Source organism: Oncorhynchus masou, chromosome 23 (genome assembly GCF_036934945.1).
Source record: "Oncorhynchus masou masou isolate Uvic2021 chromosome 23, UVic_Omas_1.1, whole genome shotgun sequence".
Taxonomy (NCBI): domain Eukaryota; kingdom Metazoa; phylum Chordata; class Actinopteri; order Salmoniformes; family Salmonidae; genus Oncorhynchus; species Oncorhynchus masou.
In genome coordinates, this window is record NC_088234.1 from 62986407 (window position 1) to 63229268 (window position 242862).

General features: G+C 44.0%; 3 protein-coding genes across 10 annotated transcripts in view; all 3 read right to left on the reverse strand.

The window, feature by feature from the left end:
* The window catches only part of LOC135511172 (calcium-activated potassium channel subunit alpha-1a-like), a 383846-nt gene extending 303195 nt beyond the window's left edge, over positions 1-80651 (reverse strand). For all 4 annotated transcript variants that reach the window (XM_064932771.1, XM_064932770.1, XM_064932769.1 and 1 more), the window contains exon 1: positions 79560-80651. In XM_064932771.1, the coding sequence (XP_064788843.1) occupies positions 79560-79847 (288 nt within the window). In that variant the 5' untranslated portion in view covers positions 79848-80651. The remainder of the gene's footprint in view (positions 1-79559) is intronic.
* A 5726-nt stretch (positions 80652-86377) lies between these two features.
* On the reverse strand, positions 86378-186893 carry LOC135511174 (disks large homolog 5-like). Of its 3 annotated transcripts, none has more exons than XM_064932774.1 (35): positions 186136-186893; positions 160868-160936; positions 154374-154500; positions 153144-153287; positions 146490-146673; positions 145346-145605; positions 145061-145259; positions 144787-144900; positions 132045-132275; positions 128908-129092; positions 128518-128643; positions 126850-126982; positions 126533-126660; positions 126250-126425; positions 125983-126086; positions 124576-124668; positions 121735-122781; positions 121123-121243; positions 120566-120719; positions 118546-118682; positions 118338-118427; positions 117541-117709; positions 116861-116938; positions 115955-116117; positions 106400-106533; positions 105824-105988; positions 105496-105682; positions 104705-104853; positions 99322-99492; positions 99028-99218; positions 98771-98914; positions 96915-97042; positions 96399-96508; positions 89166-89275; positions 86378-89022 (listed from the first exon to the last, which is right to left on the reverse strand). In XM_064932774.1, the coding sequence occupies exons 1-35, from the start codon at positions 186434-186436 to the stop codon at positions 88919-88921; spliced, it is 6126 nt and encodes a 2041-aa protein (XP_064788846.1). In that variant the 5' UTR covers positions 186437-186893; the 3' UTR covers positions 86378-88918. The 3 variants fall into 3 exon arrangements, with proteins under 3 accessions (XP_064788846.1, XP_064788845.1, XP_064788847.1); XM_064932773.1 differs by having other exon boundaries at positions 154374-154530; XM_064932775.1 differs by lacking the exon at positions 116861-116938 and having other exon boundaries at positions 154374-154530.
* An 11565-nt stretch (positions 186894-198458) lies between these two features.
* On the reverse strand, positions 198459-228356 carry LOC135511175 (annexin A11-like). Of its 3 annotated transcripts, none has more exons than XM_064932778.1 (15): positions 228234-228356; positions 224957-225261; positions 224163-224251; positions 223303-223647; positions 222946-223033; positions 219427-219521; positions 213852-213965; positions 213545-213635; positions 213340-213419; positions 213170-213226; positions 212871-212964; positions 212399-212494; positions 200570-200628; positions 200214-200336; positions 198459-200013 (listed from the first exon to the last, which is right to left on the reverse strand). In XM_064932778.1, exons 2-15 carry the CDS (start codon positions 225249-225251, stop codon positions 199954-199956), a joined length of 1686 nt encoding a protein of 561 aa, XP_064788850.1. In that variant the 5' UTR covers positions 225252-225261; positions 228234-228356; the 3' UTR covers positions 198459-199953. The 3 variants fall into 3 exon arrangements, with proteins under 3 accessions (XP_064788850.1, XP_064788849.1, XP_064788851.1); XM_064932777.1 differs by lacking the exon at positions 228234-228356 and adding an exon at positions 227802-228193; XM_064932779.1 differs by lacking the exons at positions 224957-225261; positions 228234-228356 and adding an exon at positions 224585-224929.
* Positions 228357-242862: the final 14506 nt, after the last annotated feature.

Sequence of the window (242862 nt, forward strand, 5' to 3'; positions counted from 1 at the left end):
GGACTGTCTGTTGAAGAAAACAGTGGCGGAATAATCTTGCCACTGTGCACAGGAACAGGGTGGATTTAGTGGTAGAATAGTGATTCCTTGAGCAGCCCTTTTCTCCTTGGCTATCCTGAGGGAACGCTGTGAATGTTTCCTCAGTCAACTATCACCTGCTACCCGCAGTCAGTCCCCTTTTCCTGCACCGACCTGAACACAGAGGGTGTGTAAAGTGTTCAGATATTCGTGTGTGCCCAGACAATACCAGCATTCATCCAGGCACTAGTGCTGAGTGATTAACAGAAATGTCATATTTTTTCTGTTATTAAACATCTAATAGACTGAAATCGGTTCAATGACTTGAATTGCATTTAGTTTCGCGAGCCCGGCGCTCCGTTTCTCTAGAGCGAAATGAAATCAATCACGGGGGAAATCAAGTCAAGAACTATGTGGGACACTGGGCAGAAGGGAGTTGGATATTTCATTGAGCAAATATTCAACCTAGTTCAGCGCAGAAACGTGGTATGATAGAGGAATGTACACAACGACAAGAGGGATAGAAACAGTCGTAAAAGTATTCCATATCTACTTTGAAGAACTAGTCAAATGATTCTCAGACAGCTCTGCAGCATACTTAAGCAGGATAGGATGAGTACTTAGCAAAATAGGATGAGTACTTAGCAAAATAGGATGAGTAAAGACTGCACAGTATGGGGAGCACATACAGTGCACTCGGAAAGTATTCAGACCCCTTGACTTTTTCCACATTTTGTTCCGTGACAGCCTTATTCTAAAACGGATTAAAACATTTCTCATCAGTCTCCACACAATACCTCATAACGACAAAGTGAAAACAGGTTTTTAGAAATGTTTGAACATTCATTTTTAAAAATTGTAAATGTTTTTCCAGAAGTATTCAGACCCTTTGCTATGAGACTCAAAACTGAATTCAAGTGCATCCTGTTTCCATTGATCATCTTTGAGATGCTTCTACAACTTGATTGGGGTCCACCGATGCTAAATTCAATAAATTGGAAATGATTTGGAAAGGCACACATTTAGAAGACGCACTTATTCAGAGCAAATTACATGACCCAGCAATCTTTCAGTTACTGTCCCAATGCTCTTAATCACTAGGCTACCTGCCCCCTCACACCCACTTACCCCCAACTCTCAGATCTTTGCCTTACCTTCCCACTTCTTATCCTGACCTCACCCCTCTGAAAGAAACATGATTCCCCCTCTCCTTCACCCATTTCACATACGCAAGGTGCATTTGAGCATTAGAATGTGGCAGGACTAGCAAAGAAATAAGGCACTCCCTGTCTGGCTCCCTGGCTGGATGTACTGGCTGGCTGGCTGGATGGCTGTATGTACTGGCTGGATGGCTGTACTGTCTAGCTGTATGTACTGGCTGGCTGGCTGGATGGCTGTATGTACTGGCTGGATGGCTGTACTGTCTAGCTGAATGTACTGGTTGGCTGGCTGGATGGCTGTATGTACTGGCTGGATGGCTGTACTGTCTAGCTGTATGTACTGGTTGGCTGGCTGGATGGCTGTATGTATTGGCTGGATGGCTGTACTGTCTAGCTGTATGTACTGGTTGGCTGGCTGGATGGCTGTATGTACTGGCTGGATGGCTGTACTGTCTAGCTGTATGTACTGGTTGGCTGGCTGGATGGCTGTATGTATTGGCTGGATGGCTGTACTGTCTAGCTGTATGTACTGGTTGGCTGGCTGGATGGCTGTATGTACTGGCTGGATGGCTGTACTGTCTAGCTGTATGTACTGGTTGGCTGGCTGGATGGCTGTATGTACTGGCTGGCTGGATGGCTGGATGTACTGGCTGGCTGGCTGGATGGCTGTATGTACTGGCTGGCTGGCTGGATGGCTGTATGTACTGGCCGGCTTACTGGCTGGATGGCTGGATGTACTGGCTGGATGGCTGTATGTACTGGCTGGATGGCTGTATGTACTGGCTGGATGGCTGGATGGCAGTATGTACTGGCTGGCTGGCTGGCTGGATGTACTGGCTGGCTGGATGGCTGTACTGACTGGCTGTATGTACTGGCTGGATGGCTGGATTACTGGCTGGATGGATGGCTGTATGTACTGGCTGGATGGCTGTACTGTCTGGCTGTATGTACTGGCTGGCTGGCTGTATGTACTGGCTGGCTGGATGGCTGTATGTACTGGCTGGATGGCTGTATGTACTGGCTGGATGGCTGGATGTACTGGCTGGGTGGCTGTATGTACTGGCTGGATGGCTGCATGTACTGGCTGGATGGCTGTATGTACTAGCTGGATGGCTGTACTGGCAGGGTTATACAATTTACAGGATTCAGATGAGAACAGTAACAGATCAGTGCTTTTGTAAAAGTGTCCAAACATGAGGAAATCATAGTTGGCTTTAAAACAGACAAACATGTTGTTATATTGAGGGACAGGTCTGACAGGTCTGACAGACATGCAGCAAGACAGGTGTGTATAGACCGACCCACCCACCCACCCACCCACCCACCCACACACACACACACACACACACACACACACACACACACACACACACACACACACACACACACACACACGAGTCAGACACACACACACACACACACACACACACACACACACACAGACAGGTTGGACCAGCAGGTGTTTTCCTCAGGCTGGTGGGGTGACGGTGGTGGGGTGGTACAACCCACAGATTGACAGTGCATGTCGGAGCAAAAAACCAAGCCATGAGGTCGAAGGATTTGTCCGTAGAGCAACGAGACAGGACTGTGTCGAGGCACAGATCTGGGGAAAGATAACAAAAAATGTCTGCAATACTGAAGGTCCCCAAGAACACAGTGGCTTCCATCATTCTTATATGGAATAAGTTTGGAACCACCAAGACTCTTCCTGGAGCTGGCCGCCCAGCTAAACTGAGCAATCAGGGGAGAAGGGCCTTGGTCAGGGAAGTGACCAAGAACCCGATGGTCACTCTGACAGAGCTGTAGAGTTTCTCTGTGGAGATGGGAGAACCTTCCAGAAGGACAACCATCTCTGCAGCACTCCACCCATCAGGCCTTTATTGTAGAGCGGTCAGACGGAAGCCACTCCTCAGTAAAAAGGCAGGACAGCCCACTTGGAGTTTGCACCATACCTACAGTGAAGCATGGTGGTGGCAGCATCATGCTGTGGGGATGTTTTTCAGCGACAGGTACTGGGAGACTAGTCAGGATCGAGGGAAAGATTAACAGAGCAAAGTACATAGAGATCCTTGATGAAAACCTGCTCCAGAGGGCTTAGGACCTCAGACTGGGGCAAAGTCCAACAGGACAAAGACCCTAAGCACACAGCCAAGACAAAGCAGGAGTGGCTTCGGGACAAGTCTCTGAATGTCCTTGAGTGGCTCAGCCAGAGTCCGCACTGAACCCGATCGAACATCTCTGGAGAGACCTGAAAATAGCTGTGCAGCAGCACTCCCCATCCAACCTAATAGAGCATGACAGGATCTGCAGAGAATAATGGGAGAAACTCCCCAAATACAGGAGTGCCAAACTCGTAGTGTCATACCCAAGAAGGCTTGAGTACCAACAACCACGAGACGGCCTACAGGGAGGAGGTGAGGGCCCTCGGAGTGTGGTGTCTGGAAAATATCCTCACACTCAATGTCAACAAAACAAAGGAGATGATTGTGGACTTCAGGAAACAGTAGAGGGAGCACCCTCCTATCCACATCGACAGGACAGTGGTGGAGAAGGTGGAAAGTTTTAAGTTCCTTGGCGTACACATCACGGACAAACTGAAATGGTCCACCCACACAGGCAGCCTGGTGAAGAACCTCAGGAGAACCTCAACCTCAGGAGGCTGAAGAAATTCGGCTTGTCAACGAAATCACTCACAAACTTTTACAGATACACAATCGAGAGCATCCTGTCGGGCTGTACCACCGCCTGGTACGGCAACTGCTCCGCCCACACCCGTAAGGCTCTCCAGAGGGTAGTGAGGTCTGCACAATGCACACCGGGGGCTAACTACCTGCCCTCCAGGACACCTACACCACCCAATGTCACAGGAAGGCCATAAAGATCATCAAGGACAACAACCACCCGAGCCACTGCCTGTTCATCCCTCTATCATCCAGAAGGCGAGGTCAGTACAGGTGCATCAAAGCAGGGACCGAGAGACTGAAAAACAGCTTCTATCTCAAGGCCATCAGACTGTTAAACAGTCATCACTAACATTGAGTGGCTACTGCCAACATACTGACTCATCTCTAGCCACTTTAATAATGAATAAATGTGTCACTAGCCACTTTAAACAATGCCATTTTATATAATGTTTACATACCCTACATTACTCATCTCATATGTATATACTGTACTCTATACCATCTACTGCATCTTGCCTATGCCGTTTGGCCATCGCTCATTCATAAATTTATATGTACATATTCTTATTCATTCCTTTACACTTGTGTGTATCATGTAGTTGTTGTGAAATTGTTAGATTACTTGTTAGATATTACTGCATGGTCGGAACTAGAAGCACAAGCATTTCGCTACACTCGCATTAACATCTGCTAACCGTGTGTATGTGACAAATAAAATTGGATTTGATTTAATTTAACTCAAGGCTGTAATCGCTGCCAAAGGTGTTTCAACAAAGTACTGAGTAAAGGGTCTAAATACTTACATAAATGTGATTTCAGTTGTTTTTTTGCTTTTGCATTATTTATTTTTTTACTGTTTTTGCTTTGGCATTACGGGGTAGTGTGTTTAGATTGATGGGGGGGGGAAACGATTTCATCCATTTTAGAATAAGGCTGTAACATAACAAAATTGAGAAAAGGTGAAGGGGTCTGAATACTTTCTGAATGCTCTGTAGAAAGTGTGAGATGGTCTGGCTGGCTGACTGCTACTGCATTAGCAGAGATTAAATTATGACTTTAAGGAATACAAAATTATAAAGTAACGAAGTTATATAAAACGTTCACATTTTAAAGTGAGAACAAATCTTCAAAAGACCATCAGTTCATCCTCAAGGTCAAGGGTGACATTTGGCCATACAAGTCGCAGGCAGGGCTACCTCATCACCTGAGTGAGTTCAGCTCCACTACAACACAAAATAGACGCATTCTAGAATCTGTTAACTTCGCGATTACTCGAAAGAAAGCAAGTTACTGTTCATCTCTAAGGCATTCATAAATAAATAACAAAAACATATGACAAAGATATGAAAGAGGATTCTGCAACACTGGGTGTGATGCTGTCTAAGACAAAGGGAGGGTTGAATGAAGACATCTGCATTAGCTCTCCTCCACTAGAACTGAGTGATAGAAAACTGAATTAACTGTATTATCTGCTGAGTAGGCTACACTGCTCTCTGTATCTGATTTACAACATGGTACATCTCCCATTGATGCAGGATCTCAAGCCCCAGTGGTCCCGGGTTTGAAAATAGACCAAGCAATACATTGTGGGAGTCACAAAGGTCAGCGTAACTATCTGGTAACCACAGACGGTTTTCTGGTATTAATGTCGCCACATAATGGACTGCAGCCTAAATGAAGAACGTTCATATCCAGAGCCTAAGGGGTTACTATAGCAGAGGAATCAGACAAGCTGACATTCACTGCTGTGTCTGCTGCTGAACATACCCACTAGTTATGTACAAGGAACCATTGCAGGCAGATCAGGGTTGTGTTAGGTCGGGCATAACATAGCAATTTGAAAATGTTTTCTCCAGTTTGGTGTCTACTGAACACAACCCAGTTAGTAGCTCCCAGTTTGGTGTCTACTGAACACAACCCAGTTAGTAGCTCCCAGTTTGGTGTCTACTGAACACAACCCAGTTAGTAGCTCCCAGTTTGGTGTCTACTGAACACAACCCAGTTAGTAGCTCCCAGTCTGCCTTCGTTACGTGAGGCCATCTAGGGACAACCAACCAATCAAGCCCGTGTCCCTGTGACAGACGAAGCCAGGAATTTCACCCTTATACCCCTGCAGCCTGACATACAGACACAACAAGGTGAAGTCACCCAGCTGTCAATAACTCCCCAACTTGGAACCTCTCCTTAGCTGCTTCCAGCCACTTCCTCTTTCAGCATCAAGTTGTGCTAATTGTGCCCCTTAATAACAGGACACCAGGGAGATCGTTAGAAAACACAAACCACAGGACCAGCTAAAAACACAAAGTCATCATTACCTGGCTATCGATGAGACCTGGAACATTCAAGGGATAACTCTGCCACTGAAAAAGACTGTAAGGCTTTTTCAAATTCATTAGACCCATACACACACACACACACACACAAACCAATGTGTGCGAAAACACACATGATCCCGCACACATGCATACACATGTACACACGACCCGATAATCAGGCCATTTCATTTTCAACTTGACGTCTGTACATGGCTTGTTTCTATGGTGATGCACAAGGACTAACTTTCCAGGGGTTTTCAATTGCTCCCCTGTGTTCCATCTATGCAAATGAAGTAAGGCTTGAAATGGGCCACTTGCAAATGGTTCATTTATTTGAAAAACCTTACCCAGGTCCTCAATTCAAATCCTACTGGTACAATGTGCAAAGATACAAATTACACATTCAAACAATCTACATTTATTTGCAATATTGTGTGTCTATGTTTTGCCTACTTTATATTTATTGTGTCAAACGTATAAAGTATTCTCCTTGGGAAAGTAGCTCCAGTAAAGTCTTAGCCAACCAGAAAGTAGGTGGAATGAGAGAAAGAGCATGCTTGAGTGCCATCAACCTTGTTTGTCTCAGGGAAGATCTGTTAGACTCCTTGTATCCTCTCCTCATGGCCAGAGTCACCATTGTCCAGCACCCCTGGAGCCTTGCTCAACTGGCACAGCGACAGATTTATCACCTTGTCGGCTCTATGATTCAAACCAGCAACCTACCACCCTCATAACAATAACATGTTACAATAACATGTCCTGGTCTGGCTGGTTGAGCCTCAATCCATTCAGTCACTGAGGCAATCTCTTATTTCTACAACACACAGGGTTCTCTTCCAAGGGCCTGGTTAAACTAACCTGGGTGTGTAATAGCAATGGTTTATTCATATTTCATCGGGGGCTAGGTTTTTGTCGGCACTGGTTACTTCACCTATGAACCAGAAGGTAAGTGTGTGTGTTCCATCTCACAGGCTGTCTAGATGTGCTAACCACTGAGGCGCCACACACTCCCTCTCGGTCTCAGCAACCTTTAAGCACATATTCATATGCACAGCTTAACATGACTGAACCATTATAAATATAGCCTCCGCTCCGCAGCATATGGCAGTACAGTGTGTGAGGATTTGACACTGCATTTCATCAGGAAATGTGTAGCTAACTAGGCCACTATGAGATGGAAGTGCCGTACGCGTATATTCTGGTGTGAACTACATTGTAACGTATGTAATCATCATGATTACATTTAACTACCATTGTGTGATACTATTAGTTCTACTACAAATGTAATACTTCCTACTAATAATGTTAGTATAGTACTACTACTAATATTAGTGTACTACTACTACTAATAATAATAATAATAATCATACAACTACTAGCAGTGTTAGTGTCTACTAATGCCAGTGGCCACACCTTCAATTAATCTGTGATAAGGGAGTATTACAATATATGGGATTAACATCCCAGCCTGATCTCCAGTCTTTGACGCAGATGGAAAGCCTTGAAAGAGAGAAAGACATCCTGCCAGCCAGTACATACAGCTGTATGTACTGGCTGTTTTTCACAACAGGGCGCTTTCTCACACACTCCGGGCAAAGAGTATGTGAAACCCTCTAATAGATAAGCTTGGTGCCCGCTTCCACACACACAGACTTTGGCCCTGTGTGAATGATGTATTAGATATTGCAAATGAGGCCCACCGTCCAAGTATGAGAGCCAGCTGTAGAACCGCTTGTACGGAACAGGCTTTTGGAGGGCTAGCCAAAAACTGTTATCATTAACCTGTCTACATTTCACATTTACATTTGTAAGATGCTCTTCTTCAGAGCAAATTACATGAGCAATTAATTTTAAGTACCTTGCTCAAGGGCACATTGACACATTTTTCACCTAGTCAGCTCGGGGATATGAACCAGCAATCTTTCAGTTACTGGCCCAATGCTCTTAACCACTAGGCTACCTGCCCCCTCACACCCACTTACCCCCAACTCTCAGATCTTTGCCTTACCTTCCCACTTCTTATCCTGACCTCACCCCTCTGAAAGAAACATGATTCCCCCTCTCCCTCACCCATTTCACATACGCAAGGTGCATTTGAGCATTAGAATGTGGCAGGACTAGCAAAGAAATAAGGCACTCCCTGTCTGGCTCCCTGGCTGGATGTACTGGCTGGCTGGCTGGATGGCTGTATGTACTGGCTGGATGGCTGTATGTACTGGCTGGATGGCTGTACTGTCTAGCTGTATGTACTGGTTGGCTGGCTGGATGGCTGTATGTACTGGCTGGATGGCTGTACCGTCTAGCTGTATGTACTGGCTGGATGGATGGATGGCTGTATGTACTGGCTGGATGGCTGTACTGTCTAGCTGTATGTACTGGTTGGCTGGCTGGATGGCTGTATGTACTGGCTGGATGGCTGTACTGTCTAGCTGTATGTACTGGTTGGCTGGCTGGATGGCTGTATGTACTGGCTGGGTGGCTGTACTGTCTAGCTGTATGTACTGGTTGGCTGGCTGGCTGTATGTACTGGCTGGATGGCTGTACTGTCTAGCTGTATGTACTGGCTGGCTGGCTGGCTGGCTGTATGTACTGGCTGGATGGCTGTACTGTCTAGCTGTATGTACTGGTTGGCTGGCTGTATGTACTGGCTGGGTGGCTGTACTGTCTAGCTGTATGTACTGGTTGGCTGGCTGGATGGCTGTATGTACTGGCTGGCTGGATGGCTGTATGTACTGGCTGGATGGCTGTATGTACTGGCTGGATGGATGGCTGTATGTACTGTCTGGATGTATGTACTGGCTGACTGGCTGTATGTACTGGCTGGATGGCTGTATGTACTGGCTGGATGGCTGTATGTACTGGCTGCCTGGATGGCTGTATGTACTGGCTGGATGGCTGTATGTACTGGCTGCCTGGATGGCTGTATGTAATGTCTGGATGCCTGCATGTACTGGCTGGATGGCTGTATGTACTGGCTGGATGGCTGTATGTACTGGCTGGATGTCTGAATGTACTGGCTGGCTGGCTGGGTGTACTGGCTGGATGGCTGTATGTACTGGCTGGATGGCTGGATGTACTGGCTGGATGTACTGGCTGGATGGCTGTATATACTGGATGGATGGCTGTATGTACTGGCTGGATGGCTGTATGTACTGGCTGTATGGCTGTATGTACTGGCTGGATGGCTGTATATACTGGCTGGATGGCTGTATGTACTGGCTGGATGGCTGTATGTACTGGCTGGATGGCTGTATGTACTAGTTGGCTGGCTGGCTGTATGTACTGGCTGGATGTACTGGCTGGATGGCTGTATGTACTGGCTGGCTGGCTGGTTGTATGTACTGGCTGGATGGCTGTATGTACTGGCTGGATGGCTGTATGTACTCTCTGGATGCCTGCATGTACTGGCTGGATGGCTGTATGTACTGGCTGGATGGCTGTATGTACTGACTGGATGGCTGTATGTTCTGGCTGGATGGCTGTATATACTGGCTGGATGGCTGTATGTACTGGCTGGATGGCTGTATTTACTGGCTGGATGGCTGTATATACTGGATGGATGGCTGTATGTACTGGCTGGATGGCTGTATGTACTGGCTGGCTGGCTGGATGACTGTATTTACTGGCTGGATGGCTGTATGTACTGGCTGGATGGCTGTATGTACTGGCTGGATGGCTGTATGTACTGGCTGGCTGGCTGGCTGTATATACTGGCTGGATGGCTGTATGTACTGGCTGGATGGCTGTATGTACTGGCTGGCTGGCTGTATGTACTGGCTGGCTGGCTGGCTGTATGTACTGGCTGGCTGGCTGTATGTACTGGCTGGATGGCTGGATGTACTGGCTGGATGGCTGTATGTACTGGCTGGCTGGCTGGTTGTATGTACTGGCTGGATGGCTGTATGTACTGGCTGGCTGGCTGGCTGGATGTACTGGCTGGATGGCTGGATGTACTGGCTGGATGGCTGTATGTACTGGCTGGTTGGCTGTATGTACTGGCTGGGTGGCTGGATGTACTGGCTGGGTGGCTGGATGTACTGGCTGGGTGGCTGGATGTATTGGCTGGGTGGCTGGATGTACTGGCTGGGTGGCTGCATGTACTGGCTGGGTGGCTGCATGTACTGGCTGGGTGGCTGCATGTACTGGCTGGATGGCTGGATGTACTGGCTGGATGGCTGTATGTACTGGCTGGATGGCTGTATGTACTGGCTGGATGGCTGTATGTACTGGCGGGATGGCTGCATGTACTGGCTGGATGGCTGGATGTACTGGCTGGGTGGCTGCATGTACTGGCTGGGTGGCTGCATGTACTGGCTGGATGGCTGGATGTACTGGCTGGATGGCTGTATGTACTGGCTGTGTGGCTGCATGTACTGGCTGGGTGGCTGCATGTACTGGCTGGGTGGCTGCATGTACTGGCTGGGTGGCTGCATGTACTGGCTGGATGGCTGCATGTACTGGCTGGATGGCTGCATGTACTGGCTGGATGGCTGTATGTACTGGCTGTGTGGCTGCATGTACTGGCTGGATGGCTGTATGTACTGGCTGGATGGCTGGATGTACTGGCTGGATGGCTGCATGTACTGGCTGGATGGCTGGATGTACTAGCTGGATGGCTGCATGTACTGGCTGGATGGCTGCATGTACTGGCTGGATGGCTGGATGTACTGGCTGGATGGCTGTATGTACTGGCTGGATGGCTGTATGTACTGGCTGGATGGCTGCATGTACTGGCTGGATGGCTGCATGTACTGGCTGGATGGCTGTATGTACTGGCTGGATGGCTGTATGTACTGGCTGGATGGCTGTATGTACTGGCTGGATGGCTGCATGTACTGGCTGGATGGCTGGATGTACTGGCTGGATGTACTGGCTGGGTGGCTGCATGTACTGGCTGGGTGGCTGCATGTACTGGCTGGATGGCTGTATGTACTGGCTGGATGGCTGTATGTACTGGCTGTGTGGCTGCATGTACTGGCTGGGTGGCTGCATGTACTGGCTGGGTGGCTGCATGTACTGGCTGGGTGGCTGCATGTACTGGCTGGATGGCTGCATATACTGGCTGGATGGCTGCATGGCTGCATGTACTGGCTGGACGGCTGTATGTACTGGCTGTGTGGCTGCATGTACTGGCTGGATGGCTGTATGTACTGGCTGGATGGCTGGATGTACTGGCTGGATGGCTGCATGTACTGGCTGGATGGCTGTATGTACTAGCTGGATGGCTGTACTGGCAGGGTTATACAATTGCCAGGATTCAGATGAGAACAGTAACAGATCAGTGCTTTTGTAAAAGTGTCCAAACATGAGGAAATCATAGTTGGCTTTAAAACAGATAAACATGTTGTTATATTGAGGGACAGGACTGACAGTGAAGACAGACATGCAGCAAGACAGGTGTGTATAGACCGACCCACTCACTCACCCACCCACACCCACCCACACACACACACACATGGTTGGACCAGCAGGTGTTTTCCTCAGGCTGGTGGGGTGACGGTGGTGGGGTGGAACAACCCACAGATTTACTCTCATTCGCACAAGCTAATGACAATAAGTTAATGGGAGCCATTTGAGTACCTATAGTGCTAATGCTAGCTAGAGTGCTAACGTCCCATGATTTATGGATTTTAGTTAGGCTAAACTATAGCTGACCATGATAAGACACTAAAACTTTCATGTCCCCGAGGGGGATCTTGTACACACATTTAGCCGTTAGCTTAGCGAGAGCATAGTTTCCACGACCGATTCGTAAAAAAAATGAATATGAAAGTTTATGAACCGGAAATAATGGCTTGAGTCTAAATTTGAATTCAATTTTACAAACAACAAAAGCCAAGATACTTATTTGGGGAACAAAATAAAAAGCAACTCATTTCCACAAACATGTCTTCTCCAGGTCATGACCTCCTCTTTGACTTAACAAGACGGTCTGTAATTAACTAGAAAGGTTTCAGGGCTTCTGTTAGTGACACTGTCTGATCTTTGGCCTCACAAACCAACAACAACAATAGCTTCATCCTGCAACCAGTCAGACAGCTTGGTCCAAATCAGCCTAAGCAGCCCTTAATGAGGTTCTCTCTTAATGACAGGCCTTACATCTAGTTCCCTTTCTCCATCTCTCCCTCTGTGAAAACAGGCTCTATTAACGTCCTCAGAGGCCGAGACCTGGCCGTTAAACGTAAACACCACAGAATTATTATTATTATATATATTTTGTAAATGTCTTGAAAGGAGAAGACTCATAAATTGGATGCCTGCTGTCAGACCTGTTCCAATTAATGACCTGCACCTCTAGAGGCCAGCGCATGGAAACAGCACGGAACCCACAACCATCGCAGACACATTTTTAAACACACCGGCAGCAACGGGCTGGGACTGAGATGATGAAAGACTTGCAGTGATCTTCTCCCCATCCATCCTTTGTCCAATTAAATGTCAAAAGTAGAAGAGACCTGGTTAGTACGATCAGATCAATGTGGAGTTTCATCTTCAATGGACGGAGAGAGAAAATTGAGAATTTTGTGATCGACACAGAGCATTGTGTTCGTCTTGATGTGTTGTCCTGTTTGGTGTAACTGAGGAGCCAGTTAGATCTGACCTCTATATTCTGAATATCTGAAGACAAAGCAGCCAGTCGGTGCTCTCGTGTCCACAGGAACTTGCTTTGTTTCAAACAGCCATCTGCTCACCAGTAGTTCATTCATTAGCAAAATGAATGTCAATTACTTCAGGTTCAACCAACCAAAAATTCATCCAGTAATTCAATGAGTCACAGCTCCTCCAGGTGACAGTCTTACCAGGCAAAAGCAGCTGTGTGAGTGAAGATACAAGGAGAGCACTTAAGTCCTGTTTACTTACTCACCCAGCAGACTCTATTACCCAGGTTACAACAGCCATGTCAGAAAGCATCCAGTGGATGAAGTAGAGGGATGTGGTGCTGGTTGGAATTGCCTGAATTGCCTGTATTTGTCCAGCTTTTGTTCTTAACTTTCATTGAGAACATAGTTTGGAGGAGTTAGTGAAATATCATAATTAATACTTGAGCCCAGTGTTGGATGTGAGTAGGATTTGCTGCTTTACAAGTCCTCATTCCTCATTCCAATGGTACTTCCATGAGGCTGCATCGTCTAAAGTGGCTTCCTTTCCTCGTCACCTCTCCTCCATCTGCACTGATCTGAAACTACCTGACAGGTGTAAGCAAAATGGAGGAAGGAGGCACATAATTGGAAGGGCTCTTTGCATTGTCAACTCTTTCAGATCAGTACAGATGGTTAAATTAATCTGCCTGGACTATTCCTCTTCTTTGATACAATTACAGCCAACTACGCAGACACTGAACTCCCTTCCTGTTAGCATTGCCCCGTGCTACACAGAGCCCCCAGTGAAAACACACTAACAGACTCACCAGTAAAATATGATCATCTTCCCCTCTCCACACATCACCCCGTCGCCACAGAGCCTCTTACCCCCTTTACAGTTGTCCCACCACAATTAGTGGTAGGCCTCAGTAAGCCATCCTACTCTCCATCTCCTCTATTCTCTTCTTCCCCTGTCCTTCTCTATCCCTCCCCTTGTTGCTGATCCCTTCCTCTACTCCTCCCCATCTCCCCTCTGTGCTCTTCCCTCCACAAAGTCCTAGGAAAATGCTGGGCTGGGCAGGAGATAACACCTCCACATCTCTCCCTCTCCTCCTCTCCTCTTATTATCCCTCATCCTCTTCCTCCCGCTGTCCTCTCCTCTGAAACCTACAGTAGGATAAGGCTGAGGAGATTACTCTCTGTCTGTGAGACAGGTCTCATTACCTTTATCCACGAATTCTCTCTCTACATCCCTCTCCTCCTCCTCCCCCCACACCTCTCTCCATCTCACTCACTCTATCCCTCTCCATCTCTCTCTCTGATGGGTTTGATACATAGGACCATAGCTGTTGATACATTAGAACTGACACGTGCAGGGCCTTGAAAGCGTATGCATTGAATTGTTATCAGCAGTTTGAGAATATACAGTAGTTGGTGTCGGGGGAATTTACACCGAGTGGATAAAACATTAACACCGTACTAATATTGAGTTGGATTCACCTGGTCAGTCTATGTCATGTACATTTTATTTAGCTAGGCAAGTCAGTTAAGAACAAATCCTTATTTACAATGACGGCCTACACTGACCTAACCCAGACGACGCTGGGCCAATTGTGTGCCACCCTATGTGACTCCAAATCACAGCCGGTTGTGATACAGCCTGGAATCGAACCAGGGTGTCTGTAGTGATGCCTCAAGCACTGAGATGCAGTGCCTTAGACCGCTGCACCACTCATGAGCCCCAAGAGCAGATGTCCCTACACTTTGTCTTATTTATGACTGATAGGATTGAGAAGATTGCTCTGACAAATATACATATATTGTAAAATATACAAAAAATGTGCTCAAATGAGGAAAAAAAAACAAGGTACAAATAGTATAAGAGAATGTTGTGAACTTCCTCTTTAAAGGGATATAAGACTATGTTGTGTCTTAGTGTCTAACCAAGTGTTGATAATGTACTGTACAGCTAAGCCAGTCATCAGAACAAAATTGAATCAGAGTCTTGCCCTTGGTCTGAGAAGAGCACTCGGGCTTACAAAATATTTTTAATTCAAGGCTCATTTATTAATTTTAAATCTCCCACCAGGGAAAATAAACCTGTTTTCTTCAGACAGAATCTGCATGTTTTCCCCAACAGTGAAACAAAAAAGCACAAGAAAATAAAAAGAATAGAGAGAACAGATTGGGTATTTCCTGGGGCAGAGTACATCCCAAATGGTACTCTATTCCTTTAGTAAAAAAGTAGTGCAATATAAAGGGAATAGGGTGCCATTTGGGATGCACACTGCCCCAGGAAATACCCTGCTCCTCTCCATTCTGCCCCAGGAGAGGAGCGAGGCAGAGAACAGAGAAGACTGATGCTTCAGCTAACAATTCATTAAGGGTCGGATGGCAGATGAAGCCTCGAAGCCAGACGTCGGAGAAAAAGAACTAGGCTACCGTTGGGGCCATTTCATTTTACATCTCGTCTTGTCCATCCAAAACACACAGAGAATCCCTGCAATTATGCCAGACGGAGGTCATTGCCTTCAGTGGCGAGACGATGGACCGTATTCCACAGCTTTAAGGCGCCATGTTATGGCCAGTGTAAACCTGGCCACTGGAGAGGCTGCAGGGAGACTCCTGAGAGAGGGCTGGCTCGGCTGGCCGGGAGGGATTGCACCATATTTCAGGAGTTTCCATCCAGAGACACATGCAGGAGTAACCACATGCGCGAATGGGGGCACACACACACTGAGGAAGATCCCCTCTTCCTCCTACAGAGCCCCGGCAGCCATATTTGTTTATGTCACAAACAGAGAACCGGGCTCTGGTGGGGTTTCTGCTGAGGGAGCTAGCTTTTTGTTGTTGTGGGAGCTAGTTTGGACTGGGCTGAACCAACAATGCATTCTGGGATTGCCTGGATGTCTGCGGGGGCTGGACGAGACATGACATGGTGTCCGGGGCGAGGGGGTGTGAGGGGGGATTCACTGCCCCCGAAGTCAGCACTACAACACACAAGGCTCAGCTCAGTCTGCCTTGTTACAGTGGGGCTCAACATCTGAATCAGCTCTCCTCTCCTCCACTGAATCAACTCTCCTCCACTGAATCAGCTCTCCTATCCTCCACTGAATCAGCTCTCCTCTCCTCCAACGAATCAGCTCTCCTCCACTGAATCAGCTCTCTTCTCCTCTACTGAATCAGCTCTCCTCCACTAAATCAGCTCTCCTCCAATGAATCAGCTCTCCTCCAATGAATTAGCTCACCTCTCCTCCAATGAATCAGATCTCCTCTCCTAAATCAGTGCTCCTCTCCTCCACTGAATCAGCTCTACTCTCCTCCACTCTGCTGCTACTCCTCTGCTCCCACTGTGAATGTATGCTTCAGCCTAGTGCCTTAGGGATGAAGGGAGGGAGGTGGGGGAGACTGCTCCTCCCACTGTGGATATACACTTCAACAGCACAATCACATTGCTGTGAGGCTTAAGCTAAATCTATCTGGACACAGTTCTCTGAGTGTTTACAGGGCACAACATCAAAGCTTTATAATGCCTCTTCATAATGCGTTAATAATATAGTCACAGCAGCTTTATAATGCTTTAATAATATAGTCACAGCAGCTTTATAATGCTTTAATAATATAGTCACAGCAGCTTTATAATGCTTTAATAATATAGTCACAGCAGCTTTATAATGCTTTAATAATATAGTCACAGCAGTTTTATAATGCTTTAATAATATAGTCACAGCAGCTTCATAATGCTTTAATAATATAGTCACAGCAGCTTTATGCCTCTTCATAATGCTTTAATAATATAGTCACAGCAGTTTTATAATGCTTTAATAATATAGTCACAGCAGCTTTATAATGCTTTAATAATATAGTCACAGCAGCTTTATAATGCCTCTTCATAATGCTTTAATAATATAGTCACAGCAGTTTTATAATGCTTTAATAATATAGTCACAGCAGCTTTATAATGCTTTAATAATATAGTCAAAGCAGCTTTATAATGCTTTAATAATATAGTCACAGCAGCTTTATAATGCCTCTTCATAATGCTTTAATAATATAGTCACAGCAGCTTTATAATGTCTCTTCATAATGCTTTAATAATATAGTCACAGCAGTTTTATAATGCTTTAATAATATAGTCACAGCAGCTTTATAATGCTTTAATAATATAGTCACAGCAGCTTTATAATGCTTTAATAATATAGTCACAGCAGCTTTATAATGCCTCTTCATAATGCTTTAATAATATAGTCACAGCAGTTTTATAATGCCTCTTCATAATGCTTTAATAATATAGTCACAGCAGTTTTATAATGCTTTAATAATATAGTCACAGCAGCTTCATAATGCTTTAATAATATAGTCACAGCAGCTTTATAATGCCTCTTCATAATGCTTTAATAATATAGTCACAACAGTTTTATAATGCTTTAATAATATAGTCACAGCAGCTTTATAATGCTTTAATAATATAGTCACAGCAGCTTTATAATGCTTTAATAATATAGTCACAGCAGCTTTATAATGCTTTAATAATATAGTCACAGCAGCTTTATAATGCCTCTTCATAATGCTTTAATAATATAGTCACAGCAGCTTTATAATGCCTCCTCATAATGCTTTAATAATAGTCACAGCAGCTTTATAATGCCTCTTCATAATGCTTTAATAATATAGTCACAGCAGCTTTATAATGCTTTAATAATATAGTCACAGCAGCTTTATAATGCTTTAATAATATAGTCACAGCAACTTTATAATGTCTCTTCTTAATGCTTTAATAATATAGTCACAGCAGTTTTATAATGCCTCTTCATAACGCTTTAATAATATAGTCACAGCAGCTTTATAATATCTCTTCATAATGCTTTAATAATATAGTCACAGCAGCTTTATAATGCCTCTTCATAATGCTTTAATAATATAGTCACAGCAGCTTTATAATGCCTCTTTATAATGCTTTAATAATATAGTCACAGCAGCTTTATAATATCTCTTCATAATGCTTTAATAATATAGTCACAGCAGCTTTATAATGCCTCTTCATAATGCTTTAATAATATAGTCACAGCAGTTTTATAATGCTTTAATAATATAGTCACAGCAGCTTTATAATGCTTTAATAATATAGTCACAGCAGCTTTATAATATCTCTTCATAATGCTTTAATAATATAGTCACAGCAGCTTTATAATGCCTCTTCATAATGCTTTAATAATATAGTCACAGCAGCTTTATAATGCCTCTTCATAATGCTTTAATAATATAGTCACAGCAGTTTTATAATGCTTTAATAATATAGTCACAGCAGTTTTATAATGCTTTAATAATATAGTCACAGCAGCTTTATAATGCTTTAATAATATAGTCACAGCAGCTTTATAATGCTTTAATAATATAGTCACAGCAGCTTTATAATGCTTTAATAATATAGTCACAGCAGCTTTATAATGCCTCCTCATAATGCTTTAATAATATAGTCACAGCAGCTTTATAATGCCTCTTCATAATGCTTTAATAATATAGTCACAGCAGCTTTATAATGCCTCTTCATAATGCTTTAATAATATAGTCACAGCAGCTTTATAATGCTTTAATAATATAGTCACAGCAGCTTTATAATGCCTCTTCATAATGCTTTAATAATATAGTCACAGCAGTTTTATAATGCCTCTTCATAATGCTTTAATAATATAGTCACAGCAGCTTTATAATGCCTCTTCATAATGCTTTAATAATATAGTCACAGCAGCTTTATAATGCCTCTTCATAATGCTTTAATAATATAGTCACAGCAGTTTTATAATGCTTTAATAATATAGTCACAGCAGCTTCATAATGCTTTAATAATATAGTCACAGCAGCTTTATGCCTCTTCATAATGCTTTAATAATATAGTCACAGCAGTTTTATAATGCTTTAATAATATAGTCACAGCAGCTTTATAATGCTTTAATAATATAGTCACAGCAGCTTTATAATGCCTCTTCATAATGCTTTAATAATATAGTCACAGCAGTTTTATAATGCTTTAATAATATAGTCACAGCAGCTTTATAATGCTTTAATAATATAGTCACAGCAGCTTTATAATGCTTTAATAATATAGTCACAGCAGCTTTATAATGCCTCTTCATAATGCTTTAATAATATAGTCACAGCAGCTTTATAATGTCTCTTCATAATGCTTTAATAATATAGTCACAGCAGTTTTATAATGCTTTAATAATATAGTCACAGCAGCTTTATAATGCTTTAATAATATAGTCACAGCAGCTTTATAATGCTTTAATAATATAGTCACAGCAGCTTTATAATGCCTCTTCATAATGCTTTAATAATATAGTCACAGCAGTTTTATAATGCCTCTTCATAATGCTTTAATAATATAGTCACAGCAGTTTTATAATGCTTTAATAATATAGTCACAGCAGCTTCATAATGCTTTAATAATATAGTCACAGCAGCTTTATAATGCCTCTTCATAATGCTTTAATAATATAGTCACAACAGTTTTATAATGCTTTAATAATATAGTCACAGCAGCTTTATAATGCTTTAATAATATAGTCACAGCAGCTTTATAATGCTTTAATAATATAGTCACAGCAGCTTTATAATGCTTTAATAATATAGTCACAGCAGCTTTATAATGCCTCTTCATAATGCTTTAATAATATAGTCACAGCAGCTTTATAATGCCTCCTCATAATGCTTTAATAATAGTCACAGCAGCTTTATAATGCCTCTTCATAATGCTTTAATAATATAGTCACAGCAGCTTTATAATGCTTTAATAATATAGTCACAGCAGCTTTATAATGCTTTAATAATATAGTCACAGCAACTTTATAATGTCTCTTCTTAATGCTTTAATAATATAGTCACAGCAGTTTTATAATGCCTCTTCATAACGCTTTAATAATATAGTCACAGCAGCTTTATAATATCTCTTCATAATGCTTTAATAATATAGTCACAGCAGCTTTATAATGCCTCTTCATAATGCTTTAATAATATAGTCACAGCAGCTTTATAATGCCTCTTTATAATGCTTTAATAATATAGTCACAGCAGCTTTATAATATCTCTTCATAATGCTTTAATAATATAGTCACAGCAGCTTTATAATGCCTCTTCATAATGCTTTAATAATATAGTCACAGCAGTTTTATAATGCTTTAATAATATAGTCACAGCAGCTTTATAATGCTTTAATAATATAGTCACAGCAGCTTTATAATATCTCTTCATAATGCTTTAATAATATAGTCACAGCAGCTTTATAATGCCTCTTCATAATGCTTTAATAATATAGTCACAGCAGCTTTATAATGCCTCTTCATAATGCTTTAATAATATAGTCACAGCAGTTTTATAATGCTTTAATAATATAGTCACAGCAGTTTTATAATGCTTTAATAATATAGTCACAGCAGCTTTATAATGCTTTAATAATATAGTCACAGCAGCTTTATAATGCTTTAATAATATAGTCACAGCAGCTTTATAATGCTTTAATAATATAGTCACAGCAGCTTTATAATGCCTCCTCATAATGCTTTAATAATATAGTCACAGCAGCTTTATAATGCCTCTTCATAATGCTTTAATAATATAGTCACAGCAGCTTTATAATGCCTCTTCATAATGCTTTAATATATAGTCACAGCAGCTTTATAATGCTTTAATAATATAGTCACAGCAGCTTTATAATGCCTCTTCATAATGCTTTAATAATATAGTCACAGCAGTTTTATAATGCCTCTTCATAATGCTTTAATAATATAGTCACAGCAGCTTTATAATGCCTCTTCATAATGCTTTAATAATATAGTCACAGCAGCTTTATAATGCCTCTTCATAATGCTTTAATAATATAGTCACAGCAGCTTTATAATGCTTTAATAATATAGTCACAGCAGCTTTATAATGCTTTAATAATATAGTCACAGCAGCTTTATAATGCTTTAATAATATAGTCACAGCAGCTTTATAATGCTTTAATAATATAGTCACAGCAGCTTTATAATGCCTCTTCATAATGCTTTAATAATATAGTCACAGCAGCTTTATAATGCCTCTTCATAATGCTTTAATAATATAGTCACAGCAGCTTTATAATGCTTTAATAATATAGTCACAGCAGCTTTATAATGCCTCTTCATAATGCTTTAATAATATAGTCACAGCAGCTTTATAATGCTTTAATAATATAGTCACAGCAGCTTTATAATGCTTTAATAATATAGTCACAGCAGCTTTATAATGCTTTAATAATATAGCCACAGCAGCTTTATAATATCTCTTCATAATGCTATAATAATATAGTCACAGCAGCTTTATAATGCCTCTTCATAATGCTTTAATAATATAGTCACAGCAGCTTTATAATGCTTTAATAATATAGTCGCAGCAGCTTTATAATGCTTTAATAATATAGTCGCAGCAGCTTTATAATGCTTTAATAATATATTCACAGCAGCTTTATAATGCCTCTTCATAATGCTTTAATAATATAGTCACAGCAGCTTTATAATGCTTTAATAATATAGTCACAGCAGCTTTATAATGCCTCTTCATAATGCTTTAATAAATATAGTCACAGCAGTTTTATAATGCTTTAATAATATAGTCACAGCAGCTTTATAATGCTTTAATAATATAGCCACAGCAGCATTATAATATCTCTTCATAGCGCTTTAATAATATAGTCACAGCAGCTTTATAATGCCTCTTCATAATGCTTTAATAATATCGTCACAGCAGCTTTATAATGCCTCCTCATAATGCTTTAATAATATAGTCACAGCAGCTTTATGCCTCTTCATAATGCTTTAATAATATAGTCACAGCAGCTTTATAATGCTTTAATAATATAGTCACAGCAGCTTTATAATGCCTCTTCATAATGCTTTAATAATAGTCACAGCAGCTTTATAATGCCTCTTCATAATGCTTTAATAACAGTCACAGCAGCTTTTGCATAGTGCTTGGGTTATATACACAATCACCAAAATAGAAGTATTATAAACATGCTTATAATGCAGTATGTAGAGGATTACTGTGGTCACTCTGCAGACAGAACAGCTGAGTTGTAGGAAGTACCCCTCACTCCATGTGAAGGACAGCAGATTCCTGATCATGGTTTCTATATGAGATCAAACCGGTGTTTCAGTCAAACACATAGATCACCATTTACAGCGTGTCCCTGTTAAATGCGTTAAAAGCGTGTTGCCCTGCCCAGGCACAACCTGTTCTCTCGCCCTGCCCAGGCACAACCTGCTCTCTCGCCCTGCCCAGGCACAACCTGCTCTCTCGCCCTGCCCAGGCACAACCTGCTCTCTCACCCTGCCCAGGCACAACCTGCTCTCTCACCCTGCCCAGGCACAACCTGCTCTCTCGCCATGCCCAGGCACAACCTGCTCTCTCGCCCTGCCCAGGCACAACCTGCTCTCTCGCCATGCCCAGGCACAACCTGCTCTCTCGCCCTGCCCAGGCACAACCTGCTCTCTCGCCATGCCCAGGCACAACCTGCTCTCTCGCCCTGCCCAGGCACAACCTGCTCTCTCGCCCTGCCCAGGCACAACCTGCTCTCTCGCCATGCCCAGGCACAACCTGCTCTCTCGCCCTGCCCAGGCACAACCTGCTCTCTCGCCATGCCCAGGCACAACCTGCTCTCTCGCCCTGCCCAGGCACAACCTGCTCTCTCGCCCTGCCCAGGCACAACCTGCTCTCTCGCCATGCCCAGGCACAACCTGCTCTCTCGCCCTGCCCAGGCACAACCTGCTCTCTCGCCCTGCCCAGGCACAACCTGCTCTCTCGCCCTGCCCAGGCACAACCTGCTCTCTCGCCCTGCCCAGGCACAACCTGCTCTCTCGCCCTGCCCAGGCACAACCTGGTCTTTATGTCTAGAGCCATTATAATGTGTATTTGTCTCCACCTGCTCTTGTGTTTTGTGTGGGGTTTATTGTACCTTTTCTTGCCCTGCCCAGCCTCGGTTGGTTTCCAGACCTAAATCTAGTAGACCTCCAGTAATCTAGAAGTCTTTAACCCTATGCTGGTGGCAGCTAAGTAACCTCCAGTAATCTAGAAGCCTTTAATCCTATGCTGGAGGCAGCTAAGTAACCTCCAGTAATCTAGAATCTAGAAGCCTTTAACCCTATGCTGGTGGCAGCTAAGTAATCTCCAGTAATCTAGAGGCCTTTAACCCTATGCTGGTGGTAGCTAAGTAACCTCCAGTAATCTAGAAGCCTTTAGCCCTTTGCTGGTGGCAGCTAAATAACCTCCAGTAATCTAGAAGCCTTCAGCCCTATGCTGGTGGCAGCTAAGTAACCTCCAGTAATCTAGAAGCCTTTAATCCTATGCTGGTGGCAGCTAAGTAACCTCCAGTAATCTAGAATCTAGAAGCCTTTAACCCTATGCTGGAGGCAGCTAAGTAACCTCCAGTAATCTAGAGGCATTTAACCCTATGCTGGTGGTAGCTAAGTAACCTCCAGTAATCTAGAAGCCTTTAACCCTATGCTGGTGGCAGCTAAGTAACCTCCAGTAATCTAGAATCCTTTAACCCTATGCTGGTGGCAGCTAAGTAACCTCCAGTAATCTAGAAGCCTTTAGCCCTTTGCTGGTGGCAGCTAAGTAACGTCCAGTAATCTAGAAGCCTTTAGCCCTTTGCTGGTGGCAGCTAAGTAACCTCCAGTAATCTAGAAGCCTTTAGCCCTTTGATGGTGGCAACTAAGTAACCTCCAGTAATCTAGAAGCCTTCAGCCCGTTGCTGGTGGCAGCTAAGTAACCTCCAGTAATCTAGAATCTAGAAGCCTTTAACCCTATGCTGGTGGCAGCTAAGTAACCTCCAGTAATCTAGAAGCCTTCAACCCTATGCTGGTGGTAGCTAAGTAACCTCCAGTAATCTAGAAGCCTTCAACCCTATGCTAGTGGCAGCTAAGTAACCTCCAGTAATCTAGAAGCCTTCAGCCCTATGCTGGTGGCAGCTAAGTAACCTCCAGTAATCTAGAAGCCTTCAACCCTATGCTGGTGGTAGCTAAGTAACCTCCAGTAATCTAGAAGCCTTCAGCCCTATGCTGGTGGTAGCTAAGTAACCTCCAGTAATCTAGAAGCCTTCAACCCTATGCTGGTGGTAGCTAAGTAACCTCCAGTAATCTAGAAGCCTTCAGCCCTATGCTGGTGGTAGCTAAGTAACCTCCAGTAATCTAGAAGCCTTCAGCCCTATGCTGGTGGCAGCTAAGTAACCTCCAGTAATCTAGAAGCCTTCAACCCTATGCTGGTGGTAGCTAAGTAACCTCCAGTAATCTAGAAGCCTTCAACCCTATGCTGATGGTAGCTAAGTAACCTCCATCTTTAAGCTTCTCTCACTCTTCAAACGCAGCAGTGAGGAAATCCACATGGCTAATCCCCTGGTTTTATAGGCTCTTCTTCAACAGGCTTGGTAGACAGTGAAGGTTTACTGTAAGCATGTTGTCTTCTCCCTCCAAAAGCTAATTGATCAATGCAGGGGTAAGTGCTCTTTAGTGTTCACCATCACACCCATTTATCGAAATAAAAGCCTCGCACACTTTCTCTCTCAGTGTGAGAATCAACCGCTGGGGAGGATGAGTTCATGAGATCATGGTGGACAAGCGTCGCTCTCAGGAATGAGCAGTCCATCCCTGCCTGGCTGTCTCCTAGCAACAGTGACCTGGCAAGCAGACAGTAGTTGTAAGGTAGGGGGAGAGGAGGGGACAAACACACTCACAGAGAGAGACAGAGAGAGAGAGAGACAGAGAAAGCTGATGTGTGTTTATATCAGCTGAAGAGAAATGCAGCTAGTCTTAGCTTGCATAGCTGGACCCAGTGCACAGTAAAAGTAACACGAATGTATAACTTCTCCACCTTCGAATGTGAATGATATACATGCTGTGTAACACAGATTCACATACCAGTACATAACAAAAAACTCAAGTATTTAAATGTGATTTGTTTATATGAAGCACAAAAATGATCATTTTTTAAAATTAAAATACGTATTTCTAAAAGAGACATTTTCAAAGTGCTTCTTTCATAAGTAAGTTATGACGTGTATAATGTGGCATCATCATCTCTCCTGGCCTTGGTGTTTGATTCAGACCAAACAGACTGGCCTTCAGCTCAGACGTGCCTGGCTAGGCTGGCCAAAAGCAACATCTGGCATCCCTAATTACACAGACTTCTCCCCCGAAAACAAAATCAGCTCCAATATACAAATCCCCAGACCCCCATATAAAGAACACTACTGCTCATCAGGGCCGGATGAATACAGGGGTTTACAGGGGCTGAAGCCCCTGGGCCCAAGCCAGTAAAGGGCCAAAGAGGCAGAAAAAGTTTTTTTTTACTTTTATAATATTGTTTTTGAAAAACACACAGCCACAGGAGCCCACTCTCAATGTTCAAAATACAACAGCAGCAATATACGTCTAGGCTCTGAAGAAATAGACTCCAATTAAGCCCTCGTTGATTGTAAAGTTCAATTGAAAAGGCACTCACACACCTGAGCTATCTTTTTTGCAGGTGCAACAGCCGGATAAGATGAGGAAAAAGAAGAAGGTGTAACGGCGTTCTTCTTTTGTTGAAAGAGAGTCGGACCGAAATGCAGCGTGTAAGTTACTCATGTTTATTTAGTGAAGACAAACGAACGAACTAAACACGAATAACTAATAAATACAAAAATAACAAACAGAACGTGAAACCAATTACAGCCTGACTGGTGCACACTACACAGAGACAGGAACAATCACCCACGAAATGCAAAGCGAAATCAGGCTACCTAAATACGGTTACCAATCAGCGACAACGAGAATCACCTGACTCTGATTGAGAACCGCCTCAGGCAGCCAACCTATTTAACACACACACACCCCTAATCAACTACAATCCCAAACACTACAAACCCCAATACGAAAATACAATACATAATAAACCCATGTCACACCCTGGTCTGACTAACTAATAAACTAAAACACAAAATACTAAGACCAAGGCGTGACAGAAGGAACCCGCACACTGCTCTTGATCATATCACTGATCTTTAATAAGATTTACGTATCAGCCTCACGGTTCGTCAGAGCTTTTGTGAGTTTTTTAAATTAGCACCCTTGTGTAGGCCTAGCCACACCCACATCCATTCCACAAGTGGAAAGGGGTTGGAGGCGAAGGAACATATGCGTACATAAAACTTAAACACGTCGGTAAAACCACAATGAGAACATCAACCTACCAAGCAAGTTGGGTACAGTGTAAGAAAAACAGAGTCATCTGAAATAGGGGCATAATTCATATTCACATTAACAACATAGCATACAGTTGAAGTCGGAAGTTTACATACACCTTAGCCAAATGCATTTAAAACTCAGTTTTTCACAATTCCGTACCCTTAATCCTAGTAAAAATGTTCTTAGGTCAGTTAGGATGACCACTTTATTTTAAGAATGTGAAATATCAGAATGATAGTAGAGAGAATGATTTATTTCAGCTTATATTTCTTTCATCACATTCCCAGTGGGTCAGAAGTTCACATACACTCAATTAGTATTTGGTAGCATTGCCTTTAAATTGTTTAACTTGGGTCAAACGTTTTGGGTAGCCTTCCACAAGCTTCCCACAATAAGTTGGGTGAATTTTGGCCCATTTCTCCTGACAGAGCTGGTGTAACTGAGTCAGGTTTGTGGGCCTCCTTGCTTGCACACGCTTTTTCAGTTCTGCCCACACATTTTCTATATTCTTGAGGTCAGGGCTTTGTGATGGCCACTCCAATACCTTGACTGTGTTGTCCTTAAGCCATTTTGACCAAGTATGCTTGGGGTCATTGTCCATTTGGAAGAGCCATTTGAGACCAAGCTTTAACTTCCTGACTGATGTCTTGAGATGTTGCTTCAATATATCCACATAATTTTCCTCCCTCATGATGTCATCTAATTTGTGAAGTACACCAGTCCCTCCTGCAGCAAAGCAAATTGCTCCAAAGGAAGAACCAGACTTGTGAAGGTCTACAATTTCTTTTCTGAGGTCTTGGCTGATTTCTTTTGATTTTCCCATGATGTCAAGCAAAGAGGCACTGAGTTTGAAGGTAGGCCTTGAAACACATCCACAGGTACACCTCCAATTGACACAAATGATGTCAATTAGCCTATGAGAAGCTTCTAAAGCCATGACATAATTTTCTGGAATTTTCCAAGCTGTTTAAAGGCACAGTCAACTTAGTGTATATAAACTTCTGACCCACTGGAATTGTGATACAGTGAATGATAAGTTAAGTAATCTGTCTGTAAACAATTGCTGGAAAAATGACTTGTGTCATGCAAAGTAGATGTCCTAACCGTCTTGCCAAAACGATAGTTTGTTAACAAGAAATTTGTGGAGTGGTTGAAAAACGAGTTTTAATGACTCCAACCTAAGTGTATGTAAACTTCTGACTTCAACTGTACATAGGCATTTCCTTATAAAGACCTTTTGGAAATAATGTATGGAGGGTGAAAATCTCAAAACATTCGGTCTGATTTTCTTTTGTGGCTGGCAGTTGGCATGTACCAATTCATTGTGTAAATAAAACATGCCAGTGTTTAACTAACATATTCTTCTCAATTGTACATGTTTTGCATGACTCGTTATGGCGTTATAACTACATAATGTACTTATGTAATGTTTTGTCAGCCATCTTTGCTGAAGTCACCAGGGACGCTGGTCCGCGTCAAATTCGTCATTGGAACCACTCGTTATGACTGGTCATATCAAAACCTTGCTCTAACTCCCCCTTGTGGTGGTCTGGAGCAATGAAGCCATGACGCTGGGTACCTCTACTTCCCGCGGTACAAGCTCACAACTTTTAAAGGAGGAACCACTGTAACTACCTAAATAAAGGAAACACCAACATCAAGTGTCTTAATCGGGTGATAGGCCACCACGAGCCAGAACAGCTGCAATGTGCCTTGGCACAGATTCTACAAATGCACCCCACACCATAACATATACTTTGTATCGCTCATTTACTCAAGTGTTTTCTTTGTTTAGGCAGTTACTGGTATGCATGGGTACACGAGCAATGGCTGCCAGTCCTGACTTGAATGGAAATGGCCATCTATAGATAATATTGCTATGGTTGGATGTGGTTGTCAGTTTGCCTTTTGTAAATTTCAAAGCTTGTGATTTCTTAAACCAGCCCTACTGATCATCCCTCAGACCCCCATCTACACTACAGATCATCAGTAGTGTAGACGAAGGGTCTGGGGGGGGGGATGATCAGTAGTGTAGATATAGGTCTGGGGGATGATCAGTAGTGTGGACGGAAGTCTGGGGGATGATCAGTAGTGCAGATACAGGTCTGGGGGATGTTCAGCATAATCATTACACAGGTGCACCTTGTGCTGGGGGCAATAAAAGGCCACTTTAAAATGTGCAGTTTTGTCACACAACACAATGCCACAGATGTCTCAAGTTGAGGGAGTGTTCAATTGGCATGCTGACTTCAGGAATGTCCACCAGTTGTTGCTAGAGAATTATATGTTAATTTCTCTACCATAAGTGGCCTCCAACGTCGTTTTAGAGAATTTGGCAGTACGTCCAACCTGCCTCACAACCAACCGTAGACCATGTGTAACCACTCCAGCCCAGGACCTCCACATCTGATTTCTTCACCTGCGGGATCGTCTGAAAGGGGTGGGGGTGATGCTGAGGAGGGGGGAATTCTGACTGGATGGGCCTGGCTGCCCAGTGGGTAGGCCTGGCTGCCAAGTGGGTAGGACCATGCCCTCCAAGGCCCACCCATGGCGGCAACCCTGAGCCATCATGTGAAATACATAAATTAGGGCCTAATGAATTTATGTAATTTGACTGATATCCTTATATTTCCTTAACTGTAAAATCTGAAATTGTTGATTGTTTCATTTGTGTTCAATATACATTACTACACTATTACAACATTACTACACTATTACTAAACTACCCACATACCATATTATATTACACTATTACGATAATAGTACTACGCTACATCACTATAATACACTATAATACTATTACTACATCACTTTTCTACACCACTAGATTACAACATCACACTAACACATTACTAAACTATTACATTACTACAGTACTACACTTAAATTACTACCTTAGTACATTACTATACTATAGTATTACTGTATTACTGCACTGCACTATTACTACACTACTACACTATTATACAATTACATGAATACTATATTAATATACTACTACAACTACATTACTACACTGCTACCCTAGTACAACATTACTACACTATTACTAAATAGCACTACTACACTACTATGATACTACTATAATACTACGACATGACTATAATAGTAAACTATTGTGACATTACTATACTACACCATAATATTGTGAGATTACTATACTACTACACTATTACAACATGACTACACAACAGACTTCTCCTTCCCCGGTATCTGGGTAAAAGTTGAAGGTGCACTAGAAGGACATTCTAAAAATGCAGGTGTTACACACTCTACCCTCCAGCCTGGACTTTGCAAGACTGATCCTACTGCAGTGAAGCTGTGATGTCACCCAACCCCGGCATCAACAGCCCTGTCCCAGGGAAATGTCAGAGTCAGGGATAGAGCCAGGGAAATGTCAGAGTCAGGGATAGAGCCAGGGAAATGTCAGAGTCAGGGATAGAGCCGGGGAAATGTCAGAGTCAGGGATAGAGCCAGGGAAATGTCAGAGTCAGGGATAGAGCCAGGGAAGTTTCAGTGGCAGGGATAGAGCCAGGGAAGTTTCAGTGGCAGGGATCGAGCCGGGGAAATGTCAGAGTCAGGGATAGAGCCGGGGAAATGTCAGAGTCAGGGATAGAGCCGGGGAAATGTCAGAGTCAGGGATAGAGCCGGGGAAATGTCAGAGTCAGGGATAGAGCCGGGGAAATGTCAGAGTCAGGGATAGAGCCGGGAAATGTCAGAGTCAGGGATAGAGCCGGGAAATGTCAGAGTCAGGGATAGAGCCGGGAAATGTCAGAGTCAGGGATAGAGCCGGGGAAATGTCAGAGTCAGGGATAGAGCCGGGGAAATGTCAGAGTCAGGGATAGAGCCGGGGAAATGTCAGAGTCAGGGATAGAGCCGGGGAAATGTCAGAGTCAGGGATAGAGCCGGGGAAATGTCAGAGTCAGGTATAGAGCCGGGGAAATGTCAGAGTCAGGTATAGAGCCGGGGAAATGTCAGAGTCAGGTATAGAGCCGGGGAAATGTCAGAGTCAGGGATAGAGCCGGGGAAATGTCAGAGTCAGGGATAGAGCCGGGGAAATGTCAGAGTCAGGGATAGAGCCAGGGAAGTTTCAGTGGCAGGGATAGAGCCAGGGAAGTTTCAGTGGCAGGGATCGAGCCGGGGAAATGTCAGAGTCAGGGATAGAGCCGGGAAATGTCAGAGTCAGGGATAGAGCCGGGAAATGTCAGAGTCAGGGATAGAGCCGGGAAATGTCAGAGTCAGGGATAGAGCCGGGGAAATGTCAGAGTCAGGGATAGAGCCGGAGAAATGTCAGAGTCAGGGATAGAGCCGGGGAAATGTCAGAGTCAGGGATAGAGCCGGGGAAATGTCAGAGTCAGGGATAGAGCCAGGGAAGTTTCAATGGCAGGGATCGAGCTGGGACAGGGACTCTTAAGATCTCTCTTAAGATTCACATTTAGATTTAATATGATAATTACACGTGGCTGATAATTAAGTGTGGACGACCCTAGCCTTGGCAACTGCAGTAGGAACACTTCCTAAGGTGTTAACTATCTTGGGACTGTGGATAGGGTGTCACCAGAAGGTTGAGACACGATTTAGGTGTGAGTCCTTGTCAGTCTGAGCGTGGCTTACTTACATTCCTGTAGCAGAAGTTTGGTTTCAATCTAGGGCTGTATTACCGCCACACCAGCGGTCGCAAGTCATGACTGCAGTCATATTCCACAGGACGGTTTCGTCATGGTAACTCTGCTTCTTCAAGCTCAGATGCTGCTGATGGCCCTAAGGAGTCTACCAAAGCTGCTAGCTGCCTGGTACTCAGCACTCTATTGTCTCTCTAAATCACTCGGACAATGCAAAAGTTACCGAAATTCAAATCAAAACACTTAATGAGAGCCATGAGCTCATCTTGCGCAACATTTGAGAAAAGAGTTGATGGCCTCCGTTAAAAAAATGAAATTCACACATATATTTTTGAATATTTCAAAAGACAGGATTAAATTAAGAATAGTCTGATGGGTGACAATATTATCTTATCACTTGTGAATGATGTATTATTACATGTGAATGACACCCAGCATGCGCAGTAAGGCAAGAAAGAGCACAACTTGTGACTTTTTCAAATTATAGTCTCACAGGAAAAGGTTTGTAATCACAACTTAAGCGCCAAAATAACTTCTTAAAATTAAACACACAAATCGCTTTACAACCAGTGTAGAGCCTAACTGGCCTACATAGACATAGACAACGTGAGTTCAAGTTCAGAGAAGATCATTTTCACCAAACAAAATGTGCCTTTATGATCAAGCCTTACATGTATAATAGCATTTGCGGTCACATAGAATATTTGTGCTTATATCCTACTGCCGTGTGCGCATTGCTGTGCTTATAATGTGAAGAAATAGCCTAATAGTTTATCAACATTCTGATCTGTTATGTCAGCCTCATAATTTTTAAAATGTTTGATGCAAGTGGCTGTATTCATTTTGGATCTATCTGAATATTTAGTTCTCACACAGAAGGACAATTTGACCAATAGAATAGGTAAACTTTTGTACTATGGGGGACAGTAGATTGACATAGGCTAGTACTTGAGGTCATTATGCCTTAACTTATTAGCTGACAAAAAGTAAATGTGGACAGTTCTAATATCTTCAATCTGCTCCTTGGAATTCAATAAGGACACGTGCAGTTGAAGCTACTTCGGAGTTGTGATACCTGCGAGGAAGACCTGGTCACATTATGGGCATTGGCTAATAAGAATTGAGATATCTGAGAGAGCCATGTGTGTGAAGTGCTTCGGGGGCACAGCGATTGGCAGCGAGCAGAAGGGAATTATAATTATTATATTCAGCCTAAGGGCACAACGGCCACTGGCCGCAAAAGGCAAAGATTGTTTAGGGTGCATTATGGCCACACAAGGGGGATGTCGCCGTGCAATTCAAGGCGCCCCTCCCCACGTTATCAAGTGCTTGTCAAAGTGTGAATGAGAAACTGATGAAGTGTGTACAGCCTGCGCAACAAACAAAGCAGAGCCCATGCCTTTCATTTAACTTTTTTCAAATCCTCATTAGAGTTCCATCATGCAGCCCTACAATGTATCAATAAAATGATTTATTGTGATGGTGTCGGCTATATTAAAATGCATGATGTTCAAAAAGGTCTGTATCAGTGGCTTGTAGACGGTATGTGTAAGCCAGGAGATAGTAAATATATGTTAATTAACGTTCAATTACCATGAGACCGGCAGTTATTTGCTTGACAATCACCGGCTGACAAAATGCCATAACCGCCACAGCCCTGGTTGAATCTAAGAGAAAACATGGAGTATCCATTTCCACAGTACATGGTGACAGTTTGGTTTCCTCGACTACATTTATTACATTGCTACAAGTGAATGGAATAATATACGAAGAGAGTCAGTGAAATGTAAATAGCTTGCACAATGAATTTCTACAGTATTGCCTGTTAATCGATAACAATGGACAAACACACACAGATGATGAAGCCACAGAGACAGTCAGAGGGTAACTAGAGACGCTGGCTCGACTCACTAACTCCATGACGGAAAATATCCAGGGGACCTAGAGTGGCCCAAACTGACAGCCACTAATTCAATCATGTACGTTTCACTTGCAACTAAGCTGCCTTCAAATACCTAGCGCCTATTTAAAACCGTGCTCAACAATGACAGGATGGGAAGACTCTGGCGTGCCTGAAAAAACATTACGCAGAAGGAGAGTAACCAGACACTGCAAGGGCCTAGTGCTGTGGGTTATGAGTCCTACTGGTATGATTGTGTGCTCCATCGGTCAGAGTCCACACATGACTGTGAAAGCTCCCTCGCTCCCCCTCCCACTCTCTCAAAAGGAAAACAGAGGACAAAAAACAAGAGATCACTGTGGATGGATGAGTGTGGGGAGGGATGCACAGTGAAAGAAAGGTTTATTTGTATTTTTTCCCCTTAAACAGAATATGCTGGTCCTCTCAAATCTACAGCTGTTGTTTACTAAGTGGTGGGATTTACCAGGAGACAACAGAGCCGTCCCAAATCCCACTCTATTCCCTATGCAGTGCATGGGTTCAGGTCAAAAGTAGTGCACTACATAGGGAATAGGGTGCCATTCGGGACATATCCAATAACAGATCAGGTGTTTCTTCTGGGAAGTCCAGTGGGGCATGGGTCTATAGTAGTTAACCAGAATGATCAGGTGTTTCTTCTGGGAAGTCCAGTGGGGCATGGGTCTATAGTAGTTACCCAGAATGATCAGGTGTTTCTTCTGGGAAGTCCAGTGGGGCATGGGTCTATAGTAGTTACCCAGAATGATCAGGTGTTTCTTCTGGGAAGCCCAGTGGGGCATGGGTCTATAGTAGTTACCCAGAATGATCAGGTGTTTCTTCTGGGAAGTCCAGTGGGGCATGGGTCTATAGTAGTTACCCAGAATGATCAGGTGTTTCTTCTGGGAAGTCCAGTGGGGCATGGGTCTATAGTAGTTACCCAGAATGATCAGGTGTTTCTTCTGGGAAGCCCAGTGGGGCATGGGTCTATAGTAGTTACCCAGAATGATCAGGTGTTTCTTCTGGGAAGCCCAGTGGGGCATGGGTCTATAGTAGTTACCCAGAATGATCAGGTGTTTCTTCTGGGAAGCCCAGTGGGGCATGGGTCTATAGTAGTTACCCAGAATGATCAGGTGTTTCTTCTGGGAAGCCCAGTGGGGCATGGGTCTATAGTAGTTACCCAGAATGATCAGGTGTTTCTTCTGGGAAGTCCAGTGGGGCATGGGTCTATAGTAGTTACCCAGAATGATCAGGTGTTTCTTCTGGGAAGCCCAGTGGGGCATGGGTCTATAGTAGTTACCCAGAATGATCAGGTGTTTCTTCTGGGAAGTCCAGTGGGGCATGGGTCTATAGTAGTTACCCAGAATGATCAGGTGTTTCTTCTGGGAAGCCCAGTGGGGCATGGGTCTATAGTAGTTACCCAGAATGATCAGGTGTTTCTTCTGGGAAGTCCAGTGGGGCATGGGTCTATAGTAGTTACCCAGAATGATCAGGTGTTTCTTCTGGGAAGCCCAGTGGGGCATGGGTCTATAGTAGTTACCCAGAATGATCAGGTGTTTCTTCTGGGAAGTCCAGTGGGGCATGGGTCTATAGTAGTTACCCAGAATGATCAGGTGTTTCTTCTGGGAAGCCCAGTGGGGCATGGGTCTATAGTAGTTACCCAGAATGATCAGGTGTTTCTTCTGGGAAGTCCAGTGGGGCATGGGTCTATAGTAGTTACCCAGAATGATCAGGTGTTTCTTCTGGGAAGTCCAGTGGGGCATGGGTCTATAGTAGTTAACCAGAATGATCAGGTGTTTCTTCTGGGAAGTCCAGTGGGGCATGGGTCTATAGTAGTTACCCAGAATGATCAGGTGTTTCTTCTGGGAAGTCCAGTGGGGCATGGGTCTATAGTAGTTACCCAGAATGATCAGGTGTTTCTTCTGGGAAGCCCAGTGGGGCATGGGTCTATAGTAGTTACCCAGAATGATCAGGTGTTTCTTCTGGGAAGCCCAGTGGGGCATGGGTCTATAGTAGTTACCCAGAATGATCAGGTGTTTCTTCTGGGAAGTCCAGTGGGGCATGGGTCTATAGTAGTTAACCAGAATGATCAGGTGTTTCTTCTGGGAAGTCCAGTGGGGCATGGGTCTATAGTAGTTACCCAGAATGATCAGGTGTTTCTTCTGGGAAGTCCAGTGGGGCATGGGTCTATAGTAGTTACCCAGAATGATCAGGTGTTTCTTCTGGGAAGCCCAGTGGGGCATGGGTCTATAGTAGTTACCCAGAATGATCAGGTGTTTCTTCTGGGAAGCCCAGTGGGGCATGGGTCTATAGTAGTTACCCAGAATGATCAGGTGTTTCTTCTGGGAAGTCCAGTGGGGCATGGGTCTATAGTAGTTACCCAGAATGATCAGGTGTTTCTTCTGGGAAGTCCAGTGGGGCATGGGTCTATAGTAGTTACCCAGAATGATCAGGTGTTTCTTCTGGGAAGCCCAGTGGGGCATGGGTCTATAGTAGTTACCCAGAATGATCAGGTGTTTCTTCTGGGAAGTCCAGTGGGGCATGGGTCTATAGTAGTTACCCAGAATGATCAGGTGTTTCTTCTGGGAAGCCCAGTGGGGCATGGGTCTATAGTAGTTACCCAGAATGATCAGGTGTTTCTTCTGGGAAGTCCAGTGGGGCATGGGTCTATAGTAGTTACCCAGAATGATCAGGTGTTTCTTCTGGGAAGCCCAGTGGGGCATGGGTCTATAGTAGTTACCCAGAATGATCAGGTGTTTCTTCTGGGAAGTCCAGTGGGGCATGGGTCTATAGTAGTTACCCAGAATGATCAGGTGTTTCTTCTGGGAAGCCCAGTGGGGCATGGGTCTATAGTAGTTACCCAGAATGATCAGGTGTTTCTTCTGGGAAGCCCAGTGGGGCATGGGTCTATAGTAGTTACCCAGAATGATCAGGTGTTTCTTCTGGGAAGCCCAGTGGGGCATGGGTCTATAGTAGTTACCCAGAATGATCAGGTGTTTCTTCTGGGAAGCCCAGTGGGGCATGGGTCTATAGTAGTTACCCAGAATGATCAGGTGTTTCTTCTGGGAAGCCCAGTGGGGCATGGGTCTATAGTAGTTACCCAGAATGATCAGGTGTTTCTTCTGGGAAGCCCAGTGGGGCATGGGTCTATAGTAGTTACCCAGAATGATCAGGTGTTTCTTCTGGGAAGCCCAGTGGGGCATGGGTCTATAGTAGTTACCCAGAATGATCAGGTGTTTCTTCTGGGAAGCCCAGTGGGGCATGGGTCTATAGTAGTTACCCAGAATGATCAGGTGTTTCTTCTGGGAAGTCCAGTGGGGCATGGGTCTATAGTAGTTACCCAGAATGATCAGGTGTTTCTTCTGGGAAGCCCAGTGGGGCATGGGTCTATAGTAGTTACCCAGAATGATCAGGTGTTTCTTCTGGGAAGCCCAGTGGGGCATGGGTCTATAGTAGTTACCCAGAATGATCAGGTGTTTCTTCTGGGAAGTCCAGTGGGGCATGGGTCTATAGTAGTTACCCAGAATGATCAGGTGTTTCTTCTGGGAAGCCCAGTGGGGCATGGGTCTATAGTAGTTACCCAGAATGATCAGGTGTTTCTTCTGGGAAGCCCAGTGGGGCATGGGTCTATAGTAGTTACCCAGAATGATCAGGTGTTTCTTCTGGGAAGTCCAGTGGGGCTTTAGTACAGAACATACCCAGGATGAGAGGCATAGTGGGACGGTAAGCTAAGGTAAAGTCCGCAAAGGGAGACACACACGGATGCATGCAGATACTCACAAATACATAGGAACATACACAGTCTCACACACAAAACACACCAGGCACATTGTGCCAACCCCAGCAGCTTGGAACAGAAGGTCGTATGCTTACAGAGTTAGTGTCCAGCAAAGGCTCAAATTCAACAGTTGTGGTGTACATACTAAAATACTGTACTTTCAGTAACACACAGTGGTGGGAAAAGTACTGAAATTGTCATACTTGAGTAAAAGTACAGATACTTGAGTAAAAGTCTAAAAGTATTTGGATCTAAATATACTTAAGTATCAAAAGTAAAAGTATAAATATTTTCAAATTCCTTATATTAACTTAAGGATCTGACCCTTTTTCAAAATTTTCACCTAAAATGACATACCCAAATTGAACTGCCTGTAGCTCAGGACCTGAAGCAAGGATATGCATATTCTTGATACCATTTGAAAGGAAGCACTTTGAAGTTTGTGTAAATGTGAAATTAATGTAGGAGAATATAACACATTAGACCTGGTAAAAGATAAAACAATGAAAAAAACATGATTATTTTTGTTTGCTCTACATCATTTTTGAAATGCAAGAGAAAGGCCATAATGTATTATTTAAGGTTAGGTGAAAGTTTGATTTTGGCCACTAGATGGCAGCAGTGAATGTGCAAAGTTTTAAGCTGATCCAATGAACCATTGTATTATTAAGCAAAGTAGACAGCATAATTTTCTTGTTTTTAAAATCTACGTATAGCCAGGGGCACACTCAGACAATTTTCAAACGATGCATTTGTGTTTAGTGAGTCCGTTAGATCAGAGGAAGTAGGGATGACCAGGGATGTTCTCTTGATAAGTGCGTGAATTGGACCATTTTCTGATCCTGCTAAGCATTCAAAATGTAACGGGTACTTTGGGCATCAAGTAAAATGTAAGAAGTAAAAAGTACATTATTTTCTTTAGGAATGTAGTGGAGTAAAAGTACAAGTTGTCAAAAATATAAATAGTAAGGTAAAGTACAGATACCCCCCAAAAACGACTTAAGTAGTACTTTAAAGTATTTCTACTTAAGTACATTACGCCACTGAATGCACACACACCTATCAACAGGCAGAGGAAGACCAAGGGATGTTACTGCTATAAAACACACAGTACGAAGATCAGAGCCACCTCCCTCCCTCCCTGTCTCTTCTGTCTCCCTGCCTGTTTCCCTGTCTGTCTGTCTCCCTGCCTGTTTTCCTGCCTGCCTGACTGCGTCTCCCTGTGTCTCCCTGCCTGCGACTCCCTGCCTGCCTGTCTGCGTCTCCCTGCCTGCGTCTCCTTGCCTGCCTGTCTCTCTGCCTGTTTCCCTGTCATTGGTTATTCCACCTGTAGTGCTAGAGCACCACTACTGTTTCTACTAGAACATTCTCCAGCTCAGACGCACACATTCATTTATCATATTTAAGTGTAAACATTTGTCTATTGTGTAAACAGAAACAGATATCCTCTAAAATGTACATTCTTACTTGTGTAAACGATTGCAAAGTCAATTTATTCATAACCATTTAAACATGCAATATGTGGGGATAAAATGCCTTGAGGTGAATCAGCTCATTTCCAAGAGTCGCAAGTCAAAAGCAGCTATAGTGCAAATACAGTGCCTTCGGAAAGTATTCAGACCCCTTGACATATTTCACATTTTGTTACATTACAGCTTTATTCTAAAATGGATTAAATCGGTTTTCCCCCCTCAATCTACACACATTAACAAAGCAAAACGTTTTTGCAAATTCATGTTTTTTTTAATTAAAAAAAGAAAATATCACATTTACATAAGTATTCAGACTCATTACTCAGTACTTTGTTGAAGCACCTTCGGCAGTGATTACACCCTCTGGTATTCTTGGATATGATGCTACAAGCTTGGCACACCTGTTTTGGGGGAGTTTCTCCCATTCTGCTCTGTAGATCCTCTCAAGCTCTATCAGGTTGGATAGGGAGCGTTGCTGCACAGCTATTTTCAGGTCTCTCCAGAGAAGTTCAATTGGGTTCAAGTCCGGGCTCTGGCTGGGCCACTCAAGGACATTCAAAGACTTGTCCAGAACCACCCTTGCGTTGTATTGGCTGAGTACTTAGGGTCATTGTCCCGCTGGAAGGTGAACCTTTGCCCCAGTCTGATGTCCTGAGAACTCTGGAGCAGGTTTTCATCAAGGATCTCTCTGTACTTTTCTCCGTTCCTCTTCCCCTCGATCCTGACTAGTCTCCCAGTACCTGCCACTGAAAAACATCACCACAGCATGATGCTGCCACCACCATGCTTCACTGTAGGGATGGTGCTAGGTTTCCTCCAGACGTGACACTTGGCATTCAGGCCAAAGAGTTTGATCTTGGTTTCATCAGACCAGAGAATCTTGTTTGTCATGGTCTGAGAGTCCTTTAGGTGCCTTTTGGCAAACTCCAAGTGGGCTGTCATGTGCCTTTTACTGAGGAGTGGCTTCCATCTGGCCACTCTACCATAAAATGCCTGATTGTTGGAGTGCTGCAGAGATGTTTGCCTTATCTCCACAGAGGAATTTTGGAGCTCTGTCAGAGTGACCACCTCCCTGACCAAGGCCCTTCTCCCCCGATTGCTCAGTTTGGCTGGGCGGCCAGCTCTAGGAAGAGTCTTGGTGGTTCCAAACTTCTTCCATTTAAGAATGATGGAGACCACTGTGTTCTTGGGGACCTTCAATGCTGCAGACATTTTTTGGTACCCTTCCCCAAATCTGTCCCTCAACACAACCCTGTCTCAGAGCTCTACGGACAATTCCTTCGACCTGATGGCTTGGTTTTTGCTCTGACATGCACTGTCATTGTGGGACCTTATATAGAGAGGTGTGTGCCTTTCCAAATCATGTCAAATCAATAGAATTTATCACAGGTGGACTCCAATCAAGTTGTAGGAACATCTCAAGGACGATCAATGGAAACAGGATGCACCTGAGCTGAATTTCGAGTCCCATAGCAAAGGGTCTGAATACTTGTGGAAATAAGGTCTTTCAGTTTGACTTTTAATCTATTTTAGAATAAGGCTGTTACAAAATGTGGAAAAGTCAAAGTGTCTGAATACTTTCCCGAAGGCACTGTATAATACTAAGCAAAAACAATTGATATAATCATTAAGATGCTAAGTTAGCATCATCAGAAAGGCTGTGCAGTAGGACTGTTGTAGAATGAACACAAAATTAACATAGAAAAGGTCCCAATCATCTCAGGTAGTAGGATTAATGCTACATGCCATACTATCACTTAAGCCTAAGGTCAAAGGGGAGGACCTTTTTAGACTCCACAGCAGAGAAAAATGCATAGGTATCTATTCATTGAATAAAAATAGAGAAATCCTACTGCATTAAGAATATCCCTCTGTTATACACACTGCTTTTAAAACAAGCACATTTTCCACGTATTGCGTGGTTTAATATTGCCTGAGTTGATGTTGAGAGCAGAAAGAGCAAGCTCAAGCTAGCTGATGTGTGTTTCTAAAGAACAGATAAGAGACAGAAAGTGTCTGACTCAGTGGTAATAGGCATGTCAAAATAACAAATGCAATTTATCTCCGAACACAAACATCTCAGAGTGGAGAATGAAAACAGTCAGCCATGATCCTATCAACCACCAAGGATCAGCCATCAACAGTCAAGGATCAGCCAAGGATCAGCCATCAACAGCCAAGGATCAGCAATCAACAGCCAAGGATCAGCAATCAACAGCCAAGGATCAGCCATCAACAGCCAAGGATCAGCAATCAACAGCCAAGGATCAGCAATCAACAGCCAAGGATCAGCCATCAACAGCCAAGGATCAGCCATCAACAGCCAAGGATCAGCAATCAACAGCCAAGGATCAGCCATCAACAGCCAAGGATCAGCTATCAACAACAATGGGCGACACCGCATGAAACTTCCTCTCGATAGAAGCAAATAAGGCTTATCTTATTTGACCAGCTGTCTGTTTTCTGGAGAGCAAAGCAGAGATGGGTTACACCGTCCTCTCATGGGGTCAGTGAATGATAAGGGTTACACCGTCCTCTCGTGGGGACAGTGAATGATAAGGGTTACACCGTCCTCTCATGGGGTCAGTGAATGATAAGGGTTACACCGTCCTCTCATGGGGTCAGTGAATGATAAGGGTTACACCGTCCTCTCATGGGGTCAGTGAATGATAAGGGTTACACCGTCCTCTCATGGGGTCAGTGAATGATAAGGGTTACACCATCCTCTCGTGGGGACAGTGAATGATAAGGGTTACACCGTCCTCTCATGGGGACAGTGAATGATAAGGGTTACACCGTCCTCTCATGGGGTCAGTGAATGATAAGGGTTACACCGTCCTCTCGTGGGGACAGTGAATGATAAGGGTTACACCATCCTCTCGTGGGGACAGTGAATGATAAGGGTTACACCGTCCTCTCGTGGGGACAGTGAATGATAAGGGTTACACCGTCCTCTCGTGGGGACAGTGAATGATAAGGGTTACACCGTCCTCTCGTGGGGACAGTGAATGATAGGGATTACACCATCCTCTTATGGGGACATCACTACCAACCCCAGCCTAGGGACAAACACACACAGGTAGAAGTGGGAGAGAGAGTGCATTAATAGCATCATGTAATTTAGTATAACATAACAATGACCGGAGGTGGCACACACACACCTTCTCTTCTTGGAACACAGATCAGATTCTCTGAAATGGTGTTTGTCTGCCCCAGGCCTCACGGTGTCTCTAGGTTTGGCATTTGTAGGGTGGGAAAGCCCAAGTAACCCGCCTGTATGGCATACACTGGCCAAATGTCAGGCCCCTGGTACTACTCCTAATGTCTCCTGATACTCCAAGCGTGTGTGTGTGTAATATATATAAAGGCTGGCCCTGAGACACAGTAGTAAATAATAATGCCTTGCTATTGTTGTCTACATATCACAGTATTCACACCAGCATCACAACATCGGGAGTTGCACTCCAACCTTCATATCATGTGTCTAACATCGGGAGTTGCACTCCAACCTTCATATCATGTGTCTAACATCGGGAGTTGCACTCCAACCTTCATATCATGTGTCTAACATCGGGAGTTGCACTCCAACCTTCATATCATGTGTCTAACATTGGGAGTTGCACTCCGACCTTCATATCATGTGTCTAACATCGGGAGTTGCACTCCGACCTTCATATCATGTGTCTAACATCGGGAGTTGCACTCCAACCTTCATATCATGTGTCTAACATCGGGAGTTGCACTCCAACCTTCATATCATGTGTCTAACACCGGTTATGTACATCATCTTAAAAAAACATGATATATGGAAGATCTAGACACGAACATAGAATGACCAAGCACTTTATATGGATAGTATTCTATAGAGTTAGGCTTAAGTTCAGGGTTGGGATAATCGTTAAGGTTAGGATATGGATAATGGTTAAGGTTAAATGTTGTTGAACGTCTACAAACTATTGATTTGGGACTATCCAAATAACAGTGTTAACGCACTTTGTTTCCAGTTTAAGTGGATCATCTTGTGGAAACAGGTGTTATGACGATCAATCCTCTCCCTCAGTCCAGACGGGCTAACAAAACCAATCCTCTCCCTCAGTCCAGACGGGCTAACAAAACCAATCCTCTCCCTCAGTCCAGACGGGCTAACAAAACCAATCCTCTCCCTCAGTCCAGACGGGCTAACAAAACCAATCCTCTCCCTCAGTCCAGACGGGCTAACAAAACCAATCCTCTCCCTCAGTCCAGACGGGCTAACAAAACCAATCCTCTCCCTCAGTCCAGACGGGCTAACAAACCAATCCTCTCCCTCAGTCCAGACGGGCTAACAAACCAATCCTCTCCCTCAGTCCAGACAGGCTAACAAACCAATCCTCTCCCTCAGTCCAGACGGGCTAACAAAACCAATCCTCTCCCTCAGTCCAGACGGGCTAACAAAACCAATCCTCTCCCTCAGTCCAGACGGGCTAACAAACCAATCCTCTCCCCCAGTCCAGACGGGCTAACAAACCAATCCTCTCCCTCAGTCCAGACGGGCTAACAAAACCAATCCTCTCCCTCAGTCCAGACGGGCTAACAAAACCAATCCTCTCCCCCAGTCCAGACGGGCTAACAAAACCAATCCTCTCCCTCAGTCCAGACGGGCTAACAAAAACAATCCTCTCCCTCAGTCCAGACGGGCTAACACACCAATCCTCTCCATCTATATATAATGAGGGGATGTATCTGCCGCCTCGTGTATCACAAGTCCTTATCGCCACACATGCATTTTTTAAAAAGGGCATAAAGACGGGATAAAACACGCTCGCATCTCTTAGACACAAACCTCTCCAGGAATGTGCTGCTTTGATGGACAGAGAGCAAGGCTGAGACATTGTGAGGCAGAGTAATGAGTGTGGCTGTGTAATTACAGTGTAGCTTAGCGTAGCATGTTGCTAGCAGTAAGCAGGGCCTTGGCTTGGCTAGCCCCAGGGTCTGGTATATAGCTGCACTCTCCGTTAGGGCTGCTGGTGGCTAAAGTTAATAGCAACAGCAAATAAAATCCTGTATGTGATCTGTTGGCAGGCTAATTTCTCCTCTGACGCGTCACATATGACCCCTATGAAGAAGGTGAAAGGTCGCTACTGGAGACACCACCTCAGGGCTCGCAACTTGCCACTTTCCATTTCTGGATGCCTGACGAGGATGGCGTCATATGAGGAATGAAGGATTTCTATGTACTACGGCCAAGGTGAGTAGGGCCCTTGTCTACCATGTATCTCAATGACATCATCTCTGTCCAAGCCACAGAATTAAATAAGACATATCTATATGGTACCATCCTTATTTATGTAATTGTGTTGGGGACCTCCAGGGCAAGAGGCCAGATGAACACCACGGCATGCCCAGCAGAGAGCAACCTGGCTTGGCTACAGGCTACACAGACCACAGACTCTAGCTGCCTGGACAACCATGAAGGAGAGCTGAAGGAGAGATGGAGTATAATTCTGGGACAGAGAGAATGAGGAAAAAGGGAGAGAGGGATGCAGAGATAAATATCGAGAGAGGGAGAGAGGGAGATGGCCTGTGGCTTTTGAGAGCGTGCCAGCACACATCTTCTCGTGCTTGTGTTTGCTTGAGACAATGTTTTGCAGAGCAGCTGCAGAACACAGCTCAGTGTTTTGTCCATCATGCCCAAGCAGACTGAAAACAGAGCGGCCCATAGCCTTACACTGCCCACTGTGTCCCATAGTAGACAGAGAGAGGGGGGGTTACAGTATTGCTGTGTAAAAGGAGAGCAACATCATAGCCTATTTAATCTCAGAGCCTACAGTGGATTTGGTATTCAGACCCCTCAACTTTTTCCACATTTTGTTACGTTACAGCCTTATTCTAAAATGGATTAAATCGTTTTTAACCCGCAACAATCTAAACACAATACCTCATGACAAAGCAAAATGTCTATTTTTATATTTTGGCAAATTTATACAAGTTAAAAACTGAAACTTACACGAGTATTCAGACACTTCACTCTGTACCTTGTTGAAGCACCTTTGGCAGCAATTACAGCCTTGAGTCTTCTTGGGTGCGACGCTACAATCTCTGTCAGGTTGGATGGGGAGCGTCGCTGCACAGCTATTTTCAGGTCTCTCCAGAGATGTTTGATCGGGTTGAAGTATGGGCTCTGGCTGGGTCACTCAAGAACATTTAGAGACTTGTCCCGAAGCCACTCATGCATTGTCTTGGCTGTGTGCTTAAGGTCATTGTCCTGTTGGAAGGAGAACCTTCGCCCCAGTCTGAGGTCCTGAGCAGGTTTTCATCAAGGATCTGTACTTTTCTACGTTCATCTTTCCCTCGATCCTGACTTGTCTCCCAGTCCATGCAGCTGAAAAACACCTACACAGCATGATGCTACAACCACCATGCTTCACCGTAGGGATGGTGCCAGGTTTCCCCCAGACATGATGCTTCACATTCAGGACAAAGAGATCAATCTTGGTTTCATCAGACCAGAGAATTTTGTTTGTCATGGTCTGAAAGCCCTTTGGGTTCCCTTTTGGCAAAGTCCAAGCGGGTTGTCATGTGCCTTTTACTGAGGAGTGGCTTCCATCTGGCCACTCTACCATAAAAGGCCAGATTGGTGGAGTGCTGCAGAGATGGTTGTCCTTCTGGAAGGATCTACCATCTCTACAGTGGAACACTGGGGCTCTGTCAGAGTGACCATCTGGTTCTTGGTCATTTCCCTGACTAACGCACTTCTCCCGATTGCTCAGTTTTGCCGGGCGGCCGGCTGTAGGAAGAGTCTTGGTGGTTCCAAACTTCTTCCATTTATGATGGGGTCTCCCGAGTGGTGCAGGTGTCTAAGGCACTGCATCTCAGTGCTTGAGGTAACACTCCAGACCCCGGTTTGTTCCCAGGCTGTGACACAGCCGGCCGCGACCGGGAGACGGCGCACAATTGGCCCAGTGTCATCCGTAATAGGGGAGGGTTTGGCCGACCAGGATGTCCTTGTCCTATCGCGCTCTAGCGACTCCTTGTGGCAGGTAGGCTGCATGCACACTAATCTCAGTCGCCTGCTGTACAATGTATCCTCCATCACTTGGTGCAGCTGGCTTCTGGGTTAAGTGTGTTAAGAAGCAGTGAGACTTGCAGGGTCGTGTTTCGGAGGACACATGGTTCTCGACCTTCACACCTCCCAAGTCCGTACGCGTTGCACCAATTGGATATAAAGAAATCTGTATATATTTTTTTAAAGAATGATGGAGGCCACTGTGTTCTTGTGGCTCTTCAATGCTGCAGACATTTTTTGGTATCCTTCCCCAGATCTCTGCCTCGACATAACCCTGTCTCGGAGCTCTACGGACAATTCCTTCGACCTCGTGGCTTGGTTTTTGCTCTGACATGCACTGTTAACTTATATAGACCGGTGTTTGCCTTTCCACAGGTAGACTCCAATCAAGTTGTAGAAACATCTCAAGGATGATCAATGGAAACAGTATGCGCCTGAGCTCAATTTTGAGTCTCATAGCAAAGGGTCTGAATACTATTGCAAATAAGTTGTTTCTTTATTTGTAAAACATTTTCAAATCTAATTTTATTGGTCAGCAGATGTTAAATGCTTGTGCTTCTAGTAATATCTAACACGTATTCTAACAATTTCACAACAACTACCTTACACACAAGTGTAAAGGAATGAATAAGAATATGTACATATAAATATATGGATGAGCGATGGCCGTGCAGGATAGGCAAGATGCAGTAGATGGTATAGAGTACAGTATATACATATGAGATGAGTAATGTAGGGTATGTAAACATTATATAAAGTGGCATTGTTTAAAGTGGCTAGTGACACATTTATTACATCCAATTTTTAATTATTAAAGTGGCTAGAGAATTGAGTCAGTATGTTGGCAGCAGGCACTCAATGTTAGTGATGACTGTTTAACAGTCTGATGGCCTTGAGATAGAAGCTGTTTTTCAGTCTCTCGGCCCCCGATTTGATGCACCTGTGCTGACCTCGCCTTCTGGATAATAGTGGGGTGAACAGGCAGTGGCTCGGGTTGTTGTTGTCCTTGATGATCTTTTTGGCCTTCCTGTGACTTTTTGGCATTCTTCGTTTGCCCCCAGAGATGCGTTGTGCAGACCTCACTACCCTCTGGAGAGCCTTACGGTTGTGGGCGGAGCCGTTGCCGTACCAGGCGGTGATACAGCCGGACAGGATGCTCTCAATTGTGCATCTGTAAAGGTTTGTGAGTGTTTTTGGTGACAAGCCAAATTTCTTCAGCCTCCTGAGGTTGAAGAGGCGCTGTCTATGTGGGCGGACCATTTCAGTTTGTCCGTGCTGTGTACGCAGAGGAACTTAAAACTTTCCACCTTCTCCACTACTGTCCCGTCGATGGGGATAGGGAGTTGCTCCCTCTGCTGTTTCCTGAAGTCCACGATCATCTCCTTTGTTTTGTTGACATTGAGTGTGAGGTTATTATCCTGACACCACACTCCGAGGGCCCTCACCTCTCTGTAGGCCGTCTCGTCATTGTTGGTAATCTAGCCTACCACTGTAGTGTTGTCTGCAAACTTGATGATTGAGTTGGAGGCGTGCATGGCCACTCAGTCATGGGTGAACAGGGAGTACAGGAGAGGGCTGAGAACGCACCCTTGTGGGGCCCCAGTGCTGATGAACAGCGGGGTGGAGATGTTGTTTCCTACCCTCACCACCTGGGGGCGGTCCAGGACCCAGCTGAGACCCAGCTTAATGACGAGTTTGGAGGGTTGAACATCATGGGGTATTGTGTGTAGATTGATGAAGTGGTCTGAAGACTTTCCAAATGCACTGTACACACCAAGGCAGGAGATGGAAGCACAATCATGTATTGATTAACAAAATTTGTACAGTAATTTGTCTTTTCCATAGAAGTGTCAACTGTAGCATTTACTTTCAAATTGTTCAATAGACAATCTTGCAGAAGGCAAGGACAGTGATTGGTATTCGCCACAGTAACTGCAAAAGATTAAAACATTCTACCCCACACCTCTACAGAAACGTGATCAAATGTCTCAATGTGCTTTAGAAACTGTCATGGCCCAGTTCCTACATCTCCAAATCATACAGCAAATGAAGGCGTTTTTGATCCCATAAAAAAAGTGAATGGAGTTTTCCATGCGAGGTTGCAATGCTCACTTACGAGCTCTGATTTAGCAATGGAAACAGTTTGATAAATACCAATAATCTCTACGTACAACAGAAATTTGTGAGCAATTCATGCACAGTTGATAAATGAGGCTCCAGGTTTCAATGCAACCATTTCAGCATTGTTTTCAGAGCCATCGTCTCAGACAGCTAGTGAATTCCCCCAGCATTAGTTACAGAGCTACCCTGTCAGTGCTACAGAAGCCTGATCGAACTTCACTACCACATATGCTCATGACAACAGAATAGCTCATACTGCATGACTTAAACAAAAGGACAAAATTGGTATGTAACCTATCCCTGCTTGTATAATAAAACATTAGGAGAAAACAGAAAAGTAATTGTATTGCCAGAGTGTTTCTAAATGACCATATGATGTGTGGTATGACACATCCCTCCCTCAATTTGAGCAGGATAGCAGAGGCCACGTGGCAATCATGTTTTATGCATCCTACCCAAACACTGAGATTCAAACTCTCTCTAAATGAATATTTCAATTTGAGCAGGATAGCAGAGGCCCGGTGACCATAATGTTTTATGCATCCTACCCAAACACTGAGATTCAAACAAGTGCTGCTGTTGCTCGAGCGTGGCTAATGGATTGTGCATCGGAGACAGCGGCAGCACTGCGCCTGAATCTTAAACACCCCCTGCCAAGTCCATGGCCCCGACCCCTAATCAATGAACCACAGGTTTTAACAGGCACCTGGAACAGCACTGTGGAGCGTTCAGTATTCAGGTGCATAATATTCACACAGATGACGACCTGATGTGCAAGTTCACAAGAATTGACCTTAGTCCATAGTGAAAGTTCATAGTGGTCTGTGGTTTGTGTGTTTGGGAAAAAAGGCACACAGTACTGTGATTAGTTCAGACATTTCCAAGCCGTTGGGCCACAACAGAGCCACAGATGACGCAATCTCAATTACACTCCACACTGGACAAAAGGAACACCTATGTGAGAATGCTGTTCATTGACTACAGCTCAGCGTTCAACACCATAGTGCCCTCCAACCCTCAACATGGGTGGCCCCCTGAGGAGTGCGTGCTTAGTCCCCTCCGGTACTCCCTGTTCATCCACGACTGAGTGTCCACGCATGACGCCAACACAATCAATACATTTGCAGACGGCATGATGATGAGACAGCCTACAGGGAGGTCGTCAAAAACCTGGTAGTGTGGTGCCAGGGCAACAACCTCTCCAACACCAGCAAGACAAAAGAGGTGATTGTGGATTACAGGAAACCGAGGCCCGAGCACGCCTCCATTCACACCGACAGGGCTTAGTGAAGCGGGATGAGAGCTTCAAGTCCCTCTGTGTCCACATCACTAGGTATTCTTCAAGGAATACCTAGGATAGGATAAGTAATCCTTCTCACCCCCCCCCCCCACTCCCCCTTAATGATTTAGATGCACTATTGTAAAGTGGCTGTTCCACTGGATGTCAGAAGGTGAATTCACCAATTTGTAAGTCGCTCTGGATAAGAGCGTCTGCTAAATGACTTAAATGTAATGTAAATGTAAGGACCTATCATGGGCCAAGCACCAACACAGTTGTGGAGAGGGCACAACAACGCCTCTTCAGGAGGCTGAAAAGATTTGTCAGGGCACTCAGACCCTAAAAGAGTGATACAGCTGCACCATTGAGAGCATCTTGACTGGCTGCATCACCGCTTGGCATCCAATCGCAAAGCGCTACAGAGGGTTGTGCGTACGGCCCAGTACATCAAATTGGGCCGAGCTCCCTGCAACCAAATCAAATCAAATTTGATTTGTAACATGTCCATGACCTATGTACTAGGCGGTGTCAGAGGAAGGCCCCAAACATTGTCAAAGACTCCAGGTCCCCCATGTCATAGACTTCACTATGCTACGGCACGGCAAGCGTTACCGTAGCACCAAGTCTAGGACCAAAGAGCTCCTGAACAGCTTCTACCCCCAAGCTATAAGACTGCTGAACAGTTAATCAAATCGCCAACCTGACTATTTGCATTTTTTTGCACTGATATTCTCGTACTGGCTCTATGCACACTCACACTACAACACACACACACTTACACTCTTCACATACTCTGCTGCTACTCTATCCTGTTGCCTAGCCACATTTACCCCTATTTACATATTACCTCAACTACCTCGTACATTGACTCAGTACCCGTTGTATGTAGCTTCGTTATTGTTTTTTTAATTCTGTTGCTATTGCCTTATTTTTTTCCTTTTTAACACTGCTTTGTTGGGAAAAGACTTGTAAGTAAGCATTTCACTTCTGTATTTAGCGCATGGGACAAATCAATTTTGATTTAATTTGAACAGCAGCAGATGTAGTATCGGGGAAATGCTAATGTACATGCAAATGACGATTAGACTTGCTAGTTGCTATTCAGTGACACAAGGTGCCTTCCCTTGTATTGTTATGGGGATATTCGGTGTTCTAAAACAGGGATTTTCAAACTGGGGTCAGTGGACGTACTGCAGGGGGTTTGCAAATGTAAAAAGTATTATATTTATTATTATTATTTTAAATGAATATCGTTAGCTGCAACCGAATACCATCGCAGATACCATTTTTATGTCTCTGCGTCCCATATGAAGGAAGATAAAGGTCGTTTCACGAGCAAATGCTAACTAGCATCAGCACAATTTTATGTTTTTTATTTCACCTTTATTTAACCAGGTAGGCCAGTTGAGAACACGTTCTCATTTACAACTGTGACCTGGCAATGACTGGAGATCTACAGGAACAGTTAGTATGGCAGATGTTCCTGTTCAGACTGGGGAAGTAGATAAATGGCTTTATTGGCAAAATCTCAAACTATCCCTTTAATATGGAGGAAATTACAGTCATTGGAGCTAATTACAGTTTTTTTCTGTATAGAACATTGTTAAGCGTGACATCTGTGGCAATTTATTAGATGGAAAAACTGTGTGTCAACTTAAAATGACCAAAACCAGATAGAACCCATTCTATTTTACTGGGTTACAGTTCATAGAAAGACTCAGTCAATCAAAATATATTCATTAGGCCCTAATCTATGGATTTCACATGACTGGGCAGGGGCGTAGGCATGTCTGGGCATGAAAGGGCATAGGCCCACCCACTTGGGAATCAGGCCCTCCCACTGGGTAGGCAGGCCCAGCCATCCAGAAAGAGTTGTTTCCAACAAAAGGGCTTTATTATTACAGACAGAAGTACTCTTCGAAACACCCCACTCTTCACACAATCCAGCAGGTCAAGAAGGCGGAAGTGGAAGTCCTGGGCTGGCGTGGTTACATGTGGTCTGTGGTGAAGAAGCCGGACGTGGAGGTCCTGGGCTGGCGTGGTTACATGTGGTCTGTGGTGAAGAAGCCGGACGTGGAGGTCCTGGGCTGGCGTGGTTACATGTGGTCTGTGGTGAAGAAGCCGGACGTGGAGGTCCTGGGCTGGCGTGGTTACATGTTGTCTGTGGTGAAGAAGCCGGACGTGGAGGTCCTGGGCTGGCGTGGTTACATGTGGTCTGTGGTGAAGAAGCCGGACGTGGAGGTCCTGGGCTGGCGTGGTTACATGTGATCTGTGGTGAAGAAGCCGGACGTGGAGGTCCTGGGCTGGCGTGGTTACATGTGGTCTGTGGTGACGAAGCCGGACGTGGAGGTCCTGGGCTGGCGTGGTTACATGTGGTCTGTGGTGAAGAAGCCGGACGTGGAGGTCCTGGGCTGGCGTGGTTACATGTGGTCTGTGGTGAAGAAGCCGGACGTGGAGGTCCTGGGCTGGCGTGGTTACATGTGGTCTGTGGTGAAGAAGCCGGACGTGGAGGTCCTGGGCTGGCGTGGTTACATGTGGTCTGTGGTGAAGAAGCCGGACGTGGAGGTCCTGGGCTGGCGTGGTTACATGTGGTCTGTGGTGAAGAAGCCGGACGTGGAGGTCCTGGGCTGGCGTGGTTACATGTGGTCTGTGGTGAAGAAGCCGGATGTGGAGGTCCTGGGCTGGCGTGGTTACATGTGGTCTGTGGTGAAGAAGCCGGACGTGGAGGTCCTGGGCTGGCGTGGTTACACGTGGTCTGTGGTTGAGGCCGGTTGGACGTACTGCCAAATTCTCTAAAATGACGGAGGCAGCATATAGTAGAGAAATTAACACTAAATTCTCTGGCAACAGCTTTGTTGAAGATTCCTTAAGTCAGCATGACAATTGCACACTCCCTCAAAACTTGGCATCGTGTTGTGTGATAAAACAGCACATTTTAGAGTGGCCTTTTATTGTCCCCAGCAGAAAGTGCCCCTGTGTAATGATCATGCTGTTGAATCATCTTCTTGAGATGCCACACATGTCAGATAGATGGATTATCTTGGCAAAAGAGAAATCCTCACCAACAGGGATGTAAATACATTTCTGCACACAATTAGATAAATAAGCTATTTTTACATATGGAACATTTCTGGGGTCTTTTATTTCAGCTCATGAAACATGGGACCAACACTTTACATGTTGCATTTATATTTTTGTTCAGTATACAGTACAAGTCAAAAGTTTGGACACACCTACTCATTCCAGGGTGGTATACAGAATATAGTCATCTTTGGTAAAATACCAATTACATATTATGGCAAGAACAGCTCAAAATAAGCAAAGAGAAATTACAGTCCATCATTACTTTAAGACATGATGGTCAGTCAATCTGAAAAATGTCAAGAACTTTGAAAGTTTTTTCAAGTGCAGGCAAAAAAATGATCAAGCGCAATGATGAAACTGGCTCTCATCAGGACCACCACAGGAAAGGAAGACCCAGAGTTACCTCTGCTGCAGAGGATTAGTTCATTAGTTACCAGCCTCAAACTGCAGCCCAAATAAATGTTCAAGTAACAGACATCTCAACATCAACTGTTCATATCAAATTATTAAAGTGACAATGCATAGATGACAACAGGAGAGTGGCAGTGGTGTGGAGAGGGGAGAGGGCAATGCAAACAGTCTGGGTAGCCATTTGACAAGATGTTCTGGAGTCTTATGGCTTTGGGGGGGGGGGGTAGAAGCTGTTTAGAAGCCTCTTGGACCTAGACTTGGTGCTCCGGTACCGGGTGCCGTGCAGTAGCAGAGAGAACAGTCTATGACTAGGGTGGCTGGAGTCTGACATCCAGGTCCTGGATGGCAGGAAGCTTGGCCCCAGTGATGTGCTGTGCCATTCAAACTACCCTCTGTAGTGCTTTGCGGTCTGAGGACGAGCAGTTGCCATACCAGGCAGTGATGCAACCAGTCAGAATGCTCTCGATGGTGCAGTTGTAGAACGTTTTGAGGATCTGAGGACCCATGCCAAATCTTTTCAGTCTCCTGAAGGGGAATAGGTTCACAGCTGTCTTGGTGTGCTTGGACCATATTAGTTTGTTGGTGATTTGGACACCAAGAAACTTGAAGCTCTCAACCTGCGCAACTGCAGCCCCGTCAATGAGAATGGGGGCGTGCTCTGTATTCTTTTTTCCCTGTAGTCCACAATCATCTCCTTCTTCTTGATCACGTTAAGGGAGAGGTTTTTGTCCTGGCACCACACGGCGGGTCTCTGACCGTCTCGTTGTTGTCGGTGATCAGACCTACCGCTGTTGTATCATCGGCAAATGTAATGATGTGTTGGAGTCGTGCCTGGCCGTGCAGTCATGAGTGAACAGGGAGTACAGGAGGGGGCTGAGCACGCACCCCTGAGGGGCCCCTGTGTTGAGGATCATCGTGGCGGATGTGCCCGTCAGGAAGTCCAGGATCCAGTTGCAGAAAGAGGTGTTTAGTCCCAGGGTCCTTAACTTATTGATGAGCTTTGAGGGCACTATGGTGTTGAACGCTGAGCTGTAGTCAATGAATAGCATTCGCATATAGGTGTTCCGCTTGTCCAGGTGGGAAAGGGCAATGTGGAGTGCAATAGAGATTGCATCATTTGTGTATCTATTGTGGCGGTATGCAAATTGGAGTGGGTCTAGCGTTTCTGGGATGATGGTGTTGATGTGAGCCATGATCAGCCTTTCAAAGCACTTCATGGCAACAGAAGTGAGCGCTACAGGTCGGTAGTCATTTAGACAGGTTACCTTAGTGTTCTTGGGCACAGGCACTATGGTGGTCTGCTTAAAACGTGTGGGTATTACAGACTCGGACAGGTTGAAAATGTCAGTGGAGACACTTGCTAGTTGGTCAGCGCATGCTCGGAGTAAATAACTGTTAAATTAAATACTGATGAAAGAACACTTTTTTTCAATGTACACATACTGCGCTGGCTCAGTGCATCTGGGAAGGTCCCAAACCTGGGAAGGTCCAATCACGTGCATTATTTAAATCACTTTACGAAACTCAGCCAATCCAAGCGAATGTTTACAATGCATGTTAGGGGACTGAAGTCAGAGAGAGAGAGGCAACGAGAGAAGCAAAAGCGAGAGGAGAAATGATAGAATGGCAAAAGTCAGGAAAGTCGATAGAGAAAACCAACCTTTCAAAAGGAGTGGACAGACAAATATGCATTTATCCTTTCTGCAGCGAGTGTCAAACCACTCTGCCTGATGTTCAGAGACCGTAGATCTAATAAAAAGTGCCAATGTGAAGCGCCACTACGACACAAAGCAAGGATCTCAGATGTCGTGTCGTTTTGATCTTGAGGTGAGGGCACGCAAAATAAAACTCAAAGCCCAGTATGATCGATCCACCAGTCCTCTCTCATGCATTGAAAAAATTAAAAATAGCTTGGATTTTGAGTCAACACCAAAAGCCATTTACTGAAGGGGGGAGAGGGGGTGGAGTTCATGAATGCTGTTGCTGAAACTTTACTTGACGGTAACCAAAAATACGAGCTGTGTGAAAAGATCAAGCAAAACCCAATGTCACGTACAACAAGAGCAAGAAAGAGTGAAATACTAACAGAGGATGTTTTAACACAGCGTGATGAAGCTATTCGGAGTGCACGATGCAGAGCGTTAGCTGTTGATGAATCTACTGATGTGAGTGATAATGCCCAACTTCTGATGTGTTAGATTTTACCACAGAGAAGAAGGAATTCTGTGAAGACCTGTTGGGTGTAACACATACAAGAGGAAAGGACATATACATGGTCATAAAGGAGATGATGAGAAAGAGGGGGATAGATCTAAAACAAGTGGTCTCTATCACCTCAGATGGGGCCCCTGCCATGACAGGAAGAGAGAGAGGAGCTGTGGCACAGGTGACATCCCCTGATCTCACAGCTAACCACTGCATCATTCATCAGTCGTGTGCGGAAGTGATGAATACAATGAGGAAACTCAACTTTCTCAGGGCATCTTCATCTCATCAACATCGCCTGCTGAGAGAATTCCTGAAAGTAGTTGAGGCAAATGCAAATGACCTACTGCTGCACAACAACGTACGATGGCTCAGTAAAGGCAGGCTGTTGGAATGCTTTTGGTCCATTCGAAAGGAAATAACAGCTTTCCTTGTACTCAGGAGTTAGAAGGCAACATAGTTCTCTTTTTTTGCAAGAGAAGAGCTAAATGGATATTGTTGCTTTATTGGTAGACATCACACCTTAATGAGCTCATCGTAATAACCTTAATGAGCTCATCGTAATGTTTGGAGGAAAAAGGTGGAGGCTTGCAAGCCAAAGAACACCATCCCAACTGTGACGCACGGGGGTGGCAGCATCATGTTGTGGGGGTGCTTTGCTGCAGAAGGGACTGGTGCACTTCACAAAATAGATGGCATCATGAAGGAGGAAAATTATGTGGATATATTGAAGCAACATCTCAAGACATCAGTGAGGAAGTTAAAGCTTGGTCACAAATGGAACTTCCAAATGGACAATGACCCCAAGCATACTTCCAAAGTTGTGGCAAAATGGCTTAAGGACAACAAAGTCAAGTGGCCGTCACAAAGCCCTGATTCAGTTACACCAGCTCTCTGTCAGGAGGAATGGGACAAAATTCACTCAACTTATTGTGGGAAGCTTGTGGAAGTTAAACAATTTAAAGGCAATGCTACCAGTGTATGTAAACTTCTGACCCACTGGGAATGTGATGACATTTCACATTCTTAAAATAAAGTGGTGATCCTAATTGACCTAATACAGGGAATTTTTACTAGGCTTAAATGTCAGGAACTGTGAAAAACTGAATTTAAATTTATTTGGCTAAGTTGTATGTAATCTTCCGACTTCAACTATGCATGAGAATGGCACCGACTCCATTCCAGCCAAGGTTCAAATGACTGGCAGGGCAAGCAACAGCCCATTTATCTCACTAAAGAAGACAGATGGAGAAGTGAAGTGGGAGAGAGTAGGAAAGATAAATATACACCTGTGGTTTGTTATTTGTTCAAAAATCAAAGCACTTTTTCAGAAACAGGCACTTATTGTTTTTGAAGATGAAGTCTTGTTTTGCTTGAAATGAGAGCATTTGTGATAGGTCTACTTATATTTACGCTTAAGCCGCATATTTATTTTACCTCATGTTTAATGTGTCTGTATTAAAAATATCCAATACATATTGTTGAAATGTAGTACTTTGTTTATTAGCTATACATATACAAGACCTACATACGCCCCCAAATCATAGCACACGTTAGACATTTTAAATGGTTTGGACCTTTGGGGGGAGACAATGTTAGTCACTGGACATCTTTGAATTCTAATTGTGCACCCCTGGTTTAGCGCTTGAGGTAGTCACTTCATACACGTACTTGGGAGTATGGCTTGACAGTGCACTGTCCTTCTCTCAGTACATATCAAAGCTGCAGGCTAAAGTTAAATCTAGACTTAATCGCTCATCTTTCACCCCAGCTTCCAAACTAACCCTGATTCAGATGACCATCCTACCCATGCTAGATTATGGAGATGTAATTTATAGATTGGCAGGTAAGGGTGTGCTCTCGAGTAGCTAGATGTTCTTTGCCAAATACTCAAACTAGACAGTTGTATCTCAATCTCTTCATTCGAAAACTCAAATCATGGACACTCTTACTGACAGTTGTGGCTGCTTTGTGTGATGTATTGTTGTTTCTCCCTTCTTGCTGTTGTCTGTGGCCAATAATGTTTGTATCATGTTTTGTGCTGCTACCATGTTGTTGTTATGTTGTGGTGCTACCATGCTGAGTTGTCATGTGTTGCTGCCTTCCTATGTTGTTGCCTTACATGGAACCCCAACCGGCTGCGCGCGTGCACCATTGTGTATAAATGCATTTTGTCCCCCCACACCAAATGCGATCACGACACAGGTTAAAATATCAAAACAAACAATGAACCGATTATATTAATTTGGGGACAGGTCAAAAAGCATTCAACATTCATGGCAATTTAGCTAGCTAGCTTGCACTTGCTAGCTAATTTTTCCTATTTAGCTAGCTTGCTGTTGCTAGCTAATTTGTCCTGGGATATAAATATTGAGTTATTTTACCAGAAATGCAAAGTCCTCTACTCCACCAATTAATCCACACACAAAAAACAGTCAACCAAATCATTTCTAGTCATCTCTCCTCCTTCGAGGCCTTTTCTTCTCTGGACTTTATATTGCGATTGGCAACTTTCATAAATTAGGTGCATTACCGCCACAGACCTCGTTCGTTTTTCAGTCACCCTCGTGGGTATAACCAATGAGGAGATAGCACGTGGGTACCTGCTTCAATAAACCAATGAGGAGATGGGAGAGGCAGGACTTGCAGCGCCATCTGCGCCAGAAATAGAACTGACTTCTAGTTTAGCCCTTGGCAACGCAGACGCTCATTTGCGCGTGCAAGCAGTGTGGGTGCAATGATTAAATAATATAGATTTCTAAATTTATTTTGCAACACTCACACACACGACATGAGCAGTGCAGTCAGCCTGTTAGGTCTCTCTTTATGAAGTGTTGTCTCTCGTTGTGATGTTAAGTTCTGTTTTTATAATGTATTTTTAATCCCAGGCCCCGTCCCCGCAGGAGGCTTTTTGGTAGGCCGTCATTGTAAAGAAGAATTTGTTATTAACTGACTTGCCTAGTTAAATCAAGGTCAAATAAAACATTTAAATAAACAGACCGGTGGAAATCTGTCCTTTTGTCTGATGAGTTCCAACCGCTTTGTTTTTGTGAGAACCAGAGTAGGGTCCCTGGGCATCTCTGCAGGTTCTCAGTGTTCCATCTAGAACATCCCTGTAGGTTCTCAGTGTTAAATAACATCCCAGGATGAAGGTTCCACATGAAGGGTACTAAAGGGCTACAATCTATAGAACCTATATAGTTCTGAGTGTGAGAGAATGAGCATACTCCCAGGCACTCCACTCTCTCAGCCTTGCCTTATGTCATCTCATCTATAGAGCAGTGAACAACTAAGCAGGCCTGGCCTGCAGAAGAAGACATTCTATTAAGTGGTATTGGGAGATTTAAAGACAGCTTTCTAATAGGCCGCTATTAGAGAGATGATTTAGCTTTCATGATTACAGCCTTAATGGATAGGCTCATTATGAGCAATGATAGAAACAAGCAACACTGGTTGCATCGTTAATGAATTATCTTTGGAAAACACACTTGAACTTAATGCTGTACATGGTGTGCTACCTAAAGGAATGCTGTACATGGTGTGCTACGTAAAGGAATGCTGTACATGGTGTGCTCCCTAAAGGAATGCTGTACATGGTGTGCTCCCTAAAGGAATGCTGTACATGGTGTGCTCCCTAAAGGAATGCTGTACATGGTGTGCTACGTAAAGGAATGCTGTACATGGTGTGCTACGTAAAGGATTGCTGTACATGGTGTGCTCCCTAAAGGAATGCTGTACATGGTGTGCTCCCTAAAGGAATGCTGTACATGGTGTGCTCCCTAAAGGAATGCTGTACATGGTGTGCTCCCTAAAGGAATGCTGTACATGGTGTGCTCCCTAAAGGAATGCTGTACATGGTGTGCTCCCTAAAGGAATGCTGTACATGGTGTGCTCCCTAAAGGAATGCTGTACATGGTGTGCTCCCTAAAAGAATGCTGTACATGGTGTGCTCCCTAAAAGAATGCTGTACATGGTGTGCTCCCTAAAGGAATGCTGTACATGGTGTGCTACCGAAAGGAATGCTGTACATGGTGTGCTACCGAAAGGAATGCTGTACATGGTGTACTACCGAAAGGAACGCTGTACATGGTGTGCTACCTAAAGGAATGCTGTACATGGTGTGCTACCTAAAGGAATGCTGTACATGGTGTGCTACCTAAAGGAATGATTCAGCATCTCAGAGCTCACACCAACCACCTTGTGAGAGATCAAGTACTGTGGAGAAAAATCCTGCATTGAATATATGCTTTTCAAATCTAGAATGTACTTCAAAATGGCTGCCAATCCCCAGTTGGCCTCAGAACAGTTCATTATCCATCAGATTAAGATGAAGCTTTATACGCCCAAAGGGTTCCCATAGGGGGCAGGCAGGAAACGTAATAGCGTTGAAGCCATCGATCCGATTAATGCTTTGTCTTCTCTCAGTAGGCCGAAGCTGTTACGAAATAACACGGCTCTGATTTATCATTCATCTTTAATGAGTTCTGAGCAGTGAAACCGGTGCAAAGTGATCAGGATCATACACGCCGTCTACACATGGCCCTCAATACAATACAGTTGATGCAGTTCATGTTACAAAGCCCCCCAACTCTCATATTGCTCTTCCTCGTTTCGCTCAGGTCTAGACACATCATTTCAGCAAAGTGTCTGCAAGCTGGGCGGGCCGCACCTAAGCAGGCAGGTAAAGGAGCAACTGTCGGACCTCCTGGAATATCACTTCTCTCCGGCACCTAACAAGGCTTTAATTGATAGCTGGTGTGTGGGCTCTGTGTAGCCACTTTGGAGAAGGTCAGAAGAAGTCAAGGAGGTAAAAAACTATCTGTGCGGTGCGACTGTGCAGCAGTTAGCATCTACGTCCACCCTAGCAGGCTGTCTGTCACCTGAGCACCCGCATAAACACTCCATCTCATCAGGCTAACAACACTTAGCTAACAGCAATCAGCTGGCTGGCTGCCAAACAAGGTATAAGCGTATTATCATGCTGGTCGCACTAGCATTTCTGCCTTGCCATGAGGCTAACAATTAGCGAGTTAGCTGTTAGCATGTTGATGGGAGGCTAACGGAGTGTTTACATGACAGCCCATATGATAATTTGTAAGAGGGTTACATGGAGAAACTGTCAATTCTCATTCCTCTCAAAAAATGTAATTATAAATGTTGTCCAACATCATTATTTGGAAACAGCACATTGATGATATTTTTTCAATGGAAGAGTGATGTTGAGCAGTTCCATGCTTTTCTTAACTCTTGTTCTGAGCACCCCAGATTCACTATGCAATCTGACATTGATGAATAAATGATTGCATTGGAGCAACTAGAGAGTGAAGCTTTTCTTTTTACATGACAGCCCAGCCTGCATGTTTGCCCTCTGGGTCGAGCTAGATACCCAACAGAGCCCTGTTGTCGTCACACAGCTAGTCTGATATCTGAGCAAACAGAGCCGAGGTGGCACCACAGATTCCTGAAGGTCACAGTCATGTCCTCTACACTGCCTCCCTCCCTCCTTCCTTCCCACCACCAATCCCTCCCACTTTCTCTTCCTTTCTTCCTTTATCTCTCCCGCCCTCTTTCACTCTTTTTCTCTGCATCACTGCACACAACTCAAAGTACCAATTATGACGTTAAGCGCATTTTGATTTCTGCAGATCACTGGTTTGCTACCTTCCCTTCCTGGCTGCTAGGGGGTTGAGAATGGGGGAGGGAATGGGGAGACTGGGGGCGCAGTGTGAGAGGATGATGAGAATGGGTGAGGGAATGGGGAGACTGGGGGCGCAGTGTGAGAGGATGATGAGAATGGGTGAGGGAATGGGGAGACTGGGGGCGCAGTGTGAGAGGATGATGAGAATGGGTGAGGGAATGGGGAGACTGGGGGCGCAGTGTGAGAGGATGATGAGAATGGGGGAGGGAATGGGGAGACTGGGGGCGCAGTGTGAGAGGATGATGAGAATGGGGGAGGGAATGGGGAGACTGGGGGCGCAGTGTGAGAGGATGATGAGAATGGGGGAGGGAATGGGGAGACTGGGGGCGCAGTGTGAGAGGATGATGAGAATGGGGGAGGGAATGGGGAGACTGGGGGCGCAGTGTGAGAGGATGATGAGAATGGGGGAGGGAATGGGGAGACTGGGGGCGCAGTGTGAGAGGATGATGAGAATGGGGGAGGGAATGGGGAGACTGGGGGCGCAGTGTGAGAGGATGATGAGAATGGGGGAGGGAATGGGGAGACTGGGGGCGCAGTGTGAGAGGATGATGAGAATGGGGGAGGGAATGGGGAGACTGGGGGCGCAGTGTGAGAGGATGATGAGAATGGGGGAGGGAATGGGGAGACTGGGGGCGCAGTGTGAGAGGATGATGAGAATGGGGGAGGGAATGGGGAGACTGGGGGCGCAGTGTGAGAGGATGATGAGAATGGGGGAGGGAATGGGGAGACTGGGGGCGCAGTGTGAGAGGATGATGAGAATGGGGGAGGGAATGGGGAGACTGGGGGCGCAGTGTGAGAGGATGATGAGAATGGGGGAGGGAATGGGGAGACTGGGGGCGCAGTGTGAGAGGATGATGAGAATGGGGGAGGGAATGGGGAGACTGGGGGCGCAGTGTGAGAGGATGATGAGAATGGGGGAGGGAATGGGGAGACTGGGGGCGCAGTGTGAGAGGATGATGAGAATGGGGGAGGGAATGGGGAGACTGGGGGCGCAGTGTGAGAGGATGATGAGAATGGGGGAGGGAATGGGGAGACTGGGGGCGCAGTGTGAGAGGATGATGAGAATGGGGGAGGGAATGGGGAGACTGGGGGCGCAGTGTGAGAGGATGATGAGAATGGGGGAGGGAATGGGGAGACTGGGGGCGCAGTGTGAGAGGATGATGAGAATGGGGGAGGGAATGGGGAGACTGGGGGCGCAGTGTGAGAGGATGATGAGAATGGGGGAGGGAATGGGGAGACTGGGGAGCGCAGTGTGAGAGGATGATGAGAATGGGGGAGGGAATGGGGAGACTGGGGGCGCAGTGTGAGAGGATGATGAGAATGGGGGAGGGAATGGGGAGACTGGGGGGCGCAGTGTGAGAGGATGATGGCTGGCTGTGGCTTAGTAATAATAAGCAGCAGCACCAGAAGAGAGCAGCAGGCTATTGCTTTGCGTGTCCCAGCAGTGTCCGGTCCCTGTGTTCCCGTGTGATAGCGGAGAGAACAGACAGGACATTTCCATAGGCACATTGTTCCAACGAGACCAAACTGGCGCTCAGGATGGCATTGTGCATAATATGTCTGTCTCAGCTAGTCAACTTGCATTCAGGGTTGATCTGTGCTGGCAGAATAGAGGAGCTTTTATTTAACAGTACACAAATATGCACACACACAAACTAAGACTCACTCAAACAAACAGAACAATTAGCATGAGATGCTTCTGAGAGGGCGAAAATGGGTCTCATATCCTATATCCTGACAGACCATGCAGAGTCCATCTTTCCCCCTGTGATATTTAGAATGAGGCACTCAAGACAGTATCAGTAACCGACAATGGCGCTGCTATTGTGGCGAACACTGACAATACCAAACCTATATAAGCACATTCCACTGAAATTACCTCAAATCAAATCTCCATACACAGACATGCTTTCAACTGTCTCCCCCAACAGTGGAGTGTCTACTTACAGGACGAACCCCTTCCTCACGTTGATGGTCTTGGCAAAGGAGAAATGCTCACTAACAGGGATTTAAACAAATTTGTCACATTTTTTTGAGAAATACGATTTTGTATAGAACATTTCGGTGAGCTTTTATTTCAGCTCATGAAACATGGCACCAATACTTCATATTGTGTTAATATTTTAATTCAGTGGAAAATTTGCACGAATTGCGGTAGACAGGGGAAAAGGTGGCTCCGGTAATATGGGGCATAATTTTGTTTTGTGCTAGAGGCGCAAGCATGACTGTCACTGTGCTCTATTCTTCCTCTATGGCAGTGACAGCGAAGCCTAGTCAAAGTGGTCTGTGCTCTTGGTTCTAAACAGGCAAAATGAATAATGTATCCACTTCACTCACACTGTGAACCGCTCCAATAATTAGATGGTTGACAGGGGATATGATGAGGATATGATGGGGATGTGATGCGGGAATGTGACAGGGGATGTGACGTGGGAATGTGACGGGGAATGTGACGGGGAATGTGACGGGGGAATGTGACGGGGAATGTGACGGGGGAATGTGACGGGGGAATGTGACGGGGGATGTGACGGGGGATGTGACGGGGGATGTGACGGGGGATGTGACGGGGGAATGTGACGTGGGAATGTGACGTGGGAATGTGGCGTGGGAATGTGACGGGGGAATGTGACGTGGGAATGTGACGGGGGAATGTGACCGGGGGATGTGACGGGGGGATGTGACGGGGATGTGACGGGGATGTGACGTGGGAATGTGACGGGGGATGTGACGGGGGATGTGACGTGGGAATGTGACGTGGGAATGTGGCGTGGGAATGTGGCGTGGGAATGTGGCGTGGGAATGTGACGGGGGAATGTGACGTGGGAATGTGACGGGGGAATGTGACCGGGGGATGTGACGGGGGAATGTGACGGGGAATGTGACGGGGGATGTGACGGGGGAATGTGACGGGGGATGAGGCTGGCTGATCACAGCTGTCACACGTGATACTGGATGAAGCACTCATTCTGACATGACATATCTGACATGACGCTCTGTACTCTGATACTCTCTTTGAAGGCGTAGGGGTGCATTCTGTGCACCATCATTGAAACTTATTTGTCAGATCAAAACGATGAATATCATGAAAAACAGCTGCATATCCCCTACCAGCCGCCATCGGCTGCTCTTTCTGCACATCTCCATCAGTTTTTATCAATTTAGTTGTGATAGCGAGCAGGGATGGCGGCCCGCAGGAGCAGGGGCGGCCCGCAGCGTGAGTGAAGTGGATACACTATCTTTTCATTTCGCCTGCATGCTGACTGGCTGCATCACCGCTTGGTATGGCAACTGCACCGCCCCGATCGCAAGGCGCTACTGAGGATGGTGCGGATGGTCCAATAAATCACTGGGGCCGAGCTCTCTTCCCTGTCAGAGGAAGGCCCTAAAAATTATCAAAGACTCCAGCCACCCTAATCATAAACTGTTTTCTCTGATACCGCACAGCAAGCGGTTTGGGAATACAGGGTACCTGAACAGCTTCTACCCCTGTTGTGGAAAAATCATTGTTTATTTTCAGCACGCTGGATGGGTTCCAACCAACGCAATGCACCATAGTACACGTCAATCAGGAGCTCACCCTGGGCAGACCATGCAGTTGTCTTATATACGGCTACACAGACAAGTTATATTTGCATGATTTAGCATAATGAATAAATCATTACCGTTTTGTTTCCTACATGCGAGCAACCAATACTGTTCCATAACATGTGACAGTCCAACACCTCACAAGGCTTCTCCTTTCTAAGCTGAGACCTTAAACTGAGATATCTTTAGTTTGTTCTCAAAACAAGGTCTGGGCGTATTGCCAAATTGCAGCTACTGATAAGAGGATTTGTTCAGTGAACCACTTGCATAAACACAGAAATTGGTTTACAGAACAGCACATGAATAGAACATAGAAATGAGTTATAAGAAAAGCACAAACATAAAAATTCCCATTACAACCCCAAGCCATAATACTGCTGGACAGTTCATCAAATGGCAACCCGGACTATTATGACTTTATGCACAATCACTGGACTCTACCCACAGACACACGTGTGCACACAAAAACACACACACACACGCATATTGACACCACACACATACACAAAATATCACACTTGTCACATACGCTGCTGCTACTCTGTTCATTATCTATCCTGATTGCCATGTCAATTTCACCCCTATCTACAGTGCATTCAGAAAGTATTCAGACCCCTCGACTTTTACCACATTTTGTTATGTTACAGCATTATTCTAAAATCATTTAAACACATTTTTGTCTTCCTCAATCTACACAAAATACCCCATAATGACAAAGCAAAAACAGGTTTTCAGAAACAGAAATACCTTATTTAGACCCTTTGGTGAGACTCGAAATTGAGCTCAGGTGCATCCTGTTTCCATTGATCATCCTTGATCATCCTGGAGCTCTGCCAGAGTGACCATCGGGTTCTTGTTCACCTCCCTGACCAAGGCCCTTCTCCCCCGATTGCTCAGTTTGGCCGAGTGGCCAGCTCTAGGAAGAGTCTTGATGGTTCCAAACTTCTTCCATACTAGAATGATGGAGGCCACTGTGTTCTTGAGAACCTTCAGTGCTGCAGACATTTGTTTGGTACCCATCCCCAGATCTGTGCCTCAACATAACCCTGTCTCGGAGCTCTACGGACAATTCCTTCGACCTCATGACTTGATTGGAGCCCACCTGTGGTAAATTCAATTGATTGGACATGATTTGGAAAGCCACACATCTGTCTATATAAGGTCCCACAGTGAAAAGTGTATGTCCGAGCAAAAACCAAGCCACAAGGTCAAAGGAATTGTTCGTAGAGCTCTGTGACAGGATTGTGTCGAATTCAGTGGCATTATTTTATCATATTTTATCGTATGAAGAAAACAATTGAACAAAGCTGAATAAAATAGAAAGGATATTTTCTCCAAACGATTAGAGGGAGTGGCTATTCTGTGTTGAGCGGTTAACAAAGAAATAGTTACTCCTATATGCTTAATTTGGAGTTATTAAAGTAACTTCAGATGTTGTCCAAATGTTGGGCTATATGTTTAGATTTTGAATACATTGTAAGGATACATGATGCGACTAATGATGATTTTTTTTAAAGTTCAATGAAAGGCATGAGCTCTGCTTTGTTTTTTTGCGCAGGCTGTACAAACTTCATCAGTCTTTCATACACAATTTGAGAAGCACTTGATAATGCCTAAAAGTTCCTGCTGGCACCCCTTTGTGTGGCCATAGTGCACCCTAAAACAATCCATGCCCTTTGCTGCCCTCCACCCTAAATGCTGCCAGCTCCAAAGCATCTCACTCACATGGCTCTCCATCAAGTAAATGGGTTCTCAGACACATCGCAACTGCGCGCATCCTCATCCAATTCCAAGGTGCATAATAAAAACATTGGGATAACTGTCTATATTTACTTTGTCAGCCAACAAGATGAGTAGGTCTAATGAAGAGCAAAAGCATTAGCCTCGGTCCATCTACTGTCCCCCATAGTACAAAAGTTGACCTATTCTATTCTGAGCGAGAAATAAATATTCAAAACAGATCCAAAATTTCTACAACCACAAGCATCAAAATAAAATTGCGCGGTGTGGCTGACGTAACAGATCAGAACTTAAAATGTTGATAAACTATTAGGCTATTTCTTCACATTATAAGCGCAACAATGTGCACAAGGCAGGAGGATATAAGCACGAATGTTCTAGCGTAAAACACCATTATCAAAAGTAACCACAAATACCATTATGCATGTAATGCTTCTATTATAAAGGTGCATTTTATTTATTATTTGGACACTTTAGTTGTGATACAAAAATATAGGCCTATGGACTAGGCGACATGAGGTGTGCGACTATGATTCAAAAAAGAAGCCAAAAAAAGGCATTGTTTCTTTTGCTGGGCATCATTCACAAGTGATAATCTAGAATTCCCAAGTGACGGGCTAATACTGTCACCCATCAGACTATTGTTGATTTAATCTTGTCTTTACATATACTAAATAATATGTGTGAGATTTGTTTTGATTTAGAATGGACCATTATCATGCACCTGTATCGAAACAGGGGCAGCGGGAAACAATACATGTCATCTTTGCACTTCAATAGTGAATGGAGGACGCTTTTCCCTGTGTGGTTTATTGTCATGCCAGCCATGTAGGCTTTACTCCTGCTGTAAAGGTAAACAATGTGCTTAATATTAGGAAAGTTGAGAAATAAATATAGTAGGCATAGCATATAGAAAGCTGTTGGATCCTCTTTTTAATGGAGGAAATCACTGTTTTCTCACGCAATTGCAGAGCCTATTGAAATGTTGCGCAACATGAGCTCATGAAGTTTTCAATATGATTTTCGATTACATTTGCAATGATGTCAAAGTGATTTAGAGGGGCAATAGAGTGCTGATTGCCAGGCAATTAGCAAGTTTGGTAGGCCGTGACTAAACGGTCACATGGACTCGTGACCGCTGGTGTGGCGGAAATACGGTCACCGCATCAGCACTAGTCATACCCAAGAAGACTCAAAGCTGTAATCGCTGCCAAAGGTGCTTTAACAAAGTACTGAGTAAAGGGTCGGAAAACATATATAGAGGTGATATTTCCGTTTTTAAAATTTTTAATACATTCGCAAACGTATCTTAAAAACCTTTTTTTGCTTCGTCATTATGGGCTATTGTTTGTAGATTGATGAGGGGAGGAAAATCTATTTATAATAAGGCTGTAACCTAAGAAACTGTGGAAAAAGTGAAGGGGTCCGATACATGTATTACATAAAGATGCAGTAGATGATATAGAGTACAGTATATACATATGAGATGAATAATGTAGGGTATGTAAACATTATATTAAGTAGCATTGTTTATAGTGGCTAATGAAATATTTTACATCAATTCCCATTTTCTTACTTCTACCCCCTGAACCATAACTGAACTGGAGAAACTACTGGAGCGCTGCAGGTGATATTCTTTATCACACTACTAGTGTTATAGTGTGTGTGTGTGTGTGTGTGTGTGTGTAACAATTGACTGACATGATTTTGAATTATCTTTCACTGTGGGTACTTGACTGATTTCTGGGAGAAGTACATTTCCTGCTCAGTGGTGTTGTCTGCTTTGTGCCATCTCCTTCAGGTCATGGAGAGCTCCGATGATGACCCTGCCTACATGATAAGATTCAAGCTAACATTCGAAGGACCTGGACAAACACAAGGAAACCACCAAGCTCACATGGCTGAAGATAGCCACAAATCAAGACAGTGCAGTTTAAAAAATACAGATAAGAATAAGACATAAAGGTAACAAGTAATTAATGGGGAGCAGTAAAAAATAACAATATATACAGGGGGGTGATGGTACAGAGTCAATGTGCGGGGGCACCGGTTAGTTGAAGTAGTATGTACATGTAGGTAGAGTTAATTAAAGTGACTATGCATAGATGACAACAGAGAGTGGCAGTGGTGAGGAGAGGGAAGGGGTGGGTATTGTGAATTCTGGGTAGCCATTTGACAAGATGTTCAGGAGTCTTATGGACTTGGGGGGGGGGGGGGGTAGAAGCTGTTTAGAAGCCTCTCGAAAATAGACTTGGCGCTACAGTACTGCTTGCCGTGCAGTAGCAGAGAGAACAGTATATGACTAGGGTGGCTGGAGTCTGACACTTTTTTGGGACTTCCTCTGACACCGCCTGGTATAGAGGTCCATGGCAGGAAGCTTGGCCCCAGTGATGTACTGGGCCAGACGCACTGCCCTCTGTAGTGCCTTGCGGTCGGAGGCCGAGCAGCAGTTACCATAGCAGGCAGTGATGCAACCAGTCAGGATTCTCTCGATGGTGCAGCTGTAGAACTTTTTGAGGATCTGAGGACCCATGCCAAATCTTTTCAGTCTCCTGAGGGGGAATAGGTTTTGTTGTGCCCGCTTCACAACTGTCTTGGTGTGCTTGGACCATGTTAGTTTGATGGTGATGTGGACACCAAGGAACTTGAAGCTCTCAACCTGCTCCACTGCAGCCCCGTTGATGAGAATGGGGGCGTGCTCAGTCCTCTTTTTCCTGCGGTCCACAATCATCTACTTCGTCTTGATTACGTTAAGGGAGAGGTTGTTGTCCTGGCACCACACGGCCAGGTCTCTGACCTCCTCCCTATAGGTTGTCTCGTTGTCATAGGTGATCAGGCCTACCACTGTTGTATCATCGGAAAATGTAATCATGGTGTTGGAGTCATGCCTGGCCGTGCAGTCATGAGTGAACTGGGAGTACAGGAGGAGACTGAGCACGCACCCCTGAGGGGCCCCCGTGTTGAGGATCAGCATGGCGGATGTGTTGTTACCTACCCTTACCACCTGGAGGCAGCCTGTCAGCAAGTCCAGGATCCAGTTGCAGAGGGAGGTGTTTAGTCCCAGGATCCTTAGCTTACTGATGAGTTGAGGGCACTATGGTGTTGAACGCTGAGCTGTAGTCAATGAATAGCATTCTCACATAGGTGTTCCTTCTGTCCAGGTGAGAAAGGGCAGTGTGGAGTGCAATTGAGATCTCTGTGGATCTGTTGGGGTGGTATGCAAATTGGAGTGGGTCTAGAGTTTCTGGGATGATGGTGTTGATGTCAGCCATGACAAGTTACCTTAGTGTTCTTGGGCACAGGCACTGTGGTGTCTGCCTAAAACATGTTGGTATTACAGACTCGGAAAGGGAGAGGTTGAAAATGTCAGTGAAGACACTTGTAAGTTGGTCAGCCCATGCTCGCAGTACACATCCTGGTAATCCGTCTGGATCTGCGGCCTTGTGAATGTTAACTTTTTTAAAGGTCTTACTCACATCGGCTGCTTAGAGCGTGATCACAAAGTTTTCCGGTACAGCTGGTGCTCTCATGCATGTTTCAGTGTTATTTGCCTCGAAGCAAGCATATACGTAGTTTAGCTCGTCTGATAGCTGCCTAATGACACGAGCATCTCGGCTGTGATTCCCTTTGTAGTCTGTAATGGTTTGCAGGCCCTGACACATCCTCCGAGCGTCAGAGCCGGTGTAGTACGACTCAATCTTAGTCCTGTATTGATGTTTTCCTGTTAATGGTTCATCAGAGGGCATAGTGGGATTTATTTTAAGCTTCCGGGTTAGAGTCCCGCTCCTTGAAAGCAGCAGCTCTAGCCTTTAGCTCAGTGCGGATGCTGCCTGTAATCCATGGTTTCTGGTTGGGCTATGTACGTACGGTCACTGTGGGGACGACGTCATCGATGCACTTATTGATGATGCCAATGACAGATGTGGTGTACTCAATGTGATTGGAGGATTCCGGGAACATATTCCAGTCTGTCCTAGCAAAACAGTCCTATAACTTAGCATCTGCTTCATCTGACCACTTTTTTATTGATCTAGTCACTGGTGCTTCTTGCATTAATTTTAGCTTTTAAGAAATCAGGAGGATAGAATTATGGTCAGATATGTTAAATGGAGGGTGAGGGAGAGCTTTGTATGCATCTCTGTGTGTGGAGTAAACGTGGTACAGAGTTATTTTCCCTCTGGTTGCACATTTAACATGTTGATAGAAATTAGGATTTGCAAATAAATTAATTAAAAATCCTACAATGTGATTTTCTAGATTTTGTTTTCTCATTTTGTCTGTCATAGTTGAAGAGTACCTATGATGAAAATTACAGGCCTCATCTTTTTAAGTGGGAGAACTTGCACAATTGGTGGCCGACTAAATACTTTTTTGCCCCACTGTATGCATAGTCACTTTAACCATATCTACATGTACATACTAACTCAATAAGCCTGTAACTAGCCAGCTGTATGTCAATATTGTCGTCGTTCAGCCACGACTGTGAAGCATAAGATGTTACAGTTTTTAATTTCCCGTTGGTAGTTTAATCTTCCCAATAACTCGTCCATTTTATTGTCCAAAGATTGCATGTTTGTGAGAGAGAGACAGAGACAGACAGACACAGACAGAGAGACAGACAGAGAGAGTGTGTGTACTTCAAGAAAATGTATGAGGGTGTGGGTCTACTGGGAGCATTAGTAAGTTACAGGACTTTCATATTGTCTTAACTTGTTTATGGTGAATATGTCACTGAAAACATTCTGATAGAGAATATGTGTGTTTCAGTCCCTACATGCCTTTAACTCAATACACTGCTCAATACACTGTGATTTAGTGTCATCTTGATGACTATAAACATCTATATTAATGTCATCAATCTGAGGTTAAAAAAAAAATGAAATTTAAAAAAATTGAGTTTGTGTAAGGTAGTAACGCAAACTGTCCACATTAGCAAAATTAGTGCAATATAAAATAATTTAAAATGGCAAAATAATTCAACATTGGATGATGGTAGACAGTGCCCACTTAAACTATTGCAACAGTTACATCTAGTTCTCACTAATTTAACCATTTTGATATAATTTCTCTCAAAAACACAAGCTCCTTAATCCTACACTCCTTTGTCAGCAGCACATTTTGGCCATGGTTACTTTCAAGTACTTATTTTAAAAGCACCAGGTACCACATTGGGACTGTAGGGGCACGTTATTCCCAGGACATCAGAGCAGGAGAGAGGGGCACGTTATTCCCAGGACATCAGAGCAGGAGAGAGGGGCACGTTATTCCCAGGACATCAGAGCAGGAGAGAGGGGCATGTTATTCCCAGGACAGAGCAGGAGAGAGGGGCATGTTATTCCCAGGACATCAGAGCAGGAGAGAGGGGCATGTTATTCCCAGTACATCAGAGCAGGAGAGAGGGGCATGTTATTCCCAGTACATCAGAGCAGGAGAGAGGGGCATGTTGTTCCCAGGACATCAGAGCAGGAGAGAGGGGCATGTTATTCCCAGGACATCAGAGCAGGAGGAGAGAGGGGCACGTTATTCCCAGGACAGAGCAGGAGAGAGGGGCACGTTATTCCCAGTACATCAGAGCAGGAGAGAGGGGCATGTTATTCCCAGGACATCAGAGCAGGAGAGAGGGGCACGTTATTCCCAGGACATCAGAGCAGGAGAGAGGGGCACGTTATTCCCAGGACATCAGAGCAGGAGAGAGGGGCACGTTATTCCCAGGACAGAGCAGGAGAGAGGGGCACGTTATTCCCAGTACATCAGAGCAGGAGAGAGGGGCATGTTATTCCCAGGACATCAGAGCAGGAGAGAGGGGCACGTTATTCCCAGGACATCAGAGCAGGAGAGAGGGGCACGTTATTCCCAGGACATCAGAGCAGGAGAGAGGGGCACGTTATTCCCAGGACATCAGAGCAGGAGAGAGGGGCATGTTATTCCCAGGACATCAGAGCAGGAGAGAGGGGCATGTTATTCCCAGGACATCAGAGCAGGAGAGAGGGGCATGTTATTCCCAGGACATCAGAGCAGGAGAGAGGGGCACGTTATTCCCAGGACATCAGAGCAGGAGAGAGGGGCATGTTATTCCCAGGACATCAGAGCAGGAGAGAGGGGCATGTTATTCCCAGGACATCAGAGCAGGAGAGAGGGGCATGTTATTCCCAGGACAGAGCAGGAGAGAGGGGCATGTTATTCCCAGTACATCAGAGCAGGAGAGAGGGGCACGTTATTCCCAGGACAGAGCAGGAGAGAGGGGCATGTTGTTCCCAGGACATCAGAGCAGGAGAGAGGGGCACGTTATTCCCAGGACATCAGAGCAGGAGAGAGGGGCACGTTATTCCCAGGACATCAGAGCAGGAGAGAGGGGCACGTTATTCCCAGGACATCAGAGCAGGAGAGAGGGGCACGTTATTCCCAGGACATCAGAGCAGGAGAGAGGGGCATGTTATTCCCAGGACATCAGAGCAGGAGAGAGGGGCATGTTATTCCCAGGACATCAGAGCAGGAGAGAGGGGCATGTTATTCCCAGGACAGAGCAGGAGAGAGGGGCATGTTATTCCCAGTACATCAGAGCAGGAGAGAGGGGCATGTTATTCCCAGGACATCAGAGCAGGAGAGAGGGGCATGTTATTCCCAGGACAGAGCAGGAGAGAGGGGCACGTTATTCCCAGGACATCAGAGCAGGAGAGAGGGGCATGTTATTCCCAGGACATCAGAGCAGGAGAGAGGGGCATGTTATTCCCAGGACATCAGAGCAGGAGAGAGGGGCATGTTATTCCCAGGACAGAGCAGGAGAGAGGGGCATGTTATTCCCAGGACATCAGAGCAGGAGAGAGGGGCACGTTATTCCCAGGACATCAGAGCAGGAGAGAGGGGCATGTTATTCCCAGGACATCAGAGCAGGAGAGAGGGGCATGTTGTTCCCAGGACATCAGAGCAGGAGAGAGGGGCATGTTATTCCCAGGACATCAGAGCAGGAGAGAGGGGCACGTTATTCCCAGGACATCAGAGCAGGAGAGAGGGGCACGTTATTCCCAGGACAGAGCAGGAGAGAGGGGCACGTTATTCCCAGGACATCAGAGCAGGAGAGAGGGGCACGTTATTCCCAGTACATCAGAGCAGGAGAGAGGGGCATGTTATTCCCAGGACATCAGAGCAGGAGAGAGGGGCACGTTATTCCCAGGACATCAGAGCAGGAGAGAGGGGCATGTTATTCCCAGGACATCAGAGCAGGAGAGAGGGGCATGTTATTCCCAGGACATCAGAGCAGGAGAGAGGGGCATGTTATTCCCAGGACATCAGAGCAGGAGAGAGGGGCACGTTATTCCCAGTACATCAGAGCAGGAGAGAGGGGCACGTTATTCCCAGTACATCAGAGCAGGAGAGAGGGGCATGTTATTCCCAGGACATCAGAGCAGGAGAGAGGGGCATGTTATTCCCAGGACAGAGCAGGAGAGAGGGGCACGTTATTCCCAGGACAGAGCAGGAGAGAGGGGCATGTTATTCCCAGGACATCAGAGCAGGAGAGAGGGGCATGTTATTCCCAGGACATCAGAGCAGGAGAGAGGGGCACGTTATTCCCAGGACATCAGAGCAGGAGAGAGGGGCATGTTATTCCCAGGACATCAGAGCAGGAGAGAGGGGCATGTGTGTCAGTGAGTAGAAACTTATCACGCCCTGGTTGGACGGCTGGGAGGCACGCTGCCGACTCCATTCCAGTATCAACAACACATGACACAACGCATTGAAGTCAACCACTGACAGCCTACTGTAGTAGCCAGGCCATAGGGAGGGACAACACATACAGTTGGCTACAGTGGACAGAAAAAGGTCAGGAAATTGTCCAGTGCTCGTATCATACACAGCTCAGATGAATGGACCACTGCACATTTTGAAAAGGCATGTGATATTTATTATTACCCTTTTAAAGTCATTTCTCAATTTTATTTCTCACTGCATTTGTTGGTAAGGGTTGGGTGCTTTTTCTATGCTTCCCTTTTGTTTTTCTTCAAAAACTGCTGAATACACAATATTTTTGGTTAAGGAAAATATATTTTACAACGTTTTAAATAGTACAATGATTCTCTACACAATGACTGCTTGTTTTGTCACAAAATCTATAATTCGGCGAACTATTAGAAGTTTAGCAACCAGGAAATGGCGGAGTGATCACTGCATAGTGCCCCTTTAAAGACAAACAAACTGCAGCACCACGTCTCAGGCTGTCTCCCAAAGTACTGCTGGCACTCTGTTCCCATTCCAGTGTGTGTGTCCTGGTCTAAACCTTGCATGGAGTCCCCAGACACCCAGTCTGGTCATAGGAAGTACAAAGTAGGAAGTCAGCAACACTGGGACACTAAGAGAAAGTAATAGGATAGGCCCACACTAATAAGACAAACAGTGTTCCCCACTCTGCATCACTGTGTAGCCTACTGTATGCTCGTAACCTCTGTATTAGATATGCACATACATGAGCATGGTTTGGGTTGGAGAATGATGATTGTCGACGACAGCTCTGTTCAACATCATAGTGCCCTCCAAGCTTGTTACCAAGCTCGAGACCCAGGGACTGAACACCTCCCTCTACAACTGGATCCTGGACTTCCTGACAGGCAGGGTAAACAACAACACCTCTGCCACGCTGACTCTCAACACGGGGACCCCCAGGGGTGTGTGCTTAGCCCCCTCCTGTACTCCCTGTTCACCCATGGAGTCGTGCTTGGCTCAGCAGTCAACACCATCATGAAGTTTGCTGACAACACAACAGAGGAAGCCTGTGTCAGAAGAAGGCCAAAAAGAATTGTCAAAGACTCCAGTCACCCAAGTCATAGACAGTTCTCTCTGCTAACACATGGCAAGCGGTACCGGAGGGCCAAGTCTAGGACCAAAAGGCTCCTTAACAGCATCTACCCCCAATCCATAAGACTGCTGAACAATTAGTCAAATGGCCACCGGGCTATTTACATTCACCCCCCCTTTGTTTTTACACTGCTGCTGCTCGCTGTTATTATCTATGCATAGTCACTTTACCCCTACCTACATTAACAAGTGACCTCGACTAACCTGTACCCCCGCACATTGACTCGGTACCGGTACCCCCTGTATATAGCTTTAGAACTGCATTATCCTGTTTCTTCTCTCACATTTCACGTGTTTTATTTAATATCAATATCACAACCTTCTTTCTCCATTGTTGGGAAAGAGCTCGCAAGTTAAGCATTTCACTGTACTTTATTGCACATGTGGATGTGACCAAAAAGCTTCAAAATATTCCCCTGCAGAAAACACCTGCCTGAGTGAATGTGATAGGTGAGAGCCCTGAGTGCCCATCCAGTGATCAGGAAGGGAGGGAGATGAGGTTAAAATAGATGAAGAGAGGAAGCCATTTAGCAGTATTGGGACATGTCCCAGGGATGGTACAGAGAGGGGGTAAGGGCATGAAATGCAACACCACCTCACACACGCATCATCCCCCCCCAGCCATTAGTTTCCCCCTGATGCCCAGTATCCCCAGTGCCAGAGGCCCCCGCTGCCCTGAATCCCGTTACTAACACCATGCCAACGGAGCCGGCCTCGCCAGTCAGCTGAACACAGATCCGGTTTCCCTCCTTAATGCTCCCAACAAGCCTGTTCCCTCTGTGGCCAAGTGTCAAACCAACCCCTCCCCCAAAGTCACCCCCGAGGACTAGTACCACTCTACCCTGCCTTGACCCTGAATATCTTTATACATCATATTGAGAAAGGCAGGTGATCCATCCAGAGACCCAGGTCAGGCATGGTTGTGTTAGAACCGCTCCCCAGGTACAAAGCCCCGGGTGTGTGTTTCAGCTGGGCTGCCTGGTTGGCTGGCTGGCCTGGGTGATGTGTTGACGCTGGTAATTAAAAGAGAATACGGGAAAGAGAAGCTGTTAGACCTATAGCTCTCCCTGGCATAATCCGAACTTGAGATGCAGGAAACTGCAACTCAAATCTTAGCGCGAATTTTCCATTGAGACCAATGCACGATTCAATGGTGGTGTAGTTTCACGCATGTTTCTCAAATTAGGTTTCTATCCTTTAATTACTCCTAACCAGAAGGGACACACCATCGTCACGTTAACAAACATCATAATGCCCAGTTTCACATCCCCCAAAATCAGCTTAAGGGGTTCAACGCATTCTGTCATCCTCTAAAGAGGAAGCCTGTGTCAGAGGAAGGCCCAAAAAATTGTCAAAGACTCCAGTCACCCAAGTCATAGACAGTTCTCTCTGCTAACACACGGCAAGCGGTACCAGAAAGCCAAGTCTAGGTCCACATACATACTACTATAGGACAAAGTGGATATACACATACACACACAAAAGTATGTGAACACACATTCAAATTAGTGGATTCAGCTATTTCAGCCACACACGTTGCTGACAAGTGTATAAAATCAAGCACACAGCCATGCAATCTCCATAAACAAACACTGGCAGTAGAATGGCCAGTACTGAAGACCTCAGGGACGTTCAACGTGGTTCCGTCATAGGATGCCATCTTTCCAACAAGTCAGTTCCTCAAAATGTCTGCCCTGCTAGAGCTGCCCTGGTCAACTGTGTCGTGTCTGGACTATCATTAAATGTGAAGACCGCTATTTTATCAAATCTATTCTCTGTGTAATTATTATTACGTGATTACACAAATCATGGAAACTTTGACTAGGAAGTTGGGGCACCACGGGAAAATGTTTATAGAGTCTCTAATTCCCGAATCGACTCTTCAGATATTTTCATATCTTATTGATTAGTCTATGAATGTATCATTATTACCTCATGAGTTCTCATTACTGAACGTCGCAAACCCTTGGATATCTGCATGAACCCTAGCCTAAATGATGAATCATCGATATACAAATGGGCTTATTTATTTACCGATTAACTAAATAACCACAGAAATACATAAAACAAACAATAGATATTGGTTAATAACACAATGCATTGATATGTCCCTAGTGGGCTAAACCCATATGACGGCTTGGTAGACAATGAAAGTTTATTCACTACACACAGTTGATAATTCAATTAATTGAACTGCTAATCCTTTGCACATGAACGGCCGCTCATTCGAGAATAATTGCAATGTATATATTTACATCCGTATGTCGTTGTCGTCTTCTCTGTTGGAATTGCTGGTCCGTATTGCCAGTCAGTTTATCAGAGAGTCTCTGGTTAACTTCCCCAGAAGTCAATGTCTTTCGTAGTTGTGGCTTTCTCCGCGGCTCTGGATAGTGTCTGTTGTAATGGATACGCCAGGCGTTGCATAGAATAGATTATTCAGCGGATGTCTGTATTCTCGTACTAGATTTATGTAATTTCCAGCTGCAGACTAGTAATTCTACATCTAGGATTTGGTCTTATTCTGTAGTGATCGATAGTCTCAGAGTTGAACCATTTCCAGCCGTGTAGCCAACACTACACTCTGTATGGTCTCCATGGACTACAGAGTTGTTGTTCTTAACCATTTCACATGTTGCGTCAGCTGCATGTTTTCTAGTCTAATAGTCTATAGAATTGTAGCCATTCCAACGTGGGGACTCCGTCCCGGCGTTCTCTGACTTCATGTCAATTTTTTAGGGAGTGGGTTTTATACTCTGAGGAAAAAGGGACGATTCCATGACACATGATGTCATGTCTGGCCTCACGGGGGCATGGTCACTGACTAGTTCAACTTTATATGAAAATCCATACTCAAATTTAGAAGGCTAACATCACATTACATCTTTTCACAAATAGTTCATATTTACTCATTCATTTTATCCAACATCTATATGTAAATCTGATCATTGAAAAGTGTAGACAAACAGAAATACAGTAATGTGGGTTTCCTGTCCTTCATGAAATCACCAAATGAAACACACTCGTCATGACTGTCCCTTAAGTGTCCACGGACCACTCCCACATTATCAAAAATAGAAAATTAATTTCATTATTCAAACTTTTGATGTCCAAGGGTTTCTCTGTGTTCCACAGTTTACATTCCAGTCTCCAACACTACAGAGCATAGAGGCAGCGTGTTTTATGACAGACCATAAAACAGCTTCCCACTCGTAGCGTGAACCCACTGTAACCTGAACCTTCAGATCGTCACAGGAGAGTTATGACATCTCTAAGTGTTGTTATTGTGAAGTGGAAACATCTAGGAGCAACAACAGCTCAGCCTGGGAAATGGTAGACCACAAACTCACATAGTGGAACAGTGAAGTGCTGAAGCTTGTAAAATTTGTCTGTCCTAGGTTGCAACACTCACTACCGAGTTCCAAAGTTCCTCTGGAAGCAACGTCAGCACAATAACTGTTCGTCGGGAGCTTCTTGAAATTGTTTTCCATGACCGAGCAGCCGCACACAAGCCTAAGATCACCATGTGCAATGCCAAGCGTCAGCTGGAGTGGGGAAAAACTAGCCACCATTGGACTCTGGAGCAGTGGAAACCAGTTATCTGGAGTGATGAATCACGCTTCATCATCTAGCAGTCCAAAGGACAAATCTGGGTTTGGCGGATGCCAGGAGATCGCCATCTGCCCCAATGCAGGGTCAACTGTAAAGTTTGGTGGAAACGGTCTGGGACTGTTTTCATGGTTCAGGCTAGGAAAATCTTAACGCTATAGCATATAATGACATTCTAGACAATTCTGTGCTTCCAACTTCGTAGAAACAGTTTGCAGACGGCCCTTTTCTGTTTCAGCATGACAATACCCCTGTGCACGAAGCTAGGTCCATACAGAAAAGGTTTGTTGAGATCTGTGTGGAAGAACTTGACTGGCCTGCACAGAGCCCTGACCTCAACCCCATTGAACACCTTTGGCATGAATTGGAATGCCAACTGCGAGCCAGGCCTAATCGCCCAACATCAGTGCCCGACCTCACTAATGGTCTTGTGGCTGAATGGAAGCAAGTCCCTGCAGCAATATCACGACATCTAGTGGAAAGCCTTCCCAGAAGAGTGAAGGCTGTTATAGCAACAAAGGAGGGGGGGGGGGGGACACTCCATATTACACTGTACTTGTGCATGTGAAAAATAAAACTTGAAGTTGAAATTAAGGGATGGTGGAGGCTGGAGGATAGGAGGAGGGTGGATGGAAAGAGTGCCCTCTGCCTGTCCTGCTGTCATCCCTCTGATGCCCCTGGCTGTCACAATACAACACCCAACAGAGATGGGCGGAAAGGGGCCGTCCCCCCACCCTATGCCAGGAGGACTTTGCAGAGGGGCAGAAAGGGCCCTCTTTCTCCCTCTCGCAACCTTTTTTGGGGGTGCAATTTTAAAACTAATTTCTGGTAATTATACACATTTTGCAATGACTTAAGCTATGTTCATATGATATCGGAGTGAGAGTGACTAACAAAATCAATGGGGGTCCCTGGAGGTCAGTGTCCCTGGACACTTATATAACTGGCAAGACCAACTTACTGTAAATTGAAGATGTTAGTGACGGTCAGTGACTGACATAAGAGGAAAACGGCTGATGCACTACCAAATGTATAAATTGCATGTTATTATATTATGCTACCAGTAAGTTGAGACCGACTGACTTCCTAAAACAGGTTTTTTTAACCGACAGCATCATCTGTGCAGAGACTGGAGAAAACAATGAAATGCTCTTGGAGTTGCAGCGGTGTATTACGTGTGCAATTTGAGTTGATCTGTGAGGTGCCCACCTCGGAGGTCTAGAACTATCCAGCCGAACCAACAAGAGGACCACTTGTGCCCTATACAACACTGAGTGATAGCAAACTGAAGCAGCCGTTTACCCACAGGTGATTCATACATGATTCATTCTTTATGTGGGCCACCCCTAGCCTACTGTTGCACTGGAACAAACCAACTAGGCAGGCAGCACAGCAGGGGCATCCATACAGTCTATTTTCAGATCAGCCATCCAGGTTACATTCATCAAGCAACAACACCAGGCATTTCACAGACACAGAATACTGAAATATACCAATAATTGATTCTACTGAAATATACTAAGTATTAACTCTACTGAAAAACATGTAATAACTGGTTTCCCAGGGGCCTGGAATATTACCATAACATAAGATAAAATAGAGAATTTTGCAGCCTATATTAGGTGTACTCCCTACAGCATATAATGGCCTGTTGTTGTATGTTGGTGACAGTTTTCTAGCTATAGGGTAGTTGACAGCTCCTCAGCCTACCCACTGGGAAAAAGTGGTTGCATCAACGTTGTTTCCACATCATTTCAACAATGTTGAAAACTTCACTATTTTTTTCACCTTACCTTTAACCTAAATCCAATAACATGTTTTGTTGATTTTACGTTGAATAAACGTTAGTTGACTCAACCAAATGTAAATCAACACTATAAGTTGATGGTGAGTCACTATCCCAGTGAAGGCTAATGCAACAACACGAATTGGACTCCAAGTCAATATGCCATGGTAAATCAACCTCCCCAGCCCAGGCCGGAGAGCTTTTATAAACAATGGATGACAACGTCGGGTCATAAGGTGGACAGTAAAATGTGTCAAGACAGACAGTGGCGTAACATCTATCACCGTAAATGTGACATTATGCACAACTTGCCTTTATAATATGAGCGTCACATCAATAACCAACCGTTGAGGTGTTTGTCATTACCTTCTTTTTGATGTTACAGTGGCAGCAGACGGTCCACAGGTATTTGAGGGTCCTCCACAGGAGAATGATGAAGAGACCTCCGAAAAACGTGACCATGGAGGAGGCGAGGAATGCCCACCACATGCGCTGGCCATTGTTGTCGCAGGGCACGTCTGGCGAGAAGGGGATGATCACGTCCATCTTGGACATAGAGATCGAGGAGTCCGGATTTTTGTTAAAATAGTTATTTCTACTCATCATAGAGTTGCCGCTTCCATGGGTAACGGTGGCGTCCGCCTCAGCTAGCATCTAGGAGCCTTGTAGAGCCTATGCCAGCGTCCCCAGCCCCACTCACCAGCCATATTGCTTTAAAAAAACTATACGTTGTATATTCTCACCCGCACTTAATTAATTGTATGTTTATTTCAATCTATTTCAGATTTCCACGACAGTCGAAAACGCCGCACGCACTAACTGGACCGAAATAGCCGGTCGGTGTCCATTCGCGAGAGGCATTTAAATCCGCAGTAATGACAAACGTTGAGCGCTTTTCATTTTGAGAGCTTTTCCCAGTTTTTCAGGACCAATGCCATGGCAAAGATGGTCTGTCTCATCTAGCAGCCGTCGAGGCTGCCAATGGTGTTTCAGATTATGATAGGCGCAGCGACATTGAAAAGGGGCTGTTTTCTTCAAACAGTTTCTGTCCGACCTCTCAAGTCGTCTTCCATCCAGGGATTCGGGTCGATTAACAGTGGAAAATTGATTTCACTTTTCTAAACACCAATTTAATCGATAGCCTCGATGGTTTTTGAATGGCAGAAGCTATTTCAAGTCCCCAAACTGTTGCCACGATGCGAAAACACAAACGACATCATCTAGCGGAGTGTTCGCTTTCTGACATATAAGCGCTCGGGTGATGTCGCCTTCGCAACTGACTGTCCCCATTCCTTCCCCTTGATCCAGCCCAGTGTCGCGCAGATCCGCCAGTTGATAGTGCCTGTCAGAGCCGCTCGCTCCACTGAATGCTAGAGAGATTTACAGGTCGGAGGGGCGGTGCGTAGCTCAAAGATGGTCAGAAAGCAGTAATACCGCCAAGCGCTGATGTTTATACCAAGTGCCAGCCACTTGTCTCGGTCAGTTCCTATTGTGCTTTCAAGACCACCGAGAACTCGGGAAAAAACTAGATCAAGTCATGACGTCGTGACGTCAGGTCGGAAAGTCGGAGATCTACAAAGAACCACAGAGTTTCCGATTTGGAATTCGGAGTTGGATGACCGTTCAAAAAAAAAAAAAAAATCCCAGTCGCAGCTTGTTTTTACCGAGTTCTCAGTGGTTTTGAACGCGGCATTAGGCAATACATTGCGTTCTTTCAGTGTAATGTGTTCACGTTTAAAGTGACACATGTCTCTGAGCTACATATGTGACTGTCATGTTCATTTGAACAGCAGCCGACAATATCTCGTACTGTGATGCAGCAGCAACTTCGGTTTGAAATGTCAAGGCTTCCATTTTAGGACAGTTATTAGATTAGCCACAGATGATTCCATCGAGTTCATACAACACAGCAGTTGTCCCCATTTTAATTCTCAAAACTGAACCTGCCTGAACCTCCCTTACTACACAGGCCTCTGTCACTATAATGACATTTTCTTATTTTCTCTTATCTGTAAATGACATTGGCTTATTTTCATCTTCATTTGAAGGAGGCTCCTTCAATCATTCACCATAATGTGTTTCCAGTGCCAAAGCCCTTATTCTGCTCCCAGGCAATTATCCTTTACATTCTGAAGACAATTAGACAGAGGATAAGACAGGAACAGGTGCCACCCACAGACGGATGCATCAGTGGCCTATAGAAAGACTGTGTCTCAGGACAGGACGGTCACAGAGGGCACATGAGGACCCACAGCTGGGAGTGGGACTTGGACTGGAACCAGTGACCTCACCCTTCCAGGGAAAGTACACTAGGCCTACCATGTGCCATTGTCTTGACAGAGATCATAGTGTGCTACACTGTCTCAACACCTCCCCTATTACCCATGTCCTTTGAGGTCAAAGCCTTGAATTACTTTTCACCATATTCTATACTAACTACACTGTTGAACTGATCTGTGTTGATGATAGAGGCTGACTGGGACAAAAATTGTCCCAGGCATTTTCAACACACCAACCCATTTTTTTCCTTAGGGCCCCCATTTTTAGCCAGATAGGGATCCTTTTTGCACAAAAATCCAAGTTTGACAGTCCCACGGGGCTAAAACTGGACCAGCCCATCTGGTGTATGCCAGAAATGCCAGATGCCTAGTCCTCCCCTGGTTGATGAGACCAAGGACACACAGATCAAAAATATTTAAATCAACCAACAGTTTCAGGGAGACGTGTAGCTGCAGGTCGTGGGCAACCCTATGCTGCCCCACTTCTTGTGTAGTGTTTTCACTTTGAATGAAAACAAGGGGGTTGACCCCTGAGCCGCCTTGGGCTGGCTTTCTGGGCAGCTGCAACCTGGCCTCAGAGCATTTAAAATTATTCTGTACGTAAATCCGTGACACTCCATTTAGTATGATCTGTTGCGTTTCGTATGGTATGTATTAATTTGTGGATGTCCATCATCCATTTCATATGATATGTTACGAATTACAATTCGTATATGTTACTAATTGCAATTTGTACAATATATTAAGAATATACAATATGTACAATATGTTACAAATTTGGGGGTTAAGTTTAAGAGTTAGATTAAAGGGTTTTCAAATGGCTGAAGATATTTCAAGTCCACAAACTGTTGCCACAATGCGAAAACACAAATGGCACAATCTGGCAGCGTAGGGTTGAGGTTAGGAGTTAGGTTAAAGGGTTAAGGTTAGGATTAGGGTTAGCTAAAAGTGGTAGGGGAATGATTAGTCAACATGCTAAGTCGTTGCAAAGTAGCTAAAAGTAGTAAGTAGTTGCAAAGATGCTAATCAGCTAAAATGCTAAAGTTGTTCGTAGAGCGATTCAACCGTGCAACCTTTGGGTTACTAGACGTTCGCATTATACATCCACCCCGACCAACCACCCTCCTTTTGTTTATGCCTTAGGTAACCTTCTGTCTTATGTAACCATCCTAACATATCATACTAATTTGCGTGTGTCCCGGATTTACATTTACTTTGTTACATCTAGTTTATGAGACCAGACTGCTGGGCAAGGTGCGTCTTTGTATTAAATCCTGCCTACTTGAATGCCCCTGCTGCCATGGCCTGGTCGTCACTAGTTACCACAGCCACAGTCATAAACCCTGCTTATTTCTAGCATTTCCCTTCTTAAAATCAGATTTTACGCTGCGTTCACGTGCTAGTTGGAACTAGGAAACTCAGAAATGTCCAACTTCCCAACTGGTAGAATGCAGCACGTGTTTCGGAAAGTATTCAGACCTCTTGACTTTTTCCACATTTTATTACATTGCAGCCTTATTCTAAATGGAAGAAATATTTTTTTGGGGGACAGAAATCGACACACAAAACCCCATAATGACAAAGAAAAAACAGTTTTTTAGAAATGTTTGCAAATTTATAAAAAAGAGAAATATCTTATTTACATAATTATTCAGACGCTTTGCTAGGAGACTCGAAATTGAGCTCAGGTGGATCCTGTTTCCATTGATCATCCTTGAGATGTTTCTACAACTTGGAGTCCACCTGTGGTAAATTCAATTGATTGGAGATGATTTGGAAAGGCACACACCTCTCTATATAAGTGTAACGGATGTGAAACGGCTAGCTTAGTTAGCGGTGCGCGCTAAATAGCGTTTCAATAGGTGACGTCATTTGCTCTGAAACCTTGAAGTAGTAGTTCCCATTGCTCTGCAAGGGCCGCGGATTTTGTGGAGCGATGGGTAACGATGCTTCGTGGGTGACTGTTGTTGAGGGTCACTGGTTCGCGCCCGGGTATGGGCAAGGGGACGGTCGAAAGTTATACTGTTACATAAGGTCCCACAGTTGACAGAGCATGTCAGAGAAAAAACCCAGCCATGAGGTCGAAGGAAATGTCCATAAAGCTCAGAGACAGGATTTTGTCGAGGCACAGATCTGGGGAAGAATACTAAAGCATTTCTGCAGCATTGAAAATCCACAAAAACACAGTGGCCTCCATCATTCTTAAATGGAAGAAGTTTGGAACTACCAAGACTCTTCCTAGAGCTGGGCGCCCGGCCGAACTGGGAAATCTGGGGAGAAAGGCCTTGGTCAGGGAGGTGACCAAGAACTGAATGGTCACTGACAGAGCTCTAGAGTTCTTCTGAAGATGGGAGAATCTTCCAGAAGGACAACTATCTCTGCAGCACTCTACCAATCAGGCCTTTATGGTAGAGTGGCCAGATGGAAGCCACTCCTCAGTAAAAGGCATATGACAGCCTGCTTGGAGTTTGACAAAAGGCACCTAAACTCTCAGGCCATGAGAAATACGTTGGTCTGATGAAACCAAGATTGGTGGTTCCAAACATCTCAAGCATGATCTGGAAACAGGATGCACCTGAGCTCAATTTCGAGTCTCCTACGAGCAAAGGGTCTGAATACTTATGGAAATAAGGTATTTCTGTTTTTATTTTTAATACATTGTTTTCACTTTGTTTTTATGGGGTACTGTGTGAAGATTTGTTTTTATTTATACATTTCAGAATAAGACTTAACAAAATGTGGAAAAAGTCAAGGGGATTGAATACTTTCGGAATGCACTGTATGTAGAGGACACAGTTGTGACTTACTTATTTAGTGGTAATTGTCTTTTTACGTGGATTTTTACATAGGTGAGGCTTGACTAATGCAGGGTTGAGACATGGTTCCATAAGCTTGTCTGCTCGATGCATTTGTTTATTTTTCCAATAAATATGCAGGAATACTTTATGCAGGATTTCACACAGAATAGTGTGCCATCCCATAGAGGAAGGAAGAAGAGGCTTTACTAATACAGGGTTGAGAGTTGAGGAGGAGGTGTGACGCTTGGCTAGGGGAGGGTTGAGCTCTGAGGAAGAATGACACAGTTCATAATATGTATTCCATACACGTATTTGACAAACTGGTCTCCATTTGGGTGCCAAGCTTTCCATGACAACAAAAACAGTGTTCCTATTCTATGGAATATGGTGGGAAACTTCCTCCAGCTAATACATCAGCCTATCTGATTGCGTACATAATTGTGAATAATATATTTCTTCAAATCTTTGATAGGGAGTGAAAGAGTGCACACTTTGGGGAGAAAGGGGAGCAAGATAATGGTACTTGAGGGTTGGTCCAAGGGCCTGGCAAACGGGAGAGGGTATGGTGGGTCATGGGACGATCTCTCACCCCAATGAGTAGGCCAGGGAGCTGGAGGCCAGTTATCTCCTTGCACATCATGGGAAGAAGACCATGTGACCTTAGTTACAGCTTTGAGAACGTGACCTTGAGCATTGGAAGCCCAATCTACCAATCAAATCTGGTGTAGCTAGAGGCTGCCTAACTTGATGGAATGGGGAATCACACAGCACAAAGTGCATTTCTGGTACTGGACTGTATAGAAATGTCGTCTATAAGTTTCTTGGATTTATTGACAGTGAAGATACTGTAGTTTATCAGTAATGAGAATATTGTAATTGAATAATTTCCCCAAATGGAATATAATCATGCAAATACAATTTGGGGGGGGGACATTTAACCATTTTCATTGTTAAATCCATTATAATGATCAGTGTAGGACCATTTGATGACAGTTGGCAAGACCGTTGGCCAGAACAAAGTCATTCAGTAAAAGAACATGACCCTTTCTCTAACATTGTCTTTCTTCCCATCCTGTACACTGATGGGAGAGGAGTCAGAGGACTGAACAGGTGAAAGTCCTGTCTCTGTGATGTCAGCCAAGAGTGGAAAACCTGGTTTATTGTTGCTCTACTATTACATCTTGGTTAGGGATGTCGGCTGAATGCAGAGTAATGTGTGGCAAGCTTTGTCATTTCTGAGAAGCCGTATCACTCTACAGTGATCCAGAGAGATACAGCTGCCTTATTCTCTGCACAGAAACATTGATGGATGTTGGTTTTATCTGCCATGTCGTTTACTCTGCTGCGTTCAGCTACATTATATATATTTTTATTATAGTGCATCTCTGAAGGGTGGCAGATTTTAGGGGCATCATATTTCAGAATGCGAAACACTACATTTTCCTGCTTTATATCAAAATCAAAATAAACCTCTGTGCTGTGTATCTTACATGTATTTGCTGGGGATCTGTCCTCTATGGATACACTGTGCGTTCTCATCCAGCTGCCAGATCATCAGAGGCCAATGCTGCCCTTTAGGTAACTGTGCGTGGTGTCTGGTTGGGTGCCTTTTCAATGCAAAATGAGCAATAACTACTGTATTCTATTTCCAAAGGGATGATTGAACAATATTAAGTGGTCTACGTTTAATATTTCCTAGTACTGAATGAAACAAGGTTGCCAACTAACTCATTCAAGAACAGGGAGAGATAGCGAGACACATAACTGATGACTCCCACTTGCAGAGATATTCAGCGATCAAGTCGTGGAGATCTCCACAGGTGGGTGTATCCTTAACAGCATGCAGCAAAATGGCAGTTTGGCTAACAACCAATGTTAAAGCATTCTTGCAAGAGCTGCACTCTACCGATTGGCTGGTGTGCAGTCACGTCGCTGAAATTTGCATAAACCTTTGGAACCTTGAACACTGGAAGCTAGCTCGCTGGTCGCCAACTGTTAAGTCGCTGTGTCTCCTCACATCTTCTTCCATTGAAAATGACTGCAGCTAGGTCGCTGATATTCTCGCCAAGTGTAAGTCCCCAGTAATGAGTCTCACACAGAAGCCATGTCATTGTGATAGAGAAAATGACTTTTATTCTAATGTTCATATCACATTTTTCAAAGAAAATAAAAATAAAACCGCAGAACAGTACCTGGCAGCTTGTCATTCTTCTTAGAAATACAACCATTTCACATGGCATCCCTCATTTTAAACCATCTCTACCTACTACAAAAAAGGTACATTACAATTGTACTTAATATGCCTATCATACAGCCCAATAGTCAAACTTCAGATCTGATTTTCCTTTGAAAAACTGTGCATTAAGTCCCTTTTTCAGCAAGAATGCAAATATGGAGGAGCATTGTCTGTCTGCTTTCTAATCAAGATGATTAAAGAATAAAAAGGCCATCAATGAAATGTATGGAACTAATGTGATACATTTAAAATGTGAATTAGATAGTAAAAATTATATAGTACCTATTTATTTATAATGTCTACTGGGAAACCTAGGAACCATTTGTTAAGGTCCACAGAATAACAAGTGCAAAACAGAAATAAAAAAGATCAAACTGACGTACTGGATTTTGGCACATTAGGATGCAGGAGAATGTGTTTATGCCTCTTAGATAAAAATACAAAAATACATTAAATAACAATGGGGGAAAAAATATCACTAACATTTAAATGCTTTTATTAAGGAATAAGAAAAAATATATAATTTGCTCCATGGTGTCATTCTGGTTTGTGAGTACGTTTAAAAAAGGTGACAACCAAAAACAAAAACAGTAAAACATGCAAATACCTGCTAAGACATGACTACTGAACTTCCACAGGCCTGAGAACTAGTTGAAATACATATACTGTAGAATAATTCATCTGCATACTGTTACAGTCCATAGGCCCCTGTGAGGCATGTACACTCACACAAACACACACACATATATATATATATACTCTATATTGTCTTTAAATATGTGACAGATAGATATGTGATGGAGACACAGTGGTCTGTCTAGCCCTGGAGTGTATTCTGAGGTGGTCACTGTCTGGCCTACCCTCACAACCTTGCCATTGTCATACGCTCTGTACTGTCTCATTCCAAAACAAGCTCTGGGGGGACCCCAGGACGAGTTTGGGAAGCCCTGCTCTATAGTGTTTGTTTGCAGACCTATAGTGTTAACTTGGGTTGAAAAATTCTGTGAACTTTCAATAAAATCCTTGGTTTACGGATTTCCTGCTTATTCACCTCCCGATTCCAGGAATCCTCCAACGGGGATTTCTGGAACTACAGGGAATTTTGCAACCCTAGTGTTAACGTCATGGTGTTTGCAGATCTAAAGGTAACAGATGGGTGTGAACAGCATGGTGATGGCTCCAGCTAGCCTTCCAATGGGCAATGGGGAGGTCCTATCGCCATATTGCTTCAACTGATTCTGTTCCATCAGATCGGAAAGGGTAAGGAATGGGGGCCTGTCTCCGACGGAAGGCACTTCCGATAAGCCCGTAAACTGTCCACTCATGTGCAGTAACCATAGAAACGCAACGAGTAGACCAGACACCATTTGCTACTGCCATGTGTGATTTTCATGGCTTTTGCTTTGCTATAGACACAATTTAATTTGACACAGTTACACACGTGATGCACACCGAAGTTTGGTATGATTGAAAGCTGTAAAATATTGTTTGATTTGACCCTTTCAAAATCGCCTTTTGGATAAAACATTTTTTGACAGAAGACCGATAAGACATATCGCTTGGAGAGGTTTGTCTGTTCTACAGGTAACGTTTCTATGGCGTCAACTTCATACCAATATCAAAGACCATGTTTCAATCCAACCAACAGTCATTACAATTCATCAATAATATTACTCTCTCTCTCGTACACACGATTCATACGCACACAGTTATTATTATTCCACATTATTAGTTGTCAGTCATTGAACGGGGTGTGTAAAACAGGGTGATGTCATTTGATACACAGGTTTGATTTAAGGGCTGATTCTGGGTCAGGGGGGTCTAACACCTTCCAGCAGAACATTTAACAACAATACACACTCATTTCTTAACTGTAAAAGGCTGCTTACAATGCAGCTTTACAGAAACACCACCTTAAAACCCTTAGGGAAGACCAAATGAAGTGTAACACCCTGTCAGTTCTACCAACCTGCTATAGATTACACAGAGAAGAAAAGGCTCTGGTTAAAAGGTACAAATCAACACCCTAAAAACAATAACAAAAATATCTAGCTTACATGTGTAGTAGCTTACTGTAGTGTACCTATTGGTATAGTATGGAAGGTTTTGTTGTTTGTTGTGAGTGGAGAAGCGCAGTGCAACAGGGTGCAGTGGTGGCCTGCACCCTCTAGGGGAGAAGGGTGCAGTGGTGGCCTGCACCCTCTAGGGGAGAAGGGTGCAGTGGTGGCCTGCACCCTCTAGGGGAGAAGGGTGCAGTGGTGGCCTGCACCCTCTAGGGGAGAAGGGTGCAGTGGTGGCCTGCACCCTCTAGGGGAGAAGGGTGCAGTGGTGGCCTGCACCCTCTAGGGGAGAAGGGTGCAGTGGTGGCCTGCACCCTCTAGGGGAGAAGGGTGCAGTGGTGGCCTGCACCCTCTAGGGGCAGCCAAGGGGAGTCCACAGGACCTTACTCTGTTCCTGGTCAACTATAGTTATGATCTGAGTGCAAATGTAGGGCAGAGAGCCGCCCTGGACAATACCTGGAAAGACACAGGAAGGGCAGGGTTAACTAAGTTAGAAAATGACACACGAAGCCACATACACGTATGCACACACTCATCCACCCAACCCCACACACAGCCAAAGAGAAACAGAGACAGTGCAACATGAGTCGAATACCAACCTGTAAAGAATGTGCTATACTCCTGCTCTATCTTCTGTGCAACCTCAAACTGCTCCTTGGAATGTTTTTGAGAGACCTTGTCTCGCAGATACACTGGATCCTTCTGTTCCCTGAGGAGAGAAAACCAGCGCAGAGTATTAACACAGCCTCACTACCAACACAGACAAACCAATAAAGACTATCAACACAGACAAACCAATATAGAGTATTAACACACATCCTCACTACCAACACAGACAAACCAATATAGAGTATTAACACACAGCCTCACTACCAACTACAGACAAACCAATATAGAGTATTAACACAGCCTCACTATCAACACAGACAAACCAATATAGAGTATTAACACACATCCTTATTACTAACACACACAGGTAAACTGCCAAATAAAGGAACTGTCAACATTGTGTCTTAATAGGGTTTTGGGCCACGATGAGCCGCCAGAACAGCTTCAACACACCTTGGCATAAATTCTAGCGATTGCTGTCCGCGGTGCTGAAACATCAGTGCTCTGTTGAATTGGCACCTTTTACATTTTAGTCATTTAGCAGACGCTCTTATCCTTTTCCTAGACCATGTTGCTATGTGCATAATAGCAAAGTTAACCAGCATATTGGTGTTGAGAACAATGCAGTGGAGGCATCAGCAGAATGAGGACATGAGAAAACAGCCCTTGCCTTAAATTGTCTAAGAAAAGTGGGGAAACCAACTTAAATTAGGTACATAATCAATAGCCGAATTGTTAAAAAAAATTATTTAAACCTTTATTTAACCAGGTAGGCCAGTTGAGAACAAGTTCTCATTTACAAATAAAGCAAAGCAGTGTTACACAAACAACAACAAAGAGTTACACATGGAATAAACAAACGTCCAGTCAATAACGGAATAGAAAAGTCTATATACAGTGTGTGCAAATGAGGTAAGATTAGGGATGTAAGGCAATAAATAGGCAATAGTGGCGAAATAATTACAACTTAGCAATTAAAACCCATCCAACACAGAAGACAAATGTGCAAGTAGAGATACTGGGGTGCAAAGGAGCAAAAAAAACAAAATCAATATGGGGATGAGGTAGTTGGATGGGCTATTTACAGATGGGCTATGTACAGGTGCAATGATTTGTAAGCTGCTCTGACAGCTGATGCTAGTGATGGAGATAGAAGTCTCCAGCTTCAGTGATTTTTCCAATTCATTCCAGTCATTGGCAGCAGAGAACAGGAAGGAAAGGCAGCCAAAGGAGGAATTGGCTTTGGGGGTGACCAGTGAAATATTTCTGCTGGAGCGCATGCTACGGGTATTGCTGTGGTGACAAGTGAGCTGAGATAAGGCGGGGTTTTACCTAGCAAAGACTTATAGATGACCTAGAGCCAGTGGGTTTGGCGACGAATATGAAGCGAGTGCCAGCCAACGAGAGCGTACAGGTCGCAGTGGTGGGTAGTATATGGGGCTTTGGAGACAAAATGGATGGCACTGTGATAGACTGCATCCAATTTGCTGAGTAGAGTGTTGGGAGTCTATTTTGTAAATGACGTCGCCGAAGTTGAGGATAGGTAGGATAGTCAGTTTTACTAGGGTATGTTTGGCAGCATGAGTGAAGGATGCTTTGTTGCGAAATATGATGCCGATTCTTGATTTAATTTTGGATTGGAGATGCTTAAAATGAGTCTGGAAGGAGAGTTTACAGTCTAACCAGGCAACTAGGTATTTGTAGCTGTCCACATATTCTTAGTCAGAACCGTCCAGAGTAGTGATGCTTGACGGGCGAGGGGGTGCGGGCAGAGATCGGTTGAAGAGCATGCATTTAGTTTTACTTGCATTTTAGAGACTGCCAGAGGTCCAGAAAACAGGCCCTCCGATTTGACACACTGAACTTTATCTGAGAAGTAGTTGGTGAACCAGGCGAGGCAGTCATTTGTGCCCGACTTTATCAATCATCCACAGATATCTATAAAAATAAGACAGATCCTGCTTCTGTTGCCTGTGATTGTTGAACAGCCTACTGATTTCGTGATCACCAAGGTTCATGCAACCACAACGTGTTGGAAAAACAATTTCACAAATTCAGCTTTTTTAAAATCTTTGCTGTAATAAAGACTATATACTTTTTGTTAGAACTGCATTTATTGTGTTGTTAACACTATCAAATTGTCAGAAAAATTCAGAATATTGCCTATAACTCTTTTTTTGATCTCACTATTGTTATTATTACTATTATGACCATCATTATAATAAGTAATTATCAATATCATTAGTAGGCTTAGTATAGCAGCCTTGTATAACCACCATTGAGCTGTAGGCCTAAGAGCACATCCTGTTTAGTCTTAATACAATAACTTCAGTGGACCTAAATCATTCACTTGTTCGTGTCATCACACAGTAGAAATCTATTTGTATTTGTCACATGTGCCAAACACAACAGGTGTAGCCCTTTACAGTGAAATGCTTACTTATAAGCCCTTAACCAACAATGCCGTTTTAAGAAAAATAAGTTAAAGTATTTACTAAAATAATATGTACATGTAGGTAGAGGTAAAGTGACTATGCAAATAGTCTGGGTAGCCATTTGATTAGCCGCTCAGGAGTCTTATGGCTTGGTGTTGGAAGCTATATAGGTCCAAGAGACTTTCTTGGACCTAGACTTGGCGCTCTGGTACCGCTTACCATGTGGTTGCATAGAGAACAGTCTTTGACTAGGGTGGCTGGAGTCTGACAATTTTTAGGGCCTAAGACTGCCAACTTCTGGGAAAAGAGGTTAGTCTGAGTAAAATATATGGAATACTTTTGTTGACATTGTAGAATTCTAAATAATAGATACATCTAAATCCCCATGTCACTACAACTCTACTCATCAGTCCTGGGACAAACCAATTTGGTGCCCTAAGATCTTTAAACAATGCATAAAATATGTAGTAGAAGAAACTACGCCATTTTAAAGTGTTTTAAAATGGTGGCAAAAATGGATGCAAATGCCACCGCAATTCAAGAATGAATCCTCTACTAACACAGAATCATCTTCTCTCATAAATTGTAAGAAAAAAATAAGTCAAATTATAGCAGGCCTCTAACCCTGTTCCTGGAGAGCTACCCTCTCCTGTAGCTTTTCACTACCACTCCAGTTGTAACTAACCAGCTAATTATTAGAATCAGGTGTGATAGATTAGGGTTGGAGTGAAAACCTACAGGACAGTAGCTGTCCAGGAACAGGGTTGGAGATCCTTGGTTTAGAGTATGACAACACATTCTGGCTAACACAGGCCAGCTGCTTGCTAACAGTAGGACTCAGTGATATAACCACACAGAAAATGTGGCTACAACAAATGACATTACATAAATAGTTTGGAGGGGGGGAAAAAGTGGAAGAGCATCTCCAGCTGTTTGGGATTACACAAGGGTGTGTGCGTGTGGGGGCAACACCCAGAGTTAACACTCCTGCAAAACACACACACCAGGGTTTCCGTTAGCCGGAAATTTATGAAAAGCCGACAAAATTGTTCCCGGGCCAAATTGTCCATGAGAGTCTATCATAGCCTAAACTCTGAATAGGCTACTGTTGATTGTGAGGATGAGGCCTTTTTCATTGAAGTAAAACACAAGTTAGAGGATAAAGAGTATTGTGACGGTTTAAACCAGTTCGCAAGTGTTCTGTTTAATTCTGTTCAGCCATTTTCTTTGGCCAAATTAAGTTCCAACTGTAATGCTGTGTTTGACGCAACATAATATCCTGCTCTTATGGCCTGACTTACTTTTGAATTACCCTAATTAAGTTGAGAAACTTTTGTAAAAGTTGTGTGGTGTGGCTATTAGCCTATTATACTGCAGACCTATGATATAAAGGCATGATATGGCAGTACAGGACGGCGCTCCTACTAACTCCAACAGTTGAACTTGAGGTGAGGAAGTGTTTCAGGCCTACCAGGAGTTACTCCTATAATCTAACAATATAATGCTTATCTTTATACAAAATATTTGGAGAAAATGTTTGAATTAACCCCCTTCTGTACGTCAATATCTATATAGCAGACGCAGTAACAATCTGACAAGAAATGCATGTCGTTGTTATTGCATGCGGCCGGCATATCTCTCTCTCTGGGGCCAGGACTAACCTTCTCTTCTTTCCCTTTTAAATACATACACTTAATAATATAAACCCAACATGTAAACCCAATGTAAAGTGATAATTCAACCACCTGACAGGTGTGGTGTATCAAGAAACTGATTAAATAGCATTATCATTACACAGGTGCACCTTGTGCTGAGGACAATAAAAAACCACTAAAATGTGCAGTTGTCACAACGCCACAGATGTCTCAAGTTTTGAAGGAGTGTGCAATTGGCATGCATGAATGTCCACCAGAGCTGTTGCCAGAGAATTGAATGTTAAATTCTCTACAATAAGCCGCATCCAACATCATTTAGAGAATTTGGCACTATGTCCAACCGGCCTCACAACCATGTGTATGGTGGTGTCTGGGTGAGAGGTTTGCTGATGTCAACGTTGTAAACAGAGAGCCCCATAGTGGCGGTGGGGTTATGGTATGGGCAGGCATAAGCTATGGACAATGAACACAATTGCATTTTATCCAAGGCAATTTGGTCCACTGTGAGGCCCATTTAAAAAAGGTATTTGTGACCAAGAGATGCATATCTATATTTCCAGTCATGTGAAATCTATAGATTAGGGCCTGATGAATTTATTTAAATTGACTGATTTTCTCACTGATCATCTGTAACTCAGTAAAATCAATATATGCACGCAGACACATTTACAGTTGAAGTCAGACGTTTACATACACCTTAGCCAAATACATTTAAACTCAGTTTCAGAATTCCTGACATTTAATCCCGGTAAAAATTCCCTGTTTTAGGTCAGTTAGGATCACCACTTTATTTTAAGAATGTGAAATGTCAGAATAATAGTAGAGAGAATGATTTATTTAATATTTTACTTCTTTCACCACATTCCCAGTGGGTCAGAAGTTTACATATACTAATTGAGTGTTCGGTAGATTGGCCTTTAAATTGTTTCACTTAGGTCAAACGTTTCAGGTAGCCTTCCACAATAAATTGGGTGAATTTTGGCCCATTCCTCATTTTCTATGGGATTGAGGTCAGGGCTTTGTGATGGCCACTCCAATACCTTGACTTTGTTGTCCTGAAGCCATTTTGCCACAACTTCGGAAGTATGCTTGGGGTCAGTGTTCATTTGGAAGACCCATTTGCGACGAAGCTTTAACTTCCTCACTGATGTCTTGAGATGTTGCTTCAATATATCCACATAATTTTCCTCCCTCATGATGCCATCTATTTTGTGAAGTGCACCAGTCCCTCCTGCAGCAAAGCACCACCACAACATGATGCTGCTACCCCCATGCTTCACCGCTGGGATGGTGTTCTTCGGCTTGCAAGCCTCCCCCTTTTTCCTCCAATCATAACAGCGGTCATTATGGTCAAACAGTTCTATTTTTGTTTCATCAGACATTTCTCCAAAAAGTACGATCTTTGTCCCCATATACAGTTGCAAACCGTGGTCTGTCTTTTTTTTTTATGGTGGTTTTGGAGCGGTGGCTTCTTCCTTGCTCAGTGGCCTTTCAGATTATGTCGATATTGGACTCATTTTACTGTGGATATAGATCTTTTTGTACCTGTTTCCTCCAGCATCTTCATGAGGTCCTTTGCTGTTGTTCTGGGATTGATTTGCACCATTCGCACCAAAGTACGTTCATCTCTAGGAGACAGAATGCTTCTCCTTCCTGAGCAGTATGACGGCTGCATGGTCCCATGGTGTTTATACTTGCGTACTATTGTTTGTACAGATGAACGTGGTACCTTCAGGTGTTTGGAAATTGCTCCCAAGGATGAACCAAACTTGGAGGTCCCCATGGAGTAGTTTCCTCTACTACATATTTTATGCATTGTTTAAAGATCTTAGGGCACCAAATTGGTTTGTCCCAGGACTGATGAGTAGAGTTGTAGTGACATGGGGACCTCCACAAGTTTGGTTCATCCTTGGGAGCAATTTCCATTTTTTTTTCCTGAGGTCTTGGCTGATTTCTTTTGGTTTTCCCATGATGTCAAGCAAAGAGGCATTGAGTTTGAAGGTAGGCCGTGAAATACATCCACAGGTACACCAGAAGCTACTAAAGCCATGACATCATTTTGTGGAATTTTCCAAGCTGTTTAAAAGCAGTCAACAAAGTGTATGTAAACTTCTGACCCACTGGAATTGTGATAGTGAATTATAAGTTAAATAATCTGTCTATAAACAATTGCTGGAAAAATTACTTGTTATGCATAAAATAGATATCCCAACCGACTTGCCAAAACTATAGTTTGTTAAAAATAAATTTGTGGAGTGGTTGAAAAACTAGTTTTAAATGACTCCAACTTAAGTGTATGTAAACTTCCAACTTCAACTGTATATGCACACACACACACACACAAACACACAAAATACAGTGGATGCCTAAGCCTATTGATCTATGCATGAAATGCCCTGATGCAATTAGTGCTCAAATCGCTGACAGTTGAACCATGAGGTGGACAATTACTGTTTTAGGAAAGTAAATACCAATAAAATGTTAGGCTATAAAATGTTGCATGTGCTACAAATCGAAACAAGGAATAGTGTTTTTGCCATCTGTTGTTTTTAAGGCTGCGCCAGGCTGGATCTGAATGCATACGGATGTCCGGTAAATTAACATCTTCCCAGGCAAGTTGTCTGGCGTCAAATCTTCCTCATGTAAACTGACACACAGCCCTCATTCAAACACTCATGTCCACACACAGGTCAGACAGAGCTATTCAGCACGGCAATGTGTCTGCCGGGGGAATCTCATGGTAGAGAGGAAATCTATCCAACCTTTTCATTACTGACTGTTCAAGGAGGAGAAGAAGTTATCAAATAACATTCGGATACAGCCAGGGGATTTGTCAGTGTGAGTGTGGTAGTAGTCAAGAAGGAGCCTGGGGATTTGACTGCTAGTGTTATACCGCTCTTATTATACGGTTCCTGCTGAATCCCTTGACAGCACCCTTCAATTAGTTAGTTACTCACCCGGGGCACCATCGCGCACACACACACACACACACAAAACACACTAAATACGAGTCTCCATGGAATTATTATACCAGACCTGGGAACTGGTAAAATGGAACATAACATTTTAAAATATCTAGAATTATTAGAACACTGAAAATCCATGAAGAGGATGGGTGTGGCTGGCTACTTACTTGATCTGCTTGGCGTTTTTGTAGCGGATGAAGATGACAATAGGGTAGATGTGAACGCTGTGCAGCCTCTCAATGGCGTGGGGGGCGATGTCTAGCAGACAGTGACAGTCCTAAGAGGGGGCGAAGAGGAGATCTCAGTTCAGTCGTGTTCTAGGTACAACAACTGGGATGACAAGCAAAATGATGCTGCTGCTGCTTTCAGAAAGGACCACCATGATGCTGCTGCTTTCAGAAAGGACCAACATGGAGACTCGACGTCTATTAAGACAGAATGTTGTAAATTGTGAGAAATGAAAAACCTGAAGACTGCTTTTGAGGTGACATTAAAAAAAAGCATTTAATTGACCACATCTAACTTTATTCTGAAATAACTAAGGGGAACACTTTAATTTGATAAGAGACGAGAATCTGACAATATAGAAGTATTTATCTCGGATCAGGTCCCCCCGTTCATACAATCTTTTTCACTATTATCTAAAAGGTGATACTGATGCTCGATCAGCCCTGATGTTGTACCTTCTCTGTGATCTCCTTGATGGAGGCCACGGTGGTCACATCAAAATGGCCACTCCTGCGTTTGTAGTCGATGAAGAGGCAGTCTTTGACTCCGCGCTCTATAGCCTGCTGGGATGCCTTCATCACCTCTGAGGAAAACACACAGACAGAAGTCAGAGACTGTTCATCCTAATGAATACAACCCAGTAGTCTAACCAAAGAAATAGAAAATGACAAGAATGGCTACACTCAATGATTGTATTTCTTTAAGTCTAAACCCCATTCTGTTCGATAAAATGAGAAGCAATCATCAATAGGCAATCATTTAATAATATATTATTATGTATGATTTTCTTTTGGAGTGCATGTAGGACAGTGTGTCCCAAATGACACCGAATCCACAGGGCACATAAGGCTGCGGTCAAAAGTAGTGCACTACAGTGAATTCGGAAAGTATTCAGACCTTGAATTTTTCCACATTTTGTTACGTTACAGCCTCATTAATCTACACACAACATCCCATAATGACAAAGCAAAAACTGGTTTAGAAATGTTTGCAAATGTAAAAACTGAAAAAGCTTATTTACATAAGTATTCAGACCCTTTGAATTGAGACTCAAAATTGAGTTCAGGTGCATCCTGTTTCCACTGATCATCCTTGATATGTTTCTACAACTTGATTGTATTTCACTTGTGGTAAATTCAATTGATTTAGGCACACACCTGTCTATACAAAGTCCCACACTTCACAGTACATGTCAGAGCAAACACCAAGCCATGAGGTTGAAGGAATTGTCCGTAGAGCTCAGAGACAAGATTGTGTCAAGCCACAGATCTGGAGAAGGATACCAAAACATTTCTGTAGCATTGAATGTCTCCAAGAACAGAGTCATTCATTAAATGGAAGAAGTTAGGAACCACCAAGACTAGAGCTGGCCTCCCGTCCAAACTGAGCAACCGAGGGAGAAGAGCCTTGGTCAGGGAGGTGACCAAGAACCAGATGGTCACTCTGGCAGAGCTCCAGAGTTCCTCTGTGGAGATAGGAGAACCTTCCAGAAGGACAACCATCTCTGCAGCACCCTACCAATTACACCTTTATGGTAGAGTGGCCAGCCAGAAGCCACACCTCAGTAAAAAGGCACATGACAGCCCACTTGGAGTTTGCCAAAAGGGCACCTAAAGGACTCTCAGACCATTAAAAACAAGATTCTCTGGTCTGATGAAACCAAGATTGAACTATTTGGCCTGAATGCCAAACGTTACGTCTGGAGCACACCTGGCACCATCCCTACGGTGAAGCATGGTGGTGGCAGAATCAAGCTGTGGGGATGTTTTTCAGCGGCAGGAAATGGGAGACTAGTCAGGATCGAGGGAAAGATGAACGGAGAAAAGTACAGAGAGATCCTTGATGAAAACCTGCTCCAGAGCGCTCAAGACCTCAGACTGGGGCAAAGGTTCACCTTCCAACAGGACAACAACCAGAAGCACACAGCCAAGACAAAGCAGGAGTGGCTTCGGGACAAGTCGCTGAATATCGTTGAGTGGCCCAGACAGAGCCCGGACTTGAACCCGATTGAACATCTCTGGGGAGACCTGAAAATAGCTGTGCAGCGACGCTCCCCATCCAACCTGACAGAGCTTGAGAGGATCTACAAAGAAGAATGGGGGAAACTTCCCAAATACAGGTGTGCCAAGCTTGTAGTGTCATACCCAATAATACTTTTTAGAATAAGGTTGTAATGTAACAAAATGTGGAAAAAGTTAAGGGGTCTGATTACAGTGCTGATCTCAACTCAACCAGTATTATATTGTGGTAATATATATGTTGTACTCTACTCAACCAGTATTACATTGTGGTACTGTTGTACTTTACTCACCCAGGACACATCTGCAGAACTTCCCGGGGGACTCTTTAACCAGCATGTCCTTGACGGGGTCTGAGAGAGGGCCGAGGATCACGACCGGCCTAGAGGAAACACACACTACCTTCTGGACCCGCTGGTACGCCAGGCTCACACAGTCTGAGGGGGAGAGACACACACACACACACACACACACACCAGTCAGTCAGTGGGGTAGCGTTACACACGAAGCCTCATACTCTGTCCACATGTAAAGGTGTGTGTGTCCTCACCCTCTAGAAATGGTATGGAGTCTGTGCTAATGGCGTCCTGGGCCACCAGTTCCTTGCCGTCTTTAGAGACGCTGCATTTGTGTTTGTGCTTCCTCCTGAAGAAGGATCTCCTGGCGGCAGCAGACAGACTCTTACTGTCCTTGTCTTCCTTCAGCTCTGTCATACTGTGTCGGTACAACTCCTGGTCCATCCTGCACACACACACACACGACTCATCATGACACACGGAAGTTACCCAAATGATAAGGAGAGACTAACTGGTATCAGCTAATAACTTAGTAGTGCGTGTCTTACATGTATTTGCTGGGGATCTGTCCTCTCTGGATCCGCTGTGCTTTCTCATCCAGCTGCCAGACCATCCAGCTCCCGAAGCTGCCCATTGGTAGAGTATCATCCACATACAGGATGTCATCCTTCTGAAAACTCAGGTCCAGCTCTGCCTCCGCAGTCCGCTCATAAAGTGCTCTAGAGAGATGGAGGGGGGAAGTACGGCGAGGGGGAGAGCAAGAGGAGGGGTGGAATGGAGAGAGGGTTAGTGTGTGTGTGTTAACTGTGACTGTGTGTGTGTGTGCGTGCGCTCCTATGTGAGCGAGCATTCGTACCTATTCCCCTTTAAAGTCTAGCCCACTGAGGTTGGAGCCCCATAGCTCTTTTTCTCAGCATATCTGTGTGCGTGCATGCATCTGTGCGTGAAGGCCCTGTCAGGGATGGGGCTGTGTGTGTGCGTGCATGCATCTGTGCGTGAAGGCCCTGTCAGGGATGGGGCTGTGTGTGTGCGTGCATGCATCTGTGCGTGAAGGCCCTGTCAGGGATGGGGCTGTGTGTGTGCGTGCATGCATCTGTGCGTGAAGGCCCTGTCAGGGATGGGGCTGTGTGTGTGCGTGCATGCATCTGTGCGTGAAGGCCCTGTCAGGGATGGGGCTGTGTGTGTGCGTGCATGCATCTGTGCGTGAAGGCCCTGTCAGGGATGGGGCTGTGTGTGTGCGTGCATGCATCTGTGCGTGAAGGCCCTGTCAGGGATGGGGCTGTGTGTGTGCGTGCATGTATCTGTGCGTGAAGGCCCTGTCAGGGATGGGGCTGTGTGTGTGCGTGCATGTATCTGTGCGTGAAGGCCCTGTCAGGGATGGGGCTGTGTGTGTGCGTGCATGCATCTGTGCGTGAAGGCCCTGTCAGGGATGGGGCTGTGTGTGTGCGTGCATGCATCTGTGCGTGAAGGCCCTGTCAGGGATGGGGCTGTGTGTGTGCGTGCATGCATCTGTGCGTGAAGGCCCTGTCAGGGATGGGGCTGTGTGTGTGCGTGCATGTATCTGTGCGTGAAGGCCCTGTCAGGGATGGGGCTGTGTGTGTGCGTGCATGTATCTGTGCGTGAAGGCCCTGTCAGGGATGGGGCTGTGTGTGTGCGTGCATGTATCTGTGCGTGAAGGCCCTGTCAGGGATGGGGCTGTGTGTGTGCGCATGTATCTGTGCGTGAAGGCCCTGTCAGGGATGGGGCTGTGTGTGTGCGCATGTATCTGTGCGTGAAGGCCCTGTCAGGGATGGGGCTGTGTGTGCGCATGTATCTGTGCGTGAAGGCCCTGTCAGGGATGGGGCTGTGTGTGTGCATGTATCGGTGCGTGAAGGCCCTGTCAGGGATGGGGCTGTGTGTGTGCATGTATCTGTGCGTGAAGGCCCTGTCAGGGATGGGGCTGTGTGTGTGCATGTATCTGTGTGTGAAGGCCGTTTCAGGGTTGGGGCTGTGTGTGTGCATGTATCTGTGTGTGAAGGCCGTTTCAGGGTTGGGGCTGTGTGTGTGCATGTATCTGTGTGTGAAGGCCGTGTCAGGGTTGGGGCGGACATCCTGACCCGGTCTGTGTGACTTCGGCAGGCAGCTGCTGCCATGCAGAGACTCAAGTTGCATCCCGAATGGCACTCTATTCCCTATAAAGTGCACTACTTGGCAATGGGCCCTAGTTCAAAATGGTGCACTATATAGGGAATAGAGTACCATTTGGGACACAGTCAGCTTCTTATAGACTTCTAACAATGAACACCTGCACTGATCGACACACACCTTCTCCTCCACAGCCTGTAGTCTATGAGCTGTCCCGGTCTGCCTCGTGCACACACAAGAACACACGCAAACTCTCTACAGGGGAATTTAACCAGGGGCTAATGGAGAGTCTCCTCTGTTTTTCTGTCTGAAGGTAAACCATTTGTAGACAGACAGGACCTCTAAAGTAAGATACTAATTGTAACAATGTTCAGAACAGAGCAATCCGCTGCTTTCTTGGTCTTCACAAACTGACTTCAAACCTGGCCATCTGTGGAGATATGGGTTGGGAACCATGTGTAGTTCGGCAAAAAGGTGACATGGAACAGTGATACATTTGCCAGAACACAGAATCGCAAAAAAAAGTTTTACTGGGACCTTAACCATTTTGTAGACCACGGAGAGTTCTGAGTATCTATGTTTTGTGAAACTGATTTGCAGTATATACAGGAACAAATTACCAGGTGGTGTTAACCAAATCAAGGACAAGCCTTTGTGGAAAAATGGGCAGTTGATTTGGAGTTTCAACTTAAACTTAGAACGTACACTCTACGAGAACTACACCCCTGAACCATATGTCCGTCTGAACCTACCAAAAAGCCAAAGGTCAGTTTGTGCTCAGATCCATGGGTAGAGTTAAAGCCCCTGAAGAAGAGACATTTTGTCTACTGTGTGATCTTGGGGAAATCAAAAACCAAACCCATTTAGTGTTTTATTGCCCTCTGTATGATCTGACATGCTGATGAGTAAAGGCTTGAATTTTGTTTCAGACAGGGTGTGTTTGAGATTGCTCAGTTTGTTCAAAATGCTTGCATTTTATTTAACTAGGCAAGTCACAATGCCTGGAAAAGGAGAAATGTACTTTTTGTGTAGTAGGGCTAGATGGTAGCCGGTTGTGTAGTGGGGCTAGACAGACAGACACACAGATACAGACGTATCCAGACACAGAAACATAGGCAGACGCAGAAACATAGGCAGACGCAGAAACATAGGCAGACGCAGAAACATAGGCAGACGCAGAAACATAGGCAGACGCAGAAACATAGGCAGACGCAGAAACATAGGCAGACGCAGAAACATAGGCAGACGCAGAAACATAGGCAGACGCAGAAACATAGGCAGACGCAGAAACATAGGCAGACGCAGAAACATAGGCAGACGCAGAAACATAGGCAGACGCAGAAACATAGGCAGACGCAGAAACATAGGCAGACGCAGAAACATAGGCAGACGCAGAAACATAGGCAGACGCAGAAACATAGGCAGACGCAGAAACATAGGCAGACGCAGAAACATAGGCAGACGCAGAAACATAGGCAGACGCAGAAACATAGGCAGACGCAGAAACATAGGCAGACGCAGAAACATAGGCAGACGCAGAAACATAGGCAGACGCAGAAACATAGGCAGACGCAGAAACATAGGCAGACACAGAAACATAGGCAGACACAGAAACATAGGCAGACACAGAAACATAGGCAGACACAGAAACATAGGCAGACACAGAAACATAGGCAGACACAGGCAGCTACAGAAACATAGACAGACACAGACAGCTACAGAAACATAGACAGACACAGGCAGTTACAGAAACATAGACAGACACAGGCAGCTACAGAAACATAGACAGACAGCTACAGAAACATAGACAGACACAGGCAGCTACAGAAACATAGACAGACACAGGCAGCTACAGAAACATAGACAGACAGCTACAGAAACATAGACAGACACAGGCAGCTACAGAAACATAGACAGACACAGGCAGCTACAGAAACATAGACAGACACAGGCAGCTACAGAAACATAGACAGACACAGGCAGCTACAGAAACATAGACAGACACAGGCAGCTACAGAAACATAGACAGACACAGGCAGCTACAGAAACATAGACAGACACAGGCAGTTACAGAAACATAGACAGACACAGGCAGTTACAGAAACAGACACAGGCAGCTACAGACACAGGCAGCTACAGACACAGGCAGCTACAGACACAGGCAAACATGGATAGATACAGACACAGACCTATACAGAGACACACAAGTTTAGGGTCACTTAGAAATTTCTTTCAAGAGGATATGTATCTAGATACACTACCGTTCAAACTAGAGGTCGACCGATTAATGGGAATGGCCGATTAATTAGGGCCGATTTCAAGTTTTCATAACAATCGGATATCGGTAATTTTGGGCGGCAAAATTTTTCCACCTCTATTTAATCTTGATTTAACCAGGCAAGTCAGTTATCGACACATTATGTACAATGACAGCCTCGGAACGGTGGGTTAACTGCCTTGTTCAGGGGCAGAACGACAGATCTTAACCTTGTCACCTCAGGGATTCAATCTTGCAACCTTACAGTTAACTAGTCCAACGCTCTAACCACCTGCCTCATGAGGAGCCCGCCTGTTACGCGAATGCAGTAAGAAGCCACGGTAAGTTGCTAGCTAGCATTAAACTTAATCATAATCACTAGTTATAACTACACATGGTTGATGATATTACTAGTTTATCAACCATGCGTATCTAGCGTGTCCTGCGTTGCATATAATCAATGCAGTGCGCATTCGCGAAAAAGGACTGTCGTTGATCCAATGTGTACCTAACCATAAACATCAATGCCTTTCTTAAAATCAATACACAGAAGTATATATTTTTAAACCGGCATATTTAGCTAAAATAAATCCAGGTTAGCAGGCAATATTAACCAGGTGAAATTGTGTCACTTCTCTTGTGTTCATTGCACACAGAGTCAGGGTATATGCAACAGTTTGGGCCGCCTGGCTCGTTGCGAACTGATTTGCCAGAATTTTACGTAATTATGACATAACATTGAAGGTTGTGCAATGTAACAGGAATATTTAGACTGATGGATGCCACCCGTTAGATAAAATACAGAACGGTTCCGTATTTCACTGAAAGAATAAACGTCTTGTTTTCGAAATGATAGTTTCCGGATTCGACCCTATTAATAACCTAAGGCTCGTATTTCTGTGTGTTATTATGTTATAATTAAGTCTGATTTGATAGAGCAGTCTGACTTAGCAATAGTAGGCACCAGCAGGCTCGTAAGCATTCATTCAAACAGCACTCATGCGTTTTGCCAGTATTTCGACGTGAATATTCACATCCCGAAGAGGCAACTCCGGCATGCTGGCGTTCTAGGCAGAGTTCTTCTGTCCAGTCTGTTCTTTTGCCACTCTTGTTTTCTTTTTAATGGCCAGACAGATATGGCTTATTCTTGAAACTCTGCGTAGAAGGCCAGCATCCCGGAGTCACCTCTTCGCTGTTGATGTCGAGACTGGTGTTTTGCAGATACTATTTAATGAAGCAGCCAGTTGAGGAATGTGCTTTTCTTTCTTTCAAAAACAAGGACATTTCTAAGTGACCCCAAACTTTTGAACGGTAGTGTGTGATATATATACACACATACATACATACATACATACATACATTCATACATACATACATACAGACATATAAACAGACATATAAACAGACAGACAGTCTCTCTATAGTGTAACAGAGGATGATTCTCCTGGAGTGGGACATAATTGCTTTAGATGAAGAGAGAGTTCCTCTCCATGGGCTTCACTGGTGCATCATGAAACAGGCATTTGGGAGACAGGTGTGTGTGTGTGTACCTGATATAGAAGCCGTCCCCCGGTGTGTCTTTAACCATGTTGAAGTCGTCAGGTCGTTGTTGGACTCTGAGAGTCACTGTCTCGGCCGGCTTCAGCATCTCTACATACATCTCCTCCACCGTCTTGTTCTTCATATTCACTGACCCATACTGATAGAGAATTGGAATTTACAAACCCCTTTATTGAGTAAACATCATCATTACACAAAGAAATAAAAAATAAAAAATATGACAGAGGGAGGGGGGAGAAAGGAGAGAGAAAAGGGAGAGGGGGTGAGAAGGAGCAAGAGTGTGAGATACAGAGAGAGAAATGGAAATAGAGAGTGAGAGAGATGAGTGATAGATTTTGGCAGTGTCTAGACCAATCAATACATTCATTTCAAAGCCCTGGGCTGGTCCACAGAGTAAAACAGACTCCTTCAGCCTCTGTGGTTTTTTGGTTCCATGTCTGTCTATTGATTAGGAGGAGGATGAGAGAGGAGGAAAATGGACAGAGTTCTGTTCTGATGACAAGGCTCTAGGCCTGCTTGAAGAACAGAGATTAAAGTGACAAAGTGGGAGCATGACAGGAATGGGACAGTGCGAGTTACTCTACTTATAGAGATTGGCCGTGTAGGTACACCAGTGTACAATGAGAGAAAGAGAGGGGCAATCGATAAAGGAACATAGACAGGCAAGGAAAACAGCGATGGGCTTTGGCAGAGATGCTGCACGGTGAAAAATATTCGCTCATAAAAACAGTTGTGATAAACCTTGTGTGTGTCCACCTACATGCTGGTGTACGTAACCTACCTCCAGTATGAGGTCCCCAGGCTGCAGGCCCTCTGGTCCCCTAGCAGGGCTGTCCTCCTCCAGACTCTTTACATAGACCCCCCGGAGGTTCCCTCCACACAGCCCCAGCCCCAGCTCTGCACCCTGGGCCCTGAGCACCGTCACCACCCGCGGCTCACACACCTTACGACTGCCCTCTGACGACTCCCTGGAGTGGAGAAGAACGCGAATACCTTACCAAACAGAAATGTGTCTTCTGCGGTACCCAACCCCTGCAATATACACAAATCCACATGAAGCTGGAGAGGCTGGAGCAGTCAGAGGTGGGCCCGGCAGAGGTGTGTGTTACCTGATGAAGCTGTGAGGACTGGTTGTAGGGGTGGTCTGTTTGGAGGAGGGGGTGAGTGTTCCTTCGTCCTGTTCACTCAGAGTGTCTATAGTAGAGTGGTTGTCTGGGGTGGTGGCTCCACTGCCCTGGGGCGTGAACTGGCTGCTCACCGGCTCCAGACCAGAACTACACACGCAAAGAGAGAAAAACCTTAGTATGGGCTCCCGAGTTACGCAGCGGTCTAAGGCACTGCATCTCAGTGCTAGAGGTGTCACTACAGACACCCTGGTTCGAATCCAGGCTGTATCACAACCAGCCGTGATTGGGAGTCCCACAGGACGGGTTTGGACGGTGTAGGCCATCATTTGAAATAAGATTTATTCTCTTAACTGACTTGCCTAGTTAAAGGTTAAATATTGGTACCATCTATTTAAAAGGTGGTAAATGAGGCCTGTATATTTTATATGACTACGAGATTTGTCATGGCATGTCCTAGGTCAATTTTACACGCCTTTTGAAGTATGAAAGACTGACATTATCTTTGATTACGCATATATTTATGTAAATTGACCACTGGGAAGAAATGTCATTGTTTACCTGGATCGTGAGGGGTTTCCCAGCTGGTACATGTGGGGGTTGTATTGAGCCATAATGGTGATGGTGTCACACTGCTGACCAATGATCAGCCTGGCCTGCTGCTCGGTGGCATTACGCAGGTTAATACCGTTATACTGGAGGAGAAGAGAAAGTTTAGATGTTATTGAAAAATCCTCACTGAAAATAAACAGCACTTCTCAATTCTACAGGCCATATTCAGGCATTAATAATAATATATATTTTTTATTATTATTGAATATTCTAAACTTGCAGTGAAGCCGCTCAACAACTACATCAGACCAGTCATCCAACAGATCTCATTCAGAGGGACACACAGAAGCATCCAGGGTCAATGCCCTGCTCAAGGGCTCGTTGACAGATCTCCCACCAGGCCAAAAAACGTGAACCCCAACCCTCCAAGATCTCCCCCCCACACAGTTCCCCAATAGCTGTCCCTCAACCATTCGAGACCACTTCCACAGTCCCCCCCAGGAAGAAAAATAAAAAATACAATTAATTCCATTCCCCACCCCCAAGAACCCCCCAATGCACCAACCACCAAGAGAATGAACTAAAGAGAAAAAAGGAAAAGACAGAAGAAAACAGTAAACAACAATGCAAAATAAATAAATAAATAATAATAATACATTTAAAACAAAGGACATCAAGGACAACTGAAATCATAACAGCAATGCCAACTGTATATGTTTGTGTGCATGTCTGGTACTATTACATGTATGTGTGTGTTCTTGTATGTGTTTATTTGAATGAGAGCATGTGCACAAACACCTGCACGGCATCAGCCTCGGGCAGGCATTAGTTGTAAAAACACTGCCACTCAGTGTCATTTAAACATACTTTTTATTATGTTTCATTTAGATTTTTTATATTTTTTCAATTTTTTTTTTAGGTTTAGTCTTTGACCATCATTCCATCTCCCACACAGAAACTCCACTCCAACTTGTCTCCAGTTCCACATACCAACCCTCAGCTTCCCTCAGCCCATCCCAACCCTCAGCTTCCCTCAGCCCATCCCATCTATCTCTGCTGGCCTCCCACTTTGGGTTCCTACGCAACACATATCTTTTATGCTGTGACGTTTAACGTACAATTTCAATCTAATTGAATAGAATCCACAGATTGCGAGTTGAAGACAAATACTTTTACTAAGAGTATTAGTATATTAGTAATTGACTGACCCGGTCTCTCCAGATCTCCTAACAGTACTATTTCTAGGGTATATTTTAGATCAATGCTATGCATTTTCAGCCATTCCTGAACCTGAGACCAGAAACAGGCTACCTGAGGGCAATACCAACATAAATGGGTTAATGATTCTGTATCCTCACAACAAACTCTGCAGAGCTTAAATTATTTGATGCCCCAAATACTGTATTCAACATTTTGTTGGTGGCAAGAATTCTATATAATAATTTTAGCTGAAAAGCACAAAGTCTTGAATTTTGGGTTGTTTTATATATCAACTCATACACCACCCTGTACCATCAAATCTCTCCCCAACTATTTTGCAATCTGTATGGCACAATTGTCAACATCCTAGTCCTCAAATGAAACTGGTATACTTTCCTATGTATGCTATTTTTATTCCGCCACAAGTTATGATCCTTTATATTGGGCAGACAGACCAGTTCCCTACCTCCTCCTGCTGCCACCTGCCTCTTCCACTTTTGGGGTAATGCTGTAATCAATTGGTTGTACTCTTGGATTGAGCAGACCGTCCCATTCAATTCTGATAACTCCATGAAGGACATAACTCTCCCATTCCAATTTACAATATCAGTTAAGAACAAAATACCATTTTCAAACATCTTTGCCATAAATACAGGTATTTTATCAACCAGCACTTTGGAGTTCAGCGATAATATTTGTTCTATCTTTTCAGGGGGATGAAATTGAAATTGTAGCCAGCTCTGCAATGCTTGTTTGAAGAAAAAAAAGAAGAAATTCTATTAATCGAAAATGAGACATAGCAATCTGCACAAAGGCAAAAAGGCCATTTTTAAACAATGGATGAGCTTTTCTTAGTAATCTACTTGAGAACAATTTAGGGTTCAAGTAAAACATTTGAATGAGTGAAGCTTTTAGAGAGAGGTTTAGTGCTTTTATATTTAATCATCTCAACCCACCCAATTCATATTCATTATATAGATAGGCACGTTTTATTTTGTCTGGTTTAGCGTATCAGATAAAGCAACATTTTCTTTGCTCATATGATTTGAAAAGTTAATTAATTTTTTTATTTTTTATTTCACCAGGTAGGCTAGTTGAGAACAAGTTCTCATTTACAACTGCGACCTGGCCAAGATAAAGCATAGCAGTGTGAACAGACAACAACACAGAGTAAACAATAAACAAGTCAGTAATAGAAAAAAGTTGAAAAAAAACAAAAAGGTCTATATACATTGTGTGCAAAAGGCATGAGGAAGAAGTTGAATAATTACAATTTTGCAGATTAACACTGGAGTGATAAATGATCAGATGGTCATGCGCAGGTAGAGATACTGGTGTGCAAAAGAGCAGAAAAGTAAATAAATAAAAACAGTATGGGGATGAGGTAGGTAAATTGGGTGGGCTATTTACCGATGGACTATGTACAGCTGCAGCGATCAGTTAGCTGCTCAGCTGGCAGATGTTTAAAGTTGGTGAGGGAGATAAAGGTCTCCAACTTCAGCGATTTTTGCAATTCGTTCCAGTCACAGGCAGCAGACAACTGGAAGGAAAGGCGGCCAAATGAGGTGCTGGCTTTAGGGATGATCAGTGAGATACACCTGCTGGAGCGCGTGCTACGGGTGGGTGTTGCCATCGTGACCAGTGAACTGAGATAAGGCGGAGCTTTACCTAGCATGGACTTGTATATGACCTGGAGCCAGTGGGTCTGGCGACGAATATGTAGCGAGGGCCAGCCGACTAGAGCATACAGGTCGCAGTGGTGGGTGGTATAAGGTACTTTAATAACAAAGCAGATGGAATTGTGATAAACTGCATCCAGTTTGCTGAGTAGAGTATTGGAAGCTATTTTGTAGATGACATAGCCGAAGTCGAGGATCGGTAGGATAGTCAGTTTTACTAGGGTAAGTTTGGCGGCGTGAGTGAAGGAGGCTTTGTTGCGGAATAGAAAGCCGAATCTAGATTTTATTTTAGATTGGAGATGTTTGATATGAGTCTGGAAGGAGAGTGAGTTTACAGTCTAGCCAGACACCTAGGTACTTATAGATGTCCACATATTCTTGGTCGGAACCATCCAGGGAGGTGGTGCTAGTCGGGCGTGCGGGTGCAGGCAGCGAACGGTTGAAAAGCATTTATTTGGTTTTACTAGCGTGTAAGAGCAGTTGGAGGCCACAGAAGGAGTGTTGTATGGCATTGAAGCTTATTTGGAGGTTAGATAGCAGTGTCCAAGGAAGGGCCAGAAGTATACAGAACGGTGTCGCCTGCGTAGAGGTGGCTCAGGGAATCGCCCGCAGCAAGAGCAAAATCATTGATATATACGGAGAAAAGAGTCGGCTCGAGAATTGAACCCCGTGGCACCCCCATAGAAACTGCCAGAGGACCGGACAACATGCCCTCCGATTTGACACACTGAACTCTGTCTGCAAAGTAGTTGGTCAACCAGGCAAGGCAGTCATTAGAAAAACCGAGGCTACTGAGTCTGCCGATAAGAATATGGTGATTGACAGATTCAAAAGCCTTGGCCAGGTCGATGAAGTCGGCTGCACAATACTGTCTTATCGATGGCGGTTATGATATCGTTTAGTACCTTGAGCGTGGCTGAGGTGCACCCGTGATTGCACAACGGAGAAAGTACGTTGGGATTCGAGATGGTCAGTGATCTGTTTGTTGACTTGGCTTTCGAAGACCTTAGATAGGCAGAGCAGGATGGGTATAGGTCTGTAACAGTTGGGTCCAGGGTGTCTCCCCCTTTGAAGAGGGGGATGACCGCGGCAGCTTTCCAATCCTTGGGGATCTCAGACGATATGAAAGAGAGGTTGAACAGGCTAGGGTCCAGATTGTCAAGCCCAGCTGATTTGTACAGGTCCAGGTTTTGCAGCTCTTTCAGAACATCTGCTATCTGGATTTGGGTAAAGGAGAAGCTGGGGAGGCTTCGGCGAGTTGCTGCGGGGGGTGGTGGGGGCGTAGCTGTTGGCCGAGGTTGGAGTAGCCAGGAGGAAGGCATGGCCAGCCGTTGAGAAATGCTTGTTGAAGTTTTTGATTATCATGGATTTATCGGTGGTGACCGTGTTACCTAGCCTCAGTGCAGTGGGCAGCTGGGAGGAGGTACTCTTGTTCTCCATGGACTTTACAGTGTCCCAGAACATTTTGGAGTTCGAACTACAGGATGCAAATGTCTGCTTGAAGAAGCTGGCCTTTGCTTTCCTGACTGCGTGTATTGGTTCCTGACTTCCCTGAACAGTTGCATATCGCGGGGACTACTCGATGCTATTGCAGTCCGCCACAGGATGTTTTTGTGCTGGTCGAGGGCAGTCAGGTCTGGAGTGAACCAAGGGCTATATCTGTTCTTAGTTCTGCATTTTTTGAACGGAGCATGCGTATCTAAGATGGTGAGGAAGTTACTTTTAAAGAATGACCAGGCATCCTCAACTGACGGGATGAGGTCAATGTCCTTCCAGGATACCCGGGCCAGGTCTATTAGAAAGGCCTGCTCGCAGAAGTGTTTTAGGGAGCGTTTGACAGTGATGAGGGGTGGTCGTTTGACTGCGGACCCGCAGCAGATACAGGCAACGAGGCAGTGATCGCTCAGATCCTGATTGAAGACAGCGGAGGTGTACTTGGAGGGCCAGTTGGTCAGGATAACATCTATGAGGGTGCCCTTGTTTACCGATTTAGGGTTGTACCTGGTGGGTTCCTTGATGATTTGTGTGAGATTGAGGGCATCTAGCTTAGATTGTAGGACTGCCGGGGGGTTAAGCATATCCCAGTTTAGGTCACCCAACAGAACAAACTCTGAAGCTAGATGGGGGGCGATCAATTCACAAATGGTGTCCAGGGCACAGCTAGGAGCTGAGGGGGGGTCGGTAGCAGGCGGCAACAGTGTGAGACTTATTTCTGGAGAGAGTCATTTTTAAAATTAGTAGTTCGAACTGTTTGGGTATGGACCTGGATAGTAGGACAGAACTCTGCAGGCAATCTTTGCAGTAGATTGCAACTCCTCCCCTTTGGCAGTTCTATCTTGACGGAAAATGTTATAGTTGGGTATGGAAATCTCAATTTTTGGTGGCCTTCCTAAGCCAGGATTCAGACACGGCAAGGACATCAGGGTTGGCAGAGTGTGCTAAAGCAGTGAGTAAAACAAACTTAGGGAGGAGGCTTCTGATGTTGACATGCATGAAATCAAGGCTTTTTTGATCACAGAAGTCAACAAATGAGGGTGCCTGGGGACATGCAGGGCCTGGGTTTACCTCCACATCACCCGCGGAACAGAGGAGTAGTAGTATGAGGGTGCAGCTAAAAGCTATCAAAACTGGTCGCGTAGAGCGTTGCAGACAAAGAACAAAAGGAACAGATTTCTGGGCATGGTAGAATATATTCAGGGCATAATGCGCAGACAGGGATATGGTGGGGTGCGGGTACAGCGGAGGTAAGCCCGGGCACTGGGTGATGATAGAGGTTGTGTCTCTGGACATGCTGGTTGTAATGGGTGAGGTCACCGCATGTGTGGGAGGTGGGACAAAGGAGGTATCAGAGGTATGAAGAGTGGAACTAGGGGCTCCATTGTAAACTAAAACAATGATAACTAACCTGAACAACAGTATACAAGGCATAATGACATTTGAGAGAGACATACAGCGAGGCATAAAGTAATCGCAGGTGTTGATTGGGAGAGCTAGCTAAAAAACAACAGGTGACACAACAACAGCTAATCAGCTAACAAAACAACAGCAGGTAAAATGGCGATAACTAGGCAGAGCGGGTCGGATAAACTACACACAGAGCCTGAGTTCGCGGCTGGGGCCGACAGATAAAAAATAAATAAACAGAATGGAGTACCGTAATTAATGGACAGTCCAGCAGGCATCAGCTATGTAGCCAAGTGATCATAGTGTCCAGGGGGCAGAAATAGATGGAACAGGGAAGCCGCCACTATGCTAGCAGGCGACAGGGCATTTAAAGTTAGTTGCCCTCCAACGGAGGTCTGTTGAAGGCACAGCGGATGGAGTATTCGTCGGCAGACCAGTCGTGGTGGTGCAGCGGGGCGCCGTGTTGTCGAATTTAGTTTGCTGGCCGGGAGATGCGTTAGCCACTATTGGCGTTAGCCACTATAGCCAATCGGTAGCAGCGGTGATCCGGTGCCAAGGTCCAGAGTTTACAGCAAGGATCCGGTGGAGTATTGGGCTCTAGCCGTGTATGAGTGGGGTTCGGGTGAACAGCTGAGTAGGCCGGGAGGTGGGTCTCAGGGATAGCTTTGGTACTGGGTGCCACGGTGAGCTAGCAAGCTGTGAGCAAGCTTGCTGTGAAGATCAGAAGTAGTGGTCCATGGATTACGTCAGGAATCCGGCGTTGTTGTGGAGAGACAGTCCGATACTGGTAGACTGGCGAGTATTATCCAGGCTAAGAACAGGGCTGGTATCTGTGCAGAAGGTAAAAGCCGCTAGCAGTGGCTAACAATGACTAAATAGCTAATTAGCTGGTTAGCTTCTGGAGGTTCTTGAATGCGTTCTAAAAATTAAAAAATAATAGCGATACCATATCACATTGGGCAAGGCAGGTTACCGGAAGGTATAATCAAATTAAAAATCGGAAAGAGATTGAAAATAATATTGAAATATATATATGAAAAATACAAAACTACACGAGACATGAACAAAACACGTCTTCACTGCTACGCCATCAGGAGTAGCCAGCGCCATTAGTAAGTGAGTAAACTGATATGACGAAGGAGTTAATCAGGGCAATTTTTTCTATGTTTTCTATGAAAATTCATTGTGGAGAGCTTATTTATATACGAATACAGAGTTTGTCTACTTCACCATCAGCCCATTTTATAGGTAAACTGCAGGTTAATGTACAAAGTCTATTTTTTGAGGATCCAATATGTAATATTGTACAATTATCATAATGAACTTTTCTGTACGCTCTGGACTAAAACCTATCAAAATATTCAATGAGACATTGCAGGGATCTAGCTTGTGGACTTAACATAAAACTTGAGTCGTCGGCATACATGGACACCTTTGTTTTTAAGCCTTGGATTTCTAATCCTTTAATGTTGTTAATAGATCTGATTTTAATAGCTAGCATTTTTGATGGCCATAACAAATAGATATGGTAACAGCGGACACCCTTGTTTAACTCCTCTTGACAATTCAAAACTCTGGGAAGAAGCCGTTATTTACCATTTTACACCTGGGGTTGATATACATTATTTCCCCCCATATTATTAGAGAAACACCGAAATTGAAAAAAGCCAGGCATTTATAAATAAAAGCCAGTCTTACTTTATTAAATGCTTTTTCAAAATCCGCTATAAAAATACTATTCCTTGCTTCTTATATATGTCATGAGGTACTATTATTTGTAGTAGTTGTCATATATTATCTCCAATGTATCGTCCATGTATAAAACCTGTCTGATCAGGATGAACAATACCTGGTAAAAACCCTTTTAATTCTGAGTGCTATGCGTTTTGCTGATATTTTTGCATCACAACATTGAAGTGTAAAGGGCCTTCAGTTTTTTAGCTAGACTGGGTCTTTATATTTGCCATCTGGTTCTTGTTTTAATAGAGAAATCAGACCTTCCTGCGGAGTACCTGAGACTAGCATTTTATAGGAGTAGTTAAAACAATCAAAAAATACTTGATATACCTCTACCGGTATGCCATCAAGCCCTGGGGTTTTTCCAGACTGAAAGGATCAAATAGCCTCAAAGTTTCAGGCATTAATGTGTGACTAAATCATTCTGGATAAGAGTGTCTGCTTCAGTACCAGTCGTAAGTTTGGACCACTACTCATTCAAGGGTTTTGCTTTATTTTTACTATTTTATACATTGCAGAAAAATAGTGAAGACATCGAAACTATGAAATAACACAAATGGAATCATGTAGTAACCAAAAAAAAAGTGATAAATCTAAATATATTTGATATTCTTCAAAGTAGCCACCCTTTGCTTTGATGACAGCTTTACACACTCTTGGCATTCTCTCAACCAGCTTCATGAGGTAGTCACCTGGAATGCATTTCAAATAAGGAGGTGTGCCATGTTTAAAGTTCATTTGTGAAATGTCATTCCTTCTTAATGCGTTTCAGCCAATCATTTGTGTTGTGACATGGTAGGGGTGGTATACAGAAGATAGGGCTATTTGATAAAAGACCAAGTCCATATTACGGCAAGAACAGCTCAAATAAGCAAAGAGAAACGACAGTCCAACATTACTTGAAGACATGATGGTCAGTCAATCCGGAAATTGTGCAGTCACAAAAACGATCAAGCTCTCTATAATGAAACTGGCTCTCATGAGAATCGCCACAGGCAAGGAAGACCCAGAGTTACCTCTGCTGCAGAGGAAAGGTTCATTAGCATTACCAGTCTCAGGTATTACAACCAAATAAATGCTTCAGAGTTCAAGTAACAGACACATCTCAACATCAACTGTTCAGAGGAGACTGTGTGAAATCAGGCCTTCATGGTCGAATTGCTGCAAAGAAACCACTACGAAGAAGAGACTTGCTTGGGCCAAGAAACACGAGCAATCGACATTAGACCGGTGGAAATCTGTCCTTTGGTCTTCAAGTCCAAATTTGAGATTTTTGGTTCGAACTGCCATGTCTTTGTGAGAAGCAAGAGTAGGTGAACGGATGATCACCGCATGTGTGGTTCCCACCGTGAAGGATAAAGGAGGTGTGATGGTGCTTTTCTGGTGACTGTCAGTGATTTATTTAGAATTCAAGGCACGCTTAACCAGCATGGCTACCACAGCATTTTGCAGCGATACGCCATCCCATTTGCTTTTCAACAGGACAATGACCCAACACACATCCAGGATGTATAAGGGCTATTTGACCAAGAACGAGAGTGATGGAGTGCTGAATCACCCGACCTCAACCTAATTGAGATTGCTTGGGATGAGTTGGACTGCAGAGTGAAGGAAAAACAGCCAACAAGTGCTTAGCACATGTGGGAACTCCTTCATGAATGTAGGAAAAGCATTCCTGGTGAAGCTGGTTGAGAAAATGCCAAGAGTGTGCAAAGCTGTCATCAAGGGAAAGGATGGCTACTTTGAAAAATCTAAAATATATTTTGATTTGTGTAACACTTTTTGGGTTACTATATGATTCCATGTGTTATTTCATCGTTTTGTTGTCTTCAATTATTCGACAATGTAGAAAATAATAAAAATAAAGAAAAACCCTAGAATTAGTAGGTGTGTACAAACTTTTAACTGGTGCTGTAAATGACTATAATGTTTTACTCCATTAATAGGAATAAACTTCATCACAGAATCAGATTGACAATTTCCTCCTGATCTCAAATGTATTTGATCCTTAATCCTGCCAGGAAGAAATGAAACAGGAAGTTACCTCGAGGAGTTGGTCACCGTACTCCAGGCCGGCCTGGTGGGCGATGCTGCCTCCCGTCACCTTGGAGACGAAGATGCCGCCGTTCTCGCCACCGACGATAGAGATGCCCAGAGGCTCCGCCCCTTTGTGAACGATCACGTTCCGAGGTTCCTCCAGGTACGGCCTGATGAGAGGGAGGGATGAGAATAAACATCAGAGCTACATGTCAACTCCCCAATAAGGGTCTGGACAAAAGTAGTGCACTACATAGGGACTAGGGTGCTATGAAAAACACATGTTGATTTTCACAATACATATGCATAGCTCAAACACAGAGCCATATTATATTTCACAGGAAGGACCAACAGTCAGAAATAAAAGGGACAAACAGTGTGCTAAAAGACGAAGAAAAGCAAAAAGGTGGTGAGGTGGACTCAGAGGAAGCTTCACACTCAGCATCAGGACGAGGATTGGACCCAAACACACAGAGAATGCCATGCCATCTGCAAAAGGTCACAAACCTTCAGTAGCATGCAGCTTCAGTGAGAATGACTTTACACATGAAACAAGGGGCCACGTAATTTCAAACAAGTCCAATCAAACAAACACAATTGAGAGACAGCACACATCAATCTATCAAATCTGGATCAAGAGGAATAGTTGGGCAGGTTTTCTGGATCTTTGTAAACCTAGCATGAACAGACCTGTTTGACTGGAAGGTGGGATTGTGGCTTAACTGCTGTTCGGGTTGAGAAATACCACACAACACATGCTTTATACATCCCAGGTGTCTAGACCAGATCTCGATGGGCTCTCTCCTTGTTACTACGCCTCAGCGTAGGGGTTTCTGGACACGCCTGGGTCTCTCCCTTTATCTCAAGCATATTAACAGTAAGATCAGCTGTGTCTGAGGTGGATCCAACGAACCTGAGGCTCCTGAGAGAGGAGAACCTCGGCCTAGCAGCCAGAGGGATCCTCAGAAAAGACCTGTTACAGTACAGAGACCTGGAGACATTTACACACATGGCAGATAGAAGAGAAGAAACGAGGGAGGAGATGGAGGAGAGAAAAGCAGACAGGGCAGAGGAAGAAAGACAGCAAGGTGGTGAAAAATAGAAAATATGCAGAGGCCAAACAGTTCTGCTGTGATAAGAAAAACAGAAAAATAAACAAGAATACTAGCCTGGTTCCTTCTGTGTGTGCTTTAGCAAATCCTTCTAACATCGTCATTCCACTGGCATAGTCAGGGGAGTTGGCTAAAGCACAAACAGATCTGGGATCAGGCTACAAAGAGAAATGACAGCAGCATACTGCATTTACCAACAGCATTATAACTGATCTATAATCAATGCATCACACACTTCCTATTTGTATTATTGCCAAACCTCTCCTCGAGTACCCTCAGCCTATTCCAGTACATGCACATCTGATTCAACTAATAAAGGACTTGGTGATTATTTGACCAATTGAATCATGTGTTCTAGTACTGGAACACCACATAGAACTGCTGGTGGCAGGAGGTACTACAGACATGGCTTTACACCTTCCTGCCCCTTTCAAAATCATTCTTATTTTTCCCCCCACTTGTCTCGTCTTTTCCTTCCTACCGGTCTTTCCTCCGCTCTCCTATTGGCACAGGGCTGACGGAGAATCTGGGCAGGGTGGAGATAGAGCTCTGTGATTGGCTGCTAGCGAAGGAGGAAGTCTCCAGGTTGAGAGGTGAGTGGGGTGGAGTGATGAGGCTGGGGCTGCTGCACTCTGAATGGGACAGGGAGCCTGGAGGCGAGGGGCCGGGGAGAGACGAAGGGAGGGGGGGGAGAAGAAACTTAAAATGAGATGAGAATGTACTTAATCAATCCCAAAAGGAAAATGTGTTTGTCATTCTTACAACCGTAGTAAAAACAATTAAAATGCTCAAAACAGTTCAAACATTGTAGTAGGACGAGAGGGAGAGAATTGGTCCATAGTTCCAGTATCATTTCTCAGAGAGGTAATCAGGTTGGAAATACCAGGCACAAGCATGTCCACCCCCAGCTTTAACTTCGAGGGACCGAAAATCTATACGATTAACCAAATGTTTCCCTTAGTTTAGTGTTATGACTAAACTCAGCAGTAAATCAGCAGCTCATTTAAAGATGCTGTAACAGGGCTGTCACATTCTCCTCTGAGAATACATGAGCGTAGTCAGCTGTTTGACTTGGAATAAGTTCTTTAGTTGAGTGGAAAATCAGTGCTCTAAAGGCCCATTGGGTCCAGTGTCAGAAAATATGGGTAGAGATGCCCAATATTCAGGGAACAGGAATCTTAAAAGTTAATACATTCATTCATCCATCCAGCCATTTGTTTGTTCAATCATCCATCCATGCATAAATTAATCCGTTCATTGCTCTATCCATGCATGTACCTCTGTCAGAGCCCAGCATGGACCGTGGGTAGCGGGGAGTGGAGGGGATCTTTATCCTCTCTGTCCGGTACTGGACGTTACTGGACCAACCTGATGGAATAGAGGAAAAGTCCATGCGCGTGTGTGTGTGTGTGTGTGTGTGTGTAAGCATGTACTGTATAACATGAGCGTTGTGTGTGTAGCATGCGTGGGTGACTGACTGACTGACCAAGGCCCAGGCGAGCGCTGGAGGGTAGTGAGTTGGTACCATGGGAGGTGCTGCTGCTGCGTGACGTGGACGATGTGTAGTCTGCTGCTGGACGCTTCTGGCTCAGGTCCAGGCTCAGACGACCCTGGTGCTGCGGACTGACACACACACACTCTAACTACATAATTCATGGGTTGCACTTAGCGTTATTTACGCACACCATTGTTATAACATGCATCTTGAGGACTGGTGCACGACTGAACGTGCACGACTGAACTCAATACATTCTCAAACAGGAAGACATTTCAAAAGAAGGCAACTAATTAGTAGAAAAGCCTTTGGTCATCAATGTAATGTCGTCACAGACTTCACATGTTGTTCAACGTTAGCTAGCTAGCTAAGATTGAGGGGAGAGCATTTAACCTAGCTAACATTAGCATTGCTAGGTATATTTAACAAACTTTCCTTACTAATAGCAACCTTGCCATCTGTCTAAAGTCAATTTGACTACATTATAATGATAACCAAGTTGTTTCCTACTAATTATTTGCCTACTTCTGCAATGGCATCATATTTTTAACCTGTTGAAACTCTGGGGGCGCTATATCATTTTTGGATAAAAAGATGTGCCCGTTTTAAGCGCAATATTTTGTCACAAAAAGATGCTTGACTATGCATATAATTGGTAGCTTTGGAAAGAAAACACTGACGTTTCCAGAACTGCAAAGATATTTTCTGTGCGTGCCCTAGAACGTGAGCTACAGGCAAAACCAAGATGAAACGGCATCCAGGAAATGAGCAGGATTTTTGAGGCTCAGTTTTCCATTGTCTCCTTATATGGTTGTGAATGCGAGAGGAGTGAGTCAGCCCTTTCTGTCGTTTCCCCAAAGTGTCTGCAGCATTGTGACGTATTTGTAGGCATATCATTGGAAGATTGACCATAAGAGACCACATTTACCAGGTGTCCGCCCGGTGTCCTGCGCCGAAATTGGTGCGCAAAAGTCAGCTGCAAGTATTTTTCCACAGAATTCAGAGAAGAATGCAGGCTTCCACGAACGATATATCAATGAAGAGATATGTGAAAAAACACCTTGAGGATTGATTCCAAACAACGTTTGCCATGTTTCGGTCGATATTATGGAGTTAATTCGGAAAAAAGTTTGACGTTGTAGGTGACTGAATTTTCGGTTCGTTTCGGTAGCCAAATGTGATGTACAAAATGGAGCGATTTCTCCTACACAAAGACGCTTTCAGGAAAAACTGCACATTTGGTATGTAACTGAGAGTCTCCTCATTGAAAACATCCGAAGCTCTTCAAAGGTAAATTATTTTATTTGGTTATCTGGTTTTTGTGAAAATGTTGCGTGCTAAATGCTACTCAAAATGCTAAGCTAGCTTAGCATACGCTTACACAAATTAGTGAATTGCTATGGTTCAAAAGCATATTTTGAAAATCTGAGATGACAGTGTTGTTAAGAAAAGGCTAAGCTTGAGAGTAGGCGCATTATTTTCATTTTATTTGCGATTTTCAGAAATCGTTAACGTTACATTATGCTAATGAGCTTCAGGCTATAACTGTATACAGGTTTTTTTTATAGCCAAACGTGAACAAAACAGAGCGATTTGTCCTACACAAATAATATTTTTTTGAAAAACTGCACATTTGCTATGTAACAGAGTCTCCTCATTGAAAACATCCGAAGCTCTTCAAAGGTAAATGATTTTATTTACTCTTACACAAATTAGTGAATTGCTATGGTTCAAAAGCATATTTTGAAAATCTGAGATGACAGTGTTGTTAAGAAAAGGCTAAACTTGAGAGTAGGCGCATTATTTTCATTTTATTTGCGATTTTCAGAAATCGTTAACGTTGCGTTATGCTAATGAGCCTGAGGCTTTAGTCACGATCCCGGATCCGGGATGGGGAGTTTCAAGAAGTTAAGCCACTATACTGTAATTTAGACAAAACAGTAATTTGTCCCCGTTAAGAATGACTGGGCATCTTGGTTTTCAGGGCAGTTATTCTGTCTGGGGTAGTTACCTGTGGTGTTGGTTGTTGTGCTGGTGTTGGCAGATCTGGGAGGAGACAGAGGGACAGTTGTTGGTGTGGACTCTGTGGCTGCGGACTGTGTATACTGGGTTCCTCATCACAGCAGTCACTGCTGGACACGGGGCCAGGCCACGATGGGCCGAATCTGACAACACAACACACACTGGTTTGAGAACATTACCACACTGGTTAGAAGGGAGGAACACACTGGTTAGAAGGGAGGAACACACTGGTTAGAAGGGAGGAACACACTGGTTAGAAGGGAGGAACGGTTAAGAGCATTGGGCCAGTAATTCGCTGGTTCCAATTCCCAAGCGGACAATGTGGAAAAATCTTCCATTCTGCTCTTGAGCAAGGCAGTTGACCCCCCAAGAACAACTGCTCCCCGGGCTCTGAGGACATGGATGTTGATGAAGGCAGCCCCCCGCACCTCTCTGATTGAGGGTTGGGTTAAATGCAGAAGACGCATTTCAGTTGAATGCATTCAGTAGTACAACTGACTAGGTATCCCCTTTTCTTTTTGATGCGTGCGTGTGTGAGAGACTCACTTGCAGACAAGGTACCGTTGTAGACTGTGGAGCCGAAGCCCACACTCTGTCTGTGGAAGCGGTTGGGGGAGGAGCGAAGCATCTCTCTGGGCTCTGGAGAGTGATCATCATTGGAGTAGCTCTTGTGATTGACAGATACAGAAATCAATTAGTTTAATGATGATAACCAGAAACAGCAGGTGAATAAGGAGAAGAACCCATTTCAGAGTGTTGGGATGACAATCACAGTTCAATAACCAGGAGCAGAAACAGGAAGAGGAGACTAAAGGAGCCTTTTGAGAGTGTTGGGACGGGACCACAGCCCCTGGCTCAGCACTGTGAGACATGGTCTGCTTATTGCCTGGAACTCTGTGCAGAAGTATCAAGCAGTTTCTCTCTTTGTATTTTGAGACATAAGACATCTCTATAGTCTTAAGTGGCATCCTCTCCTCTACCCGATCACAGTTGATGTTAAACATAGTCTTGGAAGGTGCACGCAACATAAGAGGGTGCCTTCACCTGTTCAGTTCTTTAACGTCACTGTAGATGGAGGAGGAAGCCTTTAGGGTAGACTATTGTGACCGGCCCTTGTGAAAAGCACTATAGATAGCATCACATTAATAACAAACTGACCTGGAAGGAGGGCAGGGTGATGGACTGGGGGGTCATCCTACGTCTGAGCGCTGGGGCAGATTTAGGGCGGGGCCTCTTTACCTCAGGCTCCTCACCCCGGGTTCGACCAATGTCCTCGTCACATGACTTCCTCTGTGTCAAGACCTTCCCGTCCAGGAAGTAGTGGTTCCCGTTCCTGTCCCTCTCTCGTTCCCCACTGCTCTCCCCCATAACCATGGCAACAGCCTCCCCTTTGCCCCCGTCGGAGGTAAGCGTGCAGTCGGAAGCAGAGCTGCACTGCTGTTTGTGTTTGAATTTGAACGAATCATTGCGGGTGGGCGGAGTCGGAGGTGTGGGTGTGGCCGTAGAGGAGGAGGAGAGAGACTCCATCTTGGAGGGCTGCGGGGAGTGGGCCACCAACTGACTGGACGACAGGAACTCCATCTTGGAAGACTGGGGTGCCGTCTCAGGCCGTGGTTTGAAGGCATCCGGGTTGAAGATAGACTTCCTCTGTTTGGGTGACTTGAAGATGGACAGTTGGGTCGGAGTCATCGCTGTGGTCGTATCCACGGCGACGGACATCCCACCTACGATCACCTTGGGCCAGGTGCCACCACTTTGCTTCCTCTCCAGGGTGGTCTCCATGGTGATGCAGTCGGCAGGTTTAGAGGGGTCATAGGTGATGGGGGGTGGGGGTGCATTGGCATAGGGGGACCCAGAGCAGCACTCCTGGAAGGCGCTGGGGCCGTAGCGGCCCGGGGGACCCAGGCCGAGGTCAGAGGACGGCCGAAGGCTGGTTGAGTGGAGAGACACCATGGAAAAGGGCTTCCTGATGTCCCCGTACACCCCCATCCCCTCCTCAGGTTCACCTGCCCCACCCTTCCTCCTCTCTCCAGGGATGTTGACGTTACTACCCCCCCCTCCTGTGTCGGGGCAGAAGATGTCTGTCTGCGTGGAGCTGTTGTGTTTGAGGCTGTTCCTGGAGAGTACCTCGGAGAGACGGCCGTTGGACGATGACTCCCGCAGGCTCTCGAAGATGCTCTGTCTCGACGAACTGTGAGGAAAGAACTGGGGACATAAGAGGACAGAGAAAGAGGTGTGTTAGGAATAGTGAACACATTTACTTTCCCCCCGAAAACAAGTATTAGACTATCCTGATATCTAGCCACTGCAGCGTAGCAGTAGAGACTGCTGAGGGGCAGCTCATTACGGCTGGAACAGAGCAAATGGAATGGCAATAATTTGATACCATTCCAATGATTCCACTCCAGCCATTACCTGCCTGTCCTCCCCAATGAAGGTGCCACTAACCTCCTGTGCAGTGCATTAGTATCTAAAGTGTTTGTTATTGAGAAATTCAAATGAGTACTAAAATTAGTACCCTCTGTAGCATTTCTCTGCATATATCAATGATGTTGCTCTTGCCGCCGGCGATTCCCTGACCTACCTCTACGCAGACGACACCATTCTGTATACATCTGGCCCTTCCTTGGACACTGTGCTATCTAACCTCCAAACAAGCTTCAATGCCATACAACACTCCTTCTGTGGCCTCCAACTGCTCTTAAACGCTAGTAAAACTAAATGCATCCTTTTCAACCGTTCGCTGCCTTGCACCCGCACGCCCGACAAGCATCACCACCCTGGATGGTTCCGACCTAGAATATGTGGACATCTATAAGTACCTAGGTGTCTAGCTAGACTGTAAACTCTCCTTCCAGACTCATATCAAACATATCCAATCCAAAATCAAATCTAGAATCGGCTTTCTATTTCGCAACAAAGCCTCCTTCACTCACGCCGCCAAACTTACCCTAGTAAAACTGACTATCCTACCGATCCTCGACTTCGGCGATGTCATCTACAAAATAGCTTCCAATACTCTACTCAGCAAACTGGATGCGGTTTATCACAATTCCATCCGCTTTGTCACTAAAGTACCTTATACCACCCACCACTGCGACCTGTATGCTCTAGTCGGCTGGCCCTCGCTACATATTCGTCGCCAGACCCACTGGCTCCAGGTCATATACAAGTCCATGCTAGGTAAAGCTCCGCCTTATCTCAGTTCACTGGTCACGATGGCAACACCCACCCGTAGCACGCGCTCCAGCAGGTGTATCTCACTGATCATCCCTAAAGCCAACACCTCATTTGGCCGCCATTCCTTCCAGTTCTCTGCTGCCTGTGACTGGAACGAATTGCAAAAATCGCTGAAGTTGGAGACTTTTATCTCCCTCACCAACTTTAAACATCTGCCAGCTGAGCAGCTAACCGATCGCTGCAGCTGTACATAGTCCATCAGTATATAACCCACCCAATTTACCTACCTCATCCCCATACGGTTTTTATTTATTTACTTTTCTGCTCTTTTGCACACCAGTATCTCTAACTGCACATGACCATCTGATCATTTATCACTCGTGTTAATCTGCTAAATTGTAATTATTCGCCTACCTCCTCATGTCTTTTGCACACAATGTATATAGACTCTTTTTTGTTTAAATGTTGTTGTTTTTTAAAATTCTGTGTTATTGTCTTGTTTATCATTTACTCCATGTGTAACTCTTGTCTGTTCACACTGCTATGCTTTATCTTGGCCAGGTCGCAGTTGTAAATGAGAACTTGTTCTCAACTAGCCTACCTGGTTAAATAAAGGTGAAATAAATAAAATAAAATAAGGTTGTTGCAGACTCAAAGATAACTAAAATGCAAGGCCAGTTTGCGGTAAAGTTTAGATTAACCTTCAAGTCAAAGCCCTATCCTAAATGAAAACGTTATGTGGCACCACACTGGCTGGAGGAGAACTTTAAGCCACTGCGTATTGAAGGAGCTTGGTACAAGGGGCCAGTTTAGATTCACCTTCATGAGAGAGAGGCTTAGAGAGTCCCTACAGTTCCTCAGCAGAGTCTCGCACTCCGTCACCGACTTGTTGTCCAGAGCGATGCCGTTGATCTGGGGAAAACAGAGGACACGCTCAGGAAAATACTACTCAAACTCCACCTTTCTCAAACACACGTTCTCCTAGGCTGAGAATTAACCTAACCCTAAGAGATTCTCTGCCCCCGAAGAACAGTGCTGGAGACTGCATTCTGCCTTCCTTCCTGCTGCAGCGGCTCTTCTATCAGAAACGCGGGCCAGCGGCTCTTCTATCAGAAATGCAATTCCCACATTTCAATGAGAATAGGACTGTGGCAAATTATAATAAAATACTGTGGAGGGGAGAGGGGCGCAGGGAGGGAAAAGAGGACATTTGGTAATAAATGCAAGCCTGAGTCTTTTCTAAAAAAAGAGGTCAGACTAGTGAATATTTAACACTACTGTTTGAAGCAGTTTATTCCATCTGTGGGACTGACAGCTTAGTCTGGGACATTGGAGTGATGAGCATTAGTATATGCAGATTGTGCACTGACTGCATGTCGCTCTAGGGTCAGCGCGTTCAAGTCCTTTCCCTACTAACATCATTAAACATCTACCGTATATGCGAAATATAACCTGCTACATTCATTAACAACTACAAGGACATCGTATAAGATGATACACAACCATGATTGACATGTGCAGGCATCTGATCCAACAGTCGCTAATTACTAACACTGAGCAGTCATCTCCCATATCAGCTAGCCTGACTTTACTATTTAAGGTGAGAGTATCAACTGGGTGTATCCCAAATGGCACCCTAAGCCTGATATAGTGCATTACTTTTGACCTTGGCCTAATGTGCTCTGGTTAAAAACCATGCTGCATGTAGGGAGTAATAGGGTGCACTACTGCGACACAGCCCTGGTCTGCCATTAGAGGTGAGTGGGGAGACATTAAGCCCAGTAGCTTTATTAAGCAGTAGAGCTTCACCGTCAGGATCTGGAGGATTATGCTTTCTGCTGCAGTTGGTGGATCGTGATTAGAGAGCAGGTCATTCTGCTAGGTAGAGTGATGACTGGCTATGATTCTGTCTGCCACTAAGTCACTAGAGACATACATGGAACAGGGGTGAAATCAGGTGATGGAAAAGGAAGGAGAGGTTGGAAGATAATGGATTAGAAGAAGAGGAGGAGGAGAAGAACAAGAGGAGTAGAGCAGGAGAAGAAGTGGAGTAGAACAGGAGAAGAGGAGTAGAACAGGAGAAGAAGAGTAGACGCGGGAGGAGTAGACATGGGAGGAGTAGACGTGGGAGGAGATGGAGGATGAAAAGAGGTGTAGGAGAAGAAGAGGAGTCGTAGATGTGGGAAGAGGTGGAGGATGAAGAGGTGTAGGAGAAGAAGGACTCACAGCAATAAGTCTGTCTCCGACTGTCAGAGATCCCTCCCTGGCAGCAGGACTCCCCTGGACCAGAGCCGTCACAAACACGCCACTCTCCAGACCTATACCGCTGTCTGGATTAGAGAGAAGGATAGAGGACAAAGATATAAAAGCCATATCCACTAGATGGAATATTATTAAAAGGGATGCATCATAAGGCAGAGTTCAATATGGAAGGTGCCAGAACACTCATTACCAACGTTAACTCGAAATAGAGTTTGTCAAAAAAGCTGGTACCTTTGTGTCCGATTAGGTTGATGTGTATGGGGGTGACCAGCCTCCCTCCCAGGGACTTCCTCCTGCGCACCACCATGTTGATCAGTCCGCCTCCATTAAGCACCGCGTTCACCACCTGCTTCCTGTCCTTATTGGTCAAATTCACATCATTTAACTTCAGCAGCCAATCGTTCACTCTGAAAAGCCGGAAGTGAAAACGTGTTATTGGAGATGAGGAAAGAACAGGTTGTGTTGAGTGATGTTAAAAGTAACAGATGGAAAAACATTTAAATCTGAGAATTACCTTAACCTTCCATCTGCAATACTTCCTCTGTCAACTCTTGTTACAAATATTCCACAATCTCCTGGTAAATACGGATCATTTACCCCTTCTGCTATGTCAAACCCAAGTGCCTTCAAATCCATGTCATCCTGCAGGAAAACATCTAAGTTTAATACACTGGTTTTCTATACATCGGTTCAAAGACAATGTATTTACCATGATTTGGAAATCAATTTATCAAATTATGAAATCAGTCAATCGAGCCATCAATACATCCACGCATGGGCAAATAATAATTCAATTAAATCGATAAGAGTAGTTGATGGCTCTAGACTGACCCTGTCCTTCTCAAACTCCACCACCTCAGTCTCCCACTCCAGAGAGTCTGTGTCGATAGCAGAGTCATGGGAGCTGTGTGCCATCAGCTGACAGAACCTTGCCTCCTTGTCCAGCTGGCTCTCCATCTTCTCTCTGAACACAGTGACAAGACACAGATCAGGAAGTGATATCACAAAGTATGTGAGGATGGCTGGGGGTTGTTTCGAAGCATCTGGAAGTTGGAGAATTTAGCATTTTTCAAACACCTGAAAAAGCTTTTTCCTGCAATCTAGATCTATAATCATTATGCTACCTTGTGTAAAAAATGTTACATTTTCCAAATATCTAAGCCTACCTCTTGATCGGTCTGTGTCCTCCTGACTGGTGGTTCTTTATTAAACAAACTACATTTGCTTCTCTGGTAAAATCTAGGTAACACATTCAAAAGAAAGTGAGACTTACTCAGCAAATGTAGTTATTGCTCGTTTTACTAAAGTCTACCAACCTTGCCAGCAGGCATGCCAGCTAAGATTGAGTAGCTATCTTGTCTAAACGAACTTGATTGATAGCCTGAAATTGGTTCTTGGTAGCTAGTTATGAAGTTGGGAAAATATGTGGGCAAGCTAAAGCCAACTTTAGAAAATTGCTAGGTGGCTAGTAGCACTACAAAAAAAAAAAAAATCAGGACAAGTCTGAGGGGGCAAGTGCCCCTGTGCCTCCTATGGGCATGACGCCTCTGCACACAAGTCATGAAGTGACATCCCAGAGCTGGCTAACATTAGCCACTAGCCATGCAAAACGAGTGTTGGCAGTGGTGAGCTACAATCCTGCAATCACAAGGAGGGGTGATGTAAACAACCAATCAGATTACCCACATGATCTCGGTGTAGTAGACTACCATAGTTTTTCAACCTTTGCTTAGTATTAGCACGCTAAAGTAGCTAGCTGACTGTGCTGTTGTGATAATTTCCATCTGCTTGGAGCCTTCCTCCCAATCCTTCTGAAGGGTATCGCTCCTTGGCCCTTCTTTGGTAGCCAACTCAGCCGTCAATTGGTAAGTCTCTGCTCTCTCGTTTTGTGTGTGTTCTGTAGGTTCCTGCCTGTGCTAGACTAGTTGATGTTGTACTCTGGCCTACTATTTAGCCATGTTGACCATGGTTGGTTGGCTAGCTAGCTAGCTAGCGTCTGCAGGCTGACGGGGCTAGCGTCTGCAGGCTGATGGGGCTAGGTGTAACTTTGCATTGGGGATTTTGATGCATATAATAACGCAAATCCATACATTCATTGTAGTTGCGTTTATGCTACCTACCATTTAAAGATGCTGCAAGTCCAGCAAGTCAAAAAAGCGGTAGCAAGATCATATTCTGCAGTGTGTAAAAGAAAGTTTGAAGGAGAAACTGACCTACGGTGGCTGACTGTCACTAAGATTCCTTATGAGGGGGTCGTTGACTTGAAAGTCTAAATCTTACTATTTTCTTCTTCGTCACAAGGAAGGAGGTCGACCTCTCAAAGTCACAAGAAACAGAAAGAATTTAAAATGGCAGTCACACACTGACCAGGTCAGGGAGATGTTCACATCAATACAGAGGGGATGAGAAAGTTGAAAGTGCTTGTGTGTGTGTGTGTGTGTGTGTGTGTGTGTGTGTGTGTGTGTGTGTGTGTGTGTGTATAAAGACACAGGGACTCACTTGAATTCTTTCAGTTCCCGTGACGAGTCGTTCTTCTGCTTCCTCATGTCGTCAAGGTTACGCAGGGCGTCGGCCAGATCGCTGACTGCCCGGTCCCTCTCTCTACGCAGGTTATCACACAGCGTCCTGGTGGGGCAGGATATGACATCGTCAAGCATCAGCACAGTTTAGTCTGTTAATATTCCTTGCATCCCCTCTCCTTGCTGCCTTCTCAAAACGCATTGGGGAAGATCCGAGGTTCCCCCTCTCTGACCATTTACTCCAATGCGTTTTCAGAAGGGGGCAAGGAGAGAAGATACAAGGAATCGAATAAAGACTACTTAAGAGCGAGTCTACCCCACCTTTTCTTTCCCCTCTCTCCATCCTCCCTTCTCTCTCCCCTGTACTCACCGTATGCTCTCTCTCTCTGCCACTATTTTGTCTCTCTCCTGAAAGGCCCAGTCACGTCGACACTTGGCCACCTCAGCCTCCTGCGTGGCCTCCTTCAGCTCCTGGGACATGGCTTCGTACTGCTTCCTCAACACCTCCATCTCCTTGTTGACACGCTCTATGTCCAGGGTGGCAGAATCTTGTTTCTGTCACACACGCACACATAGGAGACACGGACACACACACACACAGGAGACACGGACAAAAGAGAAAAGTGGACACACAGGAGACGCACACACACGAGACGCGGACAAAAGAGGAAAGCGGATACACAGGAGATGCACACACAGGAGACACGGACAAAAGAGAAAAGTGGACACACAGGAGACGCACACACAGGAGGCACAGACACGCACACACAGGAGACACAGACACGCACACACAGGAGACACAGACACAAGAGAAAAGCGGACACACAGGAGACACAGTTAGTCAGTCACTTTCAGTACATGCAACTTAAACAGATCAAACCCAAATTTCCAGAAACATTCCAAAGGTTCCCAGGTTTCTCAGTAATCTCAGTTGGAGAATTCCCACAATCAGAAGGAAATAACCAGAGAGGAAATCCTCCAACTGGTATTTCTAACACAATATTTTAAAGGTGAACTCAGCGATACGACGTAGATATAGAAAGTAAACAGCATAGTGGGTAAATTTATAGGGTTGAAGCGAGGCGCAACTTCTCCGTCGTTTTGGTCTCCTGGCGTCCACGCTGTGACAGCGTGACGCAAACATGTGCACATGCGCAGATACTGTGTGTGACTGTGTGAGAGCGAAGTCTTGCATCTCGCTCATCTCAATATCTCCAGTGCTGCTCGTGGCAATGTCATTTCGCTGAGTCGGCATCCCGACTTTTTAAAATGTATTTTACCTTTATTTAACTAGGAAAGTAAGTTAAGAACAAATTCTCATTTTCAATGACAGTGGGTTAACTGCCTTGTTCAGGGTCAGAACGACAGATTTGTGCCTTGCCAGCTCGGGGATTTGATCTTGCAACCTTTCGGTTACTAGTCCAACGCTCTAACCACTAGGCTACGCTGTCGTAGTGTAAACCGTAGTAGGAGGGCCATCTAGTGGTCTGAACAGGGAAGTTTCAGCAGCAGCATTAATCTTGGGGACTAAATCTGTTTTAGGGTCATTCCACTGACATAATCCAATGGTTGACAGTTTATGGGATACTCCAAGCTCCATTATGTGTCTGACCTGTGGATGGGAGCTGTCACTTCATCATGTGTCTGACCTGTGGATGGATGCTGTCACTTCATCATGTGTCTGACCTGTGGATGGATGCTGTCACTTCATGTGTCTGACCTGTGGATGGATGCTGTCACTTCATCATGTGTCTGACCTGTGGATGGATGCTGTCACTTCATGTGTCTCACCTGTGGCTGGGAGCTGTCACTTTTTGACAGGCAACAGGGATGGTGTTGATAACTGGGTAGATTGTATTTTTTTCTTTATTAAAATTGACATTCGATGCCTATGTACTTTGTCCATTCCAGTGTTTCAGAAAACTGTGTGTGTGTGTGTGTGTACACAAGAAAAATTATAAGAACCCTTTGGAAATACCTGGATTTCTGCATAAATTGATCATAAAAGTTGATTTGATCTTCGTCTAGGTCATAACAATAGACAAAACAGTCCACTTAAACCAATAAACAACGTTCATGTCTTTATTGAGCACTATGTAAACATTCACAGTGCAGGGTGGGAAAGTACTGTATGTGAACCCTTGGATTTAATAACTGGTTGACCCCTCCTTTGGCAGTAAGAACCACAAACAAACGTTTTCTGTAGTTGCGGATCAGACCTGCACAATGGATGGTCAGGATGAATTTTGGACCATTCCTCTTTACAAAACTGTTTCAGTTCAGCAATATTCTTGGGTTGTCTTGTGTGAACTTCTCTGTTGAGAAGTGCCACAGCATCTCAATTGGGTTAAGGTCAGGGCTCTGACTGTCCCACTCCAGAAGGCATATTTTCTTCTGTTGAAGCCATTCTGTTGTTCATTTACTTCAGTGTTTTGGGTCATTTTCCTGTTGCATCACCCAACTTCTGTTGAGCTTCAATTGGCAGACAGCTAGCCTAACTTTCTCCTGCAAAACAATCCCGGGATACTGGCTTTCTAGGCAGAGTTGCAAAGAAAAAGCCATCTCGCAGACTGGCCAATGAAAAGAAAAGATTAAGAGTGGCAAAAGAACAGACACTGGACAGAGGAACTCTGCCTAGAAGGCCAGCATCCCGGAGTTGCCTCTTCACTGTTGACTTTGAGACTGGTGTTTTGCGGGTGCTATTTAATGAAGCTGCCAGTTGAGGACTTGTGAGGCGTCTTTCTCAAACTAGACATTCTAATGTAATTGTTCTCTTGCTCAGTTGTGCACCAGGGCCTCCCACTCTTTCTATTCTGGTTAGAGCCCGTTTGCGCTGTTCTGTGAAGGGAGTAGTACACATCGTTGTACAAGATCTTCAGTTTCTCACATGGAATAGCCTTAATTTCTTAGAACAAGAAGAGGAAAGTTATGTTTCTAGCAATTGTGAGCCTGTAATTGAACCCACAAATGCTGATGCTCCAGATATTCAACTAGTCTAAAAGGCCAGTTTTATTGCTTCTTTAAATCAGGACAACAGTTTTCAGCTGTTCTAACATAATTGCAAAAGGGTTTCTAATGATCAATTAGCCTTTTAAAATGATAAACTTGGATTAGCTAACACAACGTGCCATTGGTACACAGGAGTGATGGTTGCTGATAAATGGTCCTCTGTACACCTATGTAGATATTCCTAATAAAAATCTGCCGTTTCCAGCTACAATAGTCATTTACAACATTAACAATGTCTACACTGTATTTCGGATCAATTTGATGTTATTTTAATAGACACCTTTTTTTGCAAAAACAAGGACATTTCTAAGTTACCCCAAACTTTTGAACGGTAGTGTATATTTATTTTTAAATACAGGTGTATTCTATCTGTAAGGTGTATGTGTGTTGTTCCCAAGTGCGAGTGTGTTACCTGTCTAGCAAGGTAATACTCTCTCAGTAGCTGATCTCCATGTATGACAACCTTTGTCCTCTCTCTAATTCAGGTGTGTGTGTTACCTGTCTAGCCTGGTAGTATTCTCTCAGTAGCTGTTCTTTCTGTATGATAGCCTCTGTCCTCTCCTTGCGGGCCACGTCTCTCTCCTCCCGGACCGTCTCGATGTCTTTACAGGCCTGGCTCAACTCCTTCTGGGCCTCAGCCTTGTCCTTCACCTCGTGGCAGTACTTCTCCAACAGCTCGTTCCTCTCACAGATTGCTCTGTCCCGGTCCACCAACGATGAGTTCAGTTCCTAAACACAAACATTTCAATCAGATTTAACGCCATAATACAATCACAAAATCTCTTAGTTGATCCGGCAGCGACAAATTAAGCTAATTGGCATTGGTCTGAGAGCCTAGTAACCAACAAAGTGTTAAACAAATCAAAATCCTTAAAATAGCCACTGTAAGAATATGTTTAACGTAAATGCACAACGCAGAGGACTAGAATTAACGATTAAATGGAAAGTGTTTTTTGGTAATAGTGCATCAATGGAAATAGTTGGTTTTCAGTTCAACATCTGTTCATAATGTCAGTCCTTAACTCATAGCTACGTGTGGCACGTTCTCATTGGTCCAACCTGAAATAAGATACTTGTTATTTGGCCATTGGCCCAGTTTTATTGCAATTCTAATTGGTCAACCACAGGCTAGGGCTGGGTTATAAACTACATCCTGTCCCTTTGTTCTGTGCAGAAACACTGAAGCATGTACACCAACCTCACTGCATGATTTGTCCCACTTTGAATAAGAATAAACATATTTCCCTCCCCCTGATTTGTTTTGGGGTCTGTGTTATTGAAGAATAATATCAACTGCTAACATTTGGTGCCGTGACCCGAAATGAATTGGTCTCAACAACAACAAGAAAAACTCAACTGTGTGTTGATCCAGAAGAAAGGGTGAGCGCAACCCACTTTGGGGAGTCAACTCTTAATCTTCTGATTGATGGCATAAGTGCTGGGTAAGTCAAGACCAATCTAATTTAAAATATATATATTTTTTTAAATCTGGTTAAAATTAGTGCATACAATGAGTGATACGTATCTGTGATGTATAAGGTTCAAGTCCTTTGTTCTCTATTAAAAAAGTTAGTCCTTTCATTTTGTGAAACCTTCTTGTTGCATAGAAGTGAGCTGCTAGTTGAGTAGCAATTTTTACATGGTTGGTTAATGTAAGCCTTCAACAAGCTTTTTGAAGTGAACAGTAGGGCCTGGGTAGCCAGGCCCTACAGAAACGTGTTCCAGAAGAAGTTTTGTGTTCTAGAAGAGGTTTGAGTCCTTGAAAGGGGTTACACACACACTTTGGGGTTAAATAAATAATTTCATTTTTATTTCACCTTTATTTAACCAGGTAGGCCAGTTGAGAACAAGTTCTCATTTACAACTGCGACCTGGCCAATATAAAGCAAAGCAGTGCGACACAAACAACAACAGAGTTACACATGGGATAAACAAACAGTCAATAACATAATAGAAAATCTGTTAATGGTGTGTGTGCAGATGAGGTAAGGCAATAAATAGGCCATAAGGTCAAAGTAATTACAATATAGCAATTAACACTGGAGTGATAGATGTGCAGATGAGGATGTGCAAGTAGAAATACCTGTGTGCAAAAGCAGATTTTTTTTTTTAATATGGGGATGAGTTAAGTAGTTGGTTGGATGGGCTATTTACAGATTGGTAGGCGGAGATGGGAGGGTAATCAGTGCTGATGGGGCACACCTGTGAAAGCTCAGCTGTGGCATAAAACCACTGGTTCCCCATTCAGCAAGAGACTCCTCTCCATGCATACCTTTGGTTGTTTCGTTGTGGCTTTGGCAGTTGACACCCAATTTACTGACCGTCATGCCTCACCTGATTACTGTGTTTACTTTATTTCTGGCATAAATTCCTTTTGTTATTCCTTTACTGTGTGTGGTTTCCCATTACTTGTTACAATCTTGAGCCAGGCAACAAGTGGGGGCTCATCTGGGACCTCTGGAGTTACTCCCTTGAATTGCATTTGTTTAGTAGCATTTTCAAACTGGTTAATGTGGTATTTCAAAGTAAAGTGCTTTGTGATTTTTGTTTGGCTAACCCTTTATCTATGGGGTTGTGTTGTGGGCACTACTTTGATTGGAAGCTATATACTAAGGTACAAAGTATGTGACAATTGGATACTGCCAGTTGCTACTTTCTTTGGTTACACACCTGTGGTTGGTGTTGGTGTGGAAGTAGTGTTAGTTTGTGCTGCAGTTGAGAGGATCACAGTTTATCTCCATCCCCTGTTCCGGTTGGAGATCCTGCTTTGCTCATCGTTGGGACATCAGGTTAGTGTTTGTGCTGTGTTAGCAGTGGACGGACCACCTGGACTGGTCTTCTCCCCTGGTAGGTTTAGTGACATTAAGATATGTTGGATAGTGTTAGCTCTTTGTTACATTTGTTTGGTGACCGTGGCTGGAGCAGTTGTCTCGGGAGCACATCCGTGGCTCAGAGGGGTAACCAGCTTGCTGGGAGCTTTTTCTGTGACAGCAGGTTAAAGTACATAAATACCCACCACCAGTAACTGCATGAAGACTAGGGTTAAGATAGTAATAGGTCTTGAGGAAGCTCCTTTTTTCCCCCCTCTTTTGTGGTTGACACTGTGCTTCTATTTTTGTGTACCCAATTGGGGCAAGAGCAGGTTGTTGTTTGTCCATAGTTTGTTGACTGTTAGACTATGGCTAACATTGACAAATTCTTCAAGTCCCGAGGGAGGAGCTTCTGGATTGCTATATTAAAGACCAATTGTTATGAATTGAGATTGACGATAAATGTCTGAAAGAGATGTTCAAGTCCATTCTAAAGGCCAACTTGATTGAATCCGGCATTCTAATGGAGTAATTTTCTCCTGGTTTGGCTACATTTCGGTCCACTACAAATGACCCCTAATCCGGTCTTATCTTCTGAAAAGCAAAAGGAACGGTTGTTGCTACAACTAGATCATGATAGGCTGAAACAGCAACAAGCCTTGGAAAAGGTGTTGGAGGTAGAAAGGCTTAAACAAGAACCTGAGTGTGCGAAACTGACACTGCAACAAGTCTGTTTTGATTTGGTCAGAGATGGTAAGCTCTCTGGCATGTCTCTTAATGACAGTTACGGTGATATCTCCGGAGGTCGTGCTCAACTTTCCTTCAACTTGAGGCTCCTGCCGAAATTCAGTGAAAAGGAACCCAATATTTTTTTTTTCACTGTTTGAAAGGGTAGCAGATTTCAGGAATTGACTGAGAACATGACTCCAACCGTACGTTGATGTTGCAATGTGTGCTAACTGGGGAAGCACAAGAGGCCTACTCGGCTCTTTACTTTGCTGACAGCCAAAACTATGGCAAAGTTAAAGATGCTGTGTTGCACACCTATGAGTTAGTTCCTGAAGCGTATCACCAGCGGTTTAGAACCTGGAAAAAAGGTGACAGACCTATGTTGAGTTCGCACGGAATTTGCACACCCAGTTTAACCAATGGTGCACTTCATTGGATGTTACAACCTACGAGCAGTTGTGCAGTTTAGTTGTGCTGGAGCAGTTAAAAGATTCTGACTGCCTTGCCACACACATAAATGAGCATACGGTGCAGAACGCCATGGAGCCGTTTTGGCTAATGAATATGTGCTGACGCATAAAGGTCACTTCGGGGAACCCCTTCTTTGCAGTGATGGTCCCAGGGAGAGTTTTGGGACAATTCTTTACTACTGGGCCTAATCTTGTCTTAAGGGTTGAATGTGGTTCCCATGTGAAATCTGACCATGGCAAAATCTGCAATTTCTGCCGTGGTAAAGGTCATTGAAAAAATGAATGCCCTGTCCTTAGAGTTAAAGCTAGGCCTTCTGGGGTTAATGCGCCCATTTGGCCTACCGCATTGCGGCACCTGCTTTTAAGTTAAGGAATTCAACTGTTTCACCTCAAGACCCGTTAAAAAAACCATTGGGTATGGTTGACAGTGCATCCATCTATTCACTCTTCATTACGGAGGGTTACGTATCCTTGATGGGTAACCAAGGATGGTCCCAGTTAACGTCCTGCAAGACACTGGTGCTTCAGAGTCTAATTCTTCAGTCAGTGCTCCCTTTCTCTCAGAGACAGATACAGGGCAGTGTCTTGATCCAAGGGATAGGTTTGCATATCGTCTGTCCCTTTACACAAACCTGTGCTCTCCACAGATTTGGTACAAGGTGAGGTCATCATAGGAGTGTGTCCCTCATTGCCTGTTGAAGGAGTGACAGTGATTCTAGGAAATTACCTTGCAGGTGGGCTGGTCTGATGAGAAAAATAACCACCTCCCGTGGTTTTCATGCCTTCTGGCCATCTCAGAGGTGCTGGATGAAAGTGCTGAGTTTCCCCAAAGTGTTTACTGCTTGTGCCATGATTCGTGCAATGAACCACGCTGATTCCGTGTCGGAGTCTGGTGTAGGGATCAGCGAGGTGGCGGACTATTCTGTAACTTGTGGACCAGACCTTCCTTTCTGTTTCCCGTAGTGACCTGGTAGCAGAACAGCGGGCTGACCCTACTCTGAAATTATTGTTTGAGCAGGTCCTCCCGGCTGATGATGTTCCAAGTGTAGTACAGCGATACTACTTACAGGATCAAATTGTTGGTGAGGAAATGGCTGCCTCATGGTTACCATTTTTTGGGTAACCCTGTCATTCAAAATGGTGGTACCATATACCTTCCGTGATTTGGTTTTGCAGACCTCATGGGGATATTGCTGGTCATTTGGGTGTTCGGAAGACCTATGACCGTATTGTGTGTGATTTCTTTTGGCCTTGGCTGAAAAGAGATGTCTCAGCCTTTATCAAACTTTGCCAGTTGACTGGGAAGCCTAACCAGACGTTAAAGCTAGAACCTTTGTACCCAATACCAGTAGTAAGCCAACCCTTTGAGCATTTAACTATTGATTGTGTTGGCCCATTGCCTTGTTCCAAAGCCGGTTGTATTTACCTGCTGACGGTGATGTGCCCAGTGACCCGTTATCCCGCTGCTTATCCTCTCCATACCATAACAACCAAGTCTATTGTTAGGGCATTGACTCGGTTTATTTCTGTTTTCAGACCAAATTATTAAAAGTGATCAAGGTTCCAATTTCACGTTTGCACAGGTGTTAAGCCAACTTCGCATCAGACAATCTTACGACCCATATCATGCAGAGTCAGGGAGCGGTTCCATCAGACCTTGAAGTTGTTGTTGCGTGCTTACTGCACTGAGTTGTACCAAGACTGGGAGGGACCGAGAATGATAGGTAGAACTGGTAGATTTGGATAGAAAACACTCAAAACTGTTAAAATAGTGAGTATAACAGTACTGATTTGGCAGGCAAAAACCTGAGAAAAATCCTTTCAGGAAGTCGTTTTTTTTGTGTGTTGGTTTTGTAGTTTTCTATTCAATGCCATTACAGTATCCATTGATTTAGGACTCAAATTGCAGTTCCTATGCCTTCCACTATATGTCATGTCTTTAGAAATTGTTTCAGGCTTGTATTCTGATAAATGAGGGAGTAAGAGCAGTCTGAATGAGTGGACCTGACGTGTCAGAGCTTTTGTTTACCTTTTATATTGACGACGTTATTGTCCGGTTGAAATATTATAGATCATTTAGGCTAAAAACAAACAACCTGAGGATTAAATATAAACAACCTGAGGATTGAATATAAACATTGTTTGACATGTTTCCATGAACTTCACGGATAAAATTAGGATTTTTTTGTCTGCCTGTTTTGACTGCGTTTGAGCCTGTGGATTGATGAAGAAAACTCAAACGGAGGATTTTGGATATAAAGAGACCTTATCAAACAAAGCAAACATTTATTGAGTAAATTAATGTCTTCTGAGTGCCACCATACGAAGATCATCAAAGTTAAGGGATTCATTTTTTATCTCTATTTCTGACTTGTGTAACTCTTCTACTTGGCTGGATACTCGCCCCTCTCTGCTCCGTCCAATGGGTTTTGCTATGCTTACTTCCTGCAGAAGATTGGTGGGCAGAGTTGGGAGGGTTGTCAGTGCTGATGGAGCACACCTGTGAAAGCTCAGCTGTTGCATAATGCCACTGTTTCCCCATTCAGCAAGAGATTCCTCTCCATGCATACCTTTGTAGTTGACACCTAATTTACTGAACTTCATGTATCATTGTTGCGAGTGTTTACCTTATTTATGGAATAAATTCACTTGGTTAGTCCTTTACTCAGTGGGTGGTTTCTTATCTTGAGCCAGGTTTTAACAAGTCAAATGAAGAACCATTTCAAAGTAGAAGTGTAGGCGAGAGAAAAATATTCTGTCATTGTTGACAAAGATGGAATCTGTCTGATATACAAAAAGCTTGGGGGAAAAAATGTCTCATTCGTTGACAAAGACTATGGTCTAACTGTTTTAGCAGAAGATAGAAAACGGGTTGAGAAATAGAGAGACATCAGAGATTGTAACGTTCTTTGTTTCACGGAAACATGGCTCACTCGTGACACGTCAAGAGTCGGTAGAGCCACCTGGTTTCTTCACGCATCTCGCCGACAGAAACAAACATCTCTCTGGTAAGAAAAAGGCCGGGGGTGTATGCCTTATGATTAACGAGACGTGGTGTGATCATAACAACATACAGGAACTCAAGTCCTTTTCTTCACCTGACCTAGAATTCCTTACAATCAAATGTCGACCGCAATATTTACCAAGAGAATTCTCTTCGATTATAATCACAGTTGTGTATATCCCGCCCCAATCAGACATTGACGGCCCTGAAATGAAATAAATTAATTTGACTATGTAAACTGGAAACCACATATCCTGAGGCTGCATTTACTGTAGCTGGGGATTTTAACCTGTTGAGTGTAGGGGGCAGTATTTAGATTTTTGGATGAAAAACGTACCCAAATTTAACTGCCTATTTCTCAGGCCCAGAACAACTTCATTGCTCGCTTTGAGGACAACACAGTGCCACTGACATGGCCTGCTACCAAAACATGCGGGCTCTCCTTCACTGCAGCCAACGTGAGTAAAACATTTAAAACGGTTTAACCCTCGCTAGGCTGCCGGCCCAGGCGGCATCCCTAGCCGCGTCCTCAGAGCATGCGCAGACCAGCTGACTGGCGTTTTACGGACATATTCAATCAATACTTATCCCAGTCTGCTGTTCCCACATGCTTCAAGAGGGCCACCATTGTTCCTGTTCCCAAGAAAGTGAAGGTAACGGAGCTTAACGACTATCCCCCCCGTAGCACTCACTTCCGTCACCATGAAGTGCTTTCAGAGACTAGTCAAGGACCATATCATCTCCACCCTACCTGACACCCTAGACCCACTCCAATTTGCTTACCGCCCCAATAAGTCCACAGACGACGCAATCACACTGCCCTAACCCATCTGGACAAGAGGAATACCTATGTAAGAATGCTATTCATCGACTACAGCTCAGCATTAAACACCATCGTACCCTCCAAACCCGTCATTAACCTCGAGCCCATGGTCTCGACTCCGCCCTGTGCAACTGGGTCCTGGACTTTCTGACGGGCCATCCCCAGGTGGGGAGGGGAGGTAACATCTCCACCCCGCTGATCCTCAACACTGGGACCCCTCAAGGGTGCGTTCTCAGCCCTCTCCTGTACTCCATGTTCCCCCATGACTGCGTGGCCATGCACGCCTCCAACTCAATCATCAAGTTGGCAGACAACACTACAGTGGTAGGCTAGATTACCAACAACGGTGAGACAGCCTACAGGGAGGAGGTGAGAGCCCTCGGAGTGGTGTCAGGAAAATAACCTCACACACAATGTCAACAAAACAAAGGAGATGATCGTGGAGGGAGCAGCCCCCTATCCACATCGACGGGACAGTAGTGGAGAAGGTGGAAAGTTTTAAGTTCCTCGGCATACACATCACGGACAAACTGAAATGGTCCACCCCCACAGACAACGTGGTGAAGAAGGTGCAACAGCGCCTCTTCAACCTCAGGAGGCTGAAGAAATTTGGCTTGTCACCAAAAGCACTCAAACCTTTACAGATGCACAATCGAGAACATCCTGTCAGGCTGTATCACCGCCTGGTATGGGAACTGCTCCGCCCACAACCGCAAGGCTCTCCAGAGGGTGGTGCACAACGCATCACCGGAGGCAAACTACCTGCCCTCCAGGACACCTACACCACCCGATGTCACAGGAAGGCCAAATAGATCATCAAGGACAACAACCACCCGAGCTACTGCCTGTTCACCCCGCTATCATCCAGAAGGCGAGTGAAACAGAAGAGAAACCTAGTGATGTCGGAAAATAAGTTTCTTTTGAGGAATGGCCAGTAGAAGCAGGGTCCGTACGGGAAAATGGAATCAATACAACAGCATCAAACGACACAATGCTGATGTAGAAATGTAAGAAGCTCTCTGTGGCTCAGCAGAAGAATTTGCTGGATGCTGTGGAGGGAAACTAATAGACCCCCCCCTTTCGTACCATCTCAGGTGGTGTACATATGAAAATCTGATGAAATATGTGAACGCAGTCACTGTATTGCCCATATCTTATGCAAAACATGTCCTCAATACACAGGCAAGAAGATGAGAGCAACAGGAGTGGAGGGGGGCATATAAAACAGACCAAACCTAACCTTCTATTGATCCAATAAATTGATGCAGGGGTGTGGATAGGCTCATTTGAACAACCTATTTTAGGCCTTGATATTATTATGAAACTTGACTACATTAAACATTTCTGAAGGAAAGGTGACATGGCAAATTAGACAACTGCAGGGATCTACAGTTCAGAACTATCATATTTGGACTATGAAAAAAAGTGTGGAAGGTTGGATATGGAACCAGAGTGCTTGACAGGTTTTGCCCCACCTTGCACAAAACAAAGGAAGCTATGGCCGCTACTAACGTAGTGGAGGCTCCTAACATCATACAATGTGGCACACCATGTTATCCAGCTACTCTGATGCTTCCTCCAGATACCACATTACTTGAACACGACTGTTGTGAGTTGGTATTGGATCAGCTCCTTGATGGGTTTATTAAGAGTCAGCCGTTGGAAAAAGCTACGTTTCTTATACACAGATGATTTAAACATTATGGAGGGGGGTGTGAGGAAGGCAGGCTGGGCAGTTACTACAACGGACAATGTGATAGTGACAGGCATGTCACCTGCAGGAACATCAGCACAGGTGGCGGATTGGTGGCTCTGACAGAAGCACGTAAACAGGCTGAAGGAAAAACAGCTAATAACTACAGACTCAAGGTATGCTTTTGGTGTTACCCATGATTTTGGAAAAATATGGAAAAAGGAATCATGATATCACTGGGAGCTCCTGTGAAGAATGGACATTCTCACCTATACTGAATGCTCTCCAGTTACCAAGACAAGTCACAATTTTGAAAATTAAAGCACATGGGAAAAATCTTTACAGACAAGAGTAATGGTAATGATTTGGCTGACAGAGCTGCCAAGGCAGCTGCCAAAAGAACACCTATGTCACCTAAACTGATTAGGAGATACATTGCAACACGGAGATATGCAAAGCAGTGCACCAAACGATGAAGGTTAGGAATGGATGGCTGCAGGATGCAAACTCAATCAAGGTGTGTGGAAACATAACCTGATCCTACTTGGTGACACAGATCCACTCTTTGGAATACATTGGTGTGGACAAGATAGTTTATCGTTTAGTGGGCAAATGGTGGAATCCTGGTGTGCGGAAAGAGGCTGAGGGGGTTGTGGCGAATTGCAACATTTGTATGGAAAACACCACCAAAGGACGAGTGAAAGTACAGACACGACGAGCACCTGCCCCACCAGGACCCTTCAGACATCTACAGCTTGATTACATCACGCTGCCCAACTGTATAGGACACAAAGATGTTCTGGTCATTGTTGATCTTTTTCATGATGGGTTGAAGCCTTCCCTACTAAGAAAGGAACTGCACAACACAACAAATTTTGATTTGAGAAATCATAGAAAGACAAGTAAAAGAGGAGTGGGGAATAACTCCCGAGGGGGGACATGATGTCATGCCTGACAGTGGGTGATGGTAAAAAGATAAGACATCAGGGCCAAAGTGGGAAGGTCTTTATCAAGTTTATCAAGCTCATTATGAGGTCAACAGTTAAAGTCCAGGGAAAATGGATACATGTTGTCCATTTAGATGACAAAGCGGAGCCTGGAGAATAAAGAACTGATTGATTAGCAATCGGGGGCCAATCTCTGTTGAAGAAGCCTAGTAAGATGATCAGAACCTGATAAGCTTCTATGCTGTATACCACAGTCATCATATTGGGGATATCTAGGTGAAATGGCCAACGTCTTCCTGAAAATCACGACATGCTTACTTAGGGAAATCTATATGAAAACATCAATTTCTCTTGAAACCAGGACATGTTACTTTCACATTTGTTACCTTTGTTACAGGTTATGAGAATATACAGTCTGAAGCAATATCCTTTGATCCAGGACTGTACTTGAAATGATACAAGATCACCTGTGAAGTGCTCATTAGAGAAGTCCTTATCAGCCAGTGGAACAGAAGAAGAATTCCTCACTACGGGCAGACTGCCAGAACATAAGTTCTAATAATTATCTATGGGGGACTGATATCAGTGTGGAAGAGCAGGTCACTTTTAAAGGACTTGGTGAAGAATTACCTTGCCAATAGAACAATTTAATATTATTGTCTTGTAGACAATTCTTTATTTTGTGTTTCCTCCTAGTACAGGATGTGGTAGGAATCGTAAGGGACATCATCATGACACCTGTTAATATTTATTTTCTATAACTTTGTTTGAAATCTTATTGTAACAGCAAGTACAATATGCCCTTTGTGTTTTATAGAAACGCAAGGTGTAATGTGAATTATTTTGTTACTGCTAATATTTTTGATACTGTCTATTTGTTAATGTGTTTTGTTTTCTAAAGACTTTTTTATGGTCTAGGGGGAGTAAAAATATGTTGAAGATAAATACACAACGCAGAGGACGAGAGGACTAGAATCAACAATCAATGGAAAGTGTTTTTTCTGTAGTTACGTGGGGCACGTTCTTATTGGTACAATCTGAAAACGGATACTCGTTATTTGACCATTGGCCCAGTTTATTGAAAGGAATTGTAATAGGTACAGGTTAGAGCTGAATTACAAAGTAGATCCTGATCCTATTTGTTTTGTGGAGAATCACTGAGGCCAGGGGAGCATGTACACATCTACCTCCGCATGATTCCTCCTGTTTGAATAAGTATAAACCTCTTTTCCTCCACCTGATTTGCTTTGGGGTCTGTTATTGAAGAATAACATCAACTTCTAGCACCACCTTTTGCCTTGACAGCTTTGCACACTTCCCATTCTCTCAAACAGCTTCATGAGGTAGTCACCTGGAATGCATTTCAATTAACAGGTGTGCCTGTTAAAAGTGAATGTGGAATTTCTTTCCTTAATGCGTTTGAGCCAATCAGTTGTGTTGTGACAAGGTAGGGTTGGTATACAGAAGATGGTCTTTATGAAAAGAACAGCACAAATAAGCTAAGATAGACTAGTTTATCCTTACTTTAAGACATGAAGGTCAGTCAATCCGGAAAATTTCAAGAACTTTGAAAATGTAGTCACAAAAACCATCAAGCGCTATGAGGAGCGCCACAGGAATGGAAGACCCAGAGTTACCTCCGCTGCAGAGGACAAGTTCATTCGCGTTACCAGCCTCAGGAATTACAGCCCAAATAAATGCTTCAGAGTTCAAGTAACAGACACATCTCAACATCAACTGTTCAGAGGAGACTGCGTGAATCAGGCCTTCATGGTCGAATTGCTACAAAGAAACCACTACGAAGAAGAGACTTGCTTGGGCCAAGAAACACGAGCAATGGACATTAGACCGGTGGAAATCTGTCCTTTGGTCTGTAAGTCCAAATTTGAGATTTTTGGTTCGAACTGCCATGTCTTTGTGAGAAGCAGATGATCTCCGCATGTGTGGTTCCCCCCGTGAAGGATGAATGAGGTGGTGTGATGGTGCTTTGCTGCTGACACGGTCTGTGATTTATTTAGAATTCAAGGCACACTTAACCAGTATGACTACCACAACATTCTGCAGTGATACGCCATCCCATCTGGTTTGGGCTTAGTGGGACTATCATTTGTTTTTCAACAGGACAATGACCCAACACACCCCCAGGCTGTGTAAGGGCTATTTGACCAAGGATAGTGATGGAGTGCTGCATCAGATGATCTGGCCTCCACAATCACCCAACCTCAACCCAATTAAGATAGTTTGGGATGAGTTGGACCACAGAGGGAAGGAAAAGCAGCCAACAAGTGCTTAGCATATGTGGGAACTCCTTCACAACTGTAGGAAAAGCATTCCTCATGAAGCTGGTTGAAAGAATGCCAAGAGTGTGCAAAGCTATCATCAAGGCAAAGGGTGGCTACTTTGAAGAATCTAAATTCTAAAATGTATTTTGATTTGTTTAACACTTTTTGGGTTACTATATGATTCTGTGTCATTTCATAGTTTTGTTGTCTTCACTATTATTCGACAATGTAGAAAATAGTGCAAATAAAGAAAAAACATTGAATGAGGAGGTGTGTCCAAACCTTTGACTGGTACTGTATATTCATTGATTAACCTAATAATGATTACCTGTCAGAGAGATGCAATACCCTCCTCTCAGATTAGTTTTGACTGTCTAGTAATAAACTGATCGATAGATGGATTAAATAATAGGTTAACCTCACAGAAGAGGTGTTTGATTTGTTTGGTGTACTGATTGATTCCATTCTAAACTGATCTGAACCTGTCTGAGAGCCTCCGTCTCCTCGCTGGCCACCATCCTTTCAGAAGAGGTGTTTTTGAGGCGGGCCTCTGCAGCCTCCAGCGCCATCTGCAGCTTTTCCAGCTCCTTGATCACCTGTACCACAGAATTTAATAAATCACTTCATATTTTAGTATTACAATTTTATTCCTGGAGAAAAGAAGCATACTCAATGGTGATTATACATTGAAAGTAATTTCTTAGTCCAGGACTAGGAAGAAACTGGGCTTTAAAGTAAAATGTATTTCTCTCTGACCTGGTCCCTCTCACTCATGATGAGCCTGTACTCGTTGAACACAGAGTCTCTCTCCTCCTTGAACTTCTCACAGTCCTTTACTGCCTTCAGCTGGAAGTTCTTACAGCGTGTCACCTCCGACTGCAGCCGCTCCATCTCCCGCTGCAGCACCTTGTTCTGGCCTGAAGACTTGTCCAGCTCCTGTTGTACAGAGTCAAACCTGGGGAGAGAAGGAGAGGTGTGTAGTGCTGTATAGGTGTTTGTAGTGTATAAACTATTCTCGCGGATTGTGCAGTGTGTGTTTACCTCCTCATGGACGTAGAGCAATGTTGTTGGTAGTGTATGGCCTTGTCTCGTTGTTTCAGCAACGTGTCCATCTGTTTCTGTAGTCGTCGGTTCTCTTCCTCCGCCTGCTCCAGCCTGCTCAGGTCCGTGTTGTGATTGGCAACTTTCTCACCGTAGCGTTTGCTCAGCGAATCGTATTCCTTCCTCACCCCCTCCAGCTTGTCAATGGCTGTGTCGTACAGTTTGTTGAGAACCTCTGAGGAACCGTTCTCTCTCATCACCTGGAGGAAAGACACGGTCATCCAGCTGATGATTTTAGAACAATACCTACATTTCATGTTCAGTTCCCGTCTCTGTGTGAAACTATGAATTTAACAGGTTTACAATATACAGTTGACACATTAATTTTTTTTAGATACATTCCTTCAGATTGATAGTGTGTGGCAATGTTATTGTTCTAAAGCACCAAGCCACAAGGAAACATTAACAAGCCAGAATGAGCATGGATTCATTTTTACACCAGTTAATCAGCAGAGGGCAACAGTGAGGAGATGCAGAATGGATTATTCAAGACCATTAGGCTGTGTTTATACAGGCAGCCCAATTCTGATATTTTGCCCGATTATTGGCAAAGGATCTAATAATAATTAGGCAAAATATCAAAATTGGACTGCCTGTGTAAACGCAGCCTTGGATAGTATGGTGTAACTAACTAGGTTCCATTTTGCCGGCCTATAAAATCACCTTCATCATTAAAATGCAATAACCTCCAGGCTTCCTGAACTCTGTGGTAATTAGTGTGGGAGCAGGTGAGACCCCAGGGCAGTATTGATCCAGACTACATCACAGCATGTATAGGTATGTCTGTAGCCTTACAGGAGATGGAAACCTATATGCTGCTTAGTTCAAACACCTCCCCTGACCTTACAGAACTCTGAACGATGATGAGGTACCGAGGGGTGTGTGTCTACACACCATTTACATGAGCCATTGACAGTGTCCTCAAACACTGCCCTTTACAGAAGCGCTCCGTATGCATCTCCAAGCAGTGTGTCTCCTGTCCACCGCAGTAGTCTACTCCCGGGATGTGTGGATGTGTGAAAGCCCGGCAGCCAAGTATAGGTCACAGCAACCTTGTGTGGTTGTGTGTGGATGTGTATGGTACCTCTTGCTGCTGCAGCCTCATGTCAGCCACCTCCTTCTGGCCGTCACTGTGCATCCTGCGGAGCTCCTCACAGCTCTGCTTCAGGTGGTTGTGTTCCCTGACCAGCTGAGCGTGGTCTCTCCTCAACACCTCCAGCTCCTCCTTCAGCTGAGACTGGTCTCCTAACACACGGCTGTGGAGCATACTGGAGACCGAGAGGGAGAGGTCAAAACTGGGGGAGGGGAAGACACTGATGGCACATTCCTAAACACGGTTAGAATTGAGATTCTCCATGATCACATGGTAGTCAGACTAACACCAAACTGTCCTCCTGACTACAGAGTTTGGCCAGGCTGCTTGGTGTTGTAGGCACGATGGATTCGATAAGAAAAGGCAGCTCTACTGTTTTAAAGTTTGGTTCTCCTCAGTGTCTCACAAAAATCCTCTCATGGACAACCACACACAGAGCTCCCGAGCGCCGCCCCCTTCCCATAACACTGTTGGATTTTCAAATCTAAACAACATGAAGTCTCAATAAAAAATAAAAACATTGAAGAGATCCAATCAAAGCTCAGCCCATTATTGTGCCAATACTGCTACATAGCTGATACCTACTGGACTGTTCATTTATCACGGTACTCCACTTTGTTAACCTTTATCTGTCAGCCCAAGCCACGAACACAGGCCCTGTGTGTAGTTAACCAACCCTCTCTGCCCATTCATCGCCATTTTACATGTTGTTGTTGTTGACTTAGCTAGCTCTCCCAATCAACACCTGTGATTGCTTTAAGTCTCTCTCAAATGCCAATATGCCTTGTATACTGTTGTTTAGGATAATTATCATTGTTTTAGTTAACTGCGGAGCCCCTAGTCCCACTGTACATGCCTGAGATACCTCCTTTGTCCCACCTCCCACATGCGGTTTTCTCACCCAGTATAACCAGCATGTCCAGAGATTCAACCTCTCTTATCATCACTCAGTGCCTGGGCTTACCTCCACTGTACCCGCACCCCACCCATCTGCACATTATGCCCTGAATCTATTCTACCACACCCAGAAATCTGCTTCTTTTATTCTCTGTCCCCAACGCACCTAACGGCCAGTTTTGCAAGCCTTCAGCCGTACCCTCATCCTACTCCTCCTCTGTTCCTCGGCTGATGTGGAGGCTAACCTAGGCCATGTGTGTCCCTAGGCACTCATTTGTTGACTTCTGTAATCGAAAAAGCATTGGTTTCATGCATGTTAACATCATAAGCCTCCTCCCCAAGTTTGTTTTTCTCACTGCTTTAGCACACTACGCCAACCCCGATGCCCTTGCCGTTTCTGAATCCTGGCTTAGGAAGGCCACCATACCCAATTTCCATACCCAACTACAACATTTTCTGTCAAGATAGAACTGCCAAAGGGGGCGGAGTTGCAATCTACTGCAGAGATAGCTTGCAACTTTCAGTCATACTTTCCAGGTCTATACCAAGACTCAACAGCCATAGTTTCTCAAATGACTGCCTCGGCTGGTTCACCAACTACTTCGCAGATAGAGTGTGTGTAAAACCGGAGGGCCTGTTGTCCGGACCTCTGGCAGTCTCTATGGGGGTACCACAGGGTTCAATTCTCGGGCCGACTGTTTTCTCTGTATTTATCAACGATGTCGCTCTTGCTCCGGGTGATTCCCTGATCCACCTCTACGCAGACGACACCATTCTGAATACATCTGGCCCTTCTTTGAACACTGTGTTAAATAAACTCCAAACGAGCTTCAATGCCATACAACACTCCTTCCGTGGCCTCCAACTGCTCTTAAACGCTAGTAAAAACCAAATGCATGCTTTTCAACCGCTCGCTGCCCGCACCCACCCGCCCGACTAGCATCACTGGACGGTTCTGACCTAGAATACGTGGACAACTACAAATACATAGGTGTCTGGCTAGACTGTAAACTCTCCTTCCAGACTCATATCAAACATCTCCAATCTAAAATCAAATCTAGAATCGGCGTTCTATGTCGCAACAAAGCCTCCTTCACTCACGCTGCCAAACAGTCAGTTTTACTAGGGTATCTTACCGATCTTCGACTTCGGCGATGTCATCTACAAAATAGCTTCCAATAGTCTACTCAGCAAGTTGGATGCAGTCTATCCCAGTGCCATCCGTTTTGTTATCAAAGTGCCTTATACCACCCACCACTGTGACCTGTATGCTCTTGTTGGCTGGCCCCCGCTACATATTCGTCACCAGACCGCTCCAGGTCATCTATAATTCTATGCTAGGTAAAGCTCTGCCTTATCTCAGCTCACTGGTCACGATAACAACACCCACCCGAGCACACAGCAGGTATATCTCACTGGTCATCCCCAAAGCCAACATCTCCTTTGGCCACCTTTCCTTCCAGTTCTCTGCTGCCAGTGACTGGAACGAATTGCAAAAATTGCTGAAGCTGGAGACTTACATTTCCCTCACTAACTTTAAACATCTGCTATCTGAGCAGCTAACCGATCGCTGCAGCTGTACATAGTCCATCTGTTAATAGCACACCCAATCTACCTACCTCATCCCCATATCATTTTTATTTACTTTGCTGCTCTTTTGCATACCCGTATCACTACTTACACACCATCATCTGCTCATCTTTCACTCCAGTGTTAATCTGCTAAATTTGTAATTATTCTCTCCTATGGCCTATTTATTGCCATACCTCCTCATAACATTTGCACACACTGTATATAAACTTACTTTTTTTCTATTGCGTTGACTGTACGCTTGTTTATTCCATGTAACTCTGTTGTTGTTTCTGTCGCACTGCTTTGCTTCATCTTGGCCAGGTCGCAGTTGTAAATGAGAACTTGTTCTCAACTGGCCTACCTGGTTAAATAAAGGTGAGATAAAAATAAATAAAAAGAGACGCCTGTCCTGGGCCCGCTTCCCAAAACCATTTTTATTAACGGTGGACTTGAAATCGCTCGTAAGGTAACGCCTGCCTCAGAGCACTCTTACAACAGCTCAGTGTGTCGTCACTGTCACTTTACACACAGAGGACCTCAGCTTGACAAAGAATGAAGATGTCTGTGACCGACAAAAACTTCATAGTTGAAAATAAATAGACTAAAATGTTTACAATGTTATAAACAAGCGAAGCAAGCAATGAAAACTGAGATAACAAAATTATATAATAGTTTGATTATTAGGCTAAAGATTGACATCACTTTCATGTATGTGCAATCGATAGACCTACCTAGTACAAAGCAATTAGGTTACATCTGAGCCGCTTCAATATATCTATCTATCTATAAGCTAATGTATTTCCCTGTAGCCTAACCAATAACCTAAAGGTCAACATATTAGTTCTATGGCAACGTTGCAGAATATCTATAGGTCTACTTGAAGCTCAATTTCTGCCACCCAAACTTGACTTTGGCTTTATTCATTCATTCTTGCTCACAACACACACACACAACCTTAAAATTATAGTTCAGGATTTTGGCAATGAAGCCCTGTCTCTACTTCCCCAGAGTCAGATGAACTCATGGATAGCATTTTTATGTCTCTGTGTCCAGTAGGGAGGTAGCTAGAGGTAAACTCAACAAAAAGAAACGTCCCCTTTTCAGGACCCTGTCTTTCAAAGATCATTCGTAAAAACCCAAATAACTTCACAGATCTTCTTTATAAAGGGTTTAAACACTGTTTCCCATGCTTGCACAATGAACCATAAACAATTAATGAACATGCACCTGTGGAACGGTCGTTAAGACAATAACAGCTTACAGATGGTAGTCAATTAAGGTCACAGTTATGAAAACTTAGGACACTAAAGAGGCCTATCTACTGACTCTGAAAATTACCAAAAGAAAGATGGCCAGGGACCATGCTCATCTGCATGAACATGCTGCAAGGTGGCATGAGGACTGCAGATGTGGCCAGGGCAATAAATTGCAATGTCCGTACTGTGAGACACCTAAGACAGCGCCACAGGGAGACCGGACTGACAGCTGATCGTCCTTGCATTGGCAGACCACGTGTAATAAAACCTGCACAGGATCGGTACATCCAAACATCACACCTGCGGGACAGGTAGAGGATGGCAACAACAACTGCCCGAGTTACACCAGGAATGCACAATCCCTCCATCAGTGCTCAGGCTGTACGCAATAGGCTGAGAGAGGCTAGACTGAGTGCTTGTAGGCCTGTTGTAAGGCAGGAATGAGCGTTACACTGAGGCGCGGAATCGTGGAGAGAGGTTCCGTCATGGTCTTGGGAGGTGAGTCACAGCATCATCGGACTGAGCTTGTTGTCATTGCAGGCAATCTCAACGCTGTGCATTACAGGGAAGACATCCTCCTCCCTCATGTGATACCCTTCCTACAGGCTCATCCTGACACGACCCTCCAGCATGACAATGCCACCAGCCATACTGCTCGTTCTGTGTGTGATTTCCTGCAAGACAGGAATGTCAGTGTTCTGCCATGGCCAGCGAAGAGCCCGGATCTCAATTCCATTGAGCACATCTGGAACCTGTTTGATCAGAGGGTGAGGGCTTGGGCCATTCCCCAAAAAATGTCCGGGAACTTGCAGGTGCCTTGGTGGAAGAGTGGGGTAACATCTCATGACAAAAACTGGAAAATCTGGTACAGTCCATGAGGAGGAGATGCACTGCAGTACTTAATGCAGCTGGTGGCCACACCAGATACTGACTTACTTTTTACCCCCCCCTTTGTTTAGGGACACATCATTCCATTTCTGTTAGTCATATGTCTGTGGAACTTGTTCAGTTCATGTCTCAGTTGTTGAATCTTGTTATGTTCATACAAATATTTACACATGTTAAGTTTGCTGAAAATAAACGCAGTTGACAGTGAGAGGACTTTCTTTTTTTGCTGAGTTTAGTTTCCAGAGACAGTGCTAACAAGCTTAGGTGCAAAGACTGGAAATAGTCAGGCATAGATAGCTAGCTTCCAGTCTTTGCGTTAATCTAGTTAGCAGTGGCTCACAAAATGACCCCTTACTTCCTTCATACTGGACAAAGCGACATGCAAATGGTATCCACAAACTATCCCTTTAATTGCGTGCATGCACACACCTTCCATGCCTGGATTTAATGCCATGGATTACCACATATAGGCTACCTAAGGCAGCAGGCAGCATAGCGGTTAGAGCGTTGGGCCAGTAACCGAAAGGTTGCTAGATGGAATACCCGAGCTGACAAGTTAAAAATCTGTCGTTCTGCCCCGAACAGGCAGTTGTTCCTAGGCCGTCATTGTAAATAAGAATTTGTTCTTAACTGACTTGCCTTGTTAAATAAAGCTTTAAAAATATATTATATATATATATTTTTTTTACTCTGGTAAGTGATTAAAAGCATGACAGGTACACATACTGTCAGTTGACTAAAGCATTTGGTAGGCCTATAGAACATAACTTGATTGCAATCCATTATCAATTGACTATAAATGATAGACCTGCCAACATGAACGCATTATGCGTAACAACTACGCAATTCTCTGTCCATGTACAAAGTAAAATTTACAAAGGTATGAGATCCGAGTTAAAAGTACGCTGAAATTAATAGGCCTGGATTTAATTTATTTTTTACATTTGAATAAAAAAATACATCCACTGAGTAAATCTAACATCCTGATTTGAGTTGCAACACACAGACAGTTTGTGTCAACGGACATGGATATGAATACGTTAGTATTCAACGTAGCTGCCCCGTGTCTGCCCCTCCTGTTTGTTGTGATTCTGAGTTTGCCGACTGTCCGCTGTAGTTAAACACATGGACAAATCCCTTATCGACTACATGTGTTGTGGAAAGGTAAACACTAATTGTTTCAAGTTAACGTTTGCGAACATAAGATGGACATTCAGTGGGTTTTAAAGTGCCAGCAGTTCACTCGCATTTGCTAGTGAAAGACATTTAAATGCAAATACGAAAAATAACTGGTCGCATGTGCGCGAGTGTCATGGACATTTCATTCTGCATCCATTAGGTGTATTTTCCACGTAACATTACAAGGATCACGCAACCTGATAGACTAACTGTAATTACTAACTGTGATCCACGTCACAAAAAGCATTGCAGAAGTATAATAAAAAAGTAATATAAACATCTTGGCCTGAAATGGAGTGGGGAGTTTAGAAGACTGCGCGATGAAGAATGAATGAGTGTCTGGTATTAGGTATTAGCTATAGAGGCAATGCTTCTATAGACTCACAAACTCTGCGCGCACGAGCGAGGGGAGGAAGTAAACACTAATTCTGAGAGATGCTACAAGCGCGAGTTGAATCTCCAATTTGCCGCGCGCGTCTGGTACTCTAAAAAGTTGAACAGGGTTGGCAGATCTACAACTCCTTAAAATCAGATAATCCCCATTACATTTCAATAAAAACACACCATTAGCACATCAATGTTCTTTCAATTAGTGTAATTGCAGCACCAGGCACTTCCCCAGTCTAAGTGAGTAAAACCATGATGCCATACAACCTCTCATTATTTCCATCTAATTACAGTCTATTCAGAAACAGTAGAGGAACAGAGGATTCCTGACATTAGGCTGGGAAGTGTCGTCTAGGACCACTAAAGGTCCACCTCTACCCAGACATGACACGTCTTTCTTTCAACAACCCAGTCAGTCAGTCGACCAACCCACCCACCCAATCAGTGATGTGATGGTGGTACTCACTGGTAGAAGTCAGCCTCCTTGACGGCCTCCTCACATCTCTTCAGAGTCTTGGTGTGTTGGTTTTGTAGAGTCTGGAGATCTGCCATGGCCCCCATACACTGGTTTTTCAGACGCTCGTAATCATGGCTGGCTTTGGAATTTGGCCTTTGGGGAGACGAGACAATAAGATGCTACACTACATAAGATCTACCAACTGAGACCTGGTCTACAAGGGCAGCCCAATGTCAGTTTATATATAAGAGTTAGAACCAAGGCATGCAGTTGCTTTGCATCAAAATGGAGAGGACCCAAAGGAAAATGCATCCATGAGTCAACCCAGAGCTGCAGAGCTCAGCAAACTGTATGAAGGGTTCCAAATTTGCACACAGACTGGAATTTGATTGTCTTGTGATTGAATTTAACCAAATGTACCAAGACAAAGTACCTCTAATTAAAATGGTAAAATATCATAACTGAGTCATGTCAAACTATACCTCTCTCTCTCCTACACTTCAAATCCACTAGGCGTCCCTCCCTGTTCTGAATTGCGTTTTAAACAACCTGGTACCCGGAACTCACGAGGGCTTTCATAAACTGAACAGGATGGTTGCCTATCAATTTCTGTCAACAGTACTGATCGTAAAGCCAGATGACAGGGAGGGCAAGAGACTTGATAGGACCTTAAATACACTCAGTCAGAGGCAGGGCAACTTTGCAACTTTCAGACTACTCTTCATAGATGTGTCAGCAGTTTGTTGACTAAAATCATTGGATTGTAGCCCTTTTCCCTGAGAGCACATCTGCCTATGAGAGATTAACTCACTATTGTGCATCCCTCTAGATTCTGTACACTGGCTTCTGGAAACAGAATGCTTCATAAAAATGTTTGTAAGCATGACCAATCATAAACCTACAGGTCAATATCCTCAAAGTAATGACCGACAGAGAGAAATTAACTAAATGTTAGTGTCTATTGTAGCAGACCACGTGTGATGTAGTTCAGGTGCTGAGGGACAGCACAACAATGGCTGATTTCCTTGAATTTTATGATTAGCTAGATGGTATTCTGTCTAAATCTTGCATTTTGACTACTTGTTGCATAGAGACATTCAGTAAAGATTATCTACTCTACTTATGTATAGATGTTGTATTTGACCAATTGTTGGATTAATACATTGATTTACAGAATAAAGACTATCCACTCTGCTCTTCCGTCTCCTCAGTCATGTGGTGGGTGGAGGATGTCTGTACCTGCAGTCGTCGAAGGTGGTGCCGGGTGATGCCAGTGCCAGGCGCTTGCGGAGCTCGTCCCTCTCACGGGTCACCTGGCGCAGCTGGAACAGGATGGTGTCGTTGAGGGCTGGGGGCGGAGACGAGGCTGAGCCATTACCGGTACCGGGGGGTGAACCTGCAACAGTGAGTATGTCACCACGGGCAAGAGCAGCTCACCGCCACCGGAATTCATGGGACAGGAAGAGGAGGGCTTGGGAGAAGATGAAATGGACGCTTGCATCATAATATCAACCAAACACAGAAATACCTAAGGTTATAAAGAAACATTTTATAAGTGCAGTCCTTCATATTGGAAGAACACTAGAGTTCAGCGAGAATTGATTGGATAACCTCTAACTTGAAGTGATTCTTGATCTGATTCTTCTCCTGTGTCTCATTCTGGGTAGAATAGGATTATACCACAGGCCATAAGTCTACCACATCTGACTTGAGTTAAACAAGAATTAGACTTGCAAGTTGACATTAATGTATTATTCAGGTGAAGGCTTAGATAAGGTACATAAATCCCAAGTTAGGATTTCAGCTAACAAACAGGAAAGAGTACCCTCACTTGAGGCCTTGTCCTTGACATTCTCAACCAATTCACTATCAAAGAACTGCTTTAGCACAGCATATTCTGATATGAAATTCCGATAATATTTTCCATGAAAATATCCAAATTTTCCAAGAATAGCCTCAGATCCACAAGGCAACAATGCTGGTAATCTCAGACAGCAACATACTAGAGATAATATTTATATCTGATAAAACATATTTCCAGTACTTTTTCTCTGGCTGGCTTATGCAGAGTCTCTGGGGCACTTTTATCGCGTTGCATTAAGCAACAGATTCATGTAGTCGTACAAAATGACAATTCAAAAGGTAAATTGAGGAAGTAGAAAATAAAAGATTAGTCTACATTGAAATTAATAAATTTCCCCTGTTCCCTTAGCTACGATTATGACATTTGTTCTAGAGGTCGACCGATTATGATTTTTCAAAGCCGATACAGATTATTGGAGGACCCAAAAAAGCCAATACCGATTAATTGGCCAATTTTTAAAAATGTATTTGTAATAATGACAATTACAACAATACTGAATTTAACTTAATATAACACAATAAAATCAATTTAGCCTCAAATAAATAATGAAAATATGTTCAATTTGGTTTAAATAATGCAAAAACTAAGTGTTGGAGAAGGAAGTAAAAGGGCAATATGTGCCATGTAAAAAAGCTAGTGTTTAAGTTCCTTGCTCAGAACATGAGAACATATGAAAGCTGGTGGTTCCTTTTAACACAAGTCTTCAATATTCCCAGGTAAGAAGTTTTGGGTTGTAGTTATTATAGGTCTCTCTCTCTCTCTCTCTCTCTCTCTCTCTCTCTCTCTCTCTCTCTCTCTCTCTCTCTCTCTCTCTCTCTCTCTCTCTCTCTCTCTCTCTCTCTCTCTCTCTCTCTCTCTCTCTCTCTCTCTCTCTCTCTCTCTCTCTCTCTCTCTCTCTCTCTCTCTCTCTCTCTCTCTCTCTCTCTCTCTCTCTCTCTCTCTCTCTCTCTCTCTCTCTCTCTCTCTCTCTCTCTCTCTCTCTCTCTCTCTCTCTCTCTCTCTCTCTCTCTCTCTCTCTCTCTCTCTCTCTCTCTCTCTCTCTCTCTCTCTCTCTCTCTCTCTCTCTCTCTCTCTCTCTCTCTCTCTCTCTCTCTCTCTCTCTCTCTCATTAACCTTTGACTATTGGATGTTCTTATAAGGCACTTTAGTATTGCCAGTGTAACAGTATAGCTTCCGTCCCCCTCCTCGCCCCTATCTGGGCTCGAACCAGGAACACATCGACAACAGCCACCCTCGAAGCATCGTTACCCATCGCTCCACAAAAGCTGCGGCCCTTGCAGAGCAAGGGGAACAACTACTCCAAGTCTCAGAGTGAGTGACGTCACCAATTGAAAACGCTATTAGCGCGCACCCCGCTCACTAGCTAGCCATTTCACATCGGTTACACCAGCCTAATCTCGGGAGTTGATAGGCTTGAAGTCGTAAAAGGCTCAATGCTTGAAGCATTTTGAAGAGCTGCTGGCAAAATGCACGAAAGTGCTGTTTGAATGAATGCGTACAAGCCTGCTGCTGCCTACCATCGCTCAGTCAGATTGCTCTATCAAATATCAAATCATAGACTTAATTACAACACAATAACACAGAAATACGAGCCGTAGGTCATTAATATGGTCGAATCCGGAAACTATCATTTCGAAAACAAGACGTTTATTCTTTCAGTGAAATACGGAACCGTTCCGTATTTTATCTAACAGATGGCATCCCTAAGTCTAAATATTCCTGTTACATTGCACAACCTTCAATGTTATGTCATAATTACGTAAAATTCTGGCAAATCAGTTCGCAACGAGCCAGGCGGCCCAAACTGTTGCATATACCCTGACTCTGCGTGCAATGAACACAAGAGAAGTGACACAATTTCACCTGTTTAATATTGCCTGCTAACCTGGATTTATTTTAGCTAAATATGCAGGTTTAAAAATATATACTTCTGTGTATTGATTTTAAGAAAAGCATTGATGTTTATGGTTAGGTACAGTCGTGCAACGATTGTGCTTTTTTCGCAAATACGCTTTTGTTAAATCATCCCCCGGTTGGCGAAGTTGGCTGTCTTTGTTAGGAAGAAATAGTCTTCACACAGTTCGCAACGAGCCAGGCGGCCCAAACTGCTGCATATACCCTGCCTCTGTTGCAAGAGAAGTGACACAATTTCCCTAGTTAAAATAAATTCATGTTAGCAGGCAATATTAACTTAATATGCAGGTTTAAAAATTTATACTTGTGTATTGATTTTAAGAAAGGCATTGATGTTTATGGTTAGTTATACGTTGGAGCAACGACAGTCCTTTTTCGCGAATGCGCACCGCATCGATTATATGCAACGCAGGACACGTTATTAATTAAATTGGGCATTCCGATTAATCGGTCAACCTCTAAAAGGATGGAACAAATTATTGACCTACAGATCAAGAAAAAAGCTTGTTTTTTCTACTAAGCTGCTGTAGGCCAATAGTCTATCCAAATACTTTCAAATATCCCTTTATCTTTTCTTTGCATCTCTTCCTTGTGAACACCTATAGGTGAAACACCTGGATCATCTAAACATGACTACGGTGTGATACAGGACGTGTTTAGTTGGCCTACCAAGGGCTGTTACGATGACTGTATTACCGCCAAACCGGCGGTCACAAGTTATGACTGAGGTCAAATTCCACATGACTGTTTAGTCACGGTAACTAGGCTTCTCCAAGCTCTGATGCTGCTGCTGGTCATGAGTAGCCTACCTAAACGTGGTAACTGCCTGGTACTTGGCACTCTATTGTCCCTCTAATCAATGCCAAGATAATTGAAAATCTAAATCAAACAGTTCATGAGAACCATGAGCTCATGTTGCGCAAGATTTTAAATGGTTATGCAATTGCGTGAGAAAACAGTGATTTCCTCCATTAAAAAGAGGATCCAACAGCTTTCTATATTTATTTCTCAACTTTCCTAATATTAAGCACATTGTTTACCTTTACAGCAGGAGTAAAGCCTACATGGCTGGCATGACAATAAACCACACAGGGAAAAGCGTCCTCCATTCACTATTTAAGTGCAAAGATGACATGTATTGTTTCCCGCTGCCCCCGTTTCGATACAGATGCATGATAATGGTCCATTCTAAATCAAAACAAATGTCACACATATAGTATTTAGTATATGTAAAGACAAGATTAAATCAACAATAGTCTGATGGGTGACAATATTAGACTATCACTTGTGAGCGCTGCATTGTCGCTTGTGAATGATGCCCAGCATGTGCAGTAAGGCGAGACAGTCGGTGTAGAGCCTAACTGGCATACAGAGTCGGCGCGAGAGTTTCAATTTTGGGGAAGATAATTTTTACCATAAAAATGCACATTTATAATAAAGGATTACATTAATGGTCACTTTTGAGAAAACTTCATTTTGGAACATTCACGCTTACAGCCTAATGCCGTGAGCACATTGCTGCACTTATAATGTGAAGAAATAGCCTAATAGTTCATCAACATTTTAAGCTAAACATTCTGATCTGTTGCATCAGCCTCATTGCTTTTAAAATGTTTGATGCGAGTGGTTGTATTAATTTTGGATCTATCGCATCTCACAACTGTCCCAAAGCATGATTGGAATATTTATTTATTGCACAGAAGGACAAGTTAACCAATAGAATGTCAACTTTTGCACTATGGGGCATAGTAGAATGACATAGGCTAGTACTTTTGCTGTTTGTTAGGCTTACTCACCTTGTTGGTTGATGAAAATTAGGCTAAATGTGGACAGTTCTGCTAAACATTTTCAATATGCGCCTCAGAATTTGATAAGAGGGAAGTGCAGTTGCGTCCCCATTGTGTCGGTCTTCACTTGTAGTCTACTTCTAGCCGAGATGCCTGTGAGAAGGAACCAATCACGTGACAGGCATTGACTAATAAGAGATATCTGAGAGAGCCATATGAGTGAGGTGCTTCGGAGCACGGCAGCTCAGAGAAGGGAATTATAATATTCAGCCCAAAAGCAAAACGGCCACTGGCCGCAAAAGGCATGTTTTTTTTTAAATAGGCATTACGGCCACACAAGGGGATGCCGCCGTGAAATTTGAGGCATGGTGAGAATATTGTCAAGTGCTTGTCAAATTGTGAATGACAGACTGATGAAGTGTGTACAGCCTGCACTGCCTTCCATGCTACTTTTTTCAAATCATCATTAGAGTCGCATCATGCAGCCTGAGAATGCATTAAAAACATAGAGCCCACCCAACGTTGCATAAATAACCTTAAATTGCACATATAGGAGGGCGTGTTTCTTTGTTAACCGCTCAACACAGAATAGCTGCATGTCCGCACTCTCTCGGAAACCATTTGTAGAAAATATCCTTTCTATTTTATTCGGCTATGTTCAATTGTATTCTTCATACTATAAAATAATGCCACGGAATACTAAGCAAACCCTGTCTGCTAAATGAACTAGTGTAGCCCACAGCCATATGTCATAGCCAGAACAGGACAACTCAGAGTATGATATTTTGTTCTTCTGAAATAGACCACAATTTCTTTATATCATGTTTCTTTAGACCGGTCTAAAATAAATGAAAATAATTTATTGTGATGGTGTAGGCTATATTAAGTGGATTTATTGTAGATGTATCAAAAAGGTCTGTATCAGTGGCTTCTAGACTATGTGTGGAAGCAAGGAGATTCAAAACATGTTTATGTCAATTACTGGTCAATTAACATGAGACTGGCAGTTATTTGCTTGACAATCACCAGCTGACAAAATGTCATAACCGCCACAGCACTAACACGGAACCCAAACCGGCTGCGCGCATCCGCTATCGTGCAGAAATGTATTTTGTCCCCCTACAACAAACGTGATCACGACAAAGGTTAAAATATCAAATCAAACTCTGAACCACTGAAATTAATTTGGGGACAGGTCGAAAAGCTTTTAACATGTATGGCAATTTAGCTTGTTAGCTTGCACTTGTTTGCTAATTTGTCCTATTTAGCTATCTTGCAGTTGCTAGCTAATTTGTCCTGGGATATAAACATTGAGTTGTTATTTTACCTGAAATGCACAAGGTCCTCTACTCTGACAATTAATCCACACATAAAACAGCCAACCGAATCGTTTCTAGTCATCTCTCCTCCTTCCAGGCTTTTTCATCCTTGAACTTATATGGTGATTGCATCTAAACCTTCATAGTACTACCACGATGACCGGCAAAACAGTTCATCTTTCAATCACCCACGTGGGTATAACCAATGAGGAGATGGCACGTGGGTACCTGCTTCTATAAACCAATGACGAGATGGGAGAGGCAGGACTTTCAGAGCAATCTGCGTCAGAAATAGAAATTAGTTCCATTTTAGCCCTTGGCATCGCAAACGCTCATTGGCATGCGCGAGCAGTGTGGGTGCAATATTTGAATAACACGATTTCTACATTTATTTCGCGCCGCTCACGCACGCGACGTGTCTGGTCAGCATGTAAGCCTACACCTCGCCTTTCACAGAAGACCCCTCTACGTCCCTTCACCCTCTCTTTTAGTTTACACCTCCTTCCCACTCATCCCAGAACAGAAGCAGGCCTGTCAGGGAGGCCGACAGACAGAGACAGGCCCATCTCTCTCTACCTCTACCTCTACCTCCCTCCCTCACTTCCCAGAACAGAAACAGAAGGAGGAGCGGGCCAGACCAAGAGACAGATGGACAGGCAGGCAGAGCCACGCAGGCAGGAACTCGGAGGATTATGTGCCATCCTTGGCATCAGGTTGGGCCTTTAAGGGTTTACGTAACACCCAGTGATGCTGAGTCATTTGGACCCCTGTCAAGCTCTGGCACTAAGTGAGTGTTAAGAAGGAAGCATGGTGAATACACACAGAAAATGTTGTAGGCCCAATACTTACCAACACTGCTTAGGGAGCTGCTACTCTCAGAGTCTGAGGGCATGGTGGAGAGAACACTGTATGTAGAGCCTGCAGAGACAGTGATGAGGTGGAGAAGAGAGTAATCAGTAACCAGTCAAAAAGAAGACCCCGAAATCGGGTGTTTTACATTGAAGTTGTTCTTGAAACAAATAGTTTGGTTCGTCAATCGATGAATTAGTATTGTAAAGTTAGCTTCATAACCCAATACAAATATGCATGAAAAAAAAATTGACAAATATATCTTCTCCTGTACTTATGATTTTAACTCCTCTTTATTCATGTCCCCTCTCGCTCTCCATGCAAGTAGTACAATGCTTTGATGTATATTTCCTGTATGGCCCTGCTAGTCAAGCCCTTTCTAAGTCAAGCAGCACATGGAGACAGTGCTCAGGACGATAATGCCATATTTGCATAGTGCTACACACTTCTAAAGGCTTCTTTCTGCATGCTTCCCAGCAAAAACAGTTCCAAAAAGGTCATGCATATATTATGTCGTTGTTGTTTGTTTTGGACTTAGGTAAGGGTTTTTTCGGCTGTTCGGGCACAACATTTTCTCAAGGCAAGCCAAAGTCGGTAACTGAAGTCTTTGTTGGTGATTTGTCAACAGTAGGGATTCTTCAATAAAGACTGTCGTCACTAAACTCGTTTTCAAGCACATTTTTTCCATTGAGAAATACTGGACCAAACATCTTAGATGTAAAATTGCATGATTAAGAGCTTCTTGACAAAAAGCTGAAACTAATGACTGATTTGAGTTCTTAGATTCATTTTGACAATTTTTTTTGTAGTTCATACTGGCAAAGGCATCTCAATATGGACAAACAGTACAATTGCCGCTTTATTCTTGTTTTTCAAGTGATGGTCTTTTAAGGGAGTATGCGAGCACACTAGTTTGGATCGCCTAGCCGACCTGAAGCATGCTGACTCCTTTACGCCCAAGGGAGATTTCATTTGATCTTTATACGTTTTAGTCGTTTAGCAGACTCTTATCGAGAACGACTTACAGGAGCAATAAGTGCCTTGCTCAAGGGCACAGACAGATTTTACCGAGTCGGCTTGGAGATTTGAACCAGAGACCTTTCGGTTACTGGCCCAATGCTTTTAACCACGAGGCTACCTTTTCATGTAGAGGAATCCATAGAGGGAGCTATACAAGGTCATGCTGCTGGACATCACAACTCTAGCTGCAGCAACAGATCAGCAACATAGGAGTTTAACCCTTTGCGGAGTGAGTTCTTAGAATGTCATCATTCTCAGTGTTCCACTTTGGAATTTTTACTTCAGTGCAGACTGAATGAGCAGCCCTTGCTGTTGTCATCTTTAAGAATCAGTTAGGTTTGCCATAGTACATAATATATAGACATACCGTTTATTGCTCCTTTGAGTATTAAGAAGACAAACAGATATACATATAGCTGGTTATATATAGTCTAATGGGTATATTGTGATCAACTGAGATGCGCCTCTGTCACACTTCAAGCAGGCATAAGACTGCAATTAAAGGATAAGGTTTTTTGTTGTTGTTTTTGTTTTACAACCAAATCTATTTATGTAAATGGCATGTTATAGAATGGTCCAGACACCTTTGTGATTTCACATGTTTTCGATAAAGTTACCCCAAAACAGCAAATCACTTCCTCAACCTCATTGTGTAGTATATGGGGGTCCCCAAAATAACTTTTACAAAATAGCCAAAAAAACACCTCCAAACATCATTTTAGAAATGGCAAAGCTCTCAGTAAAGTGTCTTTAGATGTTGTACACATGAAAGAATTGTCACTCAGAACTTTATCTGCAATGTTATATTCTCTTTTGCGCTACTCGAGCCATTTCATTTTCCATGTAGCTTCCTGGTTAGATTTTTCTCAGGTTTTCGCCTGCCATATGGGTTCTGTTATACTCACAGACATCATTCAAACAGTTTTAAAAACTTCAGAGTGTTTTCTATCCAATACTACTAATAATATGCATATATTAGCTTCTGGGCCTGAGTCGCAGGAAGTTTCCTCTGGGCATGCTTTTCATCCGAAAGTGAAAATGCGGCCTCCTATCCCAAACAGGTTTTAAAGTGTGTCCTCTAATACCCAGTCATGACACACACCAAAGACAGGGTTTTTTTCTGAATCAAAGAAGGGACTTGGGTGGTGGGCATGGAGCGGAGACATTTGAGTTTTAAAGCAAACTTCCTGCAAATCTATGCATTTTGCTCTGGCTAATCCTGTGTTATTTTGCTCTGGCTAATCCTGTGTTATTTTGCTATGGCTAATCCTGTGTTATTTTGCTATGGCTAATCCTGTGTTATTTTGCTCAAACATAATATCTACCGCTAAATTCAGTGTTTTGGGAATTCTCAAATCTCCCTGACTGTCCAACTTTTATTTTGGTGATTGATAGATGTCAATTATTATATTATAATAAAACATAAATCCATTATAGTTTCTACATTCTTTATATCTGAGTTAAGTCATTTAAGTTAAAGCGTTTTTGTACAAATTTGAATTAGGTGACCCCGAAAAAAATCCCAAGGATTTCAATGGCAGACAAATTTCACCAAGGGAGTGATAACATCAAGAGGGCATCGATCAAATCCCATTATCCCAGATCTGCTGTGTAGGCTATAGTCCTTACAACGCCAAGCCTGCAGATCACACAAGGCCTAACCTCATTAGAGAAAGAGCGAGATTAGAAATTAAATGAAGGTAGAAGAAAGGTGACTGACTTTTAATATTTTCTGACACTTCCTGAAGCTCGGCCTCTGCTGCTGCGCTCCACTGGGGAACACAGAGGATTTCACATTGTTCTAGCTGACATGAGAACTGCACATAGCCTAGCACACCACTACTAGTCTGCTGCACACTGAAATCACACTTTCGACTAATTTTCCCAGATGCATGTAAAAGGAGTAGGCTACACTTTTTATTTTTATTATTGTGTCAGATTTGGAAGCAGCAGGTAGCCTAGTGGTTAGAGCGGTGGGCCAGTAACCAAAAGGTTGCTGGATAGAATCCCTGAGCTGACAAGGTCAAAATCTGTCGTTCTGCCCCTGAGCAAAGCAGTTAACCCACTGTTCCCCTTGCCCCAAAGACGTGGATGTCGATTAAAGCAGCCCCCCGCACCTCTCTGATTGAGGGGTTGGGTTAAATGCAGAAGACGCATTTCAGTTGAATGCATTCAGTAGTACAACTGACTAGGTATCCCCCCTTAACCATTTTTATTTATACTGGAACTCTTGCGGCTCAGCTAGGGGATAAGTCATCTTACATGGAAGTCAGGCTTTTCTGCTCGATAAACGTTTTTTACTGATACAAGAACAGGTCTGGGAGATGTTCAGCCCCAGAACACAAAATTCATTTGATTCTAAGTAATCTGTCCCCTCTCCGACCAGCATGTCATGCCACATTGAGTAGCCCAAATCATAATCATTGTCAATGCTCACTACAGATTTCATATACCAGCGGCTTGCCAGTTATATCCTGCCTTTAATTTAAACATAAAGATACAGTAAGTTAGAAGAGAGTATGGAAATTGAGAAAAACTAGGCCTAGCCTATAGGCTCGAAATGTATCAAATTGAGACCTGTGGCGACAGTATACACGAAGTCTCTTATCAGGCCAATGAATGCAGTAGCATATTGAACGGTAGCAGGCCATCCGGTGTTAGAAGGGTCGGCAGAGGTAGACCTCTTAAAACAGGACTTTAAGCATCAATAGCAATTCGACCTTGGCCTCATTCAGCCGGGCCGATGATTTGTTAACAAGCTGACGGCGTCAAAAAATAGTATATGTATTAGAGCTGCAAAAGATCTTTTGTTTGGCACTTAGACTGCAGACAGTCTAATTCTCTAACATTCCATCGTGAAGTGTGCACTTGCCCTGTGGGGGTGAGTAAGTGGACACTTTAGGAAGAAGTGTGGGGAAACAGAATGCAACCTGAAAGTGTGGACTCGTTCACTTTCTCTCAACAACATCCAATGTTTTTTCACTGAGGGTGAGTGAGCAATGCACACTTTAGGAAGACGTGTAGGGATCCTGAACACAGCCTTGTTTAAAGATCGAGTAGGGTATAGCCAAGTGAGAGCTGATGGTAGACAGGGATAGTAGAACAAAGGCCCATCTCCTCTCCCTGACTCCCTCCATGTCTACCAATTAGGGTTGCAAAGGGTTGGAAACTTGCCGGTAAATTTCCTGAATTTTTCCAGAACTTTCCATTGGAAGTTAAGCCCGGGAATTTGGGGAATTTTCATTAAATTTATGAAATTCATTTAAAAAATGTTAACTTAAAACAGTGAACCTTTTTTTTGTGGGGCAATTCTAGGTCTTGTGTCATACTTTGGTTAAACTATCACCAATTCAATGGAAATGCAACCCTCTGCATGCACAGTGCATCACATGTGCAGCTGATTCTCAAGATCTTGCACACTAATGAGATGCTATTGAGCCCACACTACTACACTGTCTGAGCCAAGGACAACATGCATTCTGGTAAGTTTTGATTACAATACTGGGTGGGGTGAATATATTCTATATGACAAACATGATTTTTAGTTAACAAGTCAATTGTAGCCTACAGCGACGTGTATTTAAATAATTTATAACTTGTTCACAATTTCTGCTAGTTAGTTTGCTTAAAAACCTCTTAGAGATCGGGCTACTTTTTTCAACATTCTGTTAAAAATCACGCAACATTTCAACGTCCTGCTAATCATGCCAGGAATATAGTATATGCATATGATTAGTATGTGTGCATAGAAAACACTCTGAAGCTTCTAGAACTGGTTCAATGGTGTCTGTGACTATAACAGAACGATTTCCGTGGTCAAAATCGGCAGAAAACCTGGTCACTAAATCGCCGAAGAAAAAATCAATCCGCCAGCCCAAGTATTGTCTATTGGAAGGAAAAATAATTAAGAGTGAGATTACAGTTCCTACAGCTTCCACACGATGTCGCCAGTGTTGTGATTTCGATTCAACTAAATCCTTGGTCATCTGAGTAATAGCCACATCCGGTTGTCAAGTCCACAGATGTAAACAATGGAACCGGAAAAGTTAGTTACGTTACCCAAACTCGTGCTTATTGAATACAGATTGCTCCGTGATCAATTTGATCGTTTATTAACGTTTAGTAATACCTAAAGTTGGATTACAGAAGTAGTTTGAAGTGTTTTGTCAAAGTTTATAGGCAACTTTTTAATTTTAAAAAATAACGTCGCGTTTAAAAAATGTGTTTTTACTGGATCTGGCGGTGTTCATAAATTTGAAAATAAAAATAAAAGAGAGCCGCACACTCTTGGAGCTCAGATGCAAAAATTTAATACCAACGTTTCGACAGCCAAGCTGTCTTCATCAGGGTATAATCACAAACACTGCGGGATGACTCGTTTATATAGTGTCAAAGGACACAGGTGTCTGTAATCACGGCCAGGAGTGGCCTAATATCATTGGTTAATAATCAAATATGAAAATGTCTTACAAAGAACAGCATACAAACAAATGGATAGCATACGATCATAGATTAATTTGACTATACAAGTTTACACACAATTACAATGGCAAAATCACAATAATCACAAGAATGGCTTCAGATCAAAGTCTACGTTGAGACCGAAGGGCGCAAGGGTCTTTAAATTAAAGATCCAGGCAGCCTCTCGTTTTAACAATAAATTATCAAGGTCACCCCCTCTCCTAGGGAGGGTGACATGTTCGATGCCAATATAACGCAGTGACGAAATCGAGTGGCCTGCCTCCAAGAAGTGGGCCGCAACTGGATAAGTCAAGTTTTTACACCTAATGGTGCTACGGTGCTCTGAGATACGTACTACGTAGACTTTGATCTGAAGCCATTCTTGTGATTATTGTGATTTTGCCATTGTAATTGTGTGTAAACTTGTATAGTCAAATTAATCTATGATCGTATGCTATCCATTTGTTTGTATGCTGTTCTTTGTAAGACATTTTAATATTTGATTATTAACCAATGATATTAGGCCACTCCTGGCCATGATTACAGACACCTGTGTCCTTTGACACTATATAAACGAGTCATCCCGCAGTGTTTGTGATTATACCCTGATGAAGACAGCTTGGCTGTCGAAACGTTGGTATTAAATTTTTGCATCTGAGCTCCAAGAGTGTGCGGCTCTCTTTTATTTTTATTTTCAAGTTTCTACTCCGCTAGCCAGCACCTCGTCTTTATAGGTGTGCGTTTCTTTTTCTTCTAGGGTGTTCATAAATTGACATTTTGGGTACACAAGGACCGATTTAATTGAAAAAAAGACCCAATTGTGATGTTTATGGGACATATAGGAGTGCCAACAAAGAATCTCGTCAAAGGTAATGAATGTTTTATATTTTATTTCTGCGTTTTGTGTAGCGCCGGCTACGCTAATTCCTTTGTTTACGTCCCTTCTGGTATTTCGGCGTGTCGTCTGCTATCAGATAATAGCTACTCATGCTTTCGCCGAAAAGCATTTTACAAATCTGACTCGTTGGCTTGATTCACAACGAGTGTAGCTTGAATTGACTACCCTGCATGTGAATTTTAATGAACGTTTGAGTTTTAACGAGTGCTATTAGCATTTGGCGTAGTGCATTTGCATTTATTGTTGGCAGGGGGTGCGGTTGCATCCCGGGTGGGCCAGAAAGGTTAAGCCTGCTAACTGAGGAGTGTTAATTCACCTGTTTCCATACATGTTTCATTTTAAAACATGTTTCTTACAAAAGGAGTTGTTTAATCTAAATGCTTAATTATTAATCTGTACATGGAATCGTATATGTTTTTTTCAACCATTTTTCTCCCTAGTCTTTACGGGAAAATGCCAAGGGCACTATCTGATTTGTGGAGACATTTCACTGCAGCTGATGTAGAAGGAGAAGCTGTGGACATTTGCAAATACTGTGCCAAATCACATGTGAAGAAGGCAACAAAATGCAGAATTCAGCACTCACATCAAGAATCCTCTGACAGAAGTCCCTCTACTTCTATTCGAGGTGAAAATGATGAATCAGACACCTTATCGATAACAGCTCATAGTCCTCCTGGAATCATTTGTTGTTTTTTTACTCAATGGAGGAACATATTCAGAGAAATTATGATGAATGTCTTGCTCAAGGTGTGTATGCAACTGGTTCACCTCTGATGCTCACAGGCAATGTGTATTGGAAGGGATTTCTGAATGTTATTTGCCCAGCATACACCCCTCCAACCAGACATGCGTTATCTACTCATTTGCTGGATGCAGAGTTCAACAGAGTTCAAGTGAAGGTCAAGCAAATCATAGAGAAAGCAGACTGTATCGCAATCATCTCTGATGGGTGGCCTCCACCCCTCAACCAGTATTCTACAAGAGCACAGACACAAGGGACAATGGACACACCGGTCTCCACATTGACTGACTTCAGCTTATCTGCAATGACCTTGGACCACAGAAGGTATGTGCACTAGTGACAGACAATGCTGCGAACATGAAGGCTGCTTGGTCTAATGTGGAGGAGTCCTACCCTCACATCACACCCATTGGCTGTGCTGCTCAAGCATTGAATCTGCTCCTCAAGGACGTCATGGCACTGAAAACAACGGATACAATCTACAAGAGAGCCAAGAAAATGGTTTGGTATGTGAAGGGTCATCAAGTTACAGCAGCAATCTACCTCACATAGCAAACAGAAGAATAAGGGCACCACATTGAAGCTGCCCAGCAAAACCTGTTGGGGTGATGTTGTCATCATGTTTAACAGTCTCCTGGAGGGAAAGGAGTCTCTCCAAGAAATGGCCATATCAGTCTGCCGATATGGACAGCCCCATCAAGAGGATCCTCCTGGATGAAGTATTTTTGGAGAGAGCGGTAAGCAGCCTGAAACTCCTGAAACCTATAGCAGTAACCATTGCACAGATTGAGGGAGACAATGCCATCCTGTCTGATATTCAGACTCTGCTTGCAGATGTAAGAGAAGAAATCCGTACTGCCCTGCCCACTTGACTGTTGCTCCAAGCAAAGGAAACTGCAGTTCTGAAATACATCAAAAAGTGTGAAGACTTCTACCTTAAGCCCATACACGCCGCAGTGTACATGTTGGACCCCAAGTATGCTGGTAAGAGCATCCTGTCTGGTGCAGAGATCAACAAGGCCTATGGTGTCATCACTACCGTGTCATCACTGCCATGTCTCGCCACCTTCACCTGGATGAGGGCAAGGTTCTTGGTAGTCTGGCGAAGTACACTTCCAAGCAAGGGCTTTGGCATTGAGATGCAATATGGCAGTCGTGCCAACATCTCATCATCCACCTGGTGGAAGGGACTTTGTGGATCTGAGGCTCTTTCCCCCATTGCCTCCATTATCCTCCAAATCCCACCAACATCAGCCGACTCATAGCGCCACTGGCCCTTGTTTGGGAACACACACACCAAAGCACGCAACAGGCTGACCAATACAAGGGTTGAAAAATTGGTGGCCATTGGGCAATTTTGTGGCTTTTTGAGCCTGGCAACAAGCCATCCTCAACAAGGAAGATGAGGCCTCAGAGTGATGTTCAAGAGGTGGACATTGAGGAGGTCCAGGGAGAAGACATGGAAGCCTGAGAGGAAGACAACAAAAGCTTTAGTTTCTAGACCATCATTTTACACATGTATGTTGAAAACGTTTTAGGTAAAATGTTTGTTTGTCAATGATTTGGTAAATATATCCAATGCAAAAAACATCTACATTTTAATGGTATTAATATTAATTTGCATATATTCCATTAATTCCCATATATTCCCATTAATTCCAACAGAAAGTTTCCACCTCTGAATATTCCCCAAAATGTACAACCCTACTCCCACTCCCCTCCAGGGCCAACAGTTTTTGCTCCATAAGGCCAGATTATCTTTCCATGAAGCGGAGGAATACTAAATTCTGAAGTATGGCGAAAATATGAAAAAGGGTTGAATAGGATAAGTGGCAAGGAACGACAAAGTGTGTTCCTCTCATAGTGATCAGAGTCTGGTGCCGCTGTCAACTGTTACTAAATAACATAAGAGGTCAACCAGATAATTATCTCTTCTAAAAATGCACCAACTACCCCAAAATCTAAGTATGCGTTTATTTGAGGAATTGGATTCTGCCATTTCAAAACACTTTCCATCTTAAGATCTTGACAACTTGATGCAAGGCCTTCTCTTCCTGAGGAGGAGATAAGACTTCAGGGACTGTTGGAGAACAAAGGTTATTATTGTTATATTAATAATAGTCTGTATTATGAACTGGGTGGTTCCAGCCCTTACTGCTGCATCTCCTCGGGCCTTATTGCTGAATTGTGTCTGAATTCAGGAACAGACTGTGTGTGTGTGTGTGTGTGTGTGTGTGTGTGTGTGTGTGTGTGTGTGTGTGTGTGTGTGTGTGTGTGTGAGAGATAAAGCCACTGCTGTTTGGCTGGGCCTGGAAGGACTCCATTTCAGGGGGTCTGTCTCTCACAAGGCCATGCATGGCAGTGGGTCACATGACCAGAAGAGTCTGCAGGGTCGTGGTCAGTAGAAGGAAAACGGGAAGGTACAACCTGAAGTTGGCCAATAAGAACAGAGTTTGAAACAAATCTGAGACCACAGAAGGTCAGAATTCAAACTAAACAAATTTTGCTAAATAAAACAGCTGATTGTCATCACAGAGCATACGTGTTCTATATAGCAGTGGAACGTAGCCAAACCGCTGAAGAACACAACATCATCCTAAATGACAGACAGGAGTGGTGTGGTGGTTCACTTAGTGCCGCTTCACTATTAAACAAGGTGGAGAAACCTCTATATAACTTAAGAGGTTTACAACAACACGGTGCCATGATAAATAGATAGGTTATACCTATCCAGTCATTTCAGATTTTTGAGCACTGAAGGAGTCAAGGCTGGCTAAAGTTAGCCTGATTCTAAATCTCTTAAGTGCTATACAGCCAACTCATATGGTCGCTAGCATTTAGCATAAAAATGACCAAGTATAGATCTGGTACGAGGCTGGGGTAAAGAGTCTGAATATTGAGACGCGATGAGGAGCTGATCGCTGTCCCTCTAGCAGAAATGCTGAACAGCAGCAGTCTAGCTGGTCCAGTAATGCTCGTACTTATTACAGCGAACACACAGCCTATTATCTGCCAAGCTAGTGGTGCTTTAACCCAGAAGAACACTAGAAGTCAGCATAAGTGAGACAAAGTTTTTTAAAAACAACTATGATAGCAGCTTATAAATCTCGAAAGCGGAGGTGCATTGCTCGGGTCCTCTGGGGCCGCAGTCCTGCTGATTAAATCACCGTTGGCTTTTGACAAGGGACTAATTTCTCCAGGTGTGTGAATTCTCCAGCCAATCTGTAGCCTCGACTTCCAGGGAGACAGGGAAACCAGCAGAATGCTGTGACCACTTGGCAAGCGTACAGTCATCATTAGGCTATAGCTTGTCTTGGACATGAAGTTGTGTAATATACAGTGATCAGATGATATCTGTACATCCTGAATAATCTTGAGTTATCTCCGAGAGCAGAACCCCTTTATGAACAAGGTAGGTAAATGTTAATACACACCCTGTCTAGACTACATCTTATCATGACATAACAAAGTAGCGGAGAACACAAGCCTTTGGTCATGCATCAGAGACTGCATTGGAATAGTGACAGAGAAGGGGACGGACGGTAGACGACAGAGAGATATGGGGGAGTGTAGAAGACAGAGAGAGAGGGAGGGTAGATGATAGAGAGGAACATTTTACATCATCTCGCTAGTAATTCATAATGAAACGATCTTAACAGAGAAAAACATCCTCGTGTGCTACCTATATTCCCCCAATACATTCCCCATGCTTTAACGATGACAGCTTCTCCATCCGAGAGGGGGAGATCAACAATTTCCAGTCTCAGGGACATGTACTGTACTCATTTGCAGTGACCTAAATGCCAGAACTAAACAAGAGCACAACAACCTCAGCACACAGGGGGACAACCACCTACCTGGAGGGGACAGCTTCCCTCCCCAATAAGCCCCCCTTGACACAACATAACCAACATAAATGGGTCATAACTCCTGCAGCTCTGTCGGACGCTGGGTATGTACAATTGAAGTCAGAAGTTTACATACACCTTAGCCAAATACATTTAAACTCAGTTGTTCACAATTCCTGACATTTAATCCTAGTAAAAATTCCCTGTCTTAGGTCAGTAAGGATCACCACTTTATTTTAAGAATGTGAAAGAATAATAGGAGAGAATGAATTATTTCAGCTTTTATTCTTTCATCACATTCCCAGCGGGTCAGAAGTTTACATACACTCAATTAGTATTTGTTAACATTGCCTTTAAATAGTTTAACTTGGGTCAAATGTTTCAGGTAGCCTTCCACAAGCTTCCCACAATAAGTTGGGTGAATTTTTGGCCCATTCCTCCTGCCAGAGCTGGTGTAACTGAGTCAGGTTTGTAGGCCTCCTTGCTCGCACACGCCTTTTCTGTTCTGCCTACAAATATTCTATTGGATTGAGGTTAGGGCTTTGTGATGGCCACTCCAATACCTTAACTTAGTTGTCCTTAAGCCGTTTTGCCACAACTTCGGAAGTATGCTTGGGGTCATTGTCCATTTGGAAGACCAATTTGCAACCAAGCTTTAAGATCCTGACTGATGTCTTGAGATGTTGCTTCTATATTTCCACATAATTTTCCTCCCTCATGATGCCATCTATTTTGTGAAGTGCACCAGTCCTTCCTGCAGCAAAGCACCACCACAACATGATGCCGTGATTCAAGGTTGGGATGGTGTTCTTCTACTTGCAGGCCTCCCTCTTTTCCCTCCAAACTTAACAATGGTCATTATGGCCAAACAGTTATTTTTGTTCCATCAGACCAGAGGACATTTCTCCAAAAAGTACAGCCTTTGTCCCCATGTGCAGTTGCAAACCGTAGTCTGGCTTTTTTATGGCGGTTTTGGAGCATTGGCTTCTTCCTTGCTGACAGGCCTTTCAGGTTATGCCGATATAGGACTCGTTTTACTGTGGATATAGATACTTTTGTACCCGTTTACTCCAGCATCTTCACATGGTCATTTGCTGTTGTTCTGGGATTGATTTGCACTTTTCGCACCAAAGTACGTTCATCTCTAGAAGACAGAACGCATCTCCTTTCTGAGCGGTATGACGGCTGCGAGGTCCCATGGTGTTTATACTTGCGAAATATTGTTTGTACAGATGAACACGGTACCTTCATACGTTTGTAAATTCTTCCCAAGGATGAACCAGACTTCTGGAGGTCTACAATCTTTTTTCTGAGGTCTTGTCTGATTTCTTTTGATTTTCCTATGATGTCAAGCAAAGAGGCACTGAGTTTGAAGGTAGGCCTTGACATACATCCACAGGTACACCTCCAATTGACTCAAATATCAGAAGCTTCTAAAGCCATGACATTTTCTGGAATTTTCCAAGCTGTTTCAAGGCAGTCAACATAGTGTATGTAAACTCCTGACCCACTGGAAGTGAAATAATCTGTCTGTAAACAATGGTTGGAAAAATTACTTGTGTCATGCACAAAGTAGATGTCCTAACCGACTTGCCAAAACGATGTGTGTAAACTTCCAACTTCAACTGTATATCTACCCTTTACAGAAATAGAACCCAGTGAAGAAACATGTGGATAATTGATAACTTTAGACAATTTCAAAAAGTGCGGTATCAGAATTATCTGTACCTTTTCAGACAGTAGGGCTGCAGTCCAAACATGTTATTTTTACCCCCTCAGTCCTCGCACCAGCCGCTTTCCTATGGGAGAATCCCAGTCGAAACCAGATGCAATTTGATTGCAATCTTAAGACGGTCCAATTCACTAATGCTGCCCCCTCAGCCCTCGATTTAGCGAGTGAAGAGGTATAGGTATATTAATAGCTTTAGGTCGGTTGTTTTTAAGCTCCATTTCAAGATTACCACCAAGGACATAGACTTCCGATCACCACTCTTCCCCCGCTAGGACAAGGGACATCTAAGGTACACTCGGACGTGACAAGGTAAAACGTTATTCAAAAGGCTGAGGGTTTAGGGCAAAGGGTTGTCTACTTTGAATTTGGACCCCAGTCTAGAACTGTGTTCCTGCATATAATATTCTATTGTTTCCCTGACAACAAACACTGCTGATTGATGTCCAGCTGTGTTGTTTATGCAGTTTTTTAATGGTAGGGTAGCTAGATGTGCTTTCTTTCCACTAAATGGTTTGGTAAGTTGTGATATTTAACTAACTTTTTTAGGAAATAGTGGTCTGCACGCAGGCAGGCTAGGACTGACTGATCTGGTTACCTAGTGATGGAAGTTAATCCCGCTTCATAATTGGCATTACTTCACAGACAAGTAAAATGCTGTTCATGTCTCCAGAGAAGGTTTAGTGTCGGCGTTTAAAAAGTGTAGTGATCCTACCCAAACAGAAAAACAAACATGCCGTAGCCAAAGACGATTTCAAGGGGATACATACCATTATATGTGAAGAGGAGAATTGATATAGGCTATAAAATCGGTAGCCTATTGTCATTTCATATTATGAGACAAAAACACCCCCACCCACTCCGCAACGAAGAGTAGTCTACCCTGTGTGCTCGAGAGACTGGCCCCGTCATTAGCAAAAAGAAAGAGCAGGCAGGCCAGTGAGCGGGAGAGAGAGGGGCAGGACAAAGTGATAGCGAGAGAGAGCGAGACAGGAGGGGCAGGCAGAACCGCGCACATATGTCTTGGTAATCTGCATCTCACCATGTTTTAATTGTCTAGCATGCCTAACAAATTTACCAAAGTAGCTTAAAGTTCGCCTGTTCCTCTCTGGCTTTATTTATATTACAGAGCTTTCCCCAGGACTTTATAGCCATATAGTCTAGTTAGGCTATAACACAGAAAATAATGTATTGTGATTAGGGATGCGCAATATCGGAATTGGCCGATATTCGCTAAAAATGCCAAGATCCGTATCGGCCTGATGTCTAGTTTAACGCTGATGCGCATAACTGATGTCAAAGCTGACGTGCATACCTATATAAAATGTAGGTACATGACGTAATGACGCCATGTAAAATGTTGAGCTATACATGCAACACAGCATTCCTAACCGAGCCCACACTGTCTGCTGTGTGGATTGAGCAGTCAACAAGTCCAGCAGTCATTTTAAAAAATAAGAACATTTCAGCGAGACAACTCAGATGAAATCCATTAAATTTGCACGTGCAAGCCAAGCACCACCACTACTATCAGTAGCACTGTCAAAGCTGTACAAAAAAAGTCTGCAAACACCGACCACGAATGATGTGTTTACAATACTGCGCTGGTAATAAAGCATTATTTGCTCGACCGCAACGTCGACCGGTAGCTAGCTTGCTGGACCGGTAGCTAGCACCAATACAACCAGTCTGAAAACAATGACCAGTAGAACCTGCAGTCATTTTCATTATTCTCAGCAATGATTTAGGAATCCTTTTGAGTAAATATTAGCTGAGTAGCCACTTGTTGTTCGTTTATTAAAGTTGATAATTTCATGAAAATAAATAGCCAGCCAGCGACTTAACCCTGTTGCCAAAAGCTAACGTTATAAAGCAGCCAGCTAACTTATTCTGTCTACAGTAGAGGCTCGACCGGACAGGGTTATGTTGTGAAGCTAGCCACAATAAGGATTTGGCACAGTAGTGGAATATTCAGTTTACCTTCAAAAGAAAAAAGTACCTCTTTGAAAGTGATGCAGATGGTTACAAATTGGTGTTATCATGCAATATTTAGACGAGATGATGTTAAACAAGGTTGCAATGAAATGGGGTATCAGGCTACTCAGTGACACCCACAGAACACAACTGTGAAGAGTTTATGCAAATATTTGCGTTTTAGCTCTTATCGCGAGACCGTGACTGTGTGAAATCACCTCCCCAGTCAGCCTATTGTGTGCATTGACATTCATATTGCACTGTACAGTTTTACCTACGGATTTGGGATCAATGAAATGGGGTATCAGTCTACTCAATACTCAATACATTTTTTTCCCAACAACCTCCTCAGAGTTATCAGACTTCAAAACATCCACACAGTATTGTTTTTCCTCAGGAATAGTGTTCAATACACATAATTGAGACACATTTATTGTCAACCTCACAGTTGTTTCAGAGTCCCGCAATAAGAGCTACGACAATGTTCTCTGGGTGTCACCGAGTAGACTGATACCCGATGTCATTGATCCACAATCCATAGGGAAGGCTGTTCAGTGAAATAACTATGCCCCCAACGCAATTGTAAAGTATAATACATCCAGTGTGAGTTCAGGTTTTTGTCAAATTAACAAATTGTCTATTGTTTATTTTATATAACATTCCAACCTCATTTAGCATGATCTATTCAATTATGGCATAATTCTACTATTTGTATTCATTTGCATCACTGTCAAAGTCCACTGTTGTGGCTAATCTTTATTGTGGCTAGCTTCACATAGATGGGGCCAACCACCATTAATCAAATAAGAACCGTCTTATATATTAGGGTTATTTTAGATTATGACACCTGCTATCGAGTTAACTAGCAAACTATAGCTACTGAAACAGATGTATTTTTGCTGTGTTTATGGTGAAGAACATTGTTTGCATCCATGAGCTAGCTAGCTTTTATTTATGACCAGCACTGACAAATTTACCAGCATCATAGCATACGTTGATGAATCGTTGTGACATATGAAATACGAGTGAGTGTAATCAGTGTAATAACTACGTAAAAAATGTATAAACGTGTTAAATTATGTGACGTGCAGTCATATTCAGGTCCAGATTGGTCAACAAGCTTATTTGACATGCAAAGACCCAAAAGGCGTTCCGTAATATAAGAAACACTGGTTGAGAATGAAATGACTGAAAATGAACAACGAAACAGAACAGGAAGTAAATGAAAGAAATTGGTTTTGATTATGTTTTACTGGTAATGGGGACATGTAAATAACAACAAAATAACTTTTTAGTCACTGTGGTGTGTGTGTAACCTTTATTTAACTTGGCAAGTCAGTTAAGAACAAATTCTCATTTACAATGACGGCCTACACCGGCCAAACCTGGACAACTCTGGGCCAATTGTTCGTCGCCCTATTCACGGCCGGATGTAATACAGCCTGGATTCGAACCAGGGACTGAAGTGACGCCTCTTGCACTGAGATGCAGTGATTTATAACGCTGTGTCCATGTGTGTGTTAACTATTAAACTGTACTAGAATGCTTAAAAGACAGCTAAAATGTTAAATATGGGTTATCAGTATCGGGTTTCTTTTGGCAAGGAAAATATCGGAATTGGCCAAAAATGTCATATCGGTACTTCACTAACTGTGATAACTTCACTGAGATTTAAATTATGTGGGGGGGGGGAATTGTTTATGGATTTTTCTTAACGTTAAGGACCCCAACTTCACACCCCTAGTTGTAACCCGTTATGCTGGAGTGGATACACCACGGCAGTACAATAGACAATAATAAAATGCCCAGTGACATGTAGTAGAACATAAGGCCTATGAAATGACATCATATCCAGCAGACAGGCAGGGTGTACGATGGATGGATTGATGGCCTAATCTAGAGACATGCTGGGAGAGAAAGAGGGAGAAAGAGAGAGCTTGGCACTACAGTAGTCAGATCCCAGGAGAGAGATAAGAGCACTGGGTTGGGAGTAGTGAGTAGCAGTGACAAAGTGTCAGGACATAACTCATTGTGTCCCCATGGTTTATGTGCTTCTGGGAGTGGGATACTGGTCGACAGGCAGACAGACCCACTGGTCCTGTCCTAGTCCGTACACACACACACACACACACACACACACAGAACAGCAAGCTGCTGATTGGGAACTTTGGGCCTGCTACACTTCAAAACAGATGTAAAGTCTGAGGAAGAGACTAAAAAAGAGAGATAAAGGCATAGAAAGAGAGAAACAGGGAGGGTGGGTGAGATAGCTAGAGGACGTAGAGAAAGAAGAAGACAGAAAGAGAGGCCTTCTCTTAACGACTGCCTCTCAGCTCACCACAAATCAGTAGAGCGTAAAAACAGAGGTGTTTTCAGAATACGCTGCACACACCTGAGCCGAGTTGAGGTGTAGCCCAGAGGCAATGGTCCATCTTTAATACACAGAAAGAGCTCCTGTCAGGGAGCAGTGCATAACTCATTCCTCTTTGTGTCTGCTTAAATCAATGTCTCAGTCAGTCAGTCAGTCAGGAGAGAAAGGCCTATACAGGTAGAACTACTCTATAGGTGAAACACCAAAGCACTGCAGGGGACTGGGAGAAGTCTCTCCACAAAGCACTGCAGGGGACTGGGAGAAGTCTCTCCACAAAGCACTGCAGGGGACTGGGAGAAGTCTCTCCACAAAGCACTGCAGGGGACTGGGAGAAGTCTCTCCACAAAGCACTGCAGGGGACTGGGAGAAGTCTCTCCACAAAGCACTGCAGGGGACTGGGAGAAGTCTCTCCACAAAGCACTGCAAGGGACTGGGAGAAGTCTCTCCACAAAGCACTGCAGGGGACTGGGAGAAGTCTCTCCACAAAGCACTGCAGGGGACTGGGAGAAGTCTCTCCACAAAGCACTGCAGGGGACTGGGAGAAGTCTCTCCACAAAGCACTGCAGGGGACTGGGAGAAGTCTCTCCACAAAGCACTGCAGGGGACTGGGAGAAGTCTCTCCACAAAGCACTGCAAGGGACTGGGAGAAGTCTCTCCACAAAGCACTGCAAGGGACTGGGAGAAGTCTCTCCACAAAGCACTGCAGGGAGATGGGAGAAGTCTCTCCACAAAGCACTGCAAGGGACTGGGAGAAGTCTCTCCACAAAGCACTGCAAGGGACTGGGAGAAGTCTCTCCACAAAGCACTGCAAGGGACTGGGAGAAGTCTCTCCACAAAGCACTGCAAGGGACTGGGAGAAGTCTCTCCACAAAGCACTGCAGGGGACTAGGAGGCATAAAATTGGTTTTGATTAGCCCTATTGCAGCAAATGTGTGCGAATGAAATCAGCTTGAAATACTATAGCATAGTTTATTATACAAGGCAAAGGTACCGGTGGTCTACTTAGGCTATATATTCTCTAATTGACAAAATACAATTGTCATATTGGCAGTTTTGACAGATTTATTTAAAACCCCCATTGAAAGAATTCCCATAATAAACTAAATGTGGCATTAGGGCCCTGCATTTTGCACAAAGTGACATGCCTGGATTTGAACCTTTATTAAAGCTTTTCATAATCTGAGAACCCATTAGTGTAATGGTGCATTAAATGAAGGTACATTTCTCTCGGTTTCCCACAGCAGCCATATTGGGAGGGTTGGAGAAGGGAGAACCAAAGCGCTGCTCTTCCTCCACTGCCTTCACGGTCTACGTGCTTGCAAGTGTGTGTGTGCCTTGAAGTCAAAGGGGTATGTGTGTGTTTGTACAGTGTGTGATGCATGCACTATGTGTGTGTCAGTGAAAGGAGGAGAGAGTCTGCTAGTGAGGAAATGAGAATATGAGAGGATGGCTTGAGAGCAGGTTGCTATCACACACGAGCTAAGTCTCCTCTCTACGCTCCCTTTCTTTCTCTGCCTGAAGCAACTAGGAGACTCGTCACCGTTCTCTCACCAGCCAGCCTGGTTAAACGCAGGAATCGCGTCCGCCTGATTCACTGCACTTAATGAAAAGAATTCAAAAATACCTCTCAACTACAGCTCTCCCTGTGTGTGTGTGTGTGTGTGTGTGTGTGTGCTGAGGCAGCAGCAGCCGGGAGGGAGGGAGCAGGAGTTAATACAGAGGGCAGTGGAGGCATGATAATACACTTGGCCAAAAGTAGTGCACTACATAAGGGAAGAGGGTGCCTTGTGGTGACGCAGTCGAAGTTCCATACGTACAGTCCAGCTACTGCTCGTCGACAGCATTAAACAAAGGTGGCAATGTGCAAATTGCCAATGTCGCAAGTTTAACAGAGATGGTTCAGTGAGTGAAACACACCTGTGTGATGAGTTATAGTTACTCATTCTTTGTGTTATAATTATTTCCCCCCACCCCTCTGCATTGTTGGGAAGGGCCCATGAGTAAACATCCCTCTCTGCCTCACCCCCTCTCTCCACACAGCCACTGACTAAATGAAGCATGGTATCACCAACCATTCAGAAGTGCATTTTGATACCGGTGAACTGCAATGCACTAAAAAAGGGAGTATGCACTAAAGTGCATGTTAGGAATGTAACAATTCACAGACACATTGGTCCCCGATTCAAATGTTTAATGATACAACAGCATTGGTCTGCGGACCCTAAACCGAGCCAAATGGAGCATGCATAGGTCTGGAAAACTGATTCAAACGTTAAGAATCACCAGTTCTTCCGAAAATACCTCTCCTTCAGTGTCAAACTAAGCATGGAACTGTGTTGTAAGTCATTGATCTACAAGAGATTTTGCATGCCTAACAACCCGAGGGAATATTGGTAGCCTTTTTATTTATTTTTTATTTTACCTTTATTTAACTAGGCAAGTCAGTTAAGAACAAATTCTTATTTTCAATGACGGCCTAGGAACAGTGGGTTAACTACCCTGCCGCCCCTACCCTGGCAAAGTGTGCACTAGTGCGATGGTTCAGGTTCACCATCAGCAATAGTTTTGGTAGTCAAAACAATCAGTAGACCTACAGTTGAAGTCAGAAGTTCACATACACTTAGGTTGGAGTCATTAAAACTTGTTTTTCAACAACACAAATTTCTTGTTAACAAACTAGTTTTGGCAAGTCAGTTAGGACATCTACTTAGTGCATGACAAGTAATTTTTCCAACAATTATTTACAGACAGTTAATTATAAGTGAAATAATCTATCACAAATCCAGTGGGTCAGAAGTTTACATACACTAAGTTGACTGTGCCTTGAAACAGCTTGGAAAATTCCAGAAAATTATGTCATGGCTTTAGAAGCTTCTGATAGGATATTTGAGTCAATTGGAGGTGTACTGTGGATGTATTTCAAGGCCTACCTTCAAACTCCAGTGCCTCTTTGCTTGACATCATGGGAAAATCAAAATCCAAAGTTGTGGCAAAATGGCTTAAGGACAACAAAGTCAAGGTATTAGAGTGGCCATCACAAATCCCTGACCTCAATCCAATAGAAAATATGTGGGCAGAACTGAAAAAGTGTGTGCGAGCAAGGAGGCCTACAAACCTGACTCAGTTACACCAGCTCTGTTAGGGGGAATGGGACAAAAATTCACCCAACTTATTGTGGGAAGCTAGTGGAAGGCTACCCGAAACATTTGACCCAAGTTAAACAATTTAAAGGCAATGCCACCAAATACTAATTGAGTGTATGCAAACTTCTGACCCACTGGGAATGTGATGAAAGAAATAAAAGCTGAAATAAATCACTCTCTACTATTATTCTGACATTTCACATTCTTAAAATAAAGTGGTGATCCTAACTGACCTAAGACATGGAATTTTTACGAGGAATAAATGTCAGGAATTGTGAAAAACTGAGTTTAAATGTATTTGGCTAAGGTGTATGTAAACTTCCGACTTCAACTGTATATGGTCCTTTTCAGATACACAGGGTAACGTCACTGTGCACATGTTTGAGCGCTGACCAATGCAAGGTAGTTCCTGATCTTGCACATCCTTTTTATTGGCCAGTCTGTGATATGGCTTTTTCTTTGCAACTCTGCCTAGAAGGCCAGCATCCCGGAGTCGCCTCTTCACTGTTGACGTTGAGACTGTTTTTTTGCAGGTATTATTTAATGAAGCTGCCAGTTGAGGACTTGTGAGGTGTCTGTTTCGCAAACTAGACACTAATGTACTTGCCCTCTTGCTAAGTTGTGCACCGGGTCCTTCCACTCCTCTTTCTATTCTGGTTAGGGCCCGTTTGCGCTGTTCTGTGAAGGGACTAGTACACAGCGTAGTACAAGATCTTCAGTTTCTTGGCAACTTCTCACGTGGGATAGCCTTCATTTCTCAGAACAAGAATAGACTGACGAGTTTCAGAAGAAAGTTATTTGTTTCTGGCCATTTTGAGCCTGTAATCGAACCCACAAATGTTGATGATCCAGATACTCAGCTAGTCTAAAGAAGGCCAGTTTTATTGCTTCTTTAATCAGAACAGCAGTTTTCAGCTGTGCAAACATAATTGCAAAAGGGTTTCTAATGATCAATTAGCCTTTCAAAATTATAAACTTGGATTAGCTAACACAACGTGCCAGTGGAACACAGGAGTGATGGTTGCTGATAATGAACCTCTGTACACCTATGTAGATATTCCATTATTATCCATATTTCCAGCTACAATTGTCATTTACAAGATTAACAATGTCTACACTGTATTTTTGATCAATGATGTTATTTTAATGGACTATTTTTTTGCTTTTCTTTCAATATCAAGGACATTTCTAAGTGTCCCCAAATGTTTGAACGGTAGTGTATCGAGATACGTATCCTCTAGAAAGGGAAAGACGCACAGCCCAAATCAAATTACATTTTATTTGTCACATACTCATGGTTAGCAGATGTTAATGCGAGCGTAGCGAAATGCTTGTGCTTCTAGTTCTGACAATGCAGTAATAACCAATGAATAATCTAACCTAACAATTCCAAAACTACTACCTTATACACACGAGTGTAAAGAGATAAAGAATATGTACATAAATATATATGAATGAGTGATGGTACAGAACGGCATTGTCAAGATGCAGTAGATGGTATAGAGTACAGTATATACATATGAGCTGAGTAATGTAGGGTATATAAACATAAAGTGGCATAGTTTAAAGTGGCTAGTGATACATGTATTACATAAAGATGGCAAGATGCAGTAGATAAGAGTACAGTATATACATATACATATGAGATGAATAATGTAGGGTATGTAACAGTCTGTAACAGTTAACAGTCTGATGGCCTTGAGATAGAAGCTGTTTTTCAGTCTCTCGGTCCCTGCTTTGATGCACCTGTAGTGACCTTGCCTTCTGGATGATAGCGGGGTGAACAGGCAGTGGCTCGGGTGGTTGTTGTCCTTGATGATCTTGGCCTTCCTGTGACATCGGGTGGTGTAGGTGTCCTGGAGGGCAGGTAGTTTGCCCACGGCGATGCGTTGTGCAGACCTCACTACCCTCTGGAGAGCCTTACGGTTGTGGGCGGAGCAGTTGCCGTAAAAGGCGGTGATACAGCCCGACAGGATGCTCTCGATTGCGCATCTGTAGAAGTTTGTGAGTGCTTTTGGTGACAAGCCAAATTTCTTCAGCCCCCTGAGGTTGAAGAGGCGCTGCTGCGCCTTCTTCACGACGCTGTCTGTGTGGATGGACCATTTCAGTTTTTCCGTGATGTGTACGCCGAGGAACTTAACTTACTACCCTCTCCACTACTGTCCCGTCGATGTGGATAGGGGGGTGCTCCTTCTGCTGTTTCCTGAAGTCCACAATCATCTCCTTTGTTTTGTTGATGTTGAGTGTGAGGTTATTTTCCTGACAACACACTCTGAGGGCCCTCGGAGTGTGGTGTGCAAATATACGATGTGCATTTACCAAGAGTCAACTGTAGTCCACCTTCAAACTGTCTGGGAACGGTTGGTTTCAGCCTCCATTAGAGAAAGTGCATACAGGCTGAATGAATGACTGTCATTCAGAGTCAACATTTTAAAAATGGTCTAGTACAGGGTTCACCAATATATTTAAAAAAACAGACCATGGCTGAATGTAACTGGGGACCACTGGTCTAGTAGGACAATAACTGGGTGTATAGTACTGGCCATATGCAATCTACTGTACAATGGAAAATAGAGAATATGACTGACACCATGTTATGGATTTATAAGCATAGTTATAGGCATGCACATCATGCTAGGGTCCATATGAAAGGGCACGTCAGTCCCGAGAGCATATCCATGGAAACAAGTCAGGCTGTGAGCGTATAATATAAAAGCCAGGAAGCACTTGTATTTAAACATAAATGCAAATTACATGATATTAATATATTGATGACAACTTGGGAAATTACGTGCACATTTAGCCCTACACAGAAGAGGCTACTGCATTTCATTTCCCCCAATAAACCTAAAGTAAAAGGACACTTGAATTACACTGAACAAAAATATAAATGCAACATGTAAACTGTTGGTCCTATGTTTCATGAGCTGAAAAGACCCCAGAAATGTTCCATACTCTCAAAAAACGTATTTCTCTATTTTGTGCACAAATGTGTTTACGTCCCTGTTAGTGAGCATTCTCCTTTGCCAAGATAATCCTGACAGCTGTGGCATATCAAGAAGCTGATTAAACAGCATGGTCATACACAGGTTAACCTTGTGCTGTGGACAAAAGGCCACTAAATTTTGCAGTTTTGTCACAACAGAATGCCACAGATTTCTCAAGTTGAGGGAGCGTTCAATTGGCATGCAGACTGCAGGAATTTCCACCAGAGCTGTTGCAAGAACATTGTATGTTCATTGCTTTACCATAAGCCACGACCCAACATACATAATGAGAATTTGGCAGGATGTCCCACAGACCTCACAACCGCAGACCACATCTATGGCGTTGTGTGGGCAAGCGGTTAGCTGATGTCAACGTTGTGAACAGAGGTTTTTTGTTTTTTTTTACCTTTATTTAACCAGGCAAGTCAGTTAAGAACAAATTCTTATTTTCAATGACGGCCTAGGAACAGTGGGTTAACTGCCTGTTCAGGTGCAGAACGACAGATTTGTACCTTGTCAGCTCGGGGGTTTGAACTTGCAACCTTCCGGTTACTAGTCCAACGCTCTAACTACTAGGCTACCCTGCCGTTCCCAAGTTCTCCATGTTGGTGATGGAGTTATGGTATGGGCAGGCATAAGCTTCAGACAACGAACACAAACACATTTTACCCAGGGCAATTTGAATGCACAGAGATACCGTGACGAGGAACTCAGGCCCATTGTCGTGCCATTCATCTACTTCCATCACCTGATGTTTCAGCATGATAATGCACTGCCCCATGATGCAAGGATCTGTACACATTTCCTGGACGCTAAAAATGTCCCAGTTCTTCCATGGCCTGCATTGTCACCAGACATGTCACCCATTGAGCATGTTTGGGATGCTCTGGATTGAAGTGTATGACATGTTCCAGTTCCGGCCAAAATCCATGAAGAAGTAAATTCATTAGGCCCTAATCCTCATAACAGAGCAGTGGGACAACATTCCACAGGTCACAATCAACAGCCTGATCAACTCTATGTGAAGAAGATGTGTCACACTGCATGAGGAAAAACAATGGTCACACCAGATAATGATACTGGTTCTGATCCATGCCTCTACTTTTTTTTAAAGGTATATGTGACCTACAGATGCATATCTGTATTCCCAGTCATGTGAAATCCATAGATTCGTGCAAAATGAATGTACTTCCTGATATGAGCTGTAACTCAGTAAAATCAATGAATTTGTTGCATGTTGCCCTCTTTGTTCAGTATAGTTTGATGGGGGGGGGGGGGGGGGGCATACCTACATACAGTGAAACTGCCCCATCTGTATCCTATACATTGTAGAATATGCCCACTTTGAAGGCGGCTATGATATGTGCATTGCAACTGTAATGAAGATATGTTGTTACCTATATATGGGTGGTCCCTGAAGTGTTATTCTGGAATACATATTTCATGCTCCTCATTCAAAAAGAGGAATGGCAAGTGTGTTCATTTAGCATCTACTGCTTAGCCAAACAGTTGCAGAGTCCACATGGACTATAATAAATAGCGCTAAGAGTTTGGTTATAGAGCCTGTGGCCTCTGTCTCTGCTGGTGATCATTTGCTTATTTGAAGGTAAAATGTTGCTGTGGAATGAACAATGTGATGATGAAACAGAACCAAACTTCGGTAACAACCTAAAATGTTAACAAAGTTCCATTCTTTTCAGCATCACATATTACATTCCACAGCAATATTTCACCTTCAAAAAAGTTATTTCCTGAAAGAAACCACAAGGGCCACACAAGGACCTGGAGTTCTGGTATTATGGCTTTGAATATGGCTTTGAATGCTGCACATCAACACCCCTAACGTCAACATGAGAATGACATAGCTAGTCAATGATCCATAGGATCGTGTGGCTAGGGTTGGAAGGAAACAGTTTTATCCTATGTAGAATAGCTTTTAGAAGTATTGCACAGCAGACCACCCGGTAAGTGCACTATGAGACTTGGGTATAGGTAGCACTTCAATATCTCTAATGTTGTGTGGAGGAATGTAGCAAGAATGCTTCATACGTTTTGATGTGCAAAAGTGTTGCATGCGTGCATGGTATCTTACCAGACGAATGGTCAACGGGTCCACCGCGGTTAGTAAAGAGTGCAGAATACAGGTCAGGGTACGTCTTCTCCAAGGCCACACACAGTTCGAGGAAATGGTCGCTTTCCTTGTTCACAAGCATCTTCAAAAGCTGGTCCACTTTCTCCGCGCTGGAAGAGCAGTTTTGGTCCAGTTCGAAGCGGTCGAGCTGGCTTAGAGTACCGGAGAGTATCAGCAACTCTATCAGCCGGTCTGCGTCAGTTATTGAGTCCAGCAAGTTTTGGTGGCATTGGTCTAACAACTCTTTGTGCTTTGGCTCCATTGCCGTTCGCTTTAGTTCGGTAGCTAACTAGCTAACGTTAGCAGACTGGTTAGCTAACGTATCCTTTGCTTTATTTCTCCAAAATGACCCCCCCTGCCCGATAAGCGAACAAGGAACTAACTTCCTAATTGTCACTTGTATGAATTCAGCAGAACAGCCATGACATCGAATGGCATGGGACAGCAATTTTTGATAACAAATAGGAAAAGGCACACGAAGCCATATTTGTTGCCTACTGTTGACTGCACTAAACAGCCATACATTTTCCCAGGTTACTTACGTTTACCAACTTCATCCATGTTTGCGTTATTCCGACAAAACCCTGCCCTAACACATGAGCTTTTTCCACAGAGTCATTTTTTTCATGCACTAAACCAAATCAAGTGCTTGGAAAACTACCGTAACTCTCTCGCCGTTCCCCAGCTATACTGTATCCTGCGCAATGTCTGGGCTGTTCAGCAGCTGCTGCCTGCTGTCAATCAAATTCCCATACAATGCCATGTAAAGTAAAACGGGGCGGGCCTTACCCCAAGACACACCTGATTTTTCAATGGGCGTACGTTCTGAAAACCTAGGCGGAAAAGATGAGAATGGATTCAAAAAAATGCATTAACATGTTGCTGTGATACATATATTGTTGCATAAATACATTGTAGAAGAGGCAGTAATGACAACCAACTCAGCAAACATTGTTGTAGCCAATTAAAACATTTTTGATATCCAACATATATCCATTTTCGTGAGATGAAGAGGAGATTTTCACTGTACTTGTGCACGTGATATTAAAACTTTAAAATTGAAACTGAAGAGATGTTTTATTATGTTTATTTGAATATAAATTAATATGTTTAGATTAATTAAAATCGTTGAATATATTAATTCATATGGTTTTGTTGTGAAAAAAAAAGTTTAATTACATAGCAATATACACAGCGAACAAAACATTAGGAACACCTGCTCTTTCCATGACATAGAGGAACAGGTGAATCCAGGTGAAAGCTATGATCCCTTATTGATGTCACCTGTTACATACACTTCAATCAGTGTAGATGAAGGGGAGGAGACAGATTAAAAATATATTTTTAAGTCTTGAGACATATGGATTGTGGATGTGTGCCATTCAGAGGGTGAATGGGCAAGACAAAATATTTAAGTGCCTTTGAACTGGGTATGGTAGTAGGTACCAGGCGCACCAGTTTGAGTGTGTCAAGATTTGCAACGCTGCTGGGTTTTTCATGCTCAACAGTTTCACGTGCGTATCAAGAATGGTCCACCACCCAAAGGACATCCAGCCAACTTGACACAACTGTTGGAAGCATTGGAGTCAACATGGACCAGAATCCCTGTGGAATGTTTTTGACACCTTGTAGAGTCCATGCACCAACAAATTGAGGCTGTTCTGAGGGCAAAAGGGGTGTTATCAATATTAGGAAGGTGTTTCTAATGTTTTGTCAACATATGTATACATGTGATACTGAATGAACCATTCTTACCAGTGTGCCAACTGTACTGAGACATTTCTCAGTCTCTGACACATTGCTGTGCAGCCAAAATGAATTGAAGGGAGGCAGCAACCAAGAAGATGAATAATGCCATCACTAACACAGAGAGGCTGCTGCCTTCATACAGACTTGAAATCATTGGCCACTAATGGATCACTCATCACTTTATTAATATTGACACTTTAATAATGATGTTAACATGTCTAGCATTACTCATCCCATATGTATATACTATATTTTAAACCATCTATAGCACCTTGCCTATGCCGCTTAGTCATCGCTCATCCATATATTTATATGTACATAGTCTTGTTCCATCCCTTTACTTAGATTTGTGTGTATTAGGTCATTGTTGTGGCATTGTTAGATGACTTGTTGATATTGCTGCACTGTCAGAACTAGAAGCACAAGCATTTCGCTACACTCACAACAATATCTGCTAACCATATGTATGTGACCAATCAAATTTGATTTGATTTTTGTTTCTTTTTCCCACCTTTATTTAACCAGGTAGGCTAGTTGAGAACAAGTTCTCATTTGCAACTGCGACCTGGCCAAGATAAAGCATAGCAGTTTGACGCATACAACAACACAGAGTTACACATGGAATGAACAAAACATACAGTCAATAGTACAGTAGAAAAAAAATAAAACAAAGTCAAAATACAGTGAGTGCAAATAAGGTCAAATAAGGGAGTTAAGGCAATAAATAGGCCAAGGTGACGAAGTAATTACAATATGGCAATTAAACACTGGAATGGTAGATGTGCAAAAGATGGTAGTGCAAGTAGAGATACTGTGGTGCAAAAGGAGCAAAATAAATAAATACAGTATGGGAATGAGGTAGATAGATGGGCTGTATACAGATGGGCTATGAACAGGTGCAGTGATCTGTGAGCTGCTCTGACAGCCGGTTCTTAAAGCTAGTGAGGGAGATGGGAATCTCCAGCCTCAGTGATTTTTGCAGTTCGTTCCAGTCAGTGGCAGCAGAGAACTGGAAGGAAAGGCGACCAAATGAGGAATTGGCTTCGGGGGTGACCAGTGAGATATACCTGCTGGAGCGTGTGCTACGAGTGGGTGCTGCTATGGTGACCAGCGAGCTGAGATAGGGCGGGGCTTTACCTTGCAGAGACTTCTAGATAACCTGTAGCCAGTGGGGTTGGTGACGAGTATGAAGCGAGGACCAGCCAACGAGAGCGTACAGGTCTCAGTGGTGGGTAGTATAAAGGGCTTTGGAGAACAAAACGGATGGCACTGTGATAGACTACATCCAGTTTGCTGAGTAGAGTGTTGGAGACTATTTTATAGATGACATCGCCGAAGTCAAGGATCGGTAGGATGGTCAGTTTTACGAGGGTATGTTTGGCAACATGAGTGAAGGAAGCTTTGTTGCGAAATAGGAAGCCGATTCTAGATTTAATTTTGATTGGAGTTGCTTAATGTGAGTCTGGAAGGAGAGTTTACAGTCTAGCCAGACACCTAGGTATTTGTAGTTATCCACATATTCTAAGTCAGAGCGGTCCAGAGTAGTGATGCTGGATGGGCGGGCAGGTGCGGGCAATGATCGTTTGAATAGCATGCATTTAGTTTTATTTGCGTTTAAGAGCAGTTGGAGGCCACGGAAGGAGAGTTGTATGGCATTGAAGCTCGTCTGGAGGTTAGTTAACACTGTGTCCAAAGAAGGGCCAGAAGTATACAGAATGGTGTCGTCTGCGTAGAGGCGGATTAGAGAATCACCAGCAGCAAGAGCGACATCATTGATGTATACAGAGAAGAGAGTCGGCCCGAGAATTGAACCCTGTGGCACCCCCATAGAGACTGCCAGAGGTCTGGAAACAGGCCCTCCGATTTGACACACTGAGCTCTATCAGAGGAGTAGTTGGTGAACCAGGCGAGGCAATCATTTGAGAAACCAAGGCTGTTGAGTCTGCCAATAAGAATGTGGTGATTGACAGAGTTGAAAGCCTTGGCCAGGTCGATGAATACGGCTGCACAGTAATGTCTCTTATCAACGGCGGTTATGATATCGTTAAGGACCTTGAGCGTGGCTGAGGTGCACCCGTGACCAGCTCGGAAACCAGATTGCATAGTGGAGAAGGTACGATGTGATTCAAAATAGTCAGTAATCTTTTTGTTGACTTGGCTTTCGAAGACCTTAGAGATGCAGGGTAGGATAGATATAGGTCTGTAGCAGTTTGGGTCTAGAGTGCCTCCCCCTTTGAAGAGGGGGATGACCGTGGCAGCTTTCCAATCTTTGGGAATCTCAGACGATACGAAAGAGAGGTTGAACAGGCTAGTAATAGGGGTTGCAACAATTTCGGCAGATAATTTTAGAAAGAGAGGGTCCAGATTGTCTAGCCCGGCTGATTTGTAGGGGTCCAGATTTTGCAGCTCTTTCAGAACATCAGCATCTGGATTTGGGTAACGGAGAAATGGTGGGGGCTTTGGTGGCTTGCTGTGGAGGGTACCGGGCAGTTGACCGGGGTAGGGGTAGCCATGTGGAAAGCATGGCCCGCCGTAGAGAAATGCTTATTGAAATTCTCAATTATAATGGATTTATCGGTTGTAACAGTGTTTCCTAGCCTCAGAGCAGTGGGAAGCTGGGAGGAGGTGCTCTTATTCTCCATGGACTTTACAATGTCCCAGATCTTTTTTGAGTTAGTACTACAAGATGCAAATTTCTGTTTGAAAAAGATTGCCTTAGCTTTTCTAACTGCCTGTGTATATTTGTTTTTAACTTCCCTGAAAAGTTGCATATCACGGGGGCTATTCGATGCTAATGCAGAACGCCACAGGATGTTTTTATGCTGGTCAAGGGCAGACAGGTCTGGCGTGAACCAAGGACTATATCAATTCCTAGTTCAATTTTTTTGAGAGAGGGCATGCTTATTTAAGATGGTGAGGAAGGCACTTTTAAAGAATAGCCAGGCATCATCTACTGACGGGATGAGGTCAATGTCGTTCCAGGATACCTCGGCCAGGTCAATTAGAAATGCCTGCTCGCAGAAGTGTTTCAGGGAGCGTTTGACAGTGATGAGGGGTGGTCGTTTGCTTGCAGACCCATTACGAATGCAGGCAATGAGGCAGTGATCGCTGAGATCTTGGTTGAAAACAGCAGAGGTGTATTTGGAGGGTGAGTGAGGTTGTTTGGAGGGTGATTTGCCATGTTGGTTGTGAATAAGATCAAATAGTCACTGAGTAGCAGTCCTGGAGCGTAATCATTAGTCCAAACAGTTAAACAATAGTTTCTATTGGACAAATTCAGTCAAGTCCCTTGCCATTTAGTTTGCTTCCATTTAATAAACATTTTGGGGTGCTTATATTTGTCCTGTTTCAATGCATTTACAAGTGGGTAACCTGTACAAGCATGAGGTGTGAAATGAAAATGTTTTTCTTTTGCATATCCTGAGAGAGTGAGGTCATAGCCAGGGATCAGCCATTATTGGTAGACTCGACAGTCTTGGTTTCTCAAATGATTGCCTCGCCTGGTTTACCAACTACTTCTCTGATAGAGTTCAGTGTGTCATATCGGAGGGCCTGTTGTCTGGACCTCTGACAGTCTCTATGGGTGTGCCACAGGGTTCAATTCTCGGGCCGACTCTCTTTTCTGTATACATCAATGATGTTGCTCTTGCTGCTGGTGATTCTCTGATCCACCTCTATGCAGACGACACCATTCTGTATACTTCTGGCCCCTCCTTGGACACTGTGTTAACTAACTTCCAGACGACCTTCAATGCCATACAACTCTCCTTCCGTGGCCTCCAACTGCTCTTAAACGCAAGTAAAACTAAATGCATGCTTTTCAATCGATCGCTGCCCGAACCTGCTAGCCCGTCCAGCATCACTACTCTGGACGGCTCTGACTTAGAATACGTGGACAACTACAAATACCTGGGTGTCTGGTTAGACTGTAAACTCTCCTTCCAGACTAACATTAAGCATATCCAATCCAAAATTAAATCTAGAATCGGCTTCCTATATCGCAACAAAGCATCCTTCACTCATGCTGCCAAACATACCCTCGTAAAACTGACCATCCTTCCGATCCTCGACTTCGGTGGTGTCGTCTATAAAATAGCCTCCAACACTCTACTCAACAAACTGGATGTAGTCTATCACAGTGCCATCCATTTTGTCACCAAAGCCACATACACTACCCACCATTGCGACCTGTACGCTCTCGTTGGTTGGCCCTCGCTTCATACTCGTCGCCAAACCCACTGGCTACAGGTTATCTACAAATCTCTGCTAGGTAAAGTCCCGCCTTATCTCAGCTCACTGGTCACCATAGCAGCACCCACTCGTAGCATGCGCTCCAGCAGGTATATCTCACTGGTCACCCCCAAAGCCAATTCCTCCTTTGGTCGTCTTTCCTTCCAGTTCTCTGCTGCCCATGACTGGAAAGAATTGCAAAAATCTCTGATGCTGGAGACTCACATCTCCCTCACTAGCTTTAAGCTCCAGCTGTCAAAGCAGTTTACAGATCACTGCACCTGTACATAGCCCATCTGTAAACAGCCCATCTATCTACCTACCTCATCCCCATACTGGTATTTATTTATTTTGCTCCTTTTGCACCCCAGTATCTCTACCTGCACATTCATCTTCTGCCGATCTACCATTCCAGTCTTTAATTGCTATATTGTAATTACTTCGCCACCATGGCCTATTTATTTCCTTAACTTACCTCATTTGCACTCACTGTATATATACTTTTTGTTTTCTTTTGTTCTACTGTATTATTGACTGTATGTTTTGTTTATTCCATGTGTAACTCTGTGTTGTTGTATGTGTCGAATTGCTACGCTGTATCTTGGCCAGGTCGCAGTTGCAAATGAGAACTTAAAACTTAAAGCTAGTGAGGGAGATGTGAGGCTCCAGCTTCAGATATTTTTCAATTCTTTCCAGATCAATGTCATTCCAGGATACCCCGGCCAGGTCGATTTGACAGTGATGAGGGGTGGTCGTTTGGTCGCAGACCCATTTCGGATGCAGGCAATGAGGCAGTGATCGCTGAGATCTTGATTGAAAACAGCAGAGGTGTATTTGGAGGGTGAATTAGTTAGGATGACATCTATGAGGGTGCCCGTGTTTACTGATTTGGGGTTGTACCTGGTAGGTTCATTGATAATTTGTGTGAGATTGAGGGCATCAAGCTTAGTTTGTAGGATGGCCAGGGTGTTAAGCATGTCCCAGTTTAGGTCACCTAGTAGCACGATCTCAGAAGATAGATGGGGGTAATCAGTTCACATATGGTATCGAGGGCACAGCTGGGGACAGAGGGAGGTCTATAGCAAGCGGCAACAGTGAGAGACTTTTTTCTGGAAAGGTGAATTTTTAGAAGTAGAAGCTCAAATTGTTTGGGTACAGACTTAGAAAGTAATACAGAACTCTGCAGGCTATCTTTGCAGTAGATTGCAACACCACCCCCTTTGGCAGTTCTATCTTGGCAGAAAACGTTATAGTTAGCAATGGAGATTTCAGAGTTTTTGGTGGTTTTCCTAAGCCAGGATTCAGGCACGGCTAAGACATCTGGGTTGGCAGAGTGTGCTAAAGCAGTGAGTAAAACAAACTTAGGGAGTAGGCTTCTAATGTTAACATGCATGAAACCAAGGCTTTTACGTTTACAGAAGTCAACAAATGAGAGCACCTGGGGGGTGGGATTGGAGCTAGGCACTGCAGGACCTGGATTATCCTGATCCTGCCTGGTGTGTTCCTTGTTCTTCATGATGCTCTCTGCGCTTTTAATGGACCTCTGAGACTATCACAGTGCAGGTGCATTTACACGGAGACTTGATTACACACAGGTGGATTGTATTTATCATCATCAGTCATTTAGGTCAACATTGGATCATTCAGAGATCCTCACTGAACTTCTGGAGAGAGTTTGCTGCACTGAAAGTAAAGGGGCTGAATAATTTTGCATGCCCAATTTTTCAGTTTTTGATTTGTTAAAAAAGTTTGAAATATCCAATAAATGTCGTTCCACTTCATGATTGTGTCCCACTTGTTGTTGATTCTTCACAAAAAAATACAGTTTTATATCTTTATGTTTGAAGCCTGAAATGTGGCAAAAGGTCGCAAAGTTCAAGGGGGCCGAATACTTTCGCAAGGCACTGTACCAAGCATCAATTCTGGAGAAAACCTGGCACCATCACTATGGTTAAGCATGGAGGTGGCAGAATCATTCTGTGGGGATGTTTTTTCGGGGAAACTCCGGAAATACAGGTGTGCCAAACTTGTAGTGTCCTACCCAAGAATATCCAAAGGTGAAATCGCTGCCAAAGGTCCTTCAACAAAGTACTGAGTAAAGAGTCTGAATACTTATGTAAATGTAATATTTACATTTTATAAGTGAGCAAAAATGTCTTAAAACCTGTTTTTGCTTGGTCATTATGGGGTATTGTGTGTAGATTGATGAGGGGAAAAAACAATGTAATCCATTTTAGAATAAGGCTGTAACGAAACAAAATGTGGAAAAAGTCCAGAGGTCTAAAAACTTTCCGAATGCACTGTATCGATCCAAAATGGAGATTTAGGGATAAACCACTTCTCCAAGTTCATTGAATGAACTACAGGACAAAATAGAAACCCTCCAACCCAAAAAGGCCTTGTACATTTCTTCAGTGAAAACAATGTACTGAGTTAATGTCATATTGGCTTTTTACCAAATTACCATATGCCAGGCCATGTATTCACCCTGCACACCCAAAATGACAAACAAACCTAATCAAAGGCAAAGTCTTCTTATGCTTTGCTGATTTCAAAAATATTTTTTGTCAATTTGGCATGAGGCTACACAAATAAATGGAAAGCAGTGTCGGTGAAAAACATTAGACATTAAAATTGGCAAAAAACACACATTTCTTTCCACAGGGCCATGGTGTGAGACAGGGATGCAGCTTAAGCCCCACTCTCCTCGAAATATAATAATAATATTTCCCATTTAGCAGACATATCAACAAATTGGCGAGGGCACTAGAATAGTCTGCAGCACCCGGTCTCACCCTACTAGAATCTGAAGTCAAATGTCTACTGTTTGCTGATGATCTGGTGCTTCTGTTCCCAAACAAGGAGGGCCTACAGCAGCACCTAGATCTTCTGCTCAGATTCTGTCAGACCTGGGCCCTGACAATACATCTCAGATAGACAAAAATAATGGTGTTCCAAAAAAGGACTACAAATTTAATCAAGACACCGTTGCCCTAGAGCACACAAAAAACTATATAACAGTACCAGTCAAAGGTTTTGACACACCTACTCATTCAAGGGCTTTTCTTTATTTGTACTATTTTCTACATTGTAGAATAATAGTGAAGTAATCAAAACTATGAAATGACACATGGAATCATGTAATAACCCAAAAAGTTTTAAACAAATCAAACTATATTTTATACTTGAGATTCTTCAAAATAGCCAACCTTTGCCTTGATGACAGCTTTGCAAACTCTCAGGCTCTCAGACTCAACCAGCTTCCCGAAGTAGTCAACTGGAATGCATTTCAGGTGACTATTTATATATTTGTGTATTGTTTATAGTAATAAAAAAATAAAAAATACTTTTGCCATCTCTTGACTGGTGTGTTAGCTCGGTATTGCCTCTACTTGACAACAGCTCAGAGTGGAGATGTTTCATTTATTTACAGGGAAGGAGAGGTGCCCCCTACTGGCCCTCATGCTTCAATACAATTTCAACGGACGAATCACTACGGCTGCGTTTAGATGGGCAGCCCAATTCTGATATTCTTTCCACTAATTGGTCTTTTGACCAATCATATCAGATCTTTCACATCAGAGCTTTTTCAGAGCTGATCTGATTGGTCAAAAGACTAATTCTTGAAAAGAATATCAGAATTGAGCTGCTTGTCTAAAGGAACTATGGAGGCAATTAAGCCTTTCCAGAAACAACCCCTAGTCCCGACACTTGTGGAAATCTGAGAGGATTTGATAGCATTATGATAATAACTCCACCTTGTCCTCCGATTGGTTTTGTGGGATTTTCACAATATTGCTTACACCTCCAATCCCTTCAGAACTACACAACTCACTCAATGCATTGTTTTATCATAAGACAATCAGAAAACACTTCACTTAGTGTGGCTTTCCGGCAGACGAGACGGTATGTTGCATATTGCTGCCTTTCACAGTTTGGAAAGTGCACAGCACAATTGTTCACAAAAAAAAGGGGAAATGGGAAATAGGGAAAAAAGGAAATTGCACCTCCGTCTATACACACTGAGTGTACAAAACATTAAGAACACCTTCCTAATATGGTGCTGCACCACCCCCTTTGCCCTCAGAACAGCCTCAACACATCAGGGCATGGACACCATAAGGTACATTCCACAGGGATGCTGGCCCATGTTGACTCCAATGATTCCCAAGGTTTTTTCTAGTTGGCTGGATCCTTTGGGTTGTGGACCATTCTTGATACTCACGTGAAATTGTTGAGGTTGAAAAACCCAGCAGTGGTGCAGTCCTTGACACACTCTAACCAGTGTGCCTGGCACCTACTACCATACCCCGTTCAAAGGCACATAAATATTTTGTGCTGCCCATTCACCCTCTGAATGGCACAAATACACAATCCATGTTTCAATTGTCTCAAGGTGTAAAAATCCTTCTTTAGCCTGTCTCCTTCCATTCATCTACACTGATTGAAGTGCATTTAACAAGTGACATCAATAAAGATTCATAGATTTTTACCTGGATTCATCTGGTCAGTCTGTCATGGAAAAGTTTTGTAAACTCAGTGTATATGCAGACGGTCTAATTACAATGTAGTTACACATTTAGCCTTTTTATCAACAATTAATCCTGCCGGGGTCAAATTTTTGTTAGGGCTCCCGAGTGGCGCAGTGGTCTAAGGCACTGCATCTAAGCGCAAGAAGCGTTACTGTAGTCCCTGATTGGAATCCAGGCACATCCGGCCGTGATTGGGAGTTCCATAGGGCGGCACACAATTGGCCCAGCATCGTCCAGGTAAATAGGATTTTTTTCTTTAACTTACTAGCCTAGTTTAAATAAAGTTTTAATAAAAATGTTATAAATAAAAATACAACCAGTGAACACAATCTGAGAAATGTTCTAAACTTCAAGACATTACTGCCCTCTGGAGGCCAGAATGAAGAACTGTCCTGAGCTACATACATATATGACAGGTTGAGATATTGTATCTCGTAAACATTATTCTAATCATAAATACACCAAATTAACATTGATTACATGACTATTGGCCTCATGACTATCTGAACTCCAGTCCCAGTGTCTTCTGTATTGGAACAGGGTTTATAGACCAGTGTGAAGAAAAGAGTCAAAGAGAAATTTAAATTAGTTTTACTTCATATTTATCATCTCCAGCACCACCCCAACATATGTGAAAACAGCACGTGTTTCCAATGACAACATCTGGTGTGTATCATGCGATTTCACTTAACTATGACCTTTAGTTACCTTTGCCTACTCATAGTTGGATAATAAAATCACCTGACGCACACCAGATGATGTCATCATAAACACTTATCTTCCTCTATATGATGAATATGAAGTTGAGACATTTCCCTTCAAAGCCTGGATACATTGTTGCTTTTCACATCAGTAGCCACCCCCCTGCTATGTTGTGAGAGAGTATAGATAAGAGTTTGAACTACAAACATGGGGGAGTGGCCCAGCCACAGGAAAGGTGCGTCTTTAAATCCGGGCCAGTGGAGTGAGAGGAAACGGAAGGTCTCTAACTGCTGCTACTGCCACCTGACTCAAACAAAGCAAACAACCAAAACCACTGACAAGTCACACATAAATGGCAGACGTTCTCCTATTCAGGTCAGTGTTGATATTGTTGCCTTCACAATGAATGTACAAAACATTAAGAACATCTTTCTAATACTGACTTTAACCCCTCCCAGTTTAGCCCTCACAACAGCCTCAATTCTTCAGGGCATGGACTCTACAAGATGTCGAAAGCACAGGAATGCTGGCCCATGTTGACTCCAATGCTTCCCACAGGTGTCAAGTTGGCTGGATGTCTTTTGGGTGGTGGACCGTTCTTGATACACACAGGAAACTGTTGAGCATGAAAAACCCTGCAGTGTTGCAGTTCTTGACACAAACCGGTGCGCCTGGCGCCTACTACCATACCCCGTTCAAAGGCACTTCAATCTTTTGTCTTGCAAATTCACCCTCTGAATGGCACACATCCACAATCCATGTCTCATGAGTCTCAAGGCTTAAACATCCTTCTTTAACCTGTCTCCTCCCCTTCATCTACACTGATTGAAGTCGATTTAACAAGTGACATCAATAAGGGATCATAGCTTTCACCTGGTTAGTCTGTCATGTAAAGAACAGGTGTTCTTAATTTTTTGTATAATTAAGTAAGCCTGCAAACTACTTGCTAGCCATTGGTTGAAAATGTCAGAGGGCTAGGGTCATGACAGCAGCAGAAACAGGAAATAGTACTCTTTCTTGCCTCAAGACTAAAACAAAGTATGACACAACACAACACAACATTAGCATGGATGGAATTACTAGGAGAAACAGCAGGCATGTTTCTCAACATTTATTTTCAGATGTAGTCATCATCAGAGCACCGTTACTGAATTGTGATGCAATGAGGTTTACGTTTGGAGTTATATTGACAGATATGCTCAAAGAAAAATACATTTCACTGTACTTGTGCACCATTTAAAACTTGAAACTTACGCTTGTAGCAAACAGCAGAAAACACATGAGTGAGTGTAAAGGAAAGTAAACAACAGTGATAGTGTACACGCACCATATAAACACAATTATAAACTGGGCGGTTCAAGCCCTGTCAGCAGATTGGCTGACAGACGTGGTATATCAGACCATATACCACGTGTATGACAAAACATTTATTTTCACTGCTCTAATTACATTGGTAACAAGTTTATAATAGCAATAAGGCTCCTCAAGGGTTTGTGGTATATGGCCAATATATCATGGGCTGTATCCAGGTACTGCTTAAGAACATCCCTTAGCCGTGGTATATTGGCCATATATCATGGGCTGTATCCAGGTACTGCTTAAGAACATCCCTTAGCCGTGGTATATTGGCCATATATCATGGGCTGTATCCAGGTACTGCTTAAGAACATCCCTTAGCCGTGGTATATTGGCCATATATCATGGGCTGTATCCAGGTACTGCTTAAGAACATCCCTTAGCCGTGGTATATTGGCCATATATCATGGGCTGTATCCAGGTAATGCTTAAGAACATCCCTTAGCCGTGGTATATTGGCCATATATCATGGGCTGTATCCAGGTACTGCTTAAGAACATCCCTTAGCCGTGGTATATTGGCCATATATCATGGGCTGTATCCAGGTACTGCTTAAGAACATCCCTTAGCCGTGGTATATTGGCCATATATCATGGGCTGTATCCAGGTACTGCTTAAGAACATCCCTTAGCCGTGGTATATTGGCCATATATCACACCCACTCGGGCATTAACTGCTTAAATATAAACTGACCACTTTGGTATTTTAGCTGCTAATTATTCTTATCAGAGTAACGTATTCAACACTGCTCAGCTAAATCAACTAGTACTGAATTAACTTGTACAATTAGATACGCATATTATTGGCACAGGCTGGTTAAAATAAAATATATCTTTAAAAAATATATATATATTGATTTAAATTCCAAATCTAATCAATGTTGCACATTGTACCTTTAAGGGCATTTTCAGATAGACTAAGATATAATACCAATCAAACGAAAACTTATTGAAAAATATATACTTTGTTGCTCATAAAAATATAGAAAAGGAACAGCTTTAGGACATGATGTTCTCATATCATAACATATGACAACAGTTGCATTGAAAAAATAGATGGCATGGCATGCAGAACTGCTGATTGTGGTGCAGAGGAAGACAGTCAGACAGATTGGCAGAATGGCGCATATTATGATAATGATTATATTATAGGCCAGTCAGTAAATGTATATAGTGTGGAGGAGATCCCGTAGAGAGCTGACATGGTCCCTCTAGTCGCTCCCTCCACACAGCTTTAACAGCAGTTTCTTATAGTCCCCTGAGGTGTCTCCCTGTCATAGACAACAAAAACAACAACACAAACACATCAACAAACTAGAACATCATGCTGGAATACCTAACCTGCTCTATAACAGTAGCATTGTTGGAGGTTTGTGTGTGTGTGTGTGTGTGTGTGTGTGTGTGTGTGTGTGTGTGTGTGTGTGTGTGTGTGTGTGTGTGTGTGTGTGTGTGTGTGAGGACAGATACTTACAGAGATGTCTGTGTAGAGCGACTTGCCGTAGTTCTTGACGTATTCCTGACGGATATCCAGCATGTCCACCTCAGAACGCGTCACCATGATCCGAATCAGGGTTTTGTCTTTGGTCCCGGCCCCCTGAGAACACGAACACACAGGTCAGGCTGGACCTAAGAACTTATTTGAAAAGTACAATTATCAGAAGCAATTACAGTAATAACAATGTAATTTCATTGTAACTGGGAAAGTAGAAATGTAATGAACTTAAACAATGTGCACTTATCAGTCATGAACATTTCTGTTGTACTGTGTGTATGTACAGTATGTTGTAATCAGCCCAGACAGACAGACCCCAAGGGAGCGTGTCTTACCTTCATGGACTTGTAGAGTCTCTCTGCAAAGTAGGCAGGTGTGTTCTTAATACACTTGACTGGAACACGGAGAGAGCAGAGGGTTAGAATGCTCAGCATGTACTGATCACCTACTAAACCTTCGACCAGCCCCAACTATATGGAGGGAGGGACTGATAATAGCCTGATTACCAGTCTGTTAGTGCTGGCATGCCAACTCCTTGTCAGTCATTGCCAAGGCTAACGTTTGGGTTGACGATGAAAGCAATGGAACTGGCAAGAGCACAAACAGATCCGAGGGGAGGGAAACTCTCAAACCAACCAAACATTTTAAAATGATAGGAAGGGAATCAGCTGAAAATATTGTATATAAAGTACTATCTGAAACCTGAACTTGAGAGTTGAAGAAAACAGAGAAAGTATGACTGTAGTTTGAGCGGTGAAATACATTTTCAAACATCACATCAACATGATTTCTGTATGGACGAACATGCGCAATGGAAGAAGCACACAACACATCACACCACATCATCACAAGGGTGTAAGGTTGAGATATTCTCTTCATACACAGTCAGATAACAATGTCATCCAGTCAAATGAATCTAAAAGCATGTTACTGTACCATTAACCTGAGCAATGATAGCCAAGTGGGGAAAAACACAACAACAATTACTAATTCAGGCAGCAACAGTGTGGCAACACATATTGTTAAAGCATCTTCTATAACATCTTTCAACAATAACAATGAGTAAGTTATGGGTGTTAACCAATGATGTATATAAACCCTATATTGCTGATGCTATGTATTGACCATTGAGAGGCTTTGAAGCCACTGGTCAGCCATATTGCCACTCCCCAGTAGGAGCAGTCCTCCATAGGAATGAATGGAATTCTACAGTATTTCAATTAAATGTTTCAAGGACAAAATTGCATGTATTTATTTAAGTGTTTCATTCTTGTAGTGGGGGCAATAATGTTAGTAATCTGTAAAAAATATATACTTTAATAAAACTGTTTTAAAATATTTTCAATACTGTTTTAAAATACTTACATAATATAATTTAAACGTATGCATTCATATTTTTTTATGTTTATTTTGTATTTTTAACCTTTATTTAACTAGGCAAGTCAGTTAAGAACAAATTCTTATTTACAATGACGGCCTACCCCGGCCAAACCCGGACGACGCTGGACCAATTGTATGCCGCCCTATGGGACTCCCAATCACGGCCGGATGTGATGCAGCCTGGATTCGAACCAGGTACTGCAGTGACGCCTCTTGCACTTAGATGCAGTGTGTTAAGGCAGGGGTAGACAACTAGATTCAGCTGCAGGATGATTTTTCTCAGAGACGATGGTCGGGGGGTAGAAGAGAATTATAAGAATTTGTACACTGCAAATTTCCCACAACTAAGCTCAAAAATAGATCCTTTTCAAATACAATAATTTCATACCTTGATTACAATGAGACATGTATCATGGCACCGTAGAAGATGGCTGATGTTTTAAGTGTTTTTGTTTAAAAAAAATAGTGTTCTTTTTTACAATTATTCTGTACATAATGTTGCTGCTATCGTCTCTTATGACCGAAAATAACTTCTGGACGTCAGAACAGCGATTACTCACCACGAACTAGCAGAAGCTTTTTTTTTGCCTTAACGAGTCCAACGAGCCCGACATGAAGGACATACTGCTTTCCTGGGAACAGGCCCAAATCCCCGTCATTTGCGTGAAGAGAAGACAGAGAAAAAGAGGACGGAGGTCGGGCTGCCCTCAGAGAATCCGTAGGCAATCGAATAATCCCCCATTACCTTCCGTTCTACTAGCTAACATGCAATCATTGGAAAATTAAATTGACGACCCAAAAGGAAAATTAAACTACTGTCACGCCCTGACCATAGTTTGCTTTGTATGTTTTTAGGTTTTGTTTGGTCAGGGTGTGATCAAAGTGGGCATTCTATGTTAGATGTCTAGTTTGTCTGTTTCTGTGTTTGGCCTGATATGGTTCTCAATCAGAGGCAGGTGTTAGTCGTTGTCTCTGATTGGGAACCATATTTAGGTAGCCTGTTTTGTCATTGTGGGTTGTGGGTGATTGTCTATGTTAGTTGCTTGTGTCAGCACATTTCGTATATAGCTTCACGGTCGTTGTGCATTTATTGTTTTGTTCAGTTTACTTCGCGTTTTCGTCATCCATTAAAATGATGCATTCACACCACGCTGCGCTTTGGTCCACTTCTTACAATGATCGTGACAACTACCAACGGGACATTAAACTGTAATATCTTATGCTTCACGGAGTCGTGGCTGAATGACAACATTATCAACAGACAGCGTGTTAGTTATACGCTGTATCAGCAGGATAGAACAGTGGCGTCTGGTAAGACAAGGGGCGGCGGACAATGTATTTTTGTAAACAACAGCTGGTATCTAAGGAAGTCTCGGTTTTGCTCGCCTGAGGTAGAGTCTCTCTTGATAAGCTGTAGAACACACTATCTCCCTAGAGAGTCCTCATCTGTATTTTTTTGTAGCTGTCAACATACCACCACAGACTGATGCTGGCACTAAGGCCGCACTCAATGAGCTGTATTTTGCCATAAGCAAACAGGAAAACACTCATTCAGAGGCGGCGCTTCTAGTGGCCATTGATTTTAATGCAGGGAAACTTAAATCCGTTTGACCAAATTGACCAAAATGTTAAATGTGCAAAACTCTAGACCTTTACTCCACACACAGAGATGCGTACAAAGAGCTCTCACTCGCTGTCCATTTGGCAAATCTGACCATAATTCTATCCTCCTGATTCCTGCTAACATTAAAGCAGGAAAGACCAGTGACTCGGTCAATTAAAAAAGTGGTCAGATGATGCAGAGGCTAAGCTACAGTTTTGCTAGCACAGATTTAATATATTAATGGCATTGAGGAGTACACCAGATCAGTCATTGGCTTCATCAATAAGTGCATCGATGACGTCGTCCCCACAGTGACCGTACGTACATTCCCCAACCAGAAGCCATGGATTACAGACAACATCCGCACTGTGCTAAAGGATTGAGATGCCTTTTTCAAGGAGCGGGACTCTAACCCGGAAGCTTATAAGAAATCCCGCTATGCCCTCCGACAAATCATCAAACCTGCAAAGCATCAATACAGGACTAAGATCGAATCGTACTACACCAGCTCTGATGCTTGTCTGATGTGGCAGGGCTTGCAAACCATTACAGACTACAAAGGGAAGCACAGTTGAGAGCTGCCCAGTGACACAAGCTTACCAGACGAGCTAAACTACTTCTATGCTCACTTTGAGGCAAATAACTCTGAAACATGCACGAGAGCACCAGCTGTTCCGGACGACTGTGTGATCATACTCTCCACAGCCGATGTGAGTAAGACCTTTAAACAGGTCAACATTCACAAGGACGCAGGGCCAGACGGATTACCAGGATGTGAGCTTACGCTGACCAACTGGCAAGTGTTATGAACTTGAGTGAAGACCCAAACGCGGTTTTAACAGAAAACAGAGTTCTTTAATAAAAACAGGAATGGCATAAATCCTCTTCCAACGTAGTCAATGGAACAAAAGAACGTAGTATAATGCAGGTTGCACCTGCCATGCAGACTCCGACAGGACAGGACAAGGTGGAAGCAAACGAGACGACAGCTTGCTTCTGGCATCAAAAAACACAAACAAGAATCAGACACTGAAAGTAGCAGGAACAGAGAAAGAAATAGAGACCTAATCAGAGGGGGAAGAGAGAACAGGTGGGGAAAGAGAGAATGAACTAGTTAGGGGAAATGTAGAACAGCTGAGGGATGAGAGACAGAGAAGGTAACCTAAAAAGACCAGCAGAGAGAGAGAATGAAGAGAAAGGACAGGAACAGACATAACAAGACATGACAGTACCCCCCCCACTCACCGAGCGCCTCCTGGCGCACTCGAGGAGGAAACCTGGCGGCAACGGAGGAAATCATCGATCAGCGAACGGTCCAGCACGTCCCGAGAGGGAACCCAACTCCTCTCCTCAGGACCGTACCCCTCCCAATCCACTAGGTACTGATGACCACGGCCCCGAGGGCGCATGTCCAAAATCTTACGAACCCTGTAGATGGGTGCGCCCTCGACAAGGATGGGGGGGGAGGGACGAGCGGGGGCGCGAAGAACGGGCTTAACACAGGAGACATGGAAGACCGGGTGAACGCGACGAAGATAGCGCGGGAGAAGAAGTCGCACTGCGACAGGATTAATGACCTGGGAAATACGGAACGGACCAATGAACCGCGGGGCCAACTTGCGAGAAGCTGTCTTAAGGGGAAGGTTCTGAGTGGAGAGCCATACTCTCTGACCGCAACAATATCTAGGACTCTTGGTCCTACGCTTATTAGCGGCCCTCACAGTCTGCGCCCTATTACGGCAAAGTGCCGACCTGACCCCCTTCCAGGTGCGCTCGCAACGCTGGACAAAAGCCTGAGCGGAGGGGACGCAGGACTCGGCGAGCTGAGATGAGAACAGCGGAGGCTGGTACCCGAGGCTACACTGAAAAGGGGATAGACCGGTAGCAGACGAGGGAAGCGAGTTGTGGGCGTACTCTGCCCAGGGGAGCTGTTCTGACCAAGACGCAGGGTTACGAAAAGAAAGACTGCGTAAAATGCGACCAACAGTCTGATTGGCCCGTTCGGCTTGACCGTTAGACTGGGGATGAAAGCCGGACGAGAGACTGACGGAAGCCCCAATCAAACGGCAAAACTCCCTCCAAAATTGAGACGTGAACTGCGGGCCTCTGTCGGAAACGACGTCAGACGGAAGGCCATGAATTCGGAAAACATTCTCGATAATGATCTGAGCCGTCTCCTTAGCAGAAGGGAGCTTATCGAGAGGAATGAAATGAGCCGCCTTAGAGAATCTATCGACAACCGTAAGAATAACTGTCTTCCCCGCTGATGAAGGCAGTCCGGTGATAAAATCTAAAGCGATGTGAGACCACGGTCGAGAGGGAATGGGAAGCGGTCTGAGACGGCCGGCAGGAGGAGAGTTCCCAGATTTAGTCTGCGCGCAGACCGAACAAGCGGCGACAAATCGACGCGCGTCACGTTCCCGAGTGGGCCACCAGAAACGCTGGCGAATGGAAGCGAGCGTACCCCGAAGGCCGGGGTGGCCGGCTAACTTGGCAGAGTGGGCCCACTGAAGAACGGCCGGACGAGTAGGAACGGGAACGAACAGAAGGTTCCTAGGACAAGCTCGCGGCGACGGAGTGTGAGCGAGTGCTTGCTTTACCTGCCTCTCAATTCCCCAGACAGTCAACCCGACAACACGCCCCTCAGGGAGAATCCCATCGGGGTCGGTGGAGACCTCAGAAGAACTGAAGAGACGAGATAAAGCATCAGGTTTGGTGTTTTTTGAGCCCGGACGATAAGAAATAACAAACTCGAAACGAGCGAAAAACAGAGCCCAACGAGCCTGACGCGCATTAAGTCGTTTGGCTGAACGGATGTACTCAAGGTTCCTATGGTCAGTCCAAACGACAAAAGGAACGGTCGCCCCCCAAACCACTGTCGCCATTCGCCTAGGGCTAAGCGGATGGCGAGCAGTTCGCGATTACCAACATCATAGTTACGTTCTGACGGCGATAAGCGATGAGAGAAAAACGCGCAAGGATGGACCTTGCCGTCAGAGAGAGCGCTGAGAAAGAATGGCTCCCACGCCCACCTCTGACGCGTCAACCTCAACAACAAACTGTCTAGAGATGTCAGGTGTAACAAGAATAGGGGCGGATGTAAAACGATTCTTAAGAAGATCAAAAGCTCCCTGGGCGGAAACGGACCACTTAAAGCACGTCTTAACAGAAGTAAGGGCTGTGAGAGGAGCTGCCACCTGACCGAAATTACGGATGAAACGACGGTAGAAATTAGCGAAGCCCAGAAAGCGCTGCAGCTCGACGCGTGACTTAGGAACGGGCCAATCAATGACAGCCTGGACCTTAGCGGGATCCATCTTAATGCCCTCAGCGGAAATAACGGAACCGAGAAAAGGGACAGAGGCGGCATGAAAAGTGCACTTCTCAGCCTTCACATAAAGACAGTTCTCCAAAAGGCGCTGGAGGACGCGTCGCACGTGCTGAACATGAATCGAGAGAGACGGTGAAAAAATCAGGATATCATCCATGTAAACGAAAACAAAAATGTTCAGCATGTCTCTCAGGACGTCGTTAACTAGTGCCTGAAAGACAGCTGGAGCGTTAACGAGGCCGAAAGGAAGAACCCGGTATTCAAAGTGCCCTAACGGAGTGTTAAACGCCGTCTTCCACTCGTCCCCCTCCCTGATGCGCACGAGATGGTAGGCGTTACGAAGGTCCAATTTGGTGAAAAACCTGGCTCCCTGCAGGATCTCGAAGGCTGAAGACATAAGAGGAAGCGGATAACGATTCTTAACTGTTATGTCATTCAGCCCTCGATAATCCACGCATGGGCGCAGGGACCCGTCCTTCTTCTGAACAAAAAGAACCCCGCGCCGGCGGGGGAGGAGGAGGAGACTATGGTACCGGCGTCGAGCGAAACCGACAAATAATCCTCGAGAGCCTTACGTTCGGGAGCCGACAGAGAGTATAATCTACCCCGGGGGAGTAGTTCCCGGAAGGAGATCAATACTACAGTCATACGACCGGTGTGGAGGGAGAGAAGTGGCCTTGGAACGACTGAACACCGTGCGCAGATCGTGATACTCCTCCGGCACCCCTGTCAAATCGCCAGGCTCCTCCTGTGAAGAAGAGACAGAGGAAACAGGAGGGATAGCAGACATTAAACAGGTTACATGACAAGAAACATTCCAGGATAGGATAGTATTACTAGACCAATTAATAGAAGGGTTATGGCGCACTAGCCAGGGATGACCCAAAACAACAGGTGTAAAAGGTGAACGAAAAATTAAAAAAGAAATGGTTTCGCTATGATTACCAGAGACAGTGAGGGTTAAAGGCAGCGTCTCACGCTGAATCTTGGGGAGAGAACTACCATCTAAAGCGAACAAGGCCCTGGGCTCCCCTAACTGTCTGAGAGGAATGTCATGTTCCCGAGCCCAGGTCTCGTCCATAAAACAGCCCTCCGCCCCAGAGTCTATCAAGGCACTGCAGGAAGCAGATGAACCGGGCCAGCGGAGATGGACCGGAAAGGTAGTGCGAGATCCAGAAGGAGAGGCCTGAGTAGTTGCGCTCACCAGTAGCCCTCTTACTGATGAGCTCTGGCTTTTACTGGACATGAGGTGACAAAATGACCAGCGGAGCCGCAGTAGAGACAGAGGCGATTGGTGATTCTCCGTTCCCTCTCCTTGGCCGAGATGCGGATACCCCCCAGCTGCATAGGCTCAGCATCCGAGCCGGCGGGGGAGGGTGGCAGTGATGCGGCAGGTGGCAGTGATGTGGAGAGGGGAGCAACGGAGAACGTGAGCTCCTTTCCACGAGCTCGGCGACGAAGATCAAACCGTCGCTCTATGCGAATAGCGAGAGCTATTAAGGAGTCCAGACTGGAAGGAACCTCCCGGGAGAGGATCTCATCCTTAACCTCGACGTGGAGACCCTCCAGAAAACGAGCGAGCAAAGCCGGCTCGTTCCAGTCACTAGAGGCAGCGAGAGTGCGAAACTCAATAGAATAATCCGTTATGGATCTATTCCCCTGACATAGGGAAGACAGGGCCCTGGAAGCCTCCTCGCCAAAAACAGAACGGTCAAAAACCCGTATCATCTCCTCCTTAAAGTCCTGATACTGGTTAATACACTCAGCCCTCGCCTCCCAGACTGCCGTGCCCCACTCACGCGCCCGTCCGGTAAGGAGAGAAATGACGTAGGCGATGCGGGCTGCGCTCCTGGAGTAAGTGTTGGGCTGGAGAGAGAACACCACATCACACTGAGTGAGGAATGAGCGGCACTCAGTGGGCTCCCCAGAGTAACACGGCGGGTTGTTGATCCTGGGCTCCGGAGACTCGGAAACCCTGGAAGTGGGCGGTGGATCGAGGTGGAGTTGGTGAACCCGTCTTGTGAGGTCGGAGACTTGGACGGCCAGGGTCTCAACGGCATGTTGAGCAGCAGACAATTCCTCCTCGTGTCTGCCTAGCATCGCTCCCTGGATCTCGACGGCGGAGTGAAAAGGGTCCGGAGCCGCTGGGTCCATTCTTGGTCTGATTCTTCTGTTATGAACTTGAGTGAAGACCCAAACGCGGTTTTAACAGAAAACAGAGTTCTTTAATAAAAACAGGAATGGCATAAATCCTCTTCCAACGTAGTCAATGGAACAAAAGAACGTAGTATAATGCAGGTTGCACCTGCCATGCAGACTCCGACAGGACAGGACAAGGTGGAAGCAAACGAGACGACAGCTTGCTTCTGGCATCAAAAAACACAAACAAGAATCAGACACTGAAAGTAGCAGGAACAGAGAAAGAAATAGAGACCTAATCAGAGGGGGAAGAGAGAACAGGTGGGGAAAGAGAGAATGAACTAGTTAGGGGAAATGTAGAACAGCTGAGGGATGAGAGACAGAGAAGGTAACCTAAAAAGACCAGCAGAGAGAGAGAATGAAGAGAAAGGACAGGAACAGACATAACAAGACATGACAGCAAGTGTCTTCACTGACATTTTCAACCTCTCCTTGTCCGAGTCTGTAATACCAACATGTTTTAAGCAGACCACCATAGTCCCTGTGCCCAAGAATACTAAGGTAACCTGCCTAAATGACGACCAACCCGTAATACACACGTCTATAGACATGAAGTGCTTTGAAAGGCTGGTCATGGCTCACATCAACACCATCATCCCAGAAACCCAAGACCCACTCCAATTTGCATACCGCCCGAACAGATCCACAGATGATGCCATCTCTATTGCACTCCACACCGCCCTTTCCCAACTGGACAAAAGGAACGCCTATGTGAGAATGCTATTCATTGACTACAACTCAGCATTCAACACCAGTGCCCTCAAAGCTCGTCACTAAGCTAAGGACCCTGGGACTAAACACCTCCCTTTGCAAATGGATCCTGGACTTCCTAACAGGTCGCCCCAGGTGGTAAGGGTAGATAACAACACATCCACCACGCTGATCCTCAACACTGTGGCCCCTAAGGGGTGTGTGCTCAGTCCCCTCCTGCACGGCCTGGCATGACTCCAACACCATCATTAAGTTTGCCGATGACACAACAGTGGTAGGCCTGATCACCGACAACGACAAGACAGCCTATAGGGAGGACGTCAGAGACCTGGCCGTGTGGTGCCAGGACAACCTTCGCCCTCAACGTGATCAAGACAATGGTTCTAAAGGTTCTACAGATGCACCATCGAGAGCATCCTGTCTGGTTCCATCACTGCCTGGTATGGCAACTGCTCGGCTTGTGACCGCAAGGCACGACAGAGGGTAGTGCGAACGGCCCAGCTCATCACTGGGGCCAAGCTTCCTGCCATCCAGGACCTCTATACCAGGCGGTGTCAGAGGAAGGCCCTAACAATTGTCAAAGACTCCAGCCACCCAATTCATAGACTGTTTTCACTGCTACCACACGACAAGCGGTACCGGAGCGCCAAGTCTAGGTCCAAGAGGCTTCTAAACAGCTTCTACCCCCAAGCCATAAGACTCCTGAACATCTAATCAAATGGCCACCCAGACTATTTGCATTGCCCCCCCCCCCTTTTACGCCGCTGCTACTCTCTGTTATTATCTATGCATTGTCACTTTAATAACTCATGTACATATTACCTCGACTAACTGGTTCCCCCACACATTGACTCTGTACCGGTACACCCTGTATATAGTCTCACTATTGTAATTTCACTGCTGATCTTTAATTACTTGTTCATTTTATTTCTTATTCTTATTTGTATTTTTTAAACTGCGTTGTTGGTTATGGACTTGCAAGTAAGCATTTAACTGTTGTATTCAACTAATAAAATCTGATTTGAATATTTGATTTGACCCAATCACGTCTTTTTTTTCGTGGGAAGACTTGGGAACAGATTTCCTCAATTAAACACATTTTTTGCAGAATTTTTGGTGATTTTACAGTCTTTGACCAAAAACAATTTTTGGAGGCCCAAAAAAATCACTTGCCTGTATGAGTGAGAAAGTTACAGATGCACAAATATCATACCCAAAAGACATGCTAACCTCTCACTATTACAATAACAGGGGAGGTTAGCATTTTGGGTGGTATGATATTTATTTCCTCTAACTTTCTCACTCACTTATTCACAATTCATTAAGGATTATCTGTAATCATGGTAGCATCCACATTCATGTAGAAGTGTTAAGAAACATTCTATTCTTATTTACAATAAAAGTGACTCCAAAATGACACAATAAATGATTTACCATTAATTTCTATTGGGCACAAAATAATCTGAAACACAACCAAAACAAACAGCAAATGCATTTAACACGTTTGTAGAGTCCCGAACTCCATGTAATCCTTGCGTGCTAGGAATATGGGACTAAATACTAAACACATATACGTGAATTTGTCCCTATACTTTTGATTCCCTAAAATTGGGGGACTACGTAAACAAAGTGCTGTAATTTCTAAACAGTTCACCCGATATGGATGAAAATGCCCCCAAATTAAAGCGGACAGGAACTTCATAGTCATTGTATCATTTCAAATCCAAAGTGCTGGAGTAAAGAGCCAAAACAACAAAACATTTATCACTGTCCCAATACTTTTCAAGCTCATTGGTGTTAACACATTCAATAAATTTGGCCTCAACCCAATTGAGATGACTTGGGATGAGTTTGACCACATAGTGAAGGAAAAGCAGCCAACAAGTGGTCAGCATATGTGGGAACTCCTTCAAGAATGTTGGAAAAGCATTCCAGGTGAAGCTGGTTGAGAGAATGCCAAGAGTGTGCAAAACTGTCATCAAGGCAAAGGGTGGCTACTTTGAAGAATCTCAAATATAAAAAATATTTTGATTTGTTTAAAACTTTTTGGGTTACTACATGATTCCATATGTGTTACTTCATAGTTTTGATGTCTTCACTATTATTCTACAATGTATAAAATAGTTTTGTTTAAAAATGAAAAACTCAAACTTTTGACTGGTACTGTAGGTGCGTGTGTGTGTGTGTGTGTGTACACGTTTTACTATACCTGTGAATGCCAGAAGTCACAAGAATAGTAAACCAACAGAAATTCTGAGAAGTGAGGACATTTTGCCAGTCCTCACTTGTAAAAAGGCAATTTTAGGCTTCGGGGTTAAGGTAAGGGTTAGGAAATTATTATTATCATTTATATTTTACCCCCCTTTTCTCAATCTTGTCTCATCGCTGGAACTCCCCAACGGGCTCGGGAGGAGAAGGTCGAGTCATGCGTCCTCCGAAAAATGACCCGCCAAACTGCACTTCTTAACACCCGCCCGCTTAACCCGGAAGCCAGCTGCACCAATGTGTCGGAGGAAACACCGTTCACCTGATGACCGAAGACAGGCTGCAGGTGTCCGGTGCACCACAAGGAGTCGCTAGAGTGCGATGAGCCAAGTAACGCCCCCTCCGGCCAAACCCTCCCCTAACCCGGACGACGCTGGGCCAATTGTGCGGCACTCTATGGGACTCCCGATCATGGCCGGGTTGTGATGCAGCCTGGGATCGAACCCGGGTCTGTAGTGACGCCTCTATCACTGCGATGCAATGCCTTAGACCGCTGCGCAACTCGGGAGGCCACAAGTATAGTAAGACATAGTTGTGTGGGTGGGTGGTGTGCGTTGTTATGGGTGCTATGTAGTGTTAATGTGCCTGTGTAGAAACGTGTAGGTGTGACACCAGATAGACCTGTATAGGCATGGCAGTGCATGTGTGTGTATTAACCAAAAGGTTTCCCCTTACCCACGGCCACCATTCCACTCTCCAGGTCTCCAGACATTTCTCTGTCAATGCTCTTCTCTAGGTCTCTGCCACACATCTGCTGATACTCATGGAACACTACACACACACACACACACACACACACGCGCACACACACACACACACACACACACACACACACACACACACACACACACACACACACACACACACACACACACACACACACACACACACACACACACACACACACACACACACACACACACACACACACACACACGGATAAGGTAGCGGCAAAGGTTCTAGCTACGAGTCAAGGTGAGCGGAGAGCACCAGACGTCTGACATTTAATATACCTTAAATTGATATGTTATATACATTACATTTATATTTAATATACATGTAATTTATATTTTATATACATTTAATTTATATTCCATAGATATTTAAATTCTGTCATCACAGTACCATTCCTCTCCCCTGTAGTTACCTGCTCTGAGGTGGGGTTTGCTCCTAGAACACAGGATGGCGTTGAACTTGGACTCATCAGTTCCCACCTTGTTCTCCCCAGCAGCATACAGAGCCTGGACAGAGAGCACACAATACACACAGGCATCTCTCAATGAGTAGGTAGAGATTTCTAATATGTTGTGTAGAGTCCAGAGTTTTCCTGCCCAAATCACGTGGTCATGAAAAACTCATGGCCCGACGTATGTTGAAGACATACTACAGTAGGTAGATTAGATGTCACAAGGTTCATAATAGATGAGAAATGGCAATACACGGTACCTGAGCATCTTGTTTAGCTACAGAGATGTCCACTGTCTCTCTTTCATCTCGATTACCCTGAGAGCACAAACACAATACATAATGAATCATCCATCTATATGTACTGTTCCTAGATGTATATGTATTTAGAATGTATACACTATTCTATATCGATGGGCCATAGGCTGTACCTGGGCCAGAGAGATGAGGAGTCTACGGAAATGTCCTGAGGTGTCCCCACTGATGGCATCTTCCAGAGACTTCTTATACTCTGAAATAACACACACAGTCCACTTCCACAATCCAATACAACAGAGGCATGGTGTGTTTCTGAAAGGAAATATACAACTTCCTGGTTAACATTGTCTCCCTGAACAGTGTTTGTATGTAACTCACCTGTCTTGTAGACCTGGTTGAGCTCTTTGATCTCTGCATTGGAGCGAGAGGACAGGATCTCTATCAGACAGGCCTCGTCTGTCCCTGCGCCCTGTCAGAACATACAGCAGAGAATGGCTGGGAGATTATAACAGGGATATTATTATATACCAAGTATGATTTGTCTTTCTCTGTTCTTTAAGTTAGTTTAGCTAGTTAATAACACAAAAATAACACAAAACAAAATATTACTCGTTTTCATGCACACACACACACACACGTTAAGAAGAGGGAATATTTCAGTGATTATAAAAACCCTTTGACAAACCTTAATGGCTTCCTTCAGTTCGTAGGCATCAAGCTGGGATGGAGTCTTCAACATGGCCAGCACCAGCTTCTCAAAGTTCCCTGACAGCTCGGACTTAAGATCCTTAACCAGATCCTGGGAAGGTAAGGGGATACAAGCTTGGTATAATTCAATGCTATCCAAGCAGTCTTTGAGTTGGGCCGGTGCTCAGCAATACAGCGAACAAGTCCCTTGAACTTTCTGACTTGAATACAGACACCGTAATTTTCTGTACTGCTTGACGACTGGCACCTCTTTTACAATATTGGTAGTAAGTCTATATAGTATTGTGCAGGGCTCCAACCCTGTTCCTGGAGAGCTACCGTTCTGTAGGTTTAACCCCCAACCCTGTTCCTAGAGAGCTACCGTTCTGTAGGTTTAAACCCCAACCCTGTTCCTGGAGAGCTACCGTTCTGTAGGTTTAACCCCAACCCTGTCCCTGGAGAGCTACCGTTCTGTAGGTTTAACCCCCAACCCTGTCCCTGGAGAGCTACCGTTCTGTAGGTTTAAACCCAAACCCTGTTCCTGGAGAGCTACCGTTCTGTAGGTTTAAACCCCAACCCTGTTCCTGGAGAGCTACCGTTCTGTAGGTTTAAACCCCAACCCTGTCCCTGGAGAGCTACCGTTCTGTAGGTTTAACCCCCAACCCTGTTCCTGGAGAGCTACCGTTCTGTAGGTTTAACCCCAACCCTGTCCCTGGAGAGCTACCGTTCTGTAGGTTTAACCCCAACCCTGTCCCTGAAGAGCTACCGTTCTGTAGGTTTAAACCCCAACCCTGTCCCTGGAGAGCTACCGTTCTGTAGGTTTAACCCCCAACCCTGTCCCTGGAGAGCTACCGTTCTGTAGGTTTAAACCCCAACCCTGTCCCTGGAGAGCTACCGTTCTGTAGGTTTAACCCCCAACCCTGTTCCTGGAGAGCTACCGTTCTGTAGGTTTAACCCCCAACCCTGTTCCTGGAGAGCTACCGTTCTGTAGGTTTAACCCCAACCCTGTCCCTGGATAGCTACCGTTCTGTAGGTTTAACCCCCAACCCTGTTCCTGGAGAGCTACCGTTCTGTAGGTTTAACCCCCAACCCTGTCCCTGGAGAGCTACAGTGCTGTAGGTTTTTACTCCAACCCTGTTCCTGGAGAGCTACAGTTCTGTAGGTTTTTACTCCAACCCTGTTCCTGGAGAGCTACAGCTCTGTAGGTCTTTACTCCAACCCTGTTCCTGGAGAGCTACAGTGCTGTAGGTTTTTACTCCAACCCTGTTCCTAGAGAACTACCATTCTGTAGGTTTAACCTCCAACCCTGTCCCTGGAGAGCTACAGCTCTGTAGGTTTTTACTCCAACCCTGTTCCTGGAGAGCTACCATTCTGTAGGTTTTTACTCCAACCCTGTTCCTAGAGAGGTGTCGTTCTATAGGTTTAACCTCCAACCCTGTTCATAGAGAGCTACAGTTCTGTAGGGTTAACTCCAACCCTGTTCCTGTAGAGGTGTCGTTCTATAGGTTTAACCTCCAAACCTTGTTCCTGGAGAGCTACAGTTCTGTAGGGTTAACTCCAACCCTGTTCCTGGAAAGCTACAGCTCTGTAGGTTTAACCTCCAACCCTGTTCCTGGAGAGCTACAGTTCTGTAGGTTTAACCTCCAACCCTGTTCATAGAGAGCTACAGTTCTGTAGGTTTAACCTCCAACCCTGTTCATAGAGAGCTACAGTTCTGTAGGTTTAACCTCCAACCCTGTTCCTGGAGAGCTACCATCCAACTCTAATATAGCACAACTGATTATAATAATTAGCTGCTTGATAAGCTGAATCAGGTTAGTTACCACTGGGGTGGCAGTGAAATCCTCCAGGCGGCTGGGTCTCTAGGAACAGTGTTGGAGTGAAAAGCACCAGGCGGCTGGGTCTCTAGGAACAGTGTTGGAGTGAAAAGCACCAGGCGGCTGGGTCTCTAGGAACAGTGTTGGAGTGAAAAGCACCAGGAGGCTGGCTCTCTAGGAACAGTGTTGGAGTGAAAAGCACCAGGAGGCTGGCTCTCTAGGAACAGTGTTGGAGTGAAAAGCACCAGGAGGCTGGCTCTCTAGGAACAGTGTTCGAGTGAAAACCACCAGGAAGCTGGCTCTCTAGGAACAGGGTTAGAGTGAAAACCACCAGGAGGCTGGCTCTCTAGGAACAGGGTTGGAGTTACAATCTCTAGGAGGCTGGCTCTCTAGGAACAGGGTTGGAGTTACAATCTCCAGGAGGCTGGCTCTCTAGGAACAGGGTTGGAGTTACAATCTCCAGGAGGCTGGCTCTCTAGGAACAGGTTTGGAGTTACAATCTCCAGGAGGCTGGCTCTCTAGGAACAGGGTTGGAGTTACAATCTCCAGGAGGCTGGCTCTCTAGGAACAGGGTTGGAGTTACAATCTCCAGGAGGCTGGCTCTCTAGGAACAGGGTTGGAGTTACAATCTCCAGGAGGCTGGCTCTCTGTGGAACAGGGCTGGAGTTACAATCTCCAGGAGGCTGGGTCTCTAGGAACAGGGTTGGAGTTACAATCTCCAGGAGGCTGGCTCTCTAGGAACAGGGTTGGAGTTACAATCTCCAGGAGGCTGGCTCTCTAGGAACAGGGTTGGAGTTACAATCTCCAGGAGGCTGGGTCTCTAGGAACAGGGTTGGAGTTACAATCTCCAGGAGGCTGGCTCTCTAGGAACAGGGTTGAAGTTACAATCTCCAAGAGGCTGGCTCTCTAGGAACAGGGTTGGAGTTACAATATCCAGGAGGCTGGCTCTCTAGGAACAGGGTTGGAGTTACAATCTCCAGGAGGCTGGGTCTCTAGGAACAGGGTTGGAGTTACAATCTCCAGGAGGCTGGCTCTCTATGAACAGGGTTGGAGTTACAACCTCCAGGAGGCTGGGTCTCTAGGAACAGGGTTGGAGTTACAATCTCCATGAGGGTGGCTCTCTAGGAACAGGGTTAGAGAGGCCAAATGAGTAGAGGTATTTCAGTCCACTTCAAGTACTGATGTCATGTGTGTTCAACTGCTGTGCCATCTGTGTTCAACTGCTGTGTCATCTGTGTTCAACTGCTGTGCCATCTGTGTTCAACTGCTGTGTCATCTGTCTCCAACTGCTGTGCCATCTGTGTTCAACTGCTGTGTCATCTGTGTTCAACTGCTGTGCCATCTGTGTTCAACTGCTGTGTCATCTGTGTTCAACTGCTGTGCCATCTGTGTTCAACTGCTGTGTCATGTGTGTTCAACTGCTGTGCCATGTGTGTTCAACTGCTGTGCCATGTGTGTTCAACTGCTGTGCCATCTGTGTTCAACTGCTGTGCCATGTGTGTTCAACTGCTGTGCCATCTGTGTTCAACTGCTGTGCCATCTGTGTTCAACTGCTGTGCCATCTGTGTTCAACTGCTGTGCCATCTGTGTTCAACTGCGGTGCCATCTGTGTTCAACTGCTGTGCCATCTGTGTTCAACTGCTGTGCCATCTGAGTTCAACTGCTGTGCCATCTGTGTTCAACTGCTGTGCCATCTGTGTTCAACTGCTGTGCCATCTGTGTTCAACTGCTGTGCCATCTGTGTTCAACTGCTGTGTCATGTGTGTTCAACTGCTGTGCCATGTGTGTTCAACTGCTGTGCCATGTGTGTTCAACTGCTGTGCCATCTGTGTTCAACTGCTGTGCCATGTGTGTTCAACTGCTGTGCCATCTGTGTTCAACTGCTGTGCCATCTGTGTTCAACTGCTGTGCCATCTGTGTTCAACTGCTGTGCCATCTGTGTTCAACTGCGGTGCCATCTGTGTTCAACTGCTGTGCCATCTGTGTTCAACTGCTGTGCCATCTGAGTTCAACTGCTGTGCCATCTGTGTTCAACTGCTGTGCCATCTGTGTTCAACTGCTGTGCCATCTGTGTTCAACTGCGGTGCCATCTGTGTTCAACTGCTGTGCCATCTGTGTTCAACTGCTGTGCCATCTGTGTTCAACTGCGGTGCCATCTGTGTTCAACTGCTGTGCCATCTGTGTTCAACTGCTGTGCCATGTGTGTTCAATTGCTGTGCCATCTGTGTTCAACTGCTGTGCCATCTGTGTTCAACTGCTGTGCCATCTGTGTTCAACTGCTGTGCCATCTGTGTTCAACTGCGGTGCCATCTGTGTTCAACTGCTGTGCCATCTGTGTTCAACTGCTGTGCCATCTGTGTTCAACTGCTGTGCCATCTGTGTTCAACTGCTGTGCCATCTGTGTTCAACTGCTGTGCCATCTGTGTTCAACTGCTGTGCCATCTGTGTTCAACTGCGGTGCCATCTGTGTTCAACTGCTGTGCCATGTGTGTTCAACTGCTGTGCCATGTGTGTTCAACTGCTGTGCCATGTGTGTTCAACTGCTGTGCCATGTGTGTTCAACTGCTGTGCCATCTGTGTTCAACTGCTGTGCCATGTGTGTTCAACTGCTGTGCCATGTGTGTTCAACTGCTGTGCCATGTGTGTTCAACTGCTGTGCCATGTGTGTTCAACTGCTGTGCCATGTGTGTTCAACTGCTGTGCCATGTGTGTTCAACTGCTGTGCCATCTGTGTTCAACTGCTGTGCCATGTGTGTTCAACTGCTGTGTCATGTGTGTTCAACTGCTGTGCCATCTGTGTTCAACTGCTGTGCCATCTGTGTTCAACTGCTGTGCCATGTGTGTTCAACTGCTGTGCCATGTGTGTTCAACTGCTGTGTCATCTGTGTTCAACTGCTGTGCCATCTGTGTTCAACTGCTGTGCCATCTGTGTTCAACTGCTGTGCCATGTGTGTTCAACTGCTGTGCCATCTGTGTTCAACTGCTGTGCCATCTGTGTTCAACTGCTGTGCCATCTGTGTTCAACTGCTGTGCCATCTGTGTTCAACTGCTGTGCCATCTGTGTTCAACTGCTGTGCCATGTGTGTTCAACTGCTGTGCCATCTGTGTTCAACTGCTGTGCCATCTGTGTTCAACTGCTGTGCCATCTGTGTTCAACTGCTGTGCCATCTGTGTTCAACTGCTGTGCCATCTGTGTTCAACTGCTGTGCCATCTGTGTTCAACTGCTGTGCCATGTGTGTTCAACTGCTGTGCCATCTGTGTTCAACTGCTGTGCCATCTGTGTTCAACTGCTGTGCCATCTGTGTTCAACTGCTGTGCCATGTGTGTTCAACTGCTGTGCCATGTGTGTTCTGGGTATGGCTGTCGCTAATAAAGTCTGAGTGTATCAGATCCCTCAGCGAGTCGTTTACTGGCAGAGCCAACAGCTGCTGTTTAGATATCACTGGCACACACTAGAGAATATACTCTGACTCTCACTTCAAGGCAACATATTCAGACCATTCTATGACACTGCAACAATTATTTCATTGTTCCCTAAAAACTTAATTAGATTAATAAGGTATCACGTTTTTAAATGGGAGTGAGAGTCATGCCTATTCCTTTCAAATACCTTCCAAAAAAGAATGCATGAGAAAAAAATGTATGGTCATAATCACTTTATTGTCTTTCTATAATAAGAAATAAGCTATAAGAACAAAAATATTGTACTCACATAGTATAATATAGTATAATGTCAATATGACTGTATTAGCTACCTTTCCGTAGGAGGTTTTGAAGGCCATGAGCATGGGGACACGCTGTCTGTTGGAGCGACTTCCTAGCAGGTCTATGATGGCCTGTTCATCAGTACCTGTAGGACAAGTCCACTGTCAGAACACATATTCAAACAGCCCATCCATTTCCCTTGGTGGATTTAGAACATCATTTTTAAGTAGTGTAGCTGAGCACACAACATTACCAGGTCCTTATACATAATTAAGTCATTCAAAGATCGATGATCATTAATAGAAGACAACATAACTGCAAGTGGTGATTATACCTATGCAAACTGTTCAAATCTACAGTGTGTATTGTATAAGGGACTGGCAAGGGGTTGTTTCAGGACAGGGCCTATTCTAACAGCTGGCCATTACGCATGCAATTTGTGTTTCTGGTTCCAATATTAGACTGGATCTAACTCACTCACTAGACCCCTATATAAGGGGCTAGGGGTTGTTTCTGAATGGGGTTTAACTGGCTGTGTACTTGCATCCTAAATAGTAGGCTGTTTGAGTATGCAAAAAAATATATGTTTTATAGTATGTATTTCAAAAATTTGAGTATACTTTAAATGCCCAGATGTCATAGTAATTTCTGCTTTGACAACAGTTGATAATCAGATATGGGGATGTGCTCCCAAAATCAACCAATAATGCAAAACTACGCAATCGTGCATTGCACATTTTCACTATGAGAAAATCGAATGTTTAATAGTAAGTTCATTTTTGAAAATCAAGTATGGTTTAAATGTATTTATTTTACTTAAACCTTTATTTAACTAGGCAAGTCAGTTAAGAACAAATTCTTATTTACAATGACGGCATACCCTGATGAGCCAAGTAAAGCCCCACGGCCAAAACCTCCCCGAACCCAAACAACGCTGGGACAATTGTGCGCCGCCCTATGGGACTCCCGATCACGGCCGGTTGTGATACAGCCCGGGATCTAAGCCAGGTCTGTCGTGACGTGCCTTAGACCGCTGCACCACTCAGGATGGAATACTAATTTCTGAGCCTCATCAAGTAAAATGCAATGCACACTATTCTACAATGCATTGGAAGAGGTGGGCTGCGTGTGATAGGCCCTAGTTCTCTACAAGTGGCCAAACAACTAAACTAGGCTACTTAAAACCCGTTCCAGTGGAATGACCAAATCGCCCTTCTGTGATGTACAGTTTATAGTGTAATATTGGAATGCAAACTCAAAATGTAATACATCTCAACTCTATGTATGACATGGAAAGGGATACCTAGTCAGTTGTACAATTGAATGCATTCAACTGAAATGTGTCTTCCGGGCCCATAACCACGTGTGTTAGGTGTAAACTTTTGTTTCAAAGTAGATTTGTTTAAGACTACCAAGAAACACTGAGTGATGCTGATTTAGACCATTGCATTAAAATGTTAATTGGGAAGATGCCGAATAGCGAAGCTGTCACCTCCTGACCGTAGATTGCTTTTTGTATGTTTCTATTTTTTGTTTGGTCACGGTGTGATGTGGGTGGGCATTCTATGTTTGTATGTCTATGTTTTGTATTTCTATGTTTTGGCCGGGTATGGTTCTCAATCAGGGACAGCTGTCTATCGTTGTCTCTGATTGAGAACCATACTTAGGTAGCCTGTTTTCCCACTGTTAGTTGTGGGTGGTTATTTTCTGTTTAGTGTTGGTTGCACCTTGCAGAACTGTTTTGGCGATTCCTATTTTGTATCTTAGTGTTCAGTATATTAAAGATGAACACGTACCCCGCTCCATTTTGGTCTGATGATTCCTCTTCTTCCAATGAATGCCGTGACAGAAGCTTCTGAGGTTTTGTTCAAATGTAGGTTATGTAGTTTTTCTTTTTCTTTAAATGATCTCAAGTATTGCATGGTAGGCTACATCTTTGAAAACAGAAGTATTTTTACTTCTGTTTTCTCAATGGGAAGTGTTTTTTGTTCTCTTGGTTTTTGTCAGAGCTTTTAAACTAAATCCAAAACCATCTTTTGATTTCTGAATGTGTCGGCACCGGGATTTAGGATGTGGCTGCGTTATTGATGTCATGTTAATCACGCCTTTTGATTTTAGCATGTTACTTGTTTTAGTTTTGTAGGCTACCTATTTAAAGCTGCAACATTTAACTTTATGGGCGACCCAACCAAATTAACATAGAAATGTGAGTTATAGATCTTAGACTTTCTTTCAAATGCGAAAGACAGGAGGGTTCTTAAGTTTAGTTTTTGCGTCTTCTCCTTTCGGTTTTGTACACCAGCTTCAAACAGTTGAAAAATACAATTTTTGGTTATGGAAAATATATTTCACAGCGGTTTAGATGGTACAATGATTCTCTACACTGAGTGCTTGTTTTGTAACAAACTGAAATTAGGTGAAATTATTTTAAATTTTAGCAACCAGGAAATGGCAGCGAGATTTCTGCATATTGAACCTTTAATTATTTAATTTATTGATCAAGCCTTAGCAGTCATTCTGATCTCCTTCCCTATGATCAGTGGTTTTGTTATGTTGCGGTTCAGAATATGCAATACACCTGACTGTCCACGTTTTCTTTGCAACAGCCTATTGATTACAACATTTGAAAAGTTTTGGTGTGTACTTCGCTATTTGATGTAATTTATATTTTACAGCACTTTGGTGTCACTAAAAGATCACTTTCCTGTTTCTCAAGTTTTGCATTTCCAGTTTTGGGTATGTGGTAGATTCTGCCTATTAACTAATAAATATGTTGAAATGGAACCAAATGATCTGTTTCTGTCTTTAGTCCTTTTTGAATAGCATAGCTTGGCTATATGGTCTACAGTATAGTGTGAATAGTCTGACTATAACCAGCCTGTCATGCCCTGGTCTTAGTATTTTGTGTTTTCTTTATTTTGGTCAAGCCAGGGTGTGACATGGGTTTAGTATGTGGTGTTTAGTCTTGTTTTTTTTGTAGGTATTGTGGTATAGTGGGGATTTCTAGAAAAGTCTATGGTTGCCTGAAGTGGTTCTCAGAGGCAGGTGATTAATCGTTGTCTCTGATTGGGAACCATATTTAGGCAGCCATATTCTCTGAGTGTTTCGTGGGTGATTGTTCCTGTCTCTGTGTGTGTTTGCACCAGAGAGGCTGTTTAGGTTTTCACGTTACGTTTATTGTTTTTGTATTCGCGTTTCGTTATTAAACATGTATCAAAATTACCACGCTGCATTTTGGTCCGATCCTTGCTACACCTCTTCGTCAGAGGAGATGGAAGGAAACCGTAACACAGCCTGAGTAGGCCTAAAACTAAATTCCTATTATATTCAGAGTTTAGAGAAATTAATTTAATTGGAAATGAGATTCAGGCTGGTTAATACGAGACATGTCTGAATTTGGAAAATGCACCCGCACTCAGCCCTGCACCACCTCAAGCCAGTCAGGAGTACATATTGTGCACTTTAAGCATGTGTGACACTAGTATGGGAATTCGGACAGTCTCTCACTCGCTAGACCCCTATAGTGGATAAGGAGCTGTTTCTTGATTGGGCCTATGTAACCAACTCACCAAAGCCCTTCATGGCTTTCCTCAGAACCTCCACATCTCTCAGGGGGTCTGCTCCTGGATAATCCTTGATGCTTCCCCTGAATCCTCTCTGGAGGAACAGGGAAGAAGAGGGCATTTTCCAGATTGATTTACCCTTTCAGTGTTAGCTGCCAGTAAAACTCCTATCAAATCTCTAATCATTGACATCTCAAGAAGAAACAAAACTATAGAAACACCAGTATTATTGCAGAACACTCAGATATCCAAATTGAAACCTATGGATGAAGTATGGACACTTAACAGGATGTATACCTGTCCTAGATAGTCTTTTGAAGTACTATTGTCAAAATTGGATAAAATCTTCCCAGTGTCTCTTACGTTGATGGCAGGAGCGACGGGCATGGCTCCACCTCCGTATCCTGGCATGGACGGGTTGGGCGACGGGGCACGAGGGTACCCTGGCATGGGCTGGTTAGGCGCTGGTCCTCCTCCGTAACCAGGCATGGAGGGGTTGGGTGAGGGTGCCTGTGGGTAGCCAGGCATGGGCTGGCCTGGGTAGCCCATGCCTGGGCCTTGAGTCTGGGGCATCTGCCCACCTGGCTGTGGGTACAGGCCATGGGGCTGTTGGTTAGGGGGCTGGGGGGAATGTTGGGGGTACCCACCAGAGGTGAACATGGCAGGGTTGGGGTTAAAGCCCCCCATGGATGAGGAGATCTGGTTGGCCTGTGATTGGAAGAGAAATGGGCATCCAATAAAAATTTGCACAGACAGTACGCTGATTGGTTTAAACTATTATGCACGAAAAGCTGTTTTGCAGATGATCAATCATGTATTATTGGTAATACAGCATCTGCTGTTGTGTTTTGATTACAAAGGAAATCAAAGACAATGCAACAAAGAAATTATACAAAACATGTAATTATGAAGGATTACAACAGTGAAAGAGGTTGCAGAAAATTATAACATTTTTGAAGCAGTATCTTAGCTAATTACAAGCCATATTATTTTCGTCATGCAAGAGAGATTTTGAAGAAAGGTTAACAAAAAAGCTGCAACAGATTATTTTTTATAAAAGTCTTACCAGTCAATAATTGGGTTGTGATTTCCAATATTGGCCATGCAATTCATGCTAACTGAAATATTTAACGCAATGATCTGAAGGGGGATGAAGTACAGACATGTTGAGAATATTCTCTGTGTGATTGGGGGGGATGGATGAATTTTCATGCCAAACTTACCATGCCTGGAAGATTGCCTGCGTTGAATCCAGGGTTGGACAGATTATCAACACCTATGGTGGGGAAACCAGCACCACCTCCCCAACTACCTGCAACAGGTGACATAGATGGGTGAATATGTCACTAAACAGTTTATGGCATATCACTGACAAACTGATATAGGATTATTATTATAATAGTACGTATGTAGTATGTGATGTTTGCTATGATGTTGTGGCTGTATATGCTTTAAAACAATCAATCGATCAATTATGCTACCAAAAACAACATAGAAACAACATAGAAAGTGCTAAGATTTCATAGGAAGGTTTCAATAAATGTCTGGTGATTGTGCTAGGCCAGAGAGGTAAATACATTGACTTTGGAATGAGACACCAGGACTAGCAATGAACTGTTCACACTTGCCAATGTATGTGACTAACCTCGGCTTCTAGTCAGCAGATATGGAATGATTCTCAGGGCACACAGAATGGGAGGACTGTGTCAGACACTAGTTGGTCTGTGAGTGTTGTCTCTCAGCACAGCAGAGGTTGTTTAGAAAACACAAGGCACCACAACATTACATCTAAACCCCATGATGATCTCTGGCCCTGAGATACAGGATGACAGAAGGACTCAGTCTCTAAGTCTGTCCAGCAGTACCCTATCCTCTTTTCTTGACCATGTCTTTATGTTTCTGTCTGTCTGTGTCTCCCTTAGGTTACATTACATTTCATATACCTTGTACCTGTAAGAAATACTGGACGTGTCTGCATATTTTAGGACAATCATGATCTGTTGAGCTGAGGCCTTACCTGCTGGGGGCATGGCTGGGTACCCTCCAGCTCCAGGCTGTGGAGGATAGCCACCAGCCTGAGGGGGGTAACCTCCAGCCTGAGAGGGGTAACCCCCTGCTTGAGGGGGATAGCCGCCTGCCTGAGGTGGGTATCCTCCAGCCTGGGGTGGGTAGCCTCCGGCTTGGGGTGGGTAGCCTCCGGCTTGGGGTGGGTAGCCTCCAGCTTGGGGTGGGTAGCCTCCAGCTTGGGGTGGGTAGCCTCCGGCTTGGGGTGGGTAGCCACCGGCTTGAGGAGGGTATCCTGGATAGCTCATGGTTTATGGTCTGAAATAAAGAAAAATATCAAAATATAAGGCCTGTTTAATGTGTAAATGCATTTTATAAAGCCAGGAGTTTTTCTGTTCCTGGTCAGGTCATGACAGGTACACCTCCTGCCTTACAGACACACAATATGCCAGTTGGACACACAGTCAGTGCCACTCATCTGTTTGTTGTAAAACAAAGTTTTATGACTCAAATTGTGGCGTGAACACATAGGTTGGTGTTGTGGTGTCCATAGCAACTACACACGCCCATATACACAGTGGGCCCCTCCACCCTCAATGAAGTTAAGCTGTGGAGGAGAAATAAGGCTGAATTCCTCAGGATGACCCAAGGTTTAAGGAATCTGGGTTCCCTAAGCTGATGGCTTAATTGTTAACATGGACAATTTATGGGTTGGGTAATACTGTGTGAAATGGAACTACTATGTTCATGAAATTGAGTATTTTCCTGAAATCTAGCACAAAGAAATGCCATCTGGAAGAAGACATACATACAGTGTGTATCTCGAATAGTAAATGAGAAATAATTTATTAAAATGGGAGAATACCTATTTAAAGCCTTACTGTACACTGAAATACTACATTTCCAATGACCCAACCTTTGCTTTTGTTACTTTTGGTGTTGGCAGTACAACTGCTTGTTATTTGACAATGATTATGCTGCCTTGTGTGAAAAACCCATACTCCCATTTCATATGCCAACTTGTTCCATCCATGGCTCCATGTACACAATCCCTTCTCATAATATGCATTTTAAGGACAGGGGAAAGAATGACAGACTGCTGCTGTATTTGAATAGGAACACAGTTCTACATCAGTGGCCAGTTCAAAAGGATGTAAGGTTAGGCTAGAACATGTTCAGATAGATATGTATAGTGTAGAACAGATATGATTCTCTCTCAGATTGAATAGGGAACATGTGAGAAATATGAATTATGTTTCAGACCATTTTTGATCACCTTAGCAAAAAGTTAACTTTTAGATGATACAGTATAATATTTATGATGTAAAGACTTACTACACTGGTATTACACCGTCACCCCCTAGTTAATGTACTGTGCATGCGTATAAGACTACAGCCTAAAGGCGTCCATCCATAGATTCGGTTTACTCCTTGCAGAACTCGAGTAGACTTTCGCATATTACCTTAAAATACCTTAGCTTGGAAAACGAAAAAAAAAGCGGCAATATTACTGTTTGTCCCTCTTGAGACGCTGTAGCCAGTAGACGTGAAGACGAGGTCTTCGTTATGCAATATCTTTAGATATCTTCTCAAGTGGAAAACTGCATGAAAACTAGTCGTCTGTCGTTGAATGACAAACACTTGAGGAATCCCCACTGTTGCCCAATCACAGACGAAGGGTCAATGGCAAAGATTTGTATAACTATAGCTAACTGGTTGAACGCGACCCGTGATTAACTTCAACCAGTTAACAAGTCGGAAATGTTCGAGTTTCCTAGTTCCGACTACCTCGTGAACGCGACAGTAGACAAGCCTAAAAAAAATATGTGTGCTCGAACGTCACAAAATGTCGAAATAATAAATCGTACTGTTTTGACCGGAAAGCCAAAGTCCAAACAGGAATCAACCATGCTGTCGAAAAGAGTAAGACGTATGAATGATTCTCATCTAACCCATGTACAAAATATTAATTTCAACACAATGTATTTCCCATTCTATCTTTGTCCTGAGGCTTACAGATTTTAACTAACGTTAAGCATGTGTAATACTGGAGTGAAATTGTGACTGACGAAATCTCATCTACACAAAAATAGCATTTGATTAGGACCCCTGCTCGGCCGACTCACTAAAGCCGATAAAGGCTATTACTGTATATTAACCAAACCTCAAATCAGTGGCAAATAGAGGCTAACTTAAGAACTAGGCTACCAACTGACAATCGCTTTGATAGATTACAATGACATGTGACACCTGTTCTATTGATAACTGTGAGGAACGGTACACATTTACAAAGGACTGTGTATAAATGTAAGTAGCCATTTGGGTTCCTTGTGTACACCAACCATGTTTGCTGGGGGGAGGGAGTGTTCAATACAATACACATGATGGGTGTTGGCTGTTGAGGCCTTGAACTCATACAAAAATAGATCGTTTGAAAATAACTACCGAGTGACTCAAATGTGTTAAGGCAGGCCTATCCAAAAGTTCAAACAACTATTTCGCTGTATGTAGTAGACCCCAAAGAAAAATAAGTCTTACTTCCATCTATTTTGCTGTATGTAGTAGACCCCAAAGAAAAATAAGTCTTACTTCCATCCACATGATTGGCCTATTACACAATATTTGAAGAAATAAATAATTGTAGGCAGTTAAACATCCTTATTCTAAACGTCATTTTCGACATTGAATTAATGAGAGAATAGCCATAGGCCTCCGCTTATACTAATGTTTTCGGAATAGCCTTACACTGACTGCCTCTACACCAAATGACAGCACAGTAACTGTCAAAATAGACAGAAGCAAAATATTGTACATCAGTCAACATCGAACCAAGGTAAAAAATGTAAATATATCAGTACCTTTTTGTTCGACTTTCAGGCGCCAGCTAAACGTTAAATTCTGTATTTCCTCGTTGTAATTTTGCGTTGTAAAGGTTTTCTGCACTAGGCCTACTAATCAGAAGAAGACAAGCCAATTTACCGAAGCTCTGGAAGACCGCCTTTCGCGTTGTCAGGCAAATTACGCAAACATAGTTTCAAATAGGTCTATAACGATAGGCCTAGAAGCTTAGCCTACGTTTATCATGTTCCCTGTGAGACATTTTGTTATTGCGTATCATATCCTTCGAGGAAGAAGGCTCGCTAGTAAATTAAATATTTCTGAGGAAAGCGACGTGTCAATAACACATCTACAAGAAACTTAGTCGCGCACGATCGCTATTGGAAATGTTTGATCTACAAGGCTAGGTTACATTTGATTTAACCGAAAAGTGCATTTCGTTTGCCACTTACTTTTGGTTCGCGAGACGCCTTGTCCTGGCTGCGCTGCGCTCTTTTTCAAGCTACAGCCCCTGTATGTATATAAGGAAGGTGGGTGGGAGTCATATTTTCCATTGAGAAACTCCCATGGGCACACACCATACAGTAATTGACACACCACAGTCAGCACAGTGCTAACACTCGAGCACTATTGAGTGGACCAACGTATGACAGTGACATGTTCGGGAAAAAGTGACAAATGCTGACAGAATTCACCTAGTCATAGGGAATATGGTGCAATCGATTGAGTTTGTAAGTCGCTCTGGATAAGAGCGTCTGCTAAATGACTTAAATGTAATGTAAATGTATAGTTTATGGTTATCTATGCTAGCACAATGATACACTCTTTGGCTTACGTTTTTGTTCTATTCAACTGACAACTGTTAATTTCTCTTCAATAATTGCTGTTGATTTTTGTTCACAGGGTGTACCTTTAGACTTTACCCAGTGGTGGAAAATGTACCCAATTGTCATACTTGAATAAAAGGACAGATACCTTAATAGAAAGTTACTCAAGTAAATGTCAAAGTCACCCAGTAAAATACTACTTGAGTAAAAGTCTAAAAGTATTTGGTTTTAAATATACTTAAGTATCAAAAGTACACGAAATTGCTAAAATATACTTAAGTATCAAAAATAGAAGTAAAAGTATAAATAATTTCAAATTCCTTACATTAATTAAGCAAAGCAAACGGTACCATTTTCTTGTTTTTAAAATGTACGGATAGCCAGAGGCACACTCCAAAACTTAGACATTATTTACAAAAGCTTCATTTATGTTTAGTGAGCCCGCCAGACCATAAGACAGAAGCGATGACCACGTGTTCTCCTGAAAAGTGCGTGAATTTCACAATTGTCATGTTTTGCTAAGCATTCAAAATGTAATGAGTACTTTGCGTTGTCAGAAAGTATTTATGGAGTAAAAAGTACAATATTTTCTTCAGGAATGTAGTGAAGTAATAGTAAAATTTGTCTAAAATATAAATAGTTAAGTGAAGTACAGATACCCCAAAAAGCAACTTAAGTAGTACTTTTAAGTATTTTTACTTAAGTACTTTACACCACTGACTAATAACGTGTCAATGGGTGTGTCTATGACATAATAATAATGACAGCCATGCTGGGATAGCTGCGTATTCACTTGGAAACAAACTGAAGCAAACGGGCCGAAAAGGGGAGGGACCTACCTGAATTTGTCCAATAAGAAATCCTTGTTTTTGTTTTCGTTGCAATTTTTTTTTTACCAGGTGCACTAATGAATATACGACCATGTTCTTCAATAGGCCTACGACCAGATGGGGCAGAATTTGCTTTGCCTTCTAGCCACAGAAATATTTGACAGTAACGAATATTCTATATTTTATTTAGCCTATCTATTATTGGAAGCTTGTGGAAGGTGTGACAAGTTTCGGTTCTTTCAAAAAACATTACAATTGGATAGGCAGAGTTGCATCATTATGTGCTTTAGCCAATTACCACACTAGCCTATAATGACCTGCCTAAATTTCATCACAGCATTCACAGCATTGTGAACTATTTTATTTACTCTGGAATAGTCATATCTCATTTACAGTGGATCAGTTGAAGTCAATGAACTAAGCAGACCAGACCCAGACATTGATGTCTAAGGGAGAGCCACCTCGTTAAGCAGAAAGGATATTACATTTTTCCCCCAGTGGTAAAAGGCCTGAGTGAACTATCTTGATTTATCCACCATCTTTAGTGATGTCTTATAACTATTACCTTATTCCCCTGTGATGTCACAAGAGGGAGTGTAAATATGTGCTGCTGTTTGTTAGGAGGTCAGGGTTAGTCTCTGTAGACTAGCTCAGGGTTAGTCTCTGTAGACTAGATCAGGGTTAGTCTCTGTAGACTAGATCAGGGTTAGTCTCTGTAGACTAGGTCAGGGTTAGTCTCTGTAGACTAGGTCAGGGTTAATATCTTTAGACTAGGTCAGGGTTAGAAGGGTTAGTCTGTAGACTAGGTCAGGGTTAGTGTCTGTAGACTAGGTCAGGGGTAATAACGTAACGCAATCAACACTGCTAGCTATCAACACTTGTCATTCCAATCTCCTTTGCATTAGCGTAGCCTCTTCTGTAGCCTGTCAACTATGTGTCTATCTATCCCTGTTCTCTCCTCTCTGCACAGACCATACAAACGCTCCACACCGCGTGGCCGCGGCCACCCTAATCTGGTGGTCCCAGCGCGCACGACCCACGGAGTTCCAGGTCTCCGGTAGCCTCTGGAACTGCCGATCTGCGGCCAACAAGGCAGAGTTCATCTCAGCCTATGCCTCCCTCCAGTCCCTCGACTTCTTGGCACTGACGGAAACATGGATCACCACAGATAACACTGCTACTCCTACTGCTCTCTCTTCGTCCGCCCACGTGTTCTCGCACACCCCGAGAGCTTCTGGTCAGCGGGGTGGTGGCACCGGGATCCTCATCTCTCCCAAGTGGTCATTCTTTCTTTCTCCCCTTACCCATCTGTCTATCGCTCCTTTGAATTCCATGCTGTCACAGTTACCAGCCCTTTCAAGCTTAACATCCTTATCATTTATCGCCTCCAGGTTCCCTCGGAGAGTTCATCAATGAGCTTGATGCCTTGATAAGCTCCTTTCCTGAGGACGGCTCACCTCTCACAGTCCTGGGCGACTTTAACCTCCCCACGTCTACCTTTGACTCATTCCTCTCTGCCTCCTTCTTTCCACTCCTCTCCTCTTTGACCTCACCCTCTCACCTTCCCCCTACTCACAAGGCAGGCAATACGCCGACCTCATCTTTACTAGATGCTGTTCTTCCACTAACCTCATTGCAACTCCTCCAAGTCTCCGACCACTACCTTGTATCCTTTTCCCTCTCGCTTTCATCCAACACTTCCCACACTGCCCCTACTCGGATGGTATCGCGCATCCCAACCTTCGCTCTCTCTCTCCCCCGCTACTCTCTCCTCTTCCATCCTATCATCTCTTCCCCTCTGCTCATACCTTCTCCAACCTATCTCCTGATTCTGCCTCCTCAACTCTCCTCTCTTCCCTTTCTGCATCCTTTGACTCTCTATGTCCCCTATCCTCCAGGCCGGCTCGGTCCTCCCCTCCCGCTCCGTGGCTCGACGACTCATTGCGAGCTCACAGAACAGAGCTCCGGGCAGTCGAGCGGAAATGGAGGAAAATCCCGCCTCCCTGCGGACCTGGCATCCTTTCACTCCCTCCTCTCTACATTATCCTCCTCTGTCTCTGCTGCTAAAGCCACTTTCTACCACTCTAAATTCCAATCTGCCTCTAACCCTAGGAAGCTCTTTGCCACCTTCTCCTCCCTCCTGAATCCTCCTCCCCTCCCCCCCCCCTCCTCCCTCTCTGCAGATGACTTCGTCAACCATTTTGAAATGAAGGTCGACGACATCCGATCCTCGTTTGCTAAGTCAAACGACTCCGCTGGTTCTGCTCACACTGCCCTACCCTGTGCTCTGACCTCTTTCTCCCCTCTCTCTCCAGATGAAATCTCGCTTCTTGTGACGGCCGGCCGCCCAACAACCTGCCCGCTTGACCCTATCCCCTCCTCTCTTCTCCAGACCATTTCCGGAGACCTTCTCCCTTACCTCACCTCGCTCATCAACTCATCCCTGACCGCTGGCTACGTCCCTTCCGTCTTCAAGAGAGCGAGAGTTGCACCCCTTCTGAAAAACCTACACTCGATCCCTCCGATGTCAACAACTACAGACCAGTATCCCTTCTTTCTTTTCTCTCCAAAACTCTTGAACGTGCCGTCCTTGGCCAGCTCTCCCGCTATCTCTCTCAGAATGACCTTCTTGATCCAAATCAGTCAGGTTTCAAGACTAGTCATTCAACTGAGACTGCTCTTCTCTGTATCACGGAGGCGCTCCGCACTGCTAAAGCTAACTCTCTCTCCTCTGCTCTCATCCTTCTAGACCTATCGGCTGCCTTCGATACTGTGAACCATCAGATCCTCCTCTCCACCCTCTCCGAGTTGGGCATCTCCGGCGCGGCCCACGCTTGGATTGCGTCCCTACCTGACAGGTCGCTCCTACCAGGTGGCGTGGCGAGAATCTGTCTCCTCACCACGCGCTCTCACCACTGGTGTCCCCAGGGCTCTGTTCTAGGCCCTCTCCTATTCTCGCTATACACCAAGTCACTTGGCTCTGTCATAACCTCACATGGTCTCTCCTATCATTGCTATGCAGACGACACACAATTAATCTTCTCCTTTCCCCCTTCTGATGACCAGGTGGCGAATCGCATCTCTGCATGTCTGACAGACATATCAGTGTGGATGACGGATCACCACCTCAAGCTGAACCTCGGCAAGACGGAGCTGCTCTTCCTCCCGGGGAAGGACTGCCCGTTCCATGATCTCGCCATCACGGTTGACAACTCCATTGTGTCCTCCTCCCAGAGCGCTAAGAACCTTGGCGTGATCCTGACAACACCCTGTCGTTCTCAACCAACATCATGGCGGTGGCCCGTTCCTGTAGGTTCATGCTCTACAACATCCGCAGAGTATGACCCTGCCTCACACAGGAAGCGGCGCAGGTCCTAATCCAGGCACTTGTCATCTCCCGTCTGGATTACTGCAACTCGCTGTTGGCTGGGCTCCCTGCCTGTGCCATTAAACCCTACAACTCATCCAGAACGCCGCAGCCCTTCTGGTGTTCAACCTTCCCAAGTTCTCTCACGTCACCCCGCTCCTCCGCTCTCCCACTGGCTTCCAGTTGAAGCTCGCATCCGCTACAAGACCATGGTGCTTGCCTACGGAGCTGTGAGGGGAACGGCACCGCAGTACCTCCAGGCTCTGATCAGGCCCTACACCCAAACAAGGGCACTGCGTTCATCCACCTCTGGCCTGCTCGCCTCCCTACCACTGAGGAAGTACAGTTCCCGCTCAGCCCAGTCAAAACTGTTCGCTGCTCTGGCCCCCAATGGTGGAACAAACTCCCTCACGACGCCAGGACAGCAGAGTCAATCACCACCTTCCAGAGACACCTGAAACCCCACCTCTTCAAGGAATACCTAGGATAGGATAAGTAATCCTTCTCACCCCCCCCCCTTAAATGATTTAGATGCACTATTGTAAAGTGGCTGTTCCACTGGATGTCAGAAGGTGAATTCACCAATTTGTAAGTCGCTCTGGATAAGAGCGTCTGCTAAATGACTTAAATGTAATGTAATGTCTCTGTAAACAAGGTCAGGGTTAATGTCTTTAGACTAGGTCAGGGTTAGAAGGGTTAGTCTGTAGACTAGGTCAGGGTTAGTGTCTGTAGATTAGGTCAGGGGTAGTCTATAGACTTGGTCAGGGTTAGACTGTAGATTAGGTCAGGAGTAGTCTCGATACACTTGGTCAGGGTTAGTCTGTAGACTAGGCCAGGGGTAGTCTCTATAGACTAGTTCAGGGGTAGTCTCTTTTGACTAGGTCAGGGGTAGTCTCTATAGACTAGGTCAGGGGTAGTCCCTATAGACTAGGTCAGGGGTAGTCTCTTTTGACTAGGTCAGGGGTAGTCTCTATAGATTAGGTCAGGGGTAGTCTCTCTCGCTGGATGAACATCCTGCCCATTATCTGCTTTCTTTCCAATCAAATCTAAATAAGACTGTCTTTAACTGACTTCCTACTGCTGTTTATGTAAACATGCCTCTCTGTGGCAGACAGTGACTAACAAATTATGGACTAGTTTAACCAAAGACTGCTGAACTGCTGCCCTCTGCTGGAACATAGTACTGATTACACAAAGATGGGTGAATGAATGCAGATAATGAACTAAGCAGACTAGACCAAGCTGCTAATGCATTGATGCCTATGGGCCACCCCCAACAGGATTGGTCCCCTCCCCCCCACGGGACTGTTGAGCTTTTCCCAGGACATAGACATATCTGATATGGGCAGAAAGCTTAAATTCTTGTTAATCTAACTGCACTGTCCAACCAATTTACAGTAGCTATTACAGTGAAAGAATACAATGCTATTGTTTTTGGGGAGCGCACAGTTCTGAACTAGAAAATGTATCAATAAACCAATTAAGCAGTTTGGGCAGACTTGATACAACATTTTGAACAGAAATGCAATGGTTCATTTGATCAGTCTAAAATGTTGCACATACACAAAATCTAAATTGCGCCTAAACTGGAGTAATACATTGTGGCCTTTCTCTTGCATTTCAAGGACAAAATATTCTCCTACATTTATTTCACATTTCCACAATCTTCAAAGTGTTTCCTTTCAAATGGTATCAAGAATATGCATATCCTTGCTTCAGACCCTGAGCTACAGGCAGTTAGATTTGGGTATGTCATTTTAGGCAAAAATTTTAAAAAGGGTCCGATCCTTAAGAGGTTTTAAGCAAACTTGAACAGTGAACATTTTTTTCCAATGGTAAAAGGTCTGAACGGTACATCTTTGTTTATCCACCAACTTTGGTCTAGTCTCTACTACAGCATCTTTGGAACCAAGGAACTTGCAGAACAGGATATGTTTTTTGTCTGGAGCTAAACTATGATGACTGTCTTTAACTGACTTCCTACTGCTGTTTTTGTAAGTAGGAAGTATTTAATTTTAAATTGTTCAATAGACAATAAATCTTGCAGAATGTGTGACTAGTGTTTAACACTCGCTATAGGCGGTATGCATTTTTTGTAAAGAAATGTCACCACAAAAGATTATTATCGGCGATGTAAAAGTGTGTCTGTAAAATTGGGAACGATCTTTTCCCAATATTCAGATACCTTGGGCTGATCTTCAATGTAAATAAAGACAAAGTTGCCATTGTTATGAAGGTTCAAGGACTGTTACTGGATATAGTTTGGGGTTTATTTGAATTGTTCTGAAAGCCATTTGCATTTAATTTAGTTGACAATCTCACTCATTCTCTCTCTGACACACACACACACACACACACACACACACACACACACACACACACACACACACACACACACACACACAGGCACGCACCCAGGCTACAGCATATTAAGACTGAACAGTTTTATAGGTTGCCACTGCATACCAAACACAATTTTGTCAAGTGCTATACAGTGTATATATTTTGGGGGTTAAGACGGAATGATTGGTTGACAAATAATGCTCCCACTAGCCAGGCGATGGCTGAATAGTTGGTGAGAAGCAGACTTGAAGGAGACTTGATCACATGGTTTTTCTAAAGTTCATGCAGTCAACATGTACAGTTGAAGTCGGAAGTTTACATACACCTCACACCAAATACATTTAAACTCAGACTTTCACAATTCTTGACATTTAATCCCAGTACAATTTCCCTGTCGTAGGTCAGTTAGGATCACCACTTTATTTTAAGAATGTGAAATGTCAGAATAATAGTAGAGAGAATGATTTATTTCAGCTTTTATTTCTTTCATCACAGTCCCAGTGGGCTAGAAGTTTACATGCACTCAATTAGTATTTGGTAGCATTGCCTTTAAATTGTTTAACTTGGGTGAAACATTTTGCGTAGCCTTCCACAAGCTTCCACAGTTGGGTGAATTTTGGTCCATTCCTCCTGACAGAGCTGGTGTAACTGAGTCAGGTTTGTAGGACTCCTTGCACACTCCTTTCACAAATGCTTTTTCAGTTCTGCCCACAAATTTTCTATAGGATTGAGGTCAGGGCTTTGTGATGGCCACTCCTATACCTTGACTTAGTTGTCCTTAAGTAATTTTGCCACATCTTTGTAAGTATGCTTGGGGCCGTTGTCTATTTGGAAGACCCATTTGTGACCAGGCTTTAACTTCTTGACTGATGTCTTGAGATGTTGCTTCAATATATCCACATTATTTCCCTCCCTCATGATGCCATCTATTATGTGAAGTGCACCAGTCCCTCCTGCAGCAAAGCACCCCCACAACATGATGCTGCTACCCCATGCTTCACGGTTGGGATGGTGTTCTTCGACTTGCAAGCCTCCCCCTTTATCCTCCAAACATAACAATGGTCATTATGGCCAAACATTTATATTTTTGTTTCATCAGACCAGAGGACATTTCTCAAAAAGTACAATCTTTGTCCCCATATGCAGTTGCAAACCGTAGTCGCTTTTTTTTATGGCAGTTTTGGAGCAGTGGCTCCTTCCTTGCTGAGCAGCCTTTCAGGTTACGTCGATATACTGTAGGACTCGTTTTACTCTGGATATAGATACTATTGTACCTGTTTCCTACAGCATCTTCACAAGGTCCTTTGCTGTTGTTCTGGGATTGATTTGCACTTTTCGCACCAAAGTACGTTCATCTCTTGGAGACAGAAAGCGTCTTCTTCCTGAGCGGTATCACGGCTGCGTGGTCCCATGGTGTTTATACTTGTGTACTGTTTCTTGTCTGATTACTTTTGATTTTCCCATGATGTCAAGCAAAGAGGCATTGAGTTTGAAGGTTGGCCTTGAAATACATCCACAGGTACACCTCCAATTGACTCAAATGATGTCAATTAGCGTATCAGAAGTTTCTAAAGCCATGACGTAATTTTCTGGAATTTTCCAAGCTGTTTAAAGGCACAGTCAACTAAGTGTATGTAAACTTGTGACCCACTGGAATTGTAATACAGTGAATTATAAGTGAAATAATCTGTCTGTAACAATTGTTTGAAAAATTACTTGTGCCATGCACAAAGTAGATGTCTTAACCCTCTCTGGGATAGGGGGCAGTATTTTCCCATCCAGATGAAAAACGTGCCCAAAGTAAACTGCCTGCTTCTCAGGCCCAGAAGCTAGGATATGCATATCATTAGTAGATTTGGATAGAAAACACTCTGAAGTTTCTAAAACTGTTTGAGTAATGTCTGTGAGTATAACAGACAGGTCAATCTGTTTTCCATTAGTTTTCTATGACAAGCCTGTTTTAATAGAAATATGCTTGCAGTTCCTATGGTTTCCACTAGATGTCAACAGTCTTTAGAAATTGGTTGATGTTTTTCCTTTGAGTAATGCAGAAGTAGCATTTTCCTTTCTGGGTGTATAGCCAAGTGGACTGTTTTGTTTGGGGTGCGTGACCAGGAGCTCACCCCACTTTCATTTTATCCGCTATTGAACACAGTTTATCCCGTCTTAAATTTGATTATTTACATTTTAAAATACCTAAAGTTGGATTAGGAAAGTTGTTTGAAATGTTTGGACCAAGATTACAGGTAATGTATTAGATACTTTGTAGTCATGTTGGGTGAGTTGGAACCGGTGTTTTTCTGAATTAAACGCACCAAATAAATTTACATTTTGGGGATATAACGACGGAATTAATCTAACAAAAGCACCATTTGTGATGTTTATGGGACATATTGGAGAGCCAACAGAAGATCCTCAAAGGTAAGGCATGAATTATATCGTTATTTCTGAGTTTTGTGTTGCGCCTGGTGGGTTGAAATATGATTGTCATGTGTTTGTTTGATGGGGTGCTGTCCTCAGATAATGGCATGGTTTGCTTTCGCCGTAAAGCCTTTTTGAAATCTGACATGGTGGCTGGATTAACAAGAAGTTAAGCTTTATTTTGGTGTATTGCACTTGTGATTGTATGAAAGTTAAATATTTCTAATAATTTAGTTTGTATTTGGCGCTCTGCCATTTCACCGGATGTCGTCAAGTTGATCCCGATAATGGGATTTGATCCATAAGAAGCCATGCACAAAGTAGATGTCCTAACCGACTTGCCAAAACTATAGTTTGTTAACAAGACATTTGTGGAGTGGCTGAAAAATGAGTTTTAATGACTCCAACCTAAGTGTATGTAAATTTCCGACTTCAACTGTACATATACATCTCCTGGTCTACCAGAAGGACATCTGATTTGAAGGAACGATGTGGACAATGTGGAGGTAGATGGCCTCTGTCAGTATGCTGGCAGTGATTCTGTCCTGTCCGGATTTGGCCAGTTGTCTTTTTGATTTTGATATTGTTGCATCTTTGAGATCTTCTTGACAGATGTTTCTGGACTAGGACTCGCAGGTGGTCTGCCAGAGCTTCACGTGTAGAAAGCAGCTCTGTGTTAATTAGGAGTGCTTTACCACAGATCTGGTCTGAGGATGCTCTAAGAGTTTTATTCAAGAGATCACCAGCGGTGAAGTTCAACTGCTAGGACTGCATTTTGTTGTAGTTGTAGTTTGGGTTTCATACAGGCAAATGCATCTACCTTGCAAAGGTCAGTTCTCAACCTATACTGGGGATTGCTCTCAGCAGATACTGGTCCAGTCTTAAAACAGCAGGGGGACTATATGTCATATGACTATATGAAATTGGAATACAAAGTACAATATTTTCTTTCGGAATGTAGTGAAGTAAAAGTAAACGTTGTCAAATATGAATAGTAAAGCACAGATACCCCCAAGAAATGACTTATTGCAAGTAGTACTTTAAAGTATTTTTACTTAAGTACTTTACACCACTGAGGGTAAGGGCCCCACCAACCCAGAGGACTGGGTGATCTCACTCTGAGGCTGAATTGAGTAAGGTCTTTGTTACGAATCCCTTTTGGCCCGACAGTCTAGGGGGATGGTAATGAGACTCGTAACATAACTCATGCAAATGATTATTGTGACAAAGTAAAAGTGTGAACGAAATAACCACGACAACAGAAATCTACCGTCAAACTCTAGGTTTATTTATAAACACACGGTAATGGGGGGAGCAGGAAAAGGGGCTGAGCTGGACCCAAGGAAAGAAACTAAGTATTCAAAAACACCCCTGAGCTAGACTAGCCTACTTTAACAACAGCTAACTAACTAACCAAAAATACAGTGGGTGGTCCGCCCAGTTCTAACTAGTGTATTTAACAAAGCTCACCTACGGGTAGTGTATGCCCATGGGCGACTTGTCTTGGTTTCCCCCTTTTCCCACCAGCAACAAAAACACAAACACCATAACCAAAAACAATACTCACAGGTGATGACAAAGTGCTATGAGGTGCTTAAACAAAAGAGAGGTTAAGACACAACGTGAGCGTGAAACACAGAGACCTACAGACATGGCATTTACAGAGAGATTGAGCTGAGCTGAGCTCCAGAACAAACAAATGATGGGGTTTTTAAACCATGGGGAAGGAACTGTGATAGGTCAGGAAATAGGAGGAGGTGTGTCTTCTGATTGATGATTGATTGTTGACTGATTGGGGAGTGATGATTTTCACCTGAGAGGGGAGAAGGAGAGAAAAGAAACACACACACAGGATAACTGTATCCGTAACAGTCTTTAATCACAAGGCCATGGGGCCTCACAGTATTCCAGGGTACATTCTCAGAACATGCGCAGAACAGCTGGCAGAAATATTCACTGTCATTTTCAGTCTCTCCTTGTCCCAGTCTATAATTCCCACGTCTTAAACTGACCACCGTCATTCCTGTTCCCAAGAACTCTAATGCTTCATCAAGCTTAGGACCCTGATCACTGGCAATGATTGGACAGCCTACAGGGAGCAGGTCAGTGATCTGGCAGTGTGGTGTCGTGACAACAACCTCTCCCTCAATGTCAGTAAGACCAAGGAGCTGATTGTGGACTGCAGGCGCACCCCCCCGCCCCCCATGGCGAGCATACCCCCATCCACATCGACTGGGCTGCAGTGGTCGAGAGCTTCAAATTACTCTGTGTCCAAATCACTAAGTCCTTAACATGGTCCACACACGCGCACAGTCAGGTTCTACAGCTGCACCATTGAAAGCATCTTGACTGGCTGCATCACTGCTTGGTATGGCAATAGCACAGCGTTTGATCGCCACTGTTTATATCCTGATGCCTAGTTACCTTACCCCTATACATACAGTATCTCCCTGTATCAATCCAGTATCCCTGCACATTGTAAATATGGTATTGGAACTGACCCTGTATATAGCTTACTTACTTTGTCATGTTCTTCTTATTTCATATTATTATTTTGCATGTGTTTTTGTTATTTTTAGTACTACATTGATATTGATTACTGCATTGTTGGGTTTAGTTCTTGCAAGTCATTTCACGGTACTTGTGCATGTGACATTCAAACTTACCTTTAAAACAGGCAATAAACGTTCTCAGAAGGTTTTTTTCTAACATGGAAAAGTTAGAATGGAAAGTTCCCCTAACTAAAGGAAAACTGGACACTCAATCATCAGGGGAACATTATGGGTAACATTACAAAACTGTTCACTCTCCCTAGAATTGTTAGCTGGGTTGTCTTGGTAGAAGGCAGTGGCATGTATTCATGGATGCCAAGGGAAACCTCCCCCCAAAAATGTACAAAGAAAAAATTGACTGGGAATTTATCTTTCGTCTCTGTGTGTTTACTACATTTCCTTCAATTAGCAGGTGGCTGAATGTATCTCACCAGAGAAATCATCAGAGAGAGTGATACAGCGCCCCTCTGTCTCTGTATGTGAAGGCCATCTATCTGATGCTGTCTGGTCAGAAAGAGCATGACATTGTTGCCGCCCAGAGCATTGAATGTAAGGGAAGCCAGCTCGCATTTGGCCTCCCTTGATAATTTAAAAAATAAAATAATAGCCAATCAGCGTTGAGCTAAACAGAGTGAGCTCAGCTGTGAATGGTCCTGGTGCACCAAAAGAAAGTGTCAAGGGAAGTTAGTTTGGATTTGGCTTCAGGCAAATCAGATCACAAGCCAAACACCATTATTGACAAAAAAAAACTTGAATTGTTGCATCTAGTTTTTTTGTTGTCCTCCGGTGGCTAGCAAGCAAAAAATTTGCCATGGATGGAGATAAGGATTTGGACTTCTGGTTTTACTTAATTCTCAGTACTGGCCAATTATTATAATGACAATTCTGATCCAACCATAAATTCATACATTCATTGTGCCCCAGGCCTGAGAGGATGGATGTCAACATGTAGCTAGATGTACTATGCTAATTTTAACTAGCTGGCCTGGCGTATCGTTGCCCATGAAAGGAAGTTAGGCTAGGGAGCAAATAAAAAGTGTGTACTGTAGTGACAGAGTCATAGACCATTTAGGCAACATGAAAGAGGAGGATGGCATTGGCGTTTCTCTATAAGTAGAGTGATATTTTTTCTACTTGCATGCATGCGCGCACACACACGCACGCACACACACACACACACACACACAAATCAGTACCATGGACAGCCACATCATATTTAGTTTAGGTTGATTGGACTAGATCGTTTTTGGTATATTTTAGTTGTCACTGTATTAGACTAAGCATAGGTGATTAGTTTATGTTGAAATGTTGAAGTAGGAAAAGTGCTGGAAAAGTAGAAGCAGCCAATGAAATCCGCGTCTCGCTGGAAGCCCCGCCTTGCACAGGTGATAAGTGCGAGGTTCGGATTCATTCCTTCAATTTAATACCACTCTTCACCGAGCCCAGGTAGAGGTGGCTCGGGGCCAAACAGGTGTTGTACCTCATTTCTCTTCATCAGGGAACAGTAGTTATAGTCATAACGTTATGTTCCCTTTCAGTCTGTCGACTTGGGTACAACATACTAAGGGGAAATATGGTCCTGCCCAAGCCAACCCTAACTGATACTAAAGGAGGCAGCCCGCCCAGACCTGACCCCGCCAGATGCGGCAGTCTGGGTATTGCGGCACACTGCCTCGTGACTTTCCCCTGTACCAGCTGTATGCACACTTGGAGCAGTGACATCCGAGTGATAAAACATCACAAAAATTATGCCCAACTCGCCGCAGCACAAATATCTCCTATAGTCAACCCTTTAAACAATGCCCAAAACACTGCCAGGCCCCTAGTGGAGTGGGTGCATACACCGCTAGGTAACCCTTGCCTCTTGCTGCTATAGTGCCTTCAGAAAGTATTCACACTAGGGCCTCCCGAGTGGCGCAGTGGTCTAAGTCACTGCATCGCAGTGCTAGCTGTCCCACTAGAGAACTCTGGGTTCGAGTTCAGGCTCTGTCCCAGGATCGTCCGGGTTAGTGGAGGGTTTGGCCGGCAGGGATGACCTTGTTCTGTCTCATATTGGTGCGGCTGGCTTCTGGTCTAAGTGGGCATTGTGTCAACATGCAATGCAGCATGGTTGGGTTGTGTTTCGGAGGACTCATGGCTCTCGACCTTCGCCTCTCCCGAGTCCGTACGGGATTTGCAGTGATGAGACAAGACTGTAACTACCAATCGGATACCACAAAAAAAATAAAAAAATAAAGTACTTTTTCCACATTAAATTGAGATTTTGGGTCTCTGATCTAGACACAAACTCCCATAATTGTGACGTATACGCTGGGAGTCCGGATGCAGGTGAGTTTAATAATGAGAATCATGAAGATAAACAAAACAGGAGAAGTGTAAAAAACGTGAACAAAACCAATACTGCTTGATGATTGAGGCTACTGAGGGCTAAATAAAGGTAGAGTAATCAAGGTGATAATGAGGTCCAGGTGTGCGCAACGATGGGGAGCAGGTGTGCATAATGATGATTGTCAGGACCGGAGATATCACACTCTGACCTTTAATATCTCTGTTTTCTTTATATTTTGGTTAGATCAGGGTGTGATGAGGGTGGGTATGCTAGTATTTGTATTGTCTAGGGTTTTTGTATGTCTAGGGGTTTTTGTAGGTCTAGGTATTTATATGTCTATGGTGGCCTGATGGTTCCCAATCAGAGGCAGCTGTTTATCGTTGTCTCTGATTGGGGATTATATTTAGGTGGC

What these genes read in the sequence shown, in the direction of transcription:
- LOC135511174 (XM_064932773.1), bottom strand. Translation starts at nt 186,436, where the DNA reads ATGGAGCCAAAGCACAAAGAGTTGTTAGACCAATGCCACCAAAACTTG. An exon ending in ACGGTGACCAACTCCTCGAG is followed by an intron (nt 106,534 to 115,954) that starts GTAACTTCCTGT and finishes CTTCTCCTCCAG; the next exon opens with TATAACGGTATTAACCTGCG. An exon ending in CTCCATACCATTTCTAGAGG is followed by an intron (nt 98,915 to 99,027) that starts GTGAGGACACAC and finishes TCTCCCCCTCAG; the next exon opens with ACTGTGTGAGCCTGGCGTAC.
- LOC135511175 (XM_064932778.1), bottom strand. Translation starts at nt 225,251, where the DNA reads ATGAGCTATCCAGGATACCCTCCTCAAGCCGGTGGCTACCCACCCCAA. An exon ending in CCCAGCCATGCCCCCAGCAG is followed by an intron (nt 224,252 to 224,956) that starts GTAAGGCCTCAG and finishes CACCTGTTGCAG; the next exon opens with GTAGTTGGGGAGGTGGTGCT. An exon ending in CGCTCTACACAGACATCTCT is followed by an intron (nt 200,014 to 200,213) that starts GTAAGTATCTGT and finishes TGTCTATGACAG; the next exon opens with GGAGACACCTCAGGGGACTA.